We start from the raw sequence: 288,358 nt of genomic DNA on the forward strand, positions 1-288,358 counted from the left end.
CTTGTCACAGACTAGGTGACATTAAAATTTCTGTTAAATTATGTCAGGATTCAATGGAAAACAAAAAAAGCCAGAGAATAGAAGAAGGATCAAGTTTGATGTTTTTAACCCTTGCCTTATCATGTAGGTTGAAAATATCTCTTCCTGGACATCACAGTTCAGTGGACTTTACCCCAAATAAAACTATATACCCTATAAATGTGTGCCTTTAAAAATATAGGATAAAAGTAATTCCATTCTTTGCCTCATTCTGAACATGCTGCATTTATATAGTACTTGATATTTTTGCTTAAAGATCTTTCCACATCCCTCATTTATTCATTCATTATACAAAATTTTACATTGAAAACTGCATCAGACACTTCCTAGGAGAGAAACGTGTATCAGTTAAGAAGCCTGACCAATATTTTGTTTTCATAAATATTATGCTCTTGAGAGAGGGAAGGCAATAATAAATAAACAATATAAAATACTAATATAATACATGCTGCAATCACAATAAGGCAGAAGCAGGTGACAGAGTGGCTAGAATGCTACCTTTTATGTGGTAGAGAAACAACACTTGACTCACAGTTTCTATTTAATTGTAATGATTTTTAGTTTTCTATCATCAAAGAATCAAGTGGGCATATTTTATTTGATTTTATAGGCTTTCCCAAAAGGATATATTATTTCTGGTCTTTAAAAAGACAGCTTCCCTGACTTAAGAGTAGATGCTATATTTGAGCTACTAGATATACTTAATTTGAAAGTTATTTTGAACTTCATCATCTTATCTTTGATAAAAGAGTTACTATAACATTATATGCCATGTGGATTATTGTCTTATATATAAGGAGTCATGCCCTGCTCCCGCCAAAAAAAATCCATGAAAATGTTGGGGACACTAAGTGAATGTGTACATCTAATTCTTCCGGATAATTTATTCCCTAATCAATTATTTCCATTTTTGCCTTAGTGACCAGCAAAATAAAGCAAATTGCATTACCGCCTAATGTCTCCCAGAAATTTATTGTCACAACTATAACTCTTGATTACCATGCAGCGCATGTCTTATGACATCACAGTTTCTAAAGGTGACTTTATCTTTTTATAAGAATATAAAAAGCCATCACTCTAAAGCATATATTGTATTTCATTGACTCTAAGATACCATTTACTCCAGGATGCACTGTTACCTCTAAAAATGGTGCTGCCAATTAAACTATAATTCAATGCTCATTGTCACGTAGATTCATATTTTATACTTTTATACTGAAAGAGCTTTTCTAGACTTAATTAGACATAGGGCTTTATTTTTTATCAATCTTATATATGCATATAAAGAAGGTATAATCAAAGTAAATTGGTTGAGTTGTTCCTAAAAGTTTTACATAATCAGACAATAAGTTTTCTGATAATTTTTTCAGTTCAGTCATTAATATCACCCTCAAAAACATTGACAATGCAACATTTTTAAAAATCTTACGTAAAAGAATTAAAACACTTTAGTAATGGGCTCTTAAGAAAACTTCACAATTATGACGATCTAGCTTACTTTAAATACCATGTCAGCAATTTTGCTAAACACTGTCTGATTTAGTGTCATTACTGATGTGTCTGCTATAGTATTATCTTTGGGCTTTCTTTCCTACAAGCCGCTGCCACATTTTCTGCAAGTTTTAATCTGGTGTTTTGACCATGATTGTTACCTGGCTAACTGCCTGGCTAACTGTCGGGGACATTATTGATTTCAATATAATCACTCATTCAATAGGACGTTCTGTTGAACTTTCTATCATTTATAGTAAGGTCTTAAAATCAAAGTTCAAAATGTTATATTAATATATTTGCTCTTGATAAAAATACATTCATTTTAGGAACATAATCAAAATTTCAGTATACTTTAGTTTTCCTTTTAGTTCTATAAGTTAAATTAATGTAGAGCTTCCTTGATGTTCTTCTCTAAAATATCAAATTGTGAACTTATCCTAATATACTTTGCATTCTCTAGAGTAAAATCTACTTGTTCTCGATCTTCTGCTTTTTTTTTTTTTTTAAAGGTTTGTGAAAGTTCTGGAAGAAAAATCCTCAGTAGCAACTGTTCTAGCCAACTACATTTCAATCTAGGAAAAGCTTCCTTGGCAAAAGATGCTTCCTTATGCTTGAATCCTCAGGAAGATGTATTTGAAAAGCTATCAACCACAGCCACATCCAGATTCACACACCTAGTTGCTGTTTTGCTCTTTGCTCCCTCTACTTAGTACATCTAAATAAATATCCTTGGAAGGCTCAGCTGTTGCCTTTGTGCCCTTTTCTCTTCCAAGTCAAATGGTAGATTAGGAGCAGCAGGTCTTCGTTACATGTTTTGTTTTGTTATTCCCACCATAATCTTCACTTTTGAAAGCAGGTAGATGACAAAACATGGGTGTCCTAAGAAAATGTCAAGGGTAGACAGGCTAGCTGAGAATTAGTCAAATTTCACATATGTATAGGTCATTTGAGTTTCCTTTTGCACACACTTCTTGAGAATACTTCATATTCTTTGTTGATTTTTCATTTCTTTATTCTCACATTTTATCAGTTATTTTTTATAAAATAAATTTGATCATCTACAGTGTATCTTTTAAATTTATTTTTTCTCCTTTTTTAAAAAAAATCAAAACCTACATTCTGTCATATTTATCAATCTTTTTACACACAAATATGTGGCAAGATCCATTTAATAATTAGAGCAATGATGACACAAAATCAGGATAGTGATAAAATCAAGTAGGAGCACACAGTGACAAAATTAATTGTGACAATAAATTTCTGGAAGCACAAAATCAAGTATGAAGTGTTCTAGTGGCTATATTATTGGTGGGTTCAGGAGTTTTTTTCTTAGTGTTTGTATTTTTACGTATTAAATATTACCTAGTACTTAAAAACAAATAACTCACTATCTTTACAACATAGTTTCTATTTCAGTTTTTCAAGCACCTTCTGATTCTCCCTGTTTTCTCGATGCACCTTGATGCCATCATTAACATATGTCCATGTCTTGTTTTATCATTCTCCGTTTCTACAATGAGAATATTCTTCTCTCTGTGCTACTTTCTGCATGACATAGATCTCTATAACATGTTTTATTTGCCTCTATTATTCCTAGAACAAATGTGTTTTTGTCTCACTTCTTATGATTTATTTTAGCAGTTGAGAGTTGAGAGAGAATCCAGAGAAGAAAAGTACGGAACTGTGGTGAAAAGATTTTGAACAGAAATCAAGTAAGTTATTTTGTGCCTTATAAGTATTTAACACAGGTGAAAAGATCAATTCTCCTACCCTTCAAAGGGTTTGCATTTCCATTGATATAAAACGAATCCTGTCTTTCCCATTTCTGTTTCACCCACATATTAACTGCTTGGGAAATGTTTGTGTGACTTCTGCTCTGCCCTGGGTCACTTAAATCAGTTTCTTTAAGGCAAAATAAGTGTTCTCAGATTGTAATCTGTTGAAGGGCAAAGGGTATATATTGTAGTTTTCTTTGTTCAGTGCCAGGGACAGAATTGAATGGTGAGGATTTCCTGTGATTTCTACCTCTTCAGAGTAAATAGTGGTTATTAAGTCACCAGAATTTTCTCCTTTTTTCCTGCTGTGATGTACCCAAATACTAAAACCTCTATTTACACTTTTACTGGCAAATAGTCTGAAAACATAATGCTTCTAAATCTCATCACTGCCTTTATAAGTTTAATACTAACATAGCTTGTAAAGATGTCAGAGAAAAGATTTTATGAATGTCAAATAGCTTTATCCAATATTTATTAACTATATTGTGTTGGGATTCTTTTGGAGTTATTTACCATGTTCCCCCAAAAATAAGACCTAGCCAGACCATCAGCTCTAATGCGTCTTTTGGAGAAAAATTAATATAAGACCCAGTATATATTATATTATATTATATTATATTATATTATATTATATTATACCCGGTCTTATATTAAAATAAGACCGGGCCTTACATTAATTTTTGTTTCAAAAGATGCATTAGATCTGATGGTCCAGCTAGGTCTTCTTTTCGGGGAAACACGGTAGCCATCAAACTGCCCTAAAAACAACTTTATGCAGCGATAAGTCAACAAAACAGGAAAAGCTAAAATATGGTAGAAACCTATAGCATTAGTAGCATTTTCTGTATATCAACCGATTGCCAATGACCAATGAAAGATTTGATTCCCATGCTTACAGGCTTATGGGTTGACAAAAAGGACTCAACTTTATGTTGTAGGTCCACATGTGTGTTGGGATGGTTCTATTCCATGTATGTTCACTCTGAGTTCCTACGCTATAGGGGCAGATGCCAACTGGGGCATGATTTTATTCTGGTAGCAGTCAGGAGCTCCCCAACATTCTCACAGAAATATGTGGGTGCCCCATAAGGCTTAGTCTCACTACTTCAGCACTGTTACTTGTGTCATATCCAATGGATCAAAAAAATCACATGGCCACTTCTATGGAACAGAGCCATACTCCCTGTGTGGAGGAAAGGAAGGAATGAATTTTTGTTGAAAAATATCCCAATCTACTTTAAGAACTTTTGGGGAAGAGCTAAGCTGGTAAAGCTACTGATAAACCCAAGGCAAATATTTTCCTCTGTTATTTCATGGGCTGAACCAGAGCTGGAAACCAGGTTCTCCAGTGAAGTGTTCAGTGATTTTTTCCCCCATCAATGATGACAATGAAAGATTTAATATATATATAGGATTATATCAGTCAGAGTTCAATTAGAGATACAGGTCAACTCTAGTAATTAAGATAAGATTTAATATGAAGAATTGGTTATACAAGTGTTGGAAGGATAGAGAAAAGAGTTGGTGTTGTATAGAAAAGTAAAAAGGAAAACAAAGATGATATTCAAAGATCAAAAGCTGCAAAAGTCCTTGTGCTGGAGTCCATGAACTTATGCCTGCTGAGATTTTGTTGGAAACTGTTCTAGTTGCTGTTTTATTCTCCAAAGAAGTTTCATATTGACCAGGACTAACCTTCTCCAGATTGCTTAAGTTCAGTATCATACGCCCTCTCCGCATCTCTAGAAATCTTCAGCAGCTACCAAATCGAAGGAGCCAGAAGTAGGAAGCTTCTCTCTTTTTCCCACTTTCTGATCTCTTGTTTGAGCTCCTATTAAGAACTCATCAAAAAAGGAACCTGGGAAATATAATGCACTGATCTCCACAGTATACAGCAGAATCAGGAAGAAAGGAGTTTGGAGGCCAGTAGGAAACAGGCAAAAGAACTACACAAAGGACTGGTATCTTTTGGCTGAAGGAAGACAGAGATTCTTCAGGAATACTTAGAGGAGAGGAGAGTGAACTGACAAAACATGAAAATGATGGGGCAGCATCTATTGCCCTACCAGCCAGTTGGACAAGTTTTGATCTTTGTTTGTTTGTTTTTTTTTTTTTTTTGAACAGCAGACTGAAGCTTAAAGTTAAAACAATTCAGTTCTGTGAGACACTGGGAATGAGCATTGGTGTTTCAGAGTCAACACTGTATTATGCATGAAATACAGCATTTGCAGAGATTTCAAGGACTGATAATGAGTCTCAAGACAGATGTGGGTCAATGCATAGAAAAGAATACCAGAGTAGAAAAAATTATACTAGAAAAGTTATGACACAAGTGAGATACCACCAACCTTTATATTCTCTACAGTAACACATAAGGGATTTTAGAAGGGATGAATTTCTTACGTAAAATGATGTAAGCGTAAAGGTGTGAGATTTAATATTTAATGTGATACAGTGTTGTTATAGCCTGATGAAATCTGAGATGGTTTTCAAATGGTTTCAGATGGTTTACAAGATGAAATGAAACTAGTTAATCTAATTCAAGTTTGATTTATTATGACCCACAAAAGGAAATACATTTTATGGTGGATTACACAGACACACACACACACCAACACACAACTTAAAAAAAAGTTTCATGAAACAACATTTACCCTAGCAGTGTGATGCACTTTGATACTTTCTATTTTATTTATTCTATACTATTTCATTTTATAAAGAATGCTGGCTGTAACCTTTAATTGATTTCATAACTGCCAATGGAGGTTTAACAGTCCTTTTTAAGCTTGAAAAACACTGATTACATCACCTTTTCACCTTGTAGTTAAGAAAACTGAAATTCAGTTTGATCAATAAATCTCTATGAATTTCCTAATGTTCTTTACGTATACAGTTGTGTCATATTGTTTTCAGTCACAAAGTCCTTAACAAGTGGGTCAATAGTTAAATTGTACTCAATGGCACAAGATTTTTAAATCCACATTCTTAATGAATGCTTCATGGGTTTACCTTACCTCTCCAATGAAATTGTTAGCTCTTTGAGGACAGTACCATCTCCACTAATTCTCTTTTACCTCCGAGAGTAATAACACGATTCTAAGCAAAGAATTCTACAAAGCAAAGGTTTGACAAAGGAATATTTCTAAGCAAAGGTTTGAGAAAGGCATATTTAATTGAATAATAGAAAAATAATTACAAAGATTGAGTTTTTAAATCCATATGCCTCTGGGTGATAGCTGGCTGGCTTGTGTAACGCACCTTCAAAAAATAAAATGTAAATCACAGGGTTTTCTCAATAACATGGAGAATCTAACGTTTCGTTTCTCTGTTCAATATAAACTATTGGCACAATGATTCAAAATATTTTGGGTCTTTTTTTTTTTTTTTTTTTTTTTATTTCTAAGAACAGAATTTAGAATACCCAAGTCTTCAGAAAGTATGACCACCTAATATTTTCTCAGATTGAGAGAGTGCTGGTATATCTTAATAACTTAATAGTTATTCAAGATTCATGTTCTACCAAAGTGTTTGGATTTCAGGAAGAAAACAAACAACTAAGGTGATTTTATATAAAAAGGGAAGAAAACAATCTCCACAAAGACTTTCAATTCTGCCTTTCTATCAAATAGAATTTTTATGGCTTTGGCATAAACCCTTGAAAAGCTGGCGTTTTAATAGAAACGCCAATGTAGTTTTAAATATAGCACCCTTGGGCTATGTTTGTATTTCAGAGAAATTCAATGTCTTTCAGAGAAACCAAATATTGGAAATATCAATGGCAGTGTTCCATTCAATGTTTAGCTATTTGAAAATTTTTCTTTTGATAGGAAATGTATTTGTCACAGTTTCCATTTATCAAGTAGTAATAATTTAAAAAAATTGCTATTATTATTTTAAGCCTATATACTTAAAACTACTACTTATGCTAATGTAAATTTGAAAATGTATAAATATGGTGAAATATATTTATTACCCATGAACTGTAATTCTTCATATACTGTTAGAATGATGTAGTTCAAAGAATACTACCATCTGAGAAAAAAAACATGATTGTTAGAACTAAATTCAACTTTCATTATCTGTGAGATACTGGTACTAGGTTGGTGCAAAAGTAATTGTGGTTTTTGCAATTATTTTTAACCTTTTAAACCACAATTAATTTTGCACCAACCTAATATAGCACCTCATCAATTCTGGTCTCAGTATTCTGCTGGCAAAATGGAAATAATAATGACATTCTTAAATAATTATTGTTAATGTCAAGTGAGATATAAGTGAGAAGTGATCTTTAAGCATAGAAAATGGCTTAATGTAAAAATTCATATCTTTTACATATATAGTGTTATTTAAAAATATATAATCATATATAAATATTACAATATATTATAAAACACAGAAAATACAAAAATTAAGAGGTTGCTAATTATGTATATGAAAAACTCCTGTATATTCTATAAATATTGGTATTTCATTCTTTATGTAATCGTTCTTTTTTCTCACATATTTAAATTACATCTAACTTTGTTATTAGCATGAACATGTTGTTAACAAATATATATATGTGTGTGTAAGTGTGTGTGTGCGTGTGTGTGTATGTGTGTAGGCATACATGTGTGTGTGTGTATATGAATTACATGTATTATTTTAAAAAATCATTATTTATTTAAGAAAACTCTTGAACTGGATTTATTAAATCATCTTAGTAAAAATATTTTTAGTCCATTGCCCTCTTTAACTTTAGGCCAACTTTTGATCCCATTAGTAGTGAACCATAAGTGCTGGGTTATTCATTACTTTAAAAAAAATCTTTGATAATTTTATAGTTAAAAAATAATATTGATTTTTCAATAAGTATGAATTTAGATAGTGAAATTATTTTTAAGTAATTATTAAGCATTCCATTAATTTTCTTTCTTAATTTTTCTGTCTTTAAATTAATCTCTTTTTTAATTAATTTTATGAGTTCTTCATTATTTACTGAGCCTCAGTTTTCTTAACTGGAACACAGGAAAATAATACTTCACGAATTTTCTTATTATGATAATTAAAGAGATAATATAAACTAGAGTGTGAAGAAAATTATTAGTATTCTGTTAAAGATCATAGCTAATGAGAGGTAGAGTTGGAAGTGTAATATTTAGATCCAACAGCTTATGCTCTTTACAAAATAGAGCTCTATAAAAACAAAAGTATGACAACGTCACTATACATCAGTTCAAAAAATGAACTAATACAATATTTTTCTTCTTTTTCTGGAAGTAAATTCCAGCAATAAATATTTATTAATCTAGTAATCTTCCTAGGAGTTGAGGCTTTAAGAAAACACATGCACTCCTACAATTTTAAAATATGTAAATTAACATATGTGCTACTTTAATATCAAAAGTCAATTATTGAATATTCTTGTACAGGTGAATATGTAAACAAATTATGACACATCTATCCAAAAGAATACTACTTAGCAATAATAATAATAATAATAATAATAATAATAATAATAATAAAACTATAGGAACATATAACAACTTGGATGTATCTCAAGGGCATTGCGCTGAAGCTGAATGAAAAAAGACAATTTCAAAAAGTTACATACTCGTAAGATTCCACTTCTATAGCATTCTTAAAATCATTAAATTGTAGTGATGAGGAACAGGTCAGTGACAGTCAAGGGTTAAGGTTGTGGGGAAATTATCAGTAAGAGTATAGCAAGAGGAATTTTGCCTGGAGTGAGAGAATATTGATTCATCCTGATTGTGGAGTAGTTACAGATTTATACATGTGATAAAATTGTAAGGAACTCTACACCCACACAAAGATAAATCTAAATAACGTCTGTAGTTTAGTTAATAGTATCATGCCAGTGTCAATATTCTGTTTTTTTAAATTTGTTATAATTGATACATAACATTGTATTCAATTCAGGTATATAGCAAAATGATTTCATATTTGTGTATATTGTGAAATGATCCCCACAATAAGATCAGGTAACATGAGTCACCACACATAGTTACAAATTTTTTTCTTGTGATGAGAACTTTTTAAATCTGTTATCTTAGCAACTTTCAAATATGAAATAAATTATAATCACCATGGCTATCCCCATGACTAATTTATTTTATAACTGGAAGGTTGTACTTTCGACCACCTTGATCTATTTAACCCCCCACCCTCTACCTCTGAAAACCATGAATCTGTTGATCTCTGTATTTATGAGCTCATTTTCGTTTGTTTGTTATGTTGTTTAGATTTCGTTTTGTTGTTGTTGTTGTTTAGATAAGTACATACATGGTATTTGTCTTTTTGCCTGACTTATTTCACCTGGCTTAATGGCGTCAAGGTCCATCCATGTTGTTGCAAATGACAGAATTCTATTATTTTTTGTGGCTGAATAAGATTTCTGTGTGTGTGTGTGTGTGAGTGTGTGTGTGTGTGTGTGTGTGTGTGTGTTGTGTGTGGCATTTTCTTTAGCCATAATCTATCAATGGACATTTAGATTGTTTCCATATTTTAGATATTGTGAATAATGCTGCAGTGAACATGGGTGTGCATATATCTTTTTGAGTTAATGTTTTTGTATACTTTGTATAAACACCCAAAATTGAAATTGCAGGATCTTATGGTAGTTCTATTTTTAATTTTCTGAGGAAACTTCATGTTGTTTTCTATAGTGGCTTCACTTATTTACATTCCCACCAACAATGTACAAGGATTCCTTTTTCTCCATATCCTCGCCAACACATTTTATTTCTTGTCTTTCTTCAGAGTAGCCATTCTAACAGGTGTGAGATGATATTTTGTGGATTCGATTAGCATTTCCCTGATAATTAGTGATGCTGAGCATCTTTTCATGTCTCTCTTAGCCGTTTGTTTCTTCTTTAAAAAAATATCTATTCAGATTGCCCATTTCTAAATCAGACTGTTTGGCATTTTGCTATAGAAATGTATTTGTTCTTTACATATTTTGGAGATTAACTCCTTATCAGTTACATGATTTACAAATATTTCTCTCATTCAGTAGGTTTTCTTTTTCCTTTGTTGATGGTTTTCTTTGCTTTGCAGAAGCTTTTCAGATTGATGTAGTCCCACTTGTTTATTTTTGCTTTTGTTGCCTTTGGTTTAAGTGTCAAATTCAAGAAATCATCAACAAGACCTATGTCAAGGAGGTTTCCACCTACATTTTCCTTTAAGAGTTTTTATGGCATTAGGTCTTACATTTGAGTTTTTAATTTACTTGCTGTTTATGTTTGTGTATGGTATAAGATAGTGATCCAGTTTCATTCTTTTGTATGTGGCTATTCAGTTTTTCCAGCACAATTTATTGAAGAGACTGTCAACTCCCCATTGTATTTTCTTGGCTGCTTTGTCATAAATTAATTATATATGTGTGAGTTTATTTTTGGGCTCCTGAATCTGTTCCGTTGATGTACATATCTCTTTTTATGCCAATACCATACTGTTTTGATTACTACTGCTTTGTAATATAATTTAAAATTGGGGATATATGCCTTCAGCTTTGTTCTTTTCTTCTCACAATTGCTTTGACTATTTGGATTGTGTGTGTGTGTGTGTGTGTGTGTGTGTGTGTGTGTGTGTTTCTATACAAATTTTAGGATTGTTCTGTTTTTGTGAAAACATATCATTGGAATTTTGATGTGAATTTTATCGAATGTGTAGATTGCTTTGGGTACTATAAAAAGCTTAATGCTATTAATTCTTCTAATCCATTAGCAAAGAATATCTTTCCATTTATTTGCATCTTCAATTTTTTTCATCAATGTCTCATAGCTTTTAGTGTACAGGTCTTTCACCTACTTGGTTAAATTTATTATTCAATTTCCTGGTATTATATTCATTTTCCTGGTTTTGACAATTGTACTATAGTTATTTAAAATGCTATCTTAGGGGCTAAACAGGCAAAGATGCATTAGAATGTTCTGTACTATATTTGCAACTTATATGTAAATATTTGTTTAAAAGTCAATAATTGAATAATTTATTCCCATTTTTTAATGAACTTGCATAGCCTTCAACAGTATTATAATTGATTATGAATGATATGTAGGTAATTCCAACAAGACAGGGACCATTAATAATTTTTCACCACTTTATCTTCAACACTTAGGACTTTTACTGGAATAGCGAAGGCAATAAATGCTTGGTAAATAAGTAAATTAATGTAAAGATTTTCAATAAGTAGATGTACCTGAAAAAAGCAAGCTAACTGCATATTATTGGGATTTTAAATTGTTAATAACAGCTGACAATATAAATGTCACTACAATGAGCATCTTCATTTTATACAATTGATCTCCCATCCCTTATGTTTTTTTATATATTTTTGTTAAGAATCTATTCTAAAAAATGAGATTACTGAATTAAAAATATGCAACTTTATTTGGAGCTTAAAGTTCATGAATTGCTTTCTAAAAGTCTTGTATCAATTTGATTTCCTTACATATTATAATTACTGTAAACATCTTACTGAAACTATCTCTGTCCCCACTTCATCCTTGAAATTATACTCTATGCTGAGCCTTACCTTATATCCTCTACTCAACTATTCCCTCAAAACTTTACCCAAACCTGAATCTCATTTCAGCACTATACATCATAATCAAAGATGTGATGAGGAGCTCTGTCATGAAGACTACATTGCTGTGTGTGTGTGTGTGTGTGTGTGTGTGTGTGTGTGTGTGCGCACGTGCACATGTAGGTGCAAGTGCGCTCATGCATATCAAAGATGTCTTATTGGGTGTTTTCTGCTACCTTGTCTTCCAAATCTCTGATTCAATCCTGTGCTTCATCTACTCTGCTGGTGACTCCTTCTAGTGTATTCCTCATTTCAGTTATTGTATTCTTCACTTCTGATTGGTTCTTTTTTTATGGCTTCTATGTCCTTTTTTATGGTTGCTATCTCTTTGTTGAACTTCTCACTAAATTCATTGAGTATCCTTATAAACATTGTTTTAAACTCTATATCTGATTGGCCGCTTGCCTCTGTTTTGTTTACTTCTATTTCTGGAGTTTTCTCCTGTTCTTTCATTTGAGATATGTTTCTTTGTTTCCTCATTTTGATTACCTCTTTATTTGTTACTATGTATTACGTAGATCTGTTATGTCTCCCAGTCTTGGCTGGGTGGCAGTAAGTACCCTGTGAAGACCTGGCACAATCTCCCTGGTCACCTGCTCTGGATGCTCCAGGAGTATTTTTTGCATGAGTTGTGTGTGCCCTCCTGTTATAGTTGAGTCTTGATTGCTGTTGGCACATGTATGGGTAGGATTAACCCTCAGGCTGATTGACTGTGGGGTTTGGCCATGTCCACATCTTATAGGCTGCTGTGCAGGGGGCTTTCTTCACTGAGTGGGATTTACCCCAGTGCACTCTGGTGCTTGTTGAGAATTCCCTTTGGTGTGCCACTTGTGGGGCTACCTGGGTGGTGCTCTGCTGCGGTCTGAAGCCAACCTCCAATTATGTTGGTTTTGGGACCTCTTGTGAGAGGATCTGGTCCAGGCCCAGGTTAGCCACTAACTCTAACCAGCCAGGCACTCCCTGGTAGGAGCTACTAAGGAATCCACAGTTGTTCATTGCCTGTGCTAACCCTTGGAGGCACTCTGGTGAAGCCACACTGCAAACTGAGGATGGTTGCCACCAGTAACAGGCCTGGGGTATCTCTACAAAAATCCAGGGTACCCTGAGGCCTGCTGCCACATGCCACCTCCCTTAAGGTTCAGCCCCTGATAAAGCCTCATGAGGTACATGAGTTGGGTGATGCAGGATGTCAGGGAATCACTAGGGTGGGAAGAGTTGTTTCAACAGGTTAATGTAGATTCTGATTTGGTGCCAGTACTAAGCCTGGAGCTACTCAGCAAAAGTCTCAGAGCACACAGAGGCCAGCTGCTGCCCGTCTGGGTCCTTTGGACTCTGATAGTTTTTCAAGAAAGAGTGTAATGCGGGAGGAGCTGTCTGCTCTCAGAGAATGTATGTCTGGTGTTGCTCAGTGGAGCTCACCAGGCCAATGAGATTCAAATTTGGCCTGTGGCAGAGGGCTCAACAGAGGAAAAAATGGCACTCACCTTCCAGCTGTATGAGAAGAGGACACCACACAGGGAAAATGGTGACACTCCTCCAGCCTTCACTATAAAGCCACATGCTTCTGTTGGCCCCCTGTATGCCTTCAATGCCCACCAAGTTACTGTCCCTCTGACGGAGTTCAAGGTGACTGCCTGCGAGTGAGAGTCTGTGCATGGACCATTTAAAAGGACGTATGGGTTTCCCAAAGCCTTCTGTCCCATACAGATGGTCAGAATCCCCACGTTTTTTTCACAGTCAGATGTTGTGGGGTGGCTCCCCTTCCTGGCACCAGTGCTTGGGGCTTGGGAGGCCGGTGTGGGATTGTGTTCTCTTACTCCTCCTCGGGGAACTTCCATGGCCAAGATATCCCTCCTGGTTCTCAACTACTATACAGAGATTTGGGGCCCTTTCTATCTCTCTTGTCCTCCTACCAGTATCAACATAGCTTCTTTTGTATCTTTAGTTAAAAATACTTCTGTTCAGGCAGACTTCAGATGGTTCTTCAAGTTGATTGTTATATAATTTAGTTATAATTTTTATGTGTTCACAGAAGGGAGCAGGCACAGTGTTTATCTACTCCACCATCTTGGATCTCTCTCTACATTGTCTAACTTCTGAAATTAGATTTTTATACCATTAAATGTATCCCCTTGCAAAAAAAAAAACAAAAAAAAAAAACAAAAAAAAAAACAAACTGGTTTATATCATTGCTGTAACATTTTTAGCAATATTTAAAAATTTTAATTTTAAAAACATCTTGTAATAAAAAATATATGCCAATTATTACATTCTATGAAAACTATTCTTACTTTAACACTATTTTTACCTAAATCAGAGAAACCTCTAATTATTGAGACTTTATTAATTTTGGGAGAAAATATTACTGGAAATAGAATTTAGCTTTTCTGAATCATGACCTTGAAGTATTTAAGGTGACTTTTTGGCCAGGACATTTCGAGTAGTAGCTTAAATTCATAGATGTGCACACCAAAATGAATTTTGAAGTAACATTATATTAATCTAGAAAGCATTTAAGAGTTATAGTTGATTCCTTTTCCAGGAACATTGCTTAAGAATCTACCTTTACAAAAATTCATCATTCCTTCATTTTAATAGGATTTTAAGAAAAGTAAATTAAAAATGTATTAAGTTTTTTGAATAGTTTATGAAAGATACACCATTTCTCATTTGTGTTAGAAATATATTTTAAGAACCCTTAACTATTTGGACAGCAATCATTGAATAGTTAAAAATTAAGTTCATTACCTTATAGCTCCAGATTTCGTGACAGTCTATGAAGATAGGATATACTCATTTGATAATGCTAATGTGCCTAACATGAGTTTACTAACTGTAATCCCAATGTATGTGCAATGTATAATATTATAAAACAAGACTAAAACTCTTATGTGATTACTATGGAAAGTCAAGCTAATTATCTGCTCATTCTTAGAAAAGCAAGATTGTCAGCCTGTTAATGAATTATTTCAGTTGGTTAAAGTAGATAATTTCTTGCCACCGACTGTGCTTCTAACTCTGAAAACTGGTCTCTCAAAATATGCATTATTAGTGCAAAGAAATATGGAGCCTAAGATGGATGAATAAGCTTAATTAATCAATAGTAAATTTATCATTCATTATTATTAATATAATTGTTAAAATGATATCTCAAAACTTTCCTGTATTTGATGACATCATATTAGTTTGTCATTTTTCTGTATGTAAAATGACATTAATTAACTCTTAACAGGATAACAATATTTTGTGAAAATAATGCAGCTAGAATACATCAATATAAATACACTTTACATATAAGGAAGGCTTTATTGAATTGAATATTGGATAGTTTCTTCCTTACCAGCTTTTCCTACTCCAAATTTTAAAAGTAATGCCTAAAGACGATGCATTTAGTTGCATGATGAATTGAATTTTGAAGCAACTCAAGAGCAACATGTCTCACTGTCAAATTATATTTAATCTGTTGGGGTGACTAGTTTCATCATTTTAGAGAAATGAGATATAAGAATTTTAAATTGCTTCTGCCTTATGTAGAATATGAATAATACTACTTATAACCTGACTACTTTATAGAGCTATTATGAGGAGGATTTATGAGATGCTTGTAAGAAGTTCCAAGCTTCTTGAAACAAAAAGCTTCACAAATATACATTTTTGGTCATATAAAAACAGTCAAGCATCAGTTGTGGCGCACAAGATGTGTTGTTGTTAAAGTACTATAATACTGAATCTATATACCTCACATCTGATTGATATCAGATCCCTTTTCTTCATAAGAATTCCACATGATTTTACAAATATTTCCAGTCACTGCACTGCGATGAACTACAAGTATAACTCATCTCCATTATATAGGCAAATTGATGTTACAATTTGTTGTTGTTGGATGGAACAATAAATAAACATGGCAAAAAATATTGGCTTAAATAGTTAAAGGAATTTTCTGACTTACATAAACATAAGACATAATGTAGCATTGTCTTCATATGATGCTTTATTTTGAGTCTCAGTGATGTTCCCAAGGACAAGGCTTTTTCCTGACTTTCCACTTTGCTTTCATGCTATTGGTATCATCCTAAGACTTCCTGCATTCATGATATGAAGATGGCTTCCAGCAGCTCACAGGACTGCATGTTTCTTTCTTCATAGTTTAGTCTCAGAAATCCTTAAAAAACTCCAGAGGTTCAATTTGATTGGATTATCTTGGGACAAGTGCTTATCGCCAAATCAATCACTTTAATTAATAGAATGTACTGAGTTCCTTAGTGCAGGTTACATGTCTTACCCTGACACCATGGGGATATTTAGCATGTTTGGGACAACATCGATCCTCAAATACAAATCAAGACCTGTTGGGGAGACTGAATTCAACTTTTGAAGTGAAAAAGTATATATAGATGATAGATAGATCGATAGATAGATAGATAGATATAGATATACATATAGATATAGACAGAGATATATAAACATCTATATCTATATACATATCTATATCAACTTCAAAAGTTCATGTCTATTCAGAACAAGTTAATTATTTCACTTCATTAAAAGAAATAAGTGTAAATGGTATGGTCAGAATTTGCCCACCTATGAGTATCAAATTAGTTCACATGTTCTCTTAAAATTGCACTTAAATTTTAAGGCAAGCCTGATTGTATTATTAAAAATAGATTTTCCAATGAATTCACTTTCTAGAGAATTTTTGAAAATTTCCAGAGTGCACTTCCATATTATTGAGAGCAATTCTGGTTTTCATGTTCACTTTACCCCCACATCTGGTTCTGATCTGTTGATACTTGCTCTACCCACTCATTGGACATTACTCCTCTCCTTGTCCTCAAGGTCATGGAATTTGGTGTTCTTCTTCCTGGAATACTTTTTATCCAGTTCTTCACAGGGCACCTTGTCGTTTCAGGTCTCTTTTCAATAGTCATCCCTAAGAGAAGTCCATCCTTGACAAAACCATTTAAATGATGTCTCCATCATGCAGTAACTTATTATATATTATTTTATTATTCTGGTATCACTAATTAGTATCTGAAATTCTTTATTTTATTTGTTTATTTTAAACTTGCTGATTCTCTATTTTGTTGAGTTCTTCACATTGCATTGTTAGCTTTATGAGAGATATTTTCTCATTCATCAGGACTGTTTTGCTTACCAATCTATTCTTTGTATCTGGAATAGTGCCTAGTATATAGCAGATGGGACAAACATTTGCAGAATGAACAAATGAGTATGTTGTCTCTGAATGTGTTCTGTTTTTTTTTTTTTTCTCCCTGTTCTTTATCTCAAGCATGGGCATAAACTTTTCCTTAGTCGCCCACTGAGGACATTGAAAATTAAAATATAATAGAAGACAACCTTGGGTGTAGTATATTTCCAGTACTAGATGTCAGCTCAAAGGTACCACCTAAACTATACTTGCTGTTAGGACATTCTTAACAAAATGCCTCCTGTTTAGCTTTAAGTCTGTATCTCTGTGGTACCTCCATCAATTTTCCTCCCTCCTAATTCCTTTGCTCCCCACGCACTTAAAGGAGTGTTCTTGGCCATGACTATCCTACTACCCAGAGCAGAACAGACAATGTCTTTCTTTTTGTTGATCTGTGATTTATCAACTTCATTGTCTATCCCCAATTTGACCTCTTCCCAGGATGCTTATTATTGGCATTTCTACTTCCTTTAAGGAAGAATTTCTTTGCCACACCGCAGAGGTTTGGTCTGGCCCAGTGCCTTCAATAGAACAACTGTCTTAGAATACAATAGTCCTTTATCAGCCCCTTTCTTGACAAATTAATTTTTTTATTTATTTATTTTTTCAAATTAATTTTCTTGAATGATAATAGTGTGGGCCATCACTGATTCAATGCAATAGTCCAATGTTTAGCCAAGTCCAATTTATTTCCAATGACTGCTTTTGTGAATAAAAAATGGGCCACATGTTAAACCTGACAAGCTCAGAAGACTGAAAATAACCACATATGATGGTGTGAACAGAAAAATTCCTAACTAAGGTGGGCCATGGCGGGAAGTCACATCTTTGGCCTGTAGCGTCCTTGACAGAAGTCAATTTTTACCTTAAGTGAGCCTGTCTGTTGTCTTTTTGCATCTCAGATAACATACCCTTGGAATGTAAGAATAATCCCTTTCCTGACCCCCCAGGGGGCACAACCCACTACACCAGAGGAAGAAATCACTCATTGTTGTCTTATTCCCCAAATGCCATCTCTATATGTTGTAAAATGCTATTAACTATCCTGTACCGACCAATGTAAAAGAAGTGTGTGTCTCTCCATTTTGCTTTTTATTCAATCCCAGAGATTTCCCTGCTTTGCTTTCTCTCACCCCCTTAATCTACAACCAATGGATTTCATGTAACCTTCCTCCTTTGATTCTAATGTATAAAATAAGGCACAAAACAGCCATTTTCTGTAGCATTTTCTCAATCTGTTGAGACTTTGCTTCCTGGCAATTGTCGTCAGTTTGGCTCAAATAAACTCTTATAAGCTTTCTCTTAGGCTGGATGTTTTTTGTTGACACTTTAAAAGGACAGGTTTGTTTAGTTTAGTTTTTATTTGTTTGCTCCACTACCCTCTTATGCCAGCTTTAGATTTCAAAGTTATTAGCACAAAGTTTTCATCTGAACCTGAATCAAAGTATCAGTATATGCTCATCCTCTATCGATATCTGTACCAGTAGATGTATTGAAGCCTTTACGAAGCCTTTCCAGGGACCACACTGCCTTTTCTATCTCTTAACCTTTTCTTATGTTGTAATCAGCTAATTGTAAGACCTGAGGAGGGAGTGTAGGAAGACCGCTACGAGATTATCATACTAATGGAGACTCTCAAGTAGAAGACAGGTCCAAGCAAAACTGTTTAACAAAAGTTTTCACAAAAACCCAGTATCTGTCTCACCAGTCTTCAGCAGGAGAAACTGTATCACAATTAGCTCTAGTTACCTTCTCCCAAATGTATAGGTTCATGATGCTTGGAAGAGTAACATTAGGATTACAGTTTTCTCATATCTGGAAGAAAGAGTATTTCATGCATAATAAAAGGATTTTGGAAACTGGTTGGTCTATGGTGAAGAATTTATGCAAATAATCAAGAGTTGCTGTTTATATTCCCTGATAAACTTCAGTTTCCCCAGAGGGAATTCAAATGTTTCTCTACATGTAAATTACGAGGACGACTCTCCTCTGGGGAATATAGTTTTTAATGCTGAGCCTCATATAATTTGGAAGTTAAACATGGGGGCAGATTTAAGAATAGCTTTTTGTTAAGCATTTAATGATAAAGCCCAAATACTTGAACTTCAAGTTTGCTAACCTTTAAGGCCAAAAGTCTTGAGAGAGAAGAGCCCATGTTAATGGCTTAATGGAGAGTAGTGGAGACATTTGACAAAAGGAACTCCTTTTAGCAGAACTTTAATGAAGTGAGAATTTGGCCAAAGGAATTGAGAGGCTGACAAGTCAGAGGTTGAGGTGGTAATGGATTGGATGTCTCTTGAATTATTGGAACTTCAGTTTGGATGATTTAGTAAAACATATACTTAAGGCCATTATGGATAGAGCACTCAAAGGTGTCACTATGGCAATTCTCTCAACTCTACTACTTCAGTACTTCTTGAAATTGTATTTTCTCTCACTTCTTATTGCCTTTCTCATGAGCATTTGCATAGACTATTATTGTATTATCTTCTGAATTAGCATCCTATATATTACCATGTTCCAATTTCACACAGAATTATTTTTCTAAGACACAAATGGTTAAAAGTATGCATGTCCGATGATAATATAAATGGCTTCTAGTTTAATGTACAATTATGTGCACTATCAGTCAAAATTAACAATTCACATAATACTTAACCAAGCAATTTCACTTTTAAGAATTTTTCTCATTGCTATATTTACTCCTGTAAAATGAGGAATGCATAAAAATATGCATTGCAGTGCAGTAGAGATAGAAAAATTGGGGAAAAGCTAAATATATATATCTATACAGGACTAATTACGTCAATTATGTTACATTGCTTTTATAGAATTTATGTAGCCATTAAAATGAATGAAACATGTCTGTATCCATAAAAGTGCACTGTCTATTAAATTCATTTATTTTGGGAGAAAAAAATAAGGTATGGAATAGTGTGTAGAGAAAAATATATAGAAAAAGTGAAAGGATAGAGAAGAAAGTGTTCACAGCAGTCACTTCCCAGGAGGGATCCAGGAGGAAAAAGTAGGAAGACACTTACTTGTCATGGTAAACGTTTGGTTACTTAGAAATTGAACTTTATACTGATTTTTAAAAATCATACAATGGATTTCAATAATTTCTTAAATAGTCTTCAAAATCATTAGTATTGAACATGTATATGTGCTATGCCTCATACCATAAAAGTAATATTATTACATATAATATGCCATATAGATCTATAATGCAACATGTATCTATACTGTCAGATATCCATCAAAATGTCATATATATGACATTTATATATATGTATGTATATATAACAAACGTTATATATATAATGAATATATATATACATACATTTATATATAAATGCCATATAGACGAATAGATTGACTATACATATATATACACACACATATATATGTATAGTCAATCTATTCGTCTATATGGCATTTATATATATATATATATAAATGTGATTATATATATATATATGTGTGTGTGTATATATATATATATATATATATATATATATATATATATATAATCACAGTGGTGTGTAAGAACATTTATGTATCCAGTTATCATTGAAAAATTTCCACCAACAAATCTTTATTAGTTTTCTACAGGTCAGTCATCTAGTTAGCGATTTAGGTGGTTTGTGTTATAAATTAATTATGTGTGATCCTGATGATTCAATTCAAGTGGAACTTCTTTTGCAAAACATTTTCTACATGGAGCTAGGACCCAAATATATACTGTAACTTTGAAAAACATTTATTGTAGTGTAATATACATACAGAAAATTGCCCAAAATAAATGCACAACTAAATGGATATCATAATGCTACCAATTTCATTTAACCACCCAAAACCAAGAAATAAGTAAATACATAAATAAAAATAAAACATAACCAAAAAAATGTCACCTGTGTCACTTTCCAGTCATTACAATATTGAAAGGGAAATACTTTCTCTGACTTCTAACATTACATATTAGTTTTTCCATTTAAAAAATTTATGTAATTAGAATTTTGCAGTATTTTGTTTGTTTGACATAGTTCATTCAACATATGTTGATAAGATTCATTACCTTAGCTACATGTAGCAGTGGTTCATTAATTTTCATTAAAATGCTTAACATTCCATTATATGAATATGGTACAATTTATTTATTTTATTGGTAACAGACATTTGAGCAGTTTCAAGTTTGAAACTATTGTGAATAGTGCTGCCATGAACATATCAGTACATTTCCTTTGGTGCACATATGTAAGCTTTTGTACTGGAGGTATGCGAGTATATATGAACTGCTGGTTTATAAAATAGACATGTATTCTGCTTTATTAGATAATGCCAGTTTTGGGGAGTTTTTTTGTTTTTTATTTTTTTAGTGGTTGTATGAATGTACCTCAATTAACAGACTGTGACAGTTATAATTACTTCCTATCCTCATAAATGATTGGTACTGTTAATCTTTAATTTGTAGTCATTTTGGTGTGTGTGTGTGTGTGTGTGTGTGTGTGTGAGAGAGAGAGAGAGAGAGAGTGAGAGAGACAGATCTAATTTTTAATTTTTCTGATGATTAACGATATTGAACATATTTTTATATCGATTAAACATTTTGTATGTTTTTTTGTGACGTGCCCATTCAAGTCTTTCCCTCATTGTTCTATTAGGTTGACTGTTTCTTATTGATATATAGGAATTCTTATTGATATACAGGAATTCTTATTGATACATAGGACTTCTTTTTGATATATAGGAATTCTTTAAATACATGCTCTTTAAATATAACTTAATTGTCAGATACATATAATAAAAATATTTCTTATGCTTGGTGATTTGCCTTTTCACTCTTTTAATGACATCTTTTAATTAACAAAAGTTCTAAATTTTATCATTAGAAATTCTTTTATAGTTCTCATTTTTTTATTCCTATTTAAAAATCTTTGCTATCCCAATTCATTAATATATTCTCCAGTGGTATCATTTAGAATCAAACTAACCACATATCGTTCCATGATGATGGACATTTTCTAAATCTATGCTTACTAACCACATGTGGATATCGAGCTCTTGAAATTTGGCTATTACTAGTGATGAACTAAATTTTTAATTTAAATTTGAATAGCAACATATGACTGGTGGTTATTTTATTGGATAGTAGTTTTTATTTGTTTTTTTAAAGAAAGCTTTCACTGTTAGATTTACAATACATCTACAATGTGTGTGTGTGTTTTTATTTGTTTTCTTTTTTTTAATATGGAGATTCAATTAACCTAGCACTATATTTTGGAAAGTGTACATTCCCAAGTGGATTGCAGTGATACTTTTGAAGCTATATGCGTGTGGGTGCTTTTCTTCACCCTGTTCTATTCCATTGATATATTTATCAATCCTGTTACACTCTTTTAGTTATTGTAATTTTATAATATTTTTGATTTATGATAGTATGTCTGATATTTTTTCTTTCTTTTTCAAGATTATTTTGGCTATTGTTTTCATTATGGCATGTTCTTTTTTCTCTAATAATGCTTCTTGACTTAACATCTATTTTGTATGATACTAATAAAACTGTTAGCTTACTTTCAGCTAATGTTTTATATCTCCTTATATCCTTTTACATTTAATCTTTCTATATCTTTTTTTAACTTATCTCTTCAGCATAGAGTCAGGTTTGTGGGCTGGATACTCAGGTTGATACTCAGATTTTGGACCACTTACATTCAATACAATTCTGATAAATTTGGGTTTAAATGTATAAATTTATTATGTTTTCTATTTGGCTAGCTGTTTTCTTTTCTCTATTTCCCCATCTTATGTTTACTTGGATTAGTCATTCTTGTTTACTTAAGGGTTTACCTTTATCTTGATCAGCAGTTTAAGTATAATATGACTAGATGTGATTTTCTTTTCTTTTCTTTTCCTTTCTTTTTTTTTTTTTATCCTACTTGTGGTTTGTTAAGCTTCTGTGAGTTTATGTTTCTCATCATATTTGACATGTTATCAGACATTATTTATTAATTTGTTTTTATATACTACATGAGCTGCAAAATAAATAAACATTCTGTCTTTCCAAGGTACTTATTCCAACAGTCAACTGAACTTAAAACAAACAAACAAACAAAATTTGTAATTTAATATCCATTAATTAAGCAAAAAAATTATAAAAAGCAAAGCCATTCTTTTTTATTCTCTGTGTGTTAATTGAGTATCTATTATTTGCAACACTGTTCTAGGCCCCAATTTTGAAAATAAGCAAAAGATTTCAATAGATATTTCTCCAAAATACATACACAGATAGAAAATAAGCAAATGAAGATGCTCAACATTATTAGTCACTAAGGGAATATGAGCAAAACCACAATGAGATACTTCTTCACTGCCATTAGAATGGCTAAAATAAAATGGATAAGTATTGGCAAGGATGTGGAGAAACTGGAATCCTCATACATTGCTACTTGTATTTTTGAATGCTACAGCCAATTTGTAAAATAGGTTAGTGATTCACTTGAATGTTAAAAAGTTACTATATGACTCACTAATTTCACTCCTGGGTATATACTCAAGAGAATTGAAAACAGGTATTCAAACAAAAACTTGTCCACAAATGCCCATATCTGCATTATCCATAATAACAAAAGAAGACGAGCAACCCGAATGCCTATCAACTGATGAATTTAATTTAAAGACATGTTATATGGCTATTAAAAGGAATGAAACACTAATAATGTTACAATATCGATGACCACTGAAAACATTAACTTTTGTTTATATGGTTCTATACAATGGAATTGTACGATTCCATTTATTTGAAATATCCAGAATACACAAGTCTATAGAGAAAGAGGTAGGGCTATATGTGTGTCTGGAGGGGGACAGATTGAGCTTGGTGGGGAAAGGTAAAATAAACAATTAATATGAGTAGATACAGATTTCTTGGAGGGGGCACTAATAAAATTATTCTAAAATTAGGATGTGCTAAGGATTGCACAACTTTGAATACACTAAAAACTACTTTATTGTACACTTTTAATCAGTCAAGTTTGTGGTGTAGAAATATCTTAATAAAACTGTTAAAGAGATCAAGAAAAACAAAATAATAGATATAGTGACAAAATTACATTTATTAAAAATATAAATTTTGTTAAAGACATTCAAAAAAGTATTTAATCCCTTAAAATATTTCTATTAATTGCTCTTCTGACCTCTTTTGTTGATATTGTCCGCAGTCTATGAATTTGAGACACATTTCCATTTGATACAATTAATTGCCTAGTAATTCAGTGAAACAGATAACTAGGAAGAACATTTTACTCTGAAAGAATGAAGGAAACATCTGACCATTATTTTTCAAAGATTAAAAAGGTTGCTCAAATTGCACAGTTTGAAGAAAAAAAATGTAGTGTGATTCGCTATAACTTTGAGAAAACTTTGAAAAAATTATATATTATTTTTGACTTAGTTTTTTGAAAACTAGTATATGAGTTATAAAATAGAGGTCATATAAATTGAACATGTTATATATACTGGGAGCAATGGAAATATTCTTTCTATAATAACTAGTAAAGAACTTGCATATTTGTGAAGTGTAATGTGCTGATGATTCCATAAAGAAGACTTAAACATCATTAATTTTCATTTCTAATTTTCTCTATCTCAAAATTTCACCTTCTATGTGAATGATAATTAAAAAAAAAATGGTGAGATTGTTGGAATGACCATCCAAAAAGTATGTTTTTTCCCTCAAAAATTATATATGATGAATGACTTTTTTGTGTGTGTGTGATACCATGCAGTATATGTCTTTCTTTGTCTAGGTTACTTCATTTTGCATAATGACCTCAAGTTCCACTCGTGTTGTCACAAACAGGATTTCCTTCTTTCTCACGAATGACTAATTTTCCATTACATATTGTATAATTGAAACTTGCTAAGTGAGTAGAGCTTAATTAAATCTTCTCGCCAAAATAAATAAATAATATGGGAGGTGATGGATGTGTTAACTAAAGAGAAGAATACTTTCCTGATGTATGTATGTCAAATTATCATGATGTACAGTTTAAATACCTTACAATTTTATTTGCAAAATATACCTCGATATAGCTGAGAAACATGTATTAATTCCTTAGTCTTATATCTCTAGATGTTATTTATCTGATATAATACTTTCTCAATAAGCCCATATATTATTTTGCCCTTCTATTTCTCTGTACCATCCCCTTGGTTTCCATGACCCCCACCAAAGCCACCAACTGACATGTACACAAAATTACAATTTCATGTTTCCCCCTCATCAGAATACAAACAGATGCTCAGGAACAGGATAAATAATTGATAAAAACAGAAAAATAGAAAATAGTTCAAAAGGTAGCATAGAAGAAAGAAGAAGAAAAAAGGAATGAAGGAAACAATGTGAATGTAACATCTTTTTAAGAAATCATTATGGGATAAATTGAACTATTAGAAATGTTTGGTTTTCTGCTAAAATGAAAGAAGGGAAATCAGTTATATCCTTTATTTAGATAGGTGATTCCTACTTAAATAAGGATTAGATTAGTGGGTAACGAAAAGAAGAGGCAAATATTAGGAATATTAGACAGGAAAAAAATTCTCACTGATTTAATAAAGGATACGAGTCTGGTGAAGGTTTTAAAGGTTATATCAAATTTCAAGTTTTCTGGTCTCCTTTCATTGTAATATGCACAGAATACATTAGTTTTTAATAAATATGGCATGATCAACAATCATAAGCACATGCAATACAAATTATAAATACTATAAATTGTTACCAAAACATTTGCTGTTAATACAAAAAATACACCCATTAAAGCTCTCTGCTTTACTGATAACTCTTTCAGAAATTTAGTCAGAAATCTATTTCACCCCTAATGGTGTCAAATTCTGTAGTACTATAACCTAATTTCTTATCACAAAATTTTCTATTATCATCTGCAACTATTTTAAGAAATGTCATATTGTTATAAAAAAAAAATTGATGGTTCTACCAAAATAAATGATCTACATATGACTCACAAGTTAACAGTTGGTTAATAAAAACTTGTATGATTTGTTTTGGAAAATATTTAAAGTGTTTAAATCTCAGATGTTTTGTAATTCCCGTAAACCTTTTGAAATGACAATAAATAATTCAAGCCAATTAATATCTACTTTACATTATTAGGTCTAACAAAATAAAGCTAACATCCATTTCAACAAAATTTCTACACATGAAAATTTATGACAAATATCTGTTAAATTGACAATATTCTAATAACTTATTTGTTGACATAATGGGTGTATTTTTTGCAATTGACATTTTTCAGTGTTAAAGCACAAAAGCAACTGGAACAAGAAGTGTAATGTAGAATAGTGGTAAATTTGTTTAAATTTAATCTCAAACATTTATATGAAAACATAGGAATGTGGTTTGAGTAGTTGCTGTAGCATACATTATAGTTGTTCTTGGTCAAGAGATATTCCTAATCCACTTTTCAGTTGTCCTCCTCTACTGTAAGTGTTGGAATGCTGAAAATTAAGTTTCCCATACACCTTTATAGCTAGGGGCAACCACATGATGCCTATGCAGAATTTCTAACACAGGAATAAGTGCCACAAAGAAATGGAGGGGTGGGGAGAAAGATAATCTGTATCCCCACTGGCATATTGAGCTTTTTCATCAGCACTAGGCTGCATCCTCTCAAAATTTTGTTATGTGAAACAAACTCTAATTTTTCAAGTTTCTATTTGTCATGTTTTTGGTTATTTGAAGCCAGATGCACTAAAGAATGATAAAGGTACTGTGTATTCGTAATAATGTATATTGATTTCAATATTTTAAATTGTACACTTTTTCATGTATTCGTCACCGATATGCAAATTTGAATAAATTTCCAAAACCAGAAATGACACATCGGTAAAATCAAGAATTCCATCTTTTGAATTTTGTATCTAAAAATTATCTTCTCTTTCTCTTTTACTTTTAGTAATATAATGAAAATATATATAATTATGAAGAACTACCAAATATTTACTTCCTACAATTTGCCAAAATGGAAGCAAATAAACATTGATTTTACACATGACAATTTGGCCGAAAAGTGCCTGGATTCTTATCCACACTTAACAAGGACAACAGTCTATGTTTTTTCCATGGCATCCCTCTTCCTCTGAATCTTGTTAATCCAGAGAAGTTTTGAAAATTGCTGTTTTCTTCTCCTTCTGCCTGGCCAAATTAATATTTTAAATATATTTATTAATCTCTTTTTCATGCTCTTCATGCTGATTTTTAAAAGGGGGGGAAAAAAACTTTCCATGAATGATTTCATTTTAACGTGTCAGTTTTCCACTGTAACCTATCCATTGAAGATGGATAGTGTGATAAATTTGGTAGTGAAGGAAAAATACTTACATACCATGACAAAACGTCAAAGAGAAGTCCTTAATGTGTGTCATTATTTCTCTTATAGATTTGCATCATGACATGGTTTGCCAAATATTTCCTCATCCATTACCCATTTTGTGAGCACTTGTAACGTGTCAGATACTGTGCTGTATCCTGGGGATTCAAGTAGAGCAGAGATCTTTCCCTCAAGGTGCTTATATTTTATATGGGGACATGCCTTTATACGCTGCAAATTAAAAGTGCTGTGAAAGAATCAGGACATCTACAAAGGATTTTGTATTTGTGCCCTTACAAAGGCTCCTGACTGAACATCTCATATAGTGGTTAAAATCTGAGCCAATTCTTTCCCCCAGCCCTTTGTCTCCATGGAAGCTGTACTCGTATACAGTCAAAAGAAGACTCGCCTACTTATTGTATGTGATACTATCAGCCTGCCAAGCCATGTGTTTGTCTACATCCTACTAGAAGTAGTACCTTCCCTAAATTCATAAAAAAGATTAAGAAAACAGTAGCATCAGATGATATATAAAAGGAAACCCTATCTTGCTTTGGATGGTCAAGGAGGATTACCTCAAATGATGGCTAAGAATCTCATCTTTATACACAGTAAGGGTTCTCTGGTCAAAAGGATAAAGAGCTTTCTAGAATAAGATAAATGCATATGTTGAAAGTCCAGGAAATGTGCACAAGCAAGTTGAATTCCCGAAACTGAGTGCAGGAAATAAGATCTTTAAAAGTGCTGAGAAAGAATCAGGACATGTACAGAGGATTTTGTATTTGTGCCCTTACAAAGGCTCCTGACTGAACATCTCATATAGTGGTTAAAATCTGAGCCAATTCTTTCAGATTTTTAAAAGGCTTTTAAAAGGCTGTAAATATATAGGAAGAAAATTAGACATTGAAGGCCTCAACTAAAGATTCAACTAAAATACTGGCCTCTCACAAGACTGGGAAGGGCTCTATCTGTCCTGCTCACCGCTGCATCCCAGTGGCTGAAACAGTCCCTAGCACAGAGCAGACACTACAAACATTTTGATTGACTACCACAAAGTATACTATCTTATCTCATAGCAAGATGCTGTGAGTGTGTACTTTATACCGATGCAGTTTCTATCCATAAAAGAACAGATAACCCATACCATAAGTCAGAGAATTACTTATAGAAGGATGACCTTACATGTTTTAACTTACTGAATCAGATATCACCTCAATGACCAAGAAAACAATAGTGGTATAGAGAAGAAGCAGTCTTCATTCTCAAAATGAAACTAGAATTTGTTATTTTGGTATTATAAAATGAAATGGGTCATAATTTGGGGAAAACATCAGAACTCAGCGAGCAAATATTTTTTCAGATTTGCATTGCATGACACACAATCATCCAAGGGTAAAATCTATTTATGTGAAATATACTTCAATGGATTTTAATGTACCAGCATATAAAGTTTATTGATATAATTTGAATTTTCACATTGCAATGTGTATTTAAGAAATTATCACCTGTTGAGTTTTGGTATATCATTAAAGAATATCCACAATTATCTGAAAAGGTTATTAAAATACTCTTCTCATTTCCAACTATGCATCTGTGTGAGGTTGTATTTCTTATGGTGCATTGATCAATACAACATTTAGCAATAGATTGAAAGTGAAAGTATATGAAAATCCAGTTGCCTTCTATTGTCAGATGTCAGAGACATTTGCAAAAAGGTAAATTATTATCCCTATTTTAACTAACTATTTTATCTTGGAAAAATAGTTATTTTCATTAAAAAATGTTAGCATATAATGAAATTATTACCATTATTGTTAAATGAATAACTAAACAAATATTTTTTCTCAGATTCTATAATATTGATAGATATAATCAACATGAATGAAAGTCTTTGGATATCTCTTTTTTTAACAGCTTTATGGAGATTTTACTGGTATATAATAATCGGCACATATTTTTAGAGTACAATTTGATAAATTTGACATAATAATGCACCTATGAATTCATTACCACAATCAAGATAATAAATATATCCATCACTAAAAAAAATTTCCCATACCTCTTTGTAACCCTTTCATCCTTTTCCAGATGCGCTTTTTGTCCATCTAGATTAATTTTTTTCTGAGTCTCAGAACAGGCGTTATCATTTCAGCTATCTGTACCAGAGGTGCTGTAAACATCAGATAAATGGAAACCAAATTAAGCTCACTAATTATAGTTATCAAATATTCAGATGGCAAATGCATGAATGGAGAAGGGCATTAGGGAATCACAGAACTGATGTATAGGGAAGGTAAATTAACTCCAGAATGTAGAGATTATCTTGTCCATTTAGCTTTATTTTAATTCTATAGACAAAACTAAACCATTTACAAGTTCTATTATTTAATGATTTTAACATTTCAAATAATTTTGATAAAAACCAATAAGTGAATCAAATGAACATTATGAAATTTAAAAGGAACACATGCTATTAGGTTGGTGCAAAAGTAATTGCAGTTTAAAAGGTTAAAAATAATTGCAAAAACTGCAATTACTTTTGCACCAGCTGAATAATATCTGCCTTTGCTCGCTAAGATAAAACAATCAATTCTGTATGTAGAGACTGGGAAAACCTGATATAGAAACTTCTTATGTTTGTGTTGGTTGTGATAAGCTCAGCGTGAGTCTACACTTGGAACATACCACTGAAAATATTATCATGACATGGTATTAAATTGCTTAATCAAAGTCTCACGTCCAGATAAAGAAAGTTATTCATTTCATCTACTGTGCAGTTCACACTTGGAATAATTACCCTAATACTGTGTACCATAATCTAAAAGGAACATAGGCAAATTAGCATTTCAGAACAGTAAGGTGTCTGAAAATTCTGACACATGAAAAAAGATGAAAGGAACAGGGGTTTTTTTTTAGTCTGGAGATAAAAAGAGTTAGGAGAGCCACAATATGCTTTTAAATATTTGAGTAGCTATTCTGTTGTAGAAAGAATAGATTCTATATATTATGTATAACTTTCAGACTTCATTGGTGTGTTTTATTAAAGTTTTAGTGAATTGGTTGCTTCTTCTTAAAAAGACCCATGGAATAATGAACGACTCACAATGGTAAAATGGGCAGACAGATTACATAACGAGATCACCTTTATTTGAAAAATATGAGTAGCAGATAATTGATTGCTGTAGTGAATAGTTGACTTGCAAATCTGTTTAAAAGTGGAGTATTGATTTTAAGAGGATATTTAGAAAAATATCAAAATTGATAAAATTAGCTACCTGCTGAAATTTCATGAATTGTCCATTAGTATTATATGAAGAAATATGGGAATGTGCCATTTTAATCGAAGCAGAATTGGAATGTAATTCTTACTGAAGAGTCTAAACAAATCTGAGACTTCCGCTCAATATAGACATTATATAGGATGCTGCCTAATTTACTTGATTGCAACACTTTTGGGGAGCATTGAATCTAAAGATAGGTAAATAACTTTAGATTCAGAATTAGCAATGAATGAATCATTTGAGAAAGATGCAGACATGGAAAGAAATGGATAGAACACACATGGAAAGAAGGTAATAAGAAAAAGTGAGTTATAAGAATGGCTAAGGAAATAGAGGTGCAGACCTGGATATATAAGAATATAAAAAAACCTAAGTCACCAGATCTTCTATTGGATCATCACAGTTTATGTTAAACATGATGTTTTAAAAATTATTTAAAATTTCATTTTATGGATGCGACTATGCAGCTGTTAAAATACCAAGGATGCCAAAAAAATGAATACACATGACTTGTACTCAACTTTTGTTATCAGTATATATTATTACAATTTTAATACACTTGTTTCCTTTCTTAAAATGTGTATACATTTTTTGGGGGACACTCTGTAGTTTTCTTTGCTCTTTAGCCTCCAGAGTAACTTGACACTAAATCCTGAGATGGCCTGAAGTTGTCTCTATTACTTGCAATCTAAAAATCCTAATTAGCATATACTTTTATGTACAAATGTGAAATAGGTGGAATGGGATCAGCATGGGGGAGCTGAAAAAAGGGAGATGGAAGAGCCAGGCCTTAATGGATGCATGAAGTTAATACTACATTCCAAACATTCTCTAATGCTATCACACATGCACACACACACACATACACACACACACATACACACACACACTCCAACATTGGACTGATTCCTTTCTCAACAAGCAATTGTGTTATAATTTGGTCTTCCACGAAAATTTCTCCTTAACTGTATATTTACATTGTGGCCGATGGACTACTTATTTTATAATCACCAAGGATACTTGTTAAAAATACATTTTCCTAGGCCTAATAATACTGAATGAGATTCTACTGAATCACAGTCTCTGGAGGTAAGTCCTAGGAATCTGCATTTTAAGCAATTCCCATATAATTTTTATGCACATCAAATTTGAGAATCAGTTGCTGTCTTATAGTGAGAGAATGTACTGAGCAGTCAGTATAAACATGCCCTAGTTTCTACCAGATAATGTTGATCCTTCAGAGCTAGTAAAACCTCCTTCTCACTTTCTCCCTTAAATCTGGTGGTTGGGACTGTAGGGTCTGCTTATCGTTGTGAATGTCTGGATTCCTTTACTGTCTCCTGTTTCCTTGTTGTTGGTGGTGGTGTTTTTGTTGTTGTTGTTTGTTTGTTTTTGTTTTCTTTTTTTGAGTATTTCCTCATTTGTCTAGCCAATTACATTTTAGTTCCTTTAGTTTATATACTCAGAGTGGTTTCATTTTTTCCTATTTGTTTCCTGACACCATCTCAGATGGCCAGTATCCCCAGATGTCATGGGCATCTGATTTCTCTTTAATCAAAAGAAAATCTGCTTGAGTCAAACACCATTTGAAAGAAATATTAGGTTCAATTTTGAACTTTTAGTTGCTAGGAAACTCTGCATATTTTCAATGGCTAACCATTGAGGAAAGCTGTGCAAGAAAAACAAATGACTTAACCATAAGTTCATGTTGCCTTTTGACTTGGCTATATACAACCCAAATCAGAGACTTGCAGCTTTGAACAGAGGTAGATGTAATATTCTTCTTTTAGGTTCAGCATCTAATCCTTTAATACAATTAGACGTTATCATTAATGTAAAAGGCTGGGTTTTTTTTTCCACTGAAAACAGAGAGAGGTACTTCACAAGTATGAATTAAATGGAAGCATTTCAAAATTATGAATAACCTAAAGTGGGACTATCTTGACATTTTATCAATCCTTCTGAATGTCAAAGCACACTTAGTTTTCAACTTAGCTATCAGAAAAGATTGGGAGAGTTACTTATTTCCCATAGGTGCTATCATGTTTAAAGATTTTACTGTTATTCCTTTATAACTTAGGGAAAAAAAGTGTGAAGAATTTATTCTCAAGTCATTTTAGTTCATCAAGTTAAAGTAAACACAACAGTGAGGAATATAAAACATTATTTCTTACAGGTCAGATTCCTGATTGTCTTGAGAAGTAGGAGTAGGAGCTATATACAGTAAAGACTTCTTTAAGGCAATGGAATGATTTTGTTATCTGAGAGTACATTTATTCTTTGAACAGAAATTAGTTTCTTTCATTTCCTGGCAATATGTTCAAGGGTAGAGTTACAAAGATGTACAAGACATTTCCTGTCCTGGGCAATTGACCAGTAATTGAAGGTATTAAGAGACCAAACAGTGGTAATACAAATAAATAAGTGAAATGATTTGTTTTGTTTTCAGTTCTATGGGGGAAAGCATGAGGAATAAAGCAGAGAAGGTAGACAGTGCATTTGGAGTAAGGAGGCAATTTTGTTCAGTACTCAGACAATTTAGATAATACTATTTTTATCTTTCATTCTTCAGCACTTTTAAAAAGTAGTTATCACCACCCTTACTTAACAGATGAGTGAATATGTCTGGAGAGATTAAGTTATTTGCCAAAATTGATTTTCAAATATCCATTGTAGGTCAATTGTCTTTTGCTTGATCTCTAAATACTGGAGTGCTCCAAGGCTGAGTTCTCTCGCCTCTCTCTTCTCCATCTGTATTTACTCCTTATATCAGATTTTCTCATGTTTCATGGTTTTAAATATTATGGTACCACTGTGCTGACTACTCTCAAACGAAATTTCCAGCTCAAATGTCTTCTCTGCTCTTCATGCTCACATATCCAGCTGCCTAATTGGCATTTACAGTTGGATCTATAATAGGCACTTGAATTTAGCACATTCAATATTGAACTTCTGATATTTGTCATCTCTCAGATCTCCTCCTGTAATAGTCCCTATTTGATTAAATAATGACTCCGTCTTTCTAGTTTCTCAGGCCCAAAACCTTCAGTCACTTTTGATTTTTCTTTTTGTCTCAAAGCTCACATCCAAACTCCTTTGTCTCCTCAACATGTATCCAAATTTTGATCACTTCTTGTTACCTTCCTTCTCTGAGGTTTCTCTTACTTTTTAAAGAGGACTGCCCCAAAATTTATCATCTATCTATCATCCGTCTGTGTACTCAGTACTGGCTCCTTGCACATGCAACCTGTACAGTCTCAAAGCATCTCAGGTTCAGAAGGATCTATGTTTGGTTTAATGTTCTATCATCACCATCTTGAAATTATTCATAATTTTATCTTTGAATTTGTGTTTTGTAAATGAAGTCCAGTGGGAGAAAAAGGAACATGCATACTAGCAGAGGAAGTATGTGCTGTGTATATTTTCGCTGCTGTTCCTTGCTGCTCCACTCACATATAGCTTTTGTGATGCCCCATGGGCACAGAAATCTGCTGGAATCACAATACAAAGAAGCTCAGTAAGGCTTCAAGTCATGTAAGTCTGTTGTGTGTACTCGGATAACTAAGTGAAAGTGCTGATAGCCTAGACATGCCACACTTTCATTTGAACCAAAATTTGTTTCCAACACAGAAAGTAGGCAATGAATAACATTCTAAGAAACATAGGCAACTAATAAACCATAACATATCCTTTCTTAGTTCATGTTACTTTCTTCCATTAAGAAGAAACCACTTATAAAAAAGCAGCCACTTATAAAAATGCTGCCAATAAGTGGGAGAAACGGGGGAAAAGTGAAAATATAGGGCAACCCATAGTTCTTTTTGCTTTTAATCATTCCTTATTAATCAGTAAGCTGAGAGTAGAGAATATTGATTGAATATATCTGTATCAAGAAGTAAAATAAAATTAGTTCAGTTAGTTTGTGCACATTTCCACCATGCTGGTAAAAATAAAATAAACATGCATGTCCCAATGATAAAATATTAACTGTAATTTCAGTGATTTTACATATTTGTTAAATAGACTCATTTTCATTTAAAAGTGGCTTTGTGTAACCCCAAAATGAACAGTAATGGCATTCTTTTCCCTGCTTTTTGGCCCCAAATTTCCATTTTGTAGTAGACCCAATAAATTATGTAGCTGGCCATGATAGATGTATGTTTTCACATATACATATGTGCATTATAATATATAACTAATGCATTAAATTAAATTTATGATAAATTAAATACATTAATATATTAATAATCACACACACACGCATATCATCCTTGCCTTACTCTAGGCCTGCAGGGCATGAATATACCACAGTCTTTATTCATTCCACTTATCGATGGACACTAGAGTCAAAAGCTCTAACTTTGGACTATAATGCATAAGGCCTCTATAATATCTTTGTAAATTACTTTTTTTTTGTAAACATATATATTTTCTTCAATAAAAATCTGGTAGTTGAATTGCTCAGGCATAAGGTTTAAAATGTTTAAATTTATATGTTTAAATTTATAAAACTGTCAAACAGGTCTCTGAAGTGATTGTATTATTTTACAGTCCAATGAGCAATGTATGGGATATCCAGTTAATTCATACAGTTGCAAACATTTGGTAGTATCAGTCTTTTATATGCTAGCTATTTTAGTGGGTAACGACTGTCATGTCATTGTGGCTTAGTTTGCATTTTCCTGATGTTTACTGAACCTATTGGCATTTATTGATCTTCTTTTATACAGTATCTCTTTATGAATTTTATTATTTTTATTGAACTGTTTTCTTATTAATATAGATTTGCAAAAGTTCTTCACATATGTGCATAAAAGTCAGCCCAATATATGTATTGTGAATGTTTTCTCCCAGTCTGCCCTATTTATTGAGGCAAAAGTTGTAAAGCATTGAAAGATGAATGATTCCAAGTTCTTCCCTATGCAAGCATACAGTCAACTAGAACTGATGAGGAGGCCTGCTGCATGTTTTTAAAGTATTTTAGGCGATGCCTTTTTTTCTATTTTGGATGAGAGAGTGGACACCTTTCTAAGGTTAAGTCTCTCTAGTTCCAAATGTTGACAAAAGTCTCGATCATATTTAATGCTTGTAGCTTGTGATCATCTGACTTTCAAGTTTCACATAGTTTCTATTTTGGAGTTCACATCAAAATTTAAAACTTTTTCTTATATCATAATAAATTTTGTATCCATTACATATGATTTTTTGCAGTGTCTGTTCATTTATTTACGAGTGATGAACCTAAATAAACTGGCATCTTCTTGACATCTGCCAAAAATAAGTATGTTCTGGTCTCTATATTTGTATGGTGCTAAACAAAATCAAATAAAATTTTACATATTTTACATTAAAAGTTATTTATTTACCTCAGAGATGACATATTAGGTAAAGGTTGTAGTTAATGAAGTCTGGCCACTAATGAAAAAGTAACTTACAGTTTGCTGGGAACTGTATGGTTTAGCTGACTTAGGAGATGCTTTGCGTCCCAGAAACAGTCGTTCACACTGCGCTACCAGTTGAAGAAGTGAGAATGGACAAGAGTGGTGAATTACTCTGAAAAATATTGTATAATAAAATAAAAATACTAATTCTGAAGTTCTAATTTTTAAATGAGATATAAAAAAAAATCTAGGCCCTTATTCATAGTTGATACTTTGTAAATTGTTTGAAATGGACATTTCAAATTGTTTGACATAGAATTTTCTAAAATGACAAACATTTCTATCATATTAGAATATTTTATAAAAATATCATATTGTTGATAAACAACTACCAGAAGCAGAGAGTTAGTTTTTGAATGGATGTATTCCTTTCAAAAATAAAATTACACCAATCACTCATGGTAACATTGATAACTTAAAATACATTGGTAAAGGATCTTTGTCTTTATATTTACATTTGATTAAAAAATAAAAATCCAATCCCCAGATGCCACTCATTTTTTAAAACTAGAATGATGTATCACTCCAAGTGCTTAATTTTTCAAACATTTTCTTCTCAGAAATTAGTCTTCTGTCAACTCCTCTGCTGTACACAATTGGAATTCATAGCATTCCACCTAAGAAGCTTTTATTCCATGGTATTTAGCTATAAGAAAAGCTGCAGCTTGTTTTTCTTTGCAATCATTTTTTTCCAAATAATTCCTTTCCTTATCTTTCTGATACTGAGTAAGCATTATATTTCCACTATATTTTTAAAACTATTTTATGTTTTGCTACATTGGTTTACTTTAAAAGCCTTCACCCAGGTCCCAAATGACTATGATGAATCATTTGTTGGTTATTTTTTTTCAAGGTTCAAAGTGTAGCTAGAAGTGGATTAAATTCCTAATGGGGGGGTCATGAGTATGGCTTTGTCATTATTTTCTATCAATATTTTTTAACAAACATTGTTTGCTGGACATTCTTTACAAAGTTAATTGTTTTCCAAGAAATACTTAGCCAAGAAGATACTAGACTATTTTATATGTATCATTAATTTAATCTCTAAGACCTCAATGATTATTCCCAACTTACAGATGAGCATACTAGACCTTAGAGAGGTTAACATCACCCTCACACTTTCTCGGTCAGGAAGTAGCAGATTCTGAATTCATCCATGTCAGTTTCCTTTGAGCCTGCATTCTTACACACTGGGCAACACTGATTTCTCAGAGAAGTAAATATGAGTAGTGGAGATACAACACTTTTCTATAAGATTCATCATTTAAAAAGTAATAAAGGCAAACAACACACGCTAATATTTTAACACAAAATTATTGCATTGCATAGCTCTCATTTTTTTCTACCTTTGACTTTTACTTAAAAGTTTCTTTGTGATCTTAGTCAATCAAGGTTTTGCTTTCCTTCATTCTAAGGATTTATCTGCTCTTATAATGAAACAAAAGGTTAAGAAAATAGTTTCTTAACCATGAACTGAACAAGTCCATGGCAAATAATATTGGAAGGAAGAGGTTGTGGATAGATTAGTTAGCAACCCAGATCCTTTGTTCAATCTAGTTGTAAAATGTGCCTATGAGCAAGACCTATAAAATACCAGATTTAATTCTTAAACTAGTCATATTTAGCTAAATTATTTTACTGCTATTATGTCTTCCCTACACTGTACTTCCTGACCCCTGTACTTCAGATGAATCCGATGTTTTTAGCATAAATGTACCAAGCAATTGTCAGCCAGCAAGCAGCAAGCTGTAAAACAGCCTTCCTTCTCCTTACTTCTCTATGTCCTGTAGACCTCCTCTCACTGAGATCATTTGGCTTGGCTTTGTATTTCTGCTTACCTTGACATTTTAACTTTTTGTGTGTGTGACTATTTTTTATTCATTGATACTTTAAAATGATTTTACTATGACTTTGTATCACCCCGTGTGATTACATGTGGGAACCCCTTGCTTCTTCCATTTCGAATTTGGCCTTGTGGATGCCAAATAACCCTGAACCAATGGACACCTCCCTAATTAGGATATCTCAGCCCCTGCATCCATTGCTCGTGCGGAAAACATTAGGTTCCTCTTACTTTATGTCACCTGATTCATGTATTTTAACACTTGAAAAATTTTTAAAAGGCTTACCTTGACCTATTTCTAGTGTTTTCAGTATATAGCTATGTATACTGTTCTTAGTGGTCACTCAAGGTATTGCATATATATATATATATATATATATATATATATATATATATATATATATGACAGTCGGTTACATACATACGTGTGTGTATATATATATAATATGTAACTGACTGGTTGAGGTTTTATTATCTCAAGGAAAGTGTAGAAATTTTAATTCCATTTATATACCTTTACCCTCCCTGCTTTTACAACATAATAGATTTAGGTATTTCTTCTGCACACATGAACACCATATCAGATGCTGTTATAATTTTTCCTTCAATCATCAAATGTTTTATGACTCAAGAAGAGTCTATTGTATTTACTCTATTTTCATCCATTCCAAATTTAGTTCTTTTCTAAAGTTCCAAATCTTTTTCTATTATCATTTCTTTACTATTTATAGAACTTCCTTTAGCCATTCTTTAATGATAGATTTGTTAGTGACAAATTCTCTTTGCTGTTCTTCATTATAGAATATCTGTATCCTGAAAGATATTTTCATCAGATGTTGAATTTGACGTTATTTTTATTCAGCGCTTGAAAAATGTTGTGCCACTTTTTTTCTGGTCTGTATGGCTTCAGATGAAAAATACCCTGTCATTCAAATCGGTGATCTTAAGTGATACATCATTTTTCTTGTGCTGTTTTCAAGATATTTTTTTCGTGATTTTAGTTTTTAGAAGTTAGATTATGATGTCTCTTACCCTGGATTTTTTTGGGTTTATCCTATCTGGGATTTGCTCAGCACATCTACATACAGAGAAACAAACACATACACACATGCATGTGCACTCACCAATCTTAAAAAGGAAGGACACAGCTCTAGAATATCGAACATAAAGACATGAATTTAATCTTCAGTCTTTGTAAGTCATACAATTGAATAATGCCTAGTAAATTAATGGCATACAAATTTCAAACTAGTCCAAGCTGAAAATAATAATTACATCTTTACTACTTATTCCTAGATTACAAATGACTCTTTAAACATATGATTAAACTCTAATATTGATTTGACAAATAAGTTATAAAGTAGTTGAGAAAATTCATCTGTAAATGAGTATTTGATTCGAGACTAAGGTTCAATTATGAGATTTTTAAATAATCTAGTAAATTCCTTTAAAAATTATGGCTTTTCAAATGAGTCAAAATTTATTTTTTGAAATGGCTTTCAAAAGAAAATTGAAAAATAATGTCTTTATATGTAATTGGTTGAATTTTAAAGGCCACAAATTCAAGAATACCAAATGAGAAATTTCTTTATGTGTCTAATACAATTTTACTTAGTTTTTGTACAGCATTTTCTCTATTGGTGGGAGAAAAAAAAATCTATTGTTTCAAAGGAAACTCATGGCTTCTAACGTTTTCTGAGTGAATGTTCAATCAGTTCAGTGATTTCTGCCTCCACCTTTTCCTTTGATTTTTGCCAAGATGGTCTAAGCTTGAGATCAGGTGATAAATAGCATATGCAAAGTAGTAAAGAAAGAGTATGAAGACAGGATTATTTACAGAGGCATGAGCAAAATTAAGGGATATCAAGGGATGGCAAATTACTCAGACATTTAAACGAAGGGGAAGTTGTTATTATCCTATACCTAAAGAAGCAAGAGGAGAGACACTATCTGGAAGCTAGGGAAAAATGAATAGTCAGGTCATTGAGAGGAAGGCAGCCTCTGCCAAAATTTGTCTTGGCAGGAACAGATGGAGTGAGGTCAGGTATGGAAGGGATAAGTGGGAAATATAACTAAATATCTTGACCTATTTTTCCTCCTCCTCTTTCTTATCTTTTACCATGCTTTTCTTTGTCCATACACACCATGATCCAGATGACAACAGAGCCTGCCCAAGAAAGGCAGAACATACAAGTAAGCCTCTGAGGCCAAAACAAAGGAGAAAAGAATAGATCTGTAGGAATACATGGGGATGATTAGTCAAGGGCTTGCATATTATTCTCACATACAGGAAAGATGTATCATTCTTGCATCAAGAAGCATCTTCCTGGCTTCTATGGTGGTGTATGATTCCCACTGATTCTTTAATCATGAACTCCTATTTTCATTGCTCAAATTTGGGGTTCTGTGCCCAAAATTTCAGATTGAAAGATACACACAACTGAAATAAAATGATGGAAAAAGATACTTCAAGAAAATGGAAGCAAACAAACAAATGAACAAAGTTGGGGTTGCAATACTTATACCAGACAAAATAGACTTTAAAACAAAGGCCACAACAAGAGACAAAGAAGGACCTAGTAATCCCACTCCTGGGTATTTATCCAAATAAACCCAAAATGCTACTTCGAGCAGATGTGCTCATCCATATATTCATTGCAGTATTACTTACATAAACCAAGATATGAAGGCAACCTAGGTGTCCCTGAATGGAAGAATGGATAAAGAACAGGTGGTACACATACGCAGTTGAACATTACTCAGCTGTGAAAAAGAACAAAATCTTGCCATCTGTGACAACATGAATGGACCTACAATGTATTGTGCTAAGCGTAGTAAGTCCCACAGTGAAAGACAAATGTCGTATGATTTCACTTATACATGGAATATAAAGAACAAAACAAACAAAAAACAAATCAGAAACAAACTCATCGACACAGAGAACATTTTGATGGTTACTAGATGGGAGGGGGCTGTGAAAAGGGGAAGAGATTAAGAAGTACAAATTGGTTGTTAAACAGTAGTCATGGGGATATAGCATATAGCATAAGGAATATCGTCAATAATAATAATGTAATAACTATGCATATCGTTAGATGGGTACTAGCCCTATCGGTGTGATAGATGGGAGGGGTTTGGGGACACAGAATGAAAAAGGTGAAGGGATTAAGAAATATAAATTGGCAGTTGCAATATAGTCATGGGAATGTAAAGTATAGGGAATATAATCAATAATATAGTAATAACTCTGTATAGTGCTAGGTGGGTACCGTTGAATAACTATGATGTACACCTGAAACTAATATAATATTGTATGCTAACTATATTTTAATAAAAATATTTTTAAAATTGAAAAATAAATCAAGTGATTGTCCAAAGAAATGTCAGAAATTAAGGACTTTGGTCATAATCATAGAAACATAACTTTCAACTGTATCTGTGAAATGGCTTTTGGGAGAATTTCAATGTTCTATTGAAATTATGTTTCTCAGTGAGGTAAAGAAAACAAAGTTAAAGCATGTTTACAATTTGTTGTCCACAGCAGCACCATCAACACAATGTATTTTGGTAAACAGAACCAGATAGGGCTAGGTTTTTTTATGATCACAATATTCATTTCCTGTTCCTTGTTACCTTAGCTACGGATCTTTTCCCTATAATTACTAATAGCTCGTGAGAAGTAAAAAGTCTCAAAAAATTTTTGTTTCTACTACCTGTCTTTCAAATGCAATACTTTAACTACTTAAGCTCCCCTAATATGTTCATAATGGTTTGACTACTACAAATATAATAGCTTAACTGTTAACTATTTACACTGTGTGAATTATTATTATTTTCCCAAGCTTATGCAAAATGTGAACATACACCTTTAGCAACTCCATCTATCCTGGTTGACAACTATGAGGCCATGCTACTTGGAAATCTGGAAAAACTGCTGAATTGTAAAGAAAATTTTCAAAGTTAAATTTGTCATGTATTTTCACTAAATGATAATCTGTATTATATCATAATCAACTTTCTAATCACCCTAGTGGAAAATGAACAGATATTTAATTTTTTCTTTCCTTGGGCCCAAATATAATCAACTGCTACCATCTGTGGATTCTGCTGTATTGTTAGCTCTTCTATTTTGTGTTTTTTTTTGAGTGTTTTTTTATATATTTTTTATTTTCTACCATTGTGATTTCTGATTACTATACTTTTTGCCATGACTCCCAGTTGTCCATATTTCCAGTATATTTTTGGATTGATTGTGTTTTATGTACATTCGCACTGCCTGTCCCCCAAATGCATAAGTATTCTACTGGTCTAGGAACAGCACAATTTACGTCTATTTTTAGTGGTTCCCCTTAAAACATAACTTGTGTACTTGGAATTAGAAAAAATTTAAAACAATACAAAAGCCTTAAGAATGATTTATTTTCAGTTGCCTCTCTTGTTTCACATTATCAATGTCTTTATTTTTACTTTGTTTATAATTTCACTTGCTTTTCTATTATACGCCATGTTAGTTATCAAACAATTAGTATTGTTTTATACTGTCAAACCCTATTTAGATCTGCTCATATTTGCAATTCTCTTGTTTACCATTCCTTTTAAATATTTGTCTTGCCTTCTAAATTGTCTTCTGAAAAACATCCTTTCAGATTGCTTCAAGGAAGGTCTGTGCTTTCTTCTTCTGTTTACTGTTGTTTTTGTCATTTGTAATGAAAGTCTCATGAAGTGTATATATGGTAGGCAGTCTCTAGATGGCCTCCAGTGTTCCTTGCTTCCTGGTATTTCCTCACCTGTGTAATCCCCTCCCCTTGAATGTGGTCTGTACCTAATGTCTCTCTTCTAATAAATAGAATACAGTAAAAATGATGGGATGTCATTTCCAATATTAGTTTTACCAAAAGTCTGTGGCTTCCATCTTTTTGACCTTTTCTTCATCTCTCCATTGCTCATTCTAAGGGAGCTAGCTGCCGTGTATCAAGCTACCATAGGCAGAAGGTCAATTAACAAGGAACTGAGGGAGGCATGTAGGGAATAGTCATCAAGAAACTGAGACCCTTAGTCCAACAGCCTGCAAAGAACCAAATCCTGCTATCACCCAGTGAATGAGCAAATAAGAGTGTCTGCTACGATTTCATTTATAACCCGTCCGGAATATATTCTGAACTCCCACACCAGTTTATATGTTTCGCTATTATGAAACTTCACGTTTTCAATCATGCATTAGATTTGTATGATGCACATGTCTTAGATCTCTTAGTAGGTTTTAAGCTCCTTTATGGTCAAGATTTATTTATTAATTTGTACAAAAATGTTTGTAAAAACATAAATAAAATATACATAAAATTTTATAGAATATTTAGCGTATTCTTGATACTTCTAGAACAAAATTTAAAAAGAAAAAAGCAGAGGAGAAAATTAAGAATATTAAGAAAGAAAAAAGTTAGAGTGAAAAGCAAGTGTAAAGGAAATACTCTCAGGTAATTGTATATTATGGGGGGATGGGACTCCAATTCTTATTTTAATTGGATGGTGGTGGTCACATTAGCTGGATAGACCTGTATGAAAGTTACAAGATATTGAGGAGGATGTTAATTAATCTATTAAATACACCTTTACTAAGCATTACTCTTCATCAGGTATTTTATTAATAATGTGCTATTTAGAATACCCTAGTTATTGAAGAATCCACTACTTAATAGAGGAGACTGGAAAGTATAGAAATGATTATATTGCAGTGTGATTTACAATTATAGAGTTTTTGGACTCAAAGAAGGTACCTAACATGATAGAATTTGAAGAATTAGAATTAGAGAAAGCTGACAAAACTAATTTATTTAGCCATGAGAAGAAAGAAAATAGGGAGATGGGATGATAAATTATATCATAAGCAAAAGAAAGAACAAATGTGAGAACAAGAAGCCATAGGAGACTAAATTCTTACAGGCTTTGTCATGTAACATGGCCATATGGGAAGACAGAACATGTTAAAGCTATAATGAGCAATGCGAATTAAGTGAAATGATTGGTATCATTAAGGACAATTTATGACAGTCCTGATAAGGAGTTTGGATTTTATTCTTAATGTTATTGAAGCCACTGAAATTAAAAAAAAAGAAAAAAAATTATTAACGCCACCTACATACTTGCTATTTACAGTGTAGTTCATGAACCATCAACAGGAACATCACTTGGGAGATAGTTAGAAATGCAGAACCTTGAGCCCACCCCAGATTTAGAGACTCAGAATCTAAATTCACAAAACAGTAACATAGAACACAACGGTTTGTGACTCCTGGATTTGGCAGACACTATTTGCGTCTACATAACTATAACTTTTGCATCATCGCTCTGGCTAACGCGACTCCAATTTTGTTTGGCATGGGTCAAATTGTGTGTGACTCTACCTTGATGTTCTCATTTCCTTTGCTAGTACATAATTTAGGGTAAGAGTATAACCTGGCCTAGCCAATGAGATATGAACGGTATACTGGGTGTATATATATGACAAAATTGTCTCTAATCTTAAACAAGAAGCACATTTTCTTCATTTAGATGATGAGGTGATGTGTGCTTTACTGATGAAAGGAGAACCAAAGGATCAAGGTGCCATTCTGAAGTTGCATGAGCATAAAAGTCACAGGAACTATGCCCTTGATGGTGTTGCTGAACCATTGAATCAAACATCTTGGAACCAATTTGGACTCCTTTTGTGAGATAACAGATATTCTTGTTTAAGAATATTAAACAGATATTCTTGTTTAAGGCATACTGATTTGTGCCAAGTCATGCTAGCTCATACAAAGGCTAATTGATGTAAGGTCAGGTCACTGTCTCAATAACCTACACCAGAACCTTGTCTCTTTCTTTCTGTTTCTATAAATTTTCAGAATGGCGAGAGATGACTCAAACATGTTTCCAGAGTGATCATCTATAGTTTTTGGTCTCACCTTTCTTTATTTCTGGATCCCAGTGCATTTAATGTGTCTGCCAGTGATCCCATACATCTATTTATGAAAGCTTCAAGACCCATATCTGGCTTCAGAATATCAGGAATATCTGCATTGTCTCCATTCCATTTTCAGATTTCCTTACCATCCTCTACTTATCTCAACTGTACACTTACTTCAGTCTGGTAAAGAAAGGGCTTCTTTCTTTAAGTGCTCAGCTAAAAAAGGAAGATGCCCAGTTTTCAAGATCCTTAGAGTCATACTGACATAATTATGTAGGGTTTTACTACATGGCAGTAATCCTCACAGAGTGTTTAGATGCTTTGAGGGTGAGGCACACAGCTGGATTTAGTGGACTAAAGTGTGGCTTCACCGTGCATCTAAAAAAGCAGTTGTTAACATTGTCCCTGCTTTGGATGTAGTCCAACTTGATTAATTCATCCTTCTCTCGGAGATTTTCTCTCAGGGCCACAGTTAGTTACTTCCTAAAATCTGTTTATTTTGTGGTCTCCCTATCCATCAGACCTGTGTGTGTAGATCCGTATTCCTACTATGGTCCATGTTCAAGTTTTTTCTCATAAAGATTCAAAGACTCAGAAACTCAAAGACACTACTTGCCTCCCATTTGTGTGCTCAGGTTTTACTTGTCTAAGGCACATTTAATATAACTTAGGGAGGTCCTGTCTTTGTGAACATGCAAGGAATTAGACAGGTAAACAAAAGATTTAAACAAGAAGAAAAATATGCAACCTGTGGTTTAGACACAGATCACAGTGGAATCAATATACATGGTGGAATAAACAAAGAAACAAACTCAAGGCAGAGGGATTAGTTGGATTATTGCCATAATCCAAGTGAGAAATAATTATACCTTGAATTAAATTTAGGACAGTAGGAGATGCAGCAGAGAGAGCCAACCCGAGAGAATTCTTTTATTATCAAATCAAATTAAATATGGGTCATGAGGGAAAGAGAAAAATCTAGAATGGTCCCAATTTCAGTCTGATTCATTTAAATTTGCTTTCTAATTCCCTCTTGTCAACAGAGAATTGTGTTTTATTAAGAAATAGCACAGGTTTAGGGTACCATGTAGAGATCGAGTTGACCTCATTAATCCAATGTACACTGTGTAAGACCAAAAGAAATTATAGCTACACAAAGGGGATCAGCTTGGGGCTCTAAATAAAATGATGCAATGAAACTAAATAAGTGTAATACGTTTTGCCTGGCCTTTCTACTTTGTTTAGTTCTTCCAGGGAATATTTATTTGTGAGGAAATGCTAACATATATTATGCTGTAAGCACTGGCTGTCAGCACGTACTTATGCCCTCTTAACCTATAATGTAATCGGAGAAGAGAAAAAAGGTTGTGGAAGCAATGACAAAATACAAAATTTGTATGCAAAGCTCATTTGAATTAAGCAAACCAGATAGATTTTCCATAGATGTGAGGGTCTTCCAAAACATAGTTTGGGGCTTTCACACATAAGTCAGTATAAGTCTGTATAAGTAAAAAAAAAAAAAAAAAAAAAAAAAAAAAAAAAAAAAAAAAAGGTCTCATTTATTTCCTAAGGCTCTGCGCTGAAGAAAGCAATTATGTCAGTTATAAAATACAAAGGGCATAGAAATTTCAGACCTTCCAGCTGCTCATGAAATTGCTTAGTATTTGTAGGCTAACCTCCAGGCACTTGTCTCACTGGTGTAGTAGCTAGAACTCAATCCCATTTCTTAAAGAAAAAAAAAAAATCTACTAATGAAAGTGTTGATGGTGCCTGCTGTTTATAATTCATCTAGCATAACTTAATCTTTAAAAAACAAGTCCTTGTGCTTTCTCACATAAGAATGTGAGAAATATTTTTGCCCAGTGAATGGAAATTAATAGCTGGGTGGATTTTGACAATTATTCCTTTACTCTCAACTTCTGCTGATCGTAGACTCCATAATGTGTTAAAAAGATTTTTTATTTCAAAAATCACCCAACAGCTATTCTGTCATCTACAACAGGTTTACCATTGAGCTTGTTAATTTTACTCCTTGGGTCATGACACTTTGATTTAATCTTTTGTAAAATACCTTTGTCATGAGCTGAATCTGAAAAAGGTTGTGGAATATGCCCCTGAATTTGACCCTTTGGGGCTGAGAGGTTCTTTTGTCATTTTTATTATTCAGAAACTGATAGACTCTTTGAAAGCAACAAGGCATTCACTAATGTACTCATTGTATTTTTGATTCCTTAAAACCCTGGCATGGAAAGATTTGAACTGTGATATTTCCAAACACATGTAGTGGTACTACTTTATATTCAATAAGTTCTATAATTTTTACCTCATATAATGTTATTTATGCACATATTCCATTTTCAGAAATGTGTGCTATTCATTTCTTTCCTTATTGCTTGTCCGGATTTTAGAGGATAGTCAAGAATCTATTTGGACTTTCTCTGGCAACGAGAAGAAAACTTCCCTAAATGGAGACCTGAAGCTGTATTCTCTTTTGAATAAATCCCTGTGGAGTGGGGAGTGGTGATTGGCAGTAGCTGACCAGGACACTTGCATTCTTTCAATCCGTTTCCTGAACACACAGATTCCTCAGCTGAATGCAAAACACAGAGTATTTCATAAACTCCCATAGTGCCAATAGTGATAGGAATTGGCCTTTGAGAAATAAGCTGACCCCTAGAGAACGTAAAGAAAGCATATCACTTGTCTATGATTTGTGAAATGTACCTTCTGAATTCTGTGTTGCTAGATTTGTGCCTCTGCACTTTTTGCTGGTACCTGCCCTGTTGCCCTTTAGTATCCCAAGTGAGAGAGAAGAGAAACTTTTGCTCTCTCTTATTAGTACATTAGATATATGCAGTATTCTTCTGCTGTGTTTTCTAGAAGTTCCGTTTTGGGCAGCAATCACATCAGCCTCCAGTGACTAGAGCTAATGAAAGGAACGCCAGGATAGCTCTCAGTATCCCCTCTTTCCTCCACAGCTTATGGTGCTCTAGGAAGTGGCCAGTCAATCCCATGGGAAGACTCTTCCTTGGAACTATCAGAAGTATTGTCATGTTCATCACTATTCAAATCACCATTTAGACACCATGGTTGGACCAATAACTCTATCTTAATTATATGATTACATTCATTCACCCTTTGGTGGCAGTTCATAACACCTATGCACATGAATAAGTGTTGTGCTCTTGGCTCAAAAAGTAACCAAATCTTTAAGGTAAAGTATAAATTAAGATGTGACGTGAACTATTGGATTTTTTTTTTCTGAAATCTAAGCGAGATCATAAATAACAGATGAAATGTAATGGCTCACAACTTCAGGATAAATGACTGTATACAGATCTGAATTTCCAATTAGATCCAGATAAGCATGTCAAAATTTGGTCCTTCATTATATTCAAAACTGTTGTCAGCCTGGCTCTAGGTCAATTCTTTCACTTCAGTAACTCTTCATGTTGTGTGTGTGTGTATGTTTGTGTGTGTGTGTGTGTTTTATAGCTAAATTGTTGGCAGAAAGGATAATAGTCTTTATGGATCAAGCTGACAACCCATGATCTAAAATACAGTCCCCTCCATTATGCTGATGGTACATGGGGCAATTGTAAGTACCCCCCACTTATGTTCAATTAAAATATGGAAATAGAGATATGAACCTCTCCTCTAGTAATTAACTGAAAAGCACTGTATAATTAATCAAACTGTAGAATATAAAGCCTTCGCAAAAGTCAGAATAATATCTACAACATGAAAACTAATCGAAAAAGCAGTTTAAATACAAAATAACTAATCAAAATATTTCATAGTAGCCTTGCATGTTGGTCAAGACCCCCACTTTATAGCATGTGATAAGTAGAATAGTGACCCTCACCCCAAATAGGTATCCATATTCTAATCTCGGGAACCTATGAATATGTTATCTTACGTGGCAAACATGACTTTAAAATGTAACCACAAATACAGACCTTGAGATTATCCTGAGATGAGATTATCTTGTATCATCCACTTGGCCCAATCTTATCACATGAATCCTTAAAAGTGGAGAATCTATGCTGGTTGGGAGAGAATGTTGAAGAGGAAAGAAGGAAAACAGATTCAACGCATAAAAAGGACTGGACCACTGCTCATGGCTTTGAAGATGGAGGAAGGGGTCCATCGGCCAAGAAGTCCAGGTGCAATCTAAAAGCTGGGAATGGCTCTCAGCTGACAACCAGCAAGAAAACTGGCATCTCCGTCCTACAAGTGCAAGAAATTGAATTGTGCCAAGAACGCACATGATCAAGGAAAGGTATTTAAAAGCCTAAAGCTTCCAGAAAGAAATGAGTCCTGCTGCCACTTTGACTTTAGCCCAGTAAATCCCATGTTAGACTTCCAGATCACAGATCTATAAAATAATAAATTTGTATCGTTTAAGCTGCTAAATTTGTTGCAACTTGTTATGGTAGCAAAAGGAAATTCAAACACTACAGTACAAACCAGGCATCTACCTATCTCATCTACCTGTCTAAATATCTGTATCTATCATCTATATTTGCAGTGGTTTTAAACCTCACAGTACAGCACTACAAATGTGCCTTGGAAATGTCTTTGCTCCAAGAGCTGTAGGAAAGAAGGGAGCAAGCCAGTGGATCTCCTGTCACTCACTACACTTCAACTACAGCTGTTCTCTTTTTACATATCATTTGAATAATGGAAAATTCTGCTCATGAAAAACTGTTTTATTGAATTTTTTCTTGTTTATTTTATTTAATGAGCAAAAAAAAAACAAAAACAAAAACAGAAAATGAAAGTGCTGGTTCTAATAATGAGAAATATAAGTCTCAAAACCTTGGTACACTTGTAGTGAAAGTTGAAACTAATTAAGAGAGTTAAAGGGGAATATATTTTAACTAAGGTGGATGCTCCTTAGAATTAAGCCTGTCAACTTGTGTATTCAACTGTAAAGGAAAAAAAGCACAGTAGTACATTTATGAAATGCTTGAAATATACCAGCAAAGGTCATACCTAAAATGTAATATATAATTAGAGATTTTATAATATTTTGAGCTTCTAGAACAGTATCCCCTTCCTTAAAACATGCGAGCTATACGACTTAGAAACTTAACATATTTTCAGTATAATAACATATATGAGAGATAGCTGTACAGAAGATGCTTCAACTGGAAGTGATATTTTCAGGAAAGCACTGGAAAGAGAGAGTCAGGGAAACAAAAAATGGCACTGTGCCTAAGTCTCAGGGAAGAGAGAATACACTCTGGGCCACAAGTGATCATCCAGTCTTTGCAACAAGTCCGTCTTACTGTGGAGAGAAATAAGTCAGGTCTTATGACTCAATGGTATTATTACTTTATACTCCAAGAATAATCTCTCTGATAATATTTGGTCTTCATATGTAGATTTGCATGTAAGGATCAAAAATGCTGATCAGTAGTAAAATCAAAAGTCATATTTCTTATTATAAATATATAACTTCCTTTCTCTCTGACTTCTGTCTACAAAAAGAGAGAGAGAGAGAGAGAGAGAGAGAGAGAGAGAGAGAGAGAGAGAGAGAGAGGGAGGAAGGAAGGAAGGAGGAAGGAAGGAAGGAAGGAAAGAAGGAAGGAAGGAAAGAAGGAAGGAAAAAAAGAAGGAAAGAACAAAGGAAAATGGAGAGAGATATACAAATATATAGGTATATAGATAAACGTTTCAAAATTTTCCTCAAGTGGAATATCATGACACAATTAAAACCTATTGTCCTAAAGCATTCATTAAAAGTTAAGAATTTTCTTTTCATTTATGCATTTAAATGGTACTCATTGAGACAATTAAGAACATAGTCACTCAAAATATTTTCTCTTTTATGGTTCAAATGTGGAACCCTAGTTGAGAAAATTCAATTAAGATGATTGATTAGCATAAGTTAACTTGTTATCCACAAACCTCAAGTTTCCCAGTCTGCAAATGTGAGGACCATTATATCCCTATGGAGGTCACTGAGATCTTAATATATTATGTATTATATACATGTTACATTGGTACCTTGCTTTTCTAACGTAATCAGGTCCGGAAGACCATTGGAGTTCTGAAACATTCTAAAACGAAGACGCGGTTTCCCCATAGAAAGTAATGCAAAATGGATTAATCCATTCCAAACCTTTAAAATCAACCCCCAAAACTGCAAATTTATCATGAATTTTGCTATCTAATGATACTGTAGATTCATAAATTTTATGGCGTTCGTAAACTGAAATGTTCATCAACAGAGACATTCGAAAACCGAGGTACTGTTGTACTTGACATAATACAGAATTGTACACCTGAAATCTATGTAATTTTACTAACAATTGTCACCCCAATAAATTAAAAAAAAAAAGCTCTCAATACATACTTATATGACCTCTTCCAAGAAACCATTTTTTTGTAAGTGTAGCCAGATGCGATCACTCACTTTCCAAAATTTCTTTTACTCTTTATTTCATATTTTCTCATCTTTTTCTATTCATATACTGGCTTTTTCTCCCAGATTTTGAGTATAGTAAAAGAAGTCAGTCTTTATGTTTCTTCCTCTGATACTGATTAGAGTACTTGGAACCGATAAGTACATAGTGCACATTAGTGGAATGAAAACATTAATTACTGAGCATGCATCAGTATCTGGAAGACAGTTCACCAAAGCAGATAAATTAAAAAAATAAAAAATAAAAAAACTTTCTAATTTTAAAAATGTAACCTTTAACACAATTAATTTTGGTGTGTTATATATGGCACAACTGATGAAAGGTAGTGACAATTAGAACATAGATACACATGTCAGCCTTTTTTATATTTCCCTATATATCCAATTATACTCAATATTTTGGGATGTTGGAAGACCCAACAGTATAAAAAATGTCCTAGAATAGATGGAGTTCTTAGAACACATCTCACATTAAACTCTGTTGATTCTTTAAAGTGTCTGTGTGTGAGTTCTTTTCCTGCCACCAGAAGACCTCCATCTTTGCACAGTCCAGACTTAGTGCTCAGCTGCTACACCATGGTTCCAAACAGTTCAATTTCCAGTCACCAGGAAATGTGGTATTGGAGGAGACAGGAGAGTACATTAGAAAGTGGGCTCTAGAGTCACACTGACTCAATTCAAATCCTACATCTGCTACTGACTAGCTGTGTGGGCCTGAAAAAATTTAACTTTAGTCCATCTGTAAAGAGAGAAGCAATTTTACTTATCGTACATGGTTATTTTGAAGTTTGAATCCATTGTATAGAAAATAGTGGGCCGGCCCGGTGGCTCAGGTGGTTGGAGCACCATGCTCCTAATACTGAGGTCCCACATGAGCCAGTGAGCTGCGCCCTCTACAGCTAAGATTGTGAACAAACAGCTCTCCCTGGAGCTGGGCTGCCTTGAGCAGCCGGAGGTCAGTGTGAGCTGCCTCTCTGCTGCTGTGTGCTACTGTGTGCTGCCGTGAGTGGCTGGTGGCCAGTGTAAGTGGCCAGCAGCCAGTGTGAGTGGCCGGCATCCGGGGAGAGCTGCTGTGAGCTGCTGTGAGGCAGCCAACCTACGGCTTGCAAACCAACTTCCTCAGCCGGGGGAGCACAAGGCTCATAATACAAGCATGTGTCCTACACAACTAGACTGAGAAATAAACAGCTTGAATCGGAGTGGGAGGGGAGGTGGAAGAAAGGGGAGAAAAAAGGAAAATAGTTAGTGTCTGACATAGTAAGCCTTCAATATATTATCATCATCCTTCAATAGGTGATTGGATAAAATTAGATAAAGAAGGTGTGGTACATATATACAATGGAATACTACTCAGCAATAAGAAAACATGTAATACCACCATTTGTAACAACATGGATGGATCTTGAGATTATCATGCTAAGCAAAGTAAGTCAGGCAGAAAAAGTCAAAAACCATATCTCACTCATATGTGAGATATAAAACTGAAAACAACAAACAAACAAGACAAACAAACAAAAACTCATAAACACAGACAACAGTTTAGTGGTTACCAAAGGGTAAAGGGTGAGGGATGGTAGAAAAGAGTAAAGGGGGTCAAATATATGGTGACAGAGGAGATCTGACTTTGGATGGTGAGCATACAATGTGATACATAGATGATGTGTTACAGAATTTTACACTTGAAACTACATAATTTATTAACCAATGTCACCTCAATAAATTTAATAAAACTAAAAAACATGTGAGTTATCATAATCAGTAATTTTAATTATAAACCCTGCATATTATTTAGCAAATCAAATGGTTTGCAGTTAAGACGACTAACACTCTTTAGAGACAATATAATGAAGACCGATTGTGGTGCTACTGAAGATATATGTTCCACAGTTTGTTGGTCTGCAAATTTATTGTTATCAGTCTGTGATAAGTTCAGAAATTGAAAGTGCTTAGAAAATGTATAGCAATATGAAATAATATATTTTTTCTATTGAATAAAAAAATAACACTTGCATTTAGTATGTCATTTTATTTCATTTTTCTATTGATTCATTCTATTGTAGCTTTTTTAAAAGAATTGGTCTACAGTAAATTGAGATTAAAAAGAAAAACAATAATACTAGTATTTTACGACATATAATTTAAGAAGCACTGGTCCATAGATATTTTTCATTTTTTGTTTTTTATTTTTAAAAATTTGTTTTCAATTACCATTGACATACAATATTATATTAGTTTCAGGTGTACAAAATGACATAGTGATAAGATATTTATATACCTCACAAAATGATCACCCCAATAAGTCTACTACCCATATGACACTGTACACAGTTATTACATATTATTGACTATATTCCCTATGCTGTACTTTACATCCCCATGACTAACTTTTTCAATTATAGTTGACATTCAATATTATATATATATATATATTATATATATATATATATAATATATATACACACACACATATATATGTATAGTGTTAGATTGTAAAAATGACCATATGTGTTGTAACCATGTAAAGCAATGTTAATAATTGATGGGAAACTTAGGATTGTTTTGTGACCTTCAAATTTTGTTGCCAGGTGGGACTACTATTAACTTCAAAATTTTTATTTAATTTCCCAGAATATAACCTTTAACTTTAAAGCATGCATTAAACTAAAGCTCATAAACATGCTTGTTAAAGGAAAAAAAAAAGAAAAACACTTTCTCAAAAAAAATTTTGTTGTCAAAACATTAAAAACAATTTTACTATTGGCTGTGAATGTATGAATATATAAAAAACTAGTAAAGCTAATGTTTATTTTGTACACTGTAATTTAAAACATTACAGATATTGAAAATTAAAATTTTATTTATTGTAAAAAACCTTATCAAGAGTTGTTTATATAGCATTTCCCTTTTCTTCTCCTTCTATAACTTATAATATGAAATGAGCATTTTTTTATATGCTCTACAGAGTTATCTTACTTTTCTCAAAGTTTGGATCAGCTTCCAATATTTTATCCCTGTGCTATTAATGTTATGAAATATCTCGAGAGTTCCTTTAATGTAAACTTTTTGTTGGCATCACTTCCTCTGAGACATCTTCATCCTTTCCTCACAACTACTTTACTCAGGTATGTCAACAAGTTCACCTTCACTAATTTACTATGCCTACATGTTTAAATCTCTTAAGTGTGCCAGTGTTAACATATCACTCAACTACATCATTTATAATTCCATTAATTTCCTTCAAATTGCATTTTTGCATTTTCCCCCTATTCCTCTCTTCCTCCTCTTTCTCCTCCTTTTTTGTCCACTGTACTTTCATCTTTGTTGACCATGTCTCCTTCAATTATCCATGTTTATAAAATGTCACACAGATTACCACTAAGAGACAAGGAGTCAACACAATTGCATACCTTGTTATCTCTGTGTGGTTGTGTTAACAGTTGCTCAGAAATCAATCACCAACAGACTTTGAAACAAGTGACCCAGTTGGTCATGGATCATGATGCACATCTATTATTTACTTAGTGATTTGTGGAGTGAAGAACTAGTAGTTGAGTTTGTCCTACTATGTAATTACTTATAACTCATATACCATGATAACGGAAACTTACACTGTGTCATTGGAGGATTGGTGCTACTTAACTAAACCATTGCCACTGAAATGTGTGCATTTAAAATGATGCAAAAGCAAGGACTGCCTGTATTTCATCTATTAATACATCTTAACCTGGCCAATGCTAATTTCTAGAGAGCCTTATGTAAATTAGAAAAAGGTGCCCCCAAACCCCTATGGGAGTCCTGTAAGCCACATACTAGCAAGGAGAGCATTATGCACAGAATCACATACACAGCTGTAATTGCAGCACCTGTTGGGACTATATCCACAACTATCCTAAGAGGCACTTTAACCAACCCATGAGTATGCCTTCATTTCTGGGCAGGGGCGACAGTGGCCTTCTCCTTAGGCAAATCCTTGCCAGGGTGCTCTATTTCCAAAAGAGCATGTCACTTATATGCCATCTCAACTGACTGATATTGCCTGTGATTCTTTCCTAACTTAAAACATAAAATAGCTACTGGTCAACAATTAGAATCTTGGAATCACTGCTGTTTATTATGAATGAAAGGCTCTGTAGAGAGAACCTTTATCTATAGAAAAGAATCTTGAAGGAGTCTTGAATTAAACTAGACCATAGTAGAACTATACACCTGGCCTCATCCCAAGTCCCCTGTCTACTGTTTTTCCTGAATTGAATGATGGTCTTTCCCATTCACCCAGAATGATCCTGTTACATAGAAAACAGCACCATTGGACACATTGCTTTGTTTGCTATGAAAATTATAGTTTGATAATGCAGCTTCCTTTTTGTGACAATTCACAAAAGTAATTTCTTTCTGATATTAGTATCAGGGAGAATGATACTTCTCTTAAACAACTTTTTTTCCCTACTGAATTCTGTTACTTATATTTCTTATTTCATATTAATTGCAATGATTAATTTTGTATTAATTAATTTTGTATTAACTTAGGATCAAATTTGTGTTCTGCAGCCAACAGACACATAGTGCAGCACCCTTGATGAGCGTTTCATGTATTAATGTCATGTTTGCTTCACTTTACCTTTCCTTCCGTCATTTTCCCTTTGTCCTACTTTTCTCATTCACTAATTTTATCAGTATTTATATTTCCTTTTATAAATATATATGTATGTATACGTATATACATATATACAAGCATATATATATGCCAAAAAATGTATGCACACTTTAAGAGATGTTATCTGTGTTACTTTTTGAAGTTGAATTGAATTACGGTAGCAATGTGTAATTATAAAAGTCAAATGTAACTTTATTCATCTTTTGTTATGGGTATATATTGAGTATTATAATTTTAATACAGTTTTCTTTGTGCATACACTTTTGGCACCTGTGTGTGTGTGTGTTGTGTGTGTGTGTGTGTGTGTGTGTTGTGTTATATCTTAAAATTTCCAGACAAGGTAAGGTACAAAATACCTAAATAAATATAAATAAAGACTGATTTTATAAAAGTCTTAAGTCACAAAAGAAGGCATTTGTGAGTAAAACTTTCATATTCAAGTTTGCATAGAACCAACTGGTAAACAAATTTTGTGAGGAACACAGGAATAAAAATCTTGATAAATTTAAAATACAAAAGCGTTTACTGATTTTTTTATCCAAATATCAGGAATGACCAAATGTGTGTTTGAAAGTCAGTGATTTGCAAAGAACGTAAAATTACAATTTTACAAGATCAGTTTTGCAAAGAGCAATATTCTGTTTTCCAAAGAAGTCAAGCCACCTTAGTAACTTAATTATCAGCTCAATTAGTGACACTTTCCTTATGAGGATGTCACAATTAGCTTTCTGTAGAGGCAGGAAAACAGTTCAAGGGCATCATGCATTTGTGTTTGATTTATTTCTATAACTAAAGACTTGGGAGCACAGTAATACCTGAACGTTCACAAATGCAGTGTGAGATTAATGTTACATAGCAGCTATTGCAGTATCAGAAACAGAACTGTGGGTGTTGCCAAGAGTGACCAAGAAAACAAAGGTAGGATTAATGGGAGGTAATTGATTAGGGCATTAGATTTGGACACCAAGACAATAGTGGGGAAAATTAGAAATATTTTTTCTCTCACTATTTACAAAGAGATAAAGCACTTAAGGATCTTTGCAAGAAGTATTCAATGCTGGAACAGAAAGGAACACATTACATGGGGCAGAAGGCTGTACCTTTGAGCAAGTAATGTATACTACACTTTAACATTATGATATTTATTACTCAAAAGAGTTTGCTCTAAAAAGTTAGCGTTTCTAAATAACATGGTATTTTACTTCTAATATAAAGCCTTTAAAGACTGGTTTCCCTTCTTTAGTTATATTTTTACATTAAGGAAATATTTGAAGAATTAACGCCATATGAAATTATCCTTTAGTTCTGGCCTTATTTAAACTGATTATTTAAAAAATGTAAGTGTATTTTTTTTCCAACAGCCAAATTGTTCAAAATAAAAGAAACTTGAAAAAATTTCCTGCCAGTTCACGTCAATTACCTGTGTGAACTATTAATGTAAACACTAACAGGTATCCATGTTGTCTAGAACATTACTTGCAGAATTTAACCACATCTCCTTTTGAATGATTTTAACTTTATTTTAGGGACAGTTGACATGAGCAAGTACTTATGTCACATTATTTTCATAGAGGGATAAAGATTTTGATTTTTTTAACATTTAATAGGTATGTGTTTTTGTTTTGATCATAAGAAGCACTGCATGCTAATCTTAGAGAATTTGTGAAATACCAAACAACTGAAAAGGTGGTGAAACTGAAATTCCCACTACCCAAATAAAACTACTGATTATATTTTAGCATATTTCCTTTCAGATGGGTTTAAAATAATATACATTTTTTTGATTTTAAAGTAGTATGGCTTTATTTTATAATTAGAAAATAAACACGTAAATGAACATATAAATCAACTTAAAAATAACTACTATATAGTTTTTGTGATTGTGCTCCTAGTGATTTATAGTCCTGTTTTTTCCCCCCTTTCTCTGCCACCCCCACCCCCACTCCAGTTCAGGTCAATTCCTTGTTTCTCAGTCTAGTTGTGTAGGACACAGCTCCCTGGCCCATGCTGGGATTACGAGCCTTGCGCCCCCCCTACACACACACACTGAGGCAGTCGGTTGCTGTCCTTAGAGGCATTTTCAATCATAGCAGGCAGCTGAGAAGATGCGGACAACAGGGATCAGAGTTCTGGATCACCAGGACCAGGGACTTTCTCTGAGAACTAGGACCACACTGCCACCTTTCTACTGAGAACTTCTGCCAGTCCTCAGGGTGCATCTATCACTCAGGTGACTCACTGAGTTGGAAAGATGCAGTTAATATAAGTGGATTGCTAAAAGTAGAAACCCTAGTGTGACATTCCTTGCTCTGGGCAGGAGACTGGAAAAACGGCCTTTTGGAGGTGAGGTATGGACTTCATTCTGGCAGGCCAGCTATATAACACAAACCCTTCTTGAGTATTGGTCTTATCAACTAGCTCATGCTGCTTCTGTCTGGCAGATGAAACCAAAAGTCGTCTTTGAAAGAATACAGAAACATTTTAGGACTCAAACTATTTTTGATAATAAGTGTTCATAGAAATAATCAAAGATAACAAAGCAAATAGCAGAATAAAAATGCACAAGCTAAAATCAGTAGAACAACATTAATAGAAGTTGGTCGAAAGGAAATCTGGTTATGGGAATTATTAGACATAGATTGTAATACAATATGCTCAACTGTGTTCAGGGGAATTAACATGAATTTAAAATTTAGAGAAAGGAACTGGAACTATAAAAGTGATGCTGCATATATGAATAAGAATCACTTGAAATTATGGAACTGAAAAAATATAAGAACTAAAATCAAGAAGATAATGTAGGACTTTTAATAGCAAGTTAGACATAGTTTGAGCTAGAAAAAAGCAAAGAGAGACAAATACAGAAATAACGATGGTAAGAGAGGAGATAATGAGAAAGTCTAATACTCTTTTAGCTGAAATATTAGGAAAAAAGAAAAAAGCAAAGATGGGCCACAGAGATTTTTTTATGAAATAATGTCTGAGAATGTTCCATAATTGATAAAGGAAATATGCAAATACTTTCACGCTACTTTCACTCTTAAGAGTATTTTCTGTGGTAGAGATGTTAGGGGTGGCAATTTGGTCCTTTAACATCTGAAGATGCTTCTCTGCCCTGTGGCCTCTAGTGTTGTTCAGTATTCACTCAGTTATTTCTTTGAAGTTAATCCCTGGCTACTTCTAATATTTCAATGTTTTTCACTATCAACAGACTAAGAAGGAATTAAGATTTGTTCTTCATGCAGAAAAATAAATGATTCCAGATGGAACTTCAGAGAGGAAGCAAGAAAAAAAGGCAAATGATTTGAATTCAGAAATAAATTTAAATGAACACTGATGAAAGCGATTATCATAATACTGCAGGATTCAAAGCATATAATATTAAAATATATAAAGTATTATTAAAGAAGCCAATTAAAGGTGTTAAAATGTGTTAAAGTGCATGAGACTGACAAGAGGAGGGTAAATGTGTACAGAAAAGTACAAATTTGGTATTTAAAAGGCAGTTTCAGAATTGTACCTAAAATAACAGCATGTATATTTAATGGAAATCATTTAATTGATTAATTCATTGAGTCTAAGAACAAAAGAAAACAAACTTGATGATAATGCAATACCACACTTTGCAAATAATGTGGTTTTCACTAGGTAAGAGTGACTTTAAATCAGTGCTTAACTTGAATATTAGTTTATTATGGAAAAAAAAAAGAGTGGCATGAGTTCATGGAAAAAGCCAAATGTTGATCTTTTTCTCCATTAAAATGAAGCCTGACTTTTTCCTATCACCACAGAAAGTGTGATGCAAACTAGATAGAGAGATTACAAAAAAAAAAGTGAAATCATAATTTACTCTCATATCTCATCATGTGTGGAATTAAGAATAGTAGAAAGGAGGGAAAATGAATCAGAAACCAACAGCCATTATTATCTCATAAGGTCTTCAGACAGATCTCTGACTTGATTATTTATACATCAGGGAAACAATGATAAAATTTGAAAGCTGTCCTCAAGAGTAATATTGTCTGAGTTCAGAAGACTAATATTCTGTAAACAGAGGAACATGAAGCCTAACATATTAAGTTCATGAAGAGAGCTAACATTTCTAAAACACTTATAAAGGTATAAAGAAGCACTATGAATAGTGAAAGGGGATAAGAACGATTTCAAATTCATTTATTTTTATGTTTTTTCTTATTACTTTGCAAGAAGGAAACATATTTGCAGTAGGATAAGGTTGGGGATCATAACAACTCTAAAATGCTGACTATTTTAGTAAATGTGTAATACACTTAAAATAGAACCAAATGCTGCATATTTTAACAAGTAAAAGGAAGCTATCAACAATTTATGATGTTACACCACATAATAAGAAATATATGTTTTCATGTTCTTTAAATACATTTTAATGAAGTGAAATAGAATAGTTCTTATCTTGCGCTAATAAATTTTGAATTCATTGGAATATTGTTTGATTTGAACTTTAATAGAGTCAAATCAGAAAGGATGATGAAAATACTTATAAGATTATTTGGTCTAAAACTAGAAACTTTTTAACAATTACAAATGTTAGTTAATAGAGTTAACTAAAGGGGCATTAATAGTTTACATCTATTAATGTTTATGCCAAGGGCTTACCTGGAACAACATAGCCTACACTTAGTATATATGCTTAGCATGCACATGCTTGTTGAAAAATTGAAAATTACTATGTATGAGGGAAAAAAAAAACAAAACATGATTAAAAAAAAATCCTCACTCATCAATTGTTCTTAACTGTATTTTTTTAATTTGATAAAACTCTATGAATTTCCTTGTTGCAAAATGTAAATATGCAATCAATATGTAAAAATCTGTACATTTTGGATACAATTTTCAGAGGACAGCTCATAATGAGATACCTCTGGGCTACATGGAATCCATCTAATGCCAAAAATCTTAGTGAAGACCCAAAAATACTTAAAACTCAAAAAGTATTGGAGCTAGATTTTTCATGTATTTTTAAAATTTAAATTTCATACTAGTCTTTCATACAGGAAAAATATCAATAATCAAGAGCTTAAGTCTTAAGCTCTTAAGTCTTAAGCTCTTGATTATTGATATTTTTCCTGTATACTCCACACACGTGCTGACACAGGATTATGTATATGTAGATGCCTACTGTGTTTTTGTGCTATAGATATATGAGCACGAGCACAAATTTTGTACATAAACATTATCCCAAATCATGGTGCTCAGCTTAGATAGGGATTAGATTTTGAAGAAACTGAATAAGATGAGGAATCACATACAATCAAACACATCACCCTTAAATCTCTAGGACTTTGGCCCTAGTGAGTTCAAATTCAAGCAATTCATTATTCAGCAAAATCTCCTTCAACACTTAATTGGTGTCAGGTATAGTACAAGACGCTGGAAATACAAAATGGCAAAAATCCCTAACCTCGTGAAACTTATGCTTTAACAGGTGAGACAGACAGTACACACCATAAATACATTTTATATGTTTTATAGAATGATGAGCTAAAGAGGGGGGAAAAGCACTTTTGATTCTTTGATTTTTAGCTTTCCCTATAACACAGGAAAAGGCAAGAGAGTAAGTAAAGGAATCTGTGGCTTTCCTTCCTCCTCTCTACTTAGCTCTTATTGTTACATTCAGATTCTTTTCAACTCTTGAATTATATAGTATTAGATATAACACATCTTATAAATTCTAGACTTTTGCACAACTCAGACTACCCCAAACACCCATTTAAAAAAAGATGCATCACATCTGCAAAATGTTTTGAGCCACAGGATAGAATAAGCAGTCTATTTTGAGATCAGTATGAAGAAAAAGTCCCTTAGCTGAGTGAGCCTAGCTGATTATATGTACATCTCCATGTAAATATATTTTATTTTATTTTATTATTTTATTATATTTTCACCAATGAGTTCCTTTTTCGAATTTATCATTTTTGGATTTTATCCTTTTTTAAAATTTATCTACTATTTCCTCTTGGTATCATTTCATAGAGGTCTTCATATCTTCATCTTTAAAGATCTTCCATTCCTTGAAGTCCATACCATTGTAAGTTTTTGATTCTGCATTACCTATTAATACTCTGATCTCTGGCGCTTTCACGTCTCTGAACAGCACATCTTTTCTCTGATGTTCCATGCTTGAGCTCTTCATGTTTTCTCTTATGATTCCAATCTTTACTTCTCCGTCAGTAAGTATGATATCTGAATCTTCAATGATTCCCTCTCTTAATTTTCAGGATCATGATTTCATTATCTTCTGGAAACCTCTATCTTCATGTGTTATGTGAATTGGCGTAGAATTAACTCCTGGTCATTTGTAGAATGTGAAAATTATTCACGAGACTCTACAAAGTGGGAGAGCAAGAAAGTTTTATTGAAAGTCAGGCAGAGAGAGAGTTCTGTTTGGAACTGGCAAAAGGCATTGCCAGGGCATTCAGATAGAAAAAGCTGCTGAGACAGAGGGATATGAGAGATACTAGCAAAAGGAGTTTAGCCAGGATATAATCCAATGGAGACATCTGTGCCAGGTTTCTGGTTAGCTCGAGTTTAATATTTTTCTAAGCAGGATGAGGTGTTGTGAGCTTGCAGGGGGACTGCCATTTCAATTGGCTTCTCCTGGGAACTGTCCTGTTCCCATCTATGATAGATGTCAGCTTGCAGGGGGTTTCTGTTGTGATGGGAACTGTTCTGTTCCTATCTGTGATGGATGTAAGGTCCTTGTCAGCTTGCAGGTGCAGTGTTAGCCAGGGGAGTCAGAGTCAAGGGGTGAGTGTTTAAGCTCATTCCTGCTGGCTCACAAGGTTGCTCCTGTTAACTCTTTGCCTGTCCCATACTGCCAGCTCACAAATCTGCTCCTGTTAACTCTTTAATTATCTCATCACTATGTATACAGTAGTACCTCAGTTTTCGAAAGTAATCCATTCTGGAAGACCGTTCAAGTTCTGAAACATTCAAAAACCAAGGTGTTGTTTCCCCATAGAAAGTAATGCAAAATGGATTAATCCGTTCCACACGTTTAAAATCAACCCCCAAAACTGCAAATTTAGCATGAATTTTACTATCTAATCATACCGTAGATTCATAAAATTTACAGTGTTTGTAAACCGAAATGTTTGCAAATGGAGATGTTCGAAAACTGAGGTACTACTCTACTTCAATCCAAAGTATCTAATAATGAAGATATCACTTTCCTTCCCATAGTTGACTTTTCCTGTTCTGTTTATTATAATTAATCTTTTAGAATTAAAGTTTTAGAATCATCCCTGATGTCTCATCTTCTCTAGTTTTCTACATTCAATCATTAATTACTATTGTTTTGCATCTATACATTCTCTTCCCTTTTTTTTATTATCAACATCAGGGCTATCATGTGTGGTCACTCTTGTAGTGCAATGCACAACTCCAGGGCTTCTATTCACATAATCTATGATGGAAAAAGAACCGTTTAGAGGTATAGAGTTATTTCCTTAAAGCATTGTCTGATCTATTCTTTTCCTCTAATTAAATAGCAGCAATATGGGAGAGTGAAAAGTACACAGAGAATAGGATCTGATAATTTACAAAAAGTGTCTCTCTAAGGTGATCTCTGGCACAATATTTAAAATCTCTGGGATTCAAATTTTATCTTCCATAAGAATAATTGCAAAGTAGGAAATTTTTGAAAAGCAGAGATTTACCTTAAGAGGTAATGCTACTTGGGTATTATGGTGGAAACTTCTGGGTATCAGAGAGCAGAATAAAGATCTCAGGCACTTAATAAAAAAGAATAAAACAGAAAATAAATGTGTCATGCAAATGTGAAAGAACATCAAATGCCAATCTTTCCCGTATCAAAAGTTGATCAGCATTGGACTGGATAATCCAGTGAAATTGCTAAATACATGTACATATGGAAGATTAAACATATACTATCATTTCTCATCTCTCTTCACCTTATAGTGAAAACTCAAAATACAAAAGAGACACTGGAAAGAATGCATGATTAATTTAGTCCTTCAGGTTGTTTTTAACTTTTCTCTCATTCCACATATTGAATGGAACCTCTGTTAAGATAGGTGGTATAGTGGAATTTAGTGATAAGAAAATTTGGTGCTAAAGAATGGTGTTCACAAGCTATCCATTATCTAACCCTGTCACTGAAATGAAGTAATTAATTTGCATGGCAAAATTGAAAATTACTGTGAATGAGGAAAAAAAACCAAAGTTTATTAAGTTTACAACGTTTATTAAGGTTACAATGAAGAGACTGTCTGAAGATCAGGATCTTTCTGCAATTAATTGAGCTAGCACTAAACATTTTCTTGTGATAATTAAAATTTTTGCTTTTATAGATAAACTTGATCTTTGAAATCTTCCACATTTTCTCCTTCAACCTTATATGGTTTTTATAAGCTCCTTTAGCTCCTTCAACCAGCTAAAATGGTTTTGTAGTTAATCACATCAATGCAATTAAACCACTTGTTGAAGATAGAAAATAGGACAGAAGATAAATATCTTATATTAAACATTGCAGCAGCTTTTCTAAAGATGTTGTTTTGATTATAATGAATTTGTATTTCAAAAAATAATGACTTAAATGATTAGAAAACATCTAATCACTTTTTAAAGAATAAAACAAATTAAAATGTATTAGTAAAATATGCATACTCCTGGAAAAAATAATAAGAGCTTAAATATAGGATTTTTATTCAAACAAAAAGATTGAAACTAGCATTTAACTTTAAAAAAAATTTGCTGAAACATTCTACTTTCCTTGTCAACAATGAAATATATTTTAGCTAAATGTTGTTTTTGGTTTGGGGATAAAGTTACAAAATGCTTTAAGTTCTCATTAATTACAGCATTAATCAGTGGTTAATTGTAATTATTTAGTCTGTAGAAAAAGTGGAAGTAGAATTAGAATCTGACTGCAAGTCAAATAAACTTTGCTTTTCTTATTGATTAAAGCATTTTTAAGACAGATATTCAATAAGGTTTGCTTAACAAAATTTGGTAGTATTGGACAATGTGTTGAATAATCACTGAAGTCAGTTGTTATGTCAAATTTTGTATCTTTTTTTGTATTAACTTGTATTCTTCAATAATACATAACAATCTTAGTATTGTCTTTCCAATATCAGTGCCTAACTGTAGTTAAGTTTTTGAGTAGTTATAGAATGTGTTATATTATCTTGCTTTGTGGATTTCAAGTTTGATATTGAAATCAATCATTTCTCTATTTTCAAATATGTTTTCTTGTGTTTTATTTAGAAGCAATTTAAAAAGTAATAAATTCTCCCCACAGATTTCCCTGGTACTATTGATATCTCTAGCTAATTAACATATTAAAGATAAGAATTCTGAATCTTATCAGTTTCAACTTCTCTTTTGCATCTAAGAGCACTCTTTTGTTTGTAATACAGAGGAGAAAATTGCAGACCTAACCTTGTCTCAACAGAATGTCAGGAAATAAATAAAAACCCCATTACAAAATGTGAAAGTGTTAATAACATGCCATGTCTAGTTTCTCAGTTTGGGAAAATATGGTGGTTCTAGGATCCCATCCTTTCCCTAATAACTAATTATACTCAGAGTTGCTGTATAGTATTTTCTTAACAGAAATTGCTCACTGAAGAAACACCTGAATTTGGCATTCTTCAGCTTCTCTTTCATCAGTGTCTAAATTATCCATACATTTTCTAAATCTTGTGCTAATAGACCTCTGCAGTCAAATGCTAAATGTTATTAACCTCAACAAATTGGATTCCTGATGAATCCATGTTCTTTTTTGAAATCATGTCAGGAAGTCATCACAGAACCCCAACTGAGGCTTGTCTAATGGTTCTGTGAAAGCACCCAGGCTACTCGGTCTTTGAACTTGATGATTTTGATGCCATCTTTTGGTGGTTTATGAAATAATTACAAACACTGAAATGCAATTCTTCTTTCTATTCAATAAGTATTTATTTGGTATGAGTTATGAGTAGTATGCTGGTGTCTGTGTTTGGATCTGATGGCTCTAGGAATGGAACGCAGACATGTCCACAGTATTGCTTCATTCATTCAGTACATTTGGGTAGTGGTATAGGATTCTCGTGTCTGGTGCCCAGAGAGCATGGTCTCGTGTACCCAAAGAATGAGAACGTGGACTAGGAAGGAGAGACAGAGGAGCAAAGATTTTTATTAAAGCAAAAGTATAGCCCTCTTAAGAGAGGAGTACCAGAAACTGGGATGCCCACAGGCTAAGGCAAAGGGCTCTTACTTTTATACTTTCTTTTGCATGCTTGGGGAAGGGAGTTGGTGCCTTCTGATGGATTCTGTCTATCAGATTTGCTTTGTGCAGTCTAAAGGGATTTAGTCTAAAGGGACTGCCTTTGTTTATTCTACGGAGGACTTCCCTGTTTACCTAACAAACTAACCTGTCTCACTCAGTAGGAGTGGTTTTACAGAAGTAAATTTCATATTTCTGCAATCTTCTTCAAACTCCGGGCACTAAACATAATTTAACTGTTCTATAACTTGAGTTAATAATGAGATAAAGAACTATGATATCATCTATTAATTCGTATTTTATGTATCTCCTTCTTCTGTGGGTTCATAAGCAGCTTTCAGAGTGCAAGGCTAAAACGTTGCCATTTCCAAACACACAGAAAAGACCTCCACTCAGCTGTTGTTTTTTTATTGTTGCTTTCTTCCATAGCCTAGGTATATATGGGCAGCTCCAAGCTTAGGACTAGTAATAGAGTTATCTCTGCAATATCTTGCACAGTACCCATGTATCTTTAAGAGCCCCCTATGCTGTGTTCACCTCTTGTGATTTTTGGTTCTATTTTAAGATCTCTAATTCTTTACTGCCTTATTAGCTCTTTAATGTTTGTCTGATGGTCTTTATATATTGTGCAACGTTTTTAGAGTTCCTAAGCAGGAGGGTTGGTCTGGATTCCAAATTTATCATTAGCAGAGTTGAAATCCTCTCCTGCCATTGGTAAGCCCTCCTCTAATTGCCTCCTCCCACTCCCATGCTCCCCTCAGCTTTAATATCTGAAGAGCAATAAGACCCCCAGTACTTCCATTTTTGTCATCTGTATTTGTCATAGCAGTGCTAATAATAAAAAGGGAAGTCCTCTTCAAATTTCTGATTTTTAGCAACGTTTTTATCAAAACGTTCAGTTTCCAATAATTTCTCCTGTTTCTTTTTTTGTTATTCTCTGTTTCTTTCATTGGTGGTACTTTTGTCTTTGAAGTGTGGAACAGCAAGGTGTTAGTGGTTAAAAGTAATGGAATTATCTTAACTACAAAGTCAGTTGCAGGAGGAAGGAAATGGAATAAGAGACCTTGGAAGGAAAGATGGCTTTGGAAAGTAGGCTCTCTCACAGAAAAATTATAGAGTATGTACGTTTTAAAAAATACTTTCCAAATGGGAACACCAGGAGGGAATAGATTGAGGGTCTATGGGGAGCAATATAAGGACTCTCTACCCTGAGCATTACAAATGATTGAGATTAGGCAAATGGATTCAGGAACTGTGGATGTTCGGAAGAAGACCTAATGTTTGAACTGTAAGGAAAATCGTAATGTTTCAAATGAAGGTTGAGAAATAAACTGTACCATCATTTCAAATGCCATATATATTAGCATGAATAAAAATGTGAGAAAAAAAAATCAGTTTAATAATGAAAATCTATTAGGTTCTATCATTTATTTAATTTACTTATTAGTATTATGTTAGTTTTACTAGAGATGCCATACAAACTACCACAAACTAGGTGGCTTAAAAAAAAAAAAAATTCTCTCACACTTCTGGAGGCTATGAGTCCAAAATCAAAGTGTGGACAAGACCATGCTCCCTCTGGAAGTTCTAGGAAAGAATTCTTTATTTGTTCTTCCTAGCCTCTGGTAGCTCCCCACGATCCTTGGTAATTCTTGGCTTATAACCGATTCACTTCAATTTCTTCCCCTATATTCAAATGGACTTCTTCCTTCTGAGTGTCGATGGATCCTGTCCTATTATAAGGACAGTACACATTAGATTCAAGGCCCATCTTAATCCAGTATGACCTCATTTTAATTAATCTGCATAGACCCTATTTCTAAATATGGTCACATTCTGAGGTTCCAGGTGGGCAGAGTTTTTTGGAGTGTTCCATTCAACCTACTAGAAGTATAATTGTCACCATTTATAGCAACAGCTAAGTATGCATATCATTACATGTGCCGTACTGCCTTTATTATTTTATTGTATTACAATCTTCTGTCCTAGATTCATACACCTCGTCCTAGTTCATTTCCTTTTTCATTTGTGGATTGGATTCAATTACCCATTCAACAAGCATTCATTTTGTGTCTAGTAGGTGCTATGCACTTTGCTAGACATTTAGAATACAACAATGAATAAAACATAATAGATGAAAAAACAGAACATAATGGGAGAGTTAAGCCTCTAAATTTCCAGCAATAATAAGTTGAGATTTTGAATGGCTGTATTACAAACGATACATTCCAAGTAGAGGAAACTGCATGAAAGAAAATGACAGCTTTGAAACATCGTGGTGAGTTTTGACAAACGTAAGCAGTTCTATATGGCAAGATTATACAAGGAAAACTTAGGTGAGAAGGGAAACTAGGGAAGAATTCAAGAGCCAAATTATTCATATCTTTTATGACCTCCTAGACAAGCTGACCATAATTCTCTTGCTATTAAACAGTCACTAAATGGTTTTCAGCTGGATGAGGAAGATATGATAAAATGATTCAATTGGTATTTCAATTTTTTTCTGTAGCTTCAAATTGCTATAAATTAAAGTTTTTGTTGTCTACTAACCTTCAGGTTTGTACATTCTAATCTTATGTGGTATTTTACATTGCTTCTAAATTTCAGGAAAATATTTCTTAAAGAAAGGCTGAGTTTGCTGCCCACCACCCTCGTCCCACAGCTGACTATCCACCAGAGTAAATTTTGAAGATTTGGTTGTTACATGGGGCTTTATAATTTGAATTACATAATTAAAATTATGTCTGTGATAGTGAGTGTCCTATGGACACTTTTAGATATGGGGAGAAATCATGAGATTGTTTTGATTCTTTATTCAAGGGTGTGGGAAGTGTCACCATCTTGCTCCTCATCCCCATTATTACTGCTGTTGGATCAATTTTACAGTGCAAACAAGAGAAAGTATTTTTTTCTGATTCCATAATATGATACTATCCTGTTTATAGTATCAATTACACACACACACACACACGCACACACACACACACACACTATTCTTTGATCAATGTCTTTTAACTGCATTGCTCTGGTAAATATCTTTGAAGGAACTGATTATAAGGAACATAAGGATCTTTCCTTTGGCTATAAATGATAAGAGTACTTAAGTTATCCAGGGGACATTCTCAAGATACCAAACTGAGGGAATGAAAAGCTGTAGGATATCAACCAGGGATTTATGTGAAGATATTCAGAAAGAGAAACATGCAAAAGAGGAAAGGCAGAGTATGAATTTTGTGATGTGGCAATGAGCCTACAGGTTTTTGATACTAAGAAAACATGTCCTTGCAGATTCGTGCAGTTGGGAGACTGGATACACATAGTTTAACAACCCTCTAAGAGCACATAGATTTGTGTGAAAGCAATCCCACTGGGCAAGAATTCAGAGAGGAACTTTTTTTTTTTCTTTTTTACCTGGCTCCAAAATAATAAATAATGTTAAAGCCCTTCTGAAATCAGTAAGAAATTATAACAAACAATTATAACAATTTTAACACAGAAAAAATAAATTCAAATAGCACTAAATTGAAAAGCATTGTATTTGTAGATAATAGATGTTTTTTATGAGATGACAGACTTTGGCTAAGAGATTGTAAATGTATTCTCCTGAGATAAGGTGATTTAAGATTTAGGGATTGAAGGTAGGATAAATAGTCATATTAGAGCCTGAATCATTTGTAGGAATCAGAGTATCACTGAGTGGAGAAACACAACTATAAACTTGGTACTAGAAAGTAAATAGACCAAGTTTGTAATCTTCACAGAAATGGTTTTGGCACAGTGAGTTTCTCTTTTTCAGCCTTATCCTTGCTGAATACTGAATGTGTTACATTAAGTATTTATACCCGAGAATCCAGAACTAAAGCTATTTTATTGGGATTGATGCAATAAAACGGGTGGATTACTTTCTAACTGTGATAATCCATAATTTAAAATCTGTTAGAGAATAAAGTATTTTATAAAAAATGAACACTGAATTATATGAAAACTTAAAGATGAATAGGAAGAATTTTTTTGTCCACTGGTTTAGACAATTGAACTTTTATTTAACATCTTCTATGTTAAATACTGAAAATTGGACTATATTATCAGTGAAGTAGCAATAAGTACTATGCAGTGAATAATGGGGGAAAGAGGAGACCAGAATGGGAGGGAAAAAGAGTGTTGCACCATTGCTAGTAAAGGAGGATTATTATGAGAAGGAATGATGTAAAGGTCTTGAGTGGGATATAATAGATGTGAGAGTTAATTGTGTGTGTTGATTTAGCTAGGTCATGGTGCCCAGGTATTTGATCAACTGTTATTCTAGATCTATCCATGAAGGTGTTTTTTGGATGAGATTAACATTTAAATCAGTGGACTTTGAATAAAACAGATTATCCTCCATAATATGGGTGGACCTTAGCCAATCAGATGAAAGCCTTAATAGAACAGACTGACTCCCCAAATTCAAGAACAGCAATGTGGCCAGAGTGGTCAGGGGAGAAAAAGTGAGGGGAGGGAGTAGTAGAATATGACATCAATATCATTAGCTTTGACTTATAGTCAGGAGATTTTTAGTTGGAATATGGGGCTGGGTCATTCAGGAAATTGACAATCTTGAAATCCACTACAATTTCCATCTTCCTGAGTTCTATATTGTTTCATACTTTAGAACAGTCTTCATGTGTTGATAACTTTATATGATAAGGTGAACATACCATTTCTACATTTTAAAATTCTCCAATTAAATCCGGCTTGGAAAATGGTAAAACCACAGACTAACATATCAAATAAAACTAAATTAAAGTTAAGCAACATAGAGTTGATTGATTACTTAGTGTTGTGTAATAAACAAAACAAACACAAATTTACTCCCACAATTTCCTCCAAACACACACAATCATTTAAATAAATTTCCATTTTTCCTGTTCCTTTTCTGGCCCCGGGATAATAGTTCCTGAGAAATTAAAATACAAAACATTTCTAAATTAGCCAGTTTCTCACAATTAAATATTAGAGTTACACTTCCAAAATTTTGATTCTTTGAGGTTGACATCAAAAGTTCCAATATTTTTTAACTCATATGAATTGTGATACACTGTTTTGTTTTGAAAAAGAACGCCCTCTGCAAACATTAACCACACACATACCCACAACAGCTGAGTCATTCTAATCTTCCTACATTTTTATATATTTTTCATGAATTCTAGTTCAGATTCCCAATAACTATACTTTAAATTTTAGCCACAAAGCTAATGGCATTTTATTAGTTTGAGAAAACAATAATTCTTTATTCTGTCTATTGTACAAGGTCTCATTTTTTGTCATCTCATTTCAAAGCTTCCTTCCTATTCCAAAGGAAGTTGAACAACAAAAACAACATCTCTGATATGACTAGCAGATAGATCTAGGCCACCATATAAGGTGAGAGTCAAGGGAAATGAAATAGCTTTTAAGAAGCATGCTTCTCCTTATTCATTCAAATTTATGTTTTCTTCTAAGAGGTCATTTTTGGAGGGGTCATTTACTTATTCTAATGACACTGTTATGATTCAAAATATTGAAAAGCTTTTCATTTGTTTTGTTTTAATTTGGCTTTAGGACCCATTTATGAGTCATCTAAAAATTATTTGTCTGTTGTATTTTGTTTAAGAAGGATTTACATATGCTAAATATGATGCTGGCATTGCCCTAAGATAATGTCTTTTCTAAATATTTACTTACCTAATCCTTAAACCAACCTCATGAGCTAGGTAATATGATGACCTGAATTTTATTGATAAATACACTGAAACAATGCCCAGTATTACATACCTAAGAACTTAGGGAATTCGACTGAACTCAAAAAGTGTGGCCCTATAGTACCTGCTTAAACACTACGTTATGTTACCTCTTACATCTAACGTTTATTTTAAAATTGTCCGCCATATTTTTCATAAGTTATAAAATGAAATATTATTTTTGTGTTTGATATTAAGTGATTTCTTCAATGGCTCTCCATAGATAAATTTGAAAACCTGAAGCAAAACAAGAATCTGAATCATGAAAGAGTCAGTCATCTAAGTACTCACTAAAAATGAAAAAAAATTTTCTGCTAGAAGTTTTCTGCTTAGTCTTTTGTTACTCAGAAGGACCGGTATGGACATAGCCTTCTTTCTTTTAACTTTCGGTGAATTGAGGTTTCACTGAGGCAAAAGTGGCATCAACTCTCTTTGCCACCAATTCAAAGCTATTATCATTCTTTAAGATGTGTTATGTCAGCACTTTGTTGACTTTCACTAACTTGATTGAGCCATTACTGAATTGATCTCTACTAGTGGCATGATTTTGAGGAGCTATAAATCAACCCTCAATGTTTTGTTTTGTTTTTCCCCTAATTCTGTCTTGGTAGACTATAGAAACAAGGTGGCTGAGAAATTTTTGTCCAATTCAAGATTCAAGCAGTGCAGGGAAAAATAATAAATTGATGTATATCCCTGTGTGTGTGTGTGTGTGTGTGTGTGTGTGTGTAGTGATTTCTCCTATTTCTTTATTCTTCTACATAGAAGAATCAAAGATCTAACCCAAAGAAGAGAAATGGATGACTCAAAATTTCCTATGACTTTATGAATTGTTCATAGGCCTAAATTAAAAATATGTAATTATTTCTCACAGAAAAACATTTCTCGCAGGGGAATCATTTAGGTAAAACTCTTATAAAATGGTTTACTTCATCATTAGATATAACCTTCACCAGGATAATGATTATGTCTATTTATTTCACCACTGTACACAGCAACTAATACAATGGCCGGTACATCTGAGTAGGTATTTGATAAATATTGAATGAATAAAGATTTCATTTTTACTGTTATAATTAAGATCCTTTTTTAAGCTGGCAGGGGCAATTCATATCTTCATCATTTTCCCATAATATTTCAGGGATAGATTCAAGTGGCCTCAGTATCAGAGATTTGGAATGCCAGGATTAATCCCAATACCTTGTATTTTTGTAAGATTTTAGCCTATTCTAGCTGCATAATATACATGCTAGTTATTTCCTGAAACATCCATAAAAAGAGTAAAATGGATTTTTTTGCTCCTGCTTTTACAGATGATAAAACAGACTCAGGCAGTTTAAGACACTGGCTCAAGGGTCATATACTGAAATCAAATACCTAAGCAAGGAATTGAGCTTTTCCCCACAAATTTAAAAGGGTATAAATCTTCCCCAACAGCATAAATTATTTAATGACCTAGATTCATCTTTTTGCACATAAAATGAGGCTACTATATTTGCATTTTTGTGACTACAGAGAAGAGAGGAAACTCATGGCAGATGGCAAGAAGGGCATGCAAATTAATCAGCTTATAATGTTTATAAATTTGCAAACATTTTAGGAGTCCCCTGAAATTTTGGCGTCCCCGTCTTCATTTCTGGTTCTACTAATTCTGCATGTAGTTTCTTGCAGAGTTTACATCTGATAGCCAGTTCAGATTTATTCCCTTTATTTATGTTTTAAATATTTTGAGTTGTGAAATGCACAGAAAATGGTTATCAAAATCAATGGTAATTGTGAAATGGATAGTGAAAAGGCTAATTATAATTTAGTATGAAGCCTGCCTACATCTACTGTGCATAAAGTAATGCACTCTTCACACTTTTATTAACCTTTTTATAGAAGCAGTGATCTCATTCAGAAGTCTTATTTCTGAATTATGTGCTCATACCACACACTGATTCCTTCTTACCTCGGGGGAAAAGGACCAATGAGCAGTTAGTTGTAGATTAGTTTTTCAGGTTTAAACTGTTAACGGAGGTGGGGAAAGATGAAGAGGGAAAAGGGGAGCAATTTCACTTATAAAGTTGCTGATGCTCCTTTCCAAAATATTATTGTCTACTGTGTTTCTTATTGGTTCCCCATTCCAAAGAAAACGGCATTTTATAGGGGAAAAAAGTCACAACAATTGAAAGAGTGACACACAGTGATCCAGTAATCAAGATAAATAATGAATAAGATGTATTTAAAGGGGAAGGAAACAAATCTTTCCCTTTCTCTTCCTCTCTCCTTCAATTCCGTTCTCCTGATAGTGAACTAATTCCCTTGATAATTAAAGGTTAGTGAAAATGACAACTCTTCCATCATTATTCTACCTCACGTAAAAATCCTTACCTGTCCAACATTTTACCCTATTGGAAAGGCCAGAACATTTCTGATTCCTTCGTATTTTTTCTAAAAATAGCAAAACGAGTCAGCAAACTAAAGGTACAGTCTTTTTGCATACTTTCATGCAAAAAATTCTAGACAACCACTTAAGGTTTATAATCTCTTTCTCTTCTGTTTTAGATGCTCTTAGGGTTACATAATTTTCATGAAAGCAATAAATGCAATGAATGCAGTTTGCCAGACTTTCAGCTCCTGCAACCCTTTGATCCTTAAATGATGCTGACAGCTCCTTTACATTCCTCATGTAAAGGTAGCTCTTCCAAAGAATCAAATCCTTGGGCAGGTAGAAAAAAAAAAAATCCTTGGGCTATTGTTTATTTTCTTTAGTATCAAGTCAGCCAGGCTTCTGGTCTTACTTTGAATTTAGGCACCAGGTCTAGGAGCAGGGCTTTTCATTGAATGAACAAGAGCTTGCTTTATATTACCTTTCCTTTCTAATTATTGTAGCCCTGTAGTACCAGCATATAATTGGGTTGTTTCTTATTCTTTAAATAACATTCCAGTTCTATTGAACCAAAATCTTTCATTGTCCTGTCCTCCATTCTTCCAGGAATATGTTTCCTTCTTGTTCTTTTTCTTCGTGGTAGAGTCTTCATTACTGACTTTCCCATCTCTCTGAGGCCAATTCTCTTCCAAATCCTCTTGGAGAATGAATGCCTATCTTCCATGGTCTTTCCTGAATATTTTAACTGACTTGGTTCCCAGGTCTTGTTCATCATTGACAGAACCATTCTCTTTCCAACCAAGCCCCAGTGAAAATAATACTCATTATATAAGTAATGTATTTGCATAAGTGTTTGAAACTTACTTTACTGTCAAATAATTCTATGTTTAATGCAAGCATCAGCTACAAACAGTTTTGAAATAGTTCAAAAGCAAGTCATATTTGTTTGAATAAGTACACACTTAATTTAAGCAATATACGTGATCATATTCTTCCACAAAGCTTTTTGAAAACCATCACAAAATGTATTACAATGAAATCTGAATTCTGTCACTTAACTACAAAAGTGCCTTGGCTTAATAAATTATGAAGAGAATCAATGAGGCTTGCATTGGATGCCTGAAAGAAATCTGCAATCATTCCTAAAAGTAACTTTGGATGATACTAAGTTCTCTGAAGTAATCGAGACTACAGAAAACTGTAAATGCTTTGTCCAACAATTATCACTACCCCCTATACCAGTGGAGGCACTTTAAAAATATTTTCAATAAATCCACAAAATGCCTTTGACTGGAACCGATAAAGACTATTTTTGCAGAACTCTATTGTAATTCTCTTTTACAAGGATTGCTGTCTGAATAGAATAATAATGTTCTTTTGTCAGGATGATAAATATTTGTTTGTAATTGTAGATCTTTTGATCAAATGCTTGTACTCAAGAGGAAAAACAATAAAAGGAATGCTGTTAGTATATAGAATAATATAGTGCTCATAGAAATATGAAAGAATTGCAAAACTGATTTAGTATGGTTTATGGATGATTAAGAGGCAGTCAGAGGCTTAACTGAGTTAATTTCTCTCCTTCATATTCAAGAAAATACATCTCTTGAATATTTTGTTCCATGTGCCAAGCACTGTACTAGACCCTGGAGGGAAATAAAGTTGAATACAATTGTTTTCTATCCTCAAATTAGTTCAAATATGGAGAGAGCTCATGATGGAAGCAAGAGCACAATGACATGGATCTGACTGGAAAGGTATTTTCAGATATAGCCACTCACATATTCAATTTACGCTTTTCACCATCAGCATAGGGATTGTGCTTGAGTTTCTAAACAAACTATTGAGATACTGAATAAACACCAACTGCTGTTGTTGAAGAGGACTTTGCAGTGCATTTGAAGAGAAAAATATACACACTCAAAAATATATAACCCCTATTTAAGGTGATGGAAGTTGCTTAAGTGCCAAGAGTACATCTTAGCCTAAACACAGCCATAAGACTTAAGATGTCTTCATTTACTTGTTGTTGATTGAATGCATCTAAAATAATTATAACCCCCATATGAGAAATTATTACTTAGGTTGTATGGCCTTTTGTTCATAAACATTGAATATATGCAAATTAATGATATGTGTATTGCAGGACAATGTTATAAAGAATTAGCAGAAAGAAGCTATTCAATGTGAATGAATGAAAATGTGTTGGTTGTAATTAAATTGTGGATATATAGGCCATTAAACATTTTAGTGATCGATAGATTTACAAGAACACACTTGATTTTCAGTGTCTACTGTCAAATCAAATGGATGATATGTAAAATCATATTTACTAGAGTACATCATTGAGAGTCAGTTTCTACTTGCAATCTGTTCCTTAAAATAACTTATTTTACAATGCGTTTCAATAGACGAGAATGTTGGGCCTTCGTTCACTGGAATCCAGAGTGTGGAAGAGTGAAGGCACCTGTATCTGCTCCCAATGGCAACACAACCACGTTTACATAGTTCTCTGAATCATTTTCATATCTTTCTTTGTATACCATGGGCCGGAATCCAAGTGCTGAGTATTCTCTGAAGCCAAAGGGAATCTGTTATTAGGTTAGCTTGATACGAATGTTGCAAAAAATTGTAATATTTTTCTTATGACTAAGGACCAAGGAAAACAGATGGTTGAGTGAGGAATGTGGAGGTTGTTGGATAAAGCTCTTGCCAAAAAAATTTGGTGCTAACATAACATGTTCAGTCAGTTGGAGCATCTTGATGATACCAAATATAGAAAAGAAAGATGCTTCTGGTTGTCTTTGTAACTTATGTGATGATTGAAAGAAAACTGACTTAACTTAGGTTGAGTGACAGTTATTTATTATGGAACAGAGGTCCTCATTTTTAAAACAAATAAAATAAAATGCTATTCTGCTCATGTATCTGACTTTTACAAGTAACTAATATTTTTTCACTTTTAAACCAAAAGAAACTGTTAGTAATTAAAAGATTCTTTTCATTCTGTGATTAAATTAAATTTACCTATTTTAGAGATAGATAAATGTATATCTCTTACACAAAAACCATTTGAAATTATCACATGATAGAAATAACCAGTTTTAAGTTCAGAAAAACATTTTCTTATTTGATTGGAGAATATAATGCAATATACAACAAAGCAATTATCCTTGCGTTTATCCTCACTGCACTGCAGTACAAAGGGGTCAATCTATCGTGCCAGTTATGGCATTATATTAACAAATTTTAATGGCACTCGCCTGCTCTATGCTCCTCTTCATATTCTTCTCCCCACTCTCTTTTGGTCTGTATTCCAAGATTGCCCTTCTTTTAGGCAGCCTGTTTATATCCTCTTTATATCTTTGCTGTTCTTCGCACAATTGCATTCTATGATTCTTTTCCCTTTCTTGATTCTTCAAATTTATTTCCCTTGATAGACATATCCACACAGATTTTTAGTGATTAAAACCTTCTCTTTGGTACTAAAGTATTTAGTCTCATCATTTGGGACCATAGATATTGTACTAGAATAAGAATTAATCATTCTATTATATTTTATGGGCAATTCGGAAAAGAGTGGAAAACAGGCAGCTTTGTCCAGGACCAACTATGATTGCAGATGACTTTGGGAATTGGAAGACATGGAGAATAAGTAACAAGAGAAGCAAATTCTTTTTTTGATATAGTCATGAGAGAGGAACCATATGCTGACTATGGAGACACCTTAGTATTAAAACAAACAAACAAACAAACAGAAACAAAACAACAACAACAACAACAAAAAACAAGACACAAAACCTGGGAGTAAGACAAACCTAGATTTTAAAGTAATACAGGCCTGAAATAAAACTCATTTATTCTCCTTACTGGCTATATTATCTTAAACAAGTCACGTCTACCGTGAACTTGTTTCCTCCTCCCCCAGATAAACACAGCGGTACCATTCTTTAAGATTATTGAGGAGCTTGTCATAATGCATATAAAGAGTGTCATAAGATTGAAAATGTTCTTCTATTTATTTTTATAATTTCTTATACACAGTTGTTGACCAGAACAGGAGAGGTGAATGACAGTAATGTGACATCTCTGAGGAAGGCTGTCCTTATTTTTATGCTTGTTTGTTATTTTCTCAATATGTACTAGAGGCATTAACATAACATCAGAAAAGTTAATGCTAGGTTCTGAATTTAACTTTGGCAAGTCTGATATATTAGTTTACATTTTAAACTAATCTTACACATTAGCCTTCTATTTCATTATACTGCTTAGTTGTGATTTTTTCCTGAAGAAACCATCAGCTTACCCTTATTGTAGAAACTCAATGTCTGAAAACTGACATGCATCAATATACTTTTTTACTATAGCAGTTCTAGAAACTATTTTTCCTTATTTTTTTCTTCATGACCTAGGAGTGCTTACAATGTATACTTTGGATACATTGTGAAAAAAAAAATCTTCTGTTTTAGTGATTTTAAGATAGTGTAATAGAGCCCTTTTAGATTGCCTGCCAAGCTCCCAGGGGGGCTCCTGGCAGCTGTGATTGTTCTGGGTGACCTAGTATTCCTGGACATAGTATTTGCAATTGGTTTGGGCACCTGCTCTATCCAGGTGCCCAAATCTATCTCAATTTTGAATTGAGAATTTAAAGATACTAGTCAATTTTGGTTCTTTTCTGAACTGAAACTTGCAAACTACAAAGAAGATTGGCAAACATTGTCCCCATATAAAGCAGGAGCATGAAAATACTTCAGATGGAGAGAGTGGAATTTAAGATACTCAGAAGGAATCAGATTTGAAAGACTCAGAGGCCCTAAAAGTGAGAGGGAAGGGAAAGGATGAGGAGAATAAAATAAATAAGAATAACCAGAGGAACTGCCTTAACTCTTGATGCCTTTTTAATTCTCTCATCCCAAAGGCTGCCTTCACTACCTTCCCCTAAGGTCCATGAGCTACAGCTTTAATTGTATCCTACATTTCCTATTTTTTGTAATGCGAACCTGCATATGTTCCTGTTACTTGTAAACCAAAGAACCTTAACCCAGACATACAGCTATGGATGTAAAATAGAAAAAAGAAGAAAAAAAAGTAAACTTCAAAGTTAAAAGGAGATCATTTAATAAAGTTACACATATTAATATGGTTAAAACTTCTATTTGATTTGGAAAACATTTAAGTGTGAATCACAAAGCAAAGGTTTGTAGAAGTTTTCCTTTTCTGCAGGTGGGAGTGGAACTTAGAAATAATTCAGCACCTACCCACAGAAATACAGTTGGGAGGGATTTACTTGAGGACAGAAGCAGTTCACAAGGAAACAATTCCTCAGTTGAAAAAAGTGTTAACATTCTGTTCAGTGAACACAGATCAATGAACTTTATTATAACTAATGAGAGCTTTAATGATATTTAAAGTCTAAATTCTAAGCAACTGCAAACCCAAAGTCTAGAAAATATTTTGCATAGTATAATGCACCACCTACCATCCCAACAGAGAACCCATTACCTCTAGAGGATGAGATGCTGAGCTAATCAAAGATATAATCCAGACTGAGCCATTAGAAAAAAGAAAAAATAAAATAAATATATATATATATATATATATATATATATATATATATATATATATATATATATTTTTTTTTTTTTTCAATTACAGTTGACTTATAATAATATATTAGTTTCAGGTGTACAACATACTGATTAGAAATTTATATAATTTATGAGGTGACACCTCAATAAAACTAATGCCCATCAGATACCATATATAGTTGTTACAATATTACTGACTATATTCCCTATGCTATACTTTAAATCCTCATGACTATTTCGTCACTACCAATTTGTACTTCTTAATCCCTTTCCCTTTTTCACTTACCCGCAACCCCCCTGCCATCTGGCAACTGTCAGTTTGTTCTTTGTATCTATGAGTTTCTTTCTGTTCTATTAGTTTTGTTCTTTAGATTCCACATATAACTGAAATTATATGGCATTTGTCTTTCTCTGTCTGACTTACTCAATACAGCAAAATACCCTCTACGTCCATCCATGTTGTTGCAGATGGCAAGAGTTCATTCTTGTTTATGGCTGAGTAATGTTCCATTGTATATATTTACTACCTCTTCTTTATCCATTCACTATTGAGCTACACCCAGGTTGCTTCCATATCTTGGCTATGTAAATAACACAACAATGAACATAGGAATGCATAGATCTCCTCAAAGTACTATTTTGGGTTTCTACAGATAAATACCCAGAAGTGGGATTACTGGGCCCTTCTTTGTCTCTTGTTATAGCCTTTGTTTTAAATTCTATTTTATCTGGCATGAGTTTTGCTATCCTAGCTGTTTTGTTGTTGGTGTTGTTTTCAAATGCATTGCAGACAAATTTGAGTTTTCTGGATAGATCTTATACATAGTTTCCCTTTATACTGTTGATCCTAGAAGGGCAACCATCATAATAAGTACTCTTACAGAGTAGTCTTCATTAGAGCTTCTTCTTATCTGTTGGCTCACAGCACATAGGTAAAGCGTTTTTACTTTCAATTTTAAGAAACACGGCATAGTACTAAAATCCAATAGGTCGATTTGATGCCATGATAGCCCTAGAGAAGCATGCTGTCCATAAAAATGATTCATTTTTATGGACACTTAATCAGGAAAAATACCATACAGAAAACTAGGATATAAAACGATATTCTTGCAAATGGTGTAACAATTTTGAGTATTAAAATATAGTCATCTTTATGATTTTGCTCTATCATAATCTGATGGCAACATTTGCTTCTCATTATTTGGCATCACTATGAAAATGCTTGAGCCTATTCACAGCCCTATCGTATTTGTTCAGTCTGTCTGCACACAGGAATATCATTGCAGCTCACAACTGATATCAGGGATTAGGCTGTTTTCCATTTTGTACACCTATCCAGTTCATCCAAATTCATTAGAGCCTCCAACTTTGATGCTAAAAGATTTTTTCAAAACTTTGTGCTGACTTCATAACAGTTACTATTATCCCAAAGCATCAATCTTTTTCGGAGGGTGTTGAAGCAGGAATGAGTAACAGTAAGAGTTTTTTCTTTCAGAAAAACTTAATAAATGCCAAACATCATGTGTAGCTGGCTAAGGAATCCTTTCTTTAATAAACAAAATAGTTATACCTCTTCATACAATAGATGACACAATGCTACTTCAACAATAGAGTTGGGAGATTTCCTAGTTGAAAAATGGATTAAATGATAAGAATGGAAGCTAGAAATTAGTAATAGATTCCAAGCCAAGAGGTGTAGGAAGGAGAAGAAGAATGCCTTTGGGGTATTCCTCATTTTAAAAGAACAAGGATTGATACCTAACCCTAAGTGGCACTAAATAAAAGTTAGATGATGAGTTAATAAACTAAGAATGGAAAATGAATGAATGTGTGAATGTATTTTCCTAATCCATTCTGCTAAGTGACGTGTCTATGCATTGAATTTTACCTTTGTTAAATGACAAAAGTTTGCATGGAAATTGAACACAATAATAGCAACGGAACTTAAAATAATACCTTTTATCTATTAATTTATCATTTTTTTTATTTGCTCCAGTGGAATGTTTTAACATTGTGAGATCTACATAAATCAATAAAATAGTCCTTCCCCTGGAAGGACTTCCCCTGGAAGAAACGCAATTATATAATTTTACACAAATTATAGAAGGAAATAATCAAGAATAGGGAGGGGTGGATAGTAGGAAAGTGAGTTGAGAAATATATAAATATTAAAGTAGCTATATTTGTACTATAAGTTTTTTAATTAGCTTTTAATTATATATATATTATAGAAATTTTTCATAAAGTAGATAGTGAAGCAAAGAAAAAAAAATTCTCCCAACCCATAGATATTAACACGTACGTATATTGACTTCTAGAATATGTACAACTAAAAAGATTACTGCAGCAATAGATAAAACAACAAAACCCTTTTAATAACCTAAAATATTAGTAATATTTACTAAGTGGTTAGTTATTTTGAGGTAGCCAAACAATAAAATATAAGGCAATTATAAAAGAGTGATTTTTAAAGTATATTCAATACATGGAAAGACCCAGACAATAAATGTATGCTGTACTTCCAGTTTCATACATTTATACCTATCCTTACATTTCTATCTATATCTACATCTATATATTATTTATAATTTATCTCTTTATCTGTTATCTATCATTGGAGAGTCAACACAGAAAAATATAATAATAATAACTTACTGGATATGAAAGAACATGCTTTCAACCAAGTTAATTCAGAGGGTGAACAAAAAGGATTATCACTATTAGGATTTGAGTTAGTGGCCTGGGAAATCAAGTAAAAAGACTATTTCAAAACAGAGCAAAAATATAAAGAGATGAAAATCAGGAAGTGGAAGAAAAGAAGCAAGAAAAACAAATACAGAAAACATAGCATGTGAATAACAGAGATTTCAGAAATAGAAAAAGGAGCAGATGGAAGAGAGACAGCAATTTAACAAATAAAAAAAAAATTCCCCTGGTGTGAATAAACACTTGAGTCTGCAAATTGACGTTATTTACTGAATTCCAGGCAGGATTGGTGGAACTCCAGACCTAGGCATATCCTGACAGAATTCCTGAACTCCATGGTGAAAGAAACATAGTCTGCCACACAGAAGGCTGAAGCTATATAAAAAGGGGGAAAAAATTTTTTCTCATCAGTGACCATAGACATTGCAATACACTATAATATAGCTTCCTTTTTTTAAAATTAAAGTTTATTGGGGTGACAATTGTTAGTAAAGTTACATAGATTTCAGATGTACAATTCTATATTACATCATCTATAAATCCCATTGTGTGTTCACCTCCCAGAGTCAGTTCTCCTTCCATCACCATATATTTGATCCCCCTTACCCTCATCTCCCACCCGCGCCCCCCTTACCCTCTGGTAACCACTAAACTATTGTCTGTGTCTATGAGTTTTTGTTTCTCATTTGTTTGTCTTGTTCTTTTGTTGTTTTTGGTTTATATACCACATATCAGTGAAATCATATAGTTCTCTGCTTTTTCTGTCTGACTTATTTCGCTTAGCATTATACTCTCAAGACCCATCCATGCTGTCACAAATGGTCCTTTTTAATCTTTTCTTACAGCCGAATAGTATTCCATTGTGTATATATACCACAACTTCTTTATCCATTCATCTATCGAAGGACATTTTGGTTGTTTCCACATCTTGGCCATCGTAAACAAAGCTGCAATGAACATTGGAGCACACGTGTCTTTATGGATAACTGTTTTCAGATTTTTGGGGTAGATACCCAGGAGAGGGATGGCTGGGTCATATGGTAATTCTATTCGTAATTTTTTGAGGAACCTCCACACTGCCTTCCATAGCAGCTGCACCAGTCTGCATTACCCCCAACAGTGTATGAGGGTTCCTTTTTCTCCACAGCCTCTCCAACACTTGTTACTATTTGTCTTGTTGATGATAGCCATTCTAACCGGGGTGAGGTGATATCTCATTGTGATTTTTATTTGCAGTTCTCTGATGATTAGTGATGTTGAGCATTTTTTCGTATGTCTATTTGACATTTGTATGTCCTCTTTGGAGAAATGTCTCTTCAGGTCCTCTGCCCATTTTTCAATTGGGTTGTTTGTTTTTTTGTTGTTGAGTTTCATGAGTTCCTTGTATATTTTGGATATTAGCCCCATATCGGAGGCACTGTTTGCAAAAAATCTTCTCCCATTCACTTGGTTGCCTCTTTATTTTGTCGATGGTTTCTTTTGCTGTGCAGAAGCTTTTAAGTTTCATATAGTCCCATTCATTTATTTTAGATTTTACTCCCATTGCCTTTGGAGTCAAATTCATAAAATGCTCTTTGAACCCAAGGTCCATAAGTTTAGTACCTATGTTTTCTTCTATGAAGTTTATTGTGTTAGGTCTTATGCTTAAGTCTTTGATCCATTTTGAATAATTTTGGTACATGGTGACAGTTAGCAGTCCAGTTTCATTGTTTTGCACGTAGTTATCCAATTCTCCCAGCACCATTTATTGAAGAGGCTGTCTTTCCTCCATTGTATGTTTTTAGCTTCTTTGTCAAAAATTATCTGTCCATATTTATGTGGTTTTATTTCTGGGTTCTCAATTCTATTCCATTGGTCTACGTGTCTGTTTTTCTGCCAATACCATGCTGTTTTGATTATTGTAGCCCTGTAGTACAAGCTAAAGTCAGGGAGTGTGATACCTCCAGTATTGTTCTTTTTTTCTTAAGATTGCTTTGGCTATCCGGGGTCTTTTGTGATTCCAAACAAATCTGATGATTTTTAGTTCTATTTCTTTAAAAAACGCCATTGGGATTTTGATGGAGATTGCATTAAATCTGTATATTGCTTTGGGTAATATGGCCATTTTAACTATGTTGATTCTTCCAATCCATGAGCACGGAATATCTTTCCATTTCTGTGTGTCTTCTTCAACTTATAAAAATGTCTTATAGGTTTCAGCATATAGGTCTTTCACATCCTTGGTTCAGTTTATTCCTAGGTATTTTATTCTTTTTGCTGCAATTGCAAAAGGAATTGTTTTTTTGTTTTTTGTTTTTTTTTTAATTTCTTTTTCTGAGATTTCATTGTTAGTATATAGGAATACAATGGACTTTTGTACATTGATTTTGTAGCTGGCAACTTTACTGTATTTGTTGATTGTTTCTAACAAGTTTTTGGTGGAGTCTTTAGGGTTTTCTATATATAGCATCATGTCATCTGCAAAGAGTGACAATTTAACTTCTTCATTCCCAATTTGGATGCCTTTTATTTCTTTCTCTTGCCTGATTGCTCTGGCGAGGACTTCCAACACTATGTTGAAAAGCAGAGGTGATAGGGGACAGCCCTGTCGTGTTCCTGAACGTAGAGCAAAAGGCTTCAGTTTTTCACCATTAATTATGAGATTAGCTGAGGGTTTGTCATATAGGGCCTTTATTATGTTAAGGTATTTTCCTTCTATACTTATTTTATTAAGTGTTTTAATCATAAATGGATGTTGTCTTTTTTCAAATGCTTTTTTCTGCATCAATTGATATAATCATATGATTTTTGTCCTTTATTTTTTTTATGTGATGTATCCCACTGATGGATTTGCGTATGTTGAACCATCCTTGTGTCCCTGGGATGAACCCCACTTGGTCATGATGGATAATCTTTTTAATGCATTGTTGTATTTGATTTGCTAGAATTTTGTTTAGGATTTTTGCATCTGTATTCATCAGAGATATTGGTCTGTAGTTCTCTTTTTTTTGTGTTGTCCTTACCAGGTTTTGGTATCAGGGTAATGTTGGCCTCATAAAATGAGTTAGGGAGTACTGTCTCTTGTTCAATTTTTTGGAAGAGTTTGAGCAGGATTGGTATTAGATCCTCTTTGAAGGTTTGGTAGAATTCACTAGTAAAGCCGTCTCCTCCTGGACTTTTGCTTTTGGGAAGGTTTTGGATGACTTATTCAATTTCTTTACTGGTGATAGGTCTGTTTAGATTCTCCAATTCTTCATGGTTCAGCCTAGGAAGGCTATATGTTTCTAAGAAGTTGTCCATTTCTTCTAGGTTATTGAATTTGGTGGCATATAGTCCTTCATAGTATTCTTGGATGATCCTTTGTATTTCTGTGGCATCCATGATAATTTTCCCGTTTTCATTTCTGATTTTTTTATTAGTGTCTTCTCTCTTTTTATCTTAGTGAGCCTAGCCAAGGGTTTGTCAATTTTGTTAATGTTTTCAAAGAACCAGCTCTTTGTCACATTAATTTTTTCTATTGTTTTTTTGTTCTCTATTTCATTTAATTCTGCTCTGATTTTTATTATTTCCTTTCTTCTGCTGAAATTGGGTTTCATTTGTTCTTCTTTCTCTAGTTCTTTAAGGTATAATATGAGGTTATTTATTTGGCATTTTTCTTGTTTCCTGAGATAGGCCTGTAATGATATAAATTTCCCTCTTACAACTGCTTTCGCTGTTTCCCAAAAATTTTGGTAGGATGTATTTTCATTCTCATGTGTTTCTATGTATCTTTTGATTTCTCATTTCTTCTTTGACCTGGTCATTCTTTAAAAGTATGTTGTTTAATCTCCATTTATTTGTGTTTTTTCCTGCTTTCTTTTTGCAGTTGATATCCAATTTCAAAGCCTTGTGATCAGAGAATATGCTTGGTATGATTTCAATCTTCTTAAATTTGCTGAGGTTAGTTTTATATCCCAATACATGGTCTATCATTGAAAATGTGCCATGTACACTAAAAAAAAAAAAAAAAGTATAGTCTGATGTTTTAGGATGAAGTGCTCTATAAATGTCAATTATGTCCATTTCATCTAATGTGTCATTTAGGGCTGCTATTTTTTTATTTATTTTCTGTTTGGATGATCTATCCATAACTGTCAATGATGTATTTAGGTATCCTAGTATAATTGTGTTTTGGTCAATTTCTCCCTTTAGTTCTGTTAGTAGTTGCTTGGTATATTTTGGTGCTCCCTTATTGTCCATCTTTGTCTCTTGTTACCTTTTCAGCCTGAAGTCTGTTTCATCTGATATCAGTATAGCTACACCTGATTTTCTCTGGATACCATTTGCTTGGAGTGTCAATTTCCAGCCTTTCACTTTGAGTCTATCCTTGTCCTTGTAATTGAGATGCGTCTCTTGGAGACAGCATATGGTTGGGTTTTTTTGATCCAATCTGCTACTCTGTGCCTTTTTATTGGTGAGTTCAGTCCATTTATATTTAGGGTGATTACTGATAAGTGAGGATTGCCTATCATTCTATCTTTAGTTTTCTGGTAAGACTGTGTCTCCATTGTTTCTTTGCCTTTTTGTTGTTCTTTTATTGTGTTTCTGAGTTCATTAAACTGCCTTTATGTGTTTTCTTGCATCTCGTTGAGTTTTTTCAGAACTGCAATCTTGAATTCTCTGTCATTTAAGTCATATATTTCCATATCTTTAAGTTAATTTTCTGGACACTTTTCACTTTCTTTCTGAGCTATCTTGTTGCCTTGGTTATTCTTGGCAATTAATGATTTATTATTCCTCTTCCTAGAAATCTACAGGAGTGGGTTCTGCAACAGGTTGATAGGAAGAGGTCTTTCGTTTTCTTGTACATGTGGGTAAAACGTTTTATTTTCTTTTCGAATGCAGCCTTTTTTTCTCTCTGACACGGTAGTGTTATGTTTTCGCTGCACTATTCCAGCTTCTCACACAATGTGGGGATTCCCTGCAAGGTGGGCTTCTCCTCTGTTAACAGTTCGCCTGGGTCATAGGCACCGTCACTGTGGGTATGCGGAGAGCTTTTGAAGTTCCAAAGCTCTTTCTGCACCAGAGTCAGAGCCCGTGTGTTTCAGCAGTTCTGTTTACTCCTGCAGGGATCCACCCAGATAGGTGGGGACAGGGGTGGGGTGAGTTGTGAGAGGTGGCCCAGAGCAATGGCAGCGACCAGCACCACAGATGGTCCTGCTTCCACATTTCCCTCCCCTTTGCTGGAACTAGTTGGGCTGCAAATCTGTGTCTGTGGACCACAGTTCTCAGAATGGCAAATATTCTGTTCTTTTGATCTCACACTGCTACTATTCCACTTATAACACTGGGCAGGTGGGGGTGGGGTGAGCTCTGGGAGGGTAGGGAGGGGGCAGCTAGTCTTAGTGCCTAAGGCTTTTGTTCTCTTTGGCAGTGAGGGCATAAACCTCTATTTTTAGCCTTCTTCCCTCAGTCGTTGCTCTGAGGTCTCTGCCGTGAGTGTTGGGTTCAGCGTGTTATATGCTGCCCCCTCAACCCTGTGGGTCATAAGCGGAGCCCTAGCAGTCCAAGTTCTTCCCTGTCCTGCAGCTGTGATAGTTCCGGGATGCAGTGAGCTCGGAGCACTGAGCTAGGGCTGTGTCCTGAGCCCACAAGGCTCAGTCTCTTCCCACACGGCACTTCTCCCTTCCCTCCTCCCCCGCTCGCGTGATTCACCCACCTTTAGGTGAATTCAGTAGTGAGACCCTTTGTCTTGCCTGTCTGCTTTGCAGGGAGTCCTTTGTGGAGTTGTAGTTTTTCAATTTGATGTAAATACCAGGGGAGATTTCCAGAGGCTCACCTCATGCCGCCATTTTGATGGCGTCACTTCATAATATAGGTTCTTGAGAGAAATAGATCTCTATCCAAGAACCTTCTATCCAGGTAAGATAGTTTCTTGTGGCAATGAACTATTAGACAAATATAAGCTCTCATAAGATATATTATCCTCATATATATTCAAGCAAAATATTAGCAAACAAATTAATCAGATCAGTGATCTCAATAAAAGGAAAGGAACAAACAGTACTATGGTGAGTAGTTGGTAAGGCTATGGTAACTAATAATATATATTCAGTTCAGGATATGATTTCTTAAAGTTCTAGGTTCAAATTGTTATGAGGAGCTAAAATTTCTAAACAATCACACTAAATGTGGATGAAGTAGAAGAAATAAAATACTTACAATTTTCATCTCCTGGTGGGAATGTTAGAAAGTAAATGTATTTTATGCCTTATTTTCTTTATGGGAGGGAAATAGTATAAGAAAGGAAGGAGTTGGTGTGGATAAAGAGTTGGTGGTTTATATACAGTGGCTGAGGCCCCATGTTTGGTCAGGAGACATAGTAAAAGAAATACAATCATCAATAAAAAGCAATCAGGCCAAGAGTGTTATTTCTGATAGTGTGAATGGGTATCATCTGTATTGAACAGAATCTTACCTGGTTTCCTGTGTTACCTGCATTTCTATTTTAAGAAGGATTGAGAAAATAAATTCTGAATTCTAATTCAAACTCCCTCAGAAATTTTGTGGAATTATTCTCGTTCAGTCCTAGAGAAAGAATGTTTAAGACATTTCATAGAGCTTTCCGTTCCTTACTTCTCCTAAAAACCCTACTAAAAATAAACCATTTATTTACCATCCCAGATATCTAAATAAAAGACAGAAAATTCAAGAACACAATATCTAACTTTCCTTTAAAAAACAAAGTCCTAAGCAAGGATCTCACAGTTCATTCAGCAAAGGATCACCAATGTCCTTTTGTGAGTAGAAAAGAAAGAATGCTCATATTTCATCATTTTCACAATAAAGACAATGAAAAAAATTTCTACAAAGGTACATGTGTCTAATTTGTTTTCATAAACTATGAACATTTCTGTCGATTCCATTTCGTTAAATAATTATTGATTCAAGAAAGTTTTATTGAGTGCCAGTTATGTGCATTGTACTGTGATAGTTATGGGAGAAGTAGAGATGAAGAACATAAGATGAAGAACATTCTGCCCCTTAAGGAATTTACAGACATACATGTGCATTCATGCACACACAAACACACTCATACTATAATCCTATAAAATAGGTTCTAAAAACTGGTGGCTAAATACAAGCTTTTATATAAGTAAGTTAGAAAAGTCTTCAGAAAGGAAGAACCACTTGGAGAAGGTCTTGAAGGATAATGAGGAATATTCCATGGAGTCTGCATGGGAAGAGCATCTGTGAAACCACAGAAGCATGGATAGCTTGAGGACACTCCATTATTGCATCGTGTATGATGGTAATATATGGTGCAAAAGGGAAGCCGCAGATGAAATGCTATAGGAGAGGTAGAGGCTTGGCAACCAGACTGCTTATAGGTCAGGTTGAGGGTTTGCACTTTCTCCTGTAGGCAATGGAGAGCCACTGACAAGCATTAATCAAGACCTTCCTTGGTTAGTCCCATATTTCAAATTGTTGATATGATATTGTGGTGTTTTCATATCTGAATATTAAAGTAACTCTTTTTAACAAAACATTTTAGTAGTTAGTATTGTTGTAACTAAAGTGAAGTAATTAATTAAGTTAAAAATTTAAATTGTAAAGTTTGATATATGTTTTAATAAAAAGTTTTCCAAAGACATGGCATACTTTCTAATAATAGTGGACTCAATTTGAAGACGCCTCTCTCACATCTGGAAATAATGCCAAGAGAAAGAGATACATATATGATATTGTTTATTTCATCAGCCTGACACTCAGTTATTTATACATCTCTAGAATCAGGATGTGTCTTACAATCAATGTCAGTTTACAATTTTAATCCCAAATTGTTGTCTTTTTTTTCAGCAGGATATAAAATAACAATGCATCATTCCAGATTTAGTGGATCTGCTGTACCTGGAGAGTAACCTCAATGTAATTAGGATACAATTAGGAGCAAGTCTTCACTCAAATACAGTTTCTGAAGTTTGGTCAGAGAGAGTAGAGCCTATTGTGAATAACTTTACAATTCTAATTTTTTATATGTTTGAAAATAGAATAATTGTGTATTCTTCAAATGTGCTAAATAAAACTTCAGAAAGTCTCTTTTTTATAGAAGATAATTTACAGAGGAACATAATATTGAATCAAAATACATAATTCTTCAAATTGAGTATGGGACTACGACTACATGAGGGAGAAATATAGAAGTAAACATGATATTTTTAAATATCATTTTTAAACATGATATTTAAATCTCTGGATTTGGGGTTTAGTCTAGTAAGTTTTATAATACACGTGATTAATCAAAAATGGTGACAGCACTGTTACCTGCTGGGTACAAGAAATATTATAAATAATTGAAAATTGCAAGTTATTAATATACTTTAGTTAATTTCACTGCATATTCATACCTCATGAATTGATAATGATTCATCAGCTTACAAATGTCTCATTTTTTGTATAAAGACTGTCAGCAGGGTTGGAAAATAAGCAATATGATAAAACTCGTTTAAATATTTCAGTGGAATTAAAATAAGCCCAGAGTTAGCATTTATATTGGCATTCATGAAAATCGTTGTATGAGGATTTTTGCAACTTTTTTATTCTGTTGAAAACACACATTGGGTGTCATATCAAGATAGATATTTTATAAAATATCTGATTATTCTGTTTGATGTCCTGAAAGCTTTAAAGTTTGCCTTTTTTCTTTAACTTACATCTCTTTTAAAGAAAATAACTGTGATCCTCTCTCTCTAGGGAAAGTGTCAAGGAAGTGCAAATCTGAACTTCGGAAAATGTTTTTCACTCTAGAAGCATTATCACAAGTGACTCCCTCCTGGGAGTTTATAAAAGGTAACAGAAATCACTGGAAGGATTATAGATTAGTAAAATATTATTTGTTATTTTTGTATGTAGTCAGTATTAAATCATTCTATACCAAGACTGTCAATGTTGTTTCATTCGATAATAAATCATTGATGAGGCGATGACTCTCTTCAAAGAAGCAGCCTTGGGTCCTAAGAATCAAATAATTTGGGCCTAAGAGACTCCCTCACCATCAGACTGTCCTTCTACTCATGTGTTAATACATTGAAGATGTCTTTTAAAATAGTTTAAGAAAAACTGCAAGATAATTAGTGTATGCCATATAGTTAGGCATACAGTAGATGCACAATATTTATTAGTAGAATTAAATAATTTGTTAACTCATTTCTGTTTAAAATATCTCTAGCATATTCCAGCTTACCATAATCATCACAAGAAAAAGAACCATGTGTTTTTTGTGCTTATTTTTACTACAAGATTTTCCTTAAACCAAATAAAATACAATTAACCACAATGTACAAAAAAAATTTGTACATTAACTTGTGTGTTATCTGACCACTCTATAACTCTTCAAGATTTGTCAATGCATAATACAATGCAGAACATATTACGTGGCAGTTGATAAAATGAGATGATAGATAGATAGATATGAGAGAGAGAGAGAAAGAGAGAGAGAGAGAGGAGATTTTTAAAGATAAAAAGGAGAGAGTAGATATGGCAGAAACACTGATAGTTTCCTATTCAATATCTCTCTCCATATCTGTCTTCCTATCAGAACACTTTGTAATATCTGGCTCTAATACATACCCAATGCAGGTATTCAGCTGATCTGAAATAGGACCTGAGGACTACCATTTTTAGCTCTCAAATGGTGCTGATGCTGCTGGTTCAGAGAACATAATTTCAGAACCACTAGTCTAAACTAACATAGTAATCCCCACTGCTATACAGATAGATAGTAAACACTTGAATATTCATACTTACTAGCTGATGACTGTTGTCCATTTAATTAGTACTATTCTGTTCTAACTGATGGGTGACAATGATATACAGTTTGTTAAATATTTAAATATTACCCTAAATCATTTAATTTGTTTTTCTTTATTGGCTTAGAAGTGTCCATGAGATTTAATTCTGGCTAATAAATAATGAGAAGAAGTCTACTGAGAACTTGTAAAAAATACTATTCTTGTTTTGAAAAAGATACATGGAAAGAAAGACCCTTTTTCTGTATCTGGGTATTGTCTTCCATCTGCATGTGACACTTGAAGGTATGGAAGCTACCTTTGGATCAAAAGGGGAATAGGCTTAAGAGGATAAGCTGTTCACTTCAAAAGGCTGAACAGAGATATGGAAGGAACCTGGGACCTTCATGATATTGCTGAGAGGTCCATTTTGGGGACTCGCCAATCTTTGTTGTTGTTGTTGTTGTTATATGAGATTATATGTGTTCTTGTATTGTAAGCTCCTTTTCATAGAGTTATTTTCCTTGCAGCCAGAATCATCTTATCTAATACAATAGATAACCATAAGCATAGTTAAGTTAAAAAATACTGTATCTCTTGACTAGAGAGAAAAATGTGAAAGAAGAAAACAGGAAGATAATTACAAATTAGAGTAACATTCATTTGTTCAAAATAATTGTACATGTCTTAATTAGGAAAAAAAATTCTAGTTAATCATTTAATGATTGCATATGCTACATGATTTAGTTTAATATTTTTGGATGAAAAAAATCTAACGAAGTCTAACAGATGTGATTATTGATTTTTTGACAAATACTGGGTAAAGCTTGTAAAGTAGCAGTATTTAAATGTAAATCAGACTTTCATTTGTCAAAAAAAACCACCAAAAAACATATTTCCTACTGCTGATTATTTTGCAATAAGATGAATTGAAGAAAAGGAACATCACCTTTTGAAAATCAAACTATTAATTTTTCATAATTTAAACAAAATTAACTCTATTAACACCATTTAAAAACATATTACTCATAGACTCATCTATATTAGAAACCCAATGCTGCCTCTCCCTCTCTCTCTCTCTCTCTCTCTCTCTCTCTCTCTCTCTCTCTCTCTGTTTCTCTCTCTCTCTCTCTTATTTTTTTCCCATTACCACTCATGTATGGTTTTGATACTTCTGGGTAGGAAACTCAGAATTTGTCTGTCATTAAAAAGTGATACTGACAAAATTAAATAATATGTAGAGGGCTGACCTGGAAAAATGGAATGTATAAGGTAAGGGAAAATGTGTAAGCCCAATTGGTTGGCATGCAGTACCAATACTTCCATAACTCGTCTTGAATAGAAATAACTCATCCACTCTTGCCCTCTGGAATTCACAACTGATTTAAATGCAGACATGGATCAAGCATTTGGAGATCAAACTTACATTTATATTTACTGCTAATGAAGTCGATTGAAGAACATGAGTTGGGATCAACAGGAAAAGTTGGCTAACTTCCCTAAATTCAGCATATTTATCTACCCAGCTGGACAACCTAACCTACCCAAAAGAAGAGACTAAATGCAACATCTCAGGAAAGTAAATGTGAAAAGACACAGTACAGATAATCTAAGTTTATTCTGCCACATTCATTAATCAGATAAGATATTCCTTCACAGGAGAGAATCAGTGAGAGCGCAATGTGGCTGGAAGTATTTCTTCCATTATTTTTCCACAACGGCAGTGGAGTAAAATTTTTCTCTCTTTTATACATACAGCAGAAGTAATGAATAAGTGTCCTTCCGCCGTACCCATACCCAATACCTACTTTGTAGTTCCTGGTCTCTTAATAGTCACCATGCTTAGTACTGCTCCTTTTTTTCTATTTCTTTTATTTCTTTTTTTAAACATATTTATTCTGGGGCCAATAATATTCAGTTTTCCTTTTATCACAAGAATGTTCTAAATAGGTCATAAAATGGCATTAATATAACGAACGTCAAGACCAAAACTGTGTACTCCATTCTAATTCTCATCTTAAAATGTGTCTAGATACCTTGAACAATAAAACTTATCAGGGTCATACAACACAAATGTCAATATAGAGATGCTCATGATTTGAATTAAAATCTGAGGAAGAAATTAAGATCCCAAAATGTAATCTTTCCTTAGTAAGTGAAAGTAAACCACGATCAAAGTCCAAAACAATTAATTACAGATTCAAAACTAACTGAAGCCTGAAAAAAAATTCCCGGATTGCTTATTCGGCCCTGTTTCACCGAAATAGGAGTCTTTTCTGTTTTTCTTTCTTTGTTTTTCTTTTTTTTTTTAAGCCTGGGTAGATTTGGGGTTCTTTCAGTAGCAACAGACTGGGCTGTCTTCATAGATTAGATATTGTTTCTTTGATACTTTCAAAATTTGAATCAATCTAACCCAAATTCAAATATTCTTTAATTTTTAAGAACATTAAAATTAACTTTTAATCGGATACAAAAATGCACATTAAAAATCCCCATAAAAATTTTCAGAAATGGAAGTAACTCCCCAGTTGTTAGAGTCTTCTCCTAAACAGGAATGATGTTTCTAGATCTCAATACTTCATGTAAACAATTCTTGTTCATCCTGACAAAAACCACAGGAAAGTCTGTGAAAAGGGATCAAGCCACAACAACTTTCAAGGTTTTAGTCTCACTGGGTCTATCACAGTTGTCCACAGATCATGACTTATAAACTAAAACTCAGTGAGGAAGAAATATCTCATCAAAAGTCTATTTATGACACTACATCTGCCTTGTTTAATGTTTCCTTGGGGAAAAATTTACCTTTGTATATTGTGTCTATTTTCTGAGTGTGCCCACTGAGACACTCCTACTCTCTTGCAAAGTTAAGAAATTTGTAATTTGGCAACTAGGATTACCAGGACTTACTTGATATGCCTTCCTTCCTATCCAACATATTCAAAATCTCTTAACGTGTCTATTTCCCCACTGACTCTGTTTTTCTAGTTCCTTGAGCTGTACTCATTCATTTCAGTTTTCCTTTTGAGATCTTGCCTTTCTTTTTCTGTTATATAACACTGGTCCCCATTCATGTTTTCATACATAATGAGAACTAAATTAGCTCCCTCTTTCCTTATCACACCTTTACCAGCAGTTAGACCTAAGTACACTTTTTGTATTCCTTACCTCACTTCAAGTTTGTCCTATAACTTTCTAAAGAGAATATCTAATTTAACCCTCTTTTTCCTGATATTATTATCATCATTGCTCCTGTTCTAAGAGTTGTACTGAAATATATTTCTAAAACCAATTCAGTTACCATTTGAATTCATGAACAAATCTGTTTGATAAAGACCAAGATTTCCAAACACATGCCTGTGTAGTTACTTTCTTCATGTTTGAGTGTGCAATAATGTCATTAAGCTACTTCTTCTCTTATTCAAAGGAGATTAAGTATTTTCCATGTCAATTGTTTGTATACAGTCATAAACTGAATAATGATGATGTTTGGGTCAATGATGGACCACATTATACAAGGGTGTTCCCATAAAATTATAATGGAACTGAAAAATTCCTGTTGCCTAGTGACCTTGTGTTACAATAGGCTGTGGGAAGAGAGGAGGAGGAAAAGAAAGAGGAAGTTCAGGAAAACAAAGAGGAAGGAGATGAAATCATTCTTAAGGAAAGGTGCAACTACCTGATCAGCCAGAACTAGATTTCGGTGGTCCAGAGCAGACCCAGGACAACATCTTGCCTCTCAAGGTGAAGTTCAGCTAATTATAATGGATTCTAATATTATTAGCGTTGGGGTTAGGGAAAATCTCCACCCACATACCACCATGACAGTTCCTCCTAGAGTCAAATAGGGGCAAAAGCAAGGAATGGTCAGTGAGGACCCACCTTGGAATGCCTATAATGCCACCACTAAGTCTTAAATATTTCGTGTCTTCGTTTTTAGTGAAATAAATTCCCAGTCCCCACCCCTGCCTCGTGCAGTTGGTTTTCTCCTGGCTTGCCCCTACCACTGTTTTGGGAGTGTGCTATCCTCTCCTCCTTTTAATAAATCCACTGCTTGCTTGGCTTATTTGGTGCATTCCTGAATTCTTTCCTGTGGCATATACTAAGAACCCATTTTTCAGCAACAATACTTCTTTTACATTGGTGGGCACAGAATAATTAATAATTAACATTTATAGTACATAGGAAGGTATTTGAGGGGCAAGATAACAGTGAGTGGTTCTTGGTCTTGTGCTCTGGTGTGGTGGGTTGTGCTCTGACGGGTCCAGAAAAAAAAGAATTACTTTGACATTCCGAGGTTATGTTACATTAGATGCAAAAAGATATTAGACAGTCTTACTTAAGGTAAAAACTGACCTTTGTCAAGGAAGCTTGAGGTCCAGGATGTGACTACTGCCATGTTTTTAGTTAGGAATTTTTATATTCAGACGTATGTGGTTTTATATTCGTATGTGGTTACTTCAGTCTCTGAGTTTGTAGGACCTGCCATTCTGGCCTCCCCTGAGCTTGTTAGTTTTTTTTTTTTTTTGTCCACAAAATTAAGTTATAAGAAACAGAATGTCAACTTATTCCTGTTTTTTAAACTTATTATGAAAAAGTCTAAATTACATTAGACAACCTTTATTTTAATCTTGTCTAGCTCATTTAACAATTGATGGCAAAAAGTATATTCTATAATATATGTCAATAAATCTAAACCTCTAAATCATATTAACAAATTTACTTGAATAAGAAAATTTTCTTAGACTCCTCTCTCTCTCTCTCTCTCTCTCTCTCTCTTTCTCTCCATATATATATATATATATATATATATATATTTATATATCCAGAAGTAATCTGATTGGCTGTTTGGGGATTCAAAATGACTCACCACAAAATATGTCTCTGTGCTATGCAGATTGTTTTGAGCTAAAGGCAACTTTAGCCTTGGGCTCAAAAAAAACTTCTGCCCTCTCCATAACTACCTAGAAAAACTTAAATTAGGGGCCTTGCCCATATTAAGAGATTTTCAAAGATAACCTCTTTGAATTTATCTGTAGTGCAGGACAGACTTCTATTTACTAAGCATCTGCTCTTCTTAACACTGCACAGTGACCCTTTGAAGCACTCAAGGCACCTTACCTCATCTCTAGCTCAAGATGTCTTATACATCCACCTTCCCTTTCTCTCTGAATCTCTCATACATGTGGGAGCTCTGGCTCTTCAATGTATACAAGGTTTCCATACTTAGGTATATACTAAATTTGTTTATTTTCTCTTGCTAATCTGTCTCATGCCTATTTGATTTTAGACCAGCCAAAAGAAACTTGAGGATAGAAGAAACTTGTTCCTCTCCCACAGCTAATTAGTTTGATGAAGGTAATAGTTAGCTTTGGAAATTAATTTAGGTGGGGCTTATGTTCTAGAGAAAAAAATGAGCCAAATCTGTGGCTTTAATAGTTTGATAAAAATGTATTCGACACATAATAAAACTCTTCATTATGTATATTTTACCAGCAAAATGTATTGAAATGAAATTTAAACTATTTCAATGACTTTTGGAGTATAATCAAATAACAAGATAGAAAGATAAAGAAAGAAAGGAAGGATGGAAAGAAGTAAGGAAGGAGAAAGAGAATGCAAGAAAGCAAGAAAGAAAGAAAAGGAAGAAAGAAAACAGAATCAATTAACCAGAATAATTTTTATTTGATAAATTATTTTAATTCTCATTGGTATATTTTTCAGTGATTTACAAAATATCTTTCAAGACAGGTTACTGAGTCATTTTTGCTAGTGAGGGCATTTCTAATTCTTTTTTTCAGTAAAACTAAGGGAGGAAGTAATCAATTTGTCAGATGATATGTCATTAATAACATCAATTAATCATAGATGACTGTGTGAATTTTGGCACACACCCAGAAGAAGAGAATTAAGAGTTACCACTAATTAAAAAACAAAACAAAACAAAACAAAACAAAAACATACAACAGAACTCCTTCCTTTCCCACTTATTTATTAATATGACAGTGTTTTCCTAGGGTGTACACCAATATAAATGAACTATAGAAATGGAACTTATGCTGAATTCTGTTTTATTGTAGCTACAAATAAGTTATCTATGCATATAAGAATTCTGTAAAAATACAAGTCTAATTATACCAATAAGAGATTTAATAATTTTAATAAGGTTTAGAGTAACTGCTAAATTTTATATTTCTATTGTTTAGATAAATTGAAATTAAAAACAATTATAGTTATAATTTAATTTAAAAAAATTAAAACTTAGAGGCTTATAGTAAAAAGAAATTTAATTTTTTGTTTTAATTTTAAATTATGTGTATTTTTGTTGTCGCTAGGATATGTAATGGGTCATCAACAAGTCTTTCAAACATGCATATATGTTATATTGAATAAAATTATGTGAGAAAAATAGAATGGATATATACAACATTAAGGAAAAAAACGGTGTAAAATATTTCATTGTTAAAGTAAAGCTTATTTTTTTTTTGAAGACAGCAGGTATTAAGTCGTTATGATAGTATAGTACTCAGAATTCGTTAGTTCTATTTAAGCAAAGTTATTTTATTCTAAAATGACAATACCTTTACTATATTTGAAACAATAGTCTTCACAGTTATTTTAACCTATGAAATAAATCTTAAATATCAATAAAAATTTTTATGAGAGAGTACATAGTCTTTAAAATCCTTTTTTTACATATATGAGCAAAAGATAAAAAATTGAAGATCACTGCTTTATGGAATAATATCCTCACTTCCTTTAATGTATTCTCTAATAAATTCATTTGTTGATTTCTGATTGAAGCTATAGATTAGGCCCCTGAAATCTGAATTCATTGTTAATGCTTATACTTTTTAAAGATGGAGTAAAAAAGATGACTCCTCAGCCTGTGAATGAGACACATGATTCTAAGAGGTTTATTCTCCACTATTTTTTTTTCTATTGAACTTGAATGTAGCTCCAAACAACGTTAGATGAACAGAATTTAGACAGCCGATCTAGTGTTGATTAACTAAGCCTGCGCAGAGCACACATTGCTCTGTAATTTCACAACTTTTGCAAGTTAAGGTCCAGGACTATAGGCCTGACTGAGAAATACAATAAAAAGAGCCAAATATTATTCCATCCACAAATGTCTAAAGGCTTTTATATGAGAGCTTTTTACTAAGACTTCCAGGCTCTCCATTCTGTGCAACCTAAAACTGGCTTCACAGGCGCCTATTTTGACATGTGCAAGAATCAAGTGAAGTCAGTTGAAGACATCCACCTCTTCTACTCTTATTGGGACCCAGCCATACTGAGACCAATTCCCATTAAATAAGAAATGATCCTGGGTCTGCAATGATAGTCACTCACTAGTGGACAAAATACTTATAAACTGCAATGCCCGACTGAGGACAGTCCAAGGTCAGTGGCACTAATTTCGGTGAAAACCTAAAGCAACCCACGTGACTTCCACATGAACTTTGATGTCCACTCGTTATTTTGTTTACTAAGTACTAGTCTTTGTTTATTTCTCAGGGTCCTGACAAAATCCAAGCAGATATGGTTTTAGAACATTAATAAATACACCCCCACCCATTTTGAATTTAGAACCATTTAAATAGCAAATTATAGGAGGCAAATAGAATTCAAAATGTCAGGTGTAGTACGGATAAAGCTGATTGGAGAGCAGATCTTTATATCTGCAGTAAAAAGTACTTGGTAACACCATGAATTTCTCCATAGTCTACATCCTAGAAGAGCCTGCCCATAACACTAGCCAAAAATTGTCTCATAGCTGAGAGATAATGAATCTTCAGTATTTTCACTAATCTTCAGATTTTTAATAGATTAATCCCATCAGTGAGAAGGAAGGACACAACACTGCCATAAACAATCATATTCTTGCTTGTTTTCTGTGAGGTGTAAATATTAGGGAGAGAAAATAGATGTGCTATTTTAACATAAATCCCTTGACGAGAAAATATTAGCCCTGACACGATAAATACAGAGAATAAATCTAAGCACTTGGGAATATAATAGGCACTCAATAGTTTATCAAATGAATGAATTAAAAGGCAACAGTCTAGAATATTGAAATTAATCAACATAATTTACTTATTTTACTGGAAAATGCATACAATTCAAAACTCTTGCCTGCCTAGTGATAGTATATGCAGCATTACTTCTGTTAATAATTGTAGTTCTTCATCAGGGATAAAAGCTCTTGAAGTAAATTAAGGTTGAGAACACTTACAATAAAAAATCTGCCCTGAAAAAGTCTGCTTAAAAGTCGAAGTTAACTGGTGATGTTACAAAAATTTTGTTTATGTCAAGGCAAAGATATTTTAGATGACATATATTATATATTGATTTGATTGCCCTTTTGTTTAAAGTATATAAACATTAGGCTTTTCAATACTTCCCTCCTTCCCTTCCTCCCACATTCCTTCGTTCCTACCTTCCTTCCAGTCTTCCTTCTTTCCTTCCCTCTTTTCTTTGTTCCTTCATGTTCTTTACTATTTCTTTCACCTGTAATTTAAAAATTACTTATGTCAAAGTTATCTCTGGTTGCAACGCATTCTTATTTAGGCAGATCTTCAATTGATCTGGCTGTGTAATTCAATGGCTTTACCTATATTACTGAAAACAGTCTCAAATTAAAATCTCAAAAAACATTGTAGTTATATCAATTACAGTACTGTCTTTAAGCAAATTGGGCTATTTGAAGACTGGATGCATAAATAAATATATTCTCCAGGTTTATAATAGTACATGATTCAGTTGAAAACAGTGTTTCTACCACTTTGAGGCATTTCCTGAATTCATCATTATTATTAGGTGGTTGTGGTTGTCCCTACAATGACCTTTCAGATATCATTGCTTTGGGAACATGTATTTTCACTGGAACAGCATCTTTGACTACAAGACCTTAAAAGTCAATACTGCTCTTCCTGTGACCTACTTTCCAGATAGCAATGTGACACATGGGAAACAGACATTGATAAATGAGGATCTTTGTAGTACATTAGCACAAAAAGAACTAAATTGGGTCTCCAGATATTAATTATTCTCAAAGACACAGTCCATCTTAGTGATTTTCAAATTGAGAGACAATTTTACACTTTAACATGATTGAGCATGGAAACGTTTTAGACCTGAAGTGCAGTAAGCAATATTACAAATGGGTTGGGAGGGAAAAAAAAAAAAAAAAGAAACCTTCCGACCACATTTATAAATTAAATTGAGAGTGGTGATAGTCTCAGCTCTGAGAAAATTTGGCTAAGCAAAATTATCTAATTCAAAATCTGAAAAGAAAGGATAATTTACCCTCTTGTGTTCAGTCTATCAATACCCCAGGGGCAACTTGCTTTGTAAAACAGATCAAAGCACTTTACAAACAGATGTAGCTTGATCAAAATCAACATAAATGACTTTGATGAATGCTCACATAGGTAAAATAAAAGCAAATATGTCCATTGCCTTTTTATTTTTGCACAATTTAGCTTATTTTAATCTTATGTGTAAAAGTATATATAATCAATTTATCTTGACAAATATATACTATTCATGTTGATTATGCAGATCCATTCTTGTTATGAGATCAGATTAAATAATGTATAGGAAAACGGTTTTGGAAAAGAGAGCACATGACAATCTGAAATGAATGGCTGAAAGAAAATGTATGCTTAGTACATACTAAGTGCCAAAAATATAAATTATGACAAGGTTTATAAAGACTATATACTCTTGAGGAACAGTAAGAGAAACAAATAAAACCAAATAACTGCAATAAAACTAGCCTATAAGACAGGTTTGTATTTCCACAGAGCACATGTAATACATAGGTTGGGCAGTTTAGTATAGTGGTAGCAATTTAGCACACCATAATCCCAAATCTGATTGAAACTGTTTTTTATTTGGCCAATACAATGTCACATTATCCCTCCCTCTGTCCCTCTCTCTCTCTCCTTTCCTCCCTTCTTCTTTCCTTCCTTCCTTTTTTCCTTCCTTCCTTCCTTCCTTCCTTCCTTTCTTCCTTCCTTCCTTCCTTTCCTTCAGACAGAAGATGTAAACCCTTTACATAGAAAATTATAAATCTGTATTGTGATTTACAAAAAAAAAAAAGTTTTCTATAAATAAAATGTACTCTGTCGGCTTTGAAATTTTATTTTACCTTACTTGAAACCTGTCAAATTAGTCTTCTACTCTTTCACAAATTCAGGCAGAAGACACAAGACTCCTGAATTAGAGACAAAGAACTTTACTGCTCACAGCTAAGGAAGCAGGATGAGTATTGCCATATTTGCTTCGGTCATAATAACCCCCATCCTCCAAGACCACAGCGTGACATAATAGACCCAGGTATGTGCCTGTACACACAGTGGGCTTGATTATAGCAGGAGAGGAAGACTGAGTTTGGGGAATGCACTGTTTTCATAGCAATCAGTAAGCAAGCTTGTTTTTGTTTTTCAGGTTGAGGGGAGGCATTACCTCATCTCTGAGTTACTAGCTACATAAATAACACTAAGAAACAGTCTGCCCCAGTCCACTACAGATCAGTTACATCCAGCAAGATGTGCAGCAGGAATAAAAGAGTCCCAAGGAGAACTGTCTCTCCTAACACATACCATATTCATAAATGGTATATGCAAATATGGTATATATAAAGGTATACATAAACCACATAAATACATTCTGTCTAAATTAATTCATCAGTTTATTGCAAGTCCAACCAAAATTCCAAGAATTTCATTTGAAGATATGGAAAAATATACATGCCTGGAGGGAGTGTATATTGGACACAATTGTTAATGGATTTTTATTTGGTAATAGCTACAAAACTAATGGTGGTTGTATTGTATGATCCCAAATTTCTTTTTATAATATGTCTATCTTAGTGTACCTCTCCTATATGTACATGCAGATGCTCATGTTATGATGTTCCTTACGGTTTTGTTTATCTTGGAAAAAATTGTGTATGCTTACCAATACAGGAATGGATAAATTCTTAAATAGTGATTAAAATAAATTAGCTAGAACCAGTGGGTTAACTGTGATAATACTCAAAAAACAAATGTGCAATAAAATCCATTACAAAATGTTACATGCCATTTATGCAAATAGAAATGTGGAACAATATTATTATTTATGAATTCAAATACTAGAAAATGACACCATAGACAAGAAAAACATACAACAAATTGAGGGTGGTTATTACCTTTGGATAAAGAGGAAAAGGGGGAAGTAGAATATACTGGAAAGCTTTACTCTTCATGAAATATTTTGTTTCTTTAATATAAAGAGTTGAAGCAATTATGGCAAAATATTAAGGTTGCTAAATCTGCATGGTGGGCACATAGATATCTGTCACAATATTCTTTGCTTATGTCGTATGCTTAAAACATTTCATGTTAACGTTAAAGAAAAACAGAAAAATACAAACACTTTGCCTGCCTGCCTGAATAAACGAATGCGTACAAAAGTATTAGGGATATCCCTCAATAGCTACACTTCCTGTATGATTAGTTTTGAGCATGAGCTATATTCTCATGTTCAAGCTTACAACTTAATCATAGTCACTGTGAAAAAATGGAATATATAATAGTTGAAAGATAATATTTTCCTAGAAGCAAAAAAGAAAATGAGGGTAAGCAAGTCAAGTTCTGCTTGGAAGCTTGTTTGAAATAGTATTTTGACCCAAAACCATGACAGTCTTAATATTAAAAGCTCTGCAATGAGGAGCAAAATAATTTCTGGAATCTGTTCAAACTGTGATATTACATTGGATTGGGGATGTTCATGATTTTACAGTTTCTGGTTCACTATACAGTTCACTTCTAATGTATTTTAAAAAACTCAGTCAACTGTTAATAAATGGACATCATCATTTTGAGGCTTTTGTACATTTAGAAGTTTCACAATAGTTTGTTATGTGTGTTTAATGCTGCACATTTATGTCTGTTTTACTTTATGAAGTTTATTTTATGATTTGAAAAGTAATGCAATGCTTATTGCATAATAAAAATAAAACTCCAAAATAAACAAGGAAACAACAATCATATTCCATAACACAAAGAAGCTGACAGTTTTTAACATTTGACTTCTTTTAGTACTTTTATACACATACCTTTACTTTTAAAATAATTGTAATCATAACATATAAACCACTTTTTATAGCTTCTGAAATTTATTTTGAGATAGACTCTGCCATTTAAACTTAATTTTAAGAGTTATTTTATTTTTTTTAACGTTTGTATCACGGTGATGACAACCCCAGAAAAGTTTGAATTAGAAAACTACATGACTATTTATATATGCTTCTGAAATATTTAGAAAATAAATTTTTGTTTTTCACACTAAGGTAAGGCAGTACCACAGTTAGAGTCTTCCTGAGACTTTAACCCTGAATAGCGAGAGCAGTCTGGACCTATCCTAGGGTAGGGGAAGGCTGAGGCAGGTGTTCACTTCTGCCCTTTCATTTCTCTTGAAACAGATGCTTGGGAATAAGAGAGTGGGTGAAAGGATGGATGAAAAATATCAGAGAAATTAAATTTTAAGCCTAAATTCAGGTTTGCGTTGGAGGAAAGTTTTGTATCATCTGAAAAACCAGAACATTTTTCCTTACCAAACACAATATAAGTGGCCTAAGTTTCTATTTTGCACAAGCTGCCAAACATAGGATGAAATTTTGTACTCTACATGAGTAATTGTAGAATACCATGACAAGCACAGAATCCTCTGTCATAATTTGATCTGTATTGTCCCTAAGTTAGATCTATTTATAGTTTTAGTTTTTGCATTCATTTGCTTTGTAAGAAAACTCAAAATTTCATGAAACAAAGCTGAGTGAGTCAATACAATAAGCCTCAATATATTGATAAAAACAACATAGCACTCAATTCCGCACTATGATAAATCTCAGAGATATTTTAACCTGCTCTGACAGTGAGTTACTAGTTGTGTTGCAGAAAATTTCGGGGAAAATATATTCAATTTATACAAGTGAGGTCTTCATGGTAAATGAATCAGTCTACACGCACCTGTTCATTCTTTCCCAGAAAAAAAACAACTAACTGTTCATCATCTCACTTGTTTAAAAACTATGTAAATATTTTTGCTAAATGACAGTTAATCAAGAAAAAAAAAGAGGTTATAAATTCTTTTTCTTTTCTTGGTTAACTGTCATTTAGCAAAAATATTTTTAAGTTAGAGGGGGAAAAAAAGCAACCCTAACATAAGTCAATCGAAATGATTCAGTTGGAATGTTCTATCCCTCACTCATTTTAGTTAATAAAGGTTTCATTTTAACAGACGTGTGTGTGTGTGTGTGTGTGTGTGTGTGTGTGTGTGTGATGTTTTGACATAGTATTCTGTTAAGGATCTATAGCTGAACTGTTATCAAATGCAGTATCCACTAGACACGTATGGCTACTGAACATTTGAAATGTGCCTAGTCCAAATTGAGATAAATGTAAAATGCACACCAGACTTTAAAAGATTTCATATGGAAAAAAAAATGAATAGAAAACAGCTCATCAATGTTTTATATTGAGTACATGTCAAGGATGATATTTTGGATATATTCAGTTAAATATAATTATTAAATTGTATCTCATTTTTCTAACTTTTAAATGTGGCTACTAGAATATTTAAATCATATGGATTTAAACTTTACACATTTATGACTAACACTATATTTTATTGGTTTGGAACATAATTAAAAATGACATAGATACACATGACATACTACAGTAGTTTCTTATCTCTTTGAATACAGGACTCTGAAAATATTTATGTCTATGTGCAAAATTAAAAGATCATTTTAACTCTGAATTAATTTTGTAACATTCCTGTCAGAATTTATACAACATATAAGTGCTAAACTTATTAGAAGTCACTAAGCGATTAACAAATTCCAACAATTTGTTTTTATACATTTTGTTACTATTATTTTATTATAGCATTTTTGTATGTTTTCTGTATGGTAGGCTATTTTGCTTCCTATGTTGCAGAACTATATGATTTCAGCAATGGTACTATTTTAACATATGTGTCCTCACAAGTTTAAAAACAGTGCATATTATTTGTGAAGTATGTGAGGACTGATGTTGTGTTTCTTAGTCAAATCCCTTATTGATATCAATGGAATTTTTTCTTCATTAAGAGCCATAGAACCATTGCTGGTATCACTATACACTTAGGTCATGGATTGGCAATACTTTTTTTTTTTTTTTACATGACTATAATGACTTACATTTCCAACACCTTTGTTATGCCAGACAACCTATTTGGCACTTGTTTCTCTTCATTTCATGCCATTATTGATGTATAATTTAATGATGGAAGTTTCCTAATGCATTTGTTGATAAATAGGACACCAGCTTTGCTGTCTATAGAATTACTGTGTTTTATCTTTTCTTCATTAAATTGTCAAGGCTGCTATCCTCAATCAAAGTACATCCTGTACATTAATGTTCAACAATGATTGGTGATCTGAAAGTGCACTGAAGAGCATTTCAATTTTTGAACTTCCTGGTTTTAGGTTTTAGTTAATTATTCTACAATTGATGTGCATAGAGAAATGGCATTGATCTCCATCTCCAGAACGACTTACTCCCTGATATTAAACATGGTGTTCAGGGCGGGATGTTAACTCTCTCAGGCAAAAGGAATACTACTGAGTGAATTATAACAGAGTTGTTATTATATATATATTTTTTAATTCAGGTCATTTATGGCAAGCTTCAGAGATGATGTCAGGACGCTGTATTCTTGGTCAATTATTCTGTCAAAGTATGTTCCAGTCAGACTCACAATATTGTAGAGTTACAGAGCAAGTGAGAGCTTCTATTCAAACATCCTCACTTTAGAGAGGCGTAATGGTAGTCCAGAATGATTAAAGATTTTATGACATCATAAAGATAATGACATATCTCGGTATCAGGGAAATGTGACCTAACACTTAATACATAGTTTTAGAAGAAACCAAGGTGCTTCCATTTACTGGCTGCGTGATATTTGGCAAGTTGTATAACCTATATGGTTCCAATTTCTTAATTTATTCTATACGGATAATGACTACTTCATAGGCTTGTGTGAGGAAAAAAAAGGTAGATACACAGTAATTGTTGAATTTCCTTCTTTCGCTTTTATTGTTACAGAGAAACCAACTACCGGATCTCGAAAATTATTTCTTAATTATTTTCTCTTGGAAATATGACCTTTATTATTTGTAGGTTAGCAAATTTTATTTAAAATCATGTCTTAATCAAAGAGTTAAATATTCTAAAACATTTCAGTGTCTTTTGTGGTTGTGCAGAGGGAGGAGCAGAAAGATATCAAGACAGTTCGAGTTTGTCTCACTGTATTAGGAGTAAACTGAAGCTAAAAGTATCTCAGCTTTTGTATTTTCTTGAGTGGAGGATTCTTTATAAATTTTTTCCTTCATTGCATTGTAATTCCATGAACAAGAGTGAAAACAAGTGCTGGTTCACTGGTCATCTATGTAGTTCCCTTTACCTCTTTAGTCTTGCAAGCATATGCTCCTGGGATCCTATCATAGTTCCCCCACACTCCCACCAGGGCTGAAGGAACTTAGTCCTGTGTATGTTATTAGTGAGTTGTTTTAAAGGTGTCAAAATTCAATTTCATTGTTGACTTGTATTGCTATTCAGTTTAGGAAATAGAATGTATTGTTGAAATCATTTATTTGAAATAGAATTTTGAACTCTATGGCTATTCCAAAATTAAACTATTATATTCGTCAAACCATCTTCATTTCTATTGTCTAATTCCAGATGAGAAATGTCAGAAGTGAATGTAATATTATTTTTAGGATAAAATTTATCATGGCATTAATTTTTTGACATTATTATTTTACATTAATTTCAGGTATACAGCTTAGTAGTTAGACATTTATATAATTTAAGAAGTGAGTCCCCTGATTTGTCTAGTACCCACCTGGCACTACATACACTTATTACAATATTACTGACTATATTCCCTATGCTGTACTTTACATCACTGTGATTGCTCTGTAACTACCAATCTGTACTTCTTAATCCCTTCACATTTTTTCTCTCAGCACTCAAACTCCACTCCCTTCTGGCAACCATCAATTTGTTACCTGTATCTATGAGTCTGTTGCTGTTTTGCTTTTTCATTTATTATGTTCTTTAGATTCCACATATAAGTAAGATCAGATGGTATTTGTCTTTTTCAGTCTGACTTATTTCATTTAGCATAATATCCTTTAGATCCGTCCATGTTGTTGCAAGTCATAAAATTTCATTCTTCTTTATGGCTGAGTAATACTCCATTGTAAGTTGTACCACAACTTCTTTATCCAATCATCTATTGATGGGCATTTAGGTTACTTCCATATCTTGGCAATTGTAAATAGTACTGCAGTAAATATAGGGGTGCATATTTCTTTTCAGATTAGTGTTTTGGATTTCTTTGGATAAATACTCAGGATTGGAAACATTGGGTCACAAGGTAGTTCTATTTTTAATTTTTGAGGAACTTCCAAACCATTTTCATAGTGGCTGCACCAATTTGCAGTTCTATCAACAGTGCACAAGGGTTCTCTTTTCTTTGCATCCTTGCCAATACTTGTTATTTGTTGATTTATTGATGATAGCCTTTCTGACAGGAAGCAGGTCATATCTCTTTGTGGTTTTATTAGCATTTCTCTGATTATTGATGTTGAGCATCTTTTCATATGTCTATTGGCCGTCTGTATGTCCTCTTTAGAGAAATATGTATTCAAATCTTCTGCGTATTTTTAATGGTTTGTTTTTTAGTGTCTAGTAGTATGAATTACTTATAAATTTGGGATAATAACCCCTTATCAGATGTATCACAGGTATACGAGCTCTGACAATTAAATTCGCGAACTTGTTGCAACAATGTTGCTAACTTCTTTGATATCAGAGGGATTATTCATTATGAATTTGTATCAACTGGACAAACAGTTAACCAACTTTGCTATTTGGAAGTGCTGAAAAGGCTGCATGAAAAAGTTAGACTACCTGAACTTTTCACCAACAATTCATGGCTCTTGCATCACGACAATGCAACAACCTACACGACACTGTCTGTGAAGGAGGTTTTAGCCAGTAAACAAATAACTGTATTGGAACACCCTCCCTACTCACCTGACCTGGCCCCCAGTGACTTTTTTCTTTACCCCAAAATAAAGGAAATATTGAAAGGAAGATATGCTGATGACAGTCAGGACATCAAGGGTAACACGACCATTGATGGCCATTCCAGAAAAAGAGTTCCAAATTGCTTTGAAGGGTGGGCTAGGTGCAGGTGTCGGTGCATAGCTTCCCAAGGGGAGTACTCTGAAAGTGATCGTAGTGATATTCAGCAATGACATATGTGCACTTTTTCTAGAATGAGTTTGTGAACTTAATTGCCAGAGTCGTGTATACATGTATGTGCCCCTTTCTATTTGCTTGAAAGCCAAGAACTTTCCTGGTTAATTTTTGAAGTTCCTACATTAGCCAACATGTTTCTTAGAAATGATATGTTGTCCATAAGTATTTATTATATTGAATTCACACTAAAATATGTATAGCTATTCAAATGTTTTAATGTAAGGTTTTACCCTGAAAAAAAAAATAATCAATTTAGAGAGAGGTAAAACAAGATCACCTGGGAAATGAGGCAGAAAATGTACAAACATAGATGTCATGAGGAGTAAAAATAATTTCTAAATTGGTAACTTATAGAAAATAGGTAATTAGCTAGCTTGCTGCTAAAGTCACCTCTATTGCATATATGTAAATGGTTGATATTGTTTGCTATAAAATAATTTAGGATACTATTGTGTTTCCCAGTCCTGAAAATGATTATACATAATTTAATTGTGACAACTCTATTTTCACAACTTTTAAAACGTGTTGAAGTTACATATTCTGGTCCACAAGATTCTAAATCTTTCTTGGCCAGAATTTTGAGGCAGTTTTTGTCTGCATAACACAGATATGAAATTGATTACTACCACTCAACATACATCATTACTCAAATTCCCTAATGTCTAAATAAATACACCCTAAAATCTTTTTCTTTTTCTTTTTGATTCATCATTAAATCAGATAATTTCAAACATCACTGTTTATTTTTTATGCCCTGTACTATAACCATTGGTTGTGCTATGTATTCTTCTCTGATCTTGTTGTTTTGAGATCTTCTCATTACAATAATTTTCACTTTATACTTTGAAAGAAACATTAAAAAATATGCATTACATTTCTGCAGTGTAGAATCTATTATCTTATTTAATATCTTTTTTTTAAGCTGAACAGAGAGGTATTTACAACAGTTTTAAAAAAGAAAATGAAGGCTGAATAGAATATATATTCTTCCAAATTTAGTGAGGTCAACATGGGTTTTTTTTTTTTTCCCCAACTAAATTATTTTACCATATCATGAACATTTTCTAACCAATATAAATGACTCTTTCTTCAGAGACACAGAGTCATTCTCTTATAATTAAATATATATATACATATATATACACACATATACATATGTATATGTGTGTATATATATGTATATATATATGTACATATATCACAAAGTTTTGGTAAAAACAAATACTTTCATATATCTACATTAAATAATTAATCTGTGAATATATTATATAATTTCATTAACAATCAAGTCTTCCCTTTCTATTTTATTGCTAAAGATAATCTCTTCCTATATAGTTTTTCTTTTTATCATGACAATTTATTTAGATTTGCTTTTTAAATTTTTGATTAATATTTTAACTTTACTTTTATGTTACATTCATCCTTCTTTCTTCACATATTTAGAGTGTTTGATTTCTTCTGTAATTAAATTTTGGTCTTAAGATAGCATCACTTAATTTCTGTTGCAATTATGAATTTCACTATTAACATATTGCCTTCTGTTCTTGCAGTTAAATCTGATGACTTACTTTTTATTTCATTTTTGTGTCTGACCTTGAATAACTCTTTTTCTTTTTTTTATAAAAAAACCTCATCTATTTTATCATGTCAATTTAACCCTAGGCACAAAGTGACCTTCTGTTGTACCTCAACATTTAAAATCTGGTCAATGTTCATAGGTTATAAAATTATTTTTTATTTTAAGAAAGTATAATTTACCAATTATCATTTATAAATATTTTTTTAAAAATTATAGTTGACATACAATATAATATTAATTTCAGGTGTACAACATAGTTATTTGACATTTATATAACTTAGGAAGTGGTCACCCTGATGAATCTAGCATTCATCTGACACCATACATAAGTATTTCAATAATACCAACTATATTCCTTAGGCTATACTTTACACCTCCATGACTATTTTGAAACTGCCAATTTGTAATTCTTAATTCCTTCCCTTTTTTCATCAATCCCCCCAAATGCCCCTCCCATCTGGCAAGTATAAAAACATCCTCTGTATCTATGAGTTTGTTTGTTCATTTATTTTTTTCTTTAGAGTTTGTTTCTGTTTTGTTTGTTCTATATTTTGTTCTTTAGATTCCACATGTAAGTGAAATCATATGGCATTTCTCTTTAGAAAATAAAACTAACACTTAAAAATTTTTTACATAGCGCTTATTTTCACCAGAAAACTTACAACTAAGTAAAGACAGTCTCTTTTACTCTAGAAACTTTCCTAAGTTACATTCTATGTATGTTTTCCTTTCAATTCCTATAATATTTCTATGTGTCTGTTTTCTTGTATTGTTTTACAATTATTAATATTAATTTGGATAAAATTGTACAATCCTTGAATATATGGTTAGAGGTGTTTTTTGTATTTTCAATATTTGAAAAGGCCTATTATATTGTGATTATATATTTTAGTATTCAGCACATTGACAAAAAATAATATAATTTTTCTAAAATATGACATTTATTTGACTTCTATGAACCATGTGTGAAACATCACAAGCAAAAGTAATTTATAACCTCTAAATATTAGTTGTTTTGATTCAATTTATGTGTTAACATATAAGATTGACAACAAAACTGTGTGCATTTTTTAGTTTTAGTATCCTCTTATCTCTGTCTAAATAGCTGAACACAGACTTTTCAGTCGTTTAATAATTAAAACATTAGATAGGCTATCTGCATCAGGGCAAAAGGGATGTTTTCCCTCATGGCTTTCTCTCTTATCAAAGACACTTTCCTTCTGTTCAAGTATTCACTCTAGAGGCTACAATTTGTAGGATGAACAATAATTTCCTTAACATCTGCTTCTTCCTCAGTATAACATTCCTGCAGGGATAAAATCATGAATCACAAAATTTTATTGAAGCAAGTAAGGAGTTGTAAACTCATTGAATCTTGTTCACGTAAGAAAAGAGTTGTGTGTTTAATACACTAGGCACGAATCTCAGGTGTTCTCTGCAACCAAACCCTCAACTGTAGTATCTCTAAGTTTCTATCATTGTGAGAGTTTCTCACCTATTTTCAAAACAATTACAAACATTCACAATGCCTCAAATAGGTTTCAGACATTGTGTTATTATCACAATTAGTCATCTTATATGTTAGACCTCCTCTCCCTTGGTTCTATTATTCCATTTTAGAGAAGACAAATTAATATACCTTGGCTTATGTCACTCTATTAACAAGTTCTATAATGAGAATTTAAACATAATTTTTTTTTCCAAATCCACAATCTTAATTAAATCGTATTACCGCCACAAAACCAGTCAAATATCAATTGAGAGTTGCCAGATTTTCATAAATTTACATTTATTGTTTAAATTTATCCTACTGTGACTACTGGAGAAATTAGGTAGCATCTATTTTGGAATATTAATTTTGGAATCTAGAGGCAGTTAGCCAAAGGATTCAGGTATATATTTGTCAGTATGACTGTACTGTAACTTAATTTTCCAGAGCAAAGGTTGACATCAATTTTACCAATATAGATATCTCTAAATCTTTGGCATAAATAATTTTTGACCAGTTTTTTAATATTTACTGTCATTTGATTTGAAGAATACCATTGATAATCTGACATTTTGATTATGTAATTAAACAGCTACAATATACATCATATTCAATCAACAGAAACAGCACAATCAGATAAATTGATTATCTGGTCATCAAATAATATTAATGCTGATAATTGACACAAAAAGCATCTATGAAGTTACTCTTACCTCAGTAGAAATGATACTTCTGGTTTTTCACCATGTGCTTTAAGACAACACCTAAATATTTTTCATTGATTCATTCATTGATTCATTGATTACTTATGTTGCTTATAGGACAATAATTCACAAAACTGTTGACTGCACAACTTCTCTGGGAAGTTTATAATCTCCTTCATCACAGAGATTCTTATTTAATAATTGAGCAACAAAATCTTGTAATTCTGAAGCAGACTAACAGAAGGACCCACTGTTGTAGGGAATATAGCTGATTAATATTAGTCACTTAGCAAATAATATATATTTAGTGAAAAATACTGTATTAGTTTGAATAACATATATTCCTATTGTTGAGGATTTTTCAGTTTATTTAGGGAGGTAAAAATATTCATACATATTTTAGGACATCTGTGGAACAGTCATCAAATAGTAATTGTTCAGTAGTTTCTAACAACCATGATTTTCAAATACATATATTCTGTATTACCTTTATTTAAACATTAGTTTCTCTGAATATTCTCATTTAGGATGAATACAAAATATAGGTGATTTTACATATTTTTCTAAAGGTAGAATGAACTACTGTTAGCTGGTTGAAAAATAGTTTCTGAATATAAATAAATTACTCTTATTAGACTTAATTAAATATAACCCAGTTATCTGTAGGTCTTTTTGTTTTCCTTTTCTTTTTTTTTTTTTGTCTTTTAAAAATGATTCTATCTATTGCTATATTTCATTAGCATAAAGCTCAGCAAATATGTGATTTACTCATTTTCAGTTGCGTGTTCTAATTCTGGGAGTATGTCATCAAAATGTGGCAAAATATTAACTTGGATTTTGTAATTATATGTATTTAGTTCTGATATATGCATACCATCTGAGTTTATTTGGCATGAAATATGAAAAGTTAAACAATCTTTACCCAACTAAAAGATAATGAAGTATTGTGAAGTTTGACATGTATCTTTCATTACTAACAAAATGAATACAAATATCAAGGAAAATATCTGAAGAATTCACTATGAGAAAAGTAAACATATGAATAGTTAATTATGGGAGAAATAAGCAGGGTTAACTCCTATAGACACGTAGAAGATCTTATTGTGTTAATTATAGCTAAGTTTTTGTGTGTCTCATTAAATTTTAGTCACAAATTGTATTCAGATAAGCTAGTTTAAATAGGCTTTGCGTTGAGCATTGTCATAATGTTTAAAATCTGGATGATGGGCTTGAATCAAAGAGTGATGGTAAACAATGTCATATTCTCTGGGTGCCATAGGGATGAATAAAAGCCTGGTCTTATTTGAAACCTCATTAATGATCTCAGAGACAGAGTAAATAGCCTACTAATGAAATCCTGAAATGAGCTCAGATTAGCAGGTAGTGAAAACGCCACACTCACACAAAAAGTCACCATTTAGAACTACCTTAAATGGATAGAATCTTGACCCAAAAGTTAAAACGCATTTAATTTTTTAAATGGCATATAGCTGAAGAAATTAATGGAGACTATAGATAGAGTGTGAGCTCAATCTTTCAAAAGCAGTTTTTAGATAAGTAAGAGTAAATAATAAATTCGAATATTTTAAATTCACAGGAAAATAGTTCCATAGATATATAGCATATATTCAAAAGCTTAACAAGTTAATTGTTCACATTATATATACAGAGAGCCACCTATCTATTTGAAAATCTACATACACTTTTCTATATTTAATACTCTAGATTTATCTACATTATTGCCCCTGGAGACTGAACTTTAAATCTTGTTATTGATGTGGGCTAATTCATTCCAAGAAAATTGTAGATGAAGTGGTAGGAGAGAAAGAAAAACAGCCATGAAAAGCAATTAAGACAGGGCAAAGGAATAAGAATTAGGAAAATAGAGTTGTTTTGACACCTTTGGGAATAGAGAGAGAGTGACTTACCAGAATCATTTATATGAAACAGAAGAAAGGAAAAAAAAAAACAGTAAAACAAAATTTAGAATAAATGTCTTGAAGAGTGGTAAAATAATGGAAATGTTAGTATTTACAAATGACATCACTTGAAAATAACTTTCGCTTCAAAGATTACCTTTTCAGAGCAAACACATTTCAGGCTCTAAATTATGTTATAAGCTCAGTTGCCCTGTTTATTACTGTCCAGGTATCCTTTTTGCTCTACTGATTTAGACATTTCTATAACATAAAACTGGGATAATTCCAAAACACTAAACATTCATTAATTTTACAACAAGTCTATTTAGAACGTATCAGTTTATCTGTCAGTGGCTGAACATTTTTTGCCTTAGGTGACTTCTAAAATTTATTTGATGTTCTAAAGTTTGGAATAATTTTTAAGAGATCATGTAGGAAAAATGCACTTGTTTAGACGATAGAGAAGAGCTCTATTTTTGGTGTCAGGGCAAATATATTTGAAAGATCAGTGAATTATAAGCCTGGGAAGACACATTTCATTAGTTAATTCACTTACCAGGATGGCCTTGAGTAAATTCCCTAAACTTTTATGTTTAATTGTAAAATTGGAGAGATGGAATTAGATGAACCTACACTTCTAGGATTCTATGGGTGGGAGAGAAGTCCTTTGTCCCTCTTCTCCCCTAGATCTAACAAACATAGACATTATTTCTAAGAAGAATACTGAAAAGAGAGGCATAGTATAACTAACCGAAACAGGTTCTACTCTACAAATTTAATGAAAATAAAATAATTCCTTAGTAGCCAGCTAAACACTATATCAAGACAATATAATTAACATATTAAGTAACAATCTTGAATTCTAAGGATTAATGGAGCTTAACTATAGATGTTTAATGACACTTGTAGATCTCGTATTTAAATTTTTCATATGGAATTTTGATAAATGCCACTTGGAGGCACTCTTATACTACTGAACTGCACAATTTATTCTATCAAGATGTCATATTGTAACTTGCAGGTTTTATTCTCTTTTTTAATTCTAATAATCATTTGGGGATGTGTAATTAACACGGGTTGTGGTATTTAAACTTTGACATTATCATATTTATCACCTTGTAATTTTTACTGTTCTAAATAATCTCCTATTCATCTAATAAAACAGATTTCATTCATTCCTATAAGGAATGAAAGAGCATTTTAGGACAACACTTAATGATTAGCTTGAGGATAAATTTTGGTTTATAAGCTAATGATCATTCTTCAAGTTAGGAATTTTTACTATTTAAAAAAAATAATACTCATTTAAATTTGCTATTATCTAAAGTAGAACAATGAATATGAACTCAAGGACACTTGATGAGAAACAATATAATCAATTACATTTTTTAAGTTTCATGGAAAATATAAACAATCAATAGGATTATATTAAATTATCTAATGGACTGTAACATGTACAGGAACATACATTAAAATTGATCTGCACAGGAAAACTGAAGTTTATAGCTACCAACTTCCGGTAAGAAATTTTTAAAAGAATGAAGTTATATTATTTGAGATTTTCTCATTTTTATAATGTTAATCTATCTATAAATATATATAAAATTTTTTTACTACACATATAATGTTGGAATGTTAGTCCACATATTTCTTTGTTTCAAATATATTTGGAAGTTACTGAATATTTCATGAATAACTATATGTATTTTACCTCAGTTCTACTTTAATTTGGACCTAGAATCTGAAAAACAATGCCTTAGAAGTAATCATTTTTTTACTATTACTTTTGTATAGGGTATTTTAATGTTTTTATTATGAATGATGTTAATGTAACATTAAAACTCCAACATCAAAATGTTGATATTTATCAACATTTTATCAATTCATAGTATATAATACTGATTAAAATGGTATATTTGACTATGCATGAAATGAGGAAACAGTAACAATTAGAAACAATTTGTGTATATATTAACAAGCTACATATTTGAAAAGGTTAATGAAAAGGTTTAATTCTTTTAATTCTTGGTAAACCTATGACGTACAGAAAAGTATGTGTTCTTTAGAGTACGTGTCGGAAGGAGTTTCTTCAGTAACCTGACCTGTCAATTATATCTCCACCCACAGTTTTGGGCAGTAGCTCACTATTCATTCTTTTGGCATTTATTCCTTCTTGAGATGGTTACTCATCTCTAGCCTCTTAATAGCTATGACATTTGTTTTTCTCAGCACTGCAGAACTTGTTTGATCTTACATCTAATGAAACACTCTAATTATTTTAGGAATTTGATTAATATTTAGACAGTTCTATCCATAGATTAGATATAGATAGATGATGATATAGATATAAATGATATAGATACAGATATAAACATAGATATAGATATACCCTTTTTATTGATTGGAATTAACATATCACAGATTACAAACTAACAACAAAGGGAACATTCTATTTATTTAAATTTACACATTAAGTATAGTTTCACATAGTCGCCAAAATGTACTTTCTCCAGTAAGCTAATGGAAAATTTTATTTTGAGCTGAGAAAGCCAAAAAATGCTGATTAATTGACTGAATTTTTATTTTCAAGTCAATCCGTAAGCATTGGATAAAGAAAGCATAATAGTGAGATGTCTGTGTGTTTTAGTTGTTTACTTTTGTATAGCAAACCATCCCAAAACAGTGGCTTAAATCAAAAGCAATCATTTATTTTACACACAAATCTGGGAGTCAACAGGACTTACTTAGCTAAGCCTGTTTTTTCTCAGGCTATCTCATGGGGTAGCAGTCAGACATTGGCAGTGCAGGGACAGAGAGGAGGCTTTTTCCCTCCAGCAGCTGGTACTGAGCTCTGTGGGCATTCCTGCCTCCCTCTAAGTGGTATCTCCATATGGCAGCTCAGGTAGCTGAGCTTTGTACTTGATGGCTTAATGCTCCCAGACCCACGTCCTAAGAGAAACAATAGAATGTACATGGCCTTTTCTGAATTATACTTGCAAGTCATACAGCATCACTGTCACCACATTCTACGCATCAAGAAATTCACAAAGGCCCAGTCTGTTTCAGGGAGAGAAGACACAGATATCACCTCTGGATTGAAGAATTTCAAAAAACTACCACGTTTCTTAATGCAGCTCTTTTATTGAGTTTTCCAATCAAAAGTTAACTCCAATTTCACCTGTATTATAAATCAACACAAAACACGAGAGGATATTTTAATTATAAATACATTCAATTTGGTGTTTTGTGTGCTTTGGGATTCCTAATTAAACCACGTATTAGGTTGGTGCAAAAGTAATTGCAGTTTTTGCAATTATTTTTAACCTTTTAAACTGCAATTACTTTTGCACCACCCTAATATATGTGTTCTTTTCAAATGGACTGTGGTTTTTGTTTTCATTTTTGAAAAGTAAAATAAAACTGTTTATGTTATATTGAGGAAATATTTCCTAAATTTGTAATGTTCTGTGACTTCCTGGTTTTCTCATCCCATAAATCTTAAGATGGATTCATTAGACATTATCTAGTCTAATCCTCTGTGTAAAGCTTGAGCCCTCTGGACAACATCCCTGATGATGAGAATCCAGGTTATGCTCACATACACACAAGAATAATTGACTATCCCAGAAAGTCCATTCACGTTATACACAGAAACAATAGTCCGAATTTTTTTTTCTTAATTTAAAACATCTGCCAGCATCTGTACCCCAGGTTTAAAACCTGGATCTGATTACATCAGTGTATAACATAATTGTGAACACATCCTAGTGCCTCGTTAGACCTTTGGAGTACATAAGACAGTGAATTACTGGTTGATCAACTGTATCAAGTAAATAATCCCTGCAACGAAGATCAGGCATATACCAAAAAGGCACTTCCCATTCAAAGCAAAGATCTACTTAAACATTTTTGTCTCTGCCCCACCCCTAACCCCAAAAATCAGTAACAAGTTTTACTGGCTAGAAAATCATGATGTTTAGATGGAACAACATACTACGAGACTGATATATACTCTAAACACCAATAATGTGGGTAGGGGATAGAATGTTTGGCTTTCTCCTCTAGCCCAGGGATGATCCAAACTGACAGAGAGCCAGCCAACACTCTGTTACATTAAGAGTTTGGATGTTCTCTTTGTCCCAATATCCTTAAATGGAAAATTCTATTGGAGCATTGAAATCTCTTCATCTTGTTATGTTTGAAATGAAGGTGAGGAGATGACTAATCTGTCCTCTGCCCTCATGCTGTCTCCATCGGCCCCCTCTATTTTGACTGTAAAGTAAAAGAGAACAGTAAATATGCTTTCAATTTACACAATGTCTGCAGTATCTGGCATCTGAAAATTCAATACATATTTATTTAATAAATATATATATGTATATTTACTGAATGAATAAATTAATTCATATTTGATGCCTCTTTACTGTCAGAAATATCTCTGACCTTCAGTGAAGAAATACAAAAGACATCGCCATGAGAGAGTATTTTCTGGACTAGAAAGGGGGCGAGAAAATCACAGAAGAAAGCAAGATGTCTCTTCTACTTTTAATCTCAGAATATTCTCCTTTTTAGGAAATGTTGGTATACATATAAGAGAGAGAGCCATTCTCACAAACTTTATGATTTCCCCCAAATTTGTTTACCTAGTCTGAGGCCAGCTATGAATGCCCTCTGGCTTTTCCCAACCAAAGAAGAGAATTGCAAAGGTCAGTTCTAGAGGAAATGTTTAAACAGCAATCCTCATGTACAGCCCTATTTAACAAAGCAGATCGATTGGGGGGCTTACTGCTGGTACGGGTGCATGGAATTCCTGCCCAATATGAAAGTAATTAGTATATCAAGGGAAGAGGAAAGGAAGAGGAGTAGGGCTGGGATGAGTTTTCATGATGCTTTTATTTGCTAGAGTACTAAATGTTCTCATTGTGGGAGAGTCACTGTGGAATTGAGGAACTACACAGCATTTGGAATCAGGTAGACATGAGGTCGAATCTCAATTTTAACACTGACTTTTGAAACACTGACTAATCTCTCCGAGCCAGTTAACTCATTTGACAATATGGCCGTTGCAAATATTACTTAATGTAATGTAAACACCATCCCTAGAAGAGTGTCTCTCCCATTCTTCTGTTTCTCTTCTTTTTTTGTCATTTGTGGTTGATCCTGGATAATTATCATATCTAGGGATTTATAGTGGTGGCGTGGACAGATCTGATATCTGTCAAAAATTTGAACCTGACTCTGGTGACATCAGCATGTATGTGTAAACATATCTTTGTGCCTCCTTAGACCTTTGAAGTATATAAAACAGTGAATTCCTGGCCAGGTCACCAGTATCAAATAAATAATCCATACAATGTAGACCAAGCATATACCACAAAGCTATGGGGTCAGTCTTCAGGATTTACTTGCCTACTAAAGTGAGTGGGCTGAACACAACATAGAGACATTTTTAAAATATAGGACAAAGGAAGCAACAGATAGTCACAGGGCTTGGGTTCAGAAGGCATAGACCCTGCTGTATGCTTGAGTTCCAGAGCAGTGGCAGTCATTGAAATTCTGAGTTTTCTCGATTGTCTTACCTATAAAGAGTAGGGGTAGATCGTATAATCAAAAGGCATATTGAGGATCTAGAAGTCATGATTTTCTAAATCCATATGAAATGTGATGTTTTTTAAATTAAAGGCAAATTTTGTTCTTTAAATTTTTGTTCCCTGAATGCAGTGCTAATGAAAACAGAATGAAAGGGAAGTCTACAAAGACATGTGGAGAATTAACGTGTATTTAATACCTGGCCTGTTAACCTGTCTTCATTGTCTAACCTAAAACTCAATTTATTTTCCCATGTGCACAATCATAACATCAACAGATCAAAGGGGTTCCAATTTACCAAGTAATAACTGGTTACATCTTAGTTACCATCTCCTGCTGTCCACTACACTCCTTTTTGGAATGTTAGCAACATTTTTTGTTATTGCTCCCTCTCTGGCAGCAACAGCCGCATTTTCCTAACATTCTACCTGCTCTGCCCCCTTCCTGGCCCCCTTGGTCATGTAATGAATTCTGACCTATGGATTGTGGGTAGAGCGATGTGTGTCGTCACTTCCAGCCAGTGCCTGGAAAAGCCAGCACACAACTCTAGCTCTCTCTTCCCCTGAAGCAACAGCAGACGAAGCCTCATGCTGATGTAGTAGAGGCATAAACTCAGTGCAGTCTCAGTTGCTAGTTGATTGTCCTGAATATTTGCCCTAATCCATAATACATTATGTACAAGGAAGAAACAAACCTTTGTTTTCTTAAAACACAGAGATTTTGGGGTTGATTATTTACCACAGTATAAACTGTTTGGTACTAAGTTTTCTCTAACATATCAGCCTGAAGTCCTCCTCACTATATCATTTGACACTTGGGTTACCCACGTAGCCACTGAACAAATATATCAAAATACACTTGGGGAACTAAAATAAGTTACAAAATTAGGAAGATATACATGCATATGAATAAGTTGGTGAAAGGAAGCTAGAACTTTTGGAAGACTGCTAGTCTTTAGTAAGTACATTATAAGTAATTATACTGGAGGAAATAAGGATGTGATCAGAAAAGCTGGGAAGTTGTATAAAGCACATGATCTTATATTTTGAATCTATCAGATACACTAGCACACCAGGGTAACCTGCAACATTCTCAGACCGGTCTGAAACTATCCACTTCCTTTATTTTCTTTCCAATTTATATAAAAGAGTACTAGTAACTTATTGGTAACTTTTAACTTAACCCATAGGACAGGGTTGAACGTTAAAAAGCTTCCTTTTTGTTTACCCAAGCAAAATTATGTTATATGCTTAAATTGTGGGAGCAGCACTTGTGGAAAGTTTAATCTAAAAGGCTTCTTTTTCATAAAAGGGACTTTGAAATGAACTACATTGAAACTGAATGGATAAATTACAGGAGCTTTCAAATTTTTCTAAGAGATGATAAGTGAATTGATAACTACATTTGAAATTTGAGGTTTTTTACTGGAATTATTTGAATGGAAACATTTTTGGTGGCTGATGGGAAGCGGTGTATAGGTAATACCAACAATGTTCTACCTATAATGTTTGTGCGTTATTAAACATAATGAACTATGAATATGTGAGTTGAAAATGTCATTTATCCAGTCATTTCAATTGATTTAAATCTGGTGTTGAGTCAGTGTATATCTTACGTCAGAACGTTTTGAAGACTAAAATCCAAAGGACTTTGATTACTTTGGTTATTTGTGATTTGTTTGAAATATTTAAATGACGTTTTAAGAGAGGCCTGTATCATATAATAATCGCCACTGACAGAAATTAAATCAGAGAAACTTTTTTTTCATGCATTCTTAATTCATGATCTTTACTAGAAAGACTTTTGCAAATATGCTTTCACTTGTTTGTGGGTCACTATGGATTTATTCTTGTGGTTTACACCTTAACTGGTGTCTAATGTTAATTTGACCAGCCGAAGGGAGGAACACAATATAATTTGTTAAAATGACTCAAGACAGGTAGAATTATGCACTAGAGCATTCATATAAAGACCATCTGTTCTCACAAGATATTTTGTAGTTTCCTAGTTGTTCTCTGAAAGTTTAGTGAGACTTTGAGATTGCAAATCTCACCATTTGCCTAACATTGACACAGATTACAGATAAATCTAAAGTGTTTATAAATTAAGTAATATATAATAATCTGTACACATAAAGATAATTTTAGATCTTCTATAAATGACATCCAAATTTAAAGTCTAATTAATTTAATATTATTCACCTCTTACACTTTAAAATACAGTACCTAACTGTATGGTTACCAATCTAGAAATTCCTGATTTCAGATTTAATACTTTAAAAAAATAAGTGTACATTCTTTCAGAATGTGCCCTGTAACAACCTCACCAACTATTATCTGGAAGAATGTTTGGTCTCTGTGAGTGCGGATTGAGCATTTCCTTTAAAAAATCAAAGCTCTTGGAGCTAAAGTGAAAGCAGATTATAAATATGCATGGTTTTTAAATGTGAGATGTATTATTTAGAGTTTTTTCAGCTACATGTAGCATCCCACCCACCTTAAAATTGCTTATACAATAGGACACGGGACCCTCATGTAACAAGAGTCCCAAGGGAGGAGAGTCCAGAATTTGTTAAGTTAGTGGCTCAATGAAATTATCAAATACCCAATTCTTTTAAATTTTCTGTGTAGGCATCCTCATCTAGTCAGCTGATAGCCTCAGATATGACCTCTTTTTGTGTCAGAATAACTGAATAATTCTCAATATTCCACCCTCATAAAATTGTCTAAACGTGAAAAGCAGCAAAGAGAGTCTCTGTAAGCATCAAAGAGAGTCTTAGAGAGGACCTCTCTAAGAGAGATAAAATGATTTCCTCAACACTGTCCTTGTCTGGAATTGCATGACAAAATCCTCTTAAAGTAATCAGGGTTTAGAGGATAGAATTGCTGTGACATTCAGTGATCAAGATTTATCTTCTCCCTGGGTCTTAGGAAGAGACCATGTGATCACCTGATGTGTGAGTAAATTTTTGAATAGATTAACAAAGAAAATTTGGAGAAAGATTGCTTTTGGATAAGTGACCAATAGTGCCTGCCATAGAGAATGATATCATTATTTCAAAGGTGTCATAAATAGATACTAAGAGGAATGTATTGAGCGGCAAAATGGTATATTTTGATACTATTTTCAATTTGTAGAAATATCGTTATTTTTCTAACTTGCTAATCCTTCCACTGTTTAGTATTATTGTAAAGTTAATAATGTTATGGGTAGTAAGACTGAGCATTTGAAAGGAAACATTACTCAATCATGAAAGACAGGGCTATATATGAAGAAACAAAATAGTTTTTTTAATATTTTTCAACAGCAAAGAATATGCTTGACTATGCTTGACTCAGGTAAAGAGAATAAAAAGGTGTTAAAATATTGGGACAATAAATATTTTGTTACATTATAAAAGAAACTTCATTTTTTAGGCCACACCCAAATGCTACTCTTGAAATTCTATTAATGTATGTGCAGTTTCCTTGTTCAAACTTAACTCTACCACCGAGAAGAAGTTCAAAAGTAATATAGTATTCCTCAGTTGTTATTAAGAAGATTTAATTATGTTAATTTGAAGAGTAACTTTTAGGTCCAGAATGTTTAGCACACCGAATCATGAATAGCCTTTTTTAAAAAAGGGAGTGGCTAATACTCTAGCTACAAATTCTTGCTTATAATTATAGTAGTAATACTTTGAGATTTAATAATGAGCTGAGAATTCAGTAACAGAAAAATGCTCTGTCCCTGATATCTGTTAAATACTGACACATCCAATTTTAATGTGGTAGAAACTTAGCTTAACTCACAAGCTGATATGCAGTACTGTTACCTCAGAAATCACCCAGAGGGCACCCTTCAGGCTAGTAGACAGAGCTCTGGGGACATAGCTGAGGCACCTTTGTTTAAACAATAGATGGCTGAGGCTGGCTCATTTGGAAAACCCTCATAGCCCACAACTATAGTAAATTTTCCATCACATTTTATTTTCTATCTCCTCAACTTCAATGTCTTTGTTCTTAATACCAGAGGATAGAAGGTAAGACTTTTGATCTACTCAGAGTTTGTTGCACACTTTGCACATTTGGATTGGATGAGTCAGACTGGGTGGCTATTGTTATAGACAGATAATGAGTAGGTAGTAGTGAAGTCGTCTTAATGTCTAGAGAATCTTCTTTTTATTCCCTGGAGTGCTAAGTGCATTTTCTCCTTTGATCCTCAAATAGGTCCTGAAATTCTACCTCTTTCTAGAAGACTTAATAGGAGAAAAAAACAAAAACTGAGCTATGTTCTTACCTACTTAAATATTATACCCAAATTTGCCATTATTGTTTATTGTCTCAAAAGTTAAATAGAACTTCTTTTTTAGATTGTACATTCTTCTATTCTTACTTTTTCTTCTCAATCTCATTTTTTTATGGAATCATGATTAGTATGATTGTACATGCTAGATTTTTTTGGACAGTTCAGATATCAATTTTTTTCCCTATTGCCCCATAAATATGCACTTACTGGTCAGATTACACATTGTACATGTTTCTCAGGTCACTGCCTCATACAAGGGTAGAATACCAGGTGTGATCAAACAATACAGGGGATGTTTAAATTTTTTAAAAAATGTATTACAGTGAAAGACACTGTGGTAACAGAGTCCCAGAGAGCAGTTTCCAGGCTCTCGGCCTCACGTGAGGGAGTGCTGGCTCCGGTGGTGGTTGGCCATTGGCTGTACCTGGTTGGCCAATTAGCTGCTGATGTAACTGCCATGACTGTGTTGGTTGGTTTGTTGGTTGGATTGGCAGGCAGAGAAGTGGACTGCGGACTGCGGATGTGTGGATCCTACTTTGTGTGTCTCGCCTGGCTGCCAGCGAGAATATAGTGGTATGACTCCCTTATCTATGGCTCCGTTGGTGTTCCTTTTTGGCCTTACCATTTCCTGTGTTCTTCTATGGAGAGCAGGACCAGAGACCCCACAAGAGTCCCCGCATGACAGACACATTGGCATTAACCCCCCTCAAAATACTCCCCCTCACTTCAAACACCCTTATCCCATCATTCTTGCCACTTTATGAAGCAGTTCTGGAAGTCGTCATTCATGAGTGTCTTTAGTTGAGCTGTCGTGGCTGCCTCGATGCCCTGAATCGATTCAAAACATTTACCTTTCATGATCATTTTGACTTTGAGGAAGAGCCAGAAGTTGCATGGTGACAGATCCATTGAATAAGGTGGATGAGGACACACGGTAATGTTAGTATTTGACAGAAATTTCCATACCAGAAGCGATTTGTCACACGGAGCTTTTTGAAAATGTTATGATCACAAAATATGGTGAATGCTGCTGCTGAGTACCATCCAAAGGAAAGACAGGGATCTTCAATACAGGAAAGGGCACACGTAACCTTAGTAACAGTGTGCGACAAATTTCAACTTGTTCGGTGCAGTCAGTCGAGTGTGAGCTATGGTCGAGAGAAGTTGTGTTTTAAGTGTGCCATAAATCATCCTCCATCAGGACAATGCTCTGTGTCACACATTGCTCTGGTATGGCAATTTCTGTCAAAAACAGGGTGTGTCCTCATCCACCTTATTGACCAGATATAGCACCATGTGACTTCTGGCTCTTCCCCAAAGTCAAAATGACTATGAAAGATAAAGGTTTCCAATTGATTCAGGACACTGAGGCAGCCATGACAGCACAATTAAAGACACTCATGAAAGAGGACTTCCAGAACTACTTCAGAAAGTGGCAAGAATGATGGGATAAGTGTGTTCAAAGCGAAGGGGAGTATTCTGAGGGGTATTAATGGCAATGTGTCTTTAACTGTAATGCATTTTTTTTAAATTTAAACATTCACCATATTGTTTGATCACACCTCATATGTGCTTACCCCTCATGCAAAGGACTCTTCTTACACAAACAAACTTTAAGTAAATTTGTAGTACCTTATGTCTGTGTGTAAAGTTAGTAAGACTTTTAGTGTTTCATGCTATTGACATCTGGTCAAATACAAAAATAAAATAGTGTAAGAAGCTGATTTTCCCACAGAACATGAATGCCAGAGGAATCAAAACAAATTTAAGCATCTTCATGCTGCAGAAATATTACCTGTGTTGGGAAATCAGGCATGTCTGGGCATTCTTGGAGTCTTGGTCATATATTCCTAAGAGAATTTTCTTTGTATGGTGTATGGAGAGATCCTTTGGAAAGAACTTCAATTGTCTGGAGCATGTCTTGGAAAAATAGTGTAATAGGCCAACCTGACAGTAACAGAGGGAGATGATTTATCCTTAGAGAAGAAGTAGCTGTGTATGAGAGCTGACTGTTTAAACCAGAGTCATCGTTGTAGAAAAGGAGTCATGATTCTGATTACACTAAGATGAGTACTTCCAATCCAATCCCATAGATACCAGGGAGGAAAAAAAAGGACTATAAAAGAAAACAATGTACAGAAAAACTGTGTAAAACCTGGAGCCCAAGCAGCTGTTCTTTGGGAGCTCTCTGGCAGAAAGCTGCATCACACGGAGTGAACTTTTGCTCCACTTTGTTCACCATGTCTCTTGGGCAGACTAACAGGCTAGGTTATTGACAATGGGGCCTGGTATATTATTAAGGTTCCCCAGAGAGGGACACGGAGAGAGAGAGATGGAGAAAAGGGGAGAGGAGGAGAAGGGAGGGGAGGAAAGGGGAGGAGAGGGGAGGAGAGGAAGGAAGAAAAAGAAAGGAAGGAAGGAAGGCAGGCAGGCAGGAAGGAAGAAAGAAAAGAAAGAAAGAAAGGAAAGGAAAGGAAAGGAAAGGAAAGGAAAGGAAAGGAAAGGAAAAGAAAAGAAAAGAAAAGAAAAGAAAAGAAAAGAAAAGAAAAGAAAAGAAAAAAGAGAAAGAAAAATCAGTCTTTTTGTTGTTTGTTGTATTCAGGCCTTCAAGTGACGAGGTCCAACTACAGTATGGAGAGCATTGTGCTTTACCCAAATTTCACTGATTTAAATATTGATCTCATCCAAAAACACCCTTCAAGTTGGCACATGAAATTAACCATCACAACTACAACAACTGATGGGAGAAGATAAGCTAACGAGCATATTTGACACCTCTTGGTGTCCCCAAAACTAGTGGTGAGTGAAAAGAGGATACTGTAGGTTGTTAGACTAATAAAATAGTAGTAGAGTTATAATCAGTGCAATTTAATTAATTATATTTATTTAATTTCACACTATTATGTAAATTAAGCTATTAAAGTCAGTCAGTACAAACTCCAGCCACATGTTTTTTTCATTTGCACAGTGGCCGACTTGGGTTATAAACCATTAAAAGGTTAGACAGTTAGGCAGATAGAATGTTTAGCATTTATAATGTTTTTGATTATATTTAATGATTATTTTGGTGAAGAGGATAGCATTATATTACAGTATGTAAGAGCATGATAAAATTAATTAATTTGGTTTCAAATCCCGGCCCTAACTGCTAACTGTTGACTTTCTATAAATTGCTTGATTTTTCTATGCTTTTTTCTCCTCACGTGAATATAGAAATACTTCTAAAACATTCTTCACATGGTTGTTAAGAAAAATGAAATAAGTGATATTGAGCATTTGATACAATTTTTAGTACATAGTACAAGTTTACTATTATTGCAACTCATAGTATAATTTTATAGTGTGATCAAGCTATCCAAGTGTTAAACTAATTATGAATCCATCCATTTGTATACATAAATTATATCATGCAGCCAAAAGTTTACCAAAAGTTAACATTTAACATTAGTGAAAGGATTGGTTAACATTAGTATAAATGAGGAGGAAGGAGGAAATGATTAATAATATTATTATTTGTACTTTGTACTTAATTGGTCTATCATAAGGACAAATAGATTTTTCTCTGTGAATTATGGATTATATTTAGTGGGCACCAGCATACAAGGAAAGTTCCTTTCTTTTTTTTTAATAGATTTTATTTTTATAGTTTTAGGTTCACAGCAAAACTGTGCAGAAGGTACAGAGATTTCCCATATGCCATCTGTCCCAACACATGCGTCTTTTCAGATGGGCTTCTTTCACTTAGTAATATGCATTTAAGTTTCTGCCTTGTCTTTTTATGGCTTGCTAGCTCATTTCTTTTGAGTGTTGAACAATATCCTATTTTCTAGATGTCCCACAGTTTATCAGTTCACCTGCTGAAAAACATCTTGGTTGCTTCCGAGTTTTGGCAATTATAAATAAAGCTGATGTAAACCTGTGTGTGCAGGTGTTTGTGTGGACACAAATTTTCAACTCCTTTGGGTAAATATCAAGGCACAGAAATTGCTGGATTGTATGGAAAGAGTATGTTTAATTTTTCAAAAAGCTGCCAAACTATTTTCCAAAGTGGCTGTACCATTTTGCACACTCACTGGCAAGGAATGAGAGTTTCTGTGGCTCCACATCTTCACCAGCATTCAGTGATCTGGATTTGGGATATCAGTGATCTGGATTTGGGACATTTTAATAAATGTGAAGTAGTATCTCACTGTTGTTTTAATGTGCACTTCTTTGATGACACATGATGTGGAGCATCTTTTCACATGCTTTTTTGTCCTTTGTATATCTCCTTTGGTGAAGTGTCTGTTAAGGTCCTTGGCCCATATTTTAATCAAATTTTAGTTGTTTTATTGTTGAGCTTTAAGAGTTCTTTGTATATCTCTGATAAAAATCTTTTATCAGACGTATCATTTGCAAATATTTTCTCCCAATCCGTGGCTTGTCTTTTCATTCTCTTGACTGTGTCCTTCACAGATCAGAGGATTTTAAATTTAACGAAGTCCAGATTATCAATCATATTTTTCATGTATCTTGCCTTTGGTGTTATATTTGAAAAGTCATTACCAAACAAAAGGTCGTCTACATTTTCTCTTATGTTATGTTCTGGAAGTTCTATAGTTTTGCATTTTACATTTAGGTTTGTGATCCATTTTCAGTTAATTTCTGTGAAGGATGTAAAGTTTATGTCTAGATTCATTTTTTTTTAATATGGATGCTCATTGTTCCAGCACTATGCTCTCTCTCTCTCTCTCCTTTATGTATGAATACGTTTTTATCCAAAAAATATTTATTTACTCATTCATTTATTCATCACCAATTTTTGTACGACTCATACATACATATAGTATGCTAAACTGAGCTTTCAAAATAAAAAATAAAACATATTCCTTGCCTGCATGGAGTTCCATTATCATAATGGGTACAGAGAAGTAAATCAATAATTAAAATAAAATTACACTCATGTTTTTTCCTGTAAGGCAAATAATTACTTTTATATATCGACTAATATAAATTACAATGCACACATATATTACAACCTAACATTTTATATAGCTTAAAGCCAGAAAGACTCTGGGAATAATCATTAACAAGATTATAACACATATTGTCTCCTTTTTAAGAAAAAAATATCTGTTAATTTGCCTATTCAAAAAATACTTATCAGACTACTACTATATGAAAATCACTGGGGCAGTTGGGTTGAAGTATGGAGTAAAATCAAATATAAATTCTGACTTCAGGGAGCTTAGGAAAGTGGCAGAGACAGAAATATAGTTGGTTATAATTCAAGGTGAGTAAGGGACATGCACTAAAAGAAGTACATTGAAAGAACTATAGGAGTGCAGAAAAAGGAGAGATGATGGTCAAAAGGTAACAGTGGGTAAAACTGCTGGCGTCTTAGCAGGAATTAAAGCATATTCTAGTGGTCATTGTACTTTTAACTGCTACAGATCTGCAGTAATACAATGACAGTTTCATTTCTAAATGTCCTCGATACACAGTATTTATTTTATTAAATCTCAACCTAGGAGTACACCTTTTTAATATTCTGTGTGGCAAAATGGAGAGTGTGCACAAAATAATTCTGCAGCATACTGAGGTAGAATGGTTGCCTAAAGGAAAAGCCCTTGTGTGATGACGTTGTAAGCTGAACTAGAAAATGTTTTATGGGACATCATTTTTCCTTGAAAAAATGGCAAACTGATAAACTATGGATGTTTGGACTTGGGTATTTGTCAGATATTTTCCCTAAAATAGACAACCCTCCGAAGCAAATGACAGTATTTATGTTACCAAGGATAAGATTAGAGTTTTTAAGGGTAAATTAAAGTTTTGGAAAAACTTTTATCTGCCACTGTGAGCCTATCAGCTTCACAATATTTAAATACTTTTCTGATGAGATCAATAGTGCCACTAATGAATGTAATTGTTTTTTGATATCGTATAATGAATGTTTTTGACATCATATAATGAGATTTAAGATATCTGCAATCAATGAACCAATAATTTCCAAATGACTGATATATTGTTATAAAATTATGTGTTGATAACACCCATTCAGAACTCAAGACTGATCAACAAATATTAGCGTAATAGAGTGTGGACGGTTCATTGATTTGCTTTCAGATTTTGCAGTACAACCAATTTTTAAGAAATTATCTCTTGTAGACTTTTGGTGTTGTCTCAAATATGACCCACAATTATCTGAAAAGGCTATTAAAATATTCCTCCATTGTCCAACTACATCTCTTTATGAGAGTAAATATGATTTTCTTTTAATATAGTGCAACCAAAACAGTATATTCAACAGAGTGAATACAAAAGCAGATATAAAAAATTTAATTGCCTTCTCTTAAAGCACACATCAAAGAAATTTGAAAAATGTAAAATAATATCCCTCTTCTCACTATTTTTAAAATATTGGGTTGCTCATGTGTATATATATAAACATGTAATGGATTTATTGTTAGCCGTTTAAACAAGTTAATAAAAATACGTTTAAATTTCTATAGTTGAAACTTATAATAGATATAACTCACATAAACAAAGGCTCCTTTGGGTTCCTGTGCCAGTTGTCAATTTATTGCCCCTCAGCTCTGAATGTATTCTTATTGTTTGCTCTCTGATAATAGAGGTTCACCTTGTAACTATTTTTTCTTTGCCAGTCAGCAGGAAGTTAAGCTAAGTCAGTAAGGGCACTAGAAATAGAGGAAGTTTTCCTTTCTGCTTCTGGTGTGGCTTCATTGCCTGAATCCTGGAGAATGTGCTATCTGCAGCTTTCAATGTAGGTAGTCTGTGGTGTAGCCAGCACCCCCAGTCACTGTGGGATCTGCAGCTCAGCTCAGATCTCTCCTCCCTGCATCCTCTCTTCAGCCCTGTGCACACATACATGCCAGAGGTCCCATCAGGCCATATCTAGGGAACAAACCACCCAACCTTTACCCTATACAGCCTAGTCCAGGCACAGAATGTACTAGGTTTATATCAACAGAGGCCTATGCAGCTCTTGGCTTTAGCAGTTCCCACAGCGATGACCTGACTCCCTCTAGGAGCCTAGATACTAGCTGCAGCTCACCTGCACCTCAGCGGGTTCTTCCTCTTGCCTAGTGACTGTGGATAAGGTCTGCCCAAACAACTCAGCAGAGTTCCTGGATTGCACCAGAAATTCTTCACCAAGGTCTGAGCCCCCAATGTAGAGACAGAGTTCCTCTTTGAAGTTTGTCCTTTGAGCACTCTTCCTCTGCTCCAGGATACCCTTCAGCTTTATCTTTTCATCTTTATAATTACTCTACTATAATAGCTTAATAATAATTATTAACGTTAAATGTCCTATTGAAATTATTGTGTGGTTTCTGACTCCCAGTTAGACCTCTGGTCCTCAGTCATTTCTAGATTGGTAAAAGTGTCCTGAGACCAAAACGTTTGAGAATGACGGCTATCAGGTATAGTAAGAGTAAGTGAAGGGGGTGGCCACTGCCTCTAGGGACTAGGGAACACTATCCTTTGAAGCATTTCTACCTCTAGCAAAAAGTGAATCCTACTCTAGTAAAGACACGAAGATTGAAACACCTTCTAAAATGGAGCGAAATCCCTTTATGGTTGTAAGAATTTTAGAACATTCTCTTTTTACCCTTATGGTTTTAGCTAATAAAACTAGTATGGATTTGGGGACATTTAAAAAATACATAGTTATCTTTTTCCAAAACCCATTTCCCATTCAGTCTTTTGCATTTCACTTACTAGCCTAAAATCTGACCATTTCTTAGCACCTTTATCACTATTATTCCTAAGCCAAGTTACCATAATTTCTTGCCTATATGATGAGAATGACACCCTCACTGGATTTCAGGTTTCTGCCCTTATCCCTTCCAGGCAAATATCTACATAGCAGGCTGACATCTACCTAGCAGTCAGGGTGATACTGATGAAATATAAGTAAAACAAAAACCTTTCAGAGGTCCCCATATAGCTCACTGTAAAAATCAAAATCTGTCCAGTGACCTAAGGTTTTCCACACAATCTTTTCTTCATTGCTTCCTTGCCCTCAACATCTACTACTTTTCTGTCACTCTTGTTTGAGCCATACCTGCCTCCTTGAAATCAAGAGGTAGATAACACCTCAGTACTGTGACTCACATAAACTCCTTGATGGCTGGATAGCTTTGTTGTTGTTGTTGTTGTTTTTCTTTGCTATTTCTATAAACTCAGCATCCAGAACAATACCTGAAAACATTAGTTACTCTATAAATGTTTTTTGAATGAAGGAATAAAGCACAATCTGAACTGAAAGGCTTGAGAAGCCTAGACTGACTCTAAAACTATGTTTTTCATTGAAGTGATCCTGATTCCCAAATTTATCCCTGGTTATGAATATTTTGTTATATTCTACATCCTATGGGATACTGTTGTTTCATTCCATTTTGAAACTATATTTCCAAGATAGTGTCAGAATTAAACCATAAATTAGAACCAAATCATTTAATTAAGTCATTCAAAAAACATTAATTTAGCACCTACAACATTTAAGATACTCTTTTAGCCAAGATGATAAAAAGTGATACCTGCTAATTATGTCAAAGGCAACATAAAGTATATACTGGACAATTTCAATATCAAAATGGCAGACTAAACACACATTGAATTTACTGCTTGCCACACCAAATCTATAACAGTAGATGAAAATAACGGCAAAAATTGATTAATAAGCATGTAGCCACGTCCAAAATAAAGAGAAGTCTCAGAAGCACTGAATTTGTGCAACATACTTTTTTAAAACAGGTGTCCAACTGAAATTTATCACGATAGCAACAAGCTAAGGACCCAAATAGAATGCCACAGTCTACAGGGAGGTGAGGCAGCCCAGAATGCAAATGGGAGAATTCTGTCACAAACTAAAGCATACAACTAATGATCAGAAAACATCTGAGGCATACGGAAATTTTATTAGTAATTTTTTTAGGAATCTCCACACTGCTTTCCAGAGCAAATACACCAATCTGCATTCCCACCAACAGTGTATGAGGGTTCCTTTTTCTCCACAGCCTCTCCAACACTTGTTACTATTTGTCTTGTTGATGACAGCCATTCTAACTGGGGAGAGGTGATATCTCATTGTGGTTTTTATTTGCATTTCTCTGATGATTAGCGATGTTGAGCATTTTTTGTTTTGTATGTCTATTCCCAAAAGATCTGAAAACATTTATATATAAAGACAAGTGTGTTCCAATGTTCATTGCAGCTTTCTTTACAGTGGCCAAGACATGGAAACAACCAAAATGTCCTTCGATAGATGAATGGATCAAGAAGTTGTGGTATATATACACAATGGACTACTATTCGGCGGTAAGAAAAGTTGATGTAGGACCATTTGTGACAATATGAAAGTATCTTGAGATTATAATGCTAAGCAAAATAAGTCAGACAGAAAAAGCAGAGAACCATATGATTTCATTGATATGTGGTATATAAACCAAAAACAACAAAAGAACAAGACAAACCAATGAGAAACAAAAACTCATAGACACAGACAATAGCTTAGTGGTTACCAGAGGGTGAGGGGGAAGCGGGCTCTAGAAGAGGGTAAAGGGGATCAAATACATGGTGATGGAAGGAGAACTGACTCTGAGTGGTGAACACACAATGTGATTTATAGATGATGTAATACAGAATTGTACACCTGAAATCTATGTAACTTTACTAACAATTGTCACCCTAATAAACTTGAATTACAAAAAAAAAAAAAAGGAAACAGCTGAGGAAGATCAGCACCATGGATGAGAAAAAAAAAAATCAATTGTACAAAAATGCTCAAGGAAACAGAATTAATTTATCAATCCAGAAATAGATGTTAAGTAACACAAAACAAGTAAGAAAGTACATCTCATTCTCATGTAGCTAACAGGGTGCACGGTTAGAAAACTGACATATTCTAGGAGTCTTAGAAATTCAAACAGAACAAGATCTGTGAGACTGTGGGTAAGGCCAATCTTTTGGGGAAAGTTTGATTTTTAACTGTGTGTTGTAGTATATATAAGATGTGGATTGATGGAGAAGAAACACAAATGTCATTCCATGGAAAATGGAAAAGGATGAGGACTCAGACATTATGACGACATATAGGGAAGACAAAAGTCTCTGGAATAGAGGATTGGTGTTAAGGAGAAGAAGATAATAAAAATTCAATGCAGAGACAAGGGAAGTTTGAAAAGTTTGGATTCGAGTTAGCAAGTAATAGGAAATATTGTAGGTTCATTAGTAGAAAAGAAAAGTCACTGGACGGTAGAGACTAGTTTTAAAGACAATTGTTATTTTGTACAGACAAGAGTAGTAGTAAGTCATAAAAAGAATTCTATATATAGGAAATATTACTGGATACTTTTGTAAGTCCGAAGATTTCTTAAAAAAAAAAAAAAATCCCAGGCTATTAGAATCTTAGTTAGCTTCACACATTTTTCTCTCAATATTGCACATTTTCAAATGGTAATGAATTGATGAATATTATCTATGGAAGTTTAAGTAAATGGGGCAATTTTGTCTGAACTTTTCCTATTGAGCAGTAGGCTCTGTGCACTCTCCCTTTGGAAACTGTGTGGGTTAGGGGTGTGCTTTAAACACGAGGGTAGAGCAAACGTGTAGGTATGAACATAGTGCAATGGCTGTTGCATGCCCTTTGTTTAAGAATGGTTCTGAGGCAACAATAGTAATTGGAATGGAATTTGGTACCTTGAGGTGGGGTAAAGTCATAAAAAAAAATGAAATAAATTAGACACAACACAATAATCTAAAACATAAAGTGAACATCTAAAATACGTGCTGTTCACTTTGGGACTGGTCATAGGTAGACGCTGAAATGGGCCTTGAGGAGGCTGTTGGGAAGGCTTAAAGGAAAATGAGGAAGCTGCTATTAGAGGCTGGAGGAAAATAGATTTCTTGTTACATAGTGATGAATAGTTAAGCACAACTGGCATCCGCAGTAACATGGAAAATAGACTATGTACCTAATGAAGTGATAGATGTGGTTAAGGAGGTTTCCAGGCAACACGTTTGAAGTGTCAATTACTTCCTTGTAGCCGTGCATCACAAGGTGAGAATAGAGAGAGATAAGCTAAATAAAAACTTATTTAGTTTTTCATGCAGAGCTTAAAGCCAATATAAGAGTCAGGGCTTCCTAGCTTTAAAATGTATCAACTCATCCCCAGTATATTGGTTCAGGCCCTCCCAGGAGCAGGTGTCAAGACAGGATTGATTGTAATAGGTTTATAAAGGAAAAAAAACCTGTCAGGTAAAAAGAGGAGGGAGCCCAGGAAGGGAGGGAAAGCTGGCAGACCATGAGGCAATTATGATATCTGTGAAGGAGAGAGAAAAGGAAGGTGGATTAGGTAAGTAGTGCAGTTGTAAGGAAATTTGGGTCGAAGTTGCTGATATTGAAGACCATGATACAAAAATGGTGGTGGCTTCAGCGTGCAAGCCAGATTCACGTGCCAATTAGAATTCCTGCAGCAGGAATTCTGGATTATGGATTTTCTTAGTCACCACAGTTCACTGCTTGCCCTGCACAAATATGTGTCTCTACACAGGTTCAAAGAGCAGCTCCTCCTTGTCCCATAGACTGTTTTTTTTTGACGGCGAACTTAAAAAGGGGAGGTTAGTGAGCCAGTTTATATCCCCCATCACTGTATCTTTTCTTGGAGCCATAAGCAGTACTCATCCTCTCCTTCCTCTACCATGCATTTATTAATGTCTTGTCAATATTTTACTCTTAGGAAAAAGGGAAAAAGAATACTTATGTTGCTAGAATACATTAAAAAATGCAAATATCCACTGAATATTTTAAAACTCTAGTAAACAAAAAAGCGAAGGTTGGTATGTAAAACACATGTGTTTGCAAAGAAGTGGAGGTATTTATACATGGAGAATGAGAGACAACAGAGAAAAGTGAGTGGGAGATGAGGAAGAAAGGATGTGAGGTATGAAAACATTTAGGGTAATTTTGCCTGTATCTATGGACCATATTTTCCTAACATTACAGTATGTTACGTTACAGGACCATGTGATTTCTCATTTATCAATGAAAATTTAGTCATTTTCACTCCACTGCATTTTTTTTTTCTCTTTTGAGTAGCAATATGTCCAGAGTTTAATTGTGCTATTTAGGTTCTCAGAAGGGCCTTTGAATAGCCTGTGGTGATAGAACAGGCCTTCATTCAGTGAAATCTTGCTGACAGCTGGGAGCAGAACGTTGCATTTTGTACCCTTAAGATAATATAATTGTTGGGATGCAATTGCTCTTTTATCTAATGGTGGTAATCAATCAGCGATTGACAAGTCTAATTAGAAGCCTTGGTTTGTTCAGCATGATAGCACTCTCTAACAGCATCGTAGCCTAAAATGTCTTTTAGCAATCCTATAAGCAAAACATAATATTTTATAGATAATTCAGTTTACATTGATGCCATTATTGTTTGCATAGAAAGAAAGGTTTATTGGGGTGGAATAACACCAACTTGCATGTCTAAATATATTGCTCTAATGGTTTTATAGTGTCTCTCAAGGCTCAGTATTTCTGCTCTAAAGGTTTGATGATTTTTCAAATTGGCAGAGATAGATTATTGTATGTATATGATTTTTTTATTGTCTACAGAATGCAGTGTATTTCAGGTGCATAGATTTATGTTTTGATAAAACGCTCCCCCCATTCTACCCCCCACCTTCCCAACAGAGGTAATTCATAAAGAGATACAGTAATCAGAAGAAAATGGCATCTGTTGAAAAATATGGTGTTTGGTTACAAAGTCAAGACAAAATACCACATTTTTTTAATGCACTGAAAATATCTAGAAAAATCAGTGCTCATTTGTTTCTATAATATGACATGTGTTAAGAAGTCTCTGAACATATTTTTTGTTTTTTCACATAGAAATATCTTTAAAATGTTAAACTTTAAACTGGATAATTATACTGTGTATTTGTCTTTTAGCATTTTAATTAGATTCTGTTAATCTTGAATTTGTGCAACTTTGTATTCAGAAGGAGACAGTAGGATTACAGGAAGTATTAAACTGTTCTTTTTGTTCTTGGTAAAATGATGAAATAATGTACAAAGTGCTTTTCTTCAGTTTTCTGATATTTCTTTTAGAAAATGAGGCTTTCCATCATAGAGAAAGTGATAAATTACTGAGAAGTCATACCATTCTTTCTTGCAGTCTGTGGATTGTATCGGAGACATGGATTTTTATGGGATGGCAAAAGAAAAGATAGTGTAAAAAAATATAATTATAGTTTTGCCCTAAATATCCCCTTACAGTAATTTGAGTTTAAATACCTCCTTAGACACTTTGTGTATTAGTGAACACATATTTTCAAAACTAAATTAAAATCTGAAAAGTAGCACAATGTCCGAAAAAGCACCAACGTAGTCTTTTAGCAACATATGGACGAAAAGGTGACTGGTGGAATCCATTTGAAGTGTCAACTTCAAATAAACAAGATGTAAAGCACCACAGAACAGGTACTCAGTAATTCATTTTTTCCAAGATGATTTGTTTTGGATGTCATGTGAAGTATTGATCATTTTCCATATTTTATAACACGACAACTGTTCTCTTTGATACTATCACTTCACACATCATTGCAGTGAATCTAGAAACAAGCAGAAATATCCTGCCTTTGATGACTTCACTCAGCTCTCGTCTACTACACGGTAACTTGTGAATTCAAATTAAAAATACTACCTGGATATATTTGATCATACAATTCAAAAAGCATGTTAAAAGGAAACAGGAGAAAGGTGTGTATTTTGCTTAAGTTTGCTTAAGAAAAATGTGTAGATAATATTCTTGAAAATTGTTCACAGTACTGGCAAAGCAATCAAAAGGAAGATGAGGCACTTTATAAAACCACTCCAACATATGTCTGAAGAAAAACACCTAAAATTTACACTACCCGGACTTTCTCCACCATGATAATTTATAGGTTGTTTCTTTTTCCTATTTAGTACCCTTTTGCTTTTACATACATGTGAAAACACTGCTTCCAAATGTACAAGTGACTTCCACAAAATCTTTAGTTTTCATCTCTATCACTGCCCAGAGATCCTATGCAGACTCAATTTATATATAAAACAAGACTCCACAGCATCATTCGATCTACTGCATTTACCTAGTGTGCACGAAACAATAAGGCCATGGAAAAACAATCTCATCGTGCAGATTATTTAGTTTGGATCGTGGCTGCCATAACTTAAAGTAGTTGCTAGTGGAGATAAACATGGGAAAAGATTTGGGAAGTCAGTAATGGAGGACGGGGTCGTACACAGCATTCATTCCAAAATATATTTGTATGTCTGCCTAAGTCTGGGGTGGTTATAACTGTCTTCCCCGGTACAATTCAGGCAAGGACATTTGTCCAGTATGCTTACATTTGAAAGGATCATTCACTCCTACCTCTTGAAATCCTTTATGTTTGCAGAGATGATGCAGAAAGTCTTTACATGTAAAATATTGACTTTTGATTAATTGCAGGAAAAAACTAAAATATCATTAGTATGGATACTTGTGTCAAACAATAGTCAAAAGTAATTTGAGGGGAGAGGTCAGAATGACAAGAGGAGGAAATATTTTTTAGAATGGGATCGGGACACACACAACCTTGGTCACTCCTTGCTTTACAAATGTTATTTTTATAAATATTAGTAGGAATTAACCTGAGATGCCCAATGTAACTGTAGCTATATAGTGTTTGGAATTTGCCACTGAGTATAATTTTTTCATAAGCTCTTTATTTGTTAAAGCAACTTTAAAATAATTTTTACTTGGTTGTATAAGTTCCTGAGTTTAAAAGAAAAATAAACCTCAGGAATTTTAAGGAGTATTTCCAGAACTACAAAAACCTCCTTAATGTTTCCAATATTTACCTTCCTTTCACCACCTTGTTATTTGTTCCAACTTTTACATGAGCTTCAAATATATCCTGTATCATCATTTTCATTATTATTTTTCACAAGCTATAATTGGTCTTCATTGACTAACCTCCAAAAGAGAAAAGGCACAGGGAAGATTTATTTAGAAATACCATGTTGTAAGTTTAATCGAGTGATAGGATAATTACTTACTGCAGATGTTCTTGAATGTTCTATCCATCCTCTCCCTACCAACTGTTTAATTTGTTTCTCCTCTATTGTGTAATTCAACTTGCTGCCTCCACCTGGATTTCCGCAGTATGTAACTTATTTTAAGAAAGTTTTTGAATCTAGTATCTCACTTGAACCTCATAAAAACCTGAATTTTTACATGTATTTGACCATAGAGGAAATGACATGTTAGCTCATGCACATAGTTATACCAGAGAGAAGACTGGAGACGATTTCTTGACTCCTGGTCAAGGTTTTTCACTGGACTTTAGTACAAATAAATTTATAATATATTAATAATATACACATAAAACACCTATAAAATAGTGTCATCTATATTCTTCTGAGTTTTATTTCCTGTGAGTACTGCTTACCTTCTAGCACTAGTGAGGCAAGAGAAAGAAGCAAGTGTCCAGTTACTATGAGATCTACTATCGTTCTCTAACTTCTCTTGACCTTCAGTAGTTTACAATTTTAGTTTGAAGTCCTAAAACTTAAAAAAAAAAAAAAAATGCTATAAATTGTGTACCTGGTTAAGTGCAAAGCAAGCTGAAAAAGAAAAATCAACAAAACGACATATGTGTTTATTGCCTAAACTGTCTTTTCAAAGAGTAGAGTAAACAAAGTGTAATATAAGCCACAACTTTTATTTCAGTATATAGAGAAAACATATTTGACCTAATAAAAAAATATCATATAGGAAGTGTCCCATGGAATTTTCAACACACATAATCAAGGTTCTTCTAGGAGGGAAACGTCTCCTTGGTTTAAGAGTATGGAAAGAAACTAGATTTTCAAAAATATTTTTTTTCCATATGTGCTTGCAATAGATGGTGCTCTTATTGTTTGGTGTTTTGTTTGTTTGTTTGTTTGTTTTTTAGCTGACATGTTATAATTCCCTGTTTGTGAAAAGTGGAATTTCATCACTTTAGCAAGAAATTTGAACATTGTCCATATCATGATAAAATGCTCTGGAGCAGAGCATGGAGAGCAATGTGCCAAAAATCCATTCTGCTTTCCTGAGTTCACTGCTGAAACTGCTCTATATCTAAGCATAAACCATAAGCATTTAGATGCCTGATCTAATCTTGTACATCTCACTTGCTCACATATACTGTGGGTGTCCTCAGCAATATTCTCTTTCCAAATATTTACTTGGAGAACTACAAAGAACATTACCTACACTAAACCCATCAATAAAAAGTAGTCCAATGAACAAATAGTGTCTGAGTAAAAGGGTAAATAAATTTAGTTTTAAAATTATTTGAACACTGAAAGACATTTGGTGTTTTAGGGGAAACAGAGGAACCATTACTGGTAATATTCTTCAACTGTGTAAAATTAAACAAATGACTAGTTTTTCAATGAAACTGCATTTCTTTAGAGCATCCACCTAGGACAGACAACTCTCTTAAGACTCAAATCTTTCTGCAGACCATGAAATACTATCTGGACATGAAGTGTTCCCTTCCACTTTACAAATATAAGTTGAAATTTTTGACTTAATAGACAGATATGCTGAAGGAGAATATAATCCTTTTTGGATAAATATCAGAGAAGTAAAGTTTCAAGATGAAGTAAAACTATAAGCAGGGGATCCAAGGGCTTCATTTTGATCTATTTAATATAAAATGAGACAAGCTTTTATTAAATACTCACTTAGTAAATTGATACTATAAGGCAACAAAAATAAATTAAGACATAATCATTGATCTTTAGAATTTACGATCTAGTGGAATGTTAAAAACCTAAATGATTATGCAAATATGTCTAACATAAGAAAGAATAATAGTGTGATGAGAAAGGTGAAAATGCTGTCCTCTGAGAATTCAAAGGAGGGATAAATGATACCTATCTACTGAAGCTCTGGAAAATTGCATGGAGGTGGTGACATTTAAATGGCTTTGTAGAGTGATAGAAATTTTAGTAGTCAAGAAATGGGAAGGAAAACTATTCCAGGAAAAAAATAATAAATGAGTAAATCAATAAGATGTACAGTTAATTTTAAGAACCATGAGTGACATATGAAGGAAATTAATGAGTCATTGAAAGTTCTTGAATGTTGAACTATGGGTTTAAAAAAATATATTTATTCATTAATTCAGTAGGCAATGGGGCATCCTGTGAAGATAAATGATAGTATTTGAGCCATACTTTAAGAAAATGAATCTTCAGGCAATGGAGACAATTTATTGGATATTCCAATTCAGAGACTATTAAAACATTCTAGGCAGGATATCGTACCAGTTCTTATTAGAGAGATAACATTAGGAGTGGAAAGCAAGGAGTGTTACAACAGATACAAAACAAATAAAAAAAACCCCCAAAAACCTGTCTTACTTTAATTGGAAAGAGATACAAGAAAGAAAAGAGGCAAAATAAAATGAAATAAAAATAACTTTGAGGATGTAAGCTAATTAGGATGATGGTTTAGAGATATTTTAAGAAATAAGCTAATAAGGATGTGAAACAGATTGGGGCCAGAGGAGATTTTGAATAAAGTTTAAAATAGTAAAAAAAATTAAAAGGGCAGTTGGGTGCCTAGAATGAATCTCAGAGGGTGATTGAACAGTGGAGTTGGTATTAATAAGCTATGAATATAATTTATACATCCCTCCATGGATAAACCTGGCCCTCATCTTTACACTGATCAGCACAACTAACATTGTATCTCAGGAAATTAAATTTTTCATTGCAAATTAATATACTGACACTTTGGTGTATCAGAGATATTTTTATATATTTGATTAGCATGAATGAATTTTTATGTCTGAGAAGATCCGGTCTGATTATTTTCTGAGTGAGCTGAAACACTGAGTTCTTGAACTTATTCAGATGAGGACAAGATTCATATTTAAATAGTAAGGAAGGAGGGATGTATAAGTTGTGTTCACATCTTACTAACAACTTAGCATTTCAATCTTAAATAAATTGTTTTGTTCAAGAAAGGCTTGAGCAAAATTCATCTATTTTAAGATGCCTGAAGGTGCTCAGGAAATAAAGATATGGGAAGCAGAACTATAAATCTCCATAAATTTCAGTTTTCTAAGCTGTGCAAAGGGTGGCAATAATAATAGCCACTTCTTTATGTAGGTATGAATAGTAAGTTGGATAATTCACAAAAGCACCAGAACAGTGCCTGATACATGATAAGTAGCACAATTAGTGCTTCGATGATGATGAGTGAGACAAAGATGAAAGAAGGTGACAATAGAAGGAAAGATAGAAAAAAAATGAAAAGATTTACTCTTTGAAAAAGCTACGTCTTGCACACAGAAGAAAAAAAATAAGCTACATGATGGAAAAGTCAACATTTCCCCTTACTTTTTGTTCTGGAAAATGCTTTAACTGACAGAGTTTTATTTCACTATTGTGAGTATTAAGTTTGCTTACTTATGTGTATTACATTTGCTTACTTGTTTGTTTCCAACAGAATATTAATATTTACTAGAATGTGAAAGATTTCATACCTCAAATAACAAAGTATATTCAAAAAAAATTTTAATAACATAAATAAGAACAAAATAGGGCATTATTGTGATGTTCACATTTAAAGTGATAAAAAAATAGATATTTTGACTGACCACATTTTACTTATGTTATTTATACTCTGTGTAATATTAGATTAGGAATTGTGCATTTGAAAAATAACTGAGGTGCATTTAAGTATTTTAATTATCTTGGCCAATTATACATATAAGTGTTTTATAATAAAACTATTTTTAATAGTTTTTAAAGAAGAAACACACCTAAAAATAAGGCACAAAACTTCATAAGGAGATAGCAATCCATGAGTGAAATGTTTTGTTTTTCCCTTAAACTGAATAGGCTTCTCAGTAACTTGGTATTAAAAGTCAGTTCTCAATTTGGTCTAAATACCAACTTTTTCAATTTTATGGTTGTCGATAAACTTCAATTTAATATGTTACTCTTTCCCAAAAGCTATAAATTTTAACTTACTGTAATTAACTTTAAGGTCTTCTCTACTAGAAAGGATGGTAAGATATCTTTTAAATACGTGTAGGGTCAGGTCTTCAGCAGGTTCAAGGGTGGTGACGGTATCTATGATAAGGCCTCCCGTTTTACCCTCACCTGCTTACAGGATAATAACTATTCATGTTTTGTTCACTGAAGGAAACCATTAACTGTTGGTGGATTCAAGTGACTAGCAAAATGCAATTTTAAATCATATTAAATTGACAGGTGATTGTGGCATATTGACATTTTGGTCCATGATTTTCATGTTCCTGAGGGTTTATTTTTCTGAGTTCTCACCTATAGTGCAATGTCATCAAAAGTAGGGAATTAATAAGCACTAATTGAATTGAACAGGCAAAAAAAATGAAGACAATGGAACCAAAGTGTAAAATATAGAATTTTGGGATAGATAGTAAGATAATAAAGATGAAGGTAATTTAAACTGAAACCATTTTTTATTCTAAGTGTAGTATCTTGGTCCTCAAATCGCAATAGAAAAGAGCCTTCTGCATTTTTGATGGTGGGCAATGTAAGGAGGAAAATCTAAAGGCAAACTTACTAAAAATGAATTAGAAAACAAACATATATTTAAAAGAAAAATAATGATGAAATAAAAATAATAAAATAAAGGATTAAAAAGTGAAGTTAAGGAATAAACCTGTGAGTTCATGTGGCACCAAAATAAATGTGTCTCAAAAGATAGGTAGAGTCTCAAGAAGATCTAAAAGGATGACATTTTTTCTGTGGAAGGTTATAGAAATAAGGGGTGACAGAATATCTAGTACTGATATATGTGAGACACTTCACTGAAATACTCTGAACCTTTTTTTGTAGTCTGTGCTTGTGAGGAGAGAATCTTATTTGGGGGAAAAGGAGAAATAAGACAAAGACTCTGGAGGTCTTTCCTGGTCTCATAAATTTATGATTGTGTGAAATATAAATTTAAAAAATAGCTTTATAGTAATTGATGCAATAAATCTAGGAGACAAATAAAGGACAAAAAGATATAGACAGATAGAACAAAGGCAAAGGCATTTTCATCTCCAGAGGGTCTTAAATTTCTCTATCAGGTAAAGATGGAATGTGTCTATGTTCCATAGAATGTGTCTATTTAGTTCCTTCTTCCACACTGGAGATGAGATTCTCAGAGCTTCTGAATCACCCATTAATTCAACCCTACATGTCTGATCTTCAACTTTAAACTAACTTCCTCGGTATAAACTGTGAAATAATAATTCTTGATCTATCTATCTTCCTTGATCAATTTCAACAATTTTGCATACAAACTCTGTAAGGAATTCAAGAGTTCTGAACCATCATAAAGCAGATTGAGAGGCGTGCTCTATGCAAATTCTCATAGTTGAGTATAGGGAAGGAAAACATGGACAGTTAGAAATAATAGGTCAGGATTATTGACCTATTAATAGGATGGTGTACTTAGCTTCACGTGCCAGTGATTCAAAGGCACAAAAATTTAGAGAGCTGTTCTCTCACATTCCTGATGTGTCAGTTTCCTTTGGTATCTTTTCTAATTTCTGACACTGAATAATCTCTAGATTTGATCCCTTGTTCACGTAATTTAATTACCTGATTAATCAAAGATTTTCATTTCATTTTCTAGAGTGACAACAGTTAGGTTTTCTGTTGTGAGGTTTTAAGATACATGGAGTGAAAGACTATCCACTCCTTACCTGACAACCAGTAATAGTATATGTTGGTATATGTAGGGCATATTTTCTCTACTGTATTGCATATAGAAGTATTTGCAGACTGACTAATAATTCCTCCCGACTGCCACTTGAATAATAAAAGACTCAGAAATTTAATGGAATAATAGTAATAAGGTATATATTATGTAATAACTAACTAATCAAACTTTTACTTTTGGGTAATGATTTGAAAAATGCATTTACATCTTCAGTTAGCAGTCTCTTTTTAGCTAAAAAAGTAAAGGAATCAGAAGTCTATACTCACTAAAAGAATCACATTTAGGATTGGATTTGATACCATTTATTTTTAGATTAGATTATATGGACTTCATTAAAGAAGACAATGTGGGGAAAATGCCCATGAAGAAAGTATATTATAGTTTCAAAATCAATTAAGCATTTTTATTATTAAAAATCGTGGATTAATTTAAATAGTTGCTCTTGACTTTTCAACTTTGGATTAAATGTGATTCTGCTTATTTGAAAATACACACACACACACACACACACACACACACACAAATGCATTAAGGCTTTAAGATTATTCCTGGAACATTGAAAATCACAGAAAGATACAACGCTGACAGTGAGACCCAATCATTAGTTTTCTAATTTGTTTTGTTTGCTTTAAGATGTTTCAGTGACTATAGGGTGCACAAAAGTTGAAAATCACTAGATATAATTTTTTGGCCAAAGTCTCACTAAGTCAAAACTTAGTGAGCTAGATTACAGCTACTCTTATACCCAGAACAATAATTATGCTGATCACTACACCACAATTGCCTACCTTGTTTTTGGATCACGATATAATCGTTTTGATATATGCAATTTATCATGTAGTCAAGGGTGGAAGAGTAATGGTAAATTGATGTTCTGATATGAATAGACTGGTTTGTTTTCTACATTTACACTGTGATTATCAATGACTATGTCTGCTGGGCCCAAGTAATACTGGAAATAGCTTCTTGGGGTCGCTAATGTCAGCCAAAATAATGAAATAGTAGCTGTGTCAGGAAACAATCTTACCTGACTTCTCTATTAGTTGGGAGAAAATATAAAGTGACCTATCCTCTGTAACATGATCTTAGACCAATTATTATAGTGCATTGCTCACAAAAGGCCAAGCTATCTTAAACCAATGCCGATCGATAAAAGCTTTTCCCATAAACTCTCCCTATTAATTAAATCAAATGTGGCTTTTAAATTGATGAGACTGCAAAGATAAGTTGTTCCTTAAGCTTAGTATATTTATAAATACTATAATTTAAAACAAAACAATGAGTAAGAATACTAAAACCCTTTAGAAAAAAATTGTGCTCTTCACATTCAACTGTCATTGTGTGTTTCTTTAATTGAAAGAGTAGAGTTACTGAGGAAAATTTAAAACACAATCAAACAAAACAACAACAACAAAAAAACCTAACACTTGGCTAACACCCAAAGCATAAAATGTAGTTGCATGTCATGTCTTTTTTGTCTTTTACTGGATAGAATGATCCTAAAAGTAAACTTATGGAAGATGAAGGGTCATTAAGCTAATATCAAAGACTTAGATAAAAAAAGGTCTAATATTGTTTTAGAAAAGTGACATTTATATGTTAATATATTTAAAACATAGTTTATTTTAAGCATCAACTTAGATGCAGAAGAAATTGTGGAACCTACTGAAAATCCAAAACATGCATTTCTGTTGCTTCTGAAAATTAATTCACTTTTTTATGCTAGTTTCAGAAAACTAATAGATATAGAAAGAAATAAAACAACTTATTTTACCTATTTTATCTTTGAGATGTCCTTCATTCCAATGTGTAGTTAAGACTGACTTCCTGATGTTTGTCTATACTAATTCTGAAGATTTCTTGGAAAATTCTGATGGCGACCAACGTTTATTTAGCAATAACAAAGAAATATTTAACACTATTTCTAAAGCTTTATGCCATACAGAAGTTGCCTTCAATTTCCAGAACACATAATATATATGAAGTTACAGTCATGGCACCCTTGAGTAGAGTGTTTCTTTAGGACTGAATTTCAGATGAGCAATTTCATTTATTTAATGTATTTATTTATTTTCATTTTTAAGAGTTTACTTGAGCAAAAATTGATCTGAATGGGGAAGCACCCAAAGGGAAGTAGTTGGGAGCACTCCTTGGTTTTATTTATCTCAAAGCTAATAGAAAGTACCTCCGAATTTAATGTAGGCCAAAAAACATCGCCTATTTTCCAAAAATACTTTAAATTAACCACATAAAAGTAAGATATTAGGGAAAAGTATAGGTTTGATCAAGGTAAAACTCCTCCAGTGAGAGGCTTAGATTTCAAAATATGTCTTGATACCCATTACATTAGCATTTCTATAATATAACTTAATGTTCTTAGAAATATTTTTTGTGAAAAATGTTTATATTCTCAAAACCAAGGAATATGTTCTAGTTAGTGAATAAAACTTGAAAATTTGCCTTATCAATCAATCACATTCTCTTTCCTGTTGATCATTAAAAGCACTAGACTCTCACCAAACATTGGACTCAGTTACTAACATATATGCGGAAAGACAAGATAGGATTTAAAAGTAATGTAGAGTGATGCAGAGTCGTCTCTCGGTGCCACCTCTTACAAGATGGGCAGTCATTAGTAAGGTCATAATAAATGGTAGTCAACTAACTATTAACTCATGTTTTATGAACTCAAAGCCTGCTTGTTGATTGCAGGGATCTTGAGTATCTAGTTGTGATGAGAACAAGATATAGTCTCTGCCCCCTTGGAGCTTATAGTCTGGTGAATGTTTTTTATTATAGTTTCTATCTCCTACGTTTTATTGATGTAAATCTTCTGAAATCCTCTTTGTTTCTAGGGTCATGCACCCTCTATCCAAAGGACATATCACTGTCAGTTATTAGTCTCAGCAAAACCCACCCATATAGATTTGAGGTAACACACTAAAGGCAGAGTCCAGTTTGGCTTAAAGAATTTTAGATTTTTTTTTTTATATATATACTTTGTGCTTCTTGAGACATTACACCAGTAGGAGTAGATGAGGCACAAGTATCAGCTCAACTCAAAAAGATTTATGGTAAGGTCTTTTCTTATTCCTTGTTCCAAACACCTTGGCCTAGTCTCCAAGATCAGTAATACTTATTTGAAAGCAAACCTATTTAGACTATTTTTCCCCTCCAAACCATTTGTCATTTACATGCCTCTGTATCTGTCATATTTGAGTCACCTAGGCTCCAATCAGGAGAACAGTATTAGCAATTTTATTGTTGTAAGTTCTTCCTATCTGCCAGACACCATGTTAAGGAATTTATATGTATCATCTCGTTTAGTCTTGATAACCACGAGATGAAATAAGTATCGTTTTTGTTCCTATTATACAATTGAAGCCCTGAGGCTAAGAAAAGTTAAGAAAATTCCTAAAGATCCACTGGTTAGTAGCATGATTGAGACTTGAATCCAGGACAGCTCTCATTTTTTACTGCTCCATGTTCTTGATCCTGACTGAACCATCTTTGGCTCTTGGTTTTTGCTCTATTTATATCTACTCTATCATCAAGGCCAGTCAGCTTTCGATATTTTTATTTATTTTTTTTAAATCTGTCATTTCTTTTGAGGCATCACAGTCACCATCTATATATAGGTTTCCATTAGCTCACCACTGGCTTGATTTTACTTCTCTGGGTTACAAATCTCTGTCTAATTTACTCATCCTTCAAATTGCCCCTAGATTAATAACTCTAAACCCCACTTTGTATAGGTCCCTCCTGTCTGCTTCAACAAAGTCTTAACTCCTGAACTAGCTTTCAGTGATTCTCCTTGATTTATCTCTGTAGATTCAGTCATGTGCCATTTAATGACAAAATACATTCTGAGAAATGTATCTTTAGGCAATTGTGTTGTTGTTCAAACATCACAGAGTGCACTTACACCAACTGAGATGGTATAGCCTACTACCTATGATGTATGGGACAGCCTACTGTTTCTAGTCTATACTCCTGTACAGCCTATTACTAAACAAAACTACATGAGAGTAAATCAGCATAAAAGAAAATGATGCAATCAAGAGATGAGGTAAACAGATACATGAGGCTGCTGCCAGCATAACCCAGCGTACTGTTTTACGCAATTGCATTCATAAGTAAGAAGAGTACACTCTAAACTAACAATAGAAAGTATAGCATAGTGAATACATAAACCGGTAACAAAGTTGTTTCTCATTATTATCACGTATTATGTACTGTACATGATTGTACTGCTATACTTTTGTGTAACTGGTAGCACAGGTTTGTTTACACCAACATCACTATAAACACATGAGTAATGCATTGTGCTATGATGTTATAAAGGCTGTGATAGGAATTTTTCAGCTTCATTATCATCTTATGGGACCACCGTTGCATATACGGTTTGCCGTTGACCAAAAAGTTGTTATGCGGTGCATGATTGTGTATTCTAGTTTATTTCCATGATGGAAATTCTTTGCTTAAATTCTCATGTTAATTTCATCCTGGATATGTAATTCTACCACTGAACCTTTTCTTATACATTGTCCCTTTGCTGAAAGCCTTCTCCTATCCTGTTTGCTCACTTGAATAAAAAAATTCTTCAACATCCGGTTCGAGTATTACTTCTCCTAAACATTTTCCTATAACAAAATTTGGGGTAATTCATCATTATTTTCTTCTTATTCCTTGTTCCTAATTCCTTGGCCTAGTTTCCAAGATCTGCAATAATTATTTCAAAGTAAACATATTTAGTCTAGTTCCCCTCCAAACCATTTGTCATTTAGTGCATCTTTATCTGTCACTTATTTGAGTCACCTAGGCTCCAATCAGGAGAATAGTAATAGCAATTTTATTGTTGTAAGTTGTAATTTATGCATTACTGTTGTAATTTATGCACTATTAAACTATTCCTTTGCCACTTTATATATGTGCCATTATATAATTAGCATAATTTTTTTCTTACTTAGTTATATGGTAAATATTAAACACTAACATCAGCAAAACATGTATTTAGTTTTGTAAGATATTCTAGGATAATTCATATAACTTTCAAATAATGTTTTTCCCAGTAGGGAAGTGTACACCTGATTATACCTAATTATAAGAAATACATTAGAACGTAATATATTTCCCCACAGCTAATAAACCAACTATTGTAAATACAAGTACAATTATGTCCTATTTGAGTTAATACAAATAATAAACTCATTAACTCATGGTCAGAAATATCCTAATTCTGGAGTAAACAGTGGAATACAGTGGGTAAGGGAGTTAAATTTTATTTCCCACTATCTATTCATTAGAAATTATCCATCATTATTGGAGAGAAATGAATTATCTAAATTAGTCAACACCAGTTCCTTCTAACCTGACATATTTTTTTTTTCCTAAAGGGCCAAAATTAAAACTTAAGTACAGGCAAATATTTTCTTTTATTTAAATTTCTTAATATTAGTTGTAGTAAAGGACAAAATTAATAAATAGAAATGCTTTCTGCCTTCTTACACCTTTTTGGCAAAAATCTCCAACTGTACCTTATGCATTGGAAAACTATAATAGTTCCTTTAATTTCAATTTCCTTATAGAAATATCACTTCAGTTACTACCTTAGGGTTTAACATCATATGCATGATGAGTTCTCAGAACATTTAGCGTTAATCACAGGTTTGCTCAGTACTTCCTCTGATTATCTGCAGTAAGGTAAAGTAATGAGAACTGAATGGTGCAGTTTCTTTACATGTTGGTGCCAATCAAACGAGTTTCAGAATACAGGATTACTTTTATAAAATTATGTTATGAGGATATATGTTATTTTGTACGCAAGTAGGCATGTAAAACGAGATTTTTAACATGTTATCGATGTTTCATTTTAGCTTAAGACATTTGAATTTTTTCTCCCAAAATTGGCAATATTTTAGAGATTCAACAAATCTTCATTTTCTATTTCCCTGTAGCATATAATATGTAGGACATTGCCTAAAATGATGTAATAGGAGGCTGTCAGCATTCTATATACCAGAAAATGTCCATCACAGTGAGCAGTTGGCTCTGCTTATCCAAAGTTTATACAATATATTTTCATTGCAATGACCTATAGTTCCATTTTAGCTTTGAAAACGAAATGCCAGATATGGATTATTTTTAAAAGTACAGAAATAATCCTTAATTAATTCTTATTTTTGATGGTTTAAAATGAAGAAGTCTGAATGTTATCCTTCTCTGAAGAAAGGAGTTTAAAGAAGATATTAGGAGAGCCCGAATAGATGTCTGAAGTTGCTCTCTTGGATAGGTACTTTGTGGCTTTTTTCAATGGATTTTGATTCTTAAGTTAGATATCAAGCATAAATATTTTTTTGATACTTCTTTTGTAGATTGACAAGGCTCCTTAAATGTTACTTTAAACCAAAACATAGAAAATAATCCCAATTAGATAAAGTCTATAGATTAATTTTCAGCAATCACATTCATATTTACAATGCATATTCTGTACCTTTGAATTTGCACAAATTCCTTCTCCGGCAATAAATTTTAATCAGATTTTTTTGTACCCAGTTTTACTCTTGTGTGAAACCTTTCAAAGTGCTGTCGTTGCCAAGGAAACCATTTCCTCCTTATCTGTGCATTCAGCACTGTCTCACTGCCTGGCTCATTTTTCTCTTTCTTTCACTTTCCATGACTCAACTGGAAACTGTATATCATGCATTAGTTAAAAAAAAAAAAAAAAAGAAAAAAAGAAAGAAAAAAAAATACAAACAAACATTGCTTTCCTTCTCAGAGTACAATGCTCATTTAAAAGATGTAGAACATAAATTTTAACAATGGCTATATGGCTGTATGATTATTTTTTGTGTGAAAAAAGAGAAAGAAATCAAAAAGAAAAAAAGAGAAACTTTTGTTTAACGCTTCACTTTACATTTGATAAGCTGAAAAGTGTAGGAAGTTTTCTTTTGATCTCCTACCTATTTACGAACACTGTGAACATCTGAAACAAGTGCTCTTTGAATAATTTTCAGCCCTGAATTTTTGTATACAGTATAAAAGGTAAAAGGTAGGAAAAGAGATGCAAGCATAAAAGAGAACTTTAAAATGGTAAACTGTTTTAGGGTCAAATGGTTTCTAAATACTTCTTGCCTGCTTACTTCACAAACATTTTTTCACTCTCCAAAAGTTTCTATTGACACACTACTTCATTTTCAGCCCCTTTGCAAAATACACCTGTGTACATTTTAATTAAGAAAATAAATTATCAGTAATCTTTTGATGATATGATTGATTTTTCTTATACTAAGTCATATACACTTAATGCATTGCATAGCACCACAAGCAGAATTCTGCAAACAAGGATAGACTGCCCAGAATGTGAATTATGCCTTTTGAAGATAGAAAAAGAATCAGCTCTTGATTGGTGATAAAAATTAAGTAAGATAAAATCTAGAAATATCTAATAAGAATATACTCTTAATATATGCATACAATAAATGCCCTTTATTTATCTAATTATACTTTACCAGCACACAGAATTATTATACCAGCACACAGAATTATTATATTAGGTTGGTGCACAAGTAATTGCAGTTTTTGCAATTATTTTCAACCTTTTAAACCACACTTTTGCACTAACCTATAATAAGGAATTTTCTTATGAAAAATGATTTATAAATTACAAAGCACACAAAAATTGAGACTTTTTTTCGTTCAAATGCATACACACAAAAAGAGATAAAATCTTGATTATCTGCAACACATAGGTATGATTCATTCTGGGTATCCATCTATACCAGATTGCTAATGATTGCTCTTCCTTTTAGAAATTTCTAGTTTCCATCTTATATAATTCATTTTTTTGTAAGTGTAACTGTTTTAACAATGGCAGGTTACCTCAATTCAGACTGACTCTCCCATTGAAAACCAATAAAAATACTGGACAAAATATTGGTTTTGTTTGTTTTATATATGCTTTAACTATCTCTTGAAACTGAAGGGAATAAAAATTGGAGTTCAATGTTTTCCAAGAAGGAGCTATCTCTGTAAATACCTCAGAGTTACAGTTCAGACTTGTGTGATATTTTAGATTCCACATCCTAAGGGTAACAAATTAAAAATAGATCATCCATCAAAAACATGAAAAACAATGTTCGAATCAACTCACCCCAAGATACAGAAGCAAAAACAAATGATCTCTGGGGGATGGTAACAGCATTTAGAGCCTCAAATTATCTGTGCATTATAAAAATTACAGTGTCTGGTATTTAATAAGAAAAAAATAACCTTATAAAAAGGAATATCTGGATGAAAATTAAGAAGAAAAATAAACATAATACAGGAGATATTCATTTTATCTGCCATATTTTAAAACAACTGAGACATTTATTTAAAAAGTTAAATTAAAGATGAAGAATTTCAGCAAAGAAGTAGAAGTTTAATGTAAAAATATAACCAAGTGAAAAAATTTAGAACTCAAATCCATAACATATACAATTAAACACTCAGGGAGGATGGGTTTTTAAAGTAGATTAAATCCAGTTGAAGAGAGAATTAATAAATTAGAAAATCAATCAGAAGAAATTATCCACACTGAACCAAAGAAAGAAAGAAGAATGGAAATATAGAAGAGAATATATGTGATATAAGACAAAAAAAGTTCTATTATATGTATGACTGGAGTCAAGAGGAAAATATAAAGAGAGTTAGAGAGAAGTAACATATAAAGAGATAAGGGCCCAGAATTTGCCTAAAATAATGAAACATATCAAGTCAAAGATTCAAAAATTGCCAAAAACCCTAAATAAAATAAGTAAAAAGAAAATCATACCTAGACACAAAATAAAACTGCTGGAAAACAAAGAAGTGATAAAACCTTAAAAGCAACTGGAATGGAGAATAACACACATACACAAACACACACTATCTATTATCATTGAAGCTGTAATAAAACTGACAGCTGATTTTTCAACCAAAACAAAGGAAGCTAGAGGAAAACTGAATTATATACTTTAAGAGCAAATAAATAAATAAATAAATAAATAAATAAATAAATAAATAAATAAATAAATAAAAAACAGATAAATAACTGCCAGGCTAGAATTCTAAACCCAGCAGAATACTTTGTCAAAAAATTATGACCAAAAAAGACATTTAAAAAATTGTTAGCCATAGACTTGAACTAATGAAATTTTCAAAGAGAAATATAATAAATCCAGAAAAAAATAAAAGATTCAGGGGCAAATAATGAAAACATTTACACTTGTTTTTAAAATATTTGCAAACAACACAATAATAACAACTTTTGAAGATTAAAATATCAAAATAATTAAAACATAATAGCAATAGCACTGAAAATGGAAGGGATTTTAATGCAACTGAAGAATCACCAAAGATAATGCAAGGTTGTTTCATTATCTTGGAAACAGTAAACGTATTAATTTATTTTAGATGTAAATAAATCAAGAATGCATGTTTTAATCTGTAGGGTAACCATTAAAAATAGTAAGAGAATGTGAAGTAGTAATAGAAAAGAAGAGAAGATAATAAAAACGTAAAATCAATCAAAAGAAAGCAAAAGTTGATAATAGAAACATAGAAAGTATCCATGCCCCCCTTCTTCCTTGTCTGTCTTCCACAAACTGAGGACTGACAACTGTTTCATTATTGTTGTTTGGTTTGCTGGGGCAAAGGAGAATGTAAGGATGCTAGGTAGGGCTATTAAAGTGCAGTTGTGGATTAGACTGAGCACAGCTGGAAGTGACATGGAAAGTTGAGTGGGTAACCATAATTCTTTTGAATCAATGTATCTTCATTGCTTTTACTTTTCTTACTATTCACTGATGACTAAACCTGCAAACCTTAATTGCCTCTAATACAACTCTTCAGTTATTTTCTGTATCACGTGGGGTTTGATAGAGGTTATCAATAGGTTATAGAAATTTCTGTTCAGTGTATCTTCCTACTTTTTTTTGAAATTTATGTAATAAGAAATTTCTACCTGAGATGAAATCAACTAATATTTCAGGAGCTCAATGTTTTAGGAAAGAAATATCCAGAACATACCAAGTAGCAAGTCAGAATATTGGTTAATATTTTTTAACAGTGGCTACCTTCATGTGGAAGCACATTATATGTTTCTCTTAATTATTCTTTTTATTTTTTTTTTGCTTTTCATCAGTATTTTCTACATTTCTATAAGGAATTTTTCATGATAGAAAAATGTCAAAAATTGGAAATGAAGATGTTATCCAGGGAAGAATTCTTGCATTGTTAAAAGAAAGAAATAAATAACAAATTAGAAACTTAGAAACAAACACTGAGAGGCTGCTGTTGTTGGCATACAGAAAATTCCTATAACAACAGTCAGTTTTATTGCTTTTCAAGGATGCTCAAGGTGAACCCACTTTCTTATGTAAAGGAAATGAAGCCATATTACCATGTTTCCCCAAAAATAAGACCTAGACAGACAGTCAGCTCTAATGCATCTTTTAGAATAAAAATTAATACAAGACCCGGTATTATACTATATTATATTATATTAATCATATTATATTATATTACATTATATTATATTTATATATTATATAAGATCTGGTCTTATATTACAGTAAAATAAGGCCGGGTCTTATATTAATTTTTGCTCCAAAAGATGCATTAGAGCTGATTGTCCAGCTAGGTCTTATTTTCAGAGAAACATGGTATTACTTAGACCCTCTTGTGTTGTCCTGTGTTCTATTTGCTCTTGGTTGAGAAGGTTGGCTTTCATATGCTTTACTTATTAATCAACACACTTGATTCTTTTGCACAGTGAGCTGTCCATCAAGTCTAATGATAGGTTCTTTAATGCTTCGCAGTATTAGACATTCCAGAGTGCTCAAAAGTTATTTATCTTCCAAAGAGCTCATTTTTGTCTTTTGCAACTAATTCCACCTGCTGATCTGATCCTGAATACGGAAATTCTCAAAGGCTGATATCTGAAGAGGCATTCTCTTCAACTTATACCTTAACACACAGAAGTGTACCCTTAGATAAACTCGGGGGGGGGGTGGGGAAGAAGAAGAGGAAAGGGAAGAAGGAGAAGGAGAAAATAAGGAGTAGGAATAGGAGAAAAATGTCAGATGGACAAAAATGTAACATGGACACATCTAAAATCAAATTATACTTCTGAAGTAGGATTTAGATTATGATTTTTGGGAATACATCAGAAAAATAAAGCATATTGGGAAGAAAAATGTGATAAAGATTTCTACTCCTGTTCAGCTATCAATTTTTTTTTTTTATTTTAGTCTCCTAGTTACAATAAAATATATACAATATGCTCCCTTTGTCATTATTGGTGTCATTTCCAACCAATACTAATAATGTGTTGTGTTTTTGTTTTTCTCTAGAGAATAAATGGATCACTTCAGAGTCTCATAAATGATGACTCTCAACTCTTACTTGTTACCTTCTCTATATAGCCATTTTCATATTAAAGGGTAAAGCTGAAGAAATAAAACAAACAAAAATACAGACCATAAAGTGACAGAAACTTGATTTTGACTTTGCCATATTGGAACTTCATTGCTATTATCACCTAGAACCCTTCTAGTTCAGTTACTCTTGTCCTATTGACTTTCTCTGGATGAATAAGTTCTTGCTAGTAGAACAACTAAAACACACTTTATAAAAGTTTAAAAAAGGCACTTTGGCCTGTAAAGTGCCTTTAGATTCACACATTGAACAGCTAAGAAAAAGTGAATCTGCAGAGACCAGCATAATTATAAGTAAATAAATTGTAGGGCTTAATTGTTAACATTCTTTGACCTGTGCTCAAGGGGATAAAGCTATTCTCAGATTCTGAGTGTATTTCAGGACTGGACAGGAAATTTGAGAGTGGCCAGACAGACCTCTATACTGCTGGAGCCATCTTGAACTTAAGTGTATCAGAATGAGATTTATTTCCTAGCATTTATTATTTAAAGTAAAGACACAAGCTGAGTTTTGAAAATATTCATTATTGGAGCCCTCCAGTAGGAAAAAAAAAAAAAAGAATACTTCGAGCATGTGAATTGGCACCATTGGCTTGTCTCCATTTATTGACAAAAGGTGGAAGGGAGAAGTAGTAGAAGATGAAGGGCGAAATGGAAGTACATTTGCTTGTAAGCTTATATTCGTTAGAACTTAAAATAAGTTCTCAATTTTATTTGTCAGTTATACCCAATAAACCTACAAAAACAATCTCAATTGTGCTATCTCGAGTTGGGCTGAAGACTATTTCTTCAGTGTACAGATGATGTGTTTTTAGGAATGAAGGAATGGAAGGTGACTAACAAAGGGACAACAGCAGGGCTGTATGAGAAGAAGGTGAAGCAGGAAGAGCTGTCATTTTGGAGTAACCAGATTTTAGATACACACTTAAGATCCAAATCTTATTCCTCAGTTATTCTCATTGCTGACATAAGTCATCTCTCCTAAACAAGATTTTGAATTTAAATCTTTTACAAAGCACTTAATATGACAGCTGACATACAGTACACACCTACCAAAGCACAGCAGATATTGTTATCCATGTATATTCTGGGCTCAGTGTTCAGATGCTACATTATGCACACACAGCACCATTTAACCAGAATAAATGGAAACATTCTTAACCAGTCACTCGTATATCAGGTTTCTATTTAACGAAACTACAGGTGATCTATTTGTTTCCTCCTCTGAAAATATCATAGCTTTTTCCCTTTAATCAATCCTTTAATGGTTTATTTCTACAGACACACTTTGGTTTTACATTTCTTCTGCCTTCCTTCTTCCTTCTTTTTTTCCTTCCTTTCTTCTCTCCCTCCCTTCCTTCCTTCTTTCTTTCTTTCTTTCTTTTTGTTACTGTCTTAGACAGCTAACCACTTTTGCCTTAGCTAACAGAAAAGGGACCTCTTTGAAAGCAGCCATTTGTAACTGGCCATTTTCAATTAATTTCTTTTTGAAAACATCATTCAGATCCTCAGATGGTTCCTTCATGATACTTGGCTAAGGAAGCAGAGCAGAAATGATTTAATTTGAAAGCAAGGTGGTTGTTCCCTGAGTTATAAGTAAACAAACTAACGGAGAATTTCTCCTTCCTTTAATCTTTGGCAATCTGTCTACTGCTTTGGACGCTTCTAACACCTTTTCTTTCTTCAGATATGTGGATTGCAGCTTTGTTCACACCTGTTCCTTGAGCCTCCTTCTACTATTTGAAAACTAGACTATATCTGTCAAAACTTCATAGTTGTATTCTAATGACATCTAGGCGATCGTGGGTCTAGACATTAGAAATGAAATGGCTAGAACTTGTGTAATAATGTTAGAGAAGGTGGCCATGGTAAAGCAAAAATTCATTTCAAGTTAAGGGAAAATTTCTAAATGATTTCAGAGCCTATTTGTCAATATTTATTTTGACATTGAAAGCTATTTTTTGACCTCTCTCTTGACAAAGTCTTGCTCTTTAGGAGGGGAAAAACAGACCTATCTGGTATGAACATAATCATTGCACCTTTACCTAAGATCTCAAAAATCATTGAGAGGTTTTACCAAGTTTCCTTTTCAGAAAGCACCATTATTCATTATATGGCTTTTACTAGACTGTGAATGTTATGAACTAAAGAAAATGAAGGGTTGTTATGGAAACCGAGACTAAGGAAGGAAGTTGGCTTATGAGCTACATCTGTTAAAAATATAATTAAAAGATTGTTTCCTATGAAGCTAGGCTTAGCTAAGCTGGTCATCTGACATGGTTGCCTGGCTTATACAAAGATTTCATGAAATCTGTGCTTAGGGCATTCTCTGTTCTACAACCATTCACATTACTATGTGTCCATTTATCCAGAGCCAAATGGAAGCCAAGTGTTCAGGCTGATATGAAGTATTAAAATTTTTCTGTGTGTGAACTTTTTTAGCTTTCGCCTTAATAAAATTTTGTTTTCATTGGGTAGGAGAGAGGCAGGACCTGAGCATGTGGCTGGGTAGAAACATGGCTCATTTAGTATCTCTGTATCGGAAGATTCCAGATGGCTCAGATAAGTGAGGGCAGTTCAGGGCAAATCTTCCCAGTGGTGTAACTTTTGGTCAATTCTGCAGCACTACTAGCATAATATTAAAACCATAGAAGGTTGACAGGCAATATCCCTTATCTCTTAACAACTACCCAATTTTACCTCTGTTTCCATCGTTCCAATTCTCTCTGATTAGCTGTTTCAGTGGCAAATGAAATAAAAATCCATGGTATTAACCTGTCATATTAAGAAACCCTTTTTGCTCTGGTGAATACATTTGGCACAGCTGTGCATTTTGCATTTAAATATCCCTCCAACAGTGGGCTGCTTGAAACTATTGCTTTTCTATGGGAAATTAAACAGGGAGCTGCTTAATGCTCCTTGTTAGTTTTTTAATAAAAATGAGAGCGAGAAGCCAGCAGTACCAGGAGGAAATGTCTGCAGGACTCCATGGCTGTGCTGAAAGCAAAGAGGAGGAACCAAAATGCATATTACTTTAAATTGCCCCTGTACAGGCAGGCGGCTTTGCAATACCTGCTCCAAGGTGGCCCTTTGAAATTGCCTCTCAAATGTTGTTTAGAGGTTATATTAAATTGGGAGAATCTTCTCCTGGGATCATTAGGCATCTCTCAATTTGGTTTCCTAATAAAATACTAAAAGTTACATGTAAAGGAAAAGCTGTAACTATTGTATTTGTGTGGCTTCTGTGGGAGTCAAGCAGAGGAAGAAACAAAATAGCAGAATGGAAAGAAAACGAGAGGAAGCAGAATGGAAACAAAAATAGCAGAATGGAAAGAAAATGAGAGGAACCAGACACAGAAACAAACGAATGCACAGAAAGTTAGTCTTCAGAGCAAGACAGAGAGAACAGGAAAGGTGGGGGAGAAAAACAGAGAGAGAAAGGAAGAGAGAAAAAGAGGATGGCCAGTGCTCTGAACATGATTGCCTGGCATGGAATTAAACAGAAACAATCTGTCTAGGCTTAAGCCTTGGTCTCACCAAATTCATTTCTAGAGCCAAATACCAAACTTTCAGGGAAAATAATTACGAATTGATCTACCTGCTGCGTACTTATTTCAATGCAGACCATGTAACTGTAATGGTTCGTAATTGTGAATGTGAAATTACTCCTTGGAAACAGGGTCCCAAAGCAATTAATGTTTTATTTCTTTTCCTTCCTTACCTTTGCTATTTCGATGCTAACAGGCACACAATCAAATTTATTCCTATGACAAAACCTAATTATTCAATTGTAAAAATAGTGATACGAAATAACTTTAAAAAGTTTACTATACCACAGACATTGGCAAACTTCTTCTCTAAAAGGCCAGAGAGTAAATATTTCAGGCTTTGAAGATCATATGGCCTTTGTTGCAACTCTGCAATGTAGGGTGAAAACAACCACAGAAAAGTAAAAATGGGTGTGGCCATGTTCCAATAAAACTTTATATATAGAAACAGGCATCAAGATAGATTTGGCACAATGATCAGGTTCCTACGATACAGAAACTTTTTTTGAGTAATCCAGAAACATGAACACTAAGGGGAAACAAATGACCAGTAAGGAAGCTTTCCCTTATTGTTCTAACGCTTTTGCATCAGAGAACAAATGATATAGGAGAGTTAGCATGTCCCTAGGTAGACAGGGCGGTCCCTGGTGGAATAAACAAAGACAGTCATATCCTAAAACTTCAGGTTTTGAAATCACTCCTTCGCTCCAGGACATAATGTAACAAGACCTTGAGATTAATCATAAAATTCCTGTTGGCCTGACAAACGGAGCAGATCTGATAGATAAGAGTGGGTTACTTTGCTAATTCCTTTAGGATGGGCAAGCAGAACAAACCTGGCAGACGGATTTCATTAGAAGGTGCCAGTTCCCTTCTTCAAACAAAATCCCTTCTTCAAACAGCTCCCCTTCCCCAAGCAGGCAAGGGAAGATATAAAAGTAAGAGCTTTTGCCTCAGTCATGGGGCACCCTCATTTGGGAGCCTTTCCCGCTCGGTATCTGCAACCTCTTCTCCTGCTTCTATTAAACTATCCTCTTTTTAAAACTTTTGTCTCTCCCTGGTCCGTGTTTCCATTCTTTGTCTTCACCAGACACGATCCCGGCCCACACCCAGAAACTGCCGGCAGATCCAACATCACCTACATCACAAATACCTTAAAATCTCTGATATTACAAAGAGATTTACTCATTTAGCACCCTCAGACCACTTATAGCTACATTTTAAATTGTTGAAACAGTAATTTTTATCTATGTCCCCAAGGGTCAATGTGCTCGTTGAAATTATAAGAGTAATAATTTTGATACTTTATTTATCATTTTAATTTCTACCAATTTTAATACTTCACTAAACTCCTTTAGTAATTTTTGTTTGTTTTTGTTCTTTTCAATGTTTTCAAGTATATACTTCAGTTTTTTAATCTATATTTTAAAAATGTATCTTTTCCAGTAATACCTTGATGTATAAAGTAGAAATAAAGGGTCTTTAAAAAAATTCCCCCAAATAGTATCCATGAGGTGTGTATAATTGTACTGCACATGACTATAGTGCTTCATAATTATGGGCTATATTTACTGATAATGTCCAAATTGCTGAGGTCATTTGAGTATATAGTCATTTCAGTAAGAAGTTTTGTCATCATAACATATTTTGGAGGAAGAAATAAAATCATGTCAAGTTATCTTAGGGTATCCTTTTGTAAGATTAAAGTTTTTCAACATTGTTTCCTCAAGGAACAACATAAAGAGATACTTTGGTTAATATCAAGAGTTGATATTCAGTAGGGACATTAGAAGTGTTCATATGGTAAAACATTTGGAATTGGACAAAAATTTCATGTAAATTTATTTGATAACTACACCTTGGAAAGGTGGAGAAACCTATTACTAGTTAAAAGTTGAATTTTTAGGTAACAAACACCATCAATAGAAGATGATGCTGCCTTCTGCATAATTCTTTCCAGATCAAAAGAAAAGTTGGGGGTTCTGGTCCAGTACAGCAACATAGGTGCATTCTGACCTCACTTTCTCCCACAGACACACTGAGTCTATAGCTACACAGGAACAACCCTCTGAAAGAAATCCAGAAACTAGCTGAGTGACTCTTACACATCAAACAAATATGAAAATACCCATGTCACACACATCAAAATAGGTAGGAAAGGCTGAGGCATATTCTGACCACAAACCCTACATTTGGCATGAAATCGGGAGAGAACTTGCAACACCCAGCTTTACTCTGAGGAGTGAAGGGTTGGGAACCCACATCTAATACCCCAAATTTTAAGGCTCCCACCTAGGAATGAGCTCCCAAAACACCTAGTTTTGCAAGTCCACAGGGCTTATGTGCGAGACCCACAAAATTATAGCAAACAAAGAAAACAGTTTTTAATGGGTTTATAGTGTCTCCAAAACTCACTGTGGCTATTGCACCAGGGCTTAGCACAGAGGAACCAGACAAAAAAGCTAATTTCCTAGTCTTTCCCTGAAAGAGGCCCATTTGCATACTGTAAAACTGCTGCTTGAGTGTCAGGTTTCTCATTTAGCACATATCTAGGGGCCGATTGTGATCCCCGCTGGAAAGTGAGGAAATAAGCAGATACCAATTTTGACTTCTTACTCAAGACTGTTCCAAATAGCCAGTAGTCTTTGGAAGAGGCTTATGCATACCTCTTGCTCTCCAGCTTTTTTGGCTACCACCCAAGGGACAAGCCCCTAGATTGCCTGCCTCAAGTAGCAAATGGAGCTTGCATTCACAATTTCCACAGAACTATAGTAAACAAAAAAGAGGTCATTCATGGGCTCAAGGGCAACTATACACCCAGATCAAGCTCAGAGGGAGAAACCAAAAAAAATGCATCTCCCAGTTTCTCCCTAGAATGGAGTTCTAACTACGTTCTCCTAGCTGCTGCCTGAAGGTCCAGCTTTCAATCAGCCTGTATCAGGGTGTGGACTGTATTCTACCCTTTGGGACACTGACAGCTATTGGCACATCCTCTACACCAGGAGCCAGTAAGAGAAAAGAAGGTGGCTTGGACAATCACAAAAGTTTGAGAGACAACCAAGAGATCAAGCTGGGCTGATTGAAAAAGTTAATCTCCTACATGAAATCACTCTATCAAGGCTGGAAGAAGTGATTCTTACCTAATGCACAGTAACGAAAGCAGAGATTCCAGGAAAAATGAAGAACCAAAGGAACGTGTTCCAAACAAAAGAACAAGATAAACTTCGATAGACTTGAGGTAAGTAATTTACCTGATCAAGATTTCAAAATAATTGTCATAAAAATGTTCACCAAGGTCAGGCGATCATGGACAAAGGAAATGTGAATTTCAACAAAGAAAATATCAAACCAAAATCACATATCTGAAGAATAAAATAACAGAACTAAAAAAATACAACAGAGTGGGTTGACAGCATATTAGACCAAGCAGTAGAAAGGATCAGTGAATACTTAAATAGGGCAACGGAATTCATCCAATCAAAAGAACAAAAAGAAAAAAAAGAATAAATAAGAGTGAAAGGACTTATGGAACACCATAAGCAGACTGATATATTCATTATAATGAGACAGGTTAGTTGGCATGTTGTTAGGTAGACAGGAAGGTCACTGGTGGAATAAACAAAAGCCAGCCATATCCTGAGACTCCAGGTCTGGAATGTCTCCTTCACTCCAGGACAAAGATATAAGAATGTGCCTTGAGGTTAATAAATTTTCTCACAAATCCCTTTTGACTGGAAAAATGGAGCAGAGCAGATCTGACAGACAAGAATGGGTTCACTAATCCCATTAGGGTGGGCAAACAGGACAAATCTGATAGACAAATTCCATCAGAAGAGGCCAGCCCCCATCTCCAAACATGCAAGGAAAGGTATAAAAGTAAGAGCTTTCACCTCAGTCACTGGGCAATTCGGTCCGGACCCCGCTCTTGTTCCAAGAGCTGAAACTCTTTACTCTTCACTTTGAATAAACTATCCTTTTTTACAACTCCTTGCCTCTCCTTGGTCTGTGCTTCCATTCTTCAGTTTCACGACACACGATCGCAGCACACTCACTCACAGAGGAAAAATTCCTACATCAATAGGAGCCCCAGAAAGAGAAGATAGAGAGAAATAGGCATACATATTATTCAAATAAATAATGACTGAACCCTTTCCTAACCTGGTGAAGGAAACAGACATCCAGATCCAGATGTCCATAATGTTCCAAATAACAGGAATCCAGAGACCCACACCAAAATACATTATAATTAAGTTTTCAAAAGTTAAAGACAAGGAAACAATCTTAAAAGCAACAAGAGAATTACAACTTGTTACATAAAAGGAAAGTTCTATATGACCATCAGCAAGTTTTTCAGCAGACACTTTGCAGACCAGGAGGGACTAGCACTAGATTGTAAAAGTGCTGAAAGAAAAACAAACAAACAACGAGAGAGAGAGAGAGAGAGAGAGAGAGAGAGAGAGAGAGAGAGAGAAATGAACTGCCAAACAAAGATACTCTACCCTGCAAAGTTATGATTCAGAGTTGAAGAAGAGCTAGAGAGTTTTCCAGAGAAGCAAAAGCTGAAGGAATTTATCACCAATAGACCAGCCTTAAAAGAAATGATAAAATGACTTTTGTAAGTTGAAACAAAAGGATGATAATCAGTAATGGTGGTGGGTATATCGCTTATAAAATCTATTTTGAAGGTTAAATGTCAAAGAATCGGTAATAACTATAACTACATTATTTTGTAAATAGATGCAGAAGATAAAAATATACAAATTGTGACAAAAAATGTGGGGGGAGGAAGAGTAAAAACAGTTTTAGTATACATTCAAAGTTATTTTTTATCAACATAAAGAGACCGTTATAAATAAAGGCTGTTTTATGTAAACCTACAGTAAACTCAAAGCAAAACCTACAGTAAATGTACAAAAGATAAAGAGAAAGGGATCTAAGCATATTATTACAGAAATTCATCAAATCACAGGAAGACATCAATAAAGAGAAGAAAAAAAGGAACTACCAAACAGGCAGAAAACAATGAACAAAACATCAATAGTCAGTCCATATCTATTAATAATTACTTTAAATATAAATGGGCTAAATTTTTCAATCAAAAGAGGGAGTGGATAAATGGATTAAAAAAACAAAAACGAACAAACAAACCAAAAATCAAGACCCAACTATACATTACCTAAAAGAGATTCAATTCAGCTTCAAGGACACACACAAACTGAAAGTAAAGGGATGGAAAAAGATCCACAGAAATGGAAAGCAAAAGAAAACAGAAGTAACTATACTTATATAAGACAAAATGAATTTTGAGCCGAAGACTATAATAAGAGACAAAGAAGGTCATTATATAATAATGAAGGATAAACTGAACAAGAGGAAAAACTATAAATATTTTTGCACTGAACATAGGAGTACCTAATTATATATGAACAGAGTTGTTATGAACAGAGTTGAAGAGAAAGAGACAGCAATAAAATAATAGTACGAACTTCCATTCTGTGCTTTTACAGTGGTTATATCCTCCAGACAGAAAATCACTAAGAGGATATTGGTTTTAAACTAAACTTTACATCAGATGGATTTAACATATTTACAGAACATTCCATCCAAATGCCACAGATTACACATTCTTCTCAAACACTTATAACACATTTTCCAGGACAGAGTATATGTTAGGTCACAAAAAAAGCTTAATAAATTTAAGAAGATTGAAATCATATTAATCATGTTTTCTAAACACAAGGTATGATATGAAACTAGAAATCAATTACAAGAAGAAAACTTGAAAATTTACAAATATGTGAAGATTAAACAATCTGAACAACCAGTAGGTCAAAGAAAATATCAAAAGAGAAACCAAAAAATAACCTGAAACAAATGAAAATGGAAATACAACATACTAAAACTTATGGGATGCAGCAAACACATTCATAAGAAGGAAGTTTATATGATAAACACCTGAATTAAGAAAAAAAATAAACAGTTCAGTAAACAACCTAACTTTATACCTTAAGGAGGCTGAGGAAGAAGAAAAAACTAAGACCCCATTAATAGAAGAATGGAAATAAAGATCAGTGCAAAAATAAATGAAATAGAGACTGAAAACACAATAGAAACGGTCAATGAAAAAATAACAAAAGCTATAAACATTTAAACAGTCACCAAGATAAAAAGAGAGAACACAAATAAATAAATAAATAAATAAATAAATAAATAAATAGATAGATAGATAAAATCAGACATGAAAGAGGAAACATTACAACTAATGTCACACAAATAAAGCATCATAGGAGATCATTACGGACAATTATATGCCAACAAATTGAACAAATTAAAAGAAATGGATAAATTCCAGAAACATAACCTACTAAGGCTGAATGATGGAGAAACAGAAAATCTAAACACACCAAGTACTAGTAAGATTGAACTAGCACCATGTCTCCCCGAAAATAAGCCCTAGCTGGACCATCAGCTCTAATGCATCTTTTGGAGCAAAAATTAATATAAGACCCGGTCTTATATTAAAATAAATTTAATATATTAAAATAAGACCCGGTCTTATATTATGTTAAAATAAGACCGGGTCTTATATAAATTTTCTCTCCAAAATTCGCATTAGAACTGCGCATTAGAACAAAATTCGCATTAGAACAGCTAGGTCTTATTTTCAGAGAAATATGGTAATAAAAGAATCTCCCAATAAAGAAAAGTCAAGACCAGATGGCTTCAGTGGTGAATTCTACCAAGCATTTAAAGAATAATTAACACAAAACCTTCTCAAACTCTTCCAAAAAAAAAAAAAAAAAGAGAAGAAGGAATAATTCCTAACTCATTTTAAGAGGCTAGCATTACCTTGATACCAAAATGAGACAAGGATACTACAAGAAAAGAAAGTTACAGGCTACTAGCCATAATTAACATAGAGACAAATATTCTCAACAGAATATTAGCAAACCAAACTCAACAGTATATGAAAAGGACCATATACCAGGATCTAGTAGGATTTATTACAGGGATGCAAGGATATTTCCACACCTATAAATCAATCAGTGTGATACACCACATTATCAAAATGAAGAATAAAAATCATTTGATCATCTCAATAGATGCAGAAAAAAAAAGTTGACAAATTTTAACATCCATTTATGATAAAAACTCTCAACAAACTGGGTACAGAAAGAAGCAAATTCAGCATAATAAAAGGCTGTATTTGACAGGCCTACGTTTAAAATCATATCCACATTGAAGATCAGGAACAACACAAGGATGCCCTCTCTTCATACTTTTAAAAAGTGTAATATTGGAAGTCTTAGCTAGAGCAATTAGGCAAGGAATAAAATAAAAGGCATCCAAAGCAGAAAGGAAGAAGTAATAGTGTCTTTAATTGCAGATGACATATTACATATAGAAAACCCTAAATACTGCACAAAAATGGAACAAATAAAGGAATTCAGCAAAGGCGTAGGATACAAAAATCAATATACAGAAATAAGTTATGTTTATATACAGTAAGAATAAACTGTCAGAATGAGATATTAGTAAACAATCCCATTTGCAATTGCATCAAAAAAATAAAACACCTATGAATAAATTTAACCAAGGAGACGAAAAACCTGAAAACAGCAAGACATTGATAAAAAAATTGAAAAAGACATAAATAACTGAAAAATATATTCCATGTTCATTGTTGGAAAAATTAATGTTAAAATAGTCATACTACCAAAAACAATCTAAGATTTACTGCAACCTTACTAAAATTCCAATAGCATTTTTCACAGAAATGGAATAAACAATCATAAATTCTTTATAGAATAACTAAAAGACCCCGAATAGCCAAAGCAATCTTGAGAAAGAAGAATAAAACTGAAGGTATCATATTTTCTGCTTTCAAACTATATTTCAATACTATAATCAACAAAACAGTATGGTATTGGCATAAAAAAAGAAACATAGGCCAATGAAACAGAATTGAGAGCCCAAAAGTAAATCCACACATATACGGTCAGCTAATTTATGATAAAACTACCAAGAATATACAATACGGAAATGATAGTCTCTTCAATAAATGGTGTTAGGAAAAATTACATAGCCAAATGGAAACCAAGAAACTAGACTCCTGTTTCATGTCATACAGAAAAATCAATTTTAAATAAATTAAACTTAAATTTAAGACCAGAAACTATAAAACTCCAAATAAAGGAGGGGTGGGATATGCTCCTTGACATTGGTGTCGGTAATTATTTCTTGGATTTGACACCAAAAGCAAAGGCAAATAAAGCAAATTTAAACAAGTAGGATTACATGAAACTAAAATCTTTTGGACAGCAAAATGAAAAGTCAACCTACAGAATGTCAGAAAATATATGTAAATTTTATATCTGATATGTGGTTAATATCCAAAATATGTAAAGAATTCAAACAACTCAATAACAAACAAAAAATTGAACTAAAAAATGGGTAGAAAAACTGAATAGTCATTTTTTTCAAAGACATACAAATGGCCAACAGGTACATGAAAAGATGCTCAACGACACTAAGAGCGAGGAAAATGCAATTCAAAACCTCAGTGAATTCAGGTTCACTTAAATGGTTGTTATCAAAAAGTCAAGAGATAGCAAGTGTTGACAAAGATGTGGAGAAAAGGAAACCTTTGTGCACTTTTGGTGGAGATGCAAACTGGTACAGCCATTACTTAAAACAGTATGGATATTCCCTAAAAAATTAAAATAGAATTACTATATCATTTACCAACTCCATTTCTTGGGTATATATATCCAGAGGAAATGAAAAGTGTGTCAAAGATATATCTGTGACCTCATATTCATTGTGGCATTATTCACCATAGCCAAATATGGAAACAACCGAAGTGCCCATCAATAGAAGAACAAATAAAAATGTGACTACACACACACACACACACACACACACACACACACACACATACACACACACACACATATATTTCAACCATAAAAGAAAGGAAAATATCTTATTTGCAACAACGTAGATAGACCTTAAGAACATTATGCTAAATAAATAAGCCCACAGAGAAAGACAGATACTGCATGATATCACTTATATATGCAATCTAGATAAAATTCAAACTCATAGAAACAGAAACTAGCAAAGTGATTGGCAGGGCCTGCGTTGTGGGGGAATAGGGAGAATTTGGTAAAAGAGTACAGTATTTAGCTATAAGGTGAATAAGATCTGAAGATCTAATAAATAACATTGCGACTCTAGTTGATACTCAGTACTCTATTGTATAATTGAAATTTGCTGACAGTAAACTTAAATGTTCACACACACAAAAAGATAAGTCTGTGAGTTGATAGATACGTTAATTAACTACGTGGGAGAATTCTTTCACAATGTATATGTATATCAAACCATTATGATGTGCACTTTAAATATCTTAAAATTTGATTTGTCATTTATACTTCAATGAAGCTGAAAAAAACAAATAACCATATATACAAACAAAAACATGAATATTCATAATAGCATTATTCATAATACCCAAATGGCCATCATAGGCTGAATGAATAAACAAAAGCATTGTATCTAACACAGTGGAATATTATTTGGCCATAAAAATGTATGACATACTGATACGTGTTACAACATGAATGAACCGTGAAAATCTTAGGATTAGTGAAAGAATCTATAAGAAAAGTCCATGTATTTATGATTGCATTTATATGAAATGTCCAAAACAGGCAACTCCATAGAAACAGAAAGCAAATTAGTAGTTATCAAGGTTGGGGAAAAAGGGGTTTGGGGAGTAACTTGCTAATGAGTAAGAGTTTTCTTTTGGGGGCGATGGAAACGTTCTGGACTTCGAGAATGGTGACGGTTGCACAATACTGTGAATGTACTGTGGGCCACTGAATTATGCATTTTTAAATAGTTAATTTTATGTTATATGAATTTTACCTCAATTTAAAAAAAAAAGAAAAAAAATGTAGGACTGATTCATGCTGCAACATGGATGAACCTTGTAAACATTATGCTGAGTGAAAGAAGCCTGTCACCAAAGACTACACATTATATGATCCCATTTATTTAAAGTGTTTGGAATAGGAAATGTAGTCAGAAGCAGATAAGTGGTTGCCTAGGGGAGGGGGTGAAGTGGAAAGGGTTGAAGTGTAACAGAGTGTGGAGTTCCTTTTTGGGTTAGTGAAAATATTCTAAGATTAATTGCAGTGATGGTTGTACAACCCTGAATATTCTACAAATCATTGAGTTGTACATTTTAAATGTGTGAATTCTATGGTAAATCGTATCTTGATAAATTATTTATTTATTTATTAAATTTATGGGGGTGACAATGGTTAGTAAAATTGTAGAGGTTTCAAGTATACAATTCTGTAATACATCATCTGTATATCACATTGTGTGCTCATCATCCAGAGTCAGTTCTTCCATTATCATATATTTGACCCTCTTCAACCTCTTCTACCACTGCCCTCCCCGCTTACCTTCTGGTAACCACTAAACTGTTGTCTGTGTCTGTGAGTTTTTGTTTCTTTGTTTGTCTTGTTTGTGTGTTGTTTTCAGTTTTGTATCCCACATGAGTGAAATCATATGGTTCTTGACTTTTTCTGTCTGACTTATTTTGCCTAGCATAATCTCAAAATCCATCCATATTGTCACAAATGGTAGTATTTCATCTTTTCTGATGGCCAAGTAATATTCCACAAAATTCTTTAAAAAGAGAGAAGCTGGGTTCATCTCTTCTAAGTGCTTGCTTCAGTAAGATGGGGGTTATTTTATACTTAAAGATATAAACATATAAATTTCATAATATTTTCTAGCATTTACTCAAAGAAAATAAAGTGTGAATTTTAAGACTTTCTAAAGACAGATATTTGTTGGAGAGGGAGAAAGAGAGAATGTTCTTTATGAATTATTTCTATGGAAAAAACCCTGCATCTCTCATTTCTTCCTCATCTACCTTTGCCTTGGTTAATGCTTTGAGTCAGAGGGGATAATGAAGAACAAGTTTCCAAATAATTTTCACAAAGTTTTGAGTTTCATTTAATAGTTGAATGGAAAATTGCATGTCCAAGCATTTCTATGTAAATAAACCTGGACTGGAAACAAAAAGTGTATAAAGACAAAAAAAATATTTCAGTTGAAACCCAGATTGTTAGAGAGTGGAGTAGCACACTTAGAGCGTCAAAAATCCCAAAGGCAACGGTCTGCTTTTGGAATTGCCATAGAAAAGACACCTCAGACTAGTAAACATGAAAAAGAATGACAGGGAGAGCGTATTGGAAGAGGGAAATCAGGAAAAAAATATCAAATAAGATGATTTTGAATAGCTCATATAGATTTTGTTCTTTTATCCTGAATGGAAATTAAAATCTGTCTGATTTTGAGACAGAAAACTGGGTGACATGATTACCAATGAACTCAGAAGAATCAAAAGTTTTGGTATGATAAAATGTTTCAGACAACTCTCCAATATACTTTAAACAATATCTCTGCCTATGTGGTTTTTTTTTATATATATTTTCTGGTTATGTGATAAAAAGATTTATCTAATTTCAGTCTTCCTTTGCCTGGCCTTTTTGTATCTCCAGTGCAATTCAATATTTCAACAGAGTTAGCACAGTATGCCAATTTTATTCAATCCAAACCTATATTATTTCTCTATATTCTCTTTTCTTCTGCTGCCTCCCCAGCTACCCACAGACTAGCAAACTTATATATCCTTTATTTGATCTTCCTGTTAGTAATTTAGAATATTTTAGGATTTGTCAGGTTGTAAGGTGGTATTCAAGTTGTCTAACTTAATATCAGAGTAAGTTATGCACTTAGAGAATTTTGCAAATGAAATCACTTAAAGACAAGATGATGACACATCACAATATTCCTTTCCTAGTCTCAAGCACTACAATGCTTAGGTGCAAATTATCAATGTTTCAGGAAGACACTCAAAACTGCTACAGCAAAGTAAGTTGCAATAATTGGGGGGAGGAAAAGAATTAAAACTGCTAAAAGAGCATGAAGGAAGTTGAGAAAGTAATAAAGTCTGGAAATACATTTATGAATGACATGTATGTGGGTTTTTACCACCTTACTTGTAGAAGAGTTGAAAAAATGCTGAGATTATGTGTTTTTTTCCTCCTATGCCCTTTATTATTCTTATTGAATGATTCCAGCAGCAGACCTGTTTTTCTTTAAAGGAAGACCGCAATTTCATTAGGATTTAACTGATTTCATATCAGTCGGCCATTTTCCTCACAAGGCTGCACATGACACAGTTGATGCCTGGTGGCTAAACTCCTGGTACCCCATGCAGCTTCCTTTGATGATTAATGATTCATTGAGCATCAACAGTGCCCAGGGAAAGTCTGGCACTCTTGCTAGTGACTTGCAGCTTACTAGGCAAACACCAAGCAAATGAGGAAAGCAAAAAGGTGATAAATGTACCCTTCTATGCTATCTGGACACTCAAAGGGGGAGTGTACTTTCAAGATGGGATTAGAGTCTGCATCATTTTATAGGTTTAGCAAAATCATTTGAAAATGATTAGTGTGGCAGTGTGATGGTATTACAAATCAGAGACAATTTTGTAACATAGAATTCTTTAGTGGATTTAGACTCATATATGTATGTGATATATATAGCTTCATATATATGTGTATGTGTATGTATGTGTATATATATATGTAGAGTTTAGTATCTATCACCTATCTATCTATCTACCTATCATCTATCATCCATGTATCTCTATCCATATATAAATATGAGGTTCACAGATGGACAAAACACAAAAATATTCACAAGGCAAAACAATTTCAACCTTTGGCATTTTTGTGTGGATTTGAATACAATACCCAAGCAGTAACGTCAATGACAAACAAAGTGTCCCCGAAAAAGTGCAAAAGATGATTTAATTTTGAGAATTGCACACTGAAGGATAAAGCTCTTCTGTGGCCTTCACTAGAGGGCAAACAGGGTTACCTAACCTATGTGGTTGGAGATTCTGGGAAACTTAGCTTCAGTTTAGCACCTGATTCTCCAGACCAGTGTGAATTGCTTTGTCAATCTCGGAGGCATGACATCCAAGTTCTCTATATAGATTGCTGCAACAAGCCACCTAGTGTCCTGCCTTTGGCACACGTAATTGCAAATGTGTCAGAGAAACCCAAGAATATCTGGAATGTACAGAGCTTTGACACTCTTTCTATATCACCTACTGGTTTTCCAATGAGAGAATGAAGTAGTGCTCTTAAATTTAGAAAATAAGTGTATGTTCATCAGCACGAGACTGGATAGCCCTTATCATTTCGTTTCTAGCTGGGGTGATAGTCTTACCAACTTAAATGCCTAAAGCTACCAGGTTCACTTGGCTTTTTTGAAAACGGACACTTTTTTGTACATTTCCTCATCTGTCAAAATTATAAAATGTAAATTACACAGTTTTATACAGAAAATCAAAAATCCTATTCAATTTCGAAGTCCTAGAAGTCCTTCAAAACAAAGCTTATGCAAACATGAAAACACTGATTCGAAATGAAGTCTGCAGTCAACACCCAATAAAGATCAAGCCAAGCCAATGCCTATTAATAACAAAGGCTAGAAAACGCAGGAGTTGAAATAGATGTGATATGTAGGCCTTTGTATCCTGAGCAGGTAAGGCAACATCATTTATAGAGAGCAGTGCACTGACCTCCACGGAACTGAAAAGAGAGTGGCCACCTCACCCTTATTTCAGGGACCTGTCATGTTTTTTCATGCTTAATGTGCTTTGGCCCAGAAAAATGTTAACCCATGAGCAAATATATGAGACCTTTATTTTGATATATTCATTCTTCTTCCTGAAGAGTTATTGAACCATCATCTTATTTTCCATATTTCCAAAATGTCTTCTAGTTGATACACTTTCTAGTAGGGATGAAAAATAAAATATAGAATCCCAAGATGATTTGAATTTCAGATGAACAACAAGGAATTTTTTAAAATATAAGTGCCTACCAAGCAATATTTTGGGCACACTTATAGTAAAAAAATCATTCATTGTTTCTCTGAAATTATAATTTAGCTGGACATCTTGTAGTTTTATTTGTTAAATCAGGCCATCCTAAACATTCTTAGAAAACCTGCATACACTTTTAAAGGCTATGTTTATCTTAGCCAAAATCTATCACTCTCTCCTTGGCTTTCCTGATTGATTATTACAAATAGGGAGTCCTTTGTACCTAATTAATGAAAACAATATATATATTTCTCTCTGGCCCTAAAATCTCCAAAGAAGCAAATATTTTCACTTCCTATGATGCAGATCTTTTCAGCAGAACCATTTGATGTGGAAGCCACTGCCTCCTGTGGCTGCAGAGTGCAGGGCCAGGAGTTTATTTGACCTCTTCACTAACCAGAGCCATCAATGTATTTCCACTTAATTTATTTTCATTCCCTGAAGTAACAACATGAATAGAAAAACTTTAGTAGAGCAATTATGTGACAGTGGGTGCAGAAGAAGGAGCCCAAAGTGACATGATTTGGGGCGTTAAAAAATTATAATCAATGAGATTTCTTACTCAATGATATAATTCATTTGTTTTTAAATATCTTGTGGCCACTTATCATCTTAGACTAGAAGCAGAATCACATAGCCAACTTTTGTGAAGTCTTCATAGAGGCTTGTGATCATTACCTCTTAAAAAATTATTTTTGAATAGTAATTGCTAATTTCTACCTATGTAAATTTTTGATGATTTCCGAGTTTAGAAATGTTTGTCTAAGAAGTTTCTTTTTCTTGATTTTATCTGCCCAGATCTGTTTCCTTAATGCATTTATTCATTGGCTCCAGTTTTCTCATTTGTACAATGAATATAACAATAGTTATCTCCCTTAGTTGTCATGAGGATTACATAAAATGAATATCCAAATTGTTAGCTTAGTTCTGAATCACAGTAGCTTATGGTTTGACACTGATTGACTCAAAGCATTCCGGTGTGCTACTCAGATCATTCTGCAACTTACTTTGTGTTGCTAAACTTCTTTACTAAGTTCAGTGTCACTTAGAATCATTCCATTACCAAATTTAACACACATTTAGATTACCCTAACATATAGAAACTTTCAATGGGATCAGTTTGAACCTTGCCTAATTGTTACACTTTATTGTTCACAACAATTAAATACTTTTCAAAGAACATCTCTACAACGTATTGAAAAATATTATACTGAAAGTATAATCTGAGGAAGGTGATTGTTTGAGGGTGATAGCCATACTTATTATAAACAGTAAATCAATAATACAGAAGACTACTCAAAGAGACCCCTTTTCTCCTTAAAACACTGACATCCCGAAGCATGGGGTTTGTTCAGAATAAAATGAGAGCAAAACCATCAAACTAGGTAACATTTTCAGTAATGTAAGATTCTTATAACCTCCACAGCTAGTAAATGACATCTCAAAATTAGATGTAACATTGAGTTTCTGTTATATAATTTGTGAGTTATATAACATTGAGTTATGGTGATGGAGAAAGAAAAAAAAAAGGACCAAAAGGACCAGAAATCTTTAAAAATATTTCTGTTCCCTATGAACATTTACATTCTGAGTAATTAACAGCAGTTTTAATTTTGAAATTTAACTATTTCCTACAGTAGCTATGTTTATGATTTCATGTGATTACCTAAAAATTATATCATAACCATTGAAAAGCATTAAAACAATTTTAAAACATTTAAAATTAAGGTGAAAGTCCTTAAATATTAATGAGATACATATCTCTGAGGACCTCAGGTATCAGAAAAAACAAATGCAAAAGCTCACTGAAATAGAGCAGAGTATTATAAAATTCAACCTCAGTTAAGACTTTTGTTCAGAACCCAATTGAACCAGATGTCAAGGTCTGTGATCATAATGTATTTAAAATACGCAAGTGCACAAACAATTTACTAAACTTAGTCAAACAAAAGGAAAGAATGATTACTTCATACTTAGTCTTTAATTACAATAGAATTCCTTCTTGAAGGATAATTCATTTTTTAAAAATTATGCTTGTCCTTCTCAAAGGTGGGGGTTATATTTTATCTTTCCACAAAATCAATATTAAAAGCTAATGAAAAACTCTGAGTGCATCACAAATACAGCTAACCAATGCAACAGACACTGATTTTCTGAATATGACCTATAAGAACATGGGCCTGGTATTTCCCAAATTTGTTAGAAATATTGTCGACCTCATAACTGTAAGTGTATAGAATCAAAAGGCAGTATATCATCATGATTACATTTGAAATTTAAGGGAAAAACAAAAGATGACTCTTTTGGATGAGTTATCAAATAAAGGAGGACTCAAGCAGTATTTTGACATAAGACTTAACGCCATGGAATTGAAGAACCAGGGAAGATGTGAGTAAGAGAAAGCAAGTGGTATTAGATAGGGGAGTGGAGGACAGTCTTGTATCACACTTACAGTACACACTTACGTGCCCACATGTAACATAATGACTGAAAACATAAACTTGGGATTTAAACATATCATTGATTAAAACTTGACTCTTTTCTTTACTGTGGGATTCACTACAAGTTCTAGAGGTCTCAGGACCTTCATCACTGTAATAGAGATGAATATAATACATCTTCAAAAGTTTTTTGCATGATGAAGTCAGAGGATGCATGCGGAGGACATAGCACTCACTACAGGTAACAAATGGTAGCTCTTTCCGTTCTATGGGTGGGCAGACCCATATAAACGGACCTTGAATGAGCAGATTGTTTGTCACTACATATTATGCAAGAAGAAAGTAACACTAAGCAGTCAGAGGTGGGTAATGATGCTCATTGCAAAACAGATTCAACATGGAAAACATTTAAAGACAAAAAATAAAACTAATATGTATCCAGTATGAAAACTTTCCAAACAAAAATAGTTAGAACTATATAATACAGAAAATTAAAAATCACTTCCATAATTTCAACATCTAGATGGAGTCACTTTCAACATGTAGTTTTCTTTCACCTCAGACTTTTAAAAACATATTCACATACATACGTACTCATTCACACACTTTATTTTATTTTTGGTAAAAATACAATGGTACTAAGAATAAGTATCTTGCCTTTTTGGATATGGATATCTTACCATGTCAATATATATGTTGATATTGACATACAATACGCTACGTAGTAGTCCATTACAATAAATTTCATACTTTATTTAACGAATCACTAATGATGGACATTGAAAGTATTTTAAAAATTATGTCATTATAAATGATATTAAAATAAAACTTCCATGAGTCCATAGTGATGTAAATTAATTATTGAAAAAAATAATAAATGGGAGAGAATAGACAAATCTCTGCGAAAGGATTCTAAATAATTTATGTAGATAGTCTGCCCTCAAGAAGGTGGACTACAAATAACGACTTCCTTCCAAAATGTACGGTATAGATAGAAGAAAAAGAATCACTTTACAGTAGAGAAACCTAATCATTTTCTCATCCAGGTGACCAAGTTTAAAATTTGATAGATATAGCCACCTAAATTTGTACAGATCATTTTCAACACAGGAGCCAAAAACATACAATGGAGAAAAGAAAGCCTCTTCAATAAATGGTGCTGGGAAAATTGGAAAGCCACGTGAAAAAGACTGAAACTAGACTGCTGTCTCCATATACCAAAGTTAACTCAAAATGGATCAAAGACCTAAACATAAGAGTTGAAACAATAAACTGAATAGAAGAAAGCATAGATACTAAACTTACAGATCTTGGGTTCAAAGAGGGTTTTATGAATTTATCCTCAAAGGCAAGGGAAGTAAAAGCTAAAATAAACGAACGGGACTATAGCAAACTAAAAAGCTTCTGCATGGCCAAAGAAACTATCAACAAAACAAAGAGAAAACCAATCGAATGGGAGAAGATATTTACAAATAATGCTTCTGATAAGGGGATAACATCCAAAATATATAAGGAACCAATAGAACTCAACAAAAAAAAAAGACAAACAATCCAATTTAAAAATGGGCAAAGGACATGAACAGAAACTTCTCCCAAGAAGACATACAAAAGGTCAACTGATATATGAAAAAATGTTTAATCTCACTAGCTATTAGGGAAATGCAAATCAAAACCACATGCGGTGTCACCTCACACCTGTTAGAATAGCTATCATCAACAAGTCAGATATTGATCCCTTTTACCCTCATCTATCACCCCCACCCCCTTACTCTCTGGCAACCACTAAACTATTGTCTGTGTCTATGAGTTTTTGTTTCTTCATTTGTTTGTCTTTGTCTTTTGTTGTTTTCAGTTTTATATACCACATATCAGTGAAATTATATGGCTCTCGACTCTTTCTCTCAGACTTATTTCACTTAGCATAATAATCTCAAGATCCATCCATGTTGTCGCAAATGGCATTATTTCATCTTGTCTTATGGCAGAATAATATTCCATTGTGTATATATACCACATCTTCTTTATCCAATAAATTTAATTTAAAAAAGAGAATACATAAAAAGAAGAAAAAGTGATAGTAATAAGTTATGCTGATAGTATATACCCTTGTGATGAAAATAGCACTTTACCTCTGTGATCTTCTTCTCAAAAACACAAAATTCCAGTGTAATCATTAAAAAACAAAATAAAATAAAATAATAATTAAATAAATAATATATAAAAATCAGGCAAATCTTCATTGAGGGACATTCTATAAACTATCTTAACAGTATTCTTCAGAACTGTCAAGGTCATAAAATGTAAGGAAAGTCTGAGACTCACAGCCAAGAGTCACAGTCTAAGGAGACATGCTGACTAAATGTACTGTGGTAGCTTGGAAGGAACTGGAATGGAAAAGAGACATTAGGTAAAAACTAAGGATATCTAAATAAAGTATGGACTTCAGTTAATCACAATATAGATATATTGGTCCATTAATTGTAACAAATTTACCACACCATATTAATAATACAAAAAACTGGGTGTGCACTATATGGGGCTTCTATCTGTAACATTTCAAAAAAAAAATAAATCTAAAACTGTCTGTAATAAAAAGTTTACTACAAATAAATCTTCTTATACAATGTTTTCCTATTAGAAAAAATAATCAATATTAATTATTAAGAGTGAAAAAAATGGAGTGAAAATGTATTCACATTTAAAATGTTTTAATACATATTTTCAAATTGTCCTCTAGTTGGTCATACTATATACATAATCTGAGTTTGTAAGTACATAGTTACAATACCTCCTTCTCCTCAGACTATTATAATCCTTTTCAATATTTTCAATATTCTAGTAAAATTATATCACTTTAAATTTGCATACAGGTTTTTAGTAATGAAGTTAGCTATCTTTTTATGTTAATTGTCCATTTGTATAAATTTATTAGGAATTAATATATATGTGTATATATGCATATATACATATTATATATGTATTAAAATATAAATTAACAGGATTGTTGTAATATTCAAAATATTTCCACAGTTTGAGATTGTTTTGATTATTGCTTATACCCTTCTTTAAAAGTATAACTTTCTTGTGTCTAGCAGTACTCAGGATGAGACAAAAATCTCCTGAATGGAGTCAGTGACAGTGCTCATATATTCATTCATTTTTCATATTGTTTCTACCTTTGAAAAAGATGTCTGAAGCTGCCTATTAGCTGTAATTCTGCCATAAAAGATAAAGGAATATTGTCTAACTAACTGATGACTACAGTAGATTTACATGCCATTTAAATTTAGAACAAGGGGAATTATTAAGTATTTTCCTATACATCTCTACTTTTGGTTTACAATAGATAATTCTGTGCCAGAGCAAATTAAATTTGATAAGCAATTTAAAATACAGCAAAAAAATGAAGATAATTGTGATGAGCAATAATTTTCACAACAACCAGATAAAAAAGATGCAAAATAGCTATCATCTTTTATTATAATTCAACTGTTATATAAATTGTTTCTTATTCTGGTTATTTCCTGACTTTGTAATAGTTTTTCCGGAAACATATTGATACGAACTAAAAAATTCTGAAACTTTAATAGTCCTCATCAAAGTGAAGATCCTCTTTAAAAATCAAGTCTAGAATAAGCATGTTCATTATAGAAACCAATGAAGTAGTTTATACTGTAAGTTGACACCCAAAGCAAGACTAGAACTAAAACCATCTGCGTAAACGTTAAGCATTTATACTAAAGACGAACTGTTGACCAGTATTTTGTCATTTTTCCCTTCAGAAGTACTTGAAGATCTAAGATAGTGTTCTGTTCCAGTATTCTCCTTAGAGTTTATGAGAGCTGCATCGTTACTCAAAAAAATAAATAAACAAACAGTTTTGTGTATCAGGTTTTTGGATAGATTCCAAGTTTCTATTACAGAACTCTTTGCACAGACCAATCCCTCGAAAATGGAGCATCTGCGTCCATATTTCCCTGCATATCCCCTCAAATTTTTTAATACATGAAAAATTTGATTGAGAACATTTGCTAATAGTTACTGAGCTTGAGTTAATTGCTGTTCTAAGGGCTTTTGAAGGACAGTTTTATTTAGTCCTCACATAATCTCATAAATCAATATTATTAATCCCTGTTTTCACAGATAAGGGGACTAAAACTCTGAACAATAAACTTACCAAATATCCCAAAGCTTGGAAAGAAGACAAGTCATTTGAATTATGCAGCCTTCTTCAGAAACCATATTTTTAACCTCGTGTTGTGCTCCCTCATAGATCATAAAAGATATTGAGGCAACATTGGAAGAAGATGCTATTAAAGTAAAATTATTATGTGGAAAAGTGGGAGAACACAGGTAATTTGGAGTGACTATAGTGAAGAAATTCAGCTTGATGATATACAAACTAAACCAGGTCTTTTCTTTAGACACTTGGAAGCATTTCTCGAGTGTCTAATACGTATGTTTTAGCACTAGGTTATCACTCAGGTGAATACAAATAAACATGAATGTTACGCTAAGGAGCTCATCATATATATATATATATATATATGTGTATATATATATATATATATATATATATATATATATATATAAAATTGTGATAACGGGGAAACAACTGTAAGTTATTAGAAGTTATGATGGGGTTATTTCTAGGTTGTGCAATTGACTAGGCTCACCTCAGGGAGAGACAACGAAGCTGATATGATGAATGAGAAGGTGGTAACTTTCATGAGGTCATATTGTTCTAGGTTGGAGCTGGTGTAATGGCATGAGTACTAAGACCAAAATGGAATACTCAGATTTAAAAAAGCCAGTATAGATGAAGCCCAGAAAGAAAGGTGCAGAATAGTATAAAATTACCTAGAGAATAATCAGGGGTTGAATCGTGAATGCATATTTATCTCAAGAACAATGGGCCATCATTGGAAGATTATTAGCAAGAGGATAACACAAATATATTTGTATTTAAAATATATCACCTTGACCTCTGTGTGAGAACAGATTCAAGGTGGTCAAGACGGGAAGGGGGATAATGAGATAGAATTTATTGCAGTAGGGCAAGTGAAATTGAGCCTTTAACCAGAGTGGTGGTGTTATGGATAAAGCACATATTTACAAAATATAAATGCAGACTGTGGAAATGTATCTGGTACGGGAGATAAAGAAGAAGGAAGAATTTAAACTTCAGAATTCTAATTTGCTTAACTTGCTGGATGGTGATCTCATGCATTCAAACAGAGAATGCTAGAGTAGGACATGGTATCTAAGGAAAAAACTGAGTTCAACTTTGGGTGTTATGAAATAGAGTTCCCTTTGAAATGTCCAAATGAGGTTACTATGTAGAAAGTGGGTGATAAGAGTCTAGAACTCAGAAGTTAGCTTTGGGATGAATAAGTTGAAAAGTAAGTAAAACCACAGGTTTGAATGTGATCGCCAAGACAGAAAAGATACAATGAAAAGATAATAAATAGGACCAAATCTTGGGGACCTCTAAAATCTAAAAAGAGGAGGAGAAAGTAGTAAAGATTAGCATGGATGAACCAGAAAGTTGGCAGGTGTGGTAGATCAGAAGACTATACTGTTCATGGAAGCCAAGGGAAAAGGAATTTCAAGAGAAAGAGAATGATTAAAACTACCTAATACTACTGTGAGTTTGAGTAAGACACAGACTTAAAAATATCCATGGAAAATATTGACCTAGAGATAACAGGTAACTTTTTTAAATAAACAGTTGGAATAACTTCATTATTCTTTACTCCCTCACTGTCTGTTCCTTTTTTCCCTCCACAAATTGTGTGTTTTGTTTGTTAAGAGAGGTGAAGTGGCAGGTAGGTTGCAGAAGAATGTAATCAAGGCTGTAGCCTACTTCTAGCTTGCACAAGGCAGTACGATCAGTGCTGTAAGTTATCTGTATACTCTTAACATTGATTTAAGTTTCAGCTTACAGCAATGTGCTCATTCTCAAATCAGCTGTAAATGGCCTGCAGACAAGGCATTTAAAATGTGATTTTCTCGATTTGCAAAAATTAACCACACTTACTCTTTTAAAGAAATCATGTTGTCCATCTGGTGGGTGACTAAGTGACCACTATCCTTAATCTAGGCCTAATCTAGCCTGCTGCTCATGGGCAAAAGTTCAGTGGGGATTTAATATGAGCATTTGGAGAATTACTGTGTCCAGGAGGGGAGCTGGTTAGGCATCAGAACACACTGAGATAAACAACAGCAACTGCAAATAGATTTGTGATGGAGGGTAGTGTGGCTCTTTGTGATGGTTGTAGACAGTGGTGGTTTGCTTTAAGCTCTACTCTGAGTCTAGTCTAAAAAAATGGAGTTTCTTTTTTCCCTTCTAATCATGATTACTCATGTGCTTGTTAGACACCATCATTACTGCATATGGATTTGCCATTCTAACTTGCTGGGCCTTGGCAGAGCATTTACTAGTTACATTACATGAGCTAAGTCTATCAGACTTTCACAAAATAGGCTAAAAAATGGGATATCCTCATAAACAGAATAAATAGGGAGGTGGATTAGAATTCAGGGCACTGGCTCAACAATACTTTTCTCATCACTCAGCTACACAACTAATGTTCCAACTGTTTATGGCCATTTGAAATAGCAGAGAACAGATACCTCACTAGACTTTGCAAAGTCTTTTGTCTCTGCCGCAGACAGGGCCATCAAGACTGAGGAAGACCCAGAAACTTCGGGGCCACGTGAGCCATAGCCATGGCCACACTGGCAAGCAACAGAAGCACCCCGGGGGCTGAGGTAATGCTGGCAGCATTGGCATGCATCACCGCAGGATCCACTTGACAAATATCACCCAGATTACTTTGGGAAGTTGGCATGAGGGCATTATCGCTTAAATAGGAACCAGAGCTTCTGCCCAACTGTCAATCTTGATAAACTGTGGACCTTGGTCAATGAGCAGACACGGGTAAGTGCTGCTTTACACAAGGCTGGAGCTGCTCCTATCATTGACATGTTGCGATCGAGCTACTTACTCCAAAGTGCTGGGTAAGAGAGCGCTCCTAAAGCAGCCTGTCATCATGAAGGCCAAATTCCTCGGCAGAGTAGCTGAGGAGAAGATTAAGGGTCTTGGGGGGACCTGCGTCTTGGTAGCTTGATACCACATGAAGGGAAAATCATTAAATGGTCACAAGTGTTAAAAAAAAATAAAAAAAAAAAGTAGAGGACATATTGCTATTTCATGTTTAAAAGCAGAGAACATGTTACTATTTTAGGAGGGGTGTGTGTGTGTGTGCGTGCGTGTGTGTGTGTGTGTGTGTGTGTGTCATTGTCTTTTAACCAAATTTCAGATGGGATAATTCTGTACCAACTTCTGAGTCTTCATGTTATTTTACTGTGGCAATATCTATGCCTTTCTTCCTTTATTGGTCCGTGTAAGTTGCTGTTAAATATTTGCTGTGTTAGATTTCAAAGCTAATTCACTAATACTCTAAAATGGAAAGTCCTAGTTACTCTTCTGAAAGGTAATAAAGCAATTCAGTGTACATAAATTGAGTATCTCCTTTGAGCAACACACTTTGAATCAATTAGAACGTCTGCAATTTGTTATTTGAAGCAGAATTTCATATTTAACCACTGGAGCTTTTCAACAGTGCTTTAGCCTCAGACCAAATGTTGACATTTATTACTATCAAATAGGAACTTACTGGTTAGGGTATCTGTTTTGAAGGCACTGATAATATTTGAAGTCATATTTCCAACTTAAACCTTTTTCCTTCTTTGTTTTACTGCCCTCCTCATCTCCTTCCCTCTATATAGTTTTAGCAAAAGTACTCAAAGCTACTTGGATGGAAAAGCTATCTTGACTTCATATAAAGATCAACATCTTAAGTGGTTTCCAAGTTGTTTTGATGGATATTGTTTATCAAGTCATTTCTGTCTCTCTGTTTAAAATACATAAAACCAAATGTACTCCAAGCAATGGTAAAATAAATCAAATAATATATATTCAGTCCTTTCCCAAATGCCTGAAAGTAACAAGTGCAGCATGTATAAAAAAAAAAAAATGACAAGTGCTTTGCTGGCTCCTTTTTTTATTTCTTTATCATGCTTGAAATCATTTCTGAAAGGAAAAAAGAGTCTACTGTGGACATTTCTATTTCAACAAGATAGCAAGCTAGCTATTATGCACTAAGTAGCATCAGCAAGGTAAATACAGAAAATAACTTTAAATGGACAAATTTAACTGTAAGAACTTCAGTGCAATTGATACACTTCTAAGAGGCAAATTCTAAAGTAGAAAAAAAAGAAAATACTCCACTTCCCCTAGAAGATAAAGGAATATAAATGAAACAAACAAAAAGAAAACATCAAATTCTTTTTATTAAAAACTATTTAAAATGTTTTACTGACTAATTAGCAAGATATCCATTTCAAAACCTATGTAATAATTTTTAATCTACCATTGTTTGGGAATTATACAAAAATATCATGTATTTCAATATTGGAATAAAAACAGCAAAATGCACTAAGAAAGCAAGATGTTACCTGAACGTCTCCACAAAATTCAGATGTTAACGCTATCCAAGCACTGTGTTAGTTCAATACCCCTTTAAAATATCAAAGTGTGAATTTCTAATTCTAGTCAATACAAATGGATGTAAATATTCAAATAGCCAAAACATGCTAGTTTGTATGCCTCTAGCCAGCTGCTAAGGTCTAGCCCTTTATTATTAACTATCAAAATAATAGTTATTTTCAGCCAACTTTTCCTTGCTCATCTCCAACATTGTTCATTTCACCCTCTGCTTAAAATGAAATTTTACGTACACTCTTCTTTCTCCTCTTTCTCCTCCCACTCCTCTTCTTCCTCTTCCTACTTCTCCTTCTTCATGAGGAAGCCCATGTACACTAATAATACTCTCTTAACTTCAACCAGTCAAATATTTCCAATTTTTCATTGGAAACTTTGAAATCTTTTCTGACTTTGGAATCTAAAGCAGAGATTTATCATAAATCCTCTCTCTCTGTAATTATAATTAATTAAATATGTTTTAATTGGATAATTGTTAGGTTGTCTACAATCTATGTGGACCTATTAATTTATCTGTGCTGATCACACCTGCATTAGTTTAAATTATCTCCGTCTATTAATGCGATTTCTTGACATAACCATTTGAGACTATTTCTTTTGTGCTCTTTTTCTCAATCTATATTAAATTATAGATACCTGCTCCGACAGATTTCAAATTTTAAAAGTTAAAAACTTTCAGCAGTTAAGAGACCTCTTAGATTTGCTGCCTTTAAGTGATGATGAACAAATGAGGAAGGAGAAAATTGGTGTGAACAAAGACAGCACATCACAGGAGTTAAGAAACACTGAAGTGTACCTGCTTAGTCTACTGTTTGGAAAGGATCTTGGTTACTTGGAACAGAGATTCTGCAGAATTGAGTGAGTAGTGTTATTATTATTATTATTATCATTATTATTATTGATCATAATCTAATAGGAACTAAGAGGAAAAAAATGTACAAATGGTAGACTAAAAATAAAATAAAACAAAACAAAAAAAAACTAAAGCACTTGTTTATTTACAAGCCCCAATCTCATTCCCAATAGAACTACTCGAAAGGTTCCCGTTGTCTGGAAGTAGCTATTGTTAAGAAGTCTCTGGAAGTAAAGCAAATGGCTGACAGTAGGGTCAAATGCCCATAAGAGAGAACATGCCTTATATCAAGCTACTTATCTAAGGTCTCATTGTTCTATGGTGCCCCAGTGTAAGTATTACTGAGGTGTCTATTTGATATGACACTATCCACAAAAATATGAACTTTTTATTTATTTGTACATGTGGATTTGTGTGAGTTGTTTCTGTTCAAAGATGTATCTATCCATATCTAGTACAGATAAAGTGTTTAAGCTTTGTGCAGTCGTGTATTACTTAGTGCAATACCATTTCTTTAGTTTTACTCATGTGGCTGAGTACCAGCTGTTCCAATCTTCCTCCTAGTCTTAGACATCATAATCCTGCCATGTTCTCTTTGGGATCTTATACTATATCATCTTATTTCCCAGTTAAACATCCACACAGGTCTCTGTCAGAAAAGCTACAATGGACTCACCTCAATTTTTAGGTAATATTCCTTAATTAAGTCTTGTACCATATAGTGATTGTGACCAGCTGCTAGTAAGAGAAATATAAAATCATGGGTGAGTCAAACAAAACTAAAGTTTATATTGACCTCTCTGTATAAACTTGAGGAGAAGTTAAGCACTCCAAGACTGATAGGAAGGCTACATCTTGCTAGCAAAGGTACAAACACCGTTAATGTTTAGCTCCAACATTCTTAGCTCTCAGCTTTCATCCTCAAGGTCAGGGGCCGAAATAACTACGTAGCTTGATCCTTTGGGTGTTAGTCCTAGTCAAGAAGAAGGACATTGAAGGTAGTGGTGGCATAAAGGTACACATTAGCCCTCTGTCCCACTTCTAAGGAGTTTCTCTCAAGTGTCATCTGTCAACTCCCACTTACATCCAATTGACTACCTTAGCTACAAGGGATCCTGAGAAATGTAGTTGCTTAGTTGGTCACATAACTATGCAATAAAATAGTGATACATTCCTAAAGAAAAACAGAATAAGCTTGAAATAAGAAAGTAATATTCTCTGATTGAAGTGTTTTCCTCCCTTAGCAGAAAAAAAATTGTAGTATTGCAATCAATACTCCAGCTTTCTTGGAATTTCATACTATCTCTTTAAATTGTAATTACCCCAAACATTAGAATATCAAATGTTTCTACTCTAATTTATGTAATTTTTAAAATAAAGGAGATATAATTTGAAGAACTCAGTGGTTTGAAAAAGAAAAAATAATAGCTTGCTTTGTACTAGGAATTATGTTAACAAGTGTGGTTGATTACATTAGGCTTCCAAATCATTGCTTCTCTCTCCTTTGTATTAGAGATTACATGTCATGACACATTGCTGTGTGATTTACATTACCATCCAGTAAGTGTAATGCACTTCCTTTCCAATGTCTAGTGTGGCCATGTGACTTACTTCAGTCAGTAAAAGTACCTAGAAGTGGTACAAGCCTATTTTTAGAGGACGCTTAATGGGCTGTGTCTGTTTCCTCCAACTGTCTTGCTCTTTTCTTTTTGCCATAAGAAGAGCATGTTCCAAATGGGGCTCTTCCATCAGCCTGTGTTCTGGAAGGTAATGGCATACAGTGAGGGGGCAAAACACTTGACGGCCACAAATATATAACAAGCAAGAACTAAATTAATGTTATTATACTACTAAGGTGTTAGGGTTACCTATTATTATTGCATAAGTCAGCAAAAGTTGACTAATAATCAAGTACATAAGTGATTTATTCTAATACACAAGTACACAAACAAAAATTCTACTTTTTTTGGGGGGAGTCCAATGCTATTAAAATTTCTTGGTAAACAAACAGGCTCTAAGATGTCACCTGCACCTAAAGAGCATCTTTCTTCTCATACAAGTATGTTTTAAACCACTACCAGAGACTGTACTTGGTGAATTTATCTTACAGAGTGCCCATTATTCCCCACACAGCTGAGGAGAGGGGAGGTAAAACAAATTGTCTAGAATTGCTCTTCCCATTGTCTCTCTTTCTTTTTCAAATGTGAATCCTCATCCTTTCTCCAAATTCTCCTATTAAAAGGAACAAGAAATGAAGCATAGTGGAAATCTAGCAGATGGCATCCAAACGGGACTTTCATTCTTTCAGAAATAGTTGAATTAAATCAAAGTAGCCTGAGGAGAATAAAAATGTAATGTTTCTCTCCCTGAACCCTTCTGCATTGTCTAAACATGCCTCTAAAAATTTAGTGAACAATTTTGCTGCTACTAATTAAAAAATAAGAAAAAACTAAGTGTATTTTTGCTTTGGGGGGTACCAAATAAAACTGCTTTAAAATTTTTCTGCATGAGTTGGCAGGCTGCATTTTATCAGAATTCAAAATAACTGCACTTAACATAAAGAGATAATTTTAAGAAAAATAACTTATGAGTACTAGATTTAACTCTTTGACTTGGTATGTATACATATACATATATATTTTTCCTTCTTATTTCTCCTACCTTGATTCAACTTCAGTTATGCAATCTTTGTGTAATTCAAATATTTGTGTTCCTTTTAGAAATAAAATTAGTCACAACAAAAGTAGAAAAAGCAATCTAGGACTGGGTGATTTAATAGACAGTCTTTAGAAATAGCAATTATATGCTTTTATAAAGGAAAACAGTTTAGGGAGAATATATAAAGGGAAGAGGGCACCAGACCCATCACTGGAGCCCACGATTTCCATGATGTGATATTATTTTAATTAGGAATAATTACTTTCAGAAACGAAACTTCTTTGGATAGAATTCACCAAAGCAATATGTTATACTGAATCTCATGATGTAGCAAGTTGAAACAATGCCATATGCTTACTGTGGTAGGCAGAATAATGGCTTCCCAAAGTATCCATACTCTAATCCCCTTGACCTGTGTATATGTCACTTTCCATGGTAAAAGGGATGATGCCAATGTTATTAAATTAAAGACACTGAGATGAGATTATCCTAGGTTATCCAGGTGGGCAAATATAATTACATGGGTCCTTACAATCACCCCCAGCTACGGTCAGAAACATGACTGGGGCACAACCATCAGAAAGACACTGACTTTGAAGAGGGAGGAATGACCTTTGAACAAAGGAATGCCGTAGTCTCTAGAGTTTAGAAAAGGCACGTAAGTAGATTTTCCCCTAGAATTTACAGAAAAGAACACAGCTCTGCCAACAGCTTGATTTTAGCCAAGACCCATTTCAGACTTCTGACCTCCATAACTGTAAAATAATAAATCTGTATTACTTAAGCCACTAAGTTCGTGGTAATCTGTTACCATAGTCTCTGTTTGATAATTATCTTATCAAACACCATTGCCTTTTTCTGCTGGATACATAGTTGGAACATATTTCCTAATTTCCCTGGAATTTAAGTAAAACTTCGGATCATCTTCATGGGAATGTGGACTGTACAGTCACATATGGCCCACACATAGAAAAGCCTTGTGTTAGTTTAATGTTCTCTTGCCACAGTCATGAAATTCTTAATAATGTTTGAACAAGAGACCCCACGTTTTCATTTTTATTGGGCCCCCATATTATGGAGTTGGTCCAGTTGAGAGTAAGGACTGAATCTGCCCAGTGACATTGACAGAGGTGACATATGCCACACTAAGGATGGATCCTAAAAAATTTTAAATATTAAATTAGATTACATTATTTTAAGTTAATTTAAAACTTCCCCATTCTACACTCTGTCTTCCCTCCTTTGTTTGCCAGGAAGAACTAGAGGATCCAGTAAGGATGCAGAGAACCCACTAGACTGATAAAGGTAATGGGAATTCTCTGCTTAACAGGCACTGTGAGTGTGGCTGATATAATAGAACTGAAGGGGAAGGAGGCACACACAGTACACATCCAGCCTCTTTCGTGTGTATGATCCACTGCCCTTTCAACTTAACTTACAAAACACAAGTTCCAAGATAATATTTTTAAGAATTTCAGGATGCCAGTAGCAGAACCAAGTGCAGTGCCCTTCTGAGTGAGGAGTCTTCTGCAACTACACAGGTCTCAATGAAACCAGTCTTTGTCTCTCTCTCTCTCTCTCTCTCTCTCGGCTCGCCTCTCATCACGTCCTCTCTCTCGTCTCCTCCCTCCTCACTCTCCGCCTCCCTCTCTCCTCTCCTCTCGTCTCTCTCCTCTCTCCCCTTGTCTGTCTGTCTGTCTCTCTCTCATTAAAGAGTAGAGGGGAAAGCTCTTAATTCTGCATGAGCATAGCTCCTTTAGAATCAGAACAATGAAAATACAGCCTAGGGAAGAAAAGATCTTATTTAGAATTGCAAGTAATTTTTTTTCTCCCCACCAAAACAGTGGTTTATTCAGGAAAGGAAAAAGAAACAAAAACCACCACAGCAGTGCAGGCACCCACACTCCAACACAGGGCTCCAACTGACTGCCCACATGAAGAATAGGCCTGGTTCCAAGATAGCTATTCTCTCAAGTATTTTTTTTTTTAACAGAGCCAGAATTTTAACTAGCTTGATTATCAGATAAAAATAATTAGCAAATAACGTTTTAAGAAAAATGTCAATGATCAAAACAGCTACTTCCCCTTGACCAGATAGTTTCAAAGATCTATTTGTAGAAAAAAAGAAAAAAAAAAGAAAAGAAAGCAAAATGGATCCCTCTGAATGACACTGTGGAACAAAACTCCTTGATTTGAATTGTGCTATTAGCCAGAAATAAATGTTCATTATGTAAAGCCCCTAATACTTTAGGAGTGTTTATCCTAGTAGTTGGCTCTGAGTAGAACATATTTTATACAAAACAAGGGGCTTTACCCTAATTTTACCTAAGGAAGAACAATATTTCTAGATATAACACTGGAAGTAACACCAAGAATAACAACTGCTTATTCAGTTGTAATATTTAATACATTAGAATAATTTTTAAAATATTTGAACAACATATACTCTTTCTGTACCCTATCTTGCCTCCTCCAACCTGTAAGGTCTACAAGCAAGATAACTAAAGTTAAATTAGGACTTTATTTTTCTACAGTTAATACTATAGAAAGTTAGTCATTTCCTGGTTTAAGCCTGACTTTAAGAGACTTAACCTTCACAGTAATTTTATAAATACAAGATTACATTAATTCACTGCCTCGATTTAGGATTTTTTTTTTTTGAGAGGTTTTATCCCTTTATGTGTAGCTGTGTAAAGAAAGCAGAGAAAGCCAAAATGTCCCTGTCGAGTTTACTCAAAGTTAAACCTGCTTTAACACAAAGTTTCCTGTTCTGCTTTTCCTTCATAGTTAATTAAATCTTAATAGCAGCCCTCCAAATGATAACTAATGTTATAACTTAATATAACCTTAAATCAGTAGTGTCCATGATTGCTTTTCTTTGTGTTCTTTTAAATGTTTTCCTTGGTTGTTATTTTCATCATTGCCTTGTTCTAGTATCCTAATCCGGAGCACAGAGTAATGTAAAATGGCCCTCACTAAGAAATACGATGTCAAGCAGGAAAAAAAAAAAAAAAAAAAGAAGATGTGTAATTGAAGTTTTGTAGCTGTAAGAGATTGCAGGGCTCAGAAGCTATTTTTGCCATTCTTTGGCATGGTTAAGGTGACTTGGAAGTTTTGGTTCTTGAACTACATGAAATATATGTACAGTGTGTCAGTAGTTCCAAACAATGATTCTGCTTTTACTTTTCTGCTCCACTGAGATGTATGACCTTACCGTCAGTGAAACTTATGACGAGGTTGGAAGGGAGATTGATTTTTCGGGTGGGAGGGGTTGATGATAGAAAATCAACTGAGGTTTACAGAACACAAACTACACATCACTGCACATTAAAAATTACATTTGTGGTCATCTACACACAAACAAGTATAATTGGTTGAATACTGTGTGCCTAGCATTGACTCAGTAACAAATAATATAGGAAAAGACTTCTCTATAGATAAATAAAACTATTCCTAATAAGTATTTCAAAATACTTTGTAAGAAATTGAACTTATTTTTTAATTGCGAAAGTCTAGTGGCTAAATTCACATGAAACACGAGTTGTAAGATAAAAGAAATCCATAATCCAATTATTTGTTAGCTTGGTGGATATAATTATGGCTTTAGTTTTCAATTACATTTCTGGGGAAAAGAGAAATATTTATTGAGTTTTAAATTACCACTGGTAAAATATACAAGATATATTTTTTTGTCAAGACTAGTTTAATGGTGACTTATGTTTGAAAATTGCAGACAAACACAAATACATTTTTCTTTTCTCCTGATACATTAAAAAATAGTAAAACAAAACAATTAATAGTATAAACCACAACAACAAAGAATACCAAATGGAGGTCATGAAAATTGACTAATAGTAAATTTCCAGAAGACAGAAGCAGTAAACATTGGGTTGACTAATGACATGAGAAAGCCACACTCTAGTTGACAAGCAGAAGGGGTTATGACTGATGATGTAGCCAAACTGCCTGCCAGGCTACAGAAAGCAAGAGTGAGAGGTACGGTTGATAGCCAGATTACAGGAGTGATACCAATGCCTATACACAAATTGCATCCTACAAATGGGATGATCTAAAATCAGGTATTGTTGCTTTAAATAAAACATGTTAGGGTTGACTTGGCAGAAATTATAGGCATCAGTGCCCCCATTCTTATTCTTACACTTACATTCCCATTCTTACAGCAAAAGGAACATATGCCAGAAGGTGACTCAGAAAAAACATCTTCCAGGTAACAATTAATTAACCATTGGACACCACACAAAACTCTAACATGAAAACAAAGACCAAGATTTTAAGGAAAAAGAAAAACTGAAGACAAATCTGAAGGAGACAGAAAAAAAATTAAAATTAAATAACACAGAACCAAAATCCTCATTAAAATCTCCAGAGAGAGACACTAAAAAAAAAAAAAAAAAAAAAAAAAAAAAACAGTGTTGTATGCATTAAAAAGATATAGTGAAAAAAGTAACTACAAATGAATGGATTTCCTGGAAACTAAAACAAAATTTAGTAAGATTAAAGATAAATTTGGAGAAATATCCCTGAAAAGAGAACATAAAAAGAGAACAATAAAAATAGAGGTGAAATTATGCAAGAAAAAATAAGAGATAAAAAATGATCAACTATTAGAAAGTTATCAGTAAAAACAATAATATAAAAACAATAAAATGTCTCTGAGTTAAGTGCTTTCACATTGGAGAGGCTTGAATAATAAATACAGTGAATGAAAAATTCTCAGAACTTAGATTACACTGAGGAAATCTTAAAATTCTCAAAGAGAAAAACACAGCTATTGTAGGTGAGACCAGCATCATTGTTCTTATAAGTCAATGAATGTAGTTATGTCTTCATGGTACTTAGTGAACAATGATTTTCACTATAAATCTTCTGGACTAATTTAGTTTTATTTTTTATTTTAAACTAATTTTTTATTGAGATAATTGCAGACTTGCATACAGTTACAAGAAAGACTACCGAGAGATCCCTTGAACACATTGTCCAGTTTCTTCCAATAGTAGGATTTTACAAACTATGGTACAGCATCACAACCAGGATATTGACACCAACACAATCCAACAATCTTACTCATATTTCCCCAGTTGTTTTACTTAACTCTCATTTGTGTGTGCACACATGTGCATTAACGGCTGTACAATTTTGTCACTTTATAGGTTCATATATCTACTCCCAAGATCAAGAAACTAAAGAATTCCAGCACAACAAGGATTTTTCATGTAGCCCCTTCATAACTAAATCCACTATTCCCAATTCCATCCCATATTCATCTCTAACCCTTGTCAATCACTAATCTCTCCTTCACATCTAATTGTTGGCATTTTGAAAATGTTATATAAACGGAACAATAGTTTGTAACCTTTGGGGTTTTTTTGTTTTTATTTTTTATTTTTTTGTTTTCACTCAGCACAATTTCTTGACTATTATTGGTTCAGGTATCAATAGTTCATTCCTTTTTATTGCTGAGTAGTAAGTAGTCTGTTATACACGTATTACAGTTTTTATTCATCTATTGAAGGACATCTGAGCCTATCTCAATTTTTGGGCTATTGAAAATGAAGCTTCTCTAAAAACTGTGCACAGGTCTTTGTGTGAAGATAAGTTTTTATTTCTATGGAGAAAGGCCCATGAGTTCAATATCTGATATGTATGGTAGTTGCTTATACAGATTTCTAAAACTGCCAGTTTTCCAGAGTTGCTATGCTATTTTACATTCCCACCAGCAATGTGGGAATGACCCCATTTCTCTACATCCTTGTCAGCATTTTCTGTTGTCACTATTTTTTTTTTTTAATTGTGGCCATTATCCTAAGTATTTAGTGATATGTCATTGTAGGTTTAATTTGCATTTCCTGATAAACTAATGATGTTGAACATCTTTTCATGTGCTAATTTGCCATCTACGTATCTCTTGAGTGAAACATCTGTTTACGTCTTTTGTCAATTTTCTAATTGGATATTTTTTATATCATTTTGAGAGTTATTTATATATTCCAGGTACTAGTCCTTTGTCAGGTATATGGTTTCCAAACATTCTCCTCCTGGGCTTTGAAGGCAGTCTTTTCATTCTCTTTATATGATCTCATAGAACAAATGTTTTTAATTTTGATGAGGTCCAATTTATCAGTTTTTCCTTTTATGGATTATGCTTTTGGTGTCAAGTTTAAGAGCTCTTTTTCTAGCCTTGTATCATGAAGATTTTCTCCTATATTATGTTTTTTCTGAGAGCTTTATAGTTTCAGATTTTACATTTAGGTCTATGATCCATTTTAAGTGAATTTTTGCATAAAATGTGAAACTTAGTCAAGGTTCCTTCCTTCTTTCCTTTCCTTTTCTTTCCTTTCCTTTCCTTTCCTTTCTTTTCATTCCCTTTTCTTCCTTCCGTTTTTTCATTTTTTTTTTTTTTTTTTGGCCTACGGATGCCCAATTGCCCTATCACCACTTGTTAAAGAGGCTATACTTCTTCTTGAATAGGTTTCGTACTTCTATCAAATACTCATGTGTATCTATTTTGGTCCTCTATCCCCTCCCCCACATACCAAAACCACAATTAATTACTGTAGCTAAATAATTTTATTCTTTTTCATTAAGATGTTTTAGCTATTCTAGGTAATTTACCATTCCATATAAATTTTAGAATAATCTTGTAATTATTTTAGAATAGCCTGTATCTACAATTAACTTTGCTTAGATGTTTGTAGAATTACATTAAACTTATAGCGCAATTTGGGGAGAATTGACATCTTTACTATGCTGAATCTTCCAATCCACGAAAACAGAATGTCTCTCCATTTATTTAGTTCTTCTTTGATATCTTTTGTTAACATTTTATAGAATTTAGTATACATATATTCTTGATATATATGTCTTTTATTTTCATTACTTGCCTTATTTCTATAGCTAGAATTCCCAGAATTATGCTAAATGAGAGAGCTGAGAGTGGACATCTTTGTATCGTTCCAGATATTAGAGGGAAAGTATTAATTCCTTCACCAACAACTTGTGTTTGTACCTCCAGTCCTGGTGTCATAAACCAGCTAGTATTCCTCTTAACACCTTTCAGAGTTCTTTGGTTGTGTCTTATACATTTTCTAGATGATATCATTGTCCTTATAAGGGAAATGCAGCGAAAAACGATTGTATACCACTTTGTCTGGTCATAAGTCTCTTAATAGATATTTTAGCATGCACTGAGCATACAATTATTATTATATAATAATTCAGAAAACTTGTTTGAAAGAATAGTTGAATTATTTTTTGGAAATAAAATAATAACCATTATAGATTTGACTTATTTCAAAACTAAACATTTATTTGATTAAAGTCCACATGGTTCTCTAGCTTCTTTTATTGCTTTCTTGGATTGAAATGTGATTTTGGCCACTACTGATACTGAAATAACAATAACAGCAATCATTTTTACAAACCACATGCGAGGTAAACAATGATTTTTCCTTTGAAAGAGGAAAAAACGAAATCTCAGAGAAATCAATTGCGAGGAGTGTGAGGCTAGAGAGCACTATCATGGACTTAGACTCAAATGAAGATCCATATAGCTTAATACATTGCTTCTTTCCTGACATCCCAATTTCATGATTTCAGACTCAGTCTTCATAAAATACACATAGATAAACATAGAAGTATTCACCTGGAAATCCTCAGTATGCATGAGATTTTTTTCTTTTTTTCTTTTTTCTTTTTTTTCCCCCCAAAACTAGATATATTCTGTGGGAGTATGAACCAATAAACTGGTTTGAAGAAAAACTTTGCTTTCCTCGCATCCAAGTTCCTCCACTGACTTTCAGTAAAACCTTGGGTAAGTTACTTAGTTATTCTGATTCTCAGTTTTTTTTAATATCTAAATTGAATTTAATAATACCTCATTGTATCATTGCAGTGATTAGCCCACAAAACAATGTAAAAACACCTAGAATGATTCCTGACGTGTAAAAGGCACTCAATGATGATATATTGTTTTGTTATTATGCTATTGATATAATGGTGATGATGATAATAATGATGAAGAAGAAAAATAGGAGGAAGAGAGAAAAGGTTCTTCAAAAATATTGAGGAATAGAAAGGAAATATTCTAGGCCTAATGAATCAACTGGAGTTAATTATATTAGTGCAGATGAGAAACATGAGAAAATTGGAATATATACTGAGAAAAAGGCCCAAATTAAAATGAGTGAAGCAAGGGGAAATAAAAATAATTTTATAAAGTCAAGTCAAATTTTTCTCATCAGCATTTACTTTCCATGTAAAGGCAGAAACGGGACAATTGAAATTCAGGGGCAAGGAAAAATTATCAGTTGAATACATTTAAAATGTTCACAGATTCTTAGAAACAACTAGTTAAAGGCTAAGAATGGATCACTAGCTCAGCTTTACAATTGGAGAAATTTCATGCATATACTGTTCAGTTAGGGTCTCCAAAACCAAAGGCACCACCAACTTGGAAGAGCTTTAAACAGTATTTCTGTTAAATAAGCAGCTGAAATTTAAATGCTAATGTCAATATAAGGGAAGAAAGTAACACACAAAACCTGTGGTTGCTGCCTGAGATCATATGCAAATGACCAGCATGTGAGACATATTAGGAATTAAATGGAAGAGTAGAAATCATCTGATAAAGTAGAGTTATTTTACTGGTAAGGGAACTAGGGCTAAACATTAGCAAGATGAAAAATGTGACATTTCTCACTGATGCAAATTGCTGATGGAAAAGAGAAATAAAACAAAGGACAGCACTGTATTTCTGGAATCATGTCCACTGATAATATGAATTACAGAAAACCATTTGTAGACATGATAATATAGATGTACCAATCATGCTGATACAGATATCTAAAAGTAGACCATAAAGAAGATGTGTTCTAAAAGATAATGAAATTTCCTCAGGGTATTGTAACATTAAAAGAAAAAAAAACAAACAAATTGAACAACAAAAAACTATTTGCTCTTAGCGTCTTTATAAAGTCAACAATTATTTCATAATTTAACAATAAATTCTAAATGATATGTTTTAAAATTTTAATTTTCATATGCATTCATTAAACAAATGTGTCTGGAATATGCAATACATGTTGGACATGGAACATATATATGGTGTATGCTCTTCCCTGACAAGTAGTATAATAGCTAATGAAACAGACACATCATTAACTAGATTGTTTAACCCTTTACCATTTCCATACCATTTCTCTAAGACAGACTGAAACAAATGCTTAGATTATGCTAGGGACATAGTGATTAGAAAAAGGCTTTCTGGAAGAGTTGATTTCTAAGTATTGCATTAAGGATAAGTACTAATTTGTGGTGGAGATGGAAAAAGAGAAAGCTGTTTCAGACATGAGCAAAAGTACCTAAAAACTGGGCAAGGGCAGTAGGAGCTCTAGGTTCATGAGAGTGTTATGGCATTGATAACAGAGATTAATGCTAAAAACCTAGGATGAAACCAGTAGCCAGATGAGAGACAATGTTTCTTTGTCTCTCTCTAATCCCACAGGATTGTGAATGGACCATTGACACTGGGGAATGATAACAGTGAAATACTCGGCCTCTCTGACGTTATCTTCTTCAAGCCTGCTTTATTCCCATGGCTTTACATGTAATCATTAGAGAAATTCTGCTTGTGGCTTGAGTTTTAAAAAATCAGTCCCTTACCAGAAACTGCTTGTCCCAAAGAGATGAAAGAAGTATGTAACAAAAATAATGATTATTTATCAAAGATTGGCAGGAACCTCATGACCAGTCTCAGATCAACTAGATTCAACGGACTAACAACAAATACATTTCACAATATTCCTTGGAACACTGCTGGCGCCCATGTGTCTGCAATCATCCATCAACTTCAAAGTCCTCCCATTATCTCCTTCCCTTGATATAAAAGAAGCCTGAATTCTGTACTTACACACAATTGTTCTTTAGGTTGCTAGTCCTCCGTCTTCTTCGCTGGCTGGCTTTCCAAATAAAGATGCTTTCCTTAACCCCACCAAAAAAAAAAAAAAAAAAAAAAAGGTGTTTGATGACATTTTAAGAGTTAAGAATTATTTTAAGTACAAAGAGAAGCCACAGATGAGTTTGTGAGAAAGAAATGGCAATGTGATTTTTGGTTTTAGAGGATAGCTAACAGCTACATGATGGATTGATATGAAAGGATAGAAATTGAAGATGAGTCCATTTGGAAGTGTACAAACAATTCCAAAATGGTTCAGAAATAATAAGTACCAGAATTCAAATAGTTACTAAGGGAATGAAGAGAAGTGGGTGGCAAATGAAACCATCAAGAAAGTAAAAATATTTTCTGAACAAGATGGTGGAGTAGGTAAACATTGTGCTTGCATCCTCTCACAACCACATCAAAATTATAACTAAATTACAAGAAAACCATCATTGAGAATCACTTGATGTCTAGCTAAACTGAAGCCCTACAACTAAGGACATACAGAAGAAGCCACATCAAGACTGGTAGGAGGGGCAGAGAAGCAAACAGGCTGGTCCCTAACCCAAATGGGACCATTAAAAATGGGTAGGGATTTCTTGGCTACAAAGGTCCCCTTGGAGCATAAAGGGGCCCCAGGCCCACACCAGGCTCCAGCCAATGGTTCCAGTGCTGGGAAGAGAAGTCTTCATAACTTTTGGTTGTGAAAACCATCAGAGACATAGTTGAGTGAAATAACAGCAACTGCAGTCCCAGGTGATCCTCTTAAAGGACCCACACATGGACTTACTCACTGAAAGACTCATTTTCTCTGAGTTCCAACACTGGGGCATCAGCTCAAAAGGCAACAGGGACATACACGAAGGAACTGAAATGTGTGCCTTCAGGGTGAGGGCTGAAGGGACAACTTTCTCCTGGATGGAGGAGCTTGTGGAAGTCATTGTGTCCTTGTTGATCCCACCTCTCTCCCAGTGTGCAGACTGCAGGCAACCACCACATCTGAGTCTCCATCAACTTAGTTAACACCATCTGTCCACCCCACCCTGTAGATACCCTGACACCCTGCCCCATCCAACTTGCAGGTACACCCAGGCCCCTTCCAGGGGATTATCAATACAAACAGCCTGTCTTTGTTCATGCTGCAGAGTTTCCTAAAATCTCTCAAAGTTTCACAAAACCCAAACAAGCAGAATCTGGCTTTGATGTATCCTGTAACTCTTGCTGATCAGGTATACATCAGGAACTATCCACAACCAGTCTTGATTCATGGCTTGGCCTCCCAAGGCAACTCCAAGCCCAGCGGGGGGTGGCGGCCAACTGCAGATTGTTTTGTGACTTATGTCAGGTGGCCAGGGCACAGGTTGCAGCTGAACTTGGCCAGTGGTAGGGCCCCTCTCAGGAGGACCTGGGGCTGGCACACTAAGTGGCCAGGTTTGGACTGAGCCAGAACATATCCAGCTGTCTCTAGGACAACACATCCAAAGAGCACACTGCGCAGGTACCAGAGCCCTGCTAAAGTGAATCCTGCTTTGTAGGATCAGCTTTTACACAATACTTCCTCCACTGTAGTCAGAGTCAGTCCTCACAACCAATCAGCCTGAGGGTTAATTCCTCCCATTGATACGTAAACAGCAACCAAATCTCAACTACAACAGGGAGGAACACACAACCCATACAAGAGACACATCTGGAGCAACCAGCTCAGGTGATCAGGGAGACTGTACCACTGGGCCCCACAGCACATCTACTACCTAAGGCTATCAACTAAGACTGGGAAACATAGCAGCACTACTTAGTACATAGAAACAAACACAGGGAGGCAGCCAAAATGCGGAGACAAAGAAACATGTTGCAAATGAAAGAACAGAGGAGGTGGTGCATATATACAATGACATATTGCTCGGCCATGGAAGGGACTGGGTTCTTGCCATCTGCAGTGGCATGGATGAATCTGTAGGGCACTGTGCTGAGTGGAGTATGTCAGACAGAGAAAGACAGATGCAGTGTGATTTCACTTGTACCTAAAGAACAAAACAAACAAACAAAACACAAACAAACTCATAGATACAGACAATATTTTGATCATTGCCAGACGGGAGGGGTTTGTGGTGGGTAAAAATGGGGAAGGGATTAAGAAGTACAAATTGTTTGTTATGCAGTAGTCATGGAGATGTAGGTTTTAGCATAGGGAATATAGTCAATAACATAATAACTATGTATGATGTCAGATGGGTACTAGATTTATCTGATTGATAGATGAGAGAGTGGTTGGGGAGAGAATGAAAAAATTAAGGGATTAAGAAGTACAAATTGGTAGTCACAAAATAGTCATGTGGGTGTAAAGTAAAGCATAGGAAATATAGTCAATAATGTATAGTCAGGGGCATCACTTTTTAAATTATACAAAGGTTTAACCACTACACTGTACAACTGAAATTAATGTAAAATAATATTGAATATCAACTGTAATTGAAATATTTAAAAAGGAATGAAAAAGGTGGAGGGGAATAAGAGGGTCAAATTTCCAGATACAAAACAAATAAGTCATGGGGTTGTAATGTATAGCATAGGGGATATAGTCAATAATATTGTGATAGCGAGGTAAGAGTATAAGGTGGTTGCTGGACTTATCAAGGTGATCATTTATTTGGGTGTATAAGTGTTGAACAACTATAGTATACCTGAAACTAAAATAATATTGTACGTTAGCTATATTTTAATAAAAATCTAAAAAAGAAAGTAAAAAGATAACCTAAAGAATGGGAGTGAGAATTTGCAAATCACACACCTGAGAAGGAACTTGTATTAGGAATATATAAAGAACAATTAAAATACAATAATAAAAAATAACACAATTAAAACACCAGAAAATTATCTAAATAGATTTTTTTCTCTAAAGATATAAAAATAACCAGTGAACACATGAAAGGGTACTCAATATTATAAGCCATTACAGAAATGCAAATCAAAACAACAATGAGATATCACTTCACATATATAGGATGGTTAAAATAAAAAAGAAAGAAAGCAAATGTTGGTGAAGATGTGAAGAAAGTGGAATCCTTATTCATTGCTAGTGAGCAGGTTAAATTTGCAGCCACTTTGAAAACAGTTTGCAGTTTTTCAAAAATTGAACATTGAGTTAGCATATGACCTAGCAATGCCAATTCTAGGTATATACCCAAGAGTAATGAAAACATGTGCCCACACAAACACTTGTACGTGCATGTTCATAGCAGCTTCCTTCATAATAGCCAAAAAGCATAATAAACAACCAAAATGTTAGCTAATTGATGAATGGGTAAACAAAATATAGTCTACAAAGGAATATTTACCTTCTTTGTACACAGGTTCCTCATTTTAGATTTAATGAAATTTAAAAATTAGGTGCACTTGTGCACATATCTGTATTATCTAAAGCTGAAGAAAATACATCATTTACATCAAAGGAGTTCTCATTCCAACTTATGGGTTATTTAATTAATATCTTAGATCCCTCTATGCTCAAAACTGATAGGGCTCTAGATTCTTATATAAAAAGAAAAAAACGATAAAAAGAAAATTATTAACCACACTAGATAATATTTGAAGTTAATAATACTCTATTGCTTAATTCAGCCTGACAGAATCCTATTGATTTCAGTTTATATGAAGAATTTGATTTATGTTCCTTTTGTTTCTTTTGATTAATAGAATACCTAAGCTTATCCAAAGATTCAGTCATCCAAAATCCTCCTGCGTATTACATTTCAAATAGATTGGAAGTTTTGTTCCACTGAAGCTTGGCTTAATAAAAGAATCTCTCTCTCTTTCTCTTTTGTTTTACTTTGAATTTTGAACTTTAGCTGGCCTAAGAATTTGTGGTAGGATACTCGCTCATGATGCTGGGCAGTAACAGTGAGCCGCAGCTCCTAGTCACTTACATGATCATGAAAGTAAACTGATACTCTACAGAGTACTGTGCTGTCAGTGTTTCTTGAATATTGTGTTTTGTGTTTTCATATCCCATCACGCCTACAAAACGCCCATTTGTGTCTACTGCTGCTGGTGAAAAGAAGAGGAAGGCATTTACTCTTCAGATGAAGCTCAAGATAATTGCCCAACTATAGGTACCTCTAAGATAGATTAGGCTAAACTATGCTGTTTGGTAGGTTAGGTGTGTTAAGGGCATTTTTGACTTGTGGTATTTTCAATTTACAATGGTTTTATCAGGACATTACCCCACTGTAAGTTGAAGAACATTTATATTACAAAATAATTCCTCAGAGAGGTTCTATAAGTTCATATATAGTCTCACTTTAGTTAAAAGAAAATAGAAAGTGTTACGGACAGTCACAGTTTACTGAATTTTTTGCTATAATTTTTGTGAGATTATGCTTCCTTAGTACTACAGTTGTCCTAAAATGATACACTTACAAGATACTAAAATGAGTATTCATGATATCTTGAAATGTGATTGCTGTCATTAGATAAATAAATTATGTCAATAAAATGGCATTCTATTCCATTAAAGAAAATATTTTCAATATACATATATTGACAATGAAAAAATCTGCATGATATAATCTTAATTTATTATAAAACTATTTGTGTGTGTGAGAATGTGTGTAGTTGAAGAGGGGTAAGTGTATGTGTGTGTACCTATATATCTACGTATGTATCTTAACTCTGCTTATCTGGGGAGTGAGAGGGAGAGATAAGGGTTTTAATTTTCTTATTTTTTGACACTCTGAGGTTGGTTTGCTTTTTTTTACCTTTTGACACGAATTCTTTTGTGCCCTAGAATTCATTTCAATTCTGAAACTAGCTACCTGGAGTTAGTATTAGACTCCACAAGGTTAAGGGCTTACTCTCACAAGACTGCTCTCATCTCAGATGCCAATTTCAAGTCACTGGCCACCATACTTCTGGAGTACTGGCTATAATTTGGAGATTCTCTCCACTACCTCCTGAGGTGATGACTTGCTAGAATAACTCACAAAACTTACTCAGGATGTTACTTTTCTTATGTTTACTGGTTTATTTAAAAGATAGAAATGAACAGCCTAATAAAGAGGTATATATAACAAGGTCTTGAGAGGTCCGGAGACAAGAGCCTCTATTCCCACAGAGTTGAGGCATGCCACCCTCCTGACATGTGAATGTGTTTGACAACTCGGAAATTCTCCAAATCCCATCATTAGGTGTTTTAATGAAGGTTTCATTACATAAGCATTATTGATTAAGTTACTGGCTTTTGGTGAGGAACTCAATCTCCAGTTCCTCTCTACTTCCTAGAGGTTGGAGGGTGGGCTGAAAGTTCCAAACTTTTAACCAGGGTCTTTCTGGAGATCAACTACGATCCTGAAGATATCTAAAAATTAAGAATACTGTATTAAAACAAAGGATGTTCCTAAAACCCTCATCATTAAGGAAATTCCAAGGCTTTTAGTAGTTCCATGCCAGGAACCAGGGAGGAAAACCAAATATCTTTCTATGATCTCTCTCTCTCTCTCTCTCTTTCTCTCTCTCTCTCTCTCTCCATATATATATATACACATATATATGTATGTATACTCTAGCAATATGTATACTCTAATTATATATATATATATACATACACATGTATATATATACATATGTACATATGTATATATATACACATATATACATATATGTATTTATGTATAAACATATGTATATATGTATAAACTTACTTCTAGAAGATAAACAAACACTCAGGGTTTATTTTATAAACCTTTATAAAGTGTTTATATAATGTTTAAAATATATCTGAAAGTGTATGTTGAACCAGGTTTACATGGTCACCTATGTGGTATGATTTAGGAGCCACAAAAACACCACCTCCTTGCTTGCCATCACCACTGTCCTTGCCACAGATGTTGAATTACTATATAATGTGCATTTGTCTTTAAGTCTGTTTCTTGTATGGACAGCATGGAAAGAAACACCAACATTGAAAATAAACCCTGAGTGTTTGTTTATCCTCTAGAAGTAAGTTTATCTTCTAGGAATCTCCCCAATTCCTCCAGCCTCCCAACCCTTGGTAACTACCATTCTACTCTCTGTCTTTATGAGTTCAGCTTTTTTAGATTCCATTTGAGTGATATTATACAGTATTTGATTTTCTCTGTATGACTTATCTCATTTAGCATAATGCTCTCAAGGTCCATCCATATTGTTCTAACAAGTCTTTTGGCTGAGTCTTTAACTGCAATAGCATAGATTTAGAAAACTTTGGAATTAGAAGTAAGCTGATAGATCGCCTAGTCTACTTTCTGAGGAGTGCTTTTCACTTTAGACCATAGGTTGGCAAACTACTGGTTTGGGGTCAAATTTGGCTCACCTTCTGTGTGTGTGTGTGTGTGTGTGTGTGTGTGTGTGTGTGTGTGTTTGTGTGTGTGTGATATTGGAATGAAAAAGAAGAAGGAGGAGGTGGAGGAGGAGGAAGAGGAGGAGGAGGAAAAGGAAGGAAGGAAAGGAAAGGAAGAAAGGAGGGAGGGAGGGAGGAAAGAAAGGAAGGAAGGAAGGAAGGAAGGAAGGAAGGAAGGAAGGAAGGAAGGAAGGAAGGAAGGAAGGAAGGAAGGAAGAAAGAAAGAAAGAAAGAAAGAAAGAAAGAAAGAAAGAAAGAAAGAAAGAAAGAAACCTTGAAAAGCAATATAATTCTTTACTTAAATCTCACAAATGCCAGAGAAGGATTGCATTCTATTCTTCTTTTTCTTGGTGTCACTGTAATTGTGTGTTTTTTTTTGTTGTTGTTGTTGTTGTTGTTTATTTTTAACCTCTATGAAAAATATCCTTACAATTCAGAATTTTCTGAATTTTTTTTAGTAAGCCTGTACTTCAGCTTCCATAATTAACTTTTATCTATCTGGTGGCGAGCAATATAACCCATTTCAGGTCGTTTTAGTTATGTCTCAATTCAGTTTAGTCAACACAATAAACAAAATAAAAGTTTGGATCCCAAGCAACAACAAAATATTTTTCTCTCTTAGAAGGCAGGGGCACAGGCTAAGACTGTGATTATTCATAGTTATTTTTTCTATTTTAAAATGTCTTTTTAATTGTTATTTTAGTACCAAAGTTTGGTTCAGAGCAGCACATGCCTTGCACAGTTATCTTCAAGTATTTAGTTCAGATTATAATTTACATCTACCAAGCAATTAATTGCTTAATGTTGGTGATAGAAGAATGACTAAGACATACTGTTATCTATAAGGAACTCACAATCTAATAAATAACAAAATGTCACAAACATAAGTTTAATACAGAAGGAAGAAAAACAAAACTGATAGTATGCGTTGGTTTCAGAATGTATATATATTTACTTGGTCTTATAATAAATATGCCACATAGGATGAAATAAAAAACAATTGCATTTTGCTTTCTGGAAGTAGTTGGGCAAAGATTCAGAGTGTACAATGTTCTCTGAGAGAAGAAAAACTGAGACACTGGAAATAGGAGGGCACTAGAGCCTTCTGTGTAAGGAGAAACTCAATGAAGGGAAAGGGTAGAGGAAGAAACATCATTGAGATTGGTCCCGGATAAATGCCAAAACGGAACTTACCTTGGATTCCAGGGTGATTTGCCAAAGATAGAGATCAATTTATACATGCATTTGGGTGACTATCAAGGTTATTTGGGGATAGCTTAGGACTAAAATAGAATTATTTTAAAACACTCAGTTGTTTAGCTTCACTTGATCATTGGAAATATTAGGCTATTTAGCTTCATATCTTCTGAGCTTTCTTTTTGCCTTATAGCTTTATCAAAATATAATTGATATACAGAAAACTGCACATATTTAATGTATATAATTTGATGAGCTTGAACGTGCATGCACTCATTAAATCATCACCATGATCAAGGTAATAAACATATTCATCACCTTAAAGTTTCCTTGTGTCCCTTTGTGTGTGTGTATGTATGTATGTGTGGGAAGAACACTAAATGAGATTTACCTTCTTCACAAGCTTTTAAGTGTATAATATTATTAATGATAAGCACTATGTTGTACAGCAAATCTCTAAAACATATTCATCTTAGATTGCTGTAACTTTTGCATTGAAAAAAAAAAACAAGTCTGTTTTTCTCTTCCTCCAGCCTTCTTCCTCTAGCCTCTGGCAACCACTATTCTACGCTCTGTTTCTATGAGTTCAATGATTTCCAATACCTCGTATAAGTGGAATTATGCAGTTTTTGTCTTTATTTGACTGGCTTATTTCACTTATGAAGTCCACTGGGTTCATCCATATTATTACATATAGCAAGATTTCCTTCCTTTTTAAAGGCTGAGGAATAATATTTCATTGTATGTATATATCATATTTTCTTTATCCATTCATCCTTTGATGGACATTCTGATTGTTTCCACATTTTGGCTATTGTGAATAATGCTGCAACAATATCTCTTTGAGATCCTGATTTTAATTCTTTGGATATATACCCAGAAGTGGGATTGCTGGATCATATGGTAGTTCTATTTTTAATTTTTACCTCAGTATTATTTTCCATAACAGCTGCACTATCTTACATTATCACCAACTTTATACAAGATTTCAATTTCTCTACATCCATCCCAATACCTATTTAAAAAAAAATTGCCATCATAACATATACAAAGTGATATTTCATTATGGTTTTAGTTTATATTTTCCTAATGATTAGTGATGTTGAGTTTGTTTACATATACTCTGAGTTTTCTGTAAGAGGTGATAGGTTGGTCTAAATATTTCCAACAACACAAAAATTTTAAAAAAACACATGAGAATGTTCCCCTTAAATCTGGGCCAAAATCACTGAGACTCCTGAGAAGAAAATTCCAATTCCAAAATCTGGAACAGCCAGCACAGCTGTGAAGCCAGTTTGTGGGGCTTATTAGAGCAGCAGCTGGACATGGATTGAACAAAGAGGATAATTCCAGTGCTTTAGAAGAAAGAGTGCAGTGAAAGGCACAGTTTAGTCTTCTCTTAGCGAAGCACAAAAATCATATATATATATATATATATATATATATATATATATATATATCACTAAATGATTGGCATTTTGAATAACAATGTCATTTTTACAGCACTCTGTAAAGTTCATGTTCCTCATCTCCCCCACACTCATTACTGTCACTCAGAGATGATTTTCAAGTCAAATTTTCAGCTCATTTGATTTTTAAACTGGGCATTAGAGTAACTTGGTGTTTCAATTTGTTGATAAATTTTATTTTAAATAGGAACAACAAATAAGGACCCAGTCCACAACATAACCTTTGGGAAGACGAACTAAGGAATTTAGAATTTCCTAAGCTTCCTGGCATTGGACGTCAGGGCAAAATGCTAGAAACAGACTCTTTGAGGAATATTAAAGTTTGCCTTGATTAAATTATCTCTTCAAATGTTTTGTTACAAGATATTTCAGCCCCAGGCTAATTATCAAGTGGTTTGGAAAAATTTTAAAGTTGCCATATAATGGTAAAAATAAATCAGATCACATGTGGTGAAGATGGTGGAGTAGGTAAACACTGTGCTTACCTTCTTTCATGACAATATCAAGATTACAACTAAACTAAAGAACAATCTTCATTGAGAATCACCTGAAGTCTAGCTGAACAGAAGTCTTACTACTAAGGATACACAGAAGAAGCCACATTGAGACTGGTAGGAGGGGCAGAGACATGAAACAGGCTGGTCCCACACCCACGTGTGATCATTAAAAATTGGGAGGGATATCTCCGCTACAGAGGGCCTCCCTGAGGAGTGAGGGGTCCCAGCCCTTTGTACAAGGACAGGAGGTCCCCACAACTTCTGGCTGTGAAAACCAGCTGAGATTGTGGTTGAATAAGACAGAGGGTGGCTCGAGTCCCATGTGTTCCTCTTAAGAGGTCTACACATGGACTTTCTTGCTGATGGACTCACTCACTTTGAGCTGCAGCTGGGGAAACAGCTTGAAAAGTTCCAGAGACATAAGAGGAGGAACTCAATTGTCTGGCTTCATGGTAAAAGCAGAAGGGACAACTTTCCCTTAGACATAAATGTAGGCAGAAGCCCTTGTTTCTTTGTTGAGTCTTCTTTCCACCCAGTGTGGTCCTTCCACCCAGCACACACATGCAGGTGGGCACTATATCTGAGTCTCCACCAACCTGGTTAACACCGTCCAACCCAACCTGGTGATTCCATGATACTCCATCCCACCCAACTTGTGAAGCCACCCAAGCAGCTTTCCATGGATTTTTCATACAAATGGTCTGTTTTGTCTCATGCAGCTATTCCTAACGTCTCTCAAAGGTTCACAAAACACAAACAAGCAGCAGCTGGCTTTGGCATGCCCTATACCACTTGCTGAGCTGCCCCAAAACAGGCGTTGTGGCAGCAAACCTTGGTTCAAGGCTTGGCATCTCCCAGGCAATTCCAAGCCCAGCACAGGTGGTGACCATTTGGGGATTGCTTTGGGGTACATTCCAGGTTGTCTTGGGCAGGGCCCAGGCTAAAGCTGAACTTGGCCTGCAGCAGGGCATCTCCCAGGAGGCCCTAGGGCTGGCAGACGGAGCTAGAGCACCACCCAGCTACCTTCATGAACAAAGTACCCAAAGGGCAGATTGAGCCAGCATCAGAGCCCTGCTAAAGCAAATTCTTCTCCATAGGGTCAGCACCTACATAAAAGCTCCTCCACTATGGTCATGGCCAGTCCTCACAACCAATCAGTCAGAGGATGCATTCCTCCCATTGACATGCAAAGAGTAACCAAGGGTCAACTACAATAAAAGGGCACATGCAACAAAAAGAACACACTTGTAGCACCCAGCTCAGGTAAGCAGAAATACTGTGTCACTGGGTCTCACAGGACACCTACTATGTAACTTCACTGCACTAAGACCAGGAGACATAGTAGCTTTACTTGATACTCAGAAAAAAAAAAAAAAAAAAAACACACACAAAAAAACACATGGAGGTAGCCAAAATAGGGAGACAAATAAATGTGTAATAAATAAAAGAACAAAACAAAGCTCCAGAAAAATAACTAAATAAAATGGAGACAATCTACCAGAGGCAGAGTTCAAAACACTGATTATAGAAGAAAGATCAAAGATAGCAGAGTAGATAAACAGTGCCTGCATGCTTCCATGAACACATTAAAATTACAACTAAATTACAGAACAATCAATCTGGAGAAACATCTGAAGTCTAGCTAAACAGAAGTCCCATAACTGAAAATATAAAGAAGAAACCACGTCGAGACTGGAAAGAAGGGCAGAGATGCAGAACAGGCCCCAAATCTCCCTGGTGCAGTTAAGAATCAGGAGGGATATCCCAACTGAGGAGGTTCCCCTCTGAGGTGAGGAACCCCAGGCCCTCACACCAACCTCCCCAGTCCAGAGTACTGATGCTGGGAGGAGGAGCCCCCCAACATTTGGTTATGAAAAACAGCGGGGATTCCAACCATTTGGGTGGGACAAAAGGCTATGGGAAATCCAGACTTCCTCTTAAACAGCCTGCACACAGACTTGCTTGCTCACAGGCACTCACCTTGGGCTCAGCAGAGAGATGGTAGCTCAGGGGACCTAGGAGACATACGGGTGGCAGACTAGGTATATGGCTTCAGTGCTGGAGGATTTTCGGCATTTTCCCATGAGGGACCTGCAGCCTGTGCAGACGGCAGGCAGGCACCATATTTCCTACGTTGAGCCCGCCCCTACAGGCCAAAACTGAATCTGATTGGTCTGGTGAGCTCTACTACTTTGCCCTGCAGACTCAGCTGGAACCCCATCCCACTCAACTAGCACATGGCCAGAGACACTTTCTCTGTGGACAGCCAGCCTCTCCCGCATTGCACTCCTTGAAAAACTATCAGAATTCATGGGCTCCAGGTGGGCAGTGACTGACCTCAATGTGTTCTGAGACTTTTGCTGAGCAGCTCCAGGCTCAGCACTTGCACCAAACCACAGTATGCATTAACCTGTTGACCAAAACTTTTCCCAATTTAGTGACTCCCTGAGACCCTGCCTCACCTAACTCACATACCACACAAGGCTTTATCAGTGGCTGAAACTGAAGAGATCCCGCAGGTGGCAGCAAGTCTCCAGGTATCTTGGCTTTTTTAAGAGTTGCCCCAAGTCTGGTGCTGCTGGAAGCCATCCTCATTTCGCAGCATGGCCTCTCCCACACACCTCCCAGTTTAACACAGGCAGTAAACAACAGGAGATCACTTTGTAGCTCCTACCAGGTAGCTCCTGGTCAGTCACAAACAGTGGCTGACCTGGACCTACCCTGGAGCACCACCCAAGAGGCCCAGAACCAACACACTTGGAGGTTGGCTTCAGATCTTACCAGAGCACTGCTCAATTAATCCCACATGTGGCACAAACAAAAGGTTGTCTCAACAGGCATCAGAACCTGCTGGGGCAAATCCTAATCAATGAGGTGAGCCTTCCATACAGCAGCCAATAAGCTGTGGACATGGCCAAACCCCACAGCCAGTCAGCCTGAGGGTCAATCCCACACACTGATGTGCCAATAGCAATCAAGGCTACACTATAACAGAAGAGCACACACAACCCTCACAAGGGACTTACCCGCACCTGGGTAAGGCGACCAGGGAGATTGTGCTACTGGGCCCCACAGGACACCTGTTACATAAGGTCACCAACCAGCACTAGGAGACATAGCAGATCTACCTAATATATAGAAACAAACACAGACAGTCAGTCAAAATGAGGAAACAAAGAAATGTGTCCAAATGAAAGAAAAGGAGGAAAATCCAGAAAAAGAACCAAGTAAAATGGAGGCAAGCAACCTCAGACAGAGTTGAAAACAATGTTTATAAGGATACTCAAGGAACTTAGTAAGAACTTCAACAAAGAGGCTGCAAGCATTAAAAAGGACATAGAAACCATAAAAAATAAAAAAGAACCAATTAGAAATGAAGAATACAATAAGTGAAGTGAAGAATGCACTAGAAGGAATCACCAGGAGACTAGATGAAGAAGATAATATAATCAGTGATTTGGAAGATAAGGAAGCAGAAAACACCCAATGAGAACAGCAAAAAGAAGAATGAATCCAAAAAAGTGAGGATAGTTTAAGGGGTCTCTGGAACAACATCTAGCATATCAATATTCTCATCATAGGGATACCAGAAAAATAAGAGAGAGAGCAAGAAACTAAAAACCTATTTGAGGAAATAATGACAAAAAAATTTTCTTACCTGACAAAGGATATAGACATACAAGCCCAGGAAGCACAGTAAGTCCCAAACGAGACAAACTCAAAGAGGCCCACACCAAGACACATCATAATTAAAATGCCAAAGGGTAAAGACGGAGTATCTTAAAAGCAGCAAGAGAAAAGGAGTTACTTACCTACAAGAAAGCTTCCATTAAGACTGTTAGCTGATTTCTCAACAGATACTTTACAGACCAGAGGGGATTGGCACGAAATATTCAATGATGTAAAGCAAAACCTACTATCAAGATTACTCTACCTTGTGAGGGGTGTAAATGTCTGTTACATTGTTTTGTACACCTGAACTAATAAAAAAAAAAAATTACTCTACCTAGCAAAGCTGTCATTTAGACTTGAAGGACAGATAAGGATAGGTAAATTATTTTACAACACTGTTGGACTAGAAGTTAACTTATGGAAAAATAATACTAATGCAAATCTTTATTGCCCATAATACATATGAGCACATATTATCCCTAATATGGGTTCAGATGTGTTAGCAAGTGTATTATTTTATAGAGCTGCCACAACAAAGAACCACAGACTGAGTGGCTTTAAACAGAAATTTATTTTCTCACAGTTCTTGAAACTAGCAATCTGAGATCAAGGAATTGCCAGGTTGATTTATTGTGACTCCTCTTTCCTTGGCTTATATATGGCTTTCCCTGTGTGTGTCTGTACCCCATTTCCCTTTCTTGTAAAACAAAAACAACAACAACAACAAAACTATACAAATTGGATTAGGACTTACACTAATGACTTTGTTTTAACTTGAATTACCTCTTTAAATAGTGTTTCTCTAAATACTGTCACTTTCTGAGGTACTCAGCATTAGGACTTCCACATATATATTTTTATGGGAACAAAATTCAGCCTGTAATGCCATTTTGCTTCATGAATTGAAGAAAATCTGGTGCTCATTTATAATTACATGATATATATATATATATATATATATATACACACACACACATATATATAGATATATATGTATATATATGTATATGTGTATATATACACACACATATATATGTATATATGTATATATGTATATATGTATATATATGTATATGTATATGCATACATATATATGTATATGTATATATGTATACATATATGTATATGTGTGTATATATATATGTGTGTGTATATACATATATACACATATATATGTATACACACACACACACACACACATATATATATATATTGCATATTTGCATGTCATTATCTATACAGGTTTTCCTTTTTTGATTTTAATTTATCAGGAAAAAGACAGGGGATATACCAGGGTTTGTTAAGTCAGGTCCTATCTCTTAACTACATTAAAACAAACTCCCTTCCTAGTAAGAAAGTCATACCATGTTTCCCCGAAAATAAGACTTAACCGGAAAATAAGCCCTAGCTTGATTTTTCAGCATGAAAAATCCCCTGAACAAAAGCCATAATACGTCTTTTGGAGCAAAAATTAATATAAGACCCAGTCTTATTTTTGGGGAAATACAGTATGATTTAAAAATATTTTGCTCATTGTCTATGTGCTTCACACCCAATGTTAATATTAATTTTCTTGATATACAGTGGCCAGGTTTGTATGAAATCTCAGAACAACGAAAAATCTTAAGAAAGATTATGAAATTGTGTGTCAACGGCATATGGAAAGCAAGTCTTCAAGAAAACCTTGACCTTAAAGTGACAATTCACCTTCAATTCTTCCTCTTCTTAACTAAGAGAAGTGAAGGAAAGAGTAAAGGGAAGAAAATCTGATGTATGTTTTGATAACAGACTAGCTTTCCATGGAATTCTATAGTTATCACTTTATGTTATTTCCCTTTATTAAAGCTTCCTTTATTAAGGCCTACTGGGACCAATATTGGTTGAACTGGCTGGTAACCTTTTCCATGAAATGAAGATGATTTTTAGAGGGCTGATGGTATAATGGGTATGGTATAATGGTATAATGGGTATTTTTAGAGGGCTGATGGTATATGGTATAATGGGTGAAGAGTGAGCGAAATAAGTACAGATATTAAGCTTATCAAGCTCAGGTCCTAGACTGGAAGAGAGAGAGACCGAGCTTCATTTCTGTTGGCTCACAAACTTTACAGAAATCTATACTTCTTTTCACTTAGATTATGACACATTTAAAAAAAGGAATATGGTTCAGCTCATCTTAAAGATTAGTCATTTCAAATTGTTATGCTTAATTATTTAAGAGCAAATTTATTATAAAAGATACATTTTGGGAAAATTTCTGTGAGTAAATCAAAAATTTCTAATGCCTATATAAGAAACAAAATAAAACACTGTGATAAACCACCACAAGGAATGTCAATGATAGCATACCAAATTGTTGGCAAAATGATCCATGCCAAAGAACTTAAAGAAAGGCTTTTAAGAATGCTACACATGCCTATACATTTGATAGAACAAAGTGAAGTTTTAAAAATATAAACAAAAACACATCCCTAATTTACTTAAATCCTTTCAATGAGTCCCATTACTTCAAGATAAAATCCAAAGTCTCCATGTGGTCTTAGTCAGGACTGAGTTCCTGTGCTCAAGTCTCTGAGATTCATTCATGCCACATCCCTATTCAATGTCCTTGCCTAAGCCACACAGCTCTCTTTCCATTTCTAAAACACAGCAATCACTTTCTCAGCACAGATTTTCCCAGCTGTTAAACCTCTGCATGGAGGCTACTCTTTATGTGGCTGGACAGTTCTCCATCTGGCTCACCTTAAATATCATTCCCTCAGAAAAGACATCCCTGGCCACCCAAACTAATAGGGGCCTCAAATTATTTTTTTATTATAGCATTGTATTTACTTTTATGGAGAGCATCTCTTATAACATATTAAATACATGTATTTGTTTTTTATATATCATATCACTTCCAAAGATTTTCAACTTAGTGAATGCAGGGACTACGTCACTTTGCTTTAGGCACTGTGTGCCCAACGCTTACACTGAATGCCCATCACCTGGCATGTAGTAGGCAGGTGACGCATACGTCTATATGAAGAAATGAATCTCCAGTAGGAAATACAGAGATATTTGGCTTGAAAAACATCCAAAATGGAAATATTCAGAAGTGGATTTGTAATCATTACTATACACCGAGTAATTAAAACTTTGGAAGCGAGTGAATGTGATGATGAGAGGAAAACAAATGGAAGATGTGGACTAGCATTAAATCCTGGGCATGTGAATACTTACTAACAAACAAATTTTAAATTTATAAATGTGATACATGATTGTTGTAAAAATAAATCAATAAAGGTTCTACTATGCACTACCCCAACTAGTTCTGTAGGAAGCCGCTGTTAATCATTTGATGATTATCTCTGAATACGTATTTCAGCAACATAAAAACATAGGTTGAACAAGTAAATAGAGAAAATGGTATTCAACAAAATTGTTCGCAGGTACATCATCCTATTTTTTTCTGGAAAAAAAATCTTTCACCCCAATACATTTAATTAAAAAAAAAAAAAGAAAAAAATGTTTCACTGGACAACTTCAGGTTGAAGTTAAGACTGCCCCTACCCCACGGAGAGGATGAAAGAACTGAAATATGTGCAAAATAAGGAATACCTTTTATTAAAAAGGGGAAAAATTTGCATTTGTCTCTGAGGAGTTAAGAAATATTATAAAATAAGATGGGAAAAAAGAAGATGGCTGAAACTTTTGGGATCCTGACTTATATTTCTCCTCTACCTCCCCCCAACCCCCCCCCCCGCCCCCCGCCACACACACACACAAACTTCAGTAAAGTTCCAAAAGAAACAAACAAAAAAAGCTTCAGGGTGTGTATTTGTGTGTGTGAATATGTGTTCTAAATCCATTTTCATGCATGGGCACATATAGAGAAATAGAAAATGTGGCGAGGATATTTACTCTCTTAGACAATAGAATTGGGTAATGGTTGAATTTTCCAAAATGTCCGAACAATATCTGGATAATTTATATATAATTTTTTAAAACTCATAGAAGCATACTCGAAAAATTGTACTGCAACTTCGTTTTACCTAATTGGCACAAACTTAATTCCATGTAATTACATGTAGATTTTTAAATCCTTTTTTAAATAACTGAATCAAATCCCATTGTATTTCATTGTGCTATAACTTATTTCTTATCACATATTTATAGACTTTGAAATTGTTCCCATATTTTATTCCACAGTGAAAAAAACTTGGAAAATGTTGCTGTGTTCTTTATAAATATTACACCCCTATGTTCCTTGAAGTAGAATCTGGTTCAGCAGATTTTGATTTTGATGAAAATCTGTTTCTCAAAGGCATGTTCATTTTTACTTTCATCAACAGCATGTGGGAGTTCCTCTTTTATCACACCCTCTATCCACCAGTACTATTTTCAATTTTGTTAAAATAAATACATAAATAAATAAATAAATAAGTAAATAAATAAAGTTTGTCAATCTGATAGAGAAAATATAGCTTGTAGTTGTTTTTAAATAGTAGTACTTTAACTATGGATTTAGTTGATTATGTTTTATATATTTATTATCTTTATTTGATTACTGTGTTGAATACCTTCTGTTTACTTCATGGATCCACCCGATCTCTCTTTTTTTCCTCAATTCTGTTCTACCAATTTTAGTGTAGATGGATTACTTCAATTACTCCTGACTTCATTTGAGTTCAGCACAGGCTGAGCCTCACTATGGCATCATCTCCTGATAATGTAGGTAGTGGTGATGGGGACCAGCATGCTAGATGATAGAAATTTGATTATATTGTACCCCACCTGTTATGAAAAATGCAGTACTTTGTCCTCATAAAATAAAATAAAATAAATTCAGTATATGGATTTGTATCCCTTCTGAAAAAACTTCTGCTAATCATAGATCTCACCATGTTGTCCCACACAACATTGCACCCAACCAACGGACATTTATTTTAACCAAGAACATTCAGCAGTGGCTCCCTACAACATACACTGGTCTTCGGGCATGTCCCGTCATCCACAAGCAGCTGGCGCAGAGCTGGATTCCTCAGGAATTTCATATTCTTTAGCTTTTCATTGTATTCAGCTAATGGGGATCCTAAAAGAATATAGAAAGAGAAAGGAAGGAGAATAAAATCAGAGTATTTATCCCTCTGCAATCCCTTTCCCTCTGATGAGACACCTTAAACCAACTGTGTCCCTGGACTGAAGGTCACATCTCCCTTTAGGGCAATCAAGCTCCCACAATTCTCTGTCACTCCAGGTTCTGGTAGCAATTCCTGTTTTTGTACCTTAGGATCAAGGCTGGTGCTAGATAAAATTTTACTAAATTTGGGATTCTGCACCAATACCACATGGTTTTCCTACACCTGCACCTTGTAAAGAAACCTTTCTTGTATTGTCCTACTTTGAATGTTGTAATTATCCTTGACTAAGGCACTTACTCATCCATTTCCTTGAATTTTCAAAAATTCACTTATAAGTCTTTTTTATTTTAAAAAATAACTTTGAATTTATTAATTTATTACACAAATATTTATTCAGTCCTTTCTGGGATCAGGCTTTGTTCTGGGTTCTATAGTCTCTGTAGCATTGAACACATCCAGCCCACTTGAGCTTACATTTAAGGGGGAGGGGCAGAGAGAAAATAAATAATTACATAAATATAGCATATGCAAAAGGAGGATAAAGAATGGCCAATGGTGGAGGAGCTGCTGTTTTATTGAGAGTAGTTAGCTGCATCCTCCTCACCAATCAAACGATATTTAAGCAGAGGGAGGTTGCTGGAAAAAGGTGTTTATATGAAGAGCATCAGAACAAGTAAAATGACTTTAAGTGAGGAAATGTGCTTGGTATGTCAGAGGGACAGCCAAGAAACCAACACACTCTAGTGGACTGAGCAAGGAAAAGAGTGGCTGAAAAGAAGGCCAGAATGGTGGCAATGGGCTGGACCATGGGACAGGTGTTCTTAACTTTAGCTACACAAGCTTTAAAAAATACCAATAGCCAGGCTTTATGCCACACAAATTAAATCAGAATTTCTAGAGTAGGGCCCCCAAATTCATATATTTTGGAAGCTTGCCAAAAAATTTTAGTGTGCAGCCAGAGTTGGGAACCACAGATAAAGAGATAGTATTGTATACTTTCAAAAGACTCTGGCTTATACTCTGACAGGGATGGGAAATCACTGAAAGGATTTAAGAAAAGGAGAGATACGATCAGACTTCTATTTCCAAAGGATCTCTCTGTCTACTGTGTTTAGAACAAACTGTGGTGGAAGGTGAATAGGAGGAGGTGAAGCAGGAACACCACTTAAGAGGCCATTGACATATACAAGTCCAAGATAGTGGTGAAAATGAAAGCGAAAGTGATGGAATTAGTGAGCGCTGAGTGTATTTTGTAGACAGAATTGACCTAATATGCTGCTGGGTTGTAGGTGATACATCACATAAAGAGAGAAGATGAGAGTATCTGCAAGGGTTTTGACAAAGCAAATAGAATAACAAGATTCCTGAAATGGGGAGCATTATGAGAGATGCAGGTTTGGGTGGGGATAGGGTGGGTTTTATGTTCAATTTAATACATCTTTTTAAGTTTTAAAATTTAACCCTCTATTGAAACATCCATTTAAGCTTCTAATGTCAATTAGAATTCACGTGAAGATTTCCAATAGGCTATTTTATGTACAAATGTGAAGACTTTTTTAGATATAAAAAGTGAGAATTGTTGACCACAGATGTAACTTGTGAAATCTCCAGCATATAGATAGTATGCTATCACATGAGCCAGGATGAGATGATTTAGGAAGTGAGGTCCACAGAAAGTAGAGAAGTTTGAGGACTGAGCTGTGGGACCAACCAAAGATGAGAAATAATGATCATGCGGAAGAAGGAAAAGCTACAGAAAGTGGTATTCTAGGAGCAAAGGGAGGAAAGTCAGAAGAAAGAAAATTGAATATGTCAAATCCTATCGATATATTATGAAGAGCGAGAGCGAGGACTGAAAAGCCACCATTAGATTTAGCAACATAAATGTGATTGGCCACCTTGGTGAGAGCTGACTCTCATCAAGTCTATGGGCTAAACCCTGATTAAAGGGAGTTCAATATAAATGACAGGAAAAAATATTGGAAGCTGCAAAATAAACAACTACACATTTTACTCTAAAGAACAAAAGAGAAATGCCGTGACAGTAGCATGGGGACTGTGAGATCATGGAAGGGATATATATATATATATATATATATATATATATATATATATATATATATATATATATTCCATGATACATCTATGAACAACCAGAGTTCATAGATGTAAAATCAGTGACTTTCAAGCAAAGATTACACACACACACACACACACACACACACACACACACATATATAAAGACATGGCATGTATTATAGCATTTTGCATGCTTCATGAAAAAGATATATTAGAAAATTAGTTCCTTGTCATGAATTCTAAAAATATTACTTTCAGTATTTTCCTTTTGACATTGTATAGGAGCACTAACATTTAAAGAGTAGCAGAATTAAAAGAAAAATTAGCCTAAATCTGAGAATTCCTCATCTACTGCATAAAGTAAGTCAAAGGAGACTGATGTCAATGGTATTGTAACAGCTTCATACAATGTCAGAGGGGTAACAGACTGGGCTTTGTGAGGGGTATAGCTATCTAATCATTATGTTGTTTTGTAGACTTGAAACTAATATAAAAAAAAGTTTAAAAAAATGTAGTGTAGTTTGAGAAGTCAGGTCAAGATAGGGCCAAGGGATAAAAGCTACTAGAGCTTTATATTAATTCCAGAAGGGTTTCCTGAGATTAAATATTTCATAGAATTCTTGTGTAAGTCTCTTCTCCCAGACTAACGGGATCTTCAGGGTAGGGAGGAGAGTGTGTGTGTGTGTGTGTGTGTGTGTGTGTGTGTGTGTGTGAGCAAACTGAAGATTAAACAGCAGGAAACAGAGAAAAGAATCAGTACGGCTTTTTTCTTCTCAGACTACAATGGCCTTCCACTGTTCCAAAATAAGCCCCATGAAAGTCATAGCCTTCAATACTGTTTAAAAGGCCCTGGGTTTTGGAAACTGGCAATGTTTAATCACTCTCTCTATAAGGGAACTTATATGATCCTGGATCATTTGAGGAAGAAAAGACACCAATACATGCATCTCTTTTAAGACAGGCATGGTATATGTTTGGAGATCTGACATATGAAAGTAGTACGTCTTTAAAATTATTTTGTCATCGTAGACTCAACATGTATACTTCTAAAATTAAACAAAATGTAGATTATGCTACTCTTTAGCCAGAAATTTGAAGAAATTTACATATGGGTTTTAATATAAACATTTAGTCACTTAAATGAATACTGTATCCTTCACAACTCAGAGCCCTCTTAAACTACATAATTGCAACAACTCTTCTATTGCCATCTGCTGTGAAGATGGTACTCATTGAAATAGAACCAGATGTGGTAAATAAATTAACATGTGTGCCATTGTCAAATGTTGTGTTCTAAAGTGTATAAGTGACATGGCAATTAATGCCTGTGAACAGCTGGTTTTAAAGAGTATGGAAAGTGATTACTTTGCCCCATAAATGGACAAATCCACAGATGTTTCAGGTTGGGCTCAGTTGTCGGCATTTGTAAAATATATTTTCGAAAACACTGTGAATGAAAGCATGCTGTTTTGTAAAACTTTGCTGGATGGCATAACGAAAGAATACTTTCTGAAATATTTCAAGTGATAGTACAGATTTTATGGTGAATGAGATGCAGTGTGCAATTCTTAATATGGATTCAAGCAAATCAAAGATTGGGGGGAAAAGAGCCTTTCCTGGCCCAGTGCTTTCTGGATATATTGTGCTAGCCACCACAATCATCAAAACGATCATCTTTGGAGAGATGTGAAAAAATGGCATCACCTATTGGATTTCTTCTTGCAGATCTTCAATGGCAGGGATGGAAGAATTGAAAATTAGCTAATGAAAATGTGCTCAAGTGTTACCTTTTTTTCTTCAGCAAAAATAGACTTGGCAGATTAATTAATCATGCATTAAGGTTTATAAGGTCAGCTTCCTAAATATCTTTATTTTTTTACCCTTTGGATGACATAAACACTTTTGAGACAAAAAGAAATGCATCCTTATAATTGTTGACAAAATAGAAGCTGCTATAGCAGTTTGTCAATGAAATTAGATTTCAGTATAAGGCTTATTTTCTGAAGAAAAAAAAAAGGAAAAGAAACCTTAATAGATTTATTATTCAATAACCATTTATAAATCAAATTGGAAAATATTTCATGATAAGAAAATACAGTTGACTTTCTCAAAATAATTATAATTTTTCTAGAATTACTTTATAGATATGAGTTATTTTTCTATATTTATCTTTAAAGGTGAATTTTTGATTGTTACCAAAACAGAATTTATGGCTTACTATTACCCAACATCACACAGATCCATTTGATTTTTGACTCTAATCCAAATGCATGAGTAAATATATTCAGATCACATATAGTGCTGATTTGAGAGAAATAATTTCAATCAACTGCTTCATATTTCAAAGACTTATTATAATTGTGGTAGTTTAGCAGCATAAATTCACACCCATTATTGTGAATTAAAGACAGAAATTTCCAGTGTTAAAATAAAAAAGTAAAGTGTGTTGTTTTCCAATTCATCAAAAACAACCAGAGTTCATAGATGTAAAATCAGTGACTTTCAAGCAAAGATTCTCAGGTAATACAGATATAGTGATGCATGAAGAAGATTTAAAACCACAAGGGTCCTGTTTTTCTACTATTCTCTACCTCGACAACATCTATACATTCCTATTCGTTCTGCATAAGACAGTATCCCTATTTATTCTTAGCTGGTTTTTCTTCAGATTCTAGTTGGGAAAAAAAAAATAATGGATTCCTTTATGTTTCAGTGTCCGAAGCAAGAAATAGACATAAAATTGACTGAAAGAAAATGCAAAAAAAAAAAAATATATATATATATATTAGTGATTAAACTAATGTTAATTCTTTATTTGCATTAGTATGAAGAGATTCATTACAATTTCTATTTATATATCAAATACTTTCCCTTATGGACATAATAGAATAACAGAGATCAGATTTACTCTTTTTAATAAAATTTATTGGGATGCCATTGGTTAGTAAAACTACATAGGTTTCAAGTGTACAAATCTATAAAACATAATGTCTATATCTATATCTATCTTTCTATCTATCTATCTATCTATCTATCTGTCTGTCTGTCTGTCTGTCTGTCTGTCTATCTATCTATCTGTCTATCTTTGTGTGTTCACCACCCAGAGTCAGTTCTCCTTCCATCACCATATATTTGACCCCCTTTAACTTCTTCTATTACCTTCTCTCCTCCCTTACCCTCTAAACTGTTGTCTGTGTCTACGAGTTTTTGTTTGTCTTGTTCCTTTTTGCTTTCAGTTTTATATCCCAGAAGAGTGAAATAATATGGTTCTTGACTTTTTCTATCAGACTTATTTCGCTTAGCATGATAATCTCAAAACCCATTCACGTTGTCTTAAATGGCAATATTTCATCTTTTCTTATAGCAAAGTAGTATTCTATTGTGTATATACACCACATCTTTATACAATCATTTATTGACTTGCACTTCTGTTGTTTCCATGTCTTGGCCACCGTAAATAATGCTGCAATAAACATAGGAGTACATACTCATATATCTTTATGGATAAATGTTTTCAGATTTTTTGGGTAGATACCCAGAAGAGATTGCTGGGTCATATGGTACTTCCATTTTTAATTTTTTGAAGACCCTCCATATTGTTTTTCTTAGTGACTGTACGAATTTACATTCCCATCAGCAGTGTATGAGGGTCCCTTTTCCTCTACAGCCTCTCCAACACTTGTTATTACTTGTCTTGTTGATTATGACCATTCTAACAGGTATGAAGTGGTATCTCATTGTGGTTTTGATGTGTGTTTTTTCAAGACCTACTGAAGTTGAGTATCTGTTGGCCATTTGTATGTCTTCTTGGGAGAAGTGTCTGTTCAGTACCTCTGCCCATTTGATAGTTGGATTGTTTGTTTTATTATTGTTGAGGTGTATGAGTTATTTATATATTTTGGATATTAGCCTCTTATTGGAGGTATTGTTTGCAAATATCTCTCCCATTTGTTTGGTTTCCTGTTTTTGTTTGTTTGCTTGTTTTTGCTATGTAGACTTTTTTTAGTTTGATATAGTATTATTCATTTATTTTTGCTTTTTACTCCCTTGGCTTTGGGTCAAATATGTAAAATCCTCTCTAAACCCAAGGTCCATAAATTTAGCGTGTATGTTTTCTTCTATGAAATTTATTGTTTCAGGTATTATATTTAAGTCGTTGATCCATTTTGAGTTAATTTTGGTGTATGGTGACTAATAGTAGTGTAGTTTAATTCTTTTCCATGTGGCTTTCTAAATTTCTTGCACCATATTGAAGAGGCTTTCTTTATCCATTGTATATTTCTGGTTATTTTGTCAAAAATTATCTGCACATATATATGTGGGTTTATTTTTGTGTTCTCAATTCTGTTCCATTGCTCTGTGTGTCTGTTTTTCTGCCAATACCATGCTGTTTTACCACTATTGTCATTTTTGTAGTATAATTTGAAGTCATGGAGTGTGGTACCTTTGGCCTTGTTCTTTTTATCTCAGGATTGCTTTGGTTACTTGGGGTCTTTTGTGATTCCATACAAATCTGATGACAATTTGTTCTTTAAAAAATGTCTTTGGAATTTTGATGGGGATTACATCAAATCTGCATGTTGCTTTGGGTAATATGGTCATTGTAACTATGCTGATTCTTCTAGTCCATGAACATGGAGTATCTTTACATTCCTTTGAGTCTTCTTTAATTTCTTTTTAAAATGTCTTACAGTTTTCAGTGTATAGGTCCTTCACATTCTTTGTTAAGTTTATTCCTAGGTATTTCATTCTTTTTGTTGCAATTGCAAACAAAATTGATTTTTTCTGTATTTTTCTGAAATTTCATTGTTAGTATATAGCAACACAATTAATTTTTATACATTGAATTTGTATCCTGCAAGTTCACTCTACTTATTTATTGTTTCTAATAGCTTTTCGGTGGGATCTTTAGGGTTTTCTATGTAAAGAATCGTGTCTTCTGCAAAATGACAACTTGACCTCTTAATTCCCAACTTGGATGCCTTTTATTTCTTTCTGTTGCCTGATTGCTCTGTCTAGGACTTCCAATACTATGTTGAATAAAAATGCTGAGGGGGACATCCTTGTCGTGTTCCTGATCTTAGAGGAAAACCTTTCAGTTTTTCACCATTAAGTGTGATAGTAGCTGAAGGTTTGTCATATATCACCTTTATTATGTTGAAGTAATTTCCTTCTATACCCATTTGATTAAGTGTTTTAATCATAAATGGATGTTGTATCTTGTCAAATGCTTTTTCTGCATCTATTAATATGATCGTATGATTTATATTCTTTTATTTTGTTTATTTTGTGCATCACATTGATCAATTTGCATATGTTGTACCATCCATTCACCCCTGGTATGAAACTCACTTGATTGTGATGCATTGTTGTTCAATGTGTTGTTGTATTCAATTTGCTAGTATTTTGTTTAGGATTTTTGCATCTGTATTCATCAGCTATATTGGTTTGTAGCTTTCCTTTTCTGTGCTATCTTCATTGTTTTGTTTTTTGTTGTTGTTGTTTTGTTTTTTTGTTTTTCTTAATCAGGGTAATGTTGGCCTCATAAAATGAGTTAGGAAGTATTGCTACTTATTAAATTTTCTGGAAGAGTTTGAGAAGGACAGGTATTAAATCACCTTTGAATATTTGGTAGAATTGACTAGTGAAGCCATCTGGTCCTGGACTTTTGCTTTTGGGGAGGTTTTTGATGATTGTTTCCATTTTCTTGCTGTTGATTGGTCTATTTAGATTTTCCCCTTCTTAGTGATTCAGCCTAAGGAGGTTCTATATTTCTAAGAACTTGTCCATTTCTTCTAGGTTGTTGAATTTGGTGCCATATAGTCTTTCATAGTATTCTTGTATGATCCTTTTTAGTTCTATGGTATCTGCTGTCATTTCTCCTCTTTCCTTTCTGATATTGTTTATTTGAGTCTTTTCTTATTTTTCTTTAGTGAATCTAGCCAGGGGTTTGTCAATTTGTTAATTTTTTCAAAGAACTAGCACTTTGTTGCATTAATTTTTTTCTATTGTCTTTTGTTCTCTTTTTCACTTAATTTTGTTCAACTTTTATTATTTCATTTCTTTTGCTGACTTTAGTTTTCATCCGTTCTTCTCTTTCTAGTTTTTTTATGATGTAATGTTAGGTAGTTTACTTGGGATTTTTCTTTTTTTATTTAATTAGGCCTGTAATGATATATCCACCTATTTGTGTTTTTTCCCACTTTCTTTTTGCAGTTGATGTCTACATTCAAAGCATTGTGGTTGGAGAATATGTTTGATATGATTTTAATCTTCTTAAATTTGTTTAGGCTTGTTTTGTGTCTCAACATATGTTCTATGAGAATATTCCATGTTCACTAGAGAAGAATGTATAGTCTGGTGTTCTGGGATGAAAGGTTCGGTAAATGTCCATTTGATTTAATATATCACTTATGGCTGATATTTCCTTATTGATTTTCTGTTTTAATGATCTATCCATAGTTTTCAAAAAGGTATTTGGTCCCCTACTATGATTGTGTTTTTGTCAGTTTCTCCCTTTAGTTCTGTTAGTAGTTACTTTATACATTTTGGTGCTCCCTGATTAGGAGCATATATATTGAAAAGTGTTATATCTTCTTGATGTATTGTCCCTTTTATCATTATGAAATGTCCATCTTTGTCTTTTGTTAACTTTTTTATCTTGAAGTCTATTTTATCAGATATAAGTATGGCTGTACCCATTCTTCTCTGGATGCCATTTGTTTGAAATATCATTTTCCACCCTTTGATTTTGAGCCTATATTTGTCCTTGCTGCTGAGATGTGCCTCTTGAAAGCAGTATATGGTTGGTTTTGTTTCTTGATCCAATCTGCTACTCTGTGTCTTTTTATTGATGTGGTCAGACCCTTCACATTTAAGGTTATAATTGATATATGAGGATTTTTTATTGCCATTTTATTTTTTGTTTACCGGTAGCTCAGTGCCTCCATTGTTTCTTTGCCCTTGTGTTTCTATCTGTTATTTTAGTTTGGTGGTATTCTATGATTTTTTTCTTCTTTTTTATATTATGTATATCAGTTGTAGAACTGTGTGTATATGTGTGTGTGTAAGTCACTAAGTTTATATAAAAGAAAGTTTCATATATACAATAGTCCTTTTCCTTCTGCATGCATCTTATTTCCATTGCCCTTTGCAAATTCAGACCTCTACCCCCTCCTCTTTTATATTTTTCGTTGTCACAAATTATCCCTATTTATGTTGTGAGTTCATTTCTGAGTTGCTATAGCAAATTGTTTTCTTCTCTTTCTCATACTTTTTATTTTTTATTTTTTTATGTTTTTACCTCCTTTAACTTTTAGGTTATATTTAAGTGTATAGTGCCGTATTCTGAACAGGGGTTGCAATTTTCTGCTTCTGTTTGTGTGTTAGTCATTTTACTCATAGTTTTGTATCCTTTTGTCTTTTTGTTTCAGGTAGAATAACACCTTTCAGTATGTTCTGTAATGCAAGCCTTGTGGTGTAAAATTCCCTCAGCTTCTGTATGTCTTGAAAGTCTTTATTTCCCCTTCATATCTAAAGGCTAATCTTGCTGGGTTATTCTTGGTTGGTAACATCACTCTTTTTATCATTTTAATATTTGATTCCACTCCTTCCTAGCTTGTAGAGTTTCTGCTGAAAAATCAGATGATAATCTAATAGGTTTTCCTTTATAAGTTACTATCCCCCCCCCACCCTTGGCTGCCTTCAGAATTTTTTCTCTGTCATTAATTTTTGACAGTTTTAATATAATGTGCCTTAGAGAAGGCATTGTTGGATTGAGATAATTAAGTGTTCTGTTTGCTACTTAGATTTGAGGTTTCTGTTATTTTCATAGGTTTGGGAAGTTCTTGTTGACTATTTGTTTGAATAGGCTCTCTGTGCTCTCTCCCTCTCTTCTTGTGGTACATCCATTATTCTTATAATGCTCTTTCAATGGACCAGATAGTTCTTGTAGAGTTCTTTCATTTTTTGAAAATCTCAAGTTTATCTCTTCTTCCATCTGCATCATTTCCAGATTTCTATCTCTGATATCACACTAATTCTTTCCTCCATCTAGTAAGCTCTATTTCCTAAGTTTGCTATTTAATTATTCATCTCGTTTATTGAATTCTTCAGCTTCAGGATTTCTATTTGGTTCTTTTTTAAAAATTTCACTCTCTGGTAAAATATTAATTGTGTTTTTTATTTTATCTCTGAGTTCATTAAACTAACTGTTAAGTTTTCTTGTATCTCTTTGAGATTTTTTTCAGAACTGCAATTCTGAATGATTGAAGAGATGTCATTTAAGTCACATATTTCCATGCTTTAAGTTTATTTTCTGGAGATTTTTCATTTTCTTTCTGAGATGCCTTGTTACTTTGGTTGTTCAGGGTACTTAATTGATTATTTCTCTACCTAGGTATCTATGAAGGTGAATTCTGCAGCAGGTTGATAATAAGAGGTCTTTCTTTTATTTCCCAGTAGGTGGTGCTGGAGCTTTTTATTTTCTCTTGGCTTTTGGGATCTTTGTTGGGTGGTGGGAGATCCCTTGTAGTCCCTGGGGAGGTCATGTTGGTCTCAGGGCATCACCCTCATGGGATAGTATGGTGAGCAATTGGGTTCTGAGCCCCTAAAATCGCAGTTCTGCCCTTACAGCCAGATACAGTACTATGCGGCCTGAGCTATTCCAGGTGTCCCTGCGGGGATAAGCCTGGAAGGATGGGCAGTGCGATTGGCCGGGAGAGGTCATTGGTGTGTTTATGGCGTTGTTCTCCTCCCAGTAATGGCCAATGCCAGACCTCAGCTACTTCACCTCTATATCTTCACCTTTGTCACAGGGATTAGCCACAGTGTGTGTGTGTGCTGCTCAGGATCTGCCTCTCCAGTTTTGAGGGCTATAGATATTCTGCTTTGCAACCTGATCCCCACTCCTACTGCTTCGTCTGTGGCCCACTGCTAACTCTGGGAGGGTGCAAGGAGGTGAGTACAAATAGAGCCCTACTTGGTTGAGTGTGTGCAAAAATATCTGACAGTAAGAGTTAGGCAACTTCAATGCAGTGTGTTTAACAAAACTGAGAAGGAATACCATAGATGTAAACTTACACGTGTTGAGCCATATCGCACAGCTGTGGAATGTGATCTATGTCAGACCAAAAGAAGGGGCAATCAAATCAGAATTGAATTGATTGACTTTGAACAAACACACTAGGAATTTTGCAATAGAATTAAATAGTACAGCTTGATCATGTTACAACCTAATACCTGACTTCTCTCTGACTTCATAGTCTACAAAATGTGTTCACCAACAACTCCTTTGAGCCTCCTAGTTCAAATAATAAGAACTGATATAAAGAAGGTAAGTGTTGATATTACTTGCTACATAAAGAAAACTGAGACAAGAAGTAGATTTGCTCAATTTAACATAGTGAGTAAGAGTTAGAGGTAATTCCTGAAGCTATCTGGCCCAAAAGTCAGTAATTTTTCTATTGTATAAAGTTCTTTCCATTACACTGTCATATGAAAATTGGAAAGAGTATCCATTTTCTTTTTATTTTAATTTTACAGTGCATTCATGCCCCAATTATATCAGACTTAATTAATTATGACCCAAGAAATATTTTTTTATATATGAACATCCAGGTTTACTCAAAACATAAATTTATACGGTTTTGTTTATTTTAAAACTATTATATATATGGTTTGCATAAGTAATGAACTTCTATTTTGACATTTCATAGGAATCAGTTTACCCTGATCCAAACTTTAACAATAGCTATCTCCCACTATCTCTTCTTTCCTTGACTGCCATCTGGCCAGACTTCTATAGATCTCAGCCAGTCCTCTTGATTTGGTTGACTTGAAAAGATCTGTCAGCTCTACTAAAAGTCAAATCCACCTGGCCCATGCCTGGTGGGCCTTCCCACCGTGCTTCCCTGAAGGGAAGAAGTAGAAACTCATAGTATTGGTTATTCCTCTTACTAATGTTAAGTGAGACGGAGTAGGATTTCTTTTTTCCATTTTCCAAAAGTGTGACCCAAGCAGAGATGACAGTATAATAAAGAAACTGAAATGAGATGAGCCCTTGAGGAAGGTTGTGAATGTGATCAAAGAAAAGTGTTCCCCTTTCCAAAGCCAAGGGAATTACTTCTTAAGAGTAGGTGTCCAAAAGAAAGGGGGAGAGAGAATTGTGTTCTCCAGTGACTGTTTAGGCGGCACACTTGCCGTTGTGTTCCTGTACTACCCAGGCAGACAGAGAGAAATGGAAAGAAATGGCAGAGCTATAACAGAGGGAGCTAGGTGGAGCTGCTTGTCCTTCACCATTTGGCAATGACTGCTGAACCGACAGAAGGAACTTCATCAGTAAGATGCTCTGTGATAGATTGATGTTAGTAGGAAACAAATGGCACTGGACTAGGTCTAGCCGGAGCCTTATCTCTGACAGTAGGAAATTCTGCCCTTAAACACCACTTTGGAAAGAATCCTTAATATCAAAAAAGGGTGCTTCCCCAGAAATCCAACATTTAGTTAACTGCTACACAGAAAGCAAGAGTAGCCAGTTTCAGTTACTCAAAGACTCACACTAATCAACCTAACCAAATTGCCATCTTTCCCCCATAAAGTCAAGAAACACTATCATTCCCCCTCTCCACTCCTCCTTCCAAACAGAATAACTAGAACTAGAAAAGGAAGGAGGTGAGTGTGTAAATAGTGATCCTGCCAGATCTTCCCTTTCTCTTCTCGTCTTTCAAAACACTAAAGCCACAAGAGGCTTTACCTGGGATGGTGGGAAGGAGAAAAAATTATTTGAATCTAGTTTAATGTGATTTTTTGAAATAATAGGACAGCATATTATATACTGAAATGAAACTCTTCTAATTACTGAGAATGACTATAAGTTTATTGAAAACTCTAAGATAGTAAGAGACTCCCTATACAGCAGTACTTGTATAAATAAAATTGTTACATGTTTATACCACCAAAAGTGGATATTGTTTAATAAACTGTCAACACCAGTTAAATGACCCTGGACATTCACTTACACTTTTTGAATTTCAGAGTTGGAAGCATGACTTTAAATTTAGACAGCTAAAGTTATAAGCAATTGAAATCTATGAAGGATAACAAAGAGCTGACAAGGTAGAATTTTTTTTTTTTCCTTCTGCCTTCAGTCAGTAGAGAAGAAAAAGGGCTCTGCTGAATGGATTTGAAGGTCAATGTTGTATGGCAAAAAGCCTTAGCTGAACACTGAAGGAAGACATATCTCAGGCATTAGGAGATAGAACATGACATTAAATGTCCAGAGCGGGATGCGACAGGTCACAAACAGGGAACGGGGCTATATGACAAACCTAGAGACAAATTTCAAAGCAGAGCAAGTATTAGAAACAGGAAAACCAGAGACACAAGTCTTTAGAGGTCCATAAAACAATTACATTGATATTGTTGAGGCATGTGTTAACTTCACTGCACAAATATCAGTGTCAAACCTGCTAATAAATATGACTGCAAAGGTCTACATGATGCCGTCAAATTCTCTCCCCCAGATTGCTTATAATCTAAAGAAGCAGAAAAATTCTGATGTCCCCACTCTCCCACTTCCTGCCAATAAAAATGTTTTATGCATTTTTATATTACTAAAATATTTCTGACTCTCTCAATATAGTTTATTTTAAACAATTTCATTGAAATTAAACTTTCAATCATTTTAACAGTTAAATTCTATCAAAATCATTTTTATTGTGGCAATAGTTCTTACAGTTAGTCAATCTAAACAGAATCAAGGCTAAGACTCACTGAGGAAGTGACAGCTACATGTGGAGACTACCTGATTTTGTCTATTCTAGACCATAGAATACTGATTGCCACAATTGGGCAGTTAGCCTAGCCAGGGTTGCCAAACATAAGCATTCTACAAGCATTCATTAACTTGAGGATTGTTCAATATGGACTATATGTTACTAGAATTACATCTGTCTAAACTCCAGAGATAGGAGAGAACTGTAACTATTTCCCTTGGGATATACCTTTCAGTGAGGTTCTGATTTCTGTTTCACAAAGGATATGATGAGAACTCTAATTGGGGTGGAAGTCCGAGTGATGAATTTCTGTAAAGGTTTGTTTGGGCTACCTTTTCACTCTGAAATGTCCCAGTTCCATTATGTCAGGTAGGAGCCTTAATACTACTGAAGACAACTTTTGGTTCTTACATTTGCGTTTGCTCAAAATAACATCCTTTACTTACAGAAATGTTGCTTTATACCACTAACCTCAAAATCTTATGTGTTTGCTTTACTTATTATTGGGAATGGCAGCAGATACTGTCCTCTCTGTCTCTCCAGTTTAGTTAAATATGCTATCTGTACTCTATTTGCTATACACTTTCACGCTGCCACAATCACCACAATACATCCTATGGTGAAGGGCTTTATGACACAGAATCATTCGCCACCTAGAGTTCCTTGCTGAAAACAGATTCCCCAGTGAACGTGTGTATCACCACTGAACACCCTTTATATGCCTAACAATCATAGTGCATCTTGCCGTATGCCTCCCAGATCTCTCCTTCAGGATACAGACATTCATTTGCCAGTAATCATGGGTATTGGCTACAAGTGGCTCATAATTGGTTCACTTTGGAAATTACCCTCCACATAAGGAAGCTACCTTTCCCAAAGTCATGCTCATTGCTGGGGTCAGCTCTCACGCAATGACGTAAATTCAAGGTTCTGAAGGCCTAGCCCTATTGCTTTAATTTGGGACAATTCTGAGGAGCCAACCTGTTCCATAAATGTCCGTGGGGCTGGCTGAAGCCTCTATTGCCTATGGTCACAGTTCAACTTCTCCCTCTGGGCAGTCCTGCTTCCTTCACTTCCTTACGGGTATTGTTCCATATGTCTTTCCTAGTATAGCTCCTGCACTCAAATGTCTACCTTAGATAATGTTTCTGAGGACCTGACCTAGGTCAACCGGTACCAAGAGTGAAACTAAAGAGTGAATCGTGAAATGGGATATTGGAGCTGGATCACCTGCTGGCTGGTCAGCATTGTGAATCTTATTAGTAGTAGTAAGGGGGTGTTCATAATCCCTGGTATGTTAGAGCAATACAATCAATGAACTTTTACCAGAAGTGAACAAGTGGAAATAAATGCACTGCGTAGTATAATATCTCAGGCATTAAAGAAATAAAAGGAGAATAGTCATTATAATGTATGGAGTTAAATGACTTGCTGGGTACTCTCAATGCATTGAAAAAAGACAAAAGAAAGGTATAGTGTGATTGATCATTATTTTAAGGCAATGTATAAAAGTCACATTGCCTCTTTGACAATATGTAGAGACTTATTTTCTGATGCTATCGAGCAGAAAAAGGTGAAGGTCAGGCTCAGAACTGAATTAGAAGTGTGGAAGAACCCGAACAAGTCAACTGTGCTGTGTTTTGGGCTTTGATGGGGTGCGAGTAGAACCCTGAGATTAAGGATGTTGATAGCTGGGTCATGGTTTTAGAACCTTGACACCTAAGATCACCTAAAATTCTCCGGACTTTCAGAAACGTCTCACTCTTCCCTGTTAAAAGATTGGCTTTTTACCCATGTTTAGAGATGATGCATTTACCTCTGCTTGCAAGACAGCACATGCCTCCCTCAGACTATAACCCCACTTCTGTTCTTTGTACGAAGACTCTTAGCTAAGGTCAAATTACAGGATACTTTGGCTGGGAGAGTGCTGGGCCTGCTGAAAAAAAAAAAAAAAAAAAGAAAAAAAAAAGAACTAGGTTTCAAAGAATCTGCAGAACCTAGCCAAGATTACAGGCAGGACCCTGGAAAGTATATATATATATATATATATATATATTGGATTGGATCTGAGGGTGCTGGGTCAGGTAGGGCAAACTATAAAATTATATATAAGGGAGAATTTCTTCATCTGGGAACACCACCCTGTAACATAGAATTTAACAATTTGATAAGGACCATGGAAGATGGTGCTAACATACTGTTGAGTGGCTTTTGAAAAGTTGGAAAAAATGTTTGCCAGCCATAAAAAGAAATGCAGAGGTACCCTGGAAAACAGTGCATGTAGTACATACATCTGTGAAACCCTATGACAGCCTTGAGTACAATTAATTTAGCAAGGTGGTAAGGCATGTGTTAATGAGGTGTGCATTGTAAATATCTTTGTAAATATCTTTCATAGCTGTCCTCTGTAGGCTAGGAATGATTTTAAAAGATGATGCTATCTGAATGAAAGGAAGGTGATGAAATGTCAAATTAATAGAGGCCAAGTGGCAGGGCTTAATGGTTAAGAGAAAGATGAGCAAAACTATTGAAATATGTGTCAAAGGCAGAGTTGAAGTCAAGTACCAGACCAAACACCACTGTGGAGATTGTTAGTAGAACACAATGTTTCTGGGAAAAAGCTATATAGGCAGCCAGCAACGATGTTGTTTGATTTATAAAACAAAACAAAAATCCATGGTGCTTGATCACAAGTCAAGAGAAGCAGCCCCAATAAAAACCCAGTTTCCAAACTTGCATCAGTTTACAGACCAAGAAACCACAGACTAAATAGGAGGCTGTGTCTTCAGCATCCTGAAACATCATAGGAAACACGGAAAGTAATGGTTCTCCAGTCTTCCACAAAAGAATTTATGAATATTTACTCAGTAACCATGGCTTGGGAGTATGTGGTGGTGAGATAATAAATGGAGAAAATGAACAAACTTGGCCCAAGTTCATAGCACTCTGGTTCCAATTGTACAACAGATAACACGTGTTAGGGATTTTCCCAAGTTCCCAAACATATAATTGAAACACATATCTTGTTCATTAGTATAATCCTCTATTCTGGTGATGATTTGTGGGGACAGAGCCAGGAGTACAGTTTCCAGGCTCTCGTACTCACGTGGAAAGGTGCTGGCTCAGGTAGTAAATGGCCATCAACTGTGATTAGATGGCCATCAGCTGTGGTTAGATGGCCGTCAGCTGTAACCAGTGAGCCATTGGGCACTAATATAACTGCTGTGGCTACGCTAGCAGAAAATGGGGGCTAGCAAGAAGATGGTGGCTGAGGCTGCAAGTGGCACAGTGAGGATTGAGAATTGTGTGGCTCCTGTTTCCTGTGTCTCCAACCCAGCCGCCAGTGAGAATATAGTGGTATGACTCACCTATCTATGGCTCCGTGGGTATTCCTGTTTGGCTTCACCATATCCTGCGTTCTTATGTGGGGAGCGGGAGCAGAGACCCCACAGGCCGCCCTGCATGACACATGGCGCAGCGAGCAAGGTCCCCCGCAGGACACATGGCGCAGCGAGCAGGGTGCGGTGCCGGCCAAAGCTCCCCGAAGGGCGGTGGAGCAGTTTGTGCCTATGAACACTCAGTCTCAGGAAGACCAGGAGGAGCAGCTGCTGGAGAGCTGGACCCCGTGGAGGGGTGGGAAGACATGGACGGTTCCCCAACCAGCATAGACCGGAGAAAGCGAAGGTCCTTGTGGCTCTGTGGGCTGGGAAGTGCTTGCCGAGGCAGCCCGGATGCAGAATTTGTAATCCCAAGAGGAAACGCTTGCTGAGTCCTCCATGGGAGCTGAGGGTGAGGTCAAGGTCGTCCCTCACCCCCAGGACAGCCCTGGTCAATGACTATGGACTATGGGGAATGAGCTTCCATCCCTAATTTAATGGACAGCTTGACTGTTTGTTTGGGAACATACCACCATGTAGTGTAACTGGTGGATGTTTGCTTTTGTGTCTTGACCAGCCACCATTGAGAATATGTAAGCACCTTGACTGTGAGCCAGTGTTGTTCCAGCATGTACCCTGAGAGGCCCAGGAGAGTGTCAGTGCCCTGAGAACCCTGGCTGAGTCCAGGAAGTCTGGCAGTACCCTGAGAGAGTGGCAGTGCCCTGAGAGACCCTGGCTGTGCCCGGAGAGATTGGTGGTACCCTAAGAAGCCCAGGAAGTCTGGCTGTGCCCAGAAGGACTGGTGGTGCCCTGAGAAACCCGGGCTGTGCCTAGAGAGACTGGCTGTGTTCAGGATATTGCACTCACCTCCAGGCTCCTCGCACAGGGCCCCTTGCGGAAGAAGCTTGTCGCATAGATTGTGAGGCGAGACCCTGTAGGGGTGGAGTGTGGGGACAGAGCCAGGAGTGCAGTTTCCAGGCGCTCAGCCTCATGTGGAAAGGTGCTGACTCAGGTAGTAAATGGCCATCAACTGTGATTGGATGGCCATCAGCTGTGGCTAGTTGGCCATCAGGTGTAACCAGTGAGCCATTGGCCACTAATATAACTGATGTGGCTAGGCTAGCAGAAAAATGGGGGCTAGCAAGAAGATGGTGGCTGAGCCTGCAAGCAGCGCAGTGAGGGTTGAGAATTGTGTGGTTCCTGTTTCCTGTTTCTCCAACCCAGCCGCCAGCGAGAGTATAGTGGTGTGACTCCCCTATCTATGGCTCCGTGTGTGTTCCTTTTTGGACTCACCATATCCTGTGTTCTTATGTGGGGAGCGGGAGCTGAGACCATGCATGACACTCTCCATGACACGATTGTATGTAACAATTATCCCAAAGCTTAGTGGCTCAAAATGAACATTTTATTTTTCTCATGTTTGGTGGGTCCAGAATTCAGAAAGAGCTCAGTTGAGTTTCAGGCTTCTCATGCTGGTGCAGTGAAATGTTGGCTGAAGCTTCAGTCATCTGAAGACTCAGCTGGATTAGATAGATATCCAAGATGGCTCACGCACCTGGATAGCAGCTAATGCCGGCTGTTGGCTAAGAGCTTGGCTGAGACTGTCATGTCCAGCAGTGCATGCTGACTCCTTAGCATGGTATTCTCAGGGTATTCAGACTTCTTACATGGTAGCTGGTTTCTCCCTGAGCAAACATTCCATGGGGAACAAGTAGAAAGTGCATGGCCTTTTTTGACCTAGCCCTGAAAAGAATATAGCTTAACTTCCACTCTATCCTATTAGTCAAATCAGTCACAAACTACCAAAATTCAAAGGAGAGAGAATGAGATACATTGGAAGGAATTTTGAAGCTATGCATTAAAATCGCCACACCTCCCACTGATTCCTGTGTGCTAAGAGTGAAAATGGGAAAAGACAAAGGAAGTTCCTGGAACGTTCCTTCAACAACTTTGTCAAGGTAGTAAATCAAAATCTAGAATCTCATCCTGGAAAGAAGGGCAGAGATCAGTGTCAATCTTAGAGTCTTAAAGAATGAGAGGTAATAGTCTGTATTATGTTCCTGTTTAATTTACTAGCGTAGCCCCTACAAAAGCCAGAGGGATCCTGAAGTTTGATAATGGACTATCAGACGTTCAACTAAGGAGTAGCCCCAATTTCTGTGTTTTTGGTAGAAGTTGTTAGAGCACATTAGCATAACTTTAAGTATGCAATATGTAGTAATTATCTGAAGAAAGCATTCTTCTGCATCCCTATATGGAAGGCAAATCAAATGCAGTTGACATTCACATGGAATGGACAAGAGTATATATTTATGATCTTGCACTAGTTTACGTCAATTCTCCTTTCTATTATAGTAGATATACTACAAAGGGACCCTATGGATATTCTGTAGAATATTACCATATGATTGGCATTGTGTTAGTTGGACGTGATGAGTGAGAAGTAGCATGTTGACAACTTTGGTAGAATTCATGTAGTCAACAAAGTAGGAGTTTAAAATCTATGAAGGTTTTGGAGCTACCCATATGGGTGAAGTGTTTATGAGTCCAGTGGACTAGAATATGCCAAAATGCACCACCTGTAATCAAGGACAAGTTCCTGCAGCTAGTGCCTCCCATCACCAAGGAGGAAGCATAGCCCTTGTTTGGCTTCTTGAGATTCCACATTTGGAATACTTCTCTAACTCATTTAGTTAGACGCAGAAGGTGACACAGAAGTCAGCTTCAGATAAGAGGCCATGCAAGAAAGGATGTATAGCATTTCCAAGCTATAAAATAAACTACAGTGCAAGAAGACTTGCTACTTAGGCATAATGACTCAGCAGACCCAAATTATGGCCCTCAGGCCAAATCTTGCCAGCGTTCTATTTTGTAAATAAAGTTTTGTTGGCACATGGCATTGTCCATGTGTTTATATATTATCTATGACTGCTTTCACACTGAAGCATCAGGGTTGAGTACAGGCAGCCCTTGCTCTGCATGGTTCTGACATGCACAAATTCTAGTTACCACAATTTAGTTAGATAATACCAATCTCCCAAGCACATGGTTCAAATTTCAGTTATCGCAGTATATTAAATGTAATTACATAAAGCACAAACTTTGCTGCTAGCTCTTCAGTCCCTAAATCACTATGTAAATAACAGATACATTTCATAATCAGTGACCCATTGGCAAGTGATCCCTCAGCTCAACTATTCAGTTCACACAGAGGCAAAAAATTATGTTATTGTGTTGCCTCCCAGTTTTCTGGTGATAAACTTATATGATATGTTAAAAAATGGATAATCGAAAGACAGACTTGGCAAAAAAAGATGAAAGGGCATCCAAGAAATAGAAAGTAATAATGCTGGAAGTGAAATTTGAGTACAACATAAATAGAGCTAGAGAAGTAATAGCTGACCATGAAAATTGTAACACCACTGCTATTAAAGAGACTGTAGATATACAGCCAGAGCAATTTGATGAAGGAGAACTTATCGACATTGTAAGTAAAGTGGTTGTGATGAAAAAAGATGAATATGTCTCATAGGAAGGGACGCTGGCAAAGCCTTCACAATAAAGGAACTCTTAGAGATATTTCATGACATTGAAAAAGCAAAGGATAAAATGTTGGAAGCTGATGCAAGCTTAGAAAAAAGTATGGCAATTCACCAAGGTACAACAAAGATGCCCACTTTATATATTTAGTTATACAAAATCTGGAAGAAAGCAAGCATTCTTCTAACTACTCTGAAGTTTTATAATCAATCTTTTTAACAATTTTTTATTTTCAGATAAGTGTAAATTCATATGCAGTACTATGATATAATGCAGAGATCCTCTATGTCCTTTAAGCAGTGGTAACATCTTCCATTACTATAGTACATTATCACAACCAGGATGATACATTTTATACAAAAATAAATCACTTTAATTTCCAATATTTTCAATGTTTGAAGTCACAGTGTACTACATAAATATTAGTTTTACTATTTTTTCATTTACCTATACATTTACAATTGACTGTGACTACTTACTGATTTAACAAAAATTTTAAAGCCTATGAAACAATCATACTTTTACCCATTAATTATTAAGATTGCTTTGCTTACATAATCATTTTTCTGGTCCTTTCTAAATTTACTGTGCAAAGCAAGGATTTTCTGAAGTTCTGACAGAGACTGTGACTCACAGAGCCTACAGTATTTACTATCAGTCTCTTTGCAGAAAAAGTGTATCAACACCTGATCTATGGTATTAGTAGGCTCCTTACACAGTCTAAAATATTCACATTTACCAGTGTCTACCATCTGACAGGATACCAAAATTTTTATGGAAAAGCTTGAGGAAATTCCAAGAAAGTCACAGCTTGAATATAAATATGAGGTCTAGCAATTAAGTTTGTGAACGTGTTGCAATGATGTTGCTAACCTTTTTGATATCAGAGGGATTATTCATTATGAATTTATACCAACCGGACAAACAGTTAACCAAGTTTACTACTTGGAAGTGCTGAAAAGGCTGCGTGAAAAAGTTAGACGACCTGAACTTTTCGCCAGCAATTCATGGCTCCTGCATCACGACAATGCACCAGCTCACACGGCACTGTCTGTGAGGGAGTTTTCAGCCAGTAAACAGATAACCGTATGGGAACACCCTCCTTACTCACCTGATCTGGACCCCTGTGACTTCTTTCTTTACCTGAAGATAAAGGAAATATTGAAAGGAAGACATTTTGATGACATTCAAGACATCGAGGGTAATACGATGACAGCTCTGATGGCCATTCCAGAAAGAGTTCCAAAATTGCTTTGAAGGGCAGATTAGGCACTGGCGTTGGCACATAGTTTCCTAGGGGGAGTACTTCGAAGGTGACCATAGTGATATTCAGCAACGAGGTATGTAGCACTTTTTCTAGGATGAGTTCACGAACTTCATTGTCTGACCTTGAAAGCAACTATTTGAAGTTAAATTTATTTGAACCTGTAAAACTTCTAGCATTAGAGAACATTATAACATTTTATTAAAACATGGTGAATTTTACTGAGCGATTGAATTAATTGTGTCTCTCCCTGCCCCACACACTCTTCAACAAGAATATATCTGGGGGAAAAAAGTGGTAAGATAAGAATAGCATAGTTCTGAGATTTCAGGACAGTTCTTTTAGACTTACATTTTCACTAATCTATCTAGTTTAATAAAAACAATTGCATTTTACTTGTATAAATGTTCTGAGATGGAAATATTTATGTTTTCCCCACTTTGCCTATCTTTAACAAAGAAATTCATTTTATACATTTATGTTAAGACATTGTAAGTAATTTTAATAGCAGGAGAGAATTCACAGAGTAGATATTTTTTATTAGCTCTTTTTGGTGTGTTTGTAGGAATAGTTAATTATATGTGAATTTACACTATTATTTTGAACATCACAAGTGATGATATTAAAATGTTTTATTAATTTTAAAAATGGAAGATAGAGTTGTAGAAAGACAGGAGAGATTTGAGTTCTATCACCATCTGCTCTTTTCTGTCCGTGATAATTTATTGTCACCATCAGTATCTCAGTGCTGAGAAAATCATAGAATAAAAATCAATAACCATAAGAAAGTATTATTAAGGAGACCCTTCTTGAACAATATGAATATTGAGTTAGGTCTGCAAGAACATGATAAAGACGAAGAAGAGAGATTCTACCCATACACTTTTCATACCCTTAAAAGCCCTACTGAGACTTTTACTTGCATTGATTTTTGCCATGTTGTGTGACTTTAGGCAATGTACTTAACACCTTTAATCAGCAGTTTTCTCACCTGTAAATTGGAAATAATAATACTATTTACTTCAAATGTTATCTTGAGAATTATAAGAAATACTGCTTGTGAAATGCTTAATACAAGGCTTGGTAAAATATGTTCTGTTATTATAGCCTATGAATGAGCTCTGAGTTCAGCCAGCAGTCATTTTTTAAAAAGAAAGCTAACTATAATTGATGTGATAAGTATTACAGAGGCCATTTGGTGTAGTAAGCAGTCAGAAGCCACTTTGCCTATTGACCAAAACCTGCTTTCCGAAGTAGTCAGGTGAATAACCTCTCCTCTTGTGCATTTTATCATACTGGTGCCCACATCCCCTAATAATGAAAAGATATCAGGGGCAGAATAATAGAGGAACATTGTAGATTGGGAAGTGAAGTAAGAAAATGTGCAAACACAAATAAAAGCCAAGAGAACAGTATGCTTTCTGTGTGGTAGCATTTCAAGCACAGTGTCAAGCAAAGGAGGACCTAAAAGAGTAAATTCTCTTTTCTATGACCAGATCATCAGTGCTTGGAAATAGGAGCTCTTTCCTCATTCAAGCAGAATCATCAGAGACATTTTATTTGCTGTTTTTCCCTTCAGTGGGTCTTTCAGCTTAAAGTCTAAAATGTAGGAGGCTGAAAAGTACCAATAGCAGTTAACCACTCAGTCTTTGAGACACATCAATCAGCTTAAAATGAGAAAACAAACAAACAAATAAAACTATTGAAAGACATTTTGCCAAATTATTTTGGCTCAAGATGAAAAAGAAAAGCATCATTTTGAACAACAATTTGTTATAGAAAACAGATTAAGAATTAGCAATTGTCTGTTTTTCCTTTTCAATATATTGAATTAGTTATGTTTTATTGAATGAGATAAAAGGTGAGACGACAACATAAATGAATGTAAAATGAAATATGACTGAAGGAAAGTGAGTTGGATGAAATACAGTTATTTCAAAAAACAAAATAAATGGGAAGAATTAATACCTGTATTATGGTTAGAAAGGTAGAAATCAAAACTAAATAATCAGACAAGTAATGTGGAAGTCAAACCTGAGATGTTCTAACATAAAGATAAGTAATAGGATAAAGACATTTCAATGATCAGAAAGAGAATGGAGGACTTCTATAAATCAATAATAAAAATATAGACATCCTCAAATTAAAATGGGCAAAAGAATTAAAAAGCACTTTACAAAAAAGATACTCAAATGGTCAGTACACATATGAAAAGGCACTCAGTATCATTATTCATCAAGAAAATGCACATTAAAATCAAAAAGAGGTATCACTACATACCTATTGGGATGACTAAAATTTAAAAAGACTGATCACAATAAATAATGGCAAGGATGTAAAGCAAATGTAATTCTCATGCACTGCTTGGTGAGGTACAAAATGATACCATTTTTTAAGACAATTTGGCATTTTCTAATTTACATAGACATGCACATGATATATGCAGTATCTATGACATAGCTATTTTACTGCTAGTATTAAAACAAATATTTTTATATGTCCACAAAACGATGTGTACAAGAATGTCATAGTGACTTTGTAATAGCTAAAGGCTGAAACCATCCCAAATGTCTGTCAGTAGAAAAATGGATACCCAAATTGTGTTCATGCAGCAGAATACTACTCAGTAATAAAAAATTTTTAAAAAGTGTATATTCATTACAAATGAATCTTCCAAATATCATGTCAAATAAAACAAGGCAGACATAAAAGGATAAATAATGTATGATTTCATGTACATTAAGGTAAAGAACAAGCAAAACTAATCCATGGTGATTGAAGCCAAAACAGTGCTTACTTTTATGGGGACAGTTGGGATTGGTTGAGAAGAGTAATGAGGGAAGTTTCAATCTGATGGGAATATTCTATGTTGTGATTTGGGTGGTATCTATATGCTGAGTCAAGTGCAGTACAATAATACTTGCCAGTTTTAAGTGTACAGTTTGGTAAGTTTTGACAAATGTATTAGGTCTGTAACCATTACCACAATTATGTTAATAGAGCTATTCTGTTCTAGATGGTAGCAAATAGCCACATGTGGCTGGTGAGCATTTGATACTAAGATGTGCTGTTAGTGTAGAATACCCTTTGGGTGTTAAAAGATTTAGCACAAAAAAGAAGAATGTAACATACTCGTTAATAACTTTGCATTGGTTACATGTTGAAGTGATGACATTTTGTATATATTGGGTTACATAAAGTATATTATTAAAATTAGTTTCACCTGTTTCTTTTTTCTTTTTTAATATGGCTATTACAAAAATTAAAATTACATATGTGCCTCGGATTATAATTTTATTGAGTAGCATTGATAAGAACATTTGATGGAATGATGGATTTTATTTTAGTCCACTACTATATTCCTCCTCTCATCCTTTGCATTGTTGGCGTAATATATTTTACTTTTACATATGCTGTAAATACTGCAACACCTTGTTATCATTTTTGCTATGAAGAGACAGTTATATTTTTGAGAAAATTTCAAAAATAAGAAATTTTTTTTTGTAGTTAACCATATAATTAACATTTTTTGGTGCTTCAAGTTTTCCTTCTGCCATAATAACTTTTTAAATACATCTGTGGTACAGGGCTGCTGGCGATAAATTCTCTCACCTTTTATTTCTCTGAGCTGTCTTTGTTTTGCTTTCATGTTTGAAAAATAAAATATATTTTTGTTGCTAGAATTCTGGGGAGACAGTAATTTCTTTCAGCACTTTAAACTTGTCACTCCAAAACTTTAATCTTTGTGTATATTTATCTTTTATTCTCTGACTTTTAAATTTTCTCTTTATCACTTTATCAGGTTCATTTTAACACGCCTTGATCTGGTTTTCTTTATATGTATTCTGCTTTAGGTTCTTAGAGTTTCTAGGATCTCTAGAAATATGATTTTCATTAAGTTTTGAAAAGATTCAGCATTTATTTTTCTTTTATATATATATATATATATATATATATATATATATATATATATATATATATATATATATTTTTCTATATATATATTTTTTTTTCCTATGCTTCCCTTTCTCTCTTCTCCTGGAAATCAAATTATGAATATTATAGCACCCTTGATATTGTTCCTCAGATCAAATCACTGATCCTCTAGTTGTTTTATCTTCTCTCTGTGCCTCATTTTGGATAATTTCTATTCTAGGTCTGTAAGTCTATTGATTTCTTCTTCAATATCTAATTGCTGTTAATTTTATCCATTTTTTTTCACATCCAGTATTGAATTTTATTTCTCTAGAATTTTCATTTCTGTTTTGTTGTTGTTGTTGTTTTTGGTTTGTTTGTTTGTTTGTTTTTGGTACCGCTCAACTCTCTTACCAGGTTTGTATTTCCCTTCACTATTCTGAACATATGGAACACTGTTTGCTTGTTTTTCTGGATCTCTGTTTAACAATAACATTTTAAATAAAACTTGCAATTTAAAAATTACTTCACTGATGTAATTTTTGGGTCTGTTTGCATTGATTGAATTTTATCTTGGTTACAGGTCAGATTTTCCTGCTTCTTAGCATGTCTGGTAATTTGGATGCTAGACAGTATGAATGTTACATTTTGGATTCCTGGTATTATTGCATTCATTTCAATAGTGTTGGACATTTTTTGGAATGTAGTTAAGTTACTTGGAATTTGTTTAATACTTCTGAGGTTTGCTTTCAAGCTTTGTTAGGTCAGTACAGAGCAGTCTTTAATCTAGGGCTAATTCAGCTCTATTACTAAGGTGATATTTTCTGAGAACTCTCTCTGATGCCTCATTTATCGACATTGTCTCATTTTTGGCTGGTGGTAATATAAAGTATTCCCAGCCATGTGTGAGCTTTGGAAATTTTTCAGCCTCCTGTTTTCTGATAGGGCTTTTCCCAGCTTTGTGCAGCTTCCCTTAACACAGGCACTGATGAGTACCCAGATGGAGAGTCGAGGGGGCCCTCTGCAGATCTCTTTACCCTTTGTTCTGTGCAACAACCGCTCTCTATTATTGTGCCACAAATTATAGCCACCAGGACCTCCACACACTTTGATCTCTGTCTCCTCGTATTTGTGACCACTATGTTCTTTGTAGGTGTTCTCTCTCTGCACTACAGCTCCCGAACTCCCTCTACGCAGGAAGTCAAAACAATCGGAGGGCTTACCTCAGGTTTCTCTTGGACTCAGGCCTTCCCATCCCATGCTTCCTGTTGTCCAATATCTGAAAAATATTGTTCCTAATGTTTTATTATTCATTTTTTCTTTTGTTTGAGGCAAGAGCATAAATACTTTTATTTCATCCATGCCTGAAGTAAAAATTAATTATCTTTTAACTGATGTTTCCAGATTCAGCAGACTCTAGATTCAGATACTGTTTTAAAGTCTGAAATTTTTATTGATTGATGCAGAGAATGGAAAACAAAAATTATGCCCCAGAAAACGTTGAAAAGTTTCAGAGTAAACCAGGAAAAGAAGTAAAAAGTTAAAAAATAGGTGGGTAAATACTTAATATCACAGACAATTTATTAGCTTGTTACTCGGCAAAATTTTGGGTGAAATATGAAGAAGAGCCCTTTTTTTTAAAAAAATTATTGGGGTGACACTTGTTAGTAAAATTACATAGATTTCAGGTGTACAATTCTGTATCACATCATCTATAAATTACATTTTGTGTTCACCACCCAGAGTCAGTTCTCCTTCCATCACCATAAGAAGAGCCTTTTGAGATTAGAGATTGTTAAAAAATAATGGAGGTTAGTAAAGTAAATTGTTACAAAGCTATTTTTCCACTACAAATATTTAAAGTAAAGAAAAACTTTTCTTCCAGAAATGTTTTAAACAAGTTCTCTGGAAGAATAAGTCTAAACAGGATAACTGAGTTTTTTCCAAGTTTTGCATTTCATAACAATGGGCTTCTATCTCACTCATCTAAGAATGCTTAATCAGCGAGTTTATATTCTAACTGATTAGCCCTCACCATGCCTGGCTCACTGAGTAACCCAGTCACCATCAGCATTTTGAGAGTGATGAATCATGACACATATTCTGCCCATTTTCAGCTCCTGGATGTCTTGTTCATCAAGGTCTGCTTAATAAAAAAGTAAGTTATTGATTAAGGTATATCATGATGTAAAATTTTAGTAAAAGTGAATATTTTAAATGAGCAAGACTTACCTCTCTGTTCACCCACACGCTAATAAATTAAGCAGTTGAGTTTCGCATCATTTCTCACCTTCTTAAAAAAAAAGTACCATTTGATGTTTGTGATATCAGCATTACTTATTTGTGAACACAAGAGCTATATAATATTCTCACATACAGTATATGAGGTTCTTGACTTCTTTCCAGATACTGAGATTGCAGAAATTTGATTTCTGGGTGAAAGTAAAATTACTGTATAGCTGAATGCCTATAAAACTATATGCAATGTTTTTATCAGGGGAACTAAAGATGATATTAAAAATAATATTTATTAATTCATGTGTTCAACGAATATTGTTGAGTATTTACTATGCTTCAGAGACTATATCTGAGTACCTAATAATAAATGTACATGCTAATTATAAATACTGAGGCTTGGTTAACATCAACACCCTTGTTTTTCTGCACTCAATTTTTTATAATAAACTACTTTATATTTAATATACGATAGTAAAATAAAATTTTTGTCAAGAATTGTTGCCACTCTGATTTATCCCATTTTCTCTCGTAATTCCAAGTACAAATTCTTGAGGTTTGGTCTTGGACAGTTTAGAAAAACAAATTTAAATAGTGATAAAATGTAGTTTTCTCAATATTGTTAAATAAAATAAGCAAATTAATCTCACTTCAGCAGAGATTGAGCCCCACTTTCATTTTCATAAAGCCTTAACTTTACACTGACTCTTTGGACAGTGTGTCAAATCCTAACTTCCCTACGTGAGTGATACTAATGAATGAAGGTGGGTTTTACAACTATAGTAAAAAAAGAAGAATTGGGGAGAACTTTCTTTAGGCAAACCCTCTCCTACCAATGTGATCTGGTTTACGGTTGCTACTTGGCTGATTTTTCACCATCAAGCCCTGAAAAAATATCTTGATAGAGCATTTCTGTAAGTAGTTTCACAGAATTATTTATGGCTTTGCAAGGATGCCAGATTGCCTCATTTTGAGGCAATTAAAACAGGAATTTAGGCAGCCATTATTTGCATCTTTAGGAGAAAAAGCCATTAGCACAAGGCCAGGGGATCAGTGGGCCCCCGAGAAGCTACCTTGAATAATAATCCTGGACCTCAGCAATTTCTAGCAAGCCGAGCCAGTGATGCCTGTTAGAGCAGTCTGCGTGTAGACGGACACAGAAACAGAAGCTGAGTCTTTTAGGATGAGAACTAATATATTTTTTATGAGGCAAACTAAAATGAGACTCCAGAGAGAGAGACAGAACAGACTGATCAGAGAGAGTAAAATTGGTGACAAGAATATTGGAAAGTAGAATTCATTGTAGGACATATAAATCATAGGGAAGCCTGTGCATGGAGGCAGACTAAACTCCAGAAATCCACATTTTGCTAGAGGTCAGGTTAATGAATTATCAATGTGAATACTTAAAGTCTTTAATATTTTACTACATATGGGAGAAGGCCGGTTGTTGACTGGAAAGAAAATGTCACCTCTATGTCAGGAGGTTCAACATCATATTAGGAAATATCTGCACACAGACTGAGGATAAAAATAGACACAAAAAATGCTTTCAAATCTGCATCTTATTATTACCTTTTTTTTTCACTTTTAAAGTGTTTATTGTATATATTTAACCTTAATTGAATTTATTGGGGTGACAATGGTTAGTAAAATCACATAGTCATAGGTTTCAAGTGTACAATTCTGTAATGAATCATCTATATATCACACTGTGTGTTCACTACCCAGAGTCAGGTCTCCTCCCATCACCATATATTTTGCCCCCTTTACCCTGTTTTACCTCCCCTCCCCACTTACCCTCTAGTAACCACTGAACTGTTGTCTGTGTCCATGATCCTTTGTTTGTCTTGTTCATTTGTTGCTTTCATTATTTTTAATTAACACTTCTTGGTCTCTGTGCTAGCAATTAACACACAGATTGACCTACTCCCATGGTGGATATGAACAATGATATCCCCACATGTTGAAATAAAGATTTAATTAATGTTAGATGAAATATGTCCAATGTAATTTAAAAGTCAAGGGTTAGGTGTTCTAGTAGGGATGGATGTGCTTAGGGGAAAAGGTGAAGTGAACAAGCTATTTTTATTTTTAAAAAGTTCCCTTGTTCTTTGACTAAGTACCTCTTCTCATATAAAGTTCCACAAATTATTTCAAAATTCACCATGTTCAGGTACCATGCCAGATACTAGAAATGCAAAGATATGAAAATATTTGGTCTTTGGTTAGTAAAATTATGTTGTTTTCAAGGGTTAAAGGGACTTCTTTAAGAAGAAGAAAAGAAGATTAAAGGATCTACAACCAAGATTACTCTACCAGCAAAGCTATCATTTAGAATCGAAGGATAGATGAAAAGCTTCTCAGACAAGAAAAAATTAAAGGAGTTCATCACCACCAAACCAGTATTATAAGGAATCTTAGAGGAGCTCTTTAAGATGAAAAAAAAAAGAATAATAAAATGGAAATAACTGCATATCTAGCAATAATTGCTGTAAATGTAAATGAATTAAAGCTCCAATCAAAAGACAGTGTGGGTGAATGGATAAGAAAAGAAGTCCCTTATACATACTGCCTACAAGAGACTCACTTCAGATTGAAAGGCACACACAGACTGAGAGTAAAGGGATGGGGAAAAGATATTTCATGAAAATGGAAAAAAAAAAAAAAGAAAAAAAGGTGAGGTAGCAATAGTTATACCAGACAAAATAGGCTTTAAAACAAAGGCTATAACAAGAGACAAACAAGGACCCAGTAATCCCACTTTAGGGTATTTACCAAAAGAAACTCAAAATGCTACTTCAAGGGGACAAATGCATCTACAGGTATATGTTCAGCATTGTTTATAACTGCCAAAATACGCAGGCAGCCTGGATGTCCATCGATGAATGAATAAATAAAAAGCAAGTAGTACATATGCACAATGGAATTTTCCTTGGCCTTGGAGGGGAATGGGTTCTTGCCATCTGCATCAGCATGGATGGACCCGGAAGTATTGTGCTGAGTGGAGTATGTCAGAGAGAGAAAGACAGATGCAATGTGATTTTGTTTATATGTAGAATGTAAAGAACAAAATAAACAAACAAACAAAATACAAACTCATAGATACAGAGAACATATTGATAGTTGCCAGAGGGTAGGGGGTTAGGGGTGAATTAAAAAGGGGAAGAGATGAAGAAGTACAAACTTATTGTTACATAGTAGTCATGATGATGTAGGGTGTAGCATAAGGAATATAGTCAATAGTATTGTAATATTTACGTATGGTGTCAGATGGGTACTAGATTTATCGTAGTGATAGATGGGAGAGGGGTTGGAGGGCAGATTGAAAAAGGTGAAGGGATTAAGATGTACAAATTGCTAGTTACAAATTAGTTATGGGGATGTAAAATAAAGCATAGGGAACATAGTCAATAATATGGTAATAAGTATGCATAGTGCCAGGTACTAGACTAGTCAGGAGGATCACTTCTTAAATTATATAAATGTCTAACCATATGCTATACACCTGAAATTAATATAAAATAATATCAAATGTCAAAATAAATAAAGTCTAAAAAATGCATTAGATGAATTCCAAAATCATATTTCAGCACAAACTTGGCAACAAACATATTGTACTTCATATGTAGTTAAAAATAATTATTGCACAAGAATGTTTCTTAGGAATATTGTTTGCATATTTTAAATAATTTTAAAATCAAGAAAAAAAATATGAAAAACACACTTTTTTCTCTTCTTTTCCATGTGAGGGAAGTCTGTATCCCTTACATTGCCTCTTTGAGGGAAGTTTTGTTTATGGTTTCACCCTTCTTAGTGTCCTAAAAAAAATTTTTGTGTGTTTATTATTTGCTATCTTATATTGCTTTTTAAAAATCATTATGAATATCAAATTTCTCCACCCAAACTACAAGCTCTTTTGAGTATTTATAAGAGACTTATACTTGTTATATTCTTTATGTTCACAGCCCCAAATAAAATATCTAGAAGTTGCTGAGTCAATTTTTGTAAAAAGTGAGTAAAAAATAGTGAGTAAAAAAGAAAAAGCTGTAGTTGTTAAAGTTTAATTTGTCTCAATAGACACAATTTATACAATCAAAGGATAAGAATTATTTGTTCAGCATTTTAGAGTTTAAAAAATACTTCGTTTCAGATTATCTCTTTGAGAATTTACAACAGATACATGAGGCAATTATTTACGCAGATCAGGAGAGAAAACTCCGAGTAGTTAGAGATGTAATGTAAAGGTATAACATGTCATATGGATTTTGACTTGTAGAGGCTACAAATCAAATCCAGGAACTTTAGCTGTTAAATATCTAAAAGTTTGAATCTCTTTAATTATAGATTAACTATATTTTCTGAAAACACATACTATTGTCTTTACAAAAAAGTAAGTCTAACTAGCTTTATGAATAATAGATATATCTTTGAAATAACACTTATTCAAGACACATGCATACATTTGATTTCCATTTTTCACTATAGTTCTGTTCTATGAATTTGCTGTGAACACTGAATTAACAAATACTGAATCATTGTTGATAGAAGTAAGATGCTGATAGGGTGGGATTCCTGTAAGCTTTGGCCACATCTTTGTACACATAAGCTTGTTTTATGTGTGCTTTGCTTTACAGACACCTATTGAACGCATATTGTTGATTCATTAATATTGAACTCACAATCAATGGCACTATCACTCCTGCCTGAACAAAGCTTATCTAACACGTATTTTCTCAATAAGGCACATCACAGCCTTTTGTCATTTAAAATAGTAGACAGCATTTCAACACTCTGCTTGGTGATAATTTTAAACAGCAACATCCCCAACAAAATGTAAAAAATGTGACATTAAATTGCCACAAAAATACACTTGTTTTTAGTCTGAAAGTTGACACAAAATGGCAAGCCATCCCTTTCTTTGAACTTAGCTGCAAAAAACTGCATAATTCTCACCTCTTTGTACACACGCAAGTCTAAATTCTTGGGAAAGTGTCATGAGTATTACAAATAAATTTTAGCCAGTAGGCAAATTTGCAAATACAAAAATCCATGAATAATGAGAAATGACTGTTTTAAATTCCCAAATAAGAAATATTATGCTATGTATTAAAGATATGAAGATGAATAAAATAGTATTGCAGATTCTGAATGGTTCAAAGTCTATCTGGGGAGGTAGAATAGAAACAGATAAAGACAGTTCAATATAATTGTGTTCTTACTAGAGAATCACAAAGGGGAAAACAACTTGGCCTATAGTTCATATGTGATTATGTCTTTATAGGAATACTATCTTTCAATATTATACATTTGGAACAGTATGGTAAATTCCTACCACAATTCTTACCATTTTCAAGAACCAGTTCTTTCTTGTTATTAGGAAAAAAAGTCTCAACAAGCACTGCTTCATTACTCCTCCATCTTCTTAGTGCCCCTCAAGGCAAATCAAGACTTCAAAGAAATTTGAATGAAGAAAACTGAAACATTCTTTACATCTCTGTATTACATGTCACCAATTTTATACCTTTCCACTGCACTAGTTCTATAAACTCTATTAGAAACAAACAAACAAACAAAAACCCAAACCAAAAACACCATACCCTTTTATTCCATGGAAGGTATTACCACAATATGAGTATTATTATTTCTCTTATTTGAGCCTCATCCAAATAAGGTCTATTTATTTCCATAAATCCCAAAATTCCTCATCTACCTCAACTTCCCACTTGATTATATTTCTTTGGGTAACATAGTGCTTTGTTAAAAAAAATGTGTTTTTATGTGTCAGATCTCATATCTAATGCGGTAAGTATGAATACATTTTATACTTGCTTACTTAGAAATCTATAATCCTAATTCTGTTTTCCCATTTTCTTATCTGGGGCTGTAACCTGATTAATAAAGTGCAATTATTTTACTAAGCTTTTTTTCCCCTATGACATGCCTATTTTCCTCCAGGATCTGTTTTGGTTTCTTTATCTTTTCTTTTGTTTTTCATTTTCTCTGAAAATTGTTTTTCCCTCCACTCATTCTTCATAGTCTTATACCATCTACAACAAAACAACACCAACAGCCCTCATAATTATTTAAATCTCTATTGTTCGCGTAAATAAGGCTTCTTCCTGATTATCTGCAGAAGTCTGTCATTTGTTGGAAACCTCTCATTTGTTTAAAAGGTCCTTAACACCTTGAGATGTTGAGTGCTTGAGATGTCAAAACATGGTTTAAACTTATTTGAGTGAAATGGGGAGTTAACTTCTAAATTGTTACATGCTGGCTTGATGTTTCAAGTGCCATTGCTTCCTATTAATAAAGTTTAAATTTCAAAATGAACCATAGACCCCTTTTTATCTGTCCCAATTTTAATTTGCCTTTGATATTGTTATTGTGTAGATTTCTCTTTCTAAGAAAAATATACACATTTTTTTCATATCTTCATTAACGTGAGCTCTCTATTTTCACTACTCAAATACAAAGCCTCTCTTGAGTTTGCATCCTCTGAAATTAGAATTAACCTTCAGCTGTCAATTGAAAAATTATTGACTTAGATGAAACTGAAATATATATTTACGATCCATTCTAAAATATGGAACCTCCAGAAGAACTTGCTTTCCTACCCCCAGGATTACAGTACCTAAAGCACTTCGAATGCTATCTTCCTCATCTAACAGCACTGTCACCTGACCCCATTTGCTTGTTGACATGGGATTCATTTTGGTCATAACTGAAGGCCTTTTAATGGATATTTACATAAATTTCCAATCAACTTGATCTCTTATGGTCACCTCTGTGGCATCAAAAGAGATTAGGCACTTTGGTGAAGTTTGTTCTATAAAACCTCACAGGTTATTTACCAGTACTTTCTATTTTAAAATTGCAAATTGTTCTGGTTTGCATGGGCACAAGAATATATTAATATTTTATAGGTTTGTGCTATTAGAGAAAATAGAGGCTTTGAAATATCACCTTGTAAATCAGTTGATCTTTCCCTTCAATAATTAGACCTTTCAATTTACTTCTAAAATTACTGAAAATGGTATTTTCAGGTGATATCAAGTAGAATTCATTTAATGAAAAAAGTGACATTTGAAAATAATAGATTTTTTTTGTTATATTGAATTCTATTATCTCACCACTTTTGGTGACTAATTCATTGCCACTATCATTTAAAACTTTGATCTTCTAATTTTTAATGGTTTAAAATCGAGATAATTAGATAGTACATGATAACAACTAATTAGAATATGAACAGCACTATGCCTAAAGTACAAATAATGAGTGGGAAATGTGTTGGATATTTGTAGTATTTGGAATTATACTGGTATTTGAGAAATGCAATTATTATTTTCAATAGCAATTTTGTTCATACAAAGAAGTTTTGAAACAGAATTGCCGCTCAAGACCTCCAAATTTGTTCAAGTATGTTAAAGCTCACTTATGTCCTTTAATTTTGAAATATATAAACTGTGAATTTGAAGCTGAGATTTTTGCCTATTTATAAAATGGAACATTTGGGGTATATTAAAATATGTATCTCATCTCATTTTTAAAATATATTAGACAGCAGGCTAATTCATTATGGGACAGTTGGCTGGCATTGGTGAGGTTACTCAATGAATATTCTGAAAGATATTTAAATTAAAGTTCTGACTATTTACTTATCCTCTCACCAAATGACTAGGCTAAGGTTGTATTTATAGCAGCCATATTACATATTTATGTAGAGAGATATTTAAGTAATTTTATAATACCAAGGATACAGAATATTTTTTGGATAAATTATTGCTTATTACTGAGGATGATTTGGGTTACAGGTGGTTGTGATAATTGTTTTGCCACTAATTCATCTTAAAGTTTTTAAATTATACAGATGTCTATTAGTTCCTGGTCAAAAGCAAACTCATTGGAAGAACTAGCTTTATAAATTGTTCAAGCACCTTAGTTATTTCTAATTTAGGATTGCTCAACTCTCTAACTGCCTCATATGAAACCTCTATCTTTATAACCTCAGTCAAGGTCATAATATACAACTGAAATGATTGGTCCCCCAAAAAAAAGTGAGTTTTCAAAATCTAGGTAATTTGATGTACATAAAAAAATAGACTATTTATAGAATTTCTGTAGCATATTGTGATAATTCATAAGAACATTTACTAAAACATTATATAAAGCAATGTGTGTAAATAGAATTTGAAAATTAGCTTTAATTACACAGTAGGATTAGTTTTAGTTTGTTCAGCTATGAATCTCAAATTTAAGAAGAGTATTTTCTGAATTGGCCAGATAACATTGGGTTTTATCCCATTTCACTTTGAAAATTGGCCAGATTCCCTACGAACATGAGGATTTTGTATCAAGCTAAAAACAAAGAAACACAGAATATGCACGATAGAGCACCTGAGAAAGAAACGATGATACCACCACCTTTTTCAGTTTCTTACCAAGTGATAGCTAAAAGAAAAGAAAAAAAAAAAATGCTAAGTTAAACTGATTTTCTATTCGGGAACCATGGTCAAGAGCTATAACAAGGCTCATTGAAGGTTACTACATTTTCTTGGAAGCCTAAACATTTGGATTTCTACATACGTGGCCCTCTGCACTCAAAGAATTGAGGTGTGCATTCTCAATAGGAAATTTAGAAGACATGGTATATTGGACATAACCTATATCTAACATACTATCTATCCATCCTCACTGTTGTAACGAACAAAAGAAATCAGATTGATAACCTGGGCAAACAGACTTATCTCATATCTCAACATCAAGCTCTGGAAATTATAGATCTAAAATTTAGCAGTACATCAGAGCTTCCCTGGAAAACCAGGGGGATCAACCCAGTTAATATACACATCAACAGGATCCCTGAAAGCAATTGATATCTACTGGAAAAATTAAAATTATCTAAATTGATTCAAGAATTAAGAAAAAAGGTAGCTATCATAATAACCATAGAAAACACTGAAAATGTCATCTAAACTTTGTACCAAAATATGCATTAGTTCCCAAAGGTTATATAGCTCAGTTTTACAAAACATTGAAGAAATAGAAAATTCCCATGTTATATAATCTCTTCCAGACAAGCAAGGGAGGATGCTTCACTATAAGGCGCGTGAAACTTTAGCTTTATGAGTCAAAACCAAATCACTATCTCTCTACTTTTACCATCAATGAATAAAAAGTCTCGTTTCATACTTACCCACCAACACTTGGTGTTATCATACTTATTTATTTTTTTTAATAAAAAGAATGTAAACGTTCATTTAAGAAAGTCTTATATGGTAAGGGAATGAGTGGGATTGGGTTGAATTTGTAATATAACACCTTTGGATCGGTGGTCAGGAAGAGGGCAAGGGCCTGGACTAAGTTTATATGAGAAACTTATAATTTTAATTTATATTTCCTTAACTACCAGATTAGCATATCTTCATCTATGTTAATTAGTGATTACTTCTGTAAACATGGATAAATCTTGACTACAACAGTATATCCAATATGGTTCATGGATACATAAAGTGTATCTGTTGACTAGATACAAAACAAATATAGCAATGATATTCACCAAATTCTGCGTCATGACTATCTCCAGGGAGGGCTCAAACTAGAGTGAGTCTTAACTAAGTAAATTAGAGTTTTGTTCACAAATACTCACTCCCTTCTTCCTTTGACATTGATGAGAAGAATAAATTCCCTACTCTATTGATTTAGGGCTGGGCCATGTAATTCGTTTTGAGCAGAATGTAGATGGGAGTGAAAGAATGTCAACCCTTAAGAAAAATCCTGTATTTCTACTCATCTCTCCAGGAACTTCCATTTCCTTCATGAGAAATAGTTGGTCCAAGTAACAAAGCCCAAAATTGGTGCAGGTGCAATAGACCTGAAATCAATGGCATCCTTTTAGCAGAACTGTCTTGTAGACACAGGAGTAAGAAATCTATATTAGGTAAATTGTCCTACAAATCAACAGAAAAAAATCACAAAGAATATGAACAGATATGTATCACAAAAGACAAAATATAAATGAGCACCATAAGAAAGATGTTCAATTTTGTTAGGGAAATGCAGGAAAACAGTCAGGGAAATTATAATTAAAATAACAAATAACACTGCAATTTTCTCTTACCAGTTTTGTAAAATTGATAGCTTGATGAGATACAGTGTTAGGGTTTTGGGGGATATAGTGATGTATACCTTTGCTGGAAATATTAATGATTACAGCCTTTTTGGAATACAATTTGACAGCATTTGTTAACTTAAAAAATGTGCAAACATATAGCCCCAGAATGACTGCTTCTAGGGACCGATTTTAGAAAAATACTTGTGTACATACATAGAGTCATGCACAACTCTATTTACTGTAGCAGTGTTGGTGAGAATTAAACATACCTTCCTGTCTCTTTGTTAACCAATGTTGAGAACAGGCAAAATAACTTAGATGCTTGCTACAGGAAGGGAAGACTTAGAATCAGCTACAATTGCATACTTATCAAGAATAGCAGGTTTCTCATATAAACGTGCTTTTAGACCTTCAGCTCTTCATGGCCACCAATCCAAAGGCGCTATATTATAAATTCTGCCCAATCATAATCAGTCCCTTAGCATACAAGACTTAAAAACTTACCCCACCCAGGCCCTAAAACCCTCATCCCCTTAAGATATTCTTAAGGCTGTGTCCAATTGATATTCTCTCTTACTACAGCCTATCTAATCAATTTATCATTGCTTGGTTACAGATTTCCCCACTGGTGTATTGAGAATGGAAGATCAACATTTCAAATAACAGTATCCAAACATACAAAATAGCAAGGAAGAACATAGTTCTGGAGTCAGATTTCCTGGGGTTGAATTGTGAAATTACATCTTTCTAGCAGTGTGACCTTAAGAAAATTATTTCACCTTTCTGGTCCTTCCCTGTAAAGTAGGGACAATAACATAATTTATTTATCGAATTCTTGTGAAAAGTAAATTAGGTAATTTATTTAGACTACTTAGGATAAGGGTACAGAGTGAAGCCTCAAAAAAGTATTAGATGTAAACAACAATAAGTAAATAAATGACCTAAGTCTCTATCAGCAGAAGCAAAACTAAAGAATCTACAATACATTCATAGTGTGTATAGTTTAAAAGAAATACAGACTGATAACTGAAAAAAGCAAATTGAGACATAAAACATATCATGTGAGTATTTAAGTTAAAAAAATAATATGGGTATATATTTTATATTTAGTCAATATATGAAAATGTTTTTGTAAGGATCTCATCAAACCAACAACAGTGTTCACTTCTGGGGGGAAATAAATGGGATTTCAGATTATTGAAAGGGATTGTATTTTTCTTAAAAGAAAATATTTATGTAGTAATTAAGTGAATGTCATTTATAAAAGTCATGCTTTCAGTGAAGATTTTTTTTTTTAACACTGTGGTGATGAGAAACTGTATGTGTAGTACATGAAATTTAAAAAAAAATGTATGTAAAATGCCTACCTTTATCAACTAAAACTTCCTAATAATTTACAAATTAATATATAAATACTTTCAGATACTACTTTATTTACAATTTTCAAATAGTCACTTAGGAAGAAGACTCAGCAGCTGTTTTCGCCGAAGCACTAAACAACTTTAATTCATGAAGTGAAGAGTAATTCCTTAACCAATGAAAATGTCAAGAGGAATTTAGGTAGGCAAAATATCATTCTGCCTGGATGATTAGATTGTGTGTTGCTTCATTTAATTTTTGGCAAATTGATCCATTTTGCTTTAGTGTATACCTTTCTAGAAATTATATGATATCTTACAATAGCTAAGAAGGAAATATTTTCCTCAATAAAACTAAGCAGCATATTTTATCTGGTCTTTACTCTGAACAAGGAAAAATACATTTCAATCATTAAGCCTTGAGGATTAAAACAAAGCCTTCCCCTATGCTTCTATAAGTATCAACTAGATATAATTTAATACCACATTATGAATAACAGCTATCCTCAAAGGCAGTTAATGAATTTCTGTGCAATTTTGTTTTTAAAAATGATAATTCATAGCTTTAGAGTTTACAAATCTCATTCAGAACCTTGTTTGATTTTTTAATACAGGTAATGCCATAGAAACACATCTGCAAAGACAGATGGGTTTAAGAAAAATAACACCGATCAGAGAACATTAAATACTATATTTAATTCTGGTAATTATTAGTTCTAATGTCCAATTCACAATTTTTCAAGTTTTAATGATATATAATTGACATACAATTAAGGTGTACAAAATTTGATATATGTATATGAGTATATTAGGAAATGCTTGGCACAGTAACATTAGTTAACTTCATCACCTCTCTGGTGGCACCTTTTTTTCTTCTTTGTAATGAGAACTTTTAAGATCTGGGCTCTTAGCAACTTTCAAATATAAAATACAGTATTGTTAATTATAGACAACATGCAGTACATTACATCCTCAGGACTTATTTATCTTATAATTGGAAGTTTGTACCTTTTGACCACCCATATCCCTGACACTGACACTCTACTCCTGATAACCACTAATCTTTTTTTTGTTTTTTTGAATTCAAATTCTATATATGTTTGATCAGTATTTGTCTTTCCCTATCTGACTTATTCATTTAGAACAGTGACCCTGATGTTTACCCAGGTTGTTGCAGATGGCACTATTTCATTCTTTTTATAGCTGAATAATATTCCATTATGTATACATGCACACACCTTTTTTTTTTGTTTTTTTTAATCCATTCATCCATCAGTAGGCACTTAGGCTATTTCCATGTTTTGGCTAGTGTAAATAATGCTGCAATGAACATGGTGGTTCACATACCTTTTCAATTTGTGTTTTGTTTTTTTTTTGTTTGCTTGTTTTTTGTTTTTTTCTTCAGATAAACACCCAAAAGTGGAATTCTGGATTGTATGATACTTTTGTTCTTAACTTGTTGGTAACTCCATACTTCACAGTGGCTGTACAAATTTACATTCCCACCAACAATTCATAAAGTTTCCTTTTCTTCACATCCTCACCAATACTTGTTATTTGTTAATTTTTGTGTCTTTTTGATAATCACCATTTTAGCAGATGTGAGGTGATATTTCATTGTCATTTTGATTTGCATTTCCCTGATGATTAATCAACTTGAGCATCTTTTCATGTACCCGTTGACCATCTGCATTTCTTCTTTGGAAAACTGTCTATTTAAATCTTTTGCCATTTTTTAATTTTTTGGCTATTGAGTTGTATGAGTTTTTGGATACTAGCCCCTTATCAGAAATATGGTTTTCAAATACTTTCTCCTATTCTGTAGATTGCCTTTGCATTTTTTTGATGGTTTCTTTTGCTGTGCAGAAGTGTTTTAGTTGAATGTAGTCCCACTTGTTTATTTTTGCTTTTGTAGATTTTGCTTTTGGTACCAGATTCAAAAAAATCTTGTCAAGACCATGTCAGGGAGCTTACCGTATATGTTTTCTTCTAAGGGTTTTATGGATTTAGGTCTTATGTTCAAGTCTTTAATCCATTTTGAGTTAATGGATTTTTTCTTTCTTTCTTTCTTTCTTTCTTTCTTTCTTTCTTTCTTTCTTTCTTTCTTTCTTTCTTTCTTTCTTTCTTTCTTTCTTTCTTTCTTTCTTTCTTCCTTCCTTCCTTCCTTCCTTCCTTCCTTCCTTCCTTCCTTCCTTCCTTCCTTCCTTTCTTTCTGTTTTGTTTGTTCATTTATTTTGTTTTTTAGATTCCATATATAAGTGAAATCATATGGTATTGGTCTTTCTCTGTCCAACTTATTTCTTGAGTTAATGGATGTTACCTGATCTTTTTAATGAATTGTTGAATTCTGTTTGCTAATTTTTGTTGAGAATTTTGGAATCTATGTGCATCAGTGATATTGGCTTGTAATGTTCTTTTCTTGTGGCATCCTTGTCTGTTTTGGTATCAGAGTAATGCTGCCTCATAAAATGAGTTTGGAAGACTTCCCTCTTCTTTTATTTTTTGGAAGAGGTTGAGAAAGATTAGTATTAACTCTTCTTTGAATGTTTGGTAGACCTCACTAGTGAAGCTATTTAGTCCTGGACTTTTGTTTGTTGAGAGGTTTTTGATTAGTGGTTTAATCTTCTTACTTTGTAATTGATCCTTTCAGATTTTCTTTCATCAAGATTCAGTCTTGATAGGTTGTATATTCTAGGAATTTATTCATTTGTTCTAGGTTGTCTATTTTGTTGACATACAGTTGTTCATGGTATTCTCTTATGTTCCTTTCTATTTTTACATCACCACTTTCATTTCTGATATTTATTTGAGTCTTATTTATTTATTTATATATCTTGGTGATTCTAGTTGAAGGCTTGTCAGTTTTATCTTTTCAATTAACCAGTTTTTAATTTCATTAATCTTCTGTACTGTCCATTCCATTTCTATTTCATTTATTTCTGCCTTAATTGTTATTTTCATCCTTCTACTAACTTTGGGTTTTGCTTGTTCTTTTTCTAGTCCCTTGAGATGTAAAGTTAGGTTGTTTATTAAGGACTTTTCTTGTTTCTTGACATAAGCATTTATTGCAATGAACTTCTTAGAACTGCATTTGCTTCACCCCCAAATTTTACATTGTTTTACCTTGTGCATCCATGAAAAATTCTAGCAGTTATAGTTATTTTTAATACTATTGTGTTTTAACTTTCATAGTATATTTTTGAAGGATTTACCCACCACCATTACAAAATTCAAGTACTCTGAATTTAATTATATATTTAACTTTACCAGTGATGTTTATGCTTTCATATGTTTTTCTGTTACTAATTATACTTTTCTTGTTGCAGCTTAAAGAAGCCCCTTTAACATTCCTTGTAAGACCAATTTAGTGGTAGTGATGGATTCTGTCAGCTTTTGCTGATATGGAACACTCTTTATCTCTCCTTCAATTCTGAATTATAATTTTGGCAGACAGAGAGTATTCTTGGTTGGTCTTTCTTTTTCTCCCTTTCAGCAGTTTGAATATATCATGTCATTCCTTTTAACCTGCAAAGTTCCCTTTTATTTAATTTTTTTCTCTTGCTGCTTTCAAGATTCTCTCTTTATTTTTAACTTTTAACAATTTAATTATCATGTGTCTCTGTGTGGGTCTCTTTGGGTTTCTCTTATTGGGAACTCTCTGGGCTTCCTGAATCTGGAAGTCTTTGTTTTTAATTTTTTTATTTTGTTTTATTTGGTTTGGTTGTTTTTTTTCCCAGATAAGGGGAGTGTTGGGTCATTATTTCTTCAAATAAGCTTTCTTGTTTTTCAATAATGAAAATATTGGCTTGATTGATAATGTCCCATAAGTCTCTTTGGCGATCTTCAATCTTTTCATTATTTTTCCTTTTTGTTGCTCTGATTGAGTGAATTCCACTTCCCTGTTTCTGATTCATTGATCCTTTGTTCCACTTACCTAGTCTGTTCTTGAATGACTCTATTGTATTTTTTAGTTAAGTTATTGTATTCTTCAGTTGTTTCATTTCTGTTTAGTATTTTACTATATTTTCTATCTGTTTGTTGAATTCTTACTTTGTTGATTCATTGGTGACTTTGATGAGCATCTTGATGACAACTATTTTGAACTCTTTATCTGGTAAATCACTTATCTCTGTTTCAGATTGTCTGTTTCTGGAATTTTATCTTTTTCTTGTTTTTTTTTTGGAACATATTTCTTTGTTTTTCATTTTCCTTGACTCTCTTTGTTTTTATGCATTAAAACAACCACTTCTTCCAGTCTTGATGGAGTGGCTTTGTGATGAAACTTATCATTTAACTGCCTTACATCTTAGTTGTCCTTTAAACTATGTGATTGTCTAAGCTTCCTTCTTTGTTTTTAGTGGCTCCTAGTGGTTGAGGGTTAGCCAACACATGTTTTGATGTGGGTATTTTCTCTTTCCTATAGTAGTTGCTCAGATAGTTTCTGGGAATCTTTCCGATGGAATTACTCCATGTGTAGTTATACGATCTATGTGTCCTTGGAAGAACATGAGTTGAGGAGTCTACTATGTCACCATTTTGGAGCAAAACTATTGTTTTGTTTCTGTGCATTTCAGTTTTCTCATCTCGATATGAACTTTAGTCCTCCTTTTCTTTTCCCTTCCACAAACAGGTAATGCAGTTTATGATGTACCAAGTTCTACGTGCTAGGTTCTGACAATGCAAAAATATAATACTAATTCTCTTCTCTCTACCTCTTAGTTTTTAAACAGATATTTAATTTAAAAAGACCTCAAATGATGATTATCAAAAAGTATGATCAACATGCTTTGTATGGCCAGAGAAGGAAATGGTCTGGCACAGTTAGGGAAGTTTTTCAACAAGAATAAACAATTTACCCGAATATGAAGAATGCGTAGTATGCCAGGTATAAACATATGAAAGAAAATGATACTCTAGGCATAGGAAATTGTGTGCACAAAAGCATCCGGTTGAGAAAGGTGATCATCTGGGCTTTCCTGAGACCAAAATATAATGGTAGGAAGATTGAAAAAGTGCCTGAAAATAAGGCTGAAGAGGTACATTAAATTAGAACTAGGATATGAAGGATCTTATGCACTATGCAAGCAGTTTGACCCTACCTTAGGGACAATGGAGTCCCCAGAAAATCTTGGGGAAATCCTATGATGATTTTTTTCCTCTTAAGTAATATAACGGATAATAGTATGGATAAATGTAAATGAGACCAAATGCAGGCAGATAGCAAAAAACCTAAGAGGTATAAATTGGGCCTGTGGAATACAGCTTAATCAAATGCCTGAAATCTGAATACAAAAGTAATACTCTATGTGGATTTCAGAGTTTTTGCAAAATGCAGAAAAAAACGAACAAAAGAAAATAAACATATCCTTAATCTCACAACATAGATATTAGTGATTAACATTTCAGTGTAGCTATAATATTTTTAGATTGTTTTTGCTAAACATGTGCATTTTAAAACAAAAATCATGACATGTATGTGAACTATTCTTAGATAAACAGCTTTCTAAACTATCACTCAACAGATATCATTTATGTGATGAACCATCAATTACTTCCCTTATTAGAAATATAGGTATTTTTACCATTTAAAAAACATTGTGGTAAATGTCTACATTTATTCCATTGTCTGATTACATAGAATAAATCACTAGATGTAGAATTTCTGGGCAAAAGAAAAATACCCATTTTAAAGATTAAAAAATATCTATTTAAATTTTTCATTCAGAAAACAATTTATATTCCTACCAGCAGCTTCTTCTCCTTGCAGCTTTTAAAACAATGAATATTTTTATTTTTTTTCCTGACCATAGGCAAATATAATATCTTATTGTGTAACTTGCATCCCTTTGGTAACTTATGAGGTTAAGTCCTTTCATATTTATGGTCATATTTATGACAGAACTTGCCTGTTCTGTCAGTTTTTCTATTGGGGTGTTTGCAGTTTTATGTTTAATTTTAAAAGGCTTTATGATGTCTCCGTTTAGGCAAACAGAAGGTAAAAATTAGAATTAGTCTTTCAGACACAGAGAAGCTGTAGCGGCAGCTTGAAAATTCAAAATGTGTGAAAAACAGGAACACAGCAAGGGTTCAGGTAAAGAGAAATATGTGCAAATATTTGATGAAAGAGTCATAGCTATGCAAACTCACCAAATGTATGCAATATGAACTTCAGGCATGAACAACTGGAGACTCTTAGGGTTCCAAATGAATGAAGCAATGGAATGAAGAGCCTTTGTCCATATGAATGCAAAGAAATTCCCTTGGGTTTGAGAGGAGAAACCTACACTCAAGTGTGGCTGGCAGCTAGTTAGCAATGTCAGTTTTCTCTTCAAGTGTACATGACAGTAAACAACAAAATGCCAAATTGCAATAAACTTGAAAACTAGTAATAGATATTGGCAACCTATTAAACTTTAAAAATGATAAAGGAAAACTACACAAGGAAACATTGCACAAGATTAACTCACATCCACCCAGAATATCAGTCCCTTAAAATGCAGGCAACTTGCTCTACAGAAAGTGAGCAGCCTCCCCTAAAATATGCATGAACAATTTTCTGACATGGTTATACATAGGAAAATACAATAAAACATGTACACTTGAGTAACCACTATCAGAGCTAGATGTTAAAAATTTCCATTACATAAGCTCTCTTGTTTCTCTTTGTTTTCTGTCACTATGGACTAAATTAACTTCGTCTAAAATTGTATATCAATGGAATAATAAAGGATGTGCTCCTTTCTCTTTGGCTACTTTTGCTCAATATGCTGTTTTTGAGATTCAGCCATGGCTTCAAGCACAATTTGTGGAAAATACTGTCATTTTTCTATTGAATGACTGGTGCCTTTTTCAAAATTAAACTGATCACATATGAGTGAGTCTATTTATGAAATCTCTATTTAATTGATATAATCAATTATATCTGATATACTCCGTCTTAATTATTATAAATTTATAATTATCATAAAATTAGGTAGTATAATCTTTCAATTTTGTTCTTTCATTTAAAAAATTTTGGACTATTTCAGGCCCTTTTATTTCTCTCTATATTTTAGAATCTTCTTGTCAATTTCGATAGGCAAAAATGCCTACTGGGTAATGATTAGGATTTCACTGAATTTATACATAAATTTTACGAATAAACTTAACAATTTGTTTTCAATTCATAAATCTAGTTCATTGCTCCATTTACCTTGTCATTTTTAATGATCCTAAGCAATATTTTGCACAAAATTTAAGTTTATCCTTAAATATTTAATATCTATTTTTTCCAATCAATTTTTATTGATTATATATAGACATAAAATTGAATCCCTCTCTCTAAACTACACTACAGTCTGGGAAGTGCCTATAGAAAGGTGGCCTAGATTATATTTGCACTCACCTCTTCTGCATTCCTTTTCTCAGGTATAATAACATTGGTTTGACTGTGGACCAATGTCTAAAGACGGTTGTTTCATTTTTTTTTTTAAGTGTTATAATTGTTTACTGTGTGATGGCAAGTTTAGTCCCAGTAACTGCATTATAGCCAAAACAGAGTTCTTTAATATCTTTATTTTAAATGTGATGCAGTTTTAGAGAAGTAAATAGGCACCTGTGTTCATTGTATCCTGGAAATTGGAGGCTACGGTATAATAAGCTGATAATGGCAGATCCTTAGGAGCAGAGCAGTCTGAAAGGAATATGTGTTTTCATATATTTTTCCTAACAAGATAAATATTTTTAAATTTGACAATTTATAAAAGAAAAAAAAAATGTTTTCCACACAATCAGGTAAGTACAGAACTGCCACAGGAATTCCATCTTTAACAACTACAAAACCCTGAGACTTTACTAAGGATTTTACTGTTTAACCTGCACTTCATCATAAAATCTAAAAGGATGTGAGTAAAGGGGGGAGGAAGAATACCAAAGTACATGGCTCTGCTAGATTTTTCTATATTTAGTAACTAAGAAACAATACCAAATCTCTTAGGAAACAATGGATAAATATTGCAGTATAGAGAACAGTAGTATTGCATAACATATAGAGGAAAAGAATACAATGGGGCATATTTTTACTGAAGAAAACACAGAAGAATTTTAGAAGTCACCTGAATTTTAAAAATAAAATTCAAGAAATCTTTGACTGCAAAGCAAAGTGATATATGACAAAAATAGAGGAGATTTTTAAGAAATAAATAAAGCAGAGAAAATAAAATAAAACATAAATTTAAAGAAATAAGGATCCCTGCAAGAAATAAAATCATTAGAGTAGGAGAAAAATTTGAATAGTTTGCCCAACATTCGGAAGAGGCTAAGATATTAAGAGAAAGACAAGATGAGTATTATCAAAAATGAGCACATACATAATTTATAAGTAATTTACTTAAAGAAAAATATATAAAACATATATATGACAACAGGATAAACATAATAGTAGAGGATCTAGAATCGACATATTATTTCAATAACTCCATTCTGTGGATTTATTAGTTAAATTTACCAATGTCTAGATAGCCTGGTGAAATTTTTGAAATGCACAGATTAATAGAATTCCTAAGGACATAGAGGCAGGAAAACAAAACAAGTATACATATGTAGGAATAAAATCAAGGTGACCTCAAACTCTATATTACTAACTCCAGAAGACACTGAAATATCAAAAGAGTTTTCATGTGAAATATTACCACTAGGAACTCTGTAAATGTTATGACTGACGGAAAAAGAAGAACATTCTCAGATAGATGGCTCAACAGTGTAATTTTTATACTCTTACAAGGAGGGTAAAACCTTAGCAGACATATTCCTGTCTGAGACATGCAACTGTATTAAAGCTGTGTCAAAATTAAGAAGTTAAGAATAAGGTAGTCATGATAAAAGAAGTCCCATGGTCATCATGAAGTAATTTAAACATAATGGTTAAACAAACTAAACACAAATGCCACATTCATTTTGGGATAAAGAGACACATAATTTAAAAATAAACTGAATTTGAATCTGCAATATTAAATTATATTAAAATTTGAAAATTATTATAGGTAGAGAAGGAAAATAAATGTGCTAATTTTTTCTTCTTTAGGAAGGATCAATATATAACATATCAACTGTAATAGTAAGAGAAAGGTAGGTTCAAGGTTTTTATTTTAAAATGCCAAAATTACAAAGAGTTTTTTTTAAGATTTTAAATAAGTAAAGAAAGAAAACAGAGGAAATTATATCCTACATCTCAAAAGAGAAAAAAGGAAGAAACACAAACTTTTAAAAATAGTATTAGAAGATTAAGTATATAAATTTGATAATGCAAATATGCTAACATGTTTTTAATTTAAAAATATTCTCATTTGTGTCAACATATAAAATTCAAACACTTTCTGATGCAGGTTTCTGGGGTTTGGAGTTCTTTACATTTACCAAATATTTAAGGATTTGTTTCTCTTTTTTCTTTTTTCTTTTTTTTTTTTTACGACACAAAGAAAATAATTTAAAAGAAGGGCACAACTCAGCATTCAAATGTCTTTTGTTACCGGCTACCTGTTTACACTAGGCAAGTTAGAGCACTTCTCTGTGTTGTGGTTTCTTTATCTGTAAAATGAAAATAATAATAGTATCTACATCACAAGACATTCTGAGGATCACAGGAGTTAAAATATATAAAATGCTCAGACAGTACCTATTTTTAAGAAGTGCTACATTAATATTGCAGTGTAAAGAAATTCAGGAGGAGAAAATTTTAAAGAGGGAAGTACGCTCAGGTGTGAAGATGTCAAAACTATGTTTGAGCTGGGGTTGTGTAGGTGTGCAGTTTTTAATTGGAGTGCAGAGAGACGTTTGTTACTAAGAGTTACATCTCTAGACACCCATTTGGGAGGTATCAAAGACTGTTCAGATTTCCCAAGTGTATTTTACACACCTGAAATAGTGCCAAAATTCTAGGGGCCAGAAATGACGTGGAGTTGGAAGTCTTTATTAAGTGTCATTAAATCCCAATTATGCCTGGTAATGTTAGAATGTTGTACTAGAGGACTTATAGAGTAGAAGTGGTCAACTTACAACCACAACAACAGCAACGACAACAACAAAAAACCTCATGACTGATGACAAATCTCAATTTTTTTCAAAGGAGAAATAGAAGGGCTACTTAATTATGTTTGAACAAGCAAATAATTATGTTCTCTTTAAGAAAATAGAAAGACATGCTGAATAATGTCTTCGATGCTAAAATGCTGTTTGCCAATGTGACAGGCATCCTCCATCTACATGGATGGGTTTGGAGTGCAATGAGTGTGACAAGGGGACTGAGGTTAAGTGGCCCATTTAGCTTCCACTCTGATTATGAATTGAAAGCTCTCTTGCAGGAACATGAATTGCACATTCGAAAGTAGTATGGTACAAAGATGAAGAAGAGACAACAATAAGCCAGTTCTAGTCATGATATAGAACTTTGTGCTGACATTTTGTTAGCCTGATTGAGAAAAAGATAGGGGAGAATATTTAAAAGACAGAAGTCATGCCAGGGAATTTCGAATAATGGTCACACAAAAACACCGAAAAGTCAGAAATGTGATACATAAATGTATGTCTTTATTAAAGCTGAAGACAGAGCAGTAAAAATACCCATCATACCTGTTGACAGAAAGAGGAAAGCAAATAAATTTTGGGAATAAAAGCATGCTAAGCTTCTTCAAGTTCTGTGTCACCTACTGTTCACACATAGGCAAGTATTAATTGTCTCAAATATTAGTGATGCTTAATGAATATCAGCCCCATGCAGAATGCTGAAGACTCTCTTCTGAAACAGCAGGATCAATTCATGCTAGCCACAGCTTATGTGCCTGACACTGAAGGCGCAAGGTTTGCCAAAATCAAGACAGATTTGTGTTGCAGTTGAGTAATTTCCCAGTTTCAGCATTTGAAAGGAAGATGACAATCGCTAAAGGGTCAGTTTCTAATTCTTCCTATTCATGTTGAGCCTCTGGTGTAGGGCATACTCGGTGAAAAGGGAAGTTAAGAGTGTGAAAAAGGACAGGTTGTGAAAAGGGTCCATCCTATAAAGATGAGAAAGTGAGAGGCACAAGGAGCAAAGAAGTAAACACAATTTGTGCATTGATAGTGATTAGGAAAGAATAACGTAAGGAAGTGAAACCTCAAAACTTATTTATCTAAGAGGAAAAAAGAAATCAACATAATACCAGGAGATGGTATATCACTTTTAAAAATCTTCCTAAAGTTTGGGTTTAAAGAAAATGTATGTGCTTGAGAGAAAGAGGGAGTGGGTGGGGAGAGGATCAAACGATTCAACCTCTGGAGGTGGTAGAACATAAGACTTTGGACCTAGTTACTTTAATAGAAAAATAAAATAAAATAAAACAAAAATAAACTACTACTGTTACAAAGAAAAAAATATTTCAGGGGAAAAGAAAGATATGCTAATTACAATTTGAGGATAAATATTTATACTTTGAGTAGCATATACATACTATAAAAGGCTCAGAGACAAATGTTCCAGAAATAAATTCATTAATCAATTAATAAAACAGAACAAGAGAATAAAAAAGGTAAAGGGCACAAACTTTTGGCATTCAGTTATTCAGGTTTAAGTAACTGATATTCAATTTGTTTAAAAACTTTGTTGGACTGGCTTATGGGAGTTGGATTGTAAATATGTATAATATGTAAATAATTTTTAATGTACTTGAAAGTTTTAAAAAGAGGGATAATAGATATGAAAGTGCTCTACAATGAATACCATTATAGACACTGGAAATGTTGCAAGGGATACCCAAAGAACATTTCCAATTCTTGTCTCATATCTACTTATTCGTATTTAATTTCCTGCATAGGGTCATTTATAAAATATAAGCTCTTCCTTATTGAATTCATTTTCTTTCAACTAATCTTTCAATTCATTGCCTCTCAGGATTTGTATATAGTGGAGATTCATTTGCCTGCTGTTCTGTATTTATGTTTACTGTTGTTGTCGTCATCCATTTTAGGCCCATAGATTCTAAAAGACAGGAAACAGCCATTTGCATTCCTGGTCTGGAAAAAGTAAATATTGTATAATAGTGATTGTCAGAGATAAATTTACTGGGTGATATTTAAAAACAATTCCATTTTGGAAAATATATTCAATTTAAATTTCTTATATACAGTATATATGTTCTAATAAAATTTATGGTAAAACTGGGTAAGTCTCTTTAATACATAGTCAACTCTCAATTAATAGGCAAATCGTGTTTGCAAATACAGTAAGTCTCACTTAATGCTGCCAACAGACTCTACCACTTTAAGTGAAAAAATGTATAACAAAACCAGTTTTGCCATAGGCTAATTGATGTAAACAAGATTTAAGTCCCTATGACATCTCATCAACATTATTAAGGACGTTGAAGAAAACAATGTTATTCGAGGACCTGCTATACTATTCTTCCAAAAATGTCACTTTCATCATATTTCAAATGGTTCCCAATCATATACTAAATATGAATTCCCACGTACGGCTTTAAAATATCTCATCCAATATCACCACAGTATAACCCTCAAACTCGTTTTGGTTTTGCTTTGATTAGATTTTGCCAGAACTACTCATCAGAAATTTTCTTCAGTCTGATATACTTCCTCATTTTTTTGCATGCTAATGTTTAATATTATGTCTTCACTTTCGTGTAGAACCTACTTCCTGAAATATCCCCTACTGTAATTTTTTTTTGTGTCAATGATAATTCAAATTTTCAATAGAATAAGCATCAATTTAAAATACTTATTTTTTAGGAATAAAAATAGATTTTTTTTTTATTTTAACAATAAAGATCAAGGTGATTTTAAATGTGCATTCAAAAACTAAGGTTCAGAGGAAGGATGAGAGAATGGAATATTTTGAAACGGAATCTGAGAATAATAAACCATTCACCAAGTTTTGTTCCTTGAACTTCTTAAGAATGTCTCTTTTCTCCCAGTTTCTCTAGATATCCACTCCCACTCTCTTAGTTCAGACTATCATCATCTTTTGCCAGGAGTTAAAAGGCAAAATTTATAAGGCAAGGATTCATAAGAACGCCTTACTATCTAATTTTCCAGTTTTACTATTGCATTTTCTGCAACCCATTTTCTATGTTTTCAAGCAGAACAATATTTCTAAAATATAATCTAATCATGTTACCCCCCCTATGTTAGAAACACTTCAATGGCTCCAGATTATCTTTATAATAAATTCTGATTTCCCACCGGGGCACCCAAAGTCCTTCACTAAATCATCCCAGTCACTACTCCATTTCTTCTGTAAACTTTATGCCCCAAACTCTTGAATCCAGTGGCGGGTGCACAAGTGAACCATGTTTCCTCTCATCTCCAGGTCTATGTTATTTGGAAAGGACATTTGTTAGGACTAAGGTATTATGTAATTCTGATAAATTTCATTTTGTTTTTTACATATTTTATGACTTTAAAATAACTTTGAAAAGGCCTGGTAGTTAATTAGTAGCATATGTAATAGCATTTTAAAAATTTTATGGAATTAATCAATTAATTAATGTGACCTTATTCAATCAGTTGTTTGTATAGACAATACTTTTATATTAAACCTGAACACTTCCCATGGTCATTTGGTTTACTATCCATTTTGTCCTTCTCCTCCTCCTTCTCCTTCTTCTTTTAATTGTGGTAAGAACACACCATAAGATTTATCATCTTAAACTTTTTTGTATTCTTCTGTTTTTCTTTTTTTTCTAGTTTTATTAAGATATAATTGACATATCACTGAATGAGTTTTAAGTGTACAGCATAAAGATTTGACTTACATATATATTGCAAAACGATTAGCACAATAAGTTTAGTTAACATTCAACATTTTATAAAAATACAATTTACTCACTAGTTCTGTGACTTTAGGCAAAGCACTCACTAGGCCTCAATCTGCTTATTCCTGAAGTAAGATAATACCAGATGAGATAGATTCCACCCCAAATGAGACTATGTAAACAGTAAATTTGCATCAGTATTTATTATTATTAGAAAGGTATACATCACAAGACTCCACGATTAACCAGAATCTCTCTTTTCCTGGCCATACCTACTACATTTCCCCGAAAATAAGATCTAGCTGGACCATCAGCTCCAATGCATCTTTTGGAGCAAAAACTGATAAACTATAAGACCCGGTATTATATTATATAATATTATATTGTATTATACCCGGTCTTATTTTACTATAAGACAAGGTCTTATATTAATTTTTGCTCCAAAAAACATATCAGATTTGATTGTCGGGCTAGGTGGTATTTTCAGGGAAACGCGGTAGCAATGTAAGTAAAAAGTAACTCAGCTAAGGTCAAGCTTAACTTTAGATCAAGTTTATGTACTAATGGATTCAGGCAAGCTTCACTCAATATCTATCTACAAGATATGAGAACTTGGGGCACAATTGTTCTTAAACACCTACAGTGTTTCCCAAAAAATAAGACCTGGCCGGACAATCAGCTCTAATGTGTCTTTTGGAGCAAAAATTAATATAAAACCCGGTCTTATGTAAGACCAGGTATTACACTATATTATATTATATTATATTATATTATATTATATTATATTATATTATATTAACCCAGTCTTATATAAGACTCGGTCTTATATTATAGTGAGACCAGGTCTTGTATTAATTTTTGCTCCAAAAGATGCATTAGAGCTGATTGTCTGGCTAGGTCTTATTATCAGGGAAGCACGGTACTTACAGTCACTTTGGAAAAGAATTGCTTATAAATAAATTTGAAAGGAAACCTGAAAAAATAAATGGAGAAAATAATTTTTCTCCTTGTAATGAGAACTCCTGGAATTTACTCTTTTAACAACATATTATATATATATATATATGTGTGTATATATATATATATATATATATATATATATATATATATATATATATTAACATATATGGTGTGATCAAATAATACAGTGAATGCTGCTGCCAAATGCCATCCAGTGGAAAGGCAGGGATTTTCAATATGGGAAGTGGTGCGTGGAACCTTAATAAGAGTGTGTGACAAGTTTCAATTTGTTTGGTACAGTCATTTAGGTTTGAGCTACAGTTGAGAGGTGTGTTTTAAAGTGTGCCATAAATCATCCTCCATCATGAAAATGCTCTGTGTCACATATTGCTTCTGGTTTGGCAATATCTGTCAAATAAAAACATTAGGGTGAGTCCTCATCCACTTTATTCACCAGATCTGGCACCATGCGACTTCTGGCTCTTCCCCAAAGTCAAAATGATTCAGGACATCCAGGCAGCCATGACAGTGCAATTATGGACACTCAGGAAAGAGGACTTCCAGAACTGCTTCCGAAAGTGGCAAGAATGATGGGATAAGTGTGTTCAAAGTGATGGGGAGTATTTTGAGGAGGATTAATGGCAATGAGTCTTTTATTGTAATAATTTTTTTAAACATTCACCACATTGTTTGATCACTCTTCATATATATATATATATATATATATATATATATATATATATACATATATATATACATATATATGTAATGTACTATAGCTGTACTTTTAATCATGTAAATTAAATTTCTAATACTTATTTATTTAACCAATTTTAAGTGTACAATATAGTACTGTTAACTATATGCACAGAGTTGTATAGCAGATTTCTAGAATTTATTTCACCTTACATAACTGAAATTTTATACCCATTAAATATCATCTTCCCATTTCTCCTCAACCCCATTCATTGGCAAACACAATTCTAATTTCTGTTTCTATGACTTTGACTATTTTAAATACCTCATATAAGTAGGATCATACAGCATTTTTTTTTTCTGTGACTGACTTATTTCACTTATCATAATGTCCTCAAGGTTCATCCCTGGTGTCATATATGACAGAATTTCCTTCTTTTTAAAGGCTAAATAACATTTGATCTTTCATATATATCACATTTTCTTTATCCATTCGCTGATAGACATTTAGTTTTTTTCACATCTTGGTTATTTTGGCAGGTATTTCTTTAAGACCTTGAGCTCAATTCTTTTGGATAAATACACAGCAGTAGAATTGCTGGATTATATGGCAGTTCATTTTTATTTTCCGAGGAACCTCCATTGTTTTCTATAGCTGCTGCACCATTTTAGATTCCCAACAGTGTACAAGGGCTACAATTTTTCCATATACTCACCAACACATGTTATTATTAATTTTTTTGACAATAGCTATCTTAACATATGTAAGGTAAGATCTTATTGTGATTTTTATTTGCATTTTCCTGATGACTAATGATGTTGAGACTCCTTTCACATACCTATTGATTATTGATATATCTTTTTGGAGAAATGAAAAGTGCTTTGTTCATGTTTTAGTGTTTTTGTTTGTTTGTTTGTTTGTTTGTTTTTTAAATGCTATTCAGATGTAGTAGTTCCTTGTATATCGGATATTAAAACCTTATCAGATACATACATTGCAAAATTTTTCTCCCATTCTGTAGGTTGCATTTTTACATTGTGGATTGTTTCTTTTACTATGCAGAAGCTTTTTAGTTTGATGTAGCACCACTTGTTTATTTGTGCTTATTTTTGCTTTTGTTGCCTGTAATTTGGTATCATATCCAAGAAATCATTATCAAGACCTATAACATGAGGATATTCCCTGTTTTCTTCTAGGAGTTTTACAACTTTCATATATATATATATATATATATATATATATATATATATATATAGTGTATATATGTATATATATACACATACATATATATAAACAACGCATATATATGTATATATATACATATATACACTATATATTACTATATGCTATATATAGTAATATATACTATATATACTATATGTTCTATACACTATAGATACTATATACTATATATAATATAGTATATATATATATTTAATCCATTTTGAGTTGATATTTTTGTATGCTGTAAAATATGGGTCCAACTTCATTCTTTTGTATGTGGATATTCAGTTTTCTCAACACAATTTGTTGAACAGACAATCTTTATCCCATTGTATATTTTTGGCTCTGTTGTCAAAGATCAGTTGACTGTATATGTGTGACTCTATTTCTAGACTTTCTATCTTATTCCTTTGGTCTATATGTTTATTGTTACCAGTACCAAACTTAGACATATTCTTTTTTTTTTAATCTGTTTTTGTATCACTAGACCTCCATGAGAGTAATTTCTTAAGATTTAGTTAAATTTTTGCTTTATCCAGAATCTGCACCAAGTTAGCTCTTTTAAAATGGAATCTCAGAACAGGAGAGTTACCTAATGCTTGACTAATGCTATTCATCTAGTTGGTGATAAAGCTGGAATAAGTATCCTGATCATGTGAGATCTTGCCCAGTGTTCTTACACCACATGACCAACCACTTTTCCATATGACAATAAAAAACTTACCGTGGTTGTGGCATATTGCAAATTTTTCCATTTTCCTGGACCTAATTTCATAATTAGAGACTAAAAATAAAAACAACAGATGGGAGAGAAAATGGAGATAGCTTACTTCAGCAGCATTCCTTGGACAGCTGGACGAGCAGATTGTGAGAACTGGAAAACAGATCAAATTGCCAATGATGAAGTCACCAATCAGTCATAATCAATTGACTGTCAAACCTAAACCTTGTTCATATTTCTCATGGACCTCAGTGTCTTTCTTATTTTTGTGAACAAAATACACAAAAGGCAAAATTTCAATTAATCATACAGCAAGTCAAAGATTTAGAAATGCTCCTTTACCTCAACATTTCCCTGTCTTCAGTCTGTTCTCTGTACAATTCATAACATTCTTGCCTAATATAAAAAATCAAATATTTATAGTTTGAAGAAAACTGAGCTTTTGTTTACTGTTAGTTTATATAGTATAAATAAATTCTAGATATCCTATTCTAGTGTAAGTTGTGATTCACACAATATTGAGATAAAGGGGAAAATTAAATTTGTTTATCTAAAAAAGACTACTACAAATTTCCAGAATGTATAACGGGTAATTGCCTTATCCTAAAACATTTGTTATTCCTTTTAACTATACTTAATATGTTCAATCATTTATTTAGCAAATATTTATAAAATGCTTCCTAGGCACATTAGGGAAGGGACTGTTCTTGATTCACAAATCCAAAGCAAACCAAACAAAGGAAAAACCTGAAAGATCCAAAGTAATTTATAATAGGTTTAGATGATTTGCTAAACCCATATCAGATTCCTGTTGTTAAACTAAGTATGACCAAATGGCCATGGACATGTAAGAATATAGCAAATGTCCAAGGAAAGTTGATTAAAATGACAGGACTGTGAGGTCCATGAAGCACAATACCTGAGAAGTATGGGAGCAAGGAGGGCAAAAAAACAATAGATGTTCACATGGTGTGTTAAAGAAAGTTTATTCATGAGATAGGCATTGTCAAAGGACCAGGAAACAATGGAATAAATCTGTCCCCTGTACTGGATTTTAAGAACGACAAGAAAAGTAATAATGAAAATATTAGCTACCATATATTATTTAGTTATGTAGTTCCTTTAAATTTCACAATAACTTCATGAGTTTGTTTACTCTCCAGTTTTACAGATGAAGAAATTTATATTTTTGGTGGTTAAGCAACATGTCCAAAATTGTAAAGCTAATAAATCGCAGAATTCAGAGCTATATAAAGGTGTTTTCATTTAATCTATAATACTTCATGTTTGTAGATCGATTTCTGCAGAACCAGGTTAAGTCAGCGGTGAGTGTATACAGATGGAACAGATAGGTACTAGAGCAGGTTAATCAATGATAAAATGGGAGAAAGTTGGAAGATGGGAACCAGAAGGGAAAGCTTAAGCAGGCTTATTTATAAATTATTATTATTTATAAATAATAATATAAAATAGAACAGGAAAAGTTGAATAGAGAAGTGGTTGGATTCTCAAACAAATAAATAAAATTAATCCTCACTTCCTTGTATGGTAATATCATCTTTAATATGTTAGCAATGCTACTCGGTTTGTTTTTCAACAACTTACCATCCCTGAACTGCCCTTTGCCTCTCCCCTTAGCAATAATTTCTTTATTAGAATTCTCTATAATACAAATACCATGAGAAATTATTTGCACGGAATATATCATATTTAACACAAGCAACTTTATTCTTATTCAGAGTACTCAAAATTACCTATAATTCTATTTGCTTTTAAAGAGAGATCTAGATAATACACAAAAAAATAAAAGCTTTCCCCTAAATAATGAAATGTTTTTATATAGTTATCTGATTTAGTTGTCTAACCACTTTGAAAAGAAATCCTTCTGCAATGCACACAAAATAGATGTCCCCAAAGTGGCTAACGAATAAATCAATGGTTGAATAAATGTGTTTTTAAAAGCAAACATTAACTTTGTTATCCTCTCACAGCACAATCAAGATTAATCAAAGTCTTTATATTGCAAAACAATTATTACTCGTTATAAAAACTGTCTTATTTTACTGCAAGATAAATATGAGCCAATAAGGAATTATGGTTGTGAAAAAAGAAAGAAAAAGAGCTTTTGCAAACTTATGAGTAATTAATAGAGGCAAAATATAACCTAGCAGAGGGGGAGATTATTCCATTTTTTCTGTACCAATTAGACAATATGTAGAGGGGTACGCAATATATAGGCTAAAACTTGATTATTATAAAAATTTTCCAGATAGTGAAAAAAAGTCAGAAAAAAATGAAAAAGAGGGAAAAATGCTATTGAAATTATATTACAAAAAATAACAAGTGATATTTTTCAACAGACACCTTACCCAAAATCTACCCATCTGAGTCTCATTCCAGGGGAAGGACAAGGGTTAAGAATGAAGTAAATCTTAGGGATACACTCATATGAAGCACATTTTACAAATAATTAAAAAAATACTATCTATATTTTTTCAAGTGGAGAAATCAAAGCATCAATGCTTTGCATTTAGAACAGTATATTGGTATATAGCTGCTTCATTTTAGAAGGGACTTTGTAAAAGTTGGAGTACTAAAAATTGAAATAATCATGGCAATGTGGGTCTTAAGAATCTTTTCAAATAAGGGTATTTTTGAAGAATTCCAGGTCCTATTGTGAGGAGAGGAAATGAAAGGTGGAAACATTCTAGTGTCTGCTTATTTTAATTATGAAATGGAAAAGATCCTAATAGTCTGAGCTATCAATTTCAAGAAAGCATAAATAACTATTACTTTTAACATTGATATCCCTCACCACATTCATTTTAAATATTAGCTCAATAATCACTGGATAGATGGATTAAAGTACATGTTTAGAGTAATTAGATTGTAAGTGAAAACTGAGCTTCTGAAGAACTCTCTACCTGTAAAGGGTAGAAAATTCACTTTGTGAACAAATTTCAGCTAATCTGTAAAATTTTTTAAAGTTGGTTCTCCACTATATGTTGATGGGTGAACAATTGTCATTTAATTCTAGATAAAATTACAACTATAACACAATTAATTTGCAGGTAGCAGAGTTGTGTAGTTTTGTTTCAGAAGAAAAAAAAAGTCTGTTGCTAAAATTTACTTAGAGGATTAAAGTTATAAAACTTCATGAAGTCCAAAGTAGCTTCATAATACGTGAAAAAGATGTCATCAGAGTTTTCATAAATGTTGAGTCTTATTCATTGATTAGTCAACAAAGTTCTTATAAGCCTACCGTATGGTGAGCTCTGTTCATATGAGATACAATAAAAGGAAAAATTCTGTCCTCCAGGTATTCACATTTAATTTTAAAGCACTTATATAAGTAAATAATTATAGGAAACTGATATTTGCTAGATTAAAATTTTACGTGGAGGTATAACCTATGAAGGACGTACCAAATTTTGCTAGAATAGGTCAACAGAAGCTCCTCAGAGGAGACATCATTTCAACTAAGTCCTTGAACACAGGAGTTGGTGTTCACCAGATGGACGACTGGAGAATGAGAAGTTCAGCCAAGAGTGGGGGTTAGGAGTAATTGTTCTCTCATTGTGGTGGAAATAGCATGACTCCTGGCAATGGATAAGAAATTTGGCTTCTCTAGGACAAAAGGCAAATGAAGGAGAGAACAAGACTGTGCTAACGTAGATAGCAGCTAAATTGAACAGATTGTCGGAAGGCTTTGGGTGTCATGCTCAGGAGTTTTACTTTATGCTGGTACAATAAAGAGGCAATCGATGATTTTGTTTATGAGAATAACATGGTCCGATTTCAATTGCAGAAAGACCACACAACACGTGTGTAGTGAGCAGATCATGTAGGATAACACTGAATGCAAATAACTTTGTTAGAAAGCTCTGACAACTGTCCAGATGAGGAATGTTGAAGGCTGAATCAAGGCAGGGTAGATAATAGTATTAATTTTAATTATTGTTATTGTCCTCAATAGAAAGAGAAGTTAAGGGAGATATGAAAATTTCTGCACTGTGATCCTTTTAAATAGGGAAACTGTGGCCCTTGCACTAAAGAATAATTATGATCCAGTATTTTATTTTAATTGTAACCATGTGGAAGCTAAGTTCTTCTACCATGTCTGTCAGCTAAATATGTGATAATGGGACACACATATATCTCTAGTTTACAAAAGAACAAGTAGCATCAGGAGTTCAACTTTTCTAAAGGTTATATGCTCAATGCTCTTATTATGGGGGAGAGGGGACCTAATTATATTAAACAAAATAAGTAGAGTTCCTTTCCTCAGAGATCAGTCAGTACACCTGGACAAGGTAATAACATCTCTTTGCTCCTTCTCACCTTTTTGCTCACTAGGTTGGGTTCCTTTGTTTCTGCCAATTCCAGGTGTTCATTCCATGTATTTTAGTATTGTTTTTTTTTTTTTTTCCTTAAAATGTACCCAAAGTTTCTGAACTTCCTTCTTTAAAGTTTTTGTAACTCTTAATCTTTTCCATCCAACCACCAAATATTTTACATTTCATAATTACCTGCAATTCAGACTGTTTCTGATTTTATAGAGCACAATAAGTGTTCTTACCTAAAAATATGTTTACTTGGCTCAGTCAACTCATATTTGCACTGCTCCTATCCCTGGTATAATATCATTTTTAATGTTTAGCATTTACAGCCTGTGGATAAAACTTATCAGGGAAAGAAGAGTCTCTGAATTTTTCACCTGTTTCTACTTTAAAATTGCTATCAATGAAATTAAGTCCTATTAGATTCAGTGCTACCTAATTACCCATTTCTTCATTTTATAATTTTATTACATGTCATTATATTAATGGAGATTCGAGATATTCTAATTATAATAGAACATGTAGAAATGCCTATTTTTACATCCAGTGAGCTAAGAATTATAAAAGTATATCAATGCTTATTACTTAACACTCTTTATTGTGAAACAGTACATTCTAATGAATGCTCATGGTGGTTATTGGGCATTATAAATTATCATTAAGATTCTACAGAGATGGTTCTTAGATTCCTCTAACATTTACACTTTCTAAGAATTATTTCTTGGTTAAACATTTACTTCTATAATCAGCTGACTCTATATCAAGTGAGCTGAGCATTATGAAATATATCAATGTATATTAGTTAACACACTGTTTATTGTGAAATAATCAGTACCTTCTAATGAATGCCCATGGTGGTTGATTGCCATTATAGATCCTTTTTAAGATTCTATACAGATGGTCCACAGATTCCTCTAAAATTTATATTTTCCAAGAATTTGTTTTTCGTTATATACTTTGCTTATCAACTGACTGGACAGCCCCTCAGCATGGAAATGTGATTTCAAGTATATGTCAACTTTTCCTTACTTTCTAATGATTTAATACAAATATGGTAATGGATAAGCTACATGGAAATAAACTCAGAGACTACAAGAAAAGACAACATGTTATTTGCTCTTGAAAGACCTGAAATAAAAAAGAAATCAGGTGATATACCAGAATGAATTACACTATGGGAAATAATAGTACAAAATGAAAGAAGTGAAGTGTGCAAGTAGAAGAGAGGACAAGGTTAGGGAAACTATCAAATAACGCTTTTCTCATTATTATAGTGAAAAAAATTTTTTGGAAAACTGTTTCTTCTTTAGAAAAGCATCTGAAAATATTTAAATAATAGCATTTCATTGGTTAAGTTCAGATATTTACCATATAAATATCAAAGAAATATATTTTTAAATTTAATAGCTTTATCAATAAATATTTCATCTATATAGTAACCCAAATAACTACCCTCTGTGTAGTAACAGATCAAATTAGGAATTTTCATTTTATTCCTTTTCCTGGATATTTAAGTATAGTCTAAGTAACTTAAGTTAAAGCATATAATTTCTTTATTGTTGATGTTCCTTTATTAAAAATTTTGATTTTCATGTAAACTACGTCCTTTCTGAAACATATATGTTTTCCATTGTTTTATTTTTTTTTAATCTTAGCGCCGTTTCCACATTGCTTAAATTATTGTATAAGTAGAATACCTGGAAAGACAAGCTAATTCTTAAGCATTTTTTCAAAATATTCTTGTTATTGCCAACATCTATTCTCCAAGTTGAACGTTAGTATCATTTTAGAAAGTTCCTTCCACTAAACACCCCACTCCCGAATGTTGTTGGAATTGGAATCGGTCTAGAATTTTTATATTATATATAATTTTGCATTTTCAAAAACTATGAATAAATTGTGGTACAAATGAGTGTTAAACATTTTTTTACAAAATGATTGAAAGTTATTCTTTAACTCCTTTTTATCTCTCACAGTACCAATGTTGCAATGATCATACTTCAAGAGTATAGTGCAAGAATAACTATTAGTCCATTTTCTTAACCCTAATATCCCATGTTATTTAAGTGATTTGAAAACATATTTGTTTCAAATTTTCAATAAATTTGTTTAATTTTATATTTTGAGATAAACATTTTCTATTCTGAAACAGTGAATATACTAGAGTGTCTCTCAAGTTGTAACTACCCAACATGGAATTTTTATTAATTAGCACAACTTCTAAACTAAGTTGAGAACTACATATTTTTTTTTCTTTTTGCTTTGGTACTTCCCAATATGTTGCATAGTACATATTTTTATAGAATTGTTGAGGTTTTCTGAATCAATCTTAGCCATGTTTCCTAGCAACAGACTCAATTCTTCTCTAAAAGAACACTTTTGAGGGTAGGTGGGAAGGGAGTTGTTGTTTTTTTTTTTTTTTTTTTTTTTTTTTGTGTGTGTGTGTGTGTGTGTGTGTGTGTGTCAATCAAATCCAGGGTGGGCTCTTTGTAGCAATTTTTAAAAAATGTATGCATAGCTACTTTTTCTTTAAAGCCTCAGACTGAGGTCTATGTACCTGCTATTTGTTTGATTTTGAAGAAAGGTTTAGGAATAATAGGAGTTCTTCTAAATGAAAGCGTGATTCCCCACAAAACAGTATTATGATATTGTCTGCATTTCCATTTGAAATATATAATCGGTAAATTTGTCTTTGTATTTGCAAATTTGTTAGAAACATCATACCACACCTGAGATTTAAACATGAGAGAGACCCTTTAACTCTACACATTCCAATGCTAGTATATCTAATAACAAGTCAAGAAACACAAACAATTAAGCTTAACATAGTTAAGACCACAAATTTTGCAGTCAAACGGATCTGCCTTTTGGTTATAATTCTGCCATTTGTATGCCTGTAACTTTGAACTACTTACCTCAAACTTGTAATTCATAATTTTCTTGTCTTTAAGATGTAGTAAACAATAGCATCTACTAAATTCAGTTATTGGAGTATAAATGACACAGTTTAAAGCACTTTAAACAATACCCGACAGAAGGAAATTTCAAAAATAGAAATTAAAAATGAGATGAGATGAAGCTGTGTATTTTTTTCTCATAACGTTAACATTTCAACACGGAAAACATACATTTCACTGTTAAGTATTCTATATCAAAATCCAATTAACGCCAAGATAATTTAAATAGAAAAGGTCCACAGAATGCTGCCTAATTTACCAAAAGTAATGTTTTCTACAACAAGAAGAACGAAAAACAACAAAACACTCATACCATTAGTTAAATACCTATTTTTGCAAATGAAATTTCAATAAGCATTTTAAAGGCATATAATACTTGTTCATTTGATTGAAGGAAAAGATGGTGATTTTCTCCATGTCTTAACTTAATTTCTGAGAATGGTTATTCTTGTGCTTTGGTGAGTTAAAGGAACTTTGAAAGTTAAGGCTAGAAGCACAAATATTTAAAACAGAGAAAAAAGTTGCAGGTAATTGCAGACTCTATTAAAGCCTTAATTAAATGGCACTGGGAAAGTGAATTAGCACATCTGAGATTTTAATCAAAATGCTATTTCGACCAATTTATTAATTGACTCGAGGATTAAGCTGTAACATGCACTGTTAAGATGTATGTTCGTGATCTGAAAACCTACAACTATATCTTATTATTCTTTCTCAGAAACAACCAAATTGAAATGTACATTTAAAAAATGATCTAGTTTTACAGGGATGATTGTAGATCTTGTAATAAGCATTGATCATTTTATGCCTACAATAGCTAACATGAAAAAATTACATAGTTTGGAATTCAGCAGATACTTGTTGAGTGGTTGAATGCTTATAAATATTTTGATTCAACTAAAGACAAAAGCCACATTCTTGATTTGAAATATAGTCAGACAAGAGTTATAGCAGATGGTATGTTGTACAACATAATGCTTATAGTTAAAAATATGATATTGAGCACTTCAAAATTTAACGGAAAGATTTCATATTAAGTTTTCTTACCAGAATAAAAGAAAAACAGCAAAGAGATATGAAGAAACTTCTGGAAGTGATGGTTATATTTATTACCTTGACTGTGCTTATGGTATCACAGGTGTATTCATATGTTCAAACTAGTCAAATTGTGTACATTAAATGTGTAGTTTTTGTTTGTTTGTTTTGGTATAGCAAGCATTCCTCAATAAAGACGTAACAACAAAAAAATGTATTCCTTCCTGCATTCTTGGCAGGAATACAACAAAAAAGAAAATTATTAGATAGTTAGATACAAATAAAATTCATTTTCAAACACCTTAAAGATAATTATAGTAAACCAAAAGACATTTACAAAATATATTGAACAAATTCTATAAATTCTAACCTAAACATTAGGTATAGGAGCTTGTCTTAGTCTTTTTGGGCTACATAGCAAAATACCATAGATTGATTGGCTTAGACACAATAAACATTTATTTTTCATAGTTCTACAGGTTGGGAAGTCCGAGATCAAGGCACTGGCAAGTTCAGCATCTGTGAAGGTTCCTTCCTACACGTTCTTCTTTTTGCTATAACTTCATGTTTTAGAAGGAGTGAAGGGCCTATTTTATAAGGGCACTAATCCCACTCATAAGAACTCTACTCTCATGATCTTGTCACCTTCCAAAAGTGCCACCTCTAAACACCATCACACTGGTGATAAGGTTTCAACATATAAATTTGGGGGGGGCACAACTTTCAATCTATAGTAGGCCTATCTTCTCCTGACATTTTCAATCAATAGATTGCCCTTTTGTGTTTTTGGATGGACAATATTAGTGGTGGAAAAAAACAACTGCACATAGTCTTCTATCTAGAAATGTTTTATAATAAAGTTATTACCTGCTTCAAAGTGAAATGGATTTCCCTCTGCCGTAAATAGATTAGGTGTTACTTTGCTCGAAGTCAACAGAGGCAGACTGAATTCCCTTCTAAATCTTTTTTCTCCGAGATGATTTTAAATACCAGCTTATGTTCTTATCCCACTAGATAAACAGGAAAATAATTACTCCTTTGCCTTAAATATAGTTTTTTGAATTCATGATGTGCTTTAAAGTCTTTGGAAAATACAAGCAAAAGACAATTATGAATTTTCTTGAGTCTCATTTCTCTCTGACTTAGCAACATGCGTAGCACCAGCCCAGAAGTCTCTAGTTGTTAGTGAGGTTAACCAGTTTGGGCTTTTAAGTAAGAACAGATGTATTTTTCTTTTCTTTGTTTTTCTTTTCAGGGTGAATAAACATAATGGTGCTGACATAGATGAGTGTATTAATCATGCTTTTTAATATTTGGATTTCTGAATCTTTGACATCTGGGTGCTTGCTGATCCTGGAGAGACTACTTCTCCCAGGGCTAGCTAGCTAATTCCTAGAGAGAGTAGTAAAATACTAACCTAAAAGTGCACTTTTCATATACTTGTACAACCAACCAATCCAGAGCCCATATTCCACCTACCTCCTTCAGCAGACTCTCACAGTGTTCTTATACTCAGGGCCACTATTCACCTGCCCCTAATTAATTACCCAGTGTCACATACCAGACAACTAGAGAGAGCAGATACACCTCAGACCACGCTGAAATTAAACAAACTAGCCAATCCTAAGCCCGCTAACCCTGCCTTGTCCACTCCTTCCCATGGAAACCATAATAAAGGCTCCTGCCCATGCTTTCTTCCAGCTCTCTGCTGTCTCCTTACTGACCTTGGTATCTCTCTATGTGGCCCCTGTATGGTGTCACATTCCACCTCATCTTGGAAACTGTGAGGAAAAAACTGTCTCTTCCGTGGCAACCCTCTCCGGATTTATTGGCCTCACCACACCTGACTAATAATAAAATCTGAATTTTAAAACAATGTGTAGAAAACACTTGGACTATTAAGAAAACAGGTATATCTTCCCCTTTCTAGGCCTGGCTTGACTTTCTAGCCACATGTAATAGTAAAGTAAAAAATGTATTCAATAGTTTCATGCTTCCTACCAATCCATCAAACAGCTAGAACTCCTGCTACTAGTAGGGTTAGCTGATGTACACATCAACAACACATGTTGCACCTGGCTAGAAGTGGCACGATGAAAATATGACCTCAAAAGAACACAATAAACAACAATTTTCAGGGTCTTTCCTTAAGAATTAAAGATTCTTTCGCTTTCACCCATAAGGAAAAACGGTTGAGGTACACAGGATAAGTGAGTACTTGTTTATATATAAGGATGCTTTAATTCAACATTGTTACTATAAAAATAATAGGACAGGCATCCGATCTGACACAATTATTTGACATTAAAGTAAACCTATTATGTTTCAATTTCACTTTTCTATTCTAAAAATTACCCTCTTTCCCTATCCAAGTCCACAATCTTTCTATTTTTAAAGCTGTACTTGAGCCAACCATATTTAGGTGCAGATTTTTAACAGAATGCAGAAGCAAAAATGATTTTCTCACCCCTCAATATGCCCTCACACAAACCAGCATGACAAAATAGATAATAAAACTTAATATAATAGACATCGTGGGTTAAACTATTCTATTTATTATCTTTTCAATAGGTTTAAGTTTAAGATTTGATTGACAATGGGCAGTTGTTGGCATTGATGGATATAAAAAACCACCAATGAATTATTGTAGGTACTTTTATAGCCACTGTTTCTTTTTATCATTATTAACTACACTCTGCATGGCCATCTGTTTCTACAGTTAGTTAAATAAAGAAAACTGCATGTGGTTGAGTAGATCAATATTATTGACTTATTAAATATGATTGATGTGTGCATAATGAGTTCATAAATGTTTTACGACTAATGTACTATGAAAATAATTTTCCATCACAGTATTTTGACTAAAGAGCACAATAATCTCAACCAACCACTTATTGATAGTGATCTAAAAAATGCACCTCAATTTGACTGTCTTAGTCTTAAATGATTAATCCATTTTTTTAACTGTTTTAATTCACCATCCTCAATTTCTCTTGTTCTAATACTCCCTTTTCTATAAGGAGGTCACGCTGTCTTCATGTTCCTTTGAAATGCTGCAAGAGCTTCCTCACTAGTCACTCTCTCTGTATTCTCATCCCCTAAAAATCATCCTTCAGAGTGCTGCCAAAGAAACAGGGCTAACACATAGTGAGGAGCAAATTTTCCACTGCTAGAAATTTTTCAGGGATTGCCATTAATTAAAGGGTATTGTAGCCACTTCCTAACATGGCACAAAGGGCCCTTGAAAATCCTGTGTTTGCACATATTTTATATAATATGGTTCAATTCTAGACATGTAAAAATGCCAAAATTGCATGCTCACTTACGTCTTTTGCACATATTATGTTTTCTTCTTCAAACACTTTTTTTATTAATTCATTATTGACTCATAAACATTCCCATGGCATATTTCATGACTTCTTCAGCACATGTAAGCATTCTGGATAGTTCCATTGCTCCCTGTGCATACTACATTGTAGGTATTATGGTCATTTTTTTCTTATAGTTGCATGCATGTTTGAGTCTCTAGTAGGTTACAATCTGTTTGAGTATAGGGAATATAAATTTTCATATATATGTGTGTCAGATACAGCTCTATGCTTATAATGTGTTCTTAATTTACATAGCCATCCATTTCAAATAGTTGAATGAATGAATGGATATGGAGCCCCTGAGAATCATAGTAGATGGACAATGTTGGATAAAATTTTCTCTTTTTAATTCAGATAAACTACTATCTAGATAAATGTTAAGATACCACATTTCCTTAATTTAAGAGTTCCTTAAAGGCAGAAACAATGTGTTAGCAGTCAACTCCCTCAAAGCACCACCAGAAAATAATCCCAATTGTTTAAGTAAAACTGTGTTGACCAGATTTAATGCAGTAAGGAAGAATACCACATTGACTGAATCTTGTAGTATCTCAGAAGGGAGTTCATGGGAGGATATTTATAGTGTTTTAGGTCCTGAGCTGGCTGGTTGATTTTAGGTTTGTCTTACAAGGTGTGGAACTAATTAAAATTGGGCAAACTTTATGGCCCAATTGGTAGCACAAAGAAATGAGCATCTTGAAGCACTTCTTGACAAGGAAGCCTTTATAAGTCATGTTTTCAGTTGTTTTACAGTCTTACCTTCCAGAAACAAGTATTGTAGAGAAAAGACTAAGCTATTTTTACTTAGTCACGATGTTGCTTCACATACATATAGGAATGTATGCTCAGCCCTAACATTGTTTTAACTGAGGATAAAAATGACATTGATTTGATTCTCATCTTCCTCATATAAGTTGTATCCCTAATATCTATCACAGTAACTGATATATGGAAAGATTTAAATATTTTACGGTCTTTAACTTGTTCTAACTTGAAGAGTGTAAGGCGCGGGAATTTTCCCCAAATCACAAATTTCTTTTTATGAAGGCAGAGTTGGCATAAAGCAAACGCTCTAAGTAAAAGGACATTGTCTATAAAACCCATCAATTTACCTGTTTAGTGCCCCTTCATACCTCTTACATTTTCCTCTATCATCTTTCCCATTTCTCTTTCTCCCAACTATGCACTGCACCTGCAATCTCACCTGTCATTTGTGTGAGCATTCTACTATATAATGAGGTCAGTCTCCACTTTAGTTGTATATTTTCAATAAGATTTAAAATGATATGCTTTCATTGTAAAAAAAAAAAAAAATTCCAGAAATTTAGAAAAGTATAATATGAAGTTGTCAGAAATATACTTTTCACTGTTTATCTAAAAGGTACATTTTCCTAAATTTTGTCTTATACATACACATACTGGTCCTTGACTACCGGGACCCATATGAAATATCCTCATGTCAGCCTTCATAAGAAATCTTAAAGATTTTGCAATGTTCATCTTGATTACTTAACCATCATATTGTGCATTGCATTTTCAAATATGAAA

General features: G+C 33.8%; 1 pseudogene; it reads left to right on the forward strand.

Moving 5' to 3' along the window:
* Positions 1 to 13,371: 13,371 nt before the first annotated feature.
* Positions 13,372 to 184,835, forward strand: LOC117025575 (60S ribosomal protein L27a-like; annotated as a pseudogene).
* The last annotated feature ends 103,523 nt before the right edge of the window (positions 184,836 to 288,358 follow it).

Source organism: Rhinolophus ferrumequinum, chromosome 8 (genome assembly GCF_004115265.2).
Source record: "Rhinolophus ferrumequinum isolate MPI-CBG mRhiFer1 chromosome 8, mRhiFer1_v1.p, whole genome shotgun sequence".
Lineage (NCBI taxonomy): Eukaryota > Metazoa > Chordata > Mammalia > Chiroptera > Rhinolophidae > Rhinolophus > Rhinolophus ferrumequinum.